The sequence below is a fragment of the Oncorhynchus nerka genome, linkage group LG10, assembly GCF_034236695.1.
Source record: "Oncorhynchus nerka isolate Pitt River linkage group LG10, Oner_Uvic_2.0, whole genome shotgun sequence".
NCBI lineage: Eukaryota > Metazoa > Chordata > Actinopteri > Salmoniformes > Salmonidae > Oncorhynchus > Oncorhynchus nerka.
In genome coordinates, this window is record NC_088405.1 from 57366960 (window position 1) to 57655317 (window position 288358).

The following is a 288358-nucleotide window of genomic DNA, read 5'->3' on the forward strand; positions in this document are numbered from 1 at the left end:
TGTAATTGCAAACAGGTTTTGTACCAAATATTAAGTTCTGCTTTTCTGATGTATCAAATACTTATGTCATGCAATAAAATGCAAATTAATTACTTAAAAATCATACAATATGATTTTCTGGATTTTTGTTTTAGATTCTGTCTCTCACAGTTGAAGTGTACCTGTGATAAAAAATTACAGACCTCTACATGCTTTGTAAGTAGGACAACCTGCAAAATCGGCAGTGTACCAAATACTTGTTCTCCCCACTGTATAAGCAGTTGAAACAACATGAGGCTGTAGGAGTCATGCCTGACGTCATGCACAGTTGTCATGGTGGAGCAGCATATGAAAAATACATGCTAGATGGCTTTTAAATTCAACTCAAGTAGGAGACATGGTCACGACAACCATGAAAAGGAGGTGAAAGTCACACCCTGGAATCACACTCAGCGTACATGCATCATACACATCTGTGCTTCCATTATTACCACATCAAAAGACCCAGACACAAAATCACTATCATTTTACCCTGGTGTTATATTATCCCAGTTACAGTATGTGAGACGATTAGCATCCCATATCAGCAGCTCCGCCCCCCTCAGGTTGAGGTCGAGGTGCTCTCTGAGAGAGAGAGGGAGAAAGGAGGGGCTGGGTCACACTGATCAAACTGTCGCTTTGAGCAGAACCACACTGGGAATCAGCCTGTGACAGATTTATGGGACTATGGCAGTGCAGTTTGCATTTCCATTTCATTTGTCGTCCTGTGTAACACACGCCTCAGATTCTCTGTCATCTGTGATTTCTGCCAAGGCTGGGTAGAACAAGACCAGGTGCACGGTGATGATTGTAAGCCCCACCGATGATCCTCTAGTGGTCATATTTCACGTCCCACAAGTGGGGCGGGGGCTCCCCCTCTGCAGGGAGCTGAACTGGGCCAGGTTCTGCCTCCTGCTACTCCCCTGCTGGGGGAGTTGTGCTTAGTCAGGATAGGAGCCTAATGGATCATAGCAGCAGTTCCCAGGATTCCCTAAGTCGGAAGTGGATCATAAACAGGGCTTTGGAGTTATGTGTGACATCACATTCCAAGTCATCAGAGTCCATGAGGAATGGCGGAGGTAATGAATATCCATGATCTATAGACAAGGCTGACAGGAATTCGCCGGATTATAAATCAAAGACAACGCTTGGATGTAAAATCAGAGGATGCAGAAAATTACAATCACGCCATTTTAATGGCCAAGTATTGTGATTTGTTTTCCAGTAAAATTGTACTGACAGTACTTTTCTAAGAGTGTGTGGAAGTTCAAATTGTATCACTGTCCTTATAACCCAGGGGATAACAACAGCAGCTGGGAAATATACAACATCCTAGATCAAAGATACAGTTGGGGTTATTAGTGTACCCAAAAAACAGGGAAACAGTCTAAGTAACAAAAACCAGTAGAGATAATAGCTAGAATTTGAATCTAAAGATGACCAAAATGACTCTTCTATAGCTTACTGTTTTTGTGTCATCTGTTTCTGTGGAGCTGAATGGGATATATTGCACCATTGAGCGTGTGTTGCTGCGGTCTTGCAGAGGTCACGCTCCAGTGTATTCTGAGCTTCAGGAGACATTGGGTTACAGACCCCATTACAGTCGATGGCTATTGGAGACAGACTTGTCCTTGTCCCTAAGTGGATCAATGGTCCTGGATCACTACGGTGGCGAGGGGAGAAAGGACAGGCCCGGCCGCCCACAATGGTACAGGTGTCTGGAGATTCAGCAAGTTGCCAGAGACAGTTTATTGAGAGTATACCCACGGGGCTCTGTTATCTGATGGAAGCGTTCCAACAGCTTTCCACAGGCTAAAAGGCTTGGAGAAGTCACCCGTTTACCTCCGCCCAGAGGCTTGGGACGCCCGCTTTGTTTACCAAGGCTCAAAGGCTTGGAAAGGCCACATGTTTATTATGGACCAGAAAGGGCTTAAAGGTCACTGGCCCACAAAGCAAACTAACATATGCAAAGTGACAGTACTGCTGATGATTAGCTGCATTAGGAGGGGGTGGGTGAAAGGAAGCCTGGCATCAAATCAGTCTGATTATGGATGGTGACATCATGTCATGTTCACCTTTTAAATGGATGACATTTCTACCTCTTTATTCAGCTCACATTTCAATCAGAGTATATGAAAAATATATCCCTGCATGGTTACCATGGAGATGTAGCTCTTTTAGCATGAGCAGAACCCCAAACCGGAGCTACTCACAGATCATTCATTTGATTTGATATGACTACGTTGCAGCCCTCTCGTCTCTCTACAATGATTAAATCCCGCAAGGAACAGCCACTAGGATCACGTTACCTAAATATGAGCTCTTTGCACCTTCATGAAGAACAGCTGTTGCATGTGTAAATCCCTACCATGGTTTGAGGCTTTCTCATTGGAATGTGTGGTGTTTCCCCTGATCAAAGGGACATCCAGACTGCCCCCCAACATGGTTGTCATGGGAACAGGTGTCACATGACCCAAAGTGAGAAACTTTGGATGAGAGAGGGTTGGCCCTCTGGAGGGAGTCAGTACCCTACTCGTTTCACCTGACATGGTTACCTAGGAAACAAGGCACTGAGACAGGAAGCTAGAGGGAGCAATGTAAGCCTTTGTTTGTTTGGATAACAGCAACGAAGCTACTTGGACTCCAGACGTCTTGCTCTGTACTTGGGGGTGCTATTAAAGTGGGGGGCGGGAGGGGAGGTGTTGTGTGGAGGGCAAGATCAGGCTGAAATCCCTCTACCAGATGTGGATTTGTTTCTACATCCCAGCTGGATGAAGAAACAATAACCAACATCATAAATGATTCAGCTGTGCTTGTGAATACATCTGGGTATCCCACTCACCCACTGCCTGCCTCTTATTCCACTTCCCAGTGCAAAGTTCCTGTTGATATCCTCAACAATAAGTCATGTAAGAACACATACTCAGTACCATTATCTATGTATCATACAGTACATGCAATGAAAGAGTTAACTTCCCAGGGTAAACTCCTCTGACTAATCTTCATTAAAGCCCATGTCATTTGGTCTGTAGTTATATTTCTGTCTATATTTGAGAGGACGGTCATGTGGGCGTCAATTTCTGTGAGGACAGGAGCTTGGGAGCAGGGCTGTGAACAGGGGCTTCTCTGTGTTTCTCCTGAGATCACAGAGTGTAATTATTGAACATCAAACAACAGGGTTAGGAGGTTATTAATAAGAGGGGATGTTAGACGGTCCTACAGGACTAATATTTACTGTTGATTTGGACGGCACCCAGAATGAGCCTGACAGCCTCTCAATAACACTGACAACCCTCAGACTGATGGGGGCGGGAGTGGGCATGCCTTGGGATATTTTACAGGTCCCGCTGCTTGCCATTCATCCAGAGAACCAGTCACTGTCAGAAGTCTGTGTCTTATTTAGCTCCTTTTTGTGTGCGGTGTCCGTGGATGTGATGAAACTGACAGATTATTCTGACGATTTGGGTTAATTGGGATGTTCTGGAGGATGATGTCTTTGCTCTCTGATTGGTGTCTTGAAAGTCATTTTTTGGGATGTCTGTTTACTAGCAGATGAGGCTCCTCTGGTAAAATTTACTTTGTGACTTTACTGTCAGAAATATGTGTAAGAATATCTTTACTCTGCTTGACACAAGGCAGCGAGTCGGGTGCGTGTAAACAAATCACTTCTTGCTGAGGAGCCTACCTGCTTATACTTTGTAAGCGGACAGAGGGCTTCGAACATGCAGACTACACAATTTCATCTGATTGTTTGTGAGGATTATCCCAATGGTAAATGCGGATCAAGTGCTGTCATCATCTCATTAGGTTTTCTTTGGTCTTCAGTGGGATCAGGAGACCTGGGGAGACGCAGCCACGTCAAGGCATCAGGTAGATATCAGATAGCACTTGAACAGGGGAGCGCTATCTCAATAACAAGTGACCCACTTATTTGAATTGCTTACCCACAAACACAAAGGAAAAAATGATAATAGCACGCAGCCTTGCTCCTGCACCTTCGTCTTAGGACTTAAATAAGGTGCATCTCTCCATCAACAATAGCTATTTGATGAAGGCATTTTCTCACATCAAAGCATGAAAGAGAATAGATTACAAGTATTAAACTCTAAAAATATTCTAAGTTAAAGTACAAAAGGCAAAAATCCAAGAAATGAATCAAACACTGACATACTTGACCCAATATTTTTGTGATGGAAAGCTGTCGCCAATGTTTAGATATGTTATGATTCAGCAAAGCTGTTCCCAGCCTTGTTGGGTTCTCTGAGCGATGACATTTCAACATTTCTGACATATTTCAGTCTTGTCAGCATACAATACATACATGGTCCAATTAAATAAACCAACACAAAGTGTTAAAATACCAACCGACATGAAATGTGTGTATCGCTAATATAGAACTTCCAACAGAGACAGTAAGGACCTTTGTGAGAGATCTGACATTCTCAACTTCCTGATGCTGTCCCTGTAGGCCCTGTGTGTATAGACCAGCTTTTGGACAGTGGCCTGTGACATTTAGACAGCTGGCACATTGAAGACTTTTCTATGGGCCTTTAAGCATTTCTCATTAGTCTCATTTAATTTTCATCTGACAGATTAGAAACAGTGTTGTCAATACAGAGAGTTGAATATCAAATTCCTCTAAATAAGATTCTGCAAAAACTCACATCCAAAGTCAATAACTAGCCGGTCAGATGAATCTCTCCCCTAATGGTAAATAATAGTCCCTCCATGACAACATATCCATCATAAGCAAATTATGATGATGTAATCAGTCCTATTGATTAAGGAGCGGTATGAACGAGACTACTTGTAGGAAGTGGTTAAACAGATGCTCAGCTCGGACCACCTACATTCGTCATATATGTCAGTTGACACTAGCCATTCAGGGCAGATCTGATGGAATTGATTTGAAATACAATTTTCAAGTTAACTTGAAACTACAAAAGAATGGGGAAAGAAAATTATGGTTTATTTATTTGACATATTCTAACATTTCCACAATAAACAAAGAGCTAACATCAGGTGATCTATCAAGCTTTGAGACCTTGATTATATTGGGGAGGCAGCTAGCCTAGTAGCGTTGGGCAAGTAACCGAAAGGTTGCTAGATCAAATCCCCGAGCTGACAATCAGTTGTTCTGCCCCTGAACAAGGCAGTTAACCCTCTGTTCCTAGGCCGTCATTGAAAATAAGAATTTGTTCTTAACTGGCTTGCCTGGTTAAATAGACAGACAGATTAATTATATCTCTACATTCAATAACTTGTAGCTATATAAAAAAAATGTTTTACTCTTATAAAATCCCTATCATGAAAAGCTTTAGAGGCCTTTAAAGTATTGGAAAATAAACACCTTTTCAAAGATTTAAGTTATTGATAGCTGAGAGGACATATTTACATGCATTTGCAGTAATAGCTGGATCTGAATTTCAAATAGGTCTAAATCATGAATGTTTCTAGCCTTAAGGGTAATGCAGAATGTAGCATGATTAATGAGTTTTATATTGACATGTCTAGTGAAATGTAGGACAAAAAGAGAGATGGGGAGGGTGAAAGGAGAAAACGATTGAGAGCTGTAGAGGAAAATACGGAGAGAGGGGGACAGCGAGGAAGAGAGAGAAGGGGGAGAGAGAGGGGAAGAGAGTGGGCGGGGCTCAGGTGGAAGTTGTGTTCTGTCTGACGTACCTTATGAGTCACCATGAGCACTATAATTATGTTATGTCGTAAACTGAGGCTATTCTATTCCATACAGTACAGTTGCATTTATTTATAGTGTTTGTAAACAACAGCTGTTCTGTCTTGGCTGTAAACAGCTAGCAACTAAGCTAGCTAACTTAGTCTAGTTGTTGTCTCAAGGTCAACATTTTGACCATAGTAATCGCGGGTGGGATGGTCCTTACATCCGGGGACAAATCTATTTTAGAAAATTAAAGTTGATAGATTACCCAAAGAAGAGTCGTAGCTGCCATCATTACCTGCATGGATAGTAAAGTTAGCAGTAGGAGGTGGTGGTGCCAGGATGATGTGTAGCATTTTTATTTTTTTATTTTACCTTTATTTAACTAGGCAAGTCAGTTAAGAACAAATTCTTATTTTCAATGACAGCCTAGGAACAGTGGGTTCACTGCCTGTTCAGGGGCAGAACGACAGATTTGTACCTTGTCAGCTCGGGGGTTTGAACTTGCAAGCTCTAACCACTAGGCTACCCTGCCGCCCCAGGTTGTTTATCAAGTTAACCGTCTATTCGAGATAACGTCAGCTAGCTTACTACATATAAATAGGATAGGCAGCAATCCAATATTTGTTTATTTTATCACACAAACTTTAGCTTGATCTGTTAAAAACAACAATGTTAGCTACCTAGCAAGTAGCTAAGATGGCTAGTTAATGAACAGATGTTCAGTCCCGAAGAGAGAACTATGACAATACAAAACACAATTGCAACTAAATACCACATTTTACAGTACCTTCAGATATTATTCATACACCTTGACTTATTCCACATTTTGTTGTTACAGCCTGAATTTAAAAATGATTACGTATATACAAATATAAAAAATTCTCAGCCATCTATACACAATACCCCCATTTGTAGAAATGTTTGCTAATTTCCTGAAAATGAAATGCATACCTATCTCATTTACATAAGTATTCACACCCCTCAATCAATACATGTTAGACACACCTGTGTTAGAATCACATTTGGCAGCAATTACTGCTGTGAGTGGTACTCAGTGATTTGTTTTATTGGGTTTTCCATAAACATAACACTTTGTATTCAGGACAAAAATATTCATTGCCTAGCCAGATTCTTTGAAGTATTACTTTAGTGCCTTGTCACAAACAGGATACATATTTTGAAATATTTTCATTCTGCACAGGTTTCCTTCTTTTCACTCTCTCAATTAGGTTTGTCACGCCCTGATCTGTTTCACCTGTCTTTGTGATTGTCTCCACCCACCTCCAGGTGTCACCCGTTTTCCCATTATTCCCTGGGTATTTATTCCGGTGTTCCCTGTTTGTCTGTTGCCAGTTCGTCTTATCAAGTTAACCAGTGTGTTTTTCTGTGTTTTTCCTTAACTCTCTTTTTGCTAGTCCTCCCAGTTTTGACCCTTGCCTGCCTTGACTCTGAACCCGCCTGCCTGACCATACTGTGTGAATCCAAGATGTAGTAGCAGTCAGATGTCTGTTGTCTTGTCCCGTCCCATCCCATGTAAATATATTTTTCTTCGTATATATTCTGTATATATTTTTTAAATCTCAATTCCCATCTACGGACTGAACATACTCTCCTGCAACGCGCCTCACCTAATGTGGTACGGATCTGCAGTTTATTTTTGCACACTAGAACCGGAACCCCCATCAGAAGCTAGCCAGCTAACTAGCTACTTGCTAGTAGTCAGTTAGCCACTGCTAGCGGTCATCACCGTTAACTCGGACATCAGCCAGCCTCAGCCTGGTCAATTCCTGCCAGTCTGTACAGCGCAATATCAACCCAGAGTATTTCAGACTGCTTTTTCTTTACCTCATCTCCACATCTCCGGATTCCAACCGCAAGTTCTGAACCTTTACACCGGATCATCGCAGCTAGCTAGCTGCTATCCGAATGGCTACTCCTGGATAACATCTCTGTCCCGAAGCAAGCAACAGTTAGCCTGGAGCTAGCCCCATCTCCCGGCTAGCTGAAGAGGTCCATCAGCCAATTTCTTGGGATATAATATCTATTTGGCCAATTGGCCTGGACCCTTTTACTGCCGACACGGAGCCCCGCTCATCCATCACGACTGGTCTGCCGACGTAACCGTCCGAAGGGTCTCAACAGGCTCTTCCGTCGCGGCGTCCCCCAAAGGCTTTCTGCTAGCCCCGGCCCGCTAGCTGTCTGAATCGCTGTGTCTACAGCTCGCCTAGCTACTCACTGGACCCTCTAATCACTCGGCTACGCATGCCTCTCCCTAATGTCAATATGCCTTGTCCATTTCTGTTTTGGTTAGTGGTTATTGTTTTATTTCACTGTAGAGCCTCCAGCCCTGCTCAATATGCCTTAGCTAGCCATTTTGTTCCACCCCCCACTCATGCGGTGACCTCACCTGACTTAAATGGTGCTTCTAGAGACGACCTCTCTCATCATCACTCACTGCCTAGGCTTACCTCCACTGTATTCACATCCTACCATACCCTTGTCTGTACATTATGCGTTGATATCTAGTCTTCCACGCCCAGAAATCTGCTCCTTTTACTCTCTGTTCCGAATGCAGTAATCGACCAGTTCTTATAGCCTTTAGCCCCACACTTATCCTACTCCTCCCCCGTTCCTCTGGTGATGTAGAGGTTAAACCAGGCCCTGTAGAACATAGCTACACTCCCATTCCCCAGGCACTCTCATCTGTTGACTTCTGTAACCGTAAAAGCCTTGGTTTCATGCATGTTAACATTAGAAGCCTCCACCCTAAGTTTGTTTTATTCAAAGTTTTAGCACACTCCGCTAACCCGTATGTCCTAGCCGTGTCTGAATCCTGGCTTAGGAAGGCCACCAAAAATCCATAACTATAACATTTTTGACAAAATATAATTGCCAAAGGGGGCGGAGTTAGCCTGCAGAGTTATGTCATACTATCCAGGTCTGTGCCCAAACAATTCAAGCTTCTACTTTTAAAAATCCACCTTTCCAGAAACAAGTCTCTGACCATTGCCGCTTGTTATAGACCCCCTTCAGCCCCCAGCTCTGTCCTGGAAACCATATGTGAATTGATTGCCCCCATCTATCTTCAGAGTTTGTACTGTTATAGGTGACCTAAACTGGGACATGCTTAACAACCGCACTTGTGGTACCTCAAATTCCTAATAGTTCATTTGATAAATAACAGTCATCTGATTAATGAAAGTAAAGTCACGACACCGGTGTGTGTCTTTTTAATTAGACAATTAATGAGGCTAACCATGTTGAATAATACCATATGACTCAATGAGGCTAACCATGTTGAATAATACCATATGACTCAATGAGGCTAACCATGTTGAATAATACCATATGACTCAATGAGGCTAACCATGTTGATGGATACCAGATTTGACACATAATGAGGCTAACCATGATGAAGGATAAGATTTGACACATCTTGAGGCTAAACATGTTGAAGAATACCAGATTTGACTAATGAGGCTGACCATGTTGAAGGAGATCAGATTTGACTTCTACAGCTACTGGACATGCCGTCATGAAATGGATTAGTGCAAGCCCTACCCTTGTAATGAAGATAGGCCTTCAGAATGACATGCACAGGAGAGATACATTATTCAAAAATATAATTATCATGAGGGTGTGCAGAACTGAATATTTTAAGGTTAATTTGATTTAATAAAAAAATATATATATATATTTGCTTCATGTTATGTATCATCCTGGTGTTATTAATATGCAGTTCAACATTATCACCAGAAAGTGTCAGAGCTAGAATTTGTATTAGTCTAGCTTTATTACATGTGAAAATAAACCACTAGCTAGCTCTCGTGACGCAATGGCAAGAATACATGCCTAGCGAGTCATTACCACTACAGTACGTTTCTTAATTGAAACTAAGTGGGTAAAATAGGGTAGCGTTTGAGGAAGCAGAGAAAAGAGGTAGGAGAGAGACTGGTGAGGGGCAAGATTGAGGTTGATAGTGGGGTCACTTTTGATGTAAACAAGGTGGCGTCAAATTGAACTTGTATGCTAGCTACATTTAGTTTAGTTATATTGTTGCTGTCTTGAGAGGAATCCATCAATCTAGATGGCTAACAAGATAAGCTAAGCTTTGTCTACCTTCACATCACACTAACTCTGTTATTTGCTGTGCTAGCCAAATGTAACACCTCCAGAGCAATAATAATAAACCGGAAATAATGTTATGTGGAGTGGAACAGGGGAACCCAAGAGCAGACTCAGATGAGGAGACAGGGATAAAGTAAACCAAGGTATTTATTGAAACACAGGGGGAGATGGAGTGCAGGTCAGGTGGGTTGCTGGGAACCAGGTGCTGAGGCTGGAGCGAGAGGGGTTGAGACATGGTAAGCAGGTCCGGAGGGGAATCCAAGGGAGCAGTAGAGTGGGGAATCCAGGACAGAGTAGCAGGACGACGAGACGTGGGACTGGAGACTGGGACCAGAGTCAGAGCGGGCAGAACTGTAGCGGAGAGGAAAACCGCGTCAGGCAAGGAAAACAGGATAACAGGATCTGAATAGTAACAAACGGCTAGAAAAGTAGACTGACTGAGCAGAGATTACGATCTGGCAGTGTGGAAGTGGCAGGACTGAGTATTTGTAGAGGTCTTGATTATGGAACAGTTGCAGCTGGTGGGGGTCTGCTCTGACTCCAACATGATGTTTACTGGGGAACCTCTGTTGCACATGCATATGGAACGTATTCTTTTTTTGACTGTTTAAAAGGTCTAATAGTGATTAGCTTAATGGCTCAGAGAATATCAGCTTCCTCTCAACACTGAAAAAGAGAACAGTTCTCTAACACTCAAACATTTTCAACAGCAGGAACCTTAAATCCTCAAAACAGTTTGTTTTATCAGTATGTTGTTCCGGTCTTTGGAGAGCTCTGGAATGGAGGACATTACATTGTATATGAGATGTCATAATAGTGAAGGTTAAATTAATAATCCACTCCCCCCCCCAAAACAAATTGGGGTTATTTTTGTCATTAGGCCATTGTTGATACAGTCCAAAAACATTTTGGGAATGTGTCATCAGTGGACTAATGAGTGGATTATTCCTTTAAAGTAGAGGATTATGGGCTGATTCCATCCCTCATCAGTGTTCACTCTTGTCTCGATCTTGAGGTCTATTTGTCCATGGTCAAATACAAAGTGTTGTACTTGATAGTCTGGTCACCATGTTGTATTATATGAATCAGTCATATTCTCTTACGAGCAGGTCGATCATCATAACATCCAAATAATACAAGATTAGCATGGCATCTCAAATATAATGACCTAAGACAGTGCATGTTTACAGTAAATAGCCAATATCTTCACTGATATGTAGTGCTCTCTGAACAGGTCATTGAAGCTGACACTTACACAGGCCTACATAATCAAATCAATGCGCCGAATACAACGGGTGTAGACATTACCTGTCACGGATCGCTAGGAGTGGTGGGTGTGGAGTCAGGCGCAGAGAGCAGTGCATCCAATGAATACGTTTTATTCAGCTGGGTCCAGCCAACAACCAGGGAAAGTGACCAATAAACCGATAACTCCCCCAACCAGGGAAAATAACGTACAGCAAACACGTAAGCGCAAACCAATAATACACCACTGACATAAAGGTTAAGACTGCACAAAAGCAGGGCGGAACCTGGGAGTTTAAATAGCCCCTAATTAACAACAAATAAGATACAGGTGAAAACAATGAAGACAAAACCAACAGAAAAGAAAAAGGAATCGGTGGCAGCTAGTAGATCGGTGACGACGACCGCCGAGCGCCGCCCGAACAGGGAGAGGAGCCACCTTCGTTGGAAGTCGTGACATTACCATGAAATACTTGCTTACGAGCCAATGATGCAGAGTTAAACAACAACAAAAAAAATATATAAAAGAAGTCATATAAGGGGAATAAAATACACAAGAATGGAGCTACCAGTCGAAGTCGGAAGTTTACATACACCTTAGCCAGTTTTTCACAATTCCTGACATTTAATCCTAGTAGAAATTCCCTGTCTTAGGTCAATTAGGATCACCACTTTATTTTAAGAATGTGAAATGTCAGAATAATAGTAGAGAGAATTATTTATCAGCTTTTAATTCTTTCATCACATTCCCAGTGTGTCAGAAGTTAACATACACTCAATTAGTATATGGTAGCATTGCCTTTAAATTGTTTAACTTGGGTCAAACATTTCGGGTATCCTTCCACAAGCTTCCCACAATAAGTTGGGTGAATTTTGGCCCATTCCTCCTGACAGAGCTGGTGTAACTGAGTCAGATTTGTAGGCCTCGCTATTTCAGTTCTGCCCACACATTTTCTAAAGGATTGAGGTCAGGGCGTTGTGATGGCCACTCCAAAACCTTGACTTTGTTGTCCTTCAGCCATTTTCCCACAACTTTGGAAGCATGTATGGGGTCATTGTCCATTTGGAAGACCCATGTGCGACCAAGCTTTAACATCCTGACTGATGTCTTGAGATGTTGCTTCAATATATCCACATAATTCTCCTCCCTCATGAAACCATCTATTTTGTGAAGTGCACCAGTCCCTCCTGCAGCAAAGCACCCCCACAACATGATGCCGCCACCCCCATGCTTCATGGTTGGGATGGTGTTCTTCGACTTTCAACCTTCCCCCTTTTTCCTCCAAACATAATAATGGTCATTATGGCCAAACAGTTCTATTTTTGTTTCATCAGATTAGAGGACATTTCTCACAAAATTACTATCTTTGTCCCCATGTGCAGTTGCAAACCGTAGTCTGGCTTTTTAAAATGGCGGTTTTGAAGGAGTGGCTTTTTCCTTGCTGAGCAGCCTTTCAGGTTATGTCGATATTGGACTTGTTTTACTGTGGATATAGATACTTTTGTACTTTTGTACCTGTTTCCTCCAGCATCTTCACAAGGTCCTTTGCTGTTGTTCTGAGATTTACTGGCACTTTTCACACCAAAGTAAGTTCATCTCTAGGAGACAGAACGTGGCTCCTTCCTGAGCTGTATGACGGCTGCGTGGTCCCATGGTGTTTCTACTTGCATACTATTGTTTATACAGGCGTTTGGAAATTGCGCCCAAGGATGAACCAGACATGTGGAGGTCAACACATGTTGTTGGAGGTCTTGGCTGATTTCTTTTGATTTTCCCATGATGTCAAGCAAAGAGACACTGAGTTTGAAGTGAGGCCTTGAAATACATCCACAGGTACACCTCCAATTAACTCAAATGATGTTCATTAGCCTATCAGAAGCTTCTAATGATATCATTTTCTGGAATTCTCCAAGCTGTTTAAAGGCACAGTCAACTTAGTGTATATCAACTTCTGACCCACTGGAATTGTGATACAGTGAATGATAAGTGAAATAATCTGTCTGTAAACAATTGTTGGGAAAATGACTTTTGTCTTGCACAAAGAAGATGTCCTAACCGACTTGCCGAAATTATAGTTTGTTAACCTCTAGCGTCGAGCAATCCCGTATCCGGGAGCGTAATCATAGCCTCAAGCTCATTACCATAACGCAACGTTTCCTATTCATGAAAATCGCAAATGAAATGAAATAAATATATTCAAACACAAGCTTAGCCTTTTTCAAGATTTTCAAAATATGCTTTTCAACCAATGCTACACAAGCATTTGTGTAAGAGTATTGATAGTCTAGCATAGCATTAAGCCTAGCATTCAGCAGGCAACATTTTCACAAAAACAAGAAAAGCATTCAAATAAAATCATTTACCTTTGAAGAACTTCGGATGTTTTCAATGACGAGACTCTTAGTTAGATAGCAAATGTTCATTTTTTCCCAAAATATTATTTGTGTAGACGAAATAGCTCAGTTTTGTTCATCACGTTTGGCTAAGAAAAATACCGGAAAATGCAGTCACTTACAACGCCAAACTTTTTTCCAAATTAGCTCCATAATATCGACAGAAACATGGCAAATGTTGTTTAGAATGAAGCCTCAAGGTGTTTTTCACATATCTATTCGATAATCTATCAGTGGTGGCAGTTGGCTTCTCATCAGATGCAAACGGAAAAATACTGCAGCTGGAGATTACGCTATAATTGCGACGGAGTACACCAAGCGACCACCTGGTAGATGTAGTCTCTTATGGCTATTCTTCCAATGATATGCCTACAAATACGTCACAATGCTGCAGACACCTTGGGGAAAACGTGGAAAACGTAAGCTGACTCCTAGCTCCTTCACAGCCTTATAAGGAGTCATTGGCATGAGGCGATTTTTAAAAAATGTGGCACTTCCTGATTGGATTTTTATCTGGGTTTTTTCTGTAACATCAGTTCTGTGGCACGCACAGACAATATCTTTGCAGTTTTGGAAACGTCAGAGTGTTTTCTTTCCAAAGCTGTCAATTATATGCATAGTCGAGCATCTTTTCGTGACAAAATATCTTGTTTAAAACGGGAACGTTTTTCATCCAAAAATTAAAATAGCGCCCCCTATATCCAAGAAGGTAACAAGTTACTTGTGGAGTGGTTGAAAAACTAGTCTTAATGACTCCAACCTAAGAGTATGTAAAACTTCTTCTTTAAGAGGCTTCTCTGTCCTCCACTCGTTACCTGTATTAATGGCACCTGTTTGAACTTGTTATCAGTATAAAAGACACCTGTCCACAACCTCAAACAGTCACACTCCAAACTCCACTATGGCCAAGACCAAAGAGCTGTCAAAGGACACCAGAAACAAAATTGTAGACCTGCACCAGGCTGGGAAGACTGAATCTGCAATAGGTAAGCAGCTTGGTTTGAAGAAATCAACTGTGGGAGCAATTATTAGGAAATGTAAGACATACAAGACCACTGATAATCTCCCTCGATCTGGGGCTCCACGCAAGATCTCAAGCCGTGGGGTCAAAATGATCACAAGAACGGTGAGCAAAAATCCCAGAACCACACGGGGGGACCTAGTAAATGACCTGCAGAGAGCTGGGACCAAAGTAACAAAGCCTACCATCATTAACACACTACGCCGCCAGGGACTCAAATCCTGCAGTGCCTGACGTGTCCCCCTGCTTAAGCCAGTACATGTCCAGGACCATCTGAAGTTTGCTAGAGATCATTTGGATGATCCAGAAGAAGATTGGGAGAATGTCATATGGTCAGATGAAACCAAAATATAACTTTTTGGTAAAAACTCAACTCGTCGTGTTTGGAGGACAAAGAATGCTGAGTTGCATCCAAAGAACACCATACCTACTGTGAAGCATGGGGGTGGAAACATCATGCTTTGGGGCTGTTTAACTGCAAAGGGACCAGGACGACTGATCCGTGTAAAGGAAAGAATGGGGCCATGTATCGTGAGATTTTGAGTGAAAACCTCCTTCCATCAGCAAGGGTATTGAAGATGAAACGTGGCTGCGTCTTTCAGCATGACAATGATCCCAAACACACCGCCCGGGCAACGAAGGAGTGGCTTTGTAAGAAGCATTTCAAGGTCCTGGTGTAACGGCGTTCGTCTGTTGAAGGAGAGTCGGACCAAAATGCAGCGTGGTGGGTACTCATGTTCTTTAATGAAAATCGCACGATACATGAAATAACAACTATATATATATACAAAAACAACAAACGGAACGAGAAAACCTAATTACAGCCTATCTGGTGAACACTACACAGAGACAGGAACAATCACCCACAAAATACACAGTGAAACCCCGGCTACCTAAATATGGTTCCCAATCAGAGACAACGAGAATCACCTGACTCTGATTGAGAACCGCCTCAGGCAGCCAAGCCTATGCTACACCCCTACTCAGCCGCAATCCCAATGCCTACAAAACCCCAATACGAAACACAACAAAATAAACCCATGTCACACCCTGGCCTGACCAAATATATAACGAAAACACAAAATACTATGACCAAGGCGTGACACCTGGAGTAGCCTAGCCAGTCTCCATATCTAAACCCCATAGAAAATCTTTGGAGGGAGTTGAAAGTCCGTGTTGCCCAGCAACAGCCCCAAAACATCACTGCTCTAGAGGACATCTGCATGGAGGAATGGGCCAAAATACCAGCAACAGTGTGTGAAAACCTTGTAAAGACTTACAGAAAACGTTTGACCTCTGTCATAGCCAACAAAGGGTATATAACAAAGTATTGAGATAAACTTTTGTTATTGACCAAATAGGTATTTTCCACCATAATTTGCAAATAAATTCATTAAAGATCCTACAATGTAATTTTATTTATTTTTTTCCTCATTTTGCCTGTCATAGTTGAAGTGGTACCTATGATGAAAATGACAGGCCTTCACTCATCTTTTTAAGTGGGAGAACTTGCACAATTGGTGGCTGACTAAATACTTTTTGCCCCATTGTATATGTGTGTTTGCGTATGTGTGTACAGTATGTTTGTGTGTTGTCTGTATGCACTTGTGTGTGTTTGCATTCTGTATGTAGTCTATGTGAATGTGAGTGGGTTTTGTGTGAGAGTGTCAGTTGAGAAGGTGAAAAGCTTCAAGTTCTTCGGTGTACACATCACTGACAGTCTGAAATGGTCCACCCACACAGACAGTGTTGTGAGCAACCTCAGGAGGCTGAAGAAATTCGTCTTGGCCACTAAGACCCTCACAAACTGGTGGCCATCAGAGTGTTAAATAGCCATCACTAGCCGGCAATCACGCGGTTACTCAACCCTGTGCTTTAGAGGCTGCTACCCTATATACATAGACATTGAATCACTGGTCACTTTAATAATGTTTACATATTGCTTTATTTATTTAATATGCACGTATGAGTGGTGCAGTGGTCTAAGGAACTGCATCTCAGTACATGAGGTGTGACTACAGTCCTTGGTTCAAATCCTGGCTATATCACATCCAGCCATCATTCTGGTATGAGTCACAATTGGCCCAGTGTCGTCTGGGTTTGGCTGGGGAATGCCCTCTGTTGACATGCCATTGAGCAGGGCATTGACCCTGTATACTTCTGTGTGTAGCTCTGAATGCGAGCCTGTTAGATGTGTGGAGTAGTGGCTTCACTGCAAAAATATACAATCTTTAGGATTCAATAAAATGTTTTTTTAAACTATTTAGGAGTGTTGTGGCTACTGTATGTAGCTGTCTTATGGCTTGGGGGTAGAAGCTGCCAATGCGTGCTCTCCCTTCTTTCTCCTGTAGTCCACAATCAGCTCCTCTGTCTTATTGATGTTGAGGGACACACTGTCACATCCATGACCTCCTCCCTGTAGGCCAGTGGTCAGCAACCTATATATACATACATATATAAGCCTACTGTATGCAACATAAGCCTATGCAACAATTAAAAACAGTTCTGAAGCAATGAGGTTTGTGCAGTTGGCTATAGGCCCAATACATTATTACTGCAAATTGGCTACGCTTGAATAGCACTGCCAATGTTGTTCTTCTCAGACCATTTTGAAATTATATTTCAAAATCTTAGCTATATGATCACACTGGTAATAGATCATTTGTTGTATTACTTGTGAGGCACAGCTGAGTGAGCAGAATAATTAGCTTTTTTATTTTACTGGACTGATTGCCTGCATCTGATGGTCAGTCTGAGGGGAGGGAGGGATCAGCGGTGAGGCTGCCTCTCATCCAACTCACCATCCCTCCTCTCTCTCTCCCTCCCTCCACAGAGAAAAGGGGACACAGTCTTCCAGCCGATGGAAAAACTTAAGTCACACTGCAGTACTTCTGCATCATGTACCAATTCATGTTGTTACGACTATGACCAGAAAAAGTTAAATATTCCTTGATATTAACGAATGATTAATGAACGGCACCTCAGTACCTCCAGGCTCTGATCAGGCCCTACACCCAAACAAGGGCACTGCGTTCATCCACCTCTGGCCTGCTCGCCTCCCTACCACTGAGGAAGTACAGTTCCCGCGCAGCCCAGTCAAAACTGTTCGCTGCTCTGGCCCCCCAATGGTGGAACAAACTCCCTCACGACGCCAGGACAGAGGAGTCAATCACCACCTTCCGGAGACACCTGAAACCCCACCTCTTTCAGGAATACCTAGGATAGGATAAAGTAATCCTTCTCACCCCCTTAAAAGATTTAGATGCACTATTGTAAAGTGGCTGTTCCACTGGATGTCTTAAGGTGAACGCACCAATTTGTAAGTCGCTCTGGATAAGAGCGTCTGCTAAATGACTTAAATGTAAATGTAAAATTAAAAAAGACACAGGTCGCAAATAATAACAATGTAAGCTCATCAAAACACGCGCCGCCCCAGGTGGTAAGGGTAGGAAACAACACATCCGCCATGCTGATCCTCAACACAGGGGCCCCTCAGGGGTGCGTGCTCAGCCCCCTCCTGTACTCCCTGTAACCCCATGACTGCACAGCCAGGCACGACCTCAACACCATCATTACATTTGCCAATGACACAACAGTGGCAGGCTTGACCACCGACAACAATGAGACCTGGCCGTGTGGTGCCAGGACAACAACCTCTCACTCAACGTGATCAAGCACGCCCCCATTCTCATCGACAGGGCTGCAGTGAGGCAGGTTGAGAGCGTCAAGTTCCTTGGTGTCTACATCACCAACAAACTAACATGGTCCAAGCACACCATGACAGTCGTGAAGCGGACACGACAAAACCTATTCCCCCTCAGGAGACTGAAAAGATTTGGCATGGGTCCTCAAATCCTCAAAAGGTTCTATAGCTGCACCATCGAGTTAAATAAAGGTCAAATAAAAAAAGAAATAGTCACTTTAATTAACTCTGCCTACATGTATATATTACCTCAACAAACCTGGGCCCCCCCGCACATTGACTCTGTACCGGCATCCCTCCTGTATATATTGTTATTTTTTACTACTCATCTTTAGTTACTTGTTACTTTTATCTCTTATTCTTAATTTTTGAAACTGCACTGTCGGTTGGGTGCTCGTAAGTAAGCATTTCACTGTAAGGTCTACACGTGTGACTAATAACATTTGATTTGATTATAAAACTGTTGAACAAAGTGTTGACTGTGCTGAATAACAACTTACACACAAACTTACTCATTAAAAACAGCAGCACTTTGTCGAGTCTCTCTCTAGTCATGTTTTTTTTTTACAGTTTATGGAGCTTGGAAACTGCAGACACAGTGATCTGATTGGCCAGCGGTAGGCCTATAGCTGCACTTGATATGCTCTCTGGACCTGATGGGTAGGCAGAGTTCTACCTTCAGACACATGAAATGGCTCAAAATTGGTGTAACGGTTGTCGTTGGTGGAAGAAGGAGAGGACCAAGGTGCAGTGTGGTACGTGTTCATGATCTTTTAATTACATTGAACACTAGAACAAAAATAACAAAACGGAACAAATGAAACAGTCCTGTCTGGTACAGAGACAGACAGAAAACGATTCCCCACCACTCAAGGGCGAAAACAGGCTGCCTAAGTATGGTTCTCAATCAGAGACAACGATTGACAGTTGCCTCTGATTGGGAACCATACCAGGCCAAACACCTAGAAATACAAACATAGAACAAAACATAGAATGCCCACCCCAACTCACGCCCTGACCAAACAAAAATAGAGACATAAAAAATGGAACTAAGGTCAGGATGTGACAGTACCCCCCCAAAGGTGTGGACTCCGGCCGCAAAACCTAAACTCATAGGGGAGGGTCTGGGTGGGCATCTGTCCGCGGTGGTGGCTCTGGCGCGGGACGTGGAACCTACTCCACCTTAGTCTGGGCCCACTTAGGTGGCACCTTTGGAGCGGCGACCCTCGCCACCGACCCCAGACTGGGGACCCTTTCAGCGGGCCCCGAATAGACGGGAGACTCTGGCATCGCCGGAGTGAAGGGCGGCTCTGGCAGCTTCTGACTGTTGGGCGTCTCTGGCAGCTCCTGACTGACGGGCGGCTTTGGCAGTTCCTGACTGACGGGCGGCTCTGGCAGCTCCTGACTGACGGGCGGCTCTGGCAGCTCCTGACTGACGGGCAGCTCTGGCAGCTCCTGACTGACGGGTGGCACTGGCAGCTCCGGACTGACGTGCGGCTCTGGAGGGTCCAGATTGGAGGGAGGCTCTGGAGCGTCTGGACTGGAGGGGGCTCTGGCAGATCCGGACTGGAGGGACACACAGGAGACTTGGTACTTAGAACAGGCACAGAACTCACCAGGCTGGAGAGATCTACTGGAGGCCTGGTCCTTGGAGGAGGCACAGGATAGACCGGTCCGTGGAGGCGCACTGGAGGTCTCGAACTAAGGGCCTAAACAACCCGTCCTGGCTGGATGTTGATTTTAGCCCGACACTTGCAGGGCGCAGGAACAGGATGCATTGGGCTGTGCAGACCCACGGGAGACACAGTGCGTAGGGCTGGTGCCATATAACACGGACCGAGGAGACGCACTGGGCTCCAGATGCGCTGAGCCGGCTTCATCCCTCCTGGCTCGATGCCCACTCTAGCCTGGCCGATATGAGGAGCTGCGATGTAGCGCACCGGGCTATGTATGCGCACTGGGGACACCGTGCCTGCCCGGTCACTCTCTCTCCACCGTAAGCACAGGGAGTTGGCTCAGGTCTCCTACCTGACTTAGCCACACTCCCCGTGTGCTCCCCCCAAGAAAGTTTTGGGGCTGCCTCTCGTGCCTGTTGTGCTGCCGTGCTAACTCCTCATATCGCCGCCGCTCGGCTTTAGCTGCCTCCAGCTCTTCCCTGGGGCGGTGATATTCCTCAGCCTGTGCCCAGGGTCCCTCACCGTCCAAAATCTCCTCCCAAGTAAGTCCAGGAGTCCAGAACCCTCTGCTCCTGGTTACCACGCTGCTTGGTCTGGTTGTGGTAGGTAGTTCTGTAACGGTTGTCATTGGTGGAAGAAGGAGAGGACCAAGGTGCAGCGTGGTACGTGTTCATGATCTTTAAATTACACTGAACACTAGAACAAAAATAACAAAACGGAACAAACGAAACAGTCCTGTCTGGTACAGAGACAGAAAACAACTACCCACCATCAAGGGCGAAAACAGGCTGCCTTGGAAGTATGGTTCTCAATCAGAGACAACGATTGACAGCTGCCTCTGATTGGGAACCATACCAGGCCAAAAACATAGAAATACAAACGTAGAACAAAAAATAGAATGCCCACCCCAACTTACGCCCTGACCAAACTAAAATAGAGACATAAAAAAACGGAACTAAGGTCAGGACGTGACAATGGGAACACTTTGCCATTCCGGCGCTAGGACTGCTGAATAAAGTGCACCTACCCTCAACAGCGCGAAACGAATAAAAAAATAAGAACGCAATGCTTTATTGTTGGCTATTTTACAGACATGTTTGGTGATCGATTAAGAATGGCCTGGTTATCGACCAGTCGATTGCGATCTTCCGGTTGGTGACCACTGCTGTAGGCTGCCTAATTGCCATCGGTGATCAGTTCTACTACCGTTGTGTCATCAGCAAACCTGATGATTGTGTTGGAGTCGTGCATGGACACACAGTCCTGGGTGAACAGGGAGTACAGGAGTGGACTAAGCACACACCTCTGGTGGAGCCCCATGTTGAGGGTCAGCAGGGGTGGCAGGGGTGTTGTTACCTACGCTTACCACCTGGGGCTGGCCAGTCAGGAAGTCCAAGATCCAGTTGCAGAGGAACGTGTTAAGTCCCAGGGTCCCGAACTTGGTGAGGAACTTGGAGGGGACTATGGTGTTAAATGCTGAGCTGTAGTCTATGAACAGCCTATAGATGTTTGCTGAAATGTGTATGGAGAGTAGGGCCAGTGAGTCCATTCCGCTAGTGCTTGACACAGCAATGAAAACATCATCAGGAGCACAGGGATTACAGCTCTAGGCACATCATTGATCTCTAGGAGAGGAGGGCCATCCCCTCACTGCTGAGGAATAATGGCAAAACTTTTACCCTGGGCTCTAATCGATAAACCAGGAGGAGCCTCCTCCACTCCCCTCCCTTCGCTCCACTGTGGCCCAGGCACAGCAAAGACCTCCCATTAGCTTTGATCAGGATGGAGAGGGTCTCCCCCATCCATCCCCATCCTAATAGCCTTTATTGCCCTCAAATAGGCAGGCCACTGACTCACATTGTAGATATATATCTACTGTGTTTGATTAGTAATGTACCAATTGTTAATAACATAACCACATTTATTTGAGAAAATCAAGAAAGCAGTCTGGGAAGAACAGATGCATAATTCATATTTGTTTTGAACTGGGCTCATGAATCTGGCACCCCCTAAATAATGCATGACTTTGCGTCTTTGTTAATAGGGTTTGCACTCAAAGTAATGTGCTTTCCTCCATTCCAAAGGGAAGAATCTAGCCAGGCCTGGGTATTGTGCACTATTGATTTCCCTAAAACCCCCATGTGCCAGAAGACATTAGTCAGCTCTGGCCAGGAGCCAATTGGTCTGCATAACTGAGGGTCCAGCGTGGTGCTGTTGGAAGGTGAAGGATATTTTTAATCTCATATATGCAGCCTTTGTAAATCGGATTATTGCCATAATGGAGAAGAATAGCTCGACCCAAGAGATCAATAAGGTGAAAGATATACAACCACTGCCAATAATGATAAATCTGCATTCGGAATTACAATTAAACTTCTCCATGCCCGAAACGGATGCATAAAACCCCAATTAGATTTTGACAATCCTGAATGGCATGAACCATTCACCTCAAACTATCAGTATTTAGAATATCCCCTGGTTACTGGAGCTTGAAGTGCAAATAACAAATCATTCAATTATTTCCATTCATGTAAATGATGGATCTGAAATAAATTGCTTTAATGGGTATTTAAATGAACAAGGGAATTAAGATGATGTACTAGTATAAAGACGTGTCGTCAAGATAAAAAATAGCACCATTATTTGATATTGACACCATACAGCTAAAGCTATACATTATTGTTTGAAAACACACAGGATTACACATGTAAAAATGCATCCCAGTCAATATTAGAGAATCAGATTCTCCAAAGCGATACTGTAGCCTACAGTATGACATCAAGCTCTGTTTTCTCCTGTTTATTGTGTGTTCAAACAGTTAACATTGCATTTGTATTATTTGATTTGAGCTTGTTGAACTATTTTCACTAGTCAGGGCTATTTTTGGATGCCATGACACAAACACAGGTTTTATTTAGTTTTTTTTACGTCAAAGTACTGATCAGTGTCTGTCATATTCACAAACAGAGAAAGGTAAGTCAGTGGAGCACATTTCCACGGGCTCACATTCACAGGTATAAACACATTGAAGCACAGTTGGTGCCTTTTCTCTCCCCATTATTTCAGAGCTGAGTTTAATCATATGGGGGGGAAATAATGAGTCGACCTAATCAAGGACTTCCGCTACTCACTCAACAATAATTACAGTCAGACCCACTGCCATGCTGTATGATTTATGACAGGACATGATAGATATTAATGGATTTCGTAATTGGTGCATATGTTTATGAAATTGGCTGTCTGGCTCTGACATCACAGGCTGTCAGGTAATGCAAACCTTCTCCAGACACTGCTCAACTGAGGCATAAAAATATAGTATTTTTTAAAGCTTGGTCCAAGTGGCGTGCGGTGGTTCCTGGGTACCAGGTTTTGCTACTAGAAAGGTAATGTCATGGCCACTTTCAAAGGAGTTTAGCTCTTGAGAAAGACATGGGTTTTCTGGTCAGTAGTTATTGGGAACTACAGGTAACTATCATAATAATGGAAACACTTGAGTAAATGGGGGACACAGTATATTGAAAGCAGGTGCTTCCACACAAGTGTGGTTCCTGAGTTACTTAAGCAATTAACATAAGGTCATGTATAAACATGCTGGGCAGGCCAATATTTTGGCTGCCATGGCTATGATAATGCCCCCATCCACATGGCGCGAGTGTAGCTGAATGAAAACTACGTTTAATATAAAAATAAACTACATTCAGCAATCTGACTCCGTTATTATGTGAATAAATGCAACAGACCCTGTGCATCTCTGAGGGAATCTAGTCAAGGAATTAAGCCCTGCATCACCTCTTATGTAGGTCTAGAATGAACACGTGTCTTTCTTGCACCGTTATGCAATTATTAAGTTATTAAATTACAGATCGCTAATCCTGGGAACCAATGTTCTAGCATTAATTTATTCCATGTACTATGTGTAGCATAAATCATATTTACCAATAGACCTACTAAATTATGAACGTATAGCCAATCAAAGAATTACTCAGTAAAATGAGGTCAGCATTTATTCAGTTAAACGAATAGGATTTATTTGTCACAAAATAATGAACACTCAAACAATTACATTCTACATAAAATACATGATACTTTACAGAATACACCGAGTAGATGACTATCCCCTAAATAAGACTTAACGTGGTCACACGTGTCTTCAGTTCAGAATAATCGAAGAGAAAATAATGTGAGTCTGATACACACAGGAGCTTGGAAGCAAGATCTGATAGTATGAGCGAATTCATTGCCCTTTTCAACCCAATTTGAGCACAACATCTCCCACAACCTGAATTAAAATGTATTTTCACTTTGCTAGTTAAAACAAAAGGCAGGAGAAACACACCCAGATTCCAATCGAATCACCACATCTTGAAACTGTATAATAGGATTGTACCCTTGTGTCGCTCCTCTTTGAACTGTCCGCCGTCCGACGAACAGAATAACACAGTTTCCGTGTAACAATACATCCATAGTACTTACAGTACAGTAGAATATATCAACATTCATAACTCTCGAAACAATCCAAACATGACAGTTTAATTCACACAGTTGCATTAATTCCGTTGATTAAGATCTTCACACCTCTCCTGGCGTCAGTGACACCAGGACTTCCGTGGCAATGTCTCGTCCCAGGAGTTTGCCACAGCGAAGGTGTGTTTCTCTTCTGTGAGATGCAAATATACGGCCATCCATCTAAACAATGTATTGAGTTCTCATGCTGGGCCTCGTCACCTGTAAGTCGCTAGTCGTGAGTATCACCTTCTCTCTACACGAATGGTCAATCAATGGTTTGATGAGCATGAAAACAATGTAAACCATATGCCATGGCCATCTCAGTCACCAGATCTCAACCCAATTGAACACTTATGGGAGATTCTGGAGCAGCGCCTGAGACAGCGTTTTCAACCACCATCAACAAAAAACGAATTATGGAATTTCTCGTGGAAGAATGGTGTTGCTTCCCTCCAATAGAATTCCAGACACTAGTAGAATCTATACCGAGGTTCATTGAAGCTGTTCTGGCTAGAGGTGGACCAACACCCTATTGAGACACTTTATGTTGGTGTTACCTGTACATTACAGATCTATATCTATTCTACCCTGCCTTTGAAAGCCAAGTTAACAAACAGATTACCGACCATTTCGAATCTCACTGTACCTTCTCCTCTATGCAATCTGGTTTTAGAGCTGGTCATGGGTGCACCTCAAGTTCTTAAACGATGTCATAACCGCCATCGATAAGAAACATTACTGTGCAGCCGTATTCATCGACCTGGCCAAGACTTTGGACTCTGTCAATCACAACATTCTTATTGGCAGACTCAAGAGCCTTGGTTTCTCAAATGATTGCCTCGCTTGGTTCACCAACTACTTCTCCGATAGAGTTCAGTATGTCAAATCGGTGGGCCTGTTGTCCGGACCTCTGGCATTCTCTATGGGGGTGCCACAGGGTTCAATTCTTGGGCCGACTCTCTTCTCTGTGTACGTCAATGATGTCGCTCTCGCTGCTGGTGATTCTTTGATCCACCTCTACGCAGACGACACATTTCTGTATACCTCTGGCCCTTCTTTGGTCACTGTGTTAACAAACCTCCAGATGAGCTTCAATGCCATACAACTCTCCTTCCGTGGCCTCCAACTGCTCTTAAATGCAAGTAAAACTAAATGCATGCTCTTCAACCAATCGATGCCCGCACCTGCCCGCCCATCCAGCATTACTACTCTGGACGGTTCTGACTTAGAATATGTGGACAACTACAAATTCTTAGGTGTCTGCTTAGACTGTGAACTCTCCTTCCAGACTCACATTAAACATCTCCAATCCAAAATTAAATCTAGAATCGGCTTCCTATTTCATAACAAAGCATCCTTCACTCATGCTGCCAAACATACCCTCGTAAAACTGACCATCCTACCGATCCTCGACTTCGGTGATGTCATTTACAAAATAGTCTCCAACACTCTACACAACAAATTGGATGCAGTCTATCACAGTGCCATCCGTTTTGTCACCAAAGCCCCATATACTACCCACCACTGCGACCTGTATGCTCTAGTTGGCTGGCCCTCGCGTCATACTCGTCGACAAACCCACTGGATCCAGGTCATCTACAAGTCTCTGCTAGGTAAAGCCCCGCCTTATCTCAGCTGAATGGTCACCATAGCAGCACCCACCCGTAGCCCGCCCTCCAGCAGGTATATCTCACTGGTCACCCCCAAAGCCAAATCTTCCTTTGGCTGTCCCTCCTTCCAGTTCTCTGCTGCCAATGACTGGAACGAATTGTAAAAATCTCTGAAGCTGGAGACTCCTTACCTCCCTCACTAGCTTTAAGCACCACCTGTCAGAGCAGCTCACAGATCACTGCACCTGTACATAGCTCATCTGTAAATAGCCCATCCAATCTCCCTCATCCCCATACTGTATTTATTTATTTTACTTGCTCCCTGTGCACCCCAGTATCTCTACTTGCACATTCATCTTCTGCACACCCTACCATTCCAGTATTTAATTGCTATATTGTAATTACTTTGCCACCATGGCATATGTATTGCCTTACTTCTCTTATCCTATCTCATTTGCACATGCTGTAGATTTTTCTACTGTATTATTGATTGTATGTTTGTTTATTCCATGTGTAACTCTGTGTTGTTGTATGTGTCGAACTGCTTTGCTTTATCTTGGCCAGGTTGCAGTTGCAAATGAGAACTTGTTCTCAACTAGCCTACCTGGTTAAATAAAGGTGAAATAAAATTAAAAAAGAAAACATTCTGTTTAGTAACTGGAGACGAACATTTCATTTACAGGATTACTCAAACTTGATCTATGAGGAAGCGCTAATGTGGAAGTATACAGTGTTAACATTGGACACTAGCCTGGTCTTAGATGTGTATGTACTTAAGCCAAGTCCTCTAGCTAATGCCAAAGAGGATAGTTGGCTAATCATTGTCAGAAGAGTTGGCTAAAGCACTTACAGGTCTAGAACCAGGCTGATTTGACAGATGCAGACTCCTCTCAGTGTTGTCTATTCTACTAGTAAATATAAACTATTTTCTCCATAATTTAACTGCTTTAATGCTCTTACAATTGTCTTGGATATTGTGGCCAGATAACAGGACTGTTGGGATAAATTAACACTAATGCTGGCTTCTTCACTTTGTTTCTTTCAGGCTTGTTTCAATTCATCAAAAGGCCAATAAGAAGCCAACTATATTAACAGCAACAGTAACCATAATTTCAATTGCACAATGCTATTCTGCAACATTTGGAAAATAATTTAGCTGTTGAGAATACAGAACTGTGCAACAAAGGAAAAGGTAATTGGATGCACAGCAACCCTTCCATAGATTTAATTAATGCTCTTAGTACACCAACATCAATGAAGACGTGGATTTCTGAGAAAAATACTGCTAATATCCCCTTGCTGCAGAGGCGAGAGCTGAGCTGGAATTGGGCAGGCAGTGGCTTCCTTGGGCTCCACCCAGAAAGTCACAGGAAGATACAGGCTCAGTGTTCTGCCTGAGTGGAATCATCTCCTCTAGGCCTCCACATCTGCCCCCCAGGCTCATAGTTTCTCATTAAAGGCAGACAGAGGAAATATTTTTCAGTGTTTGATGGGTGCCAGACGGACAACATGAGAGCAGAAACAGATTCTCATTCCATCAGCAGCCAGCACACAAAGGGCAATGTGGCTGAACATAAAATCAGAGAGAGAGGCAATATAATAAGATAAATAATCTGGGGTTTATCACTGATGCTTTGAATGTAAAGACTGAAATCAGGCTGTAATAGGTAATAATAGACATAGGCTACGGAACACCGCAGACACACACACACGATGCCAATTTATCAAAGGGGTACCCGTCTGATATGGATTTGTGATTTACAGTGTCCTTCACACCTTTGTTGTGAAAAACAGCAAGATTTCATGTGTTCCTGTTGTTTTCTCACATTTTCAATTATTTTTTCATAGTGTTGCTTCAGAGTCACATAGAGAGAGACTGAAGCAACATGAGGGAGCGCTGCTCCATTGGAGTTTATGGACCATGACATAGAACATTAGCCTTTTATCTTTCCTACCAACCCAACTGTGCTGTGCTGGCTCAGATATTTTATTTCCACATTGTCCTTTTTAGCACGGGTCCAGCAACTATGGTGGATTCGTAGCCAGTTCAACACCGTTTAGCAAAGTTTGGCTTGGGTCAGTGGTGGGGACAGGGTATATGTATGTCCATCTTCAAATTGCAATGGATAGATTGGAATGCTTTACAAATATACAGACAGGAAGTGACCCTAATCTGTATGTGTATTGCCTCTGTCTTCTTCAGCCCCACTGACTACAGAACCACTGTCAGACACTGAGTTTGTTCTAGCCTGGAATGAGTTTGGCCTCGGGCTAAAATCAGTTAGATATTTCTTTAGTCTTTGAAAGGTTGACAATGTGTGGTTTCCACTTCTTTGGGCACTGGGTACTTCAGGAATTGTATTCTGATTATACTGTGATCGAAAGTCTTTAAGTTGAAGGAAAGACATGAAAAAGAAAAAGGAAGCATTTAGAGCGCTTGAGCCAATGACTTCTCCATATTATCAATACATTATAATCACAACATGGGCCCCTATCTGGGTCTACTGTTGAAAAGAGAGAAGATACCCATGTGTCTAACTAAACAAATGTGGAAGCATGCCTGACACACGGTGGGCCTTGATCTCAGTTCCCTCTCATCTGGAGCCAGTCAGGTGGTTATCAAGGCCAAGAAGTCCCAGACTAATGGCACTTTTCCATATAGGATTTTCCCTGGTGTTTTACCCAAAAGGCTCAGGATCTACGTTGGCCGGCACCTGTGTCACACTGGGCTGCCGCTCCAGCAGACCTGCTCTCACTTGGGGCCAACTAAATGTGAACTTTAACACCTTCTCACAAAGAAACAGTTTTGATTATTCAGAGGTTGTTGATTCTGCTCTTCACAAGTCCTCGCTGTCAGCCCTAGCTATGGAAACACAATTTCCATAGTATATTTCCCTAGTGTAACACTGGTGTTCGAGTCGAAAAGCAGCATAACAGAACAAGCAAAACCCGCCTGTGAGCCAAGTCTAATTAAAAATGGGAGGCCAGATGTTTTGCCTCTACTGTGCCTTTTCCCAAATGCTTCCCCTTGGCAGCTAAAGCTTCCCTGCCAACCTGAGACACATTTTGAAGTTCATTAAAGCAATATTATATGCTTTTACTCTCGGGCAAGCAGAGATGCGGATGCTTCCAATTTTGTTGAGGACATAGTGTTCATGTTTCAAATAGAGCAGTTGATAAAACAGGTCTAGACTTAATCCCTTGATAAGATAATTCTGAAAGTTATTCACCATGGGAAAAGACGTGTTTTTTCCTCTTGGAATGTGTAGTGTCTGACAACAAGTGTGTAGTTCACCTGCTGACAAAAGTGGGAGAAAAGCCTAATATTATTCAACATTGTTCATCAATGTTCCGTTACCTTTACCTTTACTTGATGTCATAACCATGTCATAATATGTCATAACAGCTGATATATCTTGTCATAACCATGTCATAATATGTCATAACAGCTGATATATCTTGTCATAACCTGTCATAATATGGTCATAACCCATGTATTTACACCTGTTGTGACATATATTGTGTTAAATCTGTTGTTGTAATTAATAATTTACAATCATGTTCTTTCATGATTTTAAATAACTTGTAGAAAATACACTTTATGACACTGTCATGAAGCGCTATGACCATCATAATCAGACCTATCACGTACAGGCCCTTATACCAGTCAAAGAGGGTGTTTTGTCCTGCTCCTGGAATCTGCTCCTGCATTCATCCCAGTCATCAGCAGCAGTGCAATGGGGTAGGTGCATGTCTGACATCCATGTGTGCACAATTACAATGCTAATTTAATATGGCCAATATATTTTTTTATTATACTATGGTATTTTATTAAGGCTATTGTCATGTCTTTGGCTATGCCGGGTTAAGTAATATGACATGCTATTCTATAAAATAATTTCTCCGTAATTAATATTACCTGATTGAGCTAATCATGTAAATGTAATTAACTAGAGAGTCGGGGCACCACAAAATAATATTTATAGAGCTGTTATCTTCCGAATAAACTCTTAAAGACCTAGTAATATTTTACATCAATAGCAGTCAATATTAATCGTCACCTTAATTCAGTCTCATCTGAAAGTTGTAAATTCTTGGTTAACTGCACGAACCCTGGCTAACAAGTTGAATCAGCAATACGAAATTGGGTTTAATTATTTATTTACTAAATACCTAACTAATCACACAGAATTACATATACACAAAATTAATCAACTTGATTACAAATTACGTCATAAAGGAAAACGACCCTAGCGGGCGGAACAGATATGACAGCTTGTTACACAAAAGAAAAGGGGCTGGGCTTGAGTGAAAGAGCTGGAAGACTGAGGAACAAAGGGCGATCTATGCAATCTAAATGACTTCCCATTTGGAAAAGGAAAATGCAATAAATATTTACTCTGAGCTGCGCTTCGGTAGGTTGGTGGTAGATGGAAGGCCGTGTTACCCAACTGAGTCCTTTGAAGAATGTCTCTGCTGGTAAATTGAATACGCTGTAGTAACGTCGTTGTGTGGTAGACTGGATACTTCCTAACCTGCGTTTGCAGCTGCTGTTGCTAACTCAACGGCTAGGAGGTATCACTTCTGTAGTGAATAAGAGTTCAAAGTTCATACCATTCGCAACCAAAGCTCACGCTGATGTTGGCTTCGTTCTGTAGTTATTATCTGAACCATTCTGACATCGGACCGTTGTCCTCACATCCTCATATTGTCGTCAAGACTTTATATAGGAAGGGAGAGGAGGGCGTGTTTGAAAAGTGTTATAGCCCGTGTCCCTTCACAGGGGCGGGCACTGATTGAGAAGAGCCCTACCTTATGAAAACCCAAATCTCACATTTTAGAAGCTAAAATCACATTTCATCCCATCTCGAATAATTTCATATACAAACATTTAAATTGAACAAAAATCCCATGTGAATCTGATAACTCTGATGTGTAGACTTTCCAATGTAGAGTTTATGTCATCTTATCATTGATGAGAATGTCTCAGATGACAATCAAACTGACATCATATTCATTAAGTACCACCGCAAATGTTCAATTGGTCGGATTACCAGAATATAGTTCATTTCCCACCATCTTCTGATGTTCCCAGAATCTCTATGTTAACCAAGGGTTTTGCAAATGTAACATCAGTAGGGTAGAGTGAGGAAAAGGGGGGAAGATGTATTTATGACTGTCATAAACCTACCACCAGGCCAACGTCATGACAGTCCCCCCATGTTGGGTTCAATCTTGTGAATAACCTGCATCTTGCAAACCAACATAAAAATGATTGTGGGTTGTCCTGGTTGTGGACCATCGTTGTGGTATCCATCTGGTGGTCGACCTGGGTAGGGTGTCTGCAAATGAAGAAGTCCGCTCCATGGCTCGGCAGCGGATGTCCAGATTGGGATCGCCGTTGCAGTCCCCCCTCTGGTGGTCGACCCGGGTAGGGTGTCTGCAAATGAAGAAGTCCGCTCCATGGCTGGGCAGCGGATGTCCGGATTGGGATCGCCGTTCCGGACCCGTCGTCTGGTCGTCCAGACTGGAAGATCTGGGCAGTAACTTAGGCAGATGTTAACAACGCACACACACTCATGAAATATATCATTACATTTCCTCCCAAATGAGAGGCGTTGTGGCACTAAGTGATGGTTGTATGGGGAAGTTGTTTATGGCTCTATCACTTTCTACGTGTCGAAGAAAATGAAACAAAATGAATGAAAGCATAAACAAAACAAATATAGTTATGCCCCCTTAATCATCTAATTGGACTCTATTCTATCTACATCCATGGTCTTGGCAAAATGACCCTATCCTGGCATTGTCTAATGTCATATCTATGGCTTTCTTAATTTGCGGGGTGTTGCTTAGGGTACTATCCTAAGTTGATAACTATATGATAAGTCTACAGCTGTAAGGCACTAGTTTTGGGCAGTCTACAGGGATGACCTATGGACTTCTGGGAAGAAAACTGGTGAGTGCTATAGCTGTAGAGTTATAGGCCTCAAAATAAATGTTCAACTTTACTAAGGCTGGAATTTTGCTTTGAGTGATCCTAGCATAAATCCTAATTGGATGTTCCGTTGAGCATGCGCGTTTATTCTTACGCAAGCTCACATGTCAAGGGAAGGAAACCAAGTATCCTGGCAGATTACAACTTGTTCAGAATGAGTCTGACGTAGTCAGGTAATTTTCAGCTCAATGCCTGGAGGTCAGTCAGAATTGGTGTTGAGAGAGTCTGTAGTGGTTTTACTACCAGTCACTGTCTTCCACTATTGTAGTGGCGGTAGGTATTCAGAAGTCTACTTCATAGCTATGTGATCCACGGAGGAGCTAACCGCATGATGGAAGTACTCTTTAAGTATTAGACCAGTCGTACGTGGTGTGATCGTGGTTCATGACTTCTAATAACTTTTCTCCTGAACGGAGAGTTCTATTTATTAGTGGCGTGTGTTAACCATTGGAAGAATGTAATGGAGATTTCTTTCCCCGTGTTGCACTCTGAGTGATTCCTATGTTGCTATTATCAATAGCAATTTAACTTGTGGGGTTACTAATCCTCTTACTGAGTGTTGCTGGACTGACTGTGGTACTGGTACTCAAGGGGTCCAGTTGTCCTACTGATTTATTCTGAAATGTTATCCTACAGGAATACATGATTAGAGCATTTTACTAGTTGTCTTGTAGTGACTAATACACATGGCAAGGAATGATTATTGTTGCCATTTGTTTTGGAGGTGGACAAGTCCACTGGACTTCCTTTATGACCAGTGTGGTACACCTCAGTACTATCTTAGATGTGTTCTAAGATAATCCCCGTCTAGGGGCCTGTCTGCTCCTCATTGTTCTTAAAGGGGAGTTTACAACTAGATTTGATTTATGCTCTGGCGGCCTCTTACGGTGTTGTCCGTAGTCTCGACCCCCCCACTGGCCTCGATAAGGCTCATCATGGGTCTGGGCTACTATTCCCCCCTTTGTGTCTCGGGACCCCTCCACCAGCGGGTGGTGTTTGTATCCGAGGCCCAAGCGAAAAGTTCTGACCCTATGTACGAGTTGTCAGTAGCCGTGTTATTATGAGAGTGGCTGTAACCTTTCAACCAAATCTCCTGGTGTTTGTGCTTCAACACCCTCAGTGGCTGTAGAGGTCTGACTGTCACCACCGCGTCCACGTGTGGCAACCACTTCAGTACCTCCGAACTGAGACGAGGATATCGGTCTGTGATATCGCAAAGTGTTTTACCAGTGGGAGTCATCAGGTCAGTTGCTGGACTGACTCCATTAGTGTCATTGTCAGGGTTGACAGTCCCTCACAGAGCGTAAGGTGTGTCATCGGAAGCAGAGTATACTCTGCGCATCTATGTTTTTCTTGCTGAGACGGCCGCAGTGTTTGCGGAAGTGTCCGAAGGGCAAGAGAAGTCCATCTCAACTACCATATTGCACGACTGCAAGGAGGAGGGAAGTTGCTCATTCACAGAGACAGCTGGCTCGAAATCATGACAATGATGGTCAATCAGATTGGCTGATGGAATGTGTCGAGATATCGAAATATCTCCTTGGATCGGATTAGGCCCCAAGAGGTTTCTAAACGTTTATTTCCCAAGGGGTGTTTTCGACAGATACCCCTCGTGAATGACTGCTTTGCAGCTAGCGTTAGGGGAAGACAGTGTGGTCGGTGGAGAAGGAACGGTGGCCTGTGACCATACCTGGTTGGTTTTCCAATCCATCAATGGGAGTAACCGTTCCACAAAGTCTGCTTCAAGTAGCAGGGGTACAGTTTTGAGGCTGGTAACATACACAGGGTAGATGAGCGATTCAGCATGACTCTCAATGTGAGAGGCGAGGTAGTCTCAGTGACCCCTCGAAGTGTAGTGTCGCAGCGTTCCACTTTTAACCAACGTTTAGTTGGCTTCAAAGCCCTTTTGAGATCATCAAACAATGTTTGAGAGATGAGTGATATTGTCGCACCCGAATCAATTAGCGCATGACAAGTTAAGCAGTCCTCCAGGACTGTTTCCAGGTATGGTCGTTTCGATTCGTGTTTAGTGGACATATGGAGTGATCGTTCACAACAACGTGATGTGTCAATTCTGTTCAAGGTGGAAGCAGATCGACTTTTCAGAATTTGAGTGGGCTTGGCTTTAACGAAGCGTTTGACCTTTTTCTTCGCAACCTTTGTATCAGAGTCTATAGACAAAGCCCGTGGGCTTGTTTCTTGATCAAGCGGGCCGTGGATAGGGTCTTGAATGAGAGCGGGAGAGATTTGAATTTTAACGTCCTTGCTATGGATGTCCTGCGGACCTGGTGTCCGGTAATTCCCCGTAATTTTTCCTTGTGACTTATCTTTTACCCTTTTCTCAAATGTTTCTCGCTTTAGTTCTTCACGTATTGGAACTTCCGGAGAACATTGGTCTAAGTTTGATCATCCTTCAACCCTTTGTTACCCTTGTGCTCTGACACTTTGTGTGGGTTGGGTGCAGGAAAGTAGTGAACAGGTCGATTGTAGCGGTAGACGTTTTAATGGTGACGTACTTTACAGTTATTTTGACCACGGAGGTTATTGGAATCATGGTTTCCTGGTAGAAACTGTTGTTGTGCGATAATGCACCCTCTAACTGTAGTGAGTGCTCCTGGTCAAACTTCAAAACCGAGTGGTCAGGGCTCTTAGCATTGTGAACTTTTGATGCCTCAAAAGCTGTGCTGGCAAACTCTCTGAGTTGTAAGATAGGCAATCCAATGTGGGCTGCAGGGCCCAAGTAGGTAATGAAAGTGGGATACATGTTTGACAGGAACATTTGTTTAAATGGTAACAGGTCTTCCATACCTGTTTCAGTAAGTAGGTCAAAGTAAGCTGAACGAAGCCTATGATAGTAAGCTTGTGTGTGTTCATTCCGAGCTTGTTTGACCGTGTTAGCCAGTGAACTATCGTGTTTACGAGTTGCAGAACCACTGAATTCTAATTTCAAAGCTGTGGCAAGTTTAGCGTAGTCATTTAGCACATGTTGCTGTTGTAGATGAATGAACCTCGTCACGTGTCTATTCGGCGTTCGCTTCAACAGGTAAACACTGTCAGAACCCGTAGCGTTCGGGTAGCCATCCAACACGTCCTCTATGTCAGCTAAGAACGTCTCAGTATCGTTTGGCTGACCTGGAACGGGGTCAAAGGTGGGGAAATCCTTGACGAGTTTGTCAAGGTATTCCGCGTCAAGCGGGCGGAGAGGGTTGGCTTCATCCTGTGGGGAAAGTGGGGCCGAAAGGCCAAGAGGAGAAGCCAAGCTTTGGCTTTGTTGGCCAACAGGCGCCATATTACTCAGTGCCGAATGGCCAAGAGGAGAAGACTGAGGGACACTTAATCGTGACTCCCAAACCCGCACGCGGGAGCATAATCATCGCCTGAAACTAATTATCATAACGCAACAGACATAAATATCCCTAGAAAATATTCCTATTCATGAAAATCACAAATTAAATATATTGAGACACAGCTTAGCCTTTTTGTTAATCACCCTGTCATCTCAGATTTTCTAAATATGCTTTACAGCCAAAGCTAGACAAGCATTTGTTTAAGTTTATCGATAGCCTAGCATAGCATTATGCCTTGCTAGCAGCAGGCAACCTTGTCACGAAAATCAGAAAAGCAATCAAATTAAATCGTTTACCTTTGATGAACTTCGGATGTTTTCACTCACGAGACTCCCAGGTAGATACAATCTCCATTGATTGGATATCATAAGTGTAAACAGTAGATCAAATGTTGGGAACATTCAACACTGTGGTACACTTCACCCTAAAACCGAAACCACATGGGATTCCCGCTGGGGCGGGGCTTCTGTCAGTACTGGATTACTGAAAGGTTTTGTAAAAAACAATTCTTACTGATTGATCCATTTAATGATAAATCAGACCTGTATAGGCTATTTGGGAATTAAACTTGAATTAACCTGAGAAGTTGCTTCATCTAGGTTAGTTTGGAAAAAGTTTACAACGTCTTATTTAGAAAACTCATCAATTTGGATATTATTTAAAATATCTATTTCAGAATGTAAATTGCCAGATTTACACTTATTAGTTCAATTGGATAAGACATTGATATCCATCTGGATATCATAAGGAATGACTTGAGTGTGACCTGAATAATTCTTCATGAACGAATATACTGGGCACACGTCAGCGGTCAATGATTTCACAAACTGAATTCAAACGGAACTACCCGGGGCGGGGACGTTGCAAGGCGGGGGAATTTCAACGTAGCACAAGAAAACAAAATGGCTATTTTCCCTTGTTAGCTTTAGCATGCAAGCAAAACCCTCCTTTGTGCCTGAAAATGCAGCACATGGGATTCCCTTGGCAAGGGAAAGGTTGTACTTAACTTATTATGTTCAAACCCTTTTCGGCGTTTTATGACGATGTTTTAACCGGAACACGCGGCAACAACGAAATGTGCTGTGGTCTACTCGCGAGGAAGCGCAAGAGAGACAGATATATATATATCGCTGGTCAAGCTTATATCTCCTGAATTTCAATCGGCTGGCTCTTTGTCCTCACTCGAGAAATTAATAATGACCGAGCATACCCGCATCTAAAACGCGCCAGGCCCTGCATTTCTCAGATTTCTATAATTGGCTTTCTCAGCCTTCATACAGAAATGTATTCGCTTACGGTACCCACTGATTACGTGAGCGAACAACACGGAGGAGGGGAATTTTCATCACCCACACACCCAAAAATGCTTGTCATTAACACTCCAAAAAATGTGTACAATAACTTGGTATATTATGTAATCTGTTTTTAAATTTTATACAGGCTGAATCAATCAATGTCACACATTTATCTTCATGCAGGCAATGAATACAGTAGCGTAGTGGGAGAGTTATGATTGGATATTGCAAGTGATGGTTGAACACATTGTCGGAAATCCACCTCTTGAACTGTGTTCCAAAACATTTCAGAACATTACAATCCCACTAATACTAGGATAAAAGTGAAGGAGCGTTATCCCGTTTCTTCTGCCCAATATGACAAATGAGCATGTTTGTGGTGGTGTGCTGTAAGTAACCCATGCCATCTGCCATCCCCACAGTCTCCTGTGGAGAGATCATTAATTACCCCCTCCTCTCAGTAGGGAGGTGGGAGGTAAACACTTACTTAAATAGCTTAAATGCTCGCCAAGATATCAAGAGTTATTTAATTAATTCACTCATTAATTATTATCAAAAGTATTGTTACAGTACTGAATTAAGTCCACATCCAAAGTAAGGCTATGCCCCATACTTAAATGTCATTTACATACTGAATGAGACGTTTACAATGTCTTGTCTTCTTTCATAATGCATTACAACTATTGCATTATAAGGCACTGTCTGTCTCGCCCAAAACAACACACAAGGTAAAACTGCCATACCATTCTGTCTGGTGGATCCTCTGTGACCCTGTTCTCCTCAGTAAAAAAGTAGGCTATGCATATACCATTAACTGGTTCATGTTGAACTGTGGAGACACAGTCCCAGTCAATGACAGCTACCAGTCTGTGGTTGAGTTCTACTCTGATCTGTTCCATGAGCATATTGAAATCTTATTGCCTGGAACGCTGGCTGAGGCTGATGGGAGTGTAATACATTGCATACCTCTGCACTCTGCAGTTCATTGCCTTAATTAGAGGCAGAGTTAGTGTCTCTATAACACAGCTCATCTTTCTTTCCAACACTCTTTTTTTTCTTCTTCATCTCTTTCTCTCTTTTTCTCCCAGAGAGCAGTGATGTCAGAGCAGGGCTGTTTCCGTGGCAATGAGTTGTCAGGGATATGAAGCAGGGCGCTCTTTTTTTCCTCCACATATCCCTGCTTCCTAAATAAGGGCCGGAGACCAGAGAGAGCTTCTCTGGCACTAGTGTCTGTGGAGACAGTGCCCTGGGGACTCCGGAGTCACAGATCCAGTGTAAAACCCAGCGAGTGGAGAGGTTCTCCCTAACAGGCTGGGGGACTGGCGTAATTAGCCCTTTAGATGTCGTCTGTTGAATAAGAATGGGGCTCCGATGCGCTCAGAAGGCACTGGTCTGAAGGGTTTATTTAATTTGCCAGGCACTAACGAGAAAAATAAATGCTCAACTCTCTGCTTTTGTGGGTGTGCCGATTTGTTTCCCTCTGATTGCTGTGTGCAGTTTAATACCCTCTTTCATCATGCATTTCAGCAGGCCACAAAGCGGCTCTCTCTTTCTCCAGTAATGTGCAACGCTATTGAGCTTTTCCTACCAAGATCTCCCAGTTGTTTTCCCTCTAATCAAATACATTTTCTAAAAACAAGAGTAGACATAAGTCATAAGTAGCCTTTCTGATGCTTTTCTCTCTTCTCTCTCTCTCTCTCTCTCTCTCTCTCTCTCACCCACACACACTTACTTTCTGTCAGGCGTACACACCTCTTTGCTGCCCATGCTTTATGAACTCTATGAAGGTTTGTCTGCTGTTCTTTGTGCGGAATTGAAGAGTAGTTCAAAGTAGCTCTCCATGGTGCTGAACTAACTGCTTGTATTGACCAAGGAGCTATTTTAGTGTTCATTAAATTATGGTTGCTACTTGTATGTTAAAGAAACATCGCAATGCATCCATTGTGCATCAACAAAACATCCATAATCTAACTTTGGTGAAAGAGACTTCTACTTCTGTATTTTTGCCTGAACTACAGTAATACCAATTAAATGAATTTAAATAGCTAATGTTATCTATTGTCCCTGAATTTGTAAAAAAGGACAAAGCTGAGATATTTGTCATTTTGTTCCCCTGCTGTTAATTATGAACTGAAAATGTCACATTTTCTTTCTATTGATTTACGAAGAGTTTAATTGGTTTCTGTTCTAATTATCTGGTTCCATGTTGTGTTATTTCAGAAGCTAATTTACAGATAAGCCTAGGTTTGGGTGGGGAAAGGAGAATGTACCTGACTTAAGGAAAGAGAAGCTAATTACCAGTATTGTGTTAAGACTCTAACCCTTCTCCCACACAAGTCTTCCTAGCCGCCCTATCAGCCTGCCTCACAGCCCCTTTCTCATTACCCCCAACCCCCATTTCCCCCACCCCTTACCTCCACCCCATCTCACTGCATTGTTTTCCCATTTAGACACCAAATCCGACTCATCAGACAGGTTTTTACTGCCCAGTGCTGTGCTCCAGAGTCAGGACCCCAAATCAGCTCTTCAGACAGGTTTTTACTGCCCAGTGCTGTGCTCCAGAGTCAGGGTCCCAAATCAGCTCTTCAGACAGGTTTTTACTGCCCAGTGCTGTGCTCCAGAGTCAGGGCCCCAAATCAGCTCTTCAGACAGGTTTTTACTGCCCAGTGCTGTGCTCCAGAGTCAGGGCCCCAAATCCGACTCATCAGACAGGTTTTTACTGCCCAGTGCTGTGCTCCAGAGTCAGGGCCCCAAATCCGACTCATCAGACAGGTTTTTACTGCCCAGTGCTGAGCTCCAGAGTCAGGGCCCCAAATCAGCTCTTCAGACAGGTTTTTACTGCCCAGTGCTGTGCTCCAGAGTCAGGGCCCCAAATCAGCTCTTCAGACAGGTTTTTACTGCCCAGTGCTGTGCTCCAGAGTCAGGGCCCCAAATCAGCTCATCAGACAGGTTTTTACTGCCCAGTGCTGTGCTCCAGAGTCAGGGCCCCAAATCAGCTCATCAGACAGGTTTTTACTGCCCAGTGCTGTGCTCCAGAGTCAGGGCCCCAAATCAGCTCATCAGACAGGTTTTTACTGCCCAGTGCTGTGCTCCAGAGTCAGGGCCCCAAATCAGCTCATCAGACAGGTTTTTACTGCCCAGTGCTGTGCTCCAGAGTCAGGGCCCCAAATCAGCTCTTCACAGAGGAACCCAACATGTTCCATTTGAGTTCTCTATCACTCTCAGCTAAAAATAAATAAAACGGCAATATAATTATTAGGGGGGGGGCAGCTATATTGCTTTTACTCTCCAAGGTTGACTGCATGATTTCCCTTTTGGAGCTCTGGAGATGCACCACTTGCCATTTCCTACATAATGGCTTTAAAGAAAAAATCAAAATGCAGCTTAAACAACGGATTCTGTCATTGTGTCATGATTTCATGCCTCCTCTGACAGGAGAAATGGCTCTTTGATGGTGTCTGTGCTCTCATGTGAGCATAATTGTTTGGATTATAGAGGCCTGTATATGTCACATGCAAAGTACACTCTACAGCCTGGGAGACGTGCAGCCTTTTTTCAGCTGGAAAGCAATATTGATTGTGCCAGATATCTGGGTAAAGAAAACTATATTCAACCCACCTATGAATTACATAAGAAATGTGGCTAATAAACGTGCATGCGTGTTGACAGGCCTCATTTTGACATTCATGTGGAATGAAAACTAAAAGCTGAAAACCTTCATCCACAGACTGTGGCATACTATCAAAGACTTTAACATGTACACAACACAGGAATGAACTTTTCTCTCTGTGTCTCTCTGTTAATGTGTGTGTGTGTTTGTGTGTGTGGGTGTTGTCTCTCTTTCGTGCACACACATGCACGCAAACAAACAAAAGCACACACACACAAGCACGATACAACAGCCCACTCACCCACAAATTGTCATGAATCTCCATAGACACCCATGTTTGCAGATATTATACATTTAATTAAATGGCTCTTTTGCAGCGGAGATTAATTTAATGATCTGTTCATGTTTATTATAGGCGACTAATGGACCCTCATCCCACACACTTTAAATTAGATTCAATTGTTGGTTATACTTTCAAATGAATTCTGTGGTCAGTGTGGCTCTAATGATGTGTTTTTACAGCTCTCCATAGTGCCACAGTGTTTTGACAAAACTGCACTAGATAAAGGCGGCATACTCTGTAAGTGGGACTGTTCATCCCTACGGATACAGTCAATCTTTCCCGTATTGGTTAACAGTGAGTGCTGACAAACAACCCCGAATGGGCAGTCCTACATCAAACCTTACACAGGCAGCACAAACAAACAGATAAGGGAAGGTATACCGTTTCATCCCAGAAATTGGGCAGTCCTGGCATTGCGATCATGAATATTGACAGAAAATACAGAAAATGTTCCTGCTGCTCATTTTACGATGTCCGTCTGCATTGGAAATCTAATTCATTCCTCCACCCTGGATGAACATCTCACCAGCCTGACAAGAGTGATGGATTGCACTTGATATTCATTTTCCCTCATGTTATGCAATCTTCTATTCCTTTGAAAATATATTTCTACTTTCTTTTTGGGCACATTCTGTCTACCTTATAGTGTCACCACAAGGTCAGAAACATGCACTGAACAAAAATATAAACGCAACATTTCAAAAGTTTTACTGAGTTACAGTTCATACCGTGTAAGGTAATCAGTCAAATAAATAAATTAGGCCCTAATCTATGGATTTTACATGGCTGGGCAGGAGTACATCCAACCGGCCTCACAACCACAGACCATGTGTAACCATGCCAGCCCAGGACCTCCACATCTGGCTTCTTCACCTGGTGGATCAGAGCTGCTGTTGCCAGAGAATTGAGTGTTCATTTCTCTACCACAAGACACCTTCAACGTCATTTAGAGAATGGGGAATGGGGGAAAACTAATTATGAATGGCTGAGCCTACACCCACCCACTGGGCCTGGCTAATTAGTTTTTCCCCCCAAAAAGGCTTTATTACAAACAGAAATACCAGTCAGTTTCATCAGCTGTCCGGGTGGCTGGTCTCAGACGATCCCCCAGGTGAAGAAGCCAGATATGGAGGTCCTGGGCTGGTATGGCCAAATTCTCAAAACGACGTTGGAGGCATCTTATGGTAGAGAAATTAACACTCAATTATCTGGCAACAGCTCTGGTGGACATTCCTGCAGTCAGTATGCCAATTGCACACTCCCTCAAAACTTGAGACATCTGTGTCATTGTGTTGCGTTACACAACTGCACATTTTAGAGTGGCCTTTTATTGTCCCCAGCACAAGATGTAACAATCATGGTCTTTAATCAGCTATTGGATATCCCACACCTGTCAGGTGGCTAGATTATCTTGGCAAAGGACAAATGTTCACTAACAGGGATGTAAACAAATGTGTGCACAAAATTTGAGATAAATACAATTTTGTACATATGGAAAAATAATTTGATATTTAATTTCAGCTCATGAAACATGGGACCATGTAACGGCTTTCTTCCGTCGAAGGAGAGTCGGACCAAAATGCAGCGTGGTTAGTTCGATACATCTTTAATATAGAAAGAACACGAACAATACAAAAACAAGAAACGGAACGTGAAAACCTATACAGCCTATCTGGTGAAAATACAAACACACTGAGACAGGAACAATCACCCACAAAACACACAGTGAAACCCAGGCTACCTAAATATGGTTCCCAATCAGAGACAACGAGAATCACCTGACTCTGATTGAGAACCGCCTCAGGCAGCCATAGCCTATGCTAGACACCCCTACTCAGCCACAATCCCAATGCCTACTAAAACCCCAATACGACAACACAAAATAAACCCATGTCACACCCTGGCCTGACCAAATAACTAAAGAAAACACAAAATTACATTTACATTTAAGTCATTTAGCAGACGCTCTTATCCAGAGCGACTTACAAATTGGTGCGTTCACCTTAAGACATCCAGTGGAACAGCCACTTTACAATAGTGCATCTAAATCTTTTAAGGGGAGGGGTGAGAAGGATTACTTTATCCTATCCTAGGTATTCCTGAAAGAGGTGGGGTTTCAGGTGTCTCCGGAAGGTGGTGATTGACTCCGCTGTCCTGGCGTCGTGAGGGAGTTTGTTCCACCATTGGGGGGCCAGAGCAGCGAACAGTTTTGACTGGGCTGCGCGGGAACTGTACTTCCTCAGTGGTAGGGAGGCGAGCAGGCCAGAGGTGGATGAACGCAGTGCCCTTGTTTGGGTGTAGGGCCTGATACTAATACTAAGAATACTAAGTACTAAATACTAAGACCAAGGCGTGACAGACCAATGCTTTACATGTTGCGTTTATATTTTTATTCAGTATAGTTATCAGTATAGTCAGTATAACCATTCTCATTTACACAGAGACTAGATAGTAGTATGTCATTCCTTATATTTTATTATTGTAATTTTTAAAATCCTTTTTCTCCCCAATTTTATGAAATCAATTGGTAGTTACAGTCTTGTCACATCCCTGCAACTCCAATACAGACTTGGGAGAGGCGAATGTTGAGAGCCATGCGTCATCCGAAACACGACCCTGTCACGACCTGAACTGTTTCACCTGTCCGTGTGCTTGTCTCCACCCCCCACCAGATGTCGCCCATCTTCCCCACTCTGGGTATTTATACCTGTGTTTTCTGACTGTCTGTGCCAGTTCGTCTTGTTTGTCAAGCTTAGCCGCGTTTGTCCTGTGAGCTCATGTCTTTTCCCTGCCTCTCTTTTCTCGTTCTCCTGGTTTTTGACCCTTGCCTGTCCTGACCCTGTACTCGCCCGCCTGACCACTCTGCCTGTCCCTGAGCCTGCCGTCCTGTACCTTTGCTCCACCTCTGGATTACTGAACTCTGCCTGTCCCTGAGCCTGCCTGCCGTCCTGTACCTTTGCTCCTACTCTGGATTACTGAACTCTGCCTGTCCCTGTCCCTGACCCTGAGCCTGCCTGACGTCCTGTACCTTTGCTCCTACTCTGGATTACTGAACTCTGCCTGTCCCTGTCCCTGACCCTGAGCCTGCCTGATGTCCTGTACCTTTGCTCCACCTCTGGATTATCAACCCCTGCCTGCCTTGACCTGTCATTTGCCTGCCTCTGGTGTTACAATAACCATTGTTACTTCACACAGTCTGCACTTGGGTCGTACCTTGATTCCTGATAGACCCTGCCAAGCTGCACTGCTTCTTGCCACTCTGCTCGCTTAACCCGGAAGCCAACCGCACCAATGTGTCGGAGGAAACAGCGTCCAACTGGCGACTGTGTCAGCGTGCATGAGCCTAGCCCACCACAGGAGTCGCTAGAGCACGATGGGACAAGGACATCCCGGCCGGCCAAACCCTCCTTTAACCCGGATGACGCTGGGCCAATTACACGCCGCCTCATGGGTCTCCCGGTCGCGGCCGGCTACGACACAGCCCAGGATCAGTCCGCAGATCTGTAGTGATGCCTCTAGCACTGCGTTAGACCGCTGCCACACTCGGGAGGCCCTAACTTTTTTTAATGACTGGGAACCAAACTCATATATTTTATGTGGTCAGGTGAGTGACATAATTGACATTGATTTTAGTTGGAAGGAGAGAGAGAGAGCAAGAGAGAGGCAGACAGACAAAGAGACGGACAGACAGACAGGTAGACAGACCCACGCACTCCTAGATGGAGACGGGGTGTATTCTTCTGCAGGTGGAGTTTAGCAGGGTCAGGGCTACATTAAGCCAGCTAATATACCCTTGGCTGGCTGTTGGTGAGTGCTGTGTTTATGCTGACCAAACAAATTTCACCCCAGCCTGGAGAGAGGCAATCAGCAGTGAGGTCGACAGCACTAATCGATTACTAGACCCGAGTGGTTTGGGTGATTATATATCATTTGTATGTATTGTGTTTACTTACTTAAGTGTATGAGACTCTAATCAAAGCCATTCTACTGATACACAATGCAGATGCTGCTGAGCTGAATGCTCTGCCTTTTTCCCGAGTCACTGATTTTATGATCACAGATAACACTTCATCATTGTTCTGACAAAACACTGACAGAACCGAAATGACTGGAGTGGAAACTTGATTCAATCTTGATATCATTTAGGGTAGTTGTCATATCAATCAAATGAAAGGGGTAATTTCATTCACTGTGCTCAGCTAACCGTCAGAAACATTATGAGTTCTAAGGGAAACAAAAGCAAATTCATTTCAGTTTAACTGAAAGCAGAATCCAATTTCAAAACCCTGCAACTTTTTATTGATTTATAAACAATGTGATATACAAAAACATATTTTCCTATTTCCCATTCTCAGAGAGCATGAAAGACACGCCCACGTGTCCAGACAACAGTCTCACCCTGTAGGAGCTTTGTGTGAATGTTGGGGTCTGAGGTGTATCTGTTTGTGGGTAAGGGTGTGTGGATGTTGGGGTCTGAGGTGTATCTGTTTGTGGGTAAGGGTGTGTGGATGTCGGGGTCTGAGGTGAGTCTGTATGTGGGTAAGGGTGTGTGGATGTTGGGGTCTGAGGTGAGTCTGTATGTGGGTAAGGGTGTGTGGATGTCGGGGTCTGAGGTGAGTCTGTATGTGGGTAAGGGTGTGTGGATGTTGGGGTCTGAGGTGTATCTGTTTGTGGGTAAGGGTGTGTGGATGTCGGGGTCTGAGGTGAGTCTGTATGTGGGTAGAGGGTGTGTGGATGTTGGGGTCTGAGGTGAGTCTGTATGTGGGTAAGAGTGTGTGGATGTTGGGGTCTGAGGTGTATCTGTTTGTGGGTAAGGGTGTGTGGATGTCGGGGTCTGAGGTGAGTCTGTATGTGGGTAAGGGTGTGTGGATGTTGGGGTCTGAGGTGAGTCTGTATGTGGGTAAGAGTGTGTGGATGTTGGGGTCTGAGAAGAGTCTGTATGTGGGTAAGGGTGTGTGGATGTCGGGGTCTGAGGTGAGTCTGTATGTGGGTAAGGGTGTGTGGATGTTGGGGTCTGAGGTGAGTCTGTATGTGGGTAAGGGTGTGTGGATGTCGGGGTCTGAGGTGAGTCTGTATGTGGGTAAGAGTGTGTGAGGGCATGGTGAAAAGATATGTTGTGATGGTGGTAAATACACTGAGTGAATAAAACATTAAGAACATCTGCTCTTTCCGTGACATACACTTTTGACACTTTGTAGAGTCCATGCCCTGATGAATTGAGGTTGTTCTGAGGGCAAAAAGTGTTGGGGTAGGGGGGGGGGGTCTTCCTAATGTTTGGTATCCTCAGTGTGTATAGACATTCACACTTGTCTAACACTGTTTGAGGGCGTGAAGGATTAATGCTACCCATGTACCAACTCTGTTCTGGTGGTTTTTAGTTAAAGGATCATACATTTATTTACTTGGCCTGCTCAGCTAGATGAGTGCCATCCATTGATTTCAACCATTAAGTCTTGGGGATATTCAAAGGCATATATGGCTATCATGAGTTGATGCATGCATGCATGCTTCTGTATAGAAATGAGGTACTCTGAGCGTCAGTAGTGTTAAGGACGTTAACGGAAACTCCTTTCTGTGAATTCTATGTCTCGCTGTCGCTCATTGTCCCTGTGCCTTCATGCAGATTAATGTTAGGGTGAAATCAAGGTACAAAAGACTGGAAGAAGTGTGCTGCAGGCAGGTACTTGACTGTTCAACACTTGAGTCATTTTCCTCTAAAGTGGTGTTCCTGTTCATGGAGAGTCGCGGGGGAATGGAGATGGTCTTGTTTAGGATTATGGGAAAACGTGTAAATGAATTAAACAGCTGCCTAATGCATCTCTCATCTCTCTCCCTAATGGAGATGTATTGCATCTTAGTGGAGAGAATATCAGCGGGGCCGGGGCTCGGCGGTAGGAGACTGGGGTGTTTGGGCTGGTGTTGCTGTAAGGCATGTGGCTGTGAAGTGGGCAAGCAGAGCTGTCAGGTCAGCTGAGTTGGGATGTATGTACTGGGTGGATGAAATGTCAGGGAAGTGGCATCTAATGGGTGTTTCAACCTTAAGGCTGTGAAGTTTTCTCATGACGTGTTGGTGTGGAGGTGTTATAGAGGTTTTGGATGATGTCCGTGTGTGAAGTGTTGCTGAAGGTCCAGGAAGGGGTACGAGATTGTGGCTGGTTGATTGGTATTCTTCACATGGATGATTAACTCAGAGAACCTGCAAATAACAACAACAGCACCACAGAAAAAGGACACTGTGTGTTGACTTCAGGAATTAGGCTGTCATGGACACAAATATGTGGCAAAACGAAGGCACAATATATCATTACCCTATTGTGGTAATTGAATGCAGTTGGTATCCCAATAAAAAAATTTGCCCACTGCAAATGTAGTCCATGCACTCATAAATAAATCTATGCATAATGTGGAAAAATAGCCTTGCTTTTCAGCCAATTCCTTTCTTAATTAGCTGTATTACACTACTGTTTCTCAGCTTGAGGGTGTCCTGTTGTTATCAAAGCATGGAATTATTTCTTCACACATAACTAACACCTCTGTTTATTTTTAAGCTCCTCACTGAGAGACTCTAATTATCAAAGGATAAACTCTCCTTTCCCAGAATGCCTCAAAAATGGGGATAAATAGTGGACCTATTATTTTGTGATGTATGGAAATAATTATTTTCTGGTAAGGTCAGAATCATCTTTGAGGTTTAACACTTCATAAAAAAAGGCTATATTTTGTGGTAAAAAGTAAAAAAAAAAAAGTAATGCAGTTACAAATTCGTTAGGTTATAAAGGTTCAATGAGTTTTCTACATTTTTGTTATTATAAGCTCCCCTGATATTCTGTGAGTTTTCTCCATACAAAATGGTGAATTCCTCTGTCTTTTAATAATTCCTGAAGATCTGATCATATTTTGTAAAATAGTCTGGTTTTGAAGAGACCACAGCTCTTCTGGCTGTGACACTGTTTGATGGGATATACATTATTACACATTATAAAACATTTTTAGTGACAAAGACAGCTCACTTCACTTCAATGTGATAGGTGATTTTGTGGCTGCTTTACATGATCTGAGATGGAGATAGATGTCAATGAATATAGGAATGATAAATGCTGTGCTATACTTCATAGGTATGGCGTAGAGGAGAGTAAGTCATGGAGAGACTGGAGGAGAGGATGATTGATACATCTTTGAGCGAGCGAGGGACACACTGGCAGAGAAAGACAGTGATTAAGATAGTCTTTGAGTGTTAGAGCACGCAGTGGAAAGTGAAACGGAGTGATTTAAATTGAGTTAGAGTGTTGTTCCTAATGACGGCAAGACAAGTCAAGTGAGAGAGAGTGTACCAGAGAGATAGTATAGCTGCACCCCTAAACTAATCCTAACACTGGCCCTATCACCAGACTTAGTTCAGGTAGCGCCCTACCTCTTGTTGACGCTCTGACTGTAAGCCACGGGTAGGTAATCCTGAAAGGAGAGATACAGTATAATTAATGCTATTTAATTATGCATGCAAATCATTTTATTGGATGGATTCAAGGACCTGGGCACATTTGAAAGCTGTTTGCACTTTACATTACTGCATGCTTCATAAAAGTGCATTTGAGAATAAAATAACTGCTGTTGAATATCTTAAATTATTCTCGTACAGTACTAAATCAAACATGGAAATATATGTACTATATGACGAATATGTAAATAGCACCTCACTGTGCACTAGTCTTTCTCAAATAGGTTTACAACTTACTATGTACGAGAAGGAGGTTCCATTTGACAGAGGTTAATGGTCTGTAATGACCAGACGCTGGAATACTCTAGGTATGTCAGATCATTTGCGAATCCATCTGTCTTTACCTCGTGCGTCACGAGAAGAATGTTCCGTCATTAAGTCCGACAACTCTAATCAACGATGTGCTTGACAATAAACAGGGAGCCAAAGTGGAAAACATTCATGTGCTTGTTGATGCGATAGAGCCCGTTGATTAAGATGGAAACACACATCTCAGCAGTCAGACCGCTCAGTGTAGAACTTTCTTCTCACCTCCCTCGCATCTCCCCAAAGGCGCCCTCTCAGCACCAAGAGTAAGCCATCAACACACAGTTCACTACAGACCTAGAGACTCTCTGTACTCTTAGTGAACACTAGATAGCCACATAACGACACATATTCGCTCTACAGTGCCATAACATCGAAATGCTTATAAACTCAATCTTTCATTTCCCATGTTCTTCAATTCCAAGTAACAGAAGTATACCCTGTGTGATGCAATGAAAGCAGCTCTGTTCACAGCCTGTGTCTCTACAGGCTGCTGCTTATTGTGAAGTCTGAGAGGTCAATAGCATGGAGAGGATAAATGGGCCTATATGTTGACATAGCTTATGCAGAGGCATTGTCTTTTTCCCCAAGTAGAGTGTATCAGAATATCTGTTGGCTGAAAATGAAAGCAGGTTGTGTTGCTTTATTCTGCATCCAAATACATCTCTCACTGACTGAGAAGCTTTAGGCTGCCAAGGGGGAGGCATTTGGGAAACGTCACAGAGAAGGCAAAACATCTGGCCTCCACATTTTAATTAGAGCTGGCTCACCTTTGGGATCTCTTGTCCTTGAGGACCACCTGACAACAATGTGTTAAAATAACTGCTAATGTGTGCGTGTGTGTTTGAATATTTTGTGTAAAACTACTTGACTCCTTTGCAAGAGTTTTTTTCCGAAAGGTCAATTTGTGTTAAGTCATAAAAAATGCAAATCCCAGCCAGCAGCAAGCCTATCGACATTTTACTCACTGAAAGTGCTTTGCTGATCAATTTAAACATTCTTTGAAATTTCAACCAACCAGTATGGTGTGAGTTGTCATTTCCAAGCTCCTCAGATCCAACAAATGTCTCAAGAATGCTGCATAGGGCTCATGTGATGATAGGCTCAGAGTAGCAAGCTGGTTTGGTAGAAGACAGGAATGGGAAATGCCAACGCACATCCCAGGCAGGGAGAGCCAAGTACTGTAGATGGCAAATATGCACAATATATATTTTTTTCACTTAGTCCTGTCCGGTTCAAAGATGAGGCCTGAGATGTCTGTATCAGCACTGACATCAGCTGGCCCAAGTCAAGCCAACTTGCAACTTCCAGAAGACAAATCAAATCCAAGTGCCAGGCTATACTGCCAAGTGCCAGGCTATACTGCCAAGTGCCAGGCTATACTGCCAAGTGCAAGGCTACAGTGTTCTCCCTCAGTGTGCCGAACTGGTTCAACACTTCTATATGCTTCACAAGTTACAGAAAAGTGGAATTAGAGAGGCTTTATTGAGATTGGATGAGGATGATGGCACTTCACAATTTGACTGAAAGTGAATAATTGTGGATTTCAGAGCTGTCCTCAGTAAACCCTTGGGCTATAAACCAGCACTCATTTGACTGCCAGTCTTTTGTGATCCACTGCTGGAGTCCCAGACCACCTATTGGGATATTTTGTTGGTGGATGTTGTACAGTTAGAGTTTAAAATGGTTGCTCCCAATCTAACGTTGCCTTGATTATACTGACAATGGGAGTCACACTGTTAAATAGTTATAGATACATTTTGTTTTTTGATCAATTCACAACTCCATGTAGTCTTTGAGGCATGATAACATGCCTTGTTTGAGGGTGAGCTTCAACGGTGCTCCAGTGAGAGCTGTCACTCAGTGCCGTTCTGAAGCAGACACAGACGTAGAGGGGGAATGAGGAACTTTTCATGTTTAATTAATAATGCTAATGAAACTTAATTAGCACAGCTTATGAAAAATGCATTCAAATGAGAGATGCGCTTTATCCTTAAATAACAAGCCTCCTGTGCTGGATTTGGTGTCCTATTTCATGCTAATTAGACTGCACTAGGGACCGTTAATTTAACGAGCGAAGATCATTTTAATCTCTGGCACAGTGGAGGGGCCTAAGACCTGTGATTGTGCTTGTGTGTCAATGTCTCTGTGCATGTGTGTGAATGTCGCTGTTCATGTGTGTATGTCTCTGTGCGTGTGTGTGTGTGTGTATGTCTTTGTGCATGTGTGTGAATGTCTCTATGCATGTGTGTGAGGGTGTGGGTAAGTGGTCGTGTTTATGTATTATGTTTGAGTAGTTTGGCAGGGAGCTGTATTTGCAGATATCATGATTCACACGGCCGTTCACAATTCTGACACTAACTTGGCACAATTCCGGCTATTTCTAGAAGGTCTAGAATATTTTCAATGACAGCCAATGTATTTTACTCCAGTTGATTATGGACTATTTATGAAGTCAACAAAAGAAGCATATATCAGAATCATTACAAAACAATCGTATATGTGTGCATAAATGTCTAGCATTTGCTTTACTCTACTAAGCATGTACAAGTGGAATCATCTGCAAAATTATTATTTTTAAAGTTGTTTTTGTTTCACACTCCAATTAGTATTTTCATTAGTGAGCTAGGTCATCGGAGAGCTCTTTCAATGTGTGAATGAGACAAAAGCTGTCTTGAGCTCAAGTGAATTGGAAAACTGCTAAAATGGACCCGGAAGGCATTATATGCCCAAATGCTGCATAAATACTGTGGCTGTAGTCAATTGTTCATATTTAAAAAAAATCTTTCTAGATGCAACTGCTACTACTGCCATCATCAGTCTAATTATGGCAAATTACTGTCACACATGAAACACTTTCTTTTGCAACTTAATCTACCCAGAAATGATAATTGATAGTCACCGACATTTTCACTTTCTAAGCATCCGTTGTGCAGAATCTTTATGCAGGGGTCATTTTAACATCTCCTAAGAAGTGGTTGGCAGGCAGGATGGCAGTTCACAATTTGTAGACCTACTGCAGAAGGTGGTAGACTGTCACATTGAGTGTGTCGTTGTCTCAAGTTTCCTAAAAGCGCAGCGACAGCCCAGTTCATCCGTGGAAAATGCCGTTACGCCCCGTAGGGAAGGGCTTGTGATCGGCTTCCTCGCTGTGTGATCCTACCCCCAAGGCCTGATTCTATCTCAACGTAAAGCCATTAGCCAGATCTGCATCGCAAGATGTGCATTGCCTACGGCCATTTACGTCTCTAGAATTATTGCAAATTAGCCCTGGTTTAAGAATATAGCAAATACTGGCTTTATTACAAATATATGACAAATCCCAAAGCTGATGTGCTATCACTAAAATAACTTCACATAAAACTGCACAATTAAAGATATCAACTATCGATTGACTACACGACTATATGAGGGTGTGTGTACATGTGTGGGTGTGTGCATGGTGCACGCAAGTGTGTACTTCTGTGTGTGTGGGTGGATGGGTTGGTGGGTGAATTGGTGTGTGTGCGCTCTCTGTTACATGGACTGTCAGTTTGGCAGACGCCTGCAGGGGTTGGTGTGTTGCCATGGTGACATGAGGAAGGCATGAAAGAGCAGCAAGGTTTGCCCAACAGGACCAATTTCTATTGGACTGAAAAAAATAGAGGCTTTTCATTTACATCTCCTCAACTTCTTTGTTAATAATAATCCTCAGCTTTAGAGAAACTCTGCAGGATTTAAAAACAAGCGGTAGGCACGATACAGTACAATGGAATATAGCCTACCTTTGCTGAAAGAAGTCATTAAAATGGCTTTACGGACCAGGATAACACATTATTCTGTCGCTGAATTATTCAATAACATCTTTATGTTACTGATGGACTTGCCCCTACCATGTTGCATAACATTGAGTAGATTCTCGCTCACGGGTGTAACAAATAGCCTCTTGCAAGGCACACCTCAAAATATGTTAATAGCCTCTTGCAAGGCACACCTCAAAATATGTTAATGAGCAAGGAACAGCAATACCATGCACCCACTTAGTGGTCAAAAAGTTTTTGGCGCTACAAAGATACGGCACTGTATTTTGTGGAGTGTAATTACTCTGTCCAGTGTCTGTGTTCTTTTGCCCATCTTAATCTTTTTTTTTAATCGGCCAGTCTGAGATATGGCTTTTTCTTTGCAACTCTGCCTAGAAGGCCAGCATCCCGGAGTCGGCTCTTCACAGTTGACATTGAGACTGGTGTTTTGCAGGTACTATTTAATGAAGCTGCCAGTTGAGGACTTGTGAGGCATCTGTTTCTCAAACTAGACACTCTAATTGATTGGCCTCTTGCTCAGTTGTGCACCGGGGCCTCCCATTCTTCTTTCTATCCTGGTTAGAGCCAGTTTTCGTACTGTGAAGGGAGTAGTACACAGCGCTGTATGAGATCTTAAGTTTCTTGGCAATTTCTCACATGGAATAGCCTTAATTTCTCAGAACAAGAATAGACTGACGAGTTTCAGCAGAAAGCTCTTTGTTTCTGGCCATTTTGAGTCTGTAATTGAACCCACAAATGCTGATGCTCCTGATACTCAACTAGTCTAAAGAAGGCCAGTTTCATTGCTGCTTTAATCAGAACAACAGTTTTCAGCTGGGCTAACATGATTGCCAAAGCGTTTTCTAATGATCAATTAGCCTTTTAAAATGATCAACTTCGATTAGCTAACACAACGTGCCATTGGAACACATTAGTAATGTTTGCTGATAATGGGCCTCTGCCTCTGGCCTCCGTTTCCAGCTACAATAGTCATTTACAATGTCTACACTGTATTTCTGATCAATTTGATGTTATTTTAATGGAAAGAAATGGCTTTTCTTTCAAAAACAAAGACATTTCTAAGTGACCCCAAACTTTTGAATGGTTGTGTAAGTTTACTGTTGATAATACCTAATACCTTACCATATACATTACAGTTTTCGGTTACACTGTATGTGAAAAATTTGCATTTGACTTTTATTGTCATTTAGCAGATGCTCTTATGCAGAATGACTTACAGTAAATGCATCCATCTTAAGATAGCAAGGGAGACAACCACATATCACAGTCAAATTTACAGGATACAAACATTCCAGTCCAGCTAAACAATGTATATATAGCATTTTGCAAAAAAAAACATGTTTTCATACACATCTAAAACCTATGAATAAAACATTTGAAGGTCCCGCACCCGCCCACTTAAGTAATTATTTCATATGAAAAAAAATAGTCGATATATTGTTTTAGAAAAAAAAAACCTCTTCATTTACAGGGAGAAGCCATCATGTATGACAAATTCAAAAATTGGTTTGCCATTTTGAATTTCTTGGGTGGGTGTCTGAAAGTGAGATTCATAATCAGGATGAATTAGGATGACAGGGAAAAAAGCAACACTTTTCTACCCTGTGTTGTTTTTGTTCTTCCTGACAGGTCTCAGCTGTCTTTTCACAGCACCGCTGCACTTTTCTTTCTCTACCTAACACTTACCCAGCAGGCAGTACCATGGCCCTCGGTCTGGGGGCCGCAATTCCACATGCTTTTTAATAGGTGTCCTAATCTAAACTATGGAGAAAGTACAGTATCACAATGATGCTTCCGGGAAGTCCTACCATGCCATTACTTGGTCACCTTATTTAACTTTGTTTTGTTTTTAATGTAAGGATGGGGCAGACAACTTTTGACAGTTACATTACATATGACATTTGAGTCATTTAGCAGACGCTCTTATCCGGAGCCACTTACAATTAGTGCATTTATGGGAGCGTCGTGAGAGTTATTTAAGATACTTCCTATTTTCTAGAGGTTATCATATGACTCCTCTGTGCCTCCTAATCAACAGGATATCCTTAAACGTGGCTTTTCAGGACCTGATAAGGATGCCCATTGTCTACAGGGCTTGGGTAAGGAGCAGGCACAGAGGCAGAAGAACAGTCAGGGTTATTTATAGTCTTCCAAGACGATACATGAATAAAGGCTGCATGGTCTGACATAAATAAGACATAAATACTTCCAAAACCGAGACCTTCTCATTGTGGATGTGATGTCTGCGACAAGTAAGCATTCATACTTTATAATGCTTTTATTGACATATGCATTTGGTCACAGTGTGATTGGCGGCTAAAACTCATTTTTAGTAAGCCGGTAGCCAGGTGCCGGTCTGTGGATGGTGCTTCGGCACAGATCCTTGTGCAATTGCATCATTTCCTTGTTGCGGCCCCTTGCGGCTATGCAGACACACACACAGCACCCCTCCTCTCCCCACCTCTATCCCCACCACTCCATTGCTATAGGGCAGCCATGTGTGTCTGGACAGGGGGTAGCGAGGGCCCAGCACATCTGGCCATCTTCTCCATCTGCTGCCATGTTTACGGAAAAGTGAGAATAAGGACATTATCTCACATGACGTGACTACATTTATCAGAATTACTGGAGTGGAATTTGATAGCTTTGACCCTTTTCTCATTTTACAGTGGAAATGAAGGCCTAAGACACAACTTTGGATGTGCTTGTGTATTCATTGACCTGTAAGTGTAAGGATGACGTTCTTTAGTCTGACAGGGGATTTCTTTTAGGTAAACAACCGTTTTTAAAATAGGAGTGGTCTTGTTCAGATTGATACTCTCTCTGTTAGTGTGTATGAGGTACATCCCTAAGCAGTAGGTAATACACTGACAGCCCGCTCCAGACTGTTCGCATTATGAGATCAAAGCGGTATTGCGCAGAGCACACCACATCAAAGCAGTAGCTTCCATGTACTTTACCCCCGTTATCGCCAAGCACGCATTACCCTTCTGTGTTCACACCTCTTTATTTCACAAATATCTGGGTCTGCCGTACCAATCTTTCCAACGACACATTGTAAGTGAAGGGTTATCGGTCTGAAATTAGACATGGCAACATATTGGTATTCTCATAGGCAAAATCAACACGCACAGAGGGGTATACGTTATGAACATGAACCAGGCAAGCTATTGTGTACCCCAAAAATGGGTTATTATGGCATTGTGTTCTTGTTATTGTTGATGTGCCACAGAGACCACTTGACGGCCAGAAAAGTTTACAGTTGAACAAAGTTCTCCGTCCTGAGTCACTGCATTCAGGAGATTAACAGCGAAGCATAGAAGTTCATAGATGTATGTGGTAGCTGTAAAGCTTTCTGCAAGCTTAGGAGTGATAATGCAGAAGCAGGCTGGCATGATGCTATTTTGGAATCTGTCAGTGATAAGGTGTGGGATATGTCAGAGACAGGGATGTGTGGGAAAATGATAGACCCCTGTTGATGCGGAAATACACATAGGTGAGATATTAATTGTTAGAGTTTCATCTGTGCCTAGCTTATGGTTGTTTTTTTGCCAAGTTTATACTGCATGGAGTTTAGTTCACTTGTAAAACGCCACAAGAGGACATTTCCCAGTATTCAATACAGAGACCTATTTGTTTCTCTGCAGTTAGCCATCTACAGTATTTATCAATATATAACTACCAGCACCCAAGGATGATGCATACTCCATAAATTAATAGGGTTTCCAAGGGGCAGTATTAATCCAAGGCAAAAAATAGGCTTAGTAAGACTAATGATATCCAGAACTACAAGAATGTTAGGAAAGACACTGTATTTACTAATCCATTCAAATCTGTGCTATTGATATAAGGCTTCTGCTGGCAAACCATTTTGAAAAGGAGGACCAAAACGTTAAGCGGCTTAATTTGCTGTTCCTTTTTTTCTGGGTTTGCGCAATGTTTGGCGTATGAGAGTAAATGAGTGCAGGAAACAAAAGAGCCCCCACTGGTTCACTATCAGTCATGTTTCTCCTTTCGCTGTGCATCCGTTGCTGTGGGGATCATGGAGATTTAATCCTACTAAACAGCCCGGTGGCAGATAGCCCGGCAGCTAAAGAACAAACGTCTGTGAGACGAGTAAACACATAGCAAAAAAAGGAAGGGGAGAATTAGCTTGCAGCATGTTCACACACTTACAATACATTATTGCACAACGCTAACCCGAAAAGAGAGTTATGTATGCATTATATATAGTAGGCAGCACAGAGGCCTACTGACAAAATGAAAGTTGGTGAGAGCAGAGAAGAATACGAGAGGAGAGAGGAGAGGGGAGGCATCACACAAAGGTTTCAGGGGCTGTAAAGTGCGGTCTTAACATCTCCCATGCCTTTGGGTTTTAAGTAGCATTTTTCCGATCACTGAAGGACATACCTGATGGAAATGTGTCTTCTGCATTAATCCAATACACACACACACACTGAACTAAACGCTGTGCGTGTGTGTGTTTCCCCTCTTTGGGTGTTCTGTTTAGCATAGGGTCTCTGAAAAACCCACTGATCACAATGGGACTGCTGTTTTGTGTCTCTCAGAGATGCCTTGTGTTATGTCCTATGTACATATTTATTTTTGCGCTCCCGAGTGACACAGTCTAAGTCACAGCGTCTCAGTGCAAGAGGCGTCACTGCAGTACCTGGTTCAAATCCAGGCTGCATCACATCCGGCCGTGATTGGGAGTCCCATAGGGTGACGCACAATTGGCCCAGCGTCCTCCGGGTTTGGCCGGGGTAGGTCATCATTGTAAGAATTTGTTTTTAACCAGGATTGTCATAAAGGTTATATACATTTTTTTTATTTTTTATGTTCAGATCCTTTCCATAAGCCTCAGGACTTCATTCTCCAGTTTCTTATCGACATTTAACCCTGTTTAGTAATATGTGGTCTTAGTGGTCTAATGCCCCTCTCACACCCTTTTAATGAGCCACTAATCTGACCACCCAAAGTGGCATTCCACCGAGCCTTTATAGGTGTCTTCGATTGGTCTACGATCTCCCCCTACTCTCCACCAACATGGTCCTATTAAACCACTCCTATTCCTGTTCAAACTCCTTCCAACAGCAAGTCCACATTAACTAGGCTATTTTTCATCAATTCTGATGTTCTTCCCAGATTCTCCAGATTCTCTCCTGTTCCTGGCAGAGGAAATGCCCAGTGCTCATTAAAGCTTAATACATTTTTAAATACTCAATCAGAGGTTGGGTGGAGGATCGGCACAGTGTTTTATCCATTCCAGTGTCCTTGTGCCTATGTTAGTACCACAGCATCACACTCCTGATTAAAGTCCCGTAGATCACTGCGTTGTTCCCTTTTTTTGTTTTCAAAGATCGACAACACAAGGTTCCACCTTACCTAACTGTTAACCCCCTAGAGTCGATGTCCGCGCCCCGCTGAACTCTAATCAGCATACTAATACAAATCCCTATAAACATCTGTCAGTTTAAGCAAGAGATATCTGCATTGGATGTGTCTCAATCCACCGCATCCACCGATGTCGCACCTCCGCATCCACCGATGTCGCACCTCCGCATCTGTAGTGAAAGGTGACAGAGCTGGAGTGGTGTTTGGCAGACCATGAGACATCCAGACAATCGGTCTTCTCACAAAATTGCCTGTAGAAAAACATGAAAAGTCGTTCACGAGGTTGGTTAACTCTTGAGGTTCCTCGGGTCTCCACCAAACTAGGTATCTCCGCTTTTAGTTTTGAAGTACCTCATTGCTGGAACAAATGACAAAAAAACATTACATTTGGATGTTATGGTGTTGCTCAGGCGATTTAAAAATATTGATTGGGGCCCTACTTATTGAGGAAGGTAACAGTTTTTCTTGAATATTTGTGTTGTGCTGTATTTTACTGGTTTATATTCTATTACATTTTTGATGTTGTGTATGCAAGGCTCCCTTGTGAAAGAGATCCCTGGTCTCAATGGTGACTCCCTGCTTAAATAAAGGTGAAATACAAATAAATAAACTGGCCCCACCACGACAAGGCCAAACCTGCCCCCCTGTTTTGATCAAGTTTATATTCTGGCCCCATAAAGCAGAAAGCAGCCGGAAGCAGAAGCCATAAATAAAATAAATGGCTATAGGATGCCATAACACGAGGCCATTTGAAATAGAGGAGGACGTGACAGTCATTTAAAACCTCATCTGGCTGCCCTGACATGACATTTCTCAGCAAGAGTAATTGTCAGGGGATGCTGCCTGCTGGTAAAGGTATCACCCCTGTCTAGGGAAACCTGTTTCAGATATTAGAGGAAAAATCCCATACACATCTATCTCCCTGCTATAGACTAACACACGCTCATTGAGTCTGTTGGCGCCTCCTCCTTATTGTTTTCCACCCCTGTCTTCTCCCATCCTTCCTCCATTCTTTGTCCCATTGTCTTTTATTCACTACCAAGCTTCTCTCACCAAGGTTCTGTGCTTTTCTCTGGAATAAGGGAGGCACATGTGTGAGTGGGCAAGCGTATGTGAGGAAAGGTGATTACTGATCGACAGCTACTGAACAGATTAGAGGGTAGCCTAAATCCTTCAACCCTTGAAGCTGTCAATCAGGGATTTCCCTGCCAAGTCCCCGTCTGTAGCTCTGCCTAAGCTTGATCTGGCCAAAGAATCTCTGCATCTAATCAGATAATAAGGTGTCATATGAGGAAATAAATCTATAGAACATTCACACATTGCATTTGTTTCTTCATGACATCACAGGGTGTATGATTACATTGATAATCAACCTGGTATTGTCGTGCATGATCCAAAAGGAGGATTGGCATGCAAGACATTTAATCAGTGTGCTGAGTGCTGACAGCCCGCTCATGTAATGATGCTATTGATTTTTACAGACCCTCCATGGTTGGCTGCTTGTAAATCATCTCTTGTAAATCATCTTGTACATTTGCACAAAAATGAAAGCAATATAATCATCACTAAGAAACATCTGCTGTTTCTGTTTCCTATTCTTATTATGCCGGATGACAATGAAGGGTTTGTTTTCTAATTGATCAGACTATAAACAATATAGCTTGTAGTCATCCAAACACAATGTAGTTGTTATCTGATGTCTCTCCCTGCCAAAACCAATGAGCATTATAGACTGGCATGTGTACTAGGTATAATAAAGAGTGCCATTTTCAGTGATAATCAACGGATGCCCTCTCTCCTCTTCCTCTCCTGTTTCAACAATAACCTTGTTTTTTTACCCAGGCTGTTCGACACTACTTGGAGCACAACAACATGATTGTTTGGACATGAGACATAACACAACATTACGCCAGTCGTCCTGAGGTAAACAGAAACACCAACAATAACACAGAGCTCTACTGACTCCTACCATACGTAACTTGACACAAGACAACCCCTGCATCCCATCTCCAGGGCCTGTACAGATGATTTCCCTCTAACCATTTAGCAGGAATCAAGGATAGTCTTTCTTTGCATTTAAACTACACAGGTATTTAAGCACACAGATTTGTGAAGGCTATTCGTTGGGTTTACATACAGTGCTTTTGGAAAGTATCCTGGCCCTTTGACCTTTTCCACATTTTGTTACGTTACAGCCTTATTCTAAAATTGATTAAAGAAAACATGTTCCTCGTCAATCTACACACAATACCGCATAATGACAAAGCAAAAACAGGTTTTTAGAAATGTTTCCTAGAAGCGAACTACCTTGTTTGCATAAGTATTCAGACCCTTTGAAATGGAGCTCAGGTGGATCCTGTTTCCATTGATCATCCTTGAGTTATTACTACAATTTGATTGGAGTCCAGCTGTGGTATATTCAATTGATTGGACATGATTTGGCAAGGCACACACCTGTCTATATAAGGTCCCACAGTTGACAGTGCATGTCAGAGCAAAAACCAAGCCATAAGGTTGAAGGAATTGTCCGTAGAGCTCAGACAGGATTGTGTCGAGGCACAGATCTGGGGAAGGGTACCAAAACATTTCTGCAGAATTGAAGGTCCCCAAGAACACAGTGGCCTCCATCATTCTTAAATGGAAGAACCAAGACCACGACTTGTCTGCCTAGAGCTGGCCGGCGGCCAAACTGAGCAATAGGGGAGAAGGACCTTGGTCAGGAGGTGACCAAGAACCCGATGGTCACTCTGACAGAGCTCCAGAGATTTTCTGTGGAGATGGGTGAACCTTCCAGAAGGACAACCATATCTGCAGCACTCCACCAATCAGGCCTTTATGGTAGAGTGTACAGACAGAAGCCACTGCTCAGTAAAAGGCATATGGCAGCCCACTTGGAGTTTTCCAAAAGGCATCTAAAGGACTCTCAGACCATGAGACACACAATTCTCTGGTCTGATGAGACCAAGATTGAACTCTTTGGCCTGAATGCCAAACGCCACATCTGGAGGAAACCTGGCACCATCCCTACGGTGAAGCATGGTGGTGGTAGCATCATGCTGTTTTTTAGTGGCAGGGAATGGTAGACTAGTCAGGATCGAGGCAAAGATGAACGGTAAAGTACAGCGAGTTCCCAGATGAAAACCTGCTCCAGAGCATTCAGGACCTCAGACTGGGGCAAAGCTTCACCTTCCAACAGGACAACGACCCTAAGAAGACAGCGCAGGAGTGGCTTCAGGACAAGACCCTGAATGTCATTGAGTGGCCCAGTCAGAGCCCGAACTTGAACCCAATCGAACATCTCTGGAGAGGCCTGAAAATAGCTGCAGCGACGCTCCCCATCAAACCTGACAGAGGTTGAGAGGATCTGCAGAGAAGAATGTGAAAAACTCTCCAAATACAGGTGTGCCAAGTTTGTAGCGTCATACCCAAGAACACTCGATGCTGTAATCACTGCCAAAGGTGCGTCAACAAAGTACTGAGTAAAGTGTCTGAATACTTATGTAAATGTGATATTTCAGTTATTTAAATAAAATACATTTGCAAAAAATTATAAAAACCCGGTTTTGCTATGTAATTATGGGGTTTTGTGTTGTGTGTAGATTTATGAGGGGAAAATAACTATTTATCTGTTTGAGAATAAGGCTATAACGTAAGAAAATGTAGAAAAAGTCAAGGGGTCTGAATCATTTCCGAATGCATTGTAGCTCTGGTGAGTGTATGCTGGTTGAATGCTGAGGGCAAACTCATCTGGAAAATCACAATTTCTGTTTTAATGTGTTGCCCTCTTCCTTTCCTTTGGGCCTTCTCTTATAATATGCAGATACTGTTTGGGCCGTCAGGAGAGCTGTGTGGAGAATCAAACAGCACTGTAGTCTTTCAGCTGGCTAATCAAGAGATCAAACCAGCCACTGTCTCATCCCACGTCCTGTCAGACCCAATTCTGCCTGGACCGTCGGCTTTGGTTTCCATTTCTGCACTCATCTCTCTCCACCTCCTTTTGTCAATCCAAAACAATATCTTAATTTCAGCTGCGATCACTAATGCCAAGAGGGATTGCACAAATTGACGTTGAATGACTAGAATCAGCAAAAAGTGCACTTTCAAATCAAATCAAATTGTATTTGTCACATACATGTGTTAAGCAGATTTGATTGCAGGCATAGCATGATGCTTGTGTTTCTAGCTCTAGTAAAGGAATGGAATTAAGAATATATACATATTTGGGCGAGCTCAAAGGCGGTCAAAACATGCAGACGAATACATCCTAATAGTACCGGTAAAGTTTGTCAAAACATGTCAAACGATGTTTATAATTAATCCTCAGGTTGTCAATTGTCTAAATAATCAATAATATTTCAACCGGACAATAGCGTATTCAATAGAAAGGAAAAACAATGAAGGGTGTGCACTCGGTCACACGCGCAAACCAGCACTGCATGATTCTACAGTCCACTGACAGAAAGGTCTCATTCTTCTTATTTTTTCAGAAAACAAGCCTGAAACAATGTAAAGACTGTTGACATCTAGTGGAAGCCATAGGAACTGCAATCTGGGTCCTAACCCATTAGATACTCTATAGGCATTCAATTGAAAATACATTTTAAAAAATCCCACTTCCTGGAGGGATTTTCCTCAGGTTTTCACCTGCCAAATCAGTCCTGTTATGATCATAGACATTATTTTAACAGTTTTGGAATCTTTAGAGTGCCTTCTATCCGAATCTACCAATTATATGCATATCCTAGCTTCTGGGACTGAGTAACAGGCAGTTTACTTTGGGCACGCTTCTCATACAGACGTCGAAATACTGCCCCCAAACCATAAGAAGTTAAACAAATCATGAAATAGCCCTTTGTGATAAAGACACATTGCAGAAGACCATCAGACATTTTGTCATGCAGAAAATCCAACCTCCTTTTCTATAGTACATTGTTAGTGTGCTGAAATGGCAAACTCGTGTCCTCTCTCCTAACAAAGGCATAATCAAACACCTTTGTTTGTGATTTACAGAATACTACTGTACAATGTTCCCCTCCTCTCTTCCTCATGCACACGAGGAATGTTTCCCCTCCCCCATACACACCCACACACGCAGACACACACACACACACAGACACACAGACACACACACACTTTACAGTACATCATTAGAAAGTATTTTTAAGTAATAAGCCCCGAGGGGTTGTGGTATTTGGCCACGGCTAAGGGTTGTTCTTATGCACAACGTGGTATATTGGCCATATACCACGAATCCCTGAGGTGCCTTATTGCTATTATAAACTGGTTACCAACATAATTAGAGCAGTAAAAATAAATGTTTTGTCATGCCAGTGGTATACGGTCTGATATGCCACTGCTTTAAGCCATTCAGTATTCAGATTTTCAACCACCCATTTTATAATTACATTTAAAGGCTTAACTACAGGTGATTGACAGTGGGGTTGGCTGCCATTACCACACATTGTACTGAGAATGAGTCACCAGTGAAGCACAATCAGGAAACAACAATTTCCTGATTCTAAGAAAGTGTCACGCGGTGGAGTAATTTGTGTTCAGACATTATCACAACCATTAATTCATCTGTTAAGTGGCTGCTCTAAACCAAAGAGACGTCCACTACAGTAGATCTTGAAAAAAAATCAACACCTGGCCAAAGAGTGGGATTGTATATTTTACATACGTAGGAGCTCAAAATCTTTGAACGTCTCGGGGATGTAATCAGTGAGCATTGTCACTAAATGATTGTACATACTGTGCCTTCAGAAAGTATTCATACCACTTGACTTATTCCACATTTGTTGTGTTGCAGACTGAATTCAAAATGTCTTTCACCCACACACACTACGCTATACGGGCAAAGTGAAAACAGGTTTTTAGAATATTTTTTGAAAATGAAATACAGAAATATCAGATTTACACAAGAGTTCACACCCTTGAGTCAATGCATGTTGGCAGCTATTACAGCTTTGCGTCTTTCTGGGTAAGTCTCTAAAACCTTTGCACACCTGGATTGTACAATATTTGCCCATTTATTTTTTTCACAATTCTTCCAGCTCTGTCAAATTGGTTGTCGATCATTGCTAGATGATCAAGCAGATTTAAGGCAAAACTGTAACTCAGCCACTCAAGAACATTCAGTGTCTTCTTGGTTATTTAGGTTATGGTCCTGCTGAAAGGTGAATTAATCTCATAGTGTCTGGTTGAATGCAGACTAAACCAGGTTTTCCTCTAGGATTTTGCCTGTGCCATTGCATTTATTTTTTATCCTGAAAAACTCCCCATTACTTAACGATTATAAGCATACCCATAGCATGATGTCGCCATCACTATTCTTGAAAATATGGAGAGTGGTACTCAGTAATGTGTTCTATTGGATTTGCCCCAAATATAACACTTTGTATTGAGGACAAAACGTTTTTGCAGTACTACTTTAGTGCCTTGTTGCAATCATGATGGATGTTTTGGAATAGTTTTATTCTGTACAGGCTTCCTTTTCACTATTTAAATTAGGTTAGTATTGTTGAGTAACTACAATGTGCTTGATCCATCCTCAGTTTTCTCCTATCACAGCCATTAAATGTTATAACGGTTTTAAAGTCACCAATGGCCTCGTGAAATCCCTGAGAAGTTTCCTTACTCTCCGGCAACCAAGTTAGGAAGGACACCTGTGTCTTTGTAGTGATGTGTATTGGTACACCATCTAAAGTGTAATTAATAACTGCAACTTGCTCAAAGGGATATTTTATTTCATCTTTATTTAACTAGGCAAGTCAGTTAAGAACAAATTCTTATTTACAATGACGGCCTACCCTAGACAACGCTGGGCCAATTGCGCACCACCCTATGGGACTCCCAATCACAGCCGGATGTAATGCAGCCTGGATTCAAACAAGGGACTGTAGTGACGCCTCTTGCACTGAGAATGCAGTGCCTTAGACTGCTGCACCAAATCTAATTAAACAATAGTATTGCACACAGAGATAATCCAATTCAATTTATGTGACTTGTTAAGCACATTTTTACTCCTGAATTTATTTAGGCTTGCCATGGCTTTTCAGCTTTTCATATTTTATTAAACAAAAATATTGAAAAACATAATTCCACTTTGACATTATGGGGTATTGTGTGACAAAAATCTAAATGTAATCAATTTTAAATTCAGGCTGTAAAACAAAAAAATGTGAATACTTTCTGAAGGCACTGTAAATGTCCACCTAACCATAACACTTCCATTAAAAGCCCAGGCGTTTAATTGCTTTAACACTGAACACAACCGGCACAGAACCAGTTGTCTATTTCCTTAATATGGATGGAAACTATTGTGAAGTACTTGGGAAAGTGAGAGATCGCCAGGCAGGACCTACTGTATCATGTCCACACACAGGTCTTCCTGCTCATCAACACAGTCTACATTACTGTCGGAAAGTATTCAGACACCTTGACTTTTGCCACATTTAGTTTCTTTACAGCCTAATTCAAAAATTGATCAAATTGTTCGTTTTTTCCCCAGAAATCTACACACAATACCCCATAATAACAAATCACAAACAGTGTTTTAGACATTTTTGATCATTTATAAAATATATATATATATATATATATATATATATATATATATATATACAGTATATCACAAAAGTGAGTACACCCCTCACATTTTTGTTAATATTTGAGTATATCTTTTCATGTGACAACACTGAAGAAATGACACTTTGCTACAATGTAAAGTAGTGAGTGTACAGCTTGTATAACAGTGTAAATTTGCTGTCCCCTCAAAATAACTCAACACACAGCCATTAATGTCTAAAAAGCTGGCAACAAAAGTGAGTACACCCCTAAGTGAAAATGTCCAAATTGGGCCCAATTAGCCATTTTCCCTCCCCGGTGTCATGTGACTCGTTAGTGTTACAAGGTCTCAGGTGTGAATGGGGAGCAGGTATGTTAAATTTGGTGTCATCGCTCTCACACTCCCTCATACTGACTGGTCACTGGAAGTTCAACATGGCACCTCATGGCAAAGAACTCTCTGAGGATCTGAAAAAAAATATTGTTGCTCTACATAAAGATGGCCTGGGCTATAAGAAGATTGCCAAGACCCTGAAACTGAGCTGCAGCACGGTGGCCAAGACCATACAGCGGTTTAACTGGACAGGTTCCACACAGAACAGGCCTCGCCATGGTCGACCAAAGAAGTTGAGTGCACGTGCTCAGCGTCATATCCAGAGGTTGTCTTTGGGAAATACATATGAGTGCTGCCAGCATTGCTGCAGAGGTTGAAGGGGTGGGGGGTCAGCCTGTCAGTGCTCAGACCATACGCCGTACACTGCATCAAATTGGTCTGCATGGCTGTCGTCCCAGAAGGAAACCTCTTCTAAAGATGATGCACAAGAAATCCCGCAAACAGTTTGCTGAAGACAAGCTGACTAAGGACATGGATTACTGGAACCATGTCCTGATGAGACCCAGATAAACTTATTTGGTTCAGATGGTCTCAAGCGTGTGTGGCGGCAACCAGTTGAGGAGTACAAAGACAAGTGTGTCTTGCTTACAGTCAAGCATGGTGGTGGGAGTGTCATGGTCTGGGGCTGCATGGGTTCTGCCGGCACTGGGGAGCTACAGTTCATTGAGGGAACCATGAATGACAACATGTACTGTGACATACTGAAGCAGAGCATGATCCCCTCCCTTCGCAGACTGGGCCGCAGGGCAGTATTCCAACATGATAACACCTCCAAGACGACCACTGCCTTGCTAAAGAAGCTGAGGGTAAAGGTGATGGACTCGCCAAGCATGTCTCCAGACCTAAACCCTATTGAGCATCTGTGGGGCATCCTCAAACGGAGGGTAGAGGAGTGCAAGATCTCTAACATCCACCAGCTCCGTGATGTCGTCATGGAAGAGGACTCCAGTGGCAACCTGTGAAGCTCTGGTGAACTCCATGCCCAAGAGGGTTAAGGCAGTGCTGGAAAATGATGGTGGCCACACAAAATATTGACACTTTGGGCCCAATTTGGACATTTTCACTTAGGGGTGTACTTACTTTTGTTGCCAGCGGTTTAGACATTAATGGCTGTGTGTTGAGTTATTTTGAGGGGACAGCAAATGTACACTGTTATACAAGCTGTACACTCACTACTTTACATTGTAGCAAAGTGTCATTTATTCAGTGTTGTCACATGAAAAGAGATACTCAGATATTAACAAAAATGTGAGGGGTGTACTCACTTTTGTGATATACTGTATATATACACACACAGTTGAAGTTGGAAGTTTACATACAACTTAGCCAAATACATTTAAACTCAGTTTTCACAATTCCTGACATTTAATCGTAGTACAAATTCCCTGTCTTAGGTCAGTTAGGATCACCACTTCATTTTAAGAATGTGAAATGTCAGAATAATAGTAGAGTGATTTATTTCAGCTTTTATTTCTTTCATCACATTCCCAGTGGGTCAGAAGTTTACATACACTCAATTAGTATTTGTTAGCATTGCCTTTAAATTGTTTAACTTGGGTCAAATGTTTCGGGTAGGCCTCCACAAGCTTCCTGCAATAAGTTGGGTGATTTTTGGCCCATTCCTCCTGAGAAGGCTGGTGTAACTGAGTCAGGTTTGTAGGCCTCCTTGTTCGCACACACTTTTTCAGTTCTGCCCACAGATTTTCTTTAGGCTTGAGGTCAGGGCTTTGTGATTTCCACTCCAATACCTTGACTTTGTTGTCCTTAAGCCATTTTGCCACAACTTTGGAAGCATGCTTGGGGTCATTGTCCATTTGGAAGACCCATTTGCGACCAAGCTTTAACTTCCTGACTGATGTCTTGAGATGCTGCTTCAATATATCCAATTATTTTTCCTACCTCATGACGCCATCTATTTTGTGAAGTGCACCAGTCCCTCCTGCAGCAAAGCACCCCCACAACATGATGCTGCCACCCCCGTGCTTCACGGTTGGGATGGTGTTCTTCAGCTTGCAAGCCTCCCCCTTTTCCCTCCAAACAAAACAATGGTCATTATGGCCAAACAATTATATTTTTGTTTCATCAGACCAGAGGACATTTCTCCAAAAAGTATGATATTTGTCCCCATGTGTAGTTCCAAACCATAGTCTGGCTTTTTTATGGCGGTTTTTGAGGAATGGCTTATTCCTTTTCTGAGCGGCCTTTCAAGTTATGTCGATATAGGACTTGTTTTACTGTGGACATACATACTTTTGTACCTGTTTTCTCCAGCATCTTCACAAGGTCCTTTGCTGTTGTTCTGGGATTGATTTGAACTTTTCACACCAAAGTACTTTCATCTCTAGGAGAAAGAACACGTCTCCGTCCTGAGCGGTATGATGGCTGCGTGGTCCCATGGTGTTTATACTTGCGTACTGTTGTTTGTACAGATGAACATAGTACCTTCGGGCTTTTGGAAATTGCTCCCAAGGATGAACCAGACTTGTGGAGGTCTGCAATTTTTTTTCTGAGGTCTTGGCTGATTTATTTTAGTTTCCCATGATGTCAAGCAAAGAGGTGTTGAGTTTTGAAGGTAGGCCTTGAAATACATCCACAGGTACACCTCCAATTGACTCAAATGATGTCAATTAACCTATCAATAGCTTCTAAAGCCATGACATACATTTCAGGAATTTTCCAAGCTGTTTAAAGGCACAGTCAACTTAGTGTATGTAAACTGCTGACCCAGTGGAATTGTGATACAGTGAATTATAAGTGAACTAATGTCACGTCCTGATCCTTTTTTATGTCTCTATTTTGGTTTGGTCAGGACGTGAGTTGGGGTGGGCATTCTATGTTTTTCATTCTGTTTTGTTCTGTGTGTTGTATTTCTATGTGTTTGGCCTGGTATGGTTCCCAATCAGAGGCAGCTGTCAATTGTTGCCTCTGATTGAGAACCATACTTAGGTAGCCTGTTCCCACCAGTGTTTGTGGGTAGTCGTTTTCTGTTTTTGTATTCTGTACCAGACATAACTGTTTCGTTTTCGTTCATTCTCTTTTGTTGTCTTTCATTCAGTGTTCAATTCATAAATAAAGATGAACACGTACAACGCTGCACCTTGGTCCTCACCTTCTTCCACCAACAGCCGTTACAACTAATCTGTCTGTAAACAATTGGAGAAATTACTTGTGTTATGCACAAAGTAGATGTCCTAACCAACTTGCCAAATCTGTGGTTTGTTAACAAGGAATTTGTGGAGTGTTTGAAAAACAAGTTTTAATGACTCCAAACATCTAATTTCAACTGTATATATTTATATATCACATTTACATAAATATTCAGACCCTTTACTCAGTACTTTGTTGAAGCCCATTTGGCAGCGGTTACAGACTGTAGTCTTCTTGGGTATGACTCTAAAAGCTTGGCACACCTGTATTTGGGGAGGTTCTCCCATTCTTCTCTGCAGATTCTCTCAAGCTCTGTCAGGTTGAGTGGGGAGCATTGCTGCACAGCTATTTCCAGGTCTTTCCAGAGATGTTCAATCTGGTTCAAGTCTGGGCTCTGGCTGGGCCACTCAAGGACATTCAGAGACTTGTCCCGAAGCTACTCCTGCATTGTCTTGGCTGAGTGTTTAGGGTCGTTGTCCTGTTGCAAGGTGAACCTTCGCCCCAATTTGAGGTCCAGAGCTCTCTGGAGCAGGTTTTCATCAAGGATTACCATCTTTGCCTCGATCCTGACTAGTCTCATAGTCCCTGCCGCTGAAAAATATCCCCACAGCATGATGCTGCCACCACCATGTTTCACCGTAGGGATGGTGCCAGGTTTCCTCCAGATGTGATGCTTGGCATTCAGACCAAAGTGTTCAACCTTGATTTGATCAGACCAGAAATTATTGATTCTCATGGTCAGAGCCTTTAGTTGGCTTTTGGCAAAATCCAAGAGGGCTGTCTTTTACTGAGCAGTGGCTTCCATCTGGCCACTCTACCATAAAGGCCTGGTTGGTGGAGTGCTGCTGAGATGGCTGTCATTCTGGAAGGTTCTTCCATCTCCACAGAGGAACTCTAGAGCTCTATTAGAGTGACCATCAGGTTCTTGGTCACCTCCCTGACCAAGGTTCTTCTCCCCCGATTGCTTAGTTTGTCCGGACTGCCAGCTCTAGGAAACGTCTTGGTGGTTCAAAACTTTGATGGAGATTGATGGAGGCCACTGTGTTCTTGGGAACCTTCAATGCTGCAGATATGTGTTGGTACCCTTCCCCAGATCTGTGCCTCGACACAATTCTGTCTCGGAGCTCTACAAACAATTGCTTCCAGCTCATGGCTTGGTTTTTGCTCTGACATGCACTGTCAACTGTGGGACCTTATGTAGACAGGCGTGAGCCTTTCCAAATCATGTTCAATCAATTTAATTTACCACAGATGGACCCCAATCAAGTTGTAGAAACATCTGAAGGATGATCAATGGAAACAGGATGCATCTGAGCTCAATTTCGAGTCTCATAGCAAAGGGTCTAAATACTTATGTAAATAAGGTATTTCTGTTTTTAAATGTTAATACATTTGCAAACATTTCTAAAAAACAGTTTTCACTTTGTCATTACTTCACCACCAGCCAATCATTAGAGGCTTGGAGTAACACATTTTAATGTTTAAAGAAGAATAGTGTGAGAGCCACAGGCATTGTTGAAGACCTGCATCTTGGCGACGTGTTACTTTTGACCCCTCAGGTGTGTGTGGGCGGGAGCTCCGCCATGATTGGCTACGGGCTGCTTTGCATTTGAGTGGCAGCCCCTAATGAGAACCCTGGAGAGGTAACACGACAGCTGTTTGTTTGCAGCTAATGAGAGACTGGAGGAGGAGTGTGGATCAGAGATGGGAACTCTCTGATAAAGGCTACCTTTACCAGGGCTGGAAAGAGGGGAAATAATGTTTCCTCTAGAGGAAGATGTTCGGGGCTCTCCTTTGTGTCAGAGCAGTATGTTTGAGTCATTGCTCCTGGGCCATTGCTTATGCTCAGCAGCTGCTGTCGGGGTTGGGGGGTGGGACACGGAGGCTGGTTCGTGGAGAGGGACATGGTGTTCCCAGTTGGGTAATGATGATTTATAGCCCAAAGCTATGCCATGTTATATAACTAAACCCACCTGCATCTTCTAATTGATGACACACATTATTAGGAGTTTGTGAGGTGCAGCACTGCAATGCCTTGGTCAATAAACTGTTGCTAGATGCCTGTTCACAGAGGCCACTGATGTCCACCCCCTTAATCAAATGGGGAATAGGATACACATGAGTAGGCAACTATAGATATACTTCGCCAACAAATCATCACATCAAATAAAGATTTCACGTTTACAGTAGCCTACAGTACAGTAGCCTAGACTATTATTTCAGACGAGATGTCAGACTGGTTTATTCATATTTTGTTTTTACAGTGACAGAGATGTTTCCCCCTGTAAACTAGTCGCCTGAGGGTGGCGCCAAAAGAGCAAATAGTGCCACTTGTGCTTTCCTCTGTTGAATTGGATTCCATTACAATCAAACTAATGCCAAATTATGATACATTGAATATATCAACAACTAAATAATCACCTATGTGAGTAGATGGTTTTAGAAGTTTGAGAGAGAAAAAATATCATGAGGTTTAGGGTACTGACACAAAACCACACCTGAAACCTCTCCATAGAAACTCCCATCGGGAGATCGACTAACACGTTTGTGTATGAGCTCAAGTAGACTAAAATCAATATTAATTTCAGTCACCCTCGGTTTTAACATAAATTGTCTAAGTCCCACCGTTATGATTTAGGTAGTAAATCCGTGTTTACGTCTCGAGTGTTCAGCTTGTGGCATCCAGTGATGTGGATGAGAAGTTGACAGAGAGCGGAGTTCGGTGGAGCCCCACCTCCTACCACGCTCTTGTGCGCGGTCTGGAGAGCAGAGCAAGTGCTGAAAAATTATCCTCACTTGATTTCTCATAACAAATACGTGCTTCGTTTACTCTACGCGGTGACATATTCCGTTTTGTGATTAAGACACGTGTGACATTTTAAATACTTTTAAAAATATCGTTCAATCTGTATTTCGTGGTGTGTGGGTTTTACGCACGACATTCGCATAGCTTGAGAAACTTGGACTAAAGGGATAGATAGATAGAAGATGAGTGCATATCTTCGCTAAGGTGCAGTTGCAACAGGATTTTAGAGTAGAGAAAAGCAATTGAACGTCGTGGCCAGAAGCATAGAGTTCATAACTACTGGTTATTATCTGTAAAAACGAAATTAATTCATTCTAGCTTGATTTGTGTTATTTTTCGTGGTCAGAAAAATAGCGTTTTTTTTGACAGCGGTAGAATAGAAGGCTGCACAATGACATGGGAATGGATTCGTCGAATTTGAGGGTAAAGTTATCAATGGTACTAATGGATTTGCTCTCAACTGGTGATTTTTTTCGTCGTCGTGATACAGTATTTGGATTGAGTCATTGATACTGAGGTTTGAGGGTTATATACCTGCCTCTGGGACGACAGAAGGGGAAAAAACGAGACAATCGCACCCTAAGAAGTCTTTGGCAAAGGTAAATAAAATATATTGACATACAACCAGAATAGTGCTTTCCAAGATAAACGCATGTGCAGTATGTCATGTTTAAAAGTCAAACGTTTCTTAGTAAAGGTTAATTGCCTCTTTCTAAATAGGAAAGTATGTCTGATAATATATTTTGTTGCTGTATGTATAATTTATAATACAATATACACTCATTCATTAAATAGCCGTGTGTACATTTAAACACGTTTAAAAGATGGGTAATTCAAACCACTCCCCAAGAGTTCGTTTTCCTGCGAATCCGATTAACCAGGTGCAATAGCTTGAATCGGACACTTGTTTGACTAAAAGCCCTTAAACGTCTGGAGTCGTCACTCTCTCTTTCTCTCTCCCTCCCCGCAGTGAAAGCAAGAGGTGCTCTTATCGACCAACTATGCATACTGACCAGCCATACAGACTATATTCGTTTAGCATCGTCTATCAATATTTCGTTCCCACTTCCCACATATTAAACGTCAGTTTGACAGTCTACATGACTCCAGACGTAGCTCTTTTCAGTGTATATTTACATTTTTCAGAGATTGAGCGCATTTCTTTAGTGATACACGCCTATGCTTTGTCTATACCCTCCCAAATATTGACAAGCAGTACACATGGGCAGAGTATGGATAAATATTGCTCCTCATGGTGATTAGTATTATTGTTGTCTTGTCATAAAAAGTAACTATGCATCTAACTTCATATAGATTACTGAGAGGCAAGGGAGCAGTATGTTATGCAGTCTATTGCCTTGCTACTCAAATCAATGTGAAGTGTATAGACTAGCTCTTCTGGAGATAGATTCTCAGACTAAACTATGACAGGGTTCCCTTTTCAAGAATTGTGTTTTAATAATTATATTTGTGTTTATTGGTGAGCTGCTTCTTGTATGTTTTAGAGTCGGCATAAAGTGATGTATTTCTGCACATATTAGATGTTAAGCATGGGTATGGCTTGAAGCTAAAGCCAGTGCTAGGGAAAGGATTTTCATCTTGGGCCATTCACACACATTGACTCAATCAGACCGCCATGTCTCTGATGTGCAATCTTCAGACATTGATTTATCAAATTACTTAGAATTTCCATCCATTCCCAAAAACGTCCCTCAACTACAATGCATACTTCTACGTTAGACAGTTAACGTATGTTTGAAACACTTTGCGGGATGAAGGCCTACTGTACGTACACATGCTTATTCATGACTTAACTTAAAGCTTTCAATGCATGATATACACAAGCCTTTGAGCTACACTCACATTCCTCAAATTCAGCTCTGTGTGTTTGTGACAAAGTGATTTCAACCCTTATACTCCTACGGTAACAAGGTGATTTAAAGGGACATGTGTTGCCATATGGCATGAACCCAAGGAATGAAACCATTAGTGGCATAGCAATATAGGCCTACTGTACTGTGTTTGAAATGGAATCATTGTGAGACGGAGGAATGATGAGTCAGTTAATGATGAATTGCTGCTGAGGCTTATCCCAGAACCTGTTGCAGTCTGATGACCATGATCTGTCAGTGACCAGGCTGTGGGGAAGAGAAAAGGTCACTGCCACACGGAAGGCTGATGTCACCAGGATGCCTTGTAAAAGCTGTTGATAAAAGCTGCTTGTGCTGCAGCTGATAATGACAATGGCGGACAAACATGAGGATTAGATCATTCTTATGTCTATAATTGTTCAATGCATGCCAAAGGTTATATTCTCTATGGCATTTTGATGAATGGAGAGCCATGATTCTAGGGCACTTCAACACACAGAATCCCTGGGCTGCAATTATGACCCAGTAATGGCTTGTGCTATGGTTCTTCATACATCTGGACTGGGTTCTTCATACATCTAGGAAGTAGAATACTAGAATGGACATGAATCTTCTTATGATGGTTCAAAGGTCAGCCATGTTGGTCTGGGAGTTGGTCAACCATGGGTTGCCAGTGCTGTAGTAAGATATTGTGTAAAACAATGAATGTGAAGAATGCATCTGCAACATTACATTACATTACATTTACATTTAAGTCATTTAGCAGACGCTCTTATCCAGAGCGACTTACAAATTGGTGCATTCACCTTATGACATCCAGTGGAGCAGCCACTTTACAATAGTGCATCTAAATCTTTTAAGGGGGGGGGGGGGGGGTGAGAAGGATTACTTTATCCTATCCTAGGTATTCCTTAAAGAGGTGGGGTTTCAGATGTCTCCGGAAGGTGGTGATTGACTCCACTTAGCCACGCCTCCAATATCATTTCCCAGTGTGCCTTGCCTTTTCATGTGAATTGTGGCGTTATCACCCATGACCGTACTTGTTAGTGACAGCCATGGTTGTTGAATTCGTTCATTTTCAGTCCTGTGGCCTTCACCAAGTGAGTTCCTATGTGAATGTTATCATTATAATTAAACTCTTCATGACGATACATTACATATCTCATGAGGCGTTACTTTGAGACCTAGCTTTAACGCAATACAGTGGCCTGAAACTCATGGTTTACAGGCCACATCGGGCCTGCAAGTAGGGTTGGAAAAATCCAGTAACATTCCCAAGATTCCCAGAAAAAGAAAAAAATCCTAGTTGAAGGATTTCCAGGAATCTTTTATATTATTACTTTTTCATTTTTATTTAACCAGGCAAAATCTTCCCGACCGGGCGTTCTTGAAAACATGGACATTTTCAAGAACGGAATTTTGCAACCCTCCCTGCAAGTCACAATATACTAGCTTGCAAAAGTATTCACCCCTTGGTGTTTTTCCACATTTTGTTGCATTACAACCTGTAATTTAAATTGATTTTTATTTGTATTTCATGTAATGGATATACACAAAATAGTCCAAATTGGTGAAATGAATCTAAAAAAAATTACTTGTTTCCAAAGATTTTGGAAAAAGTCAAATGGAAAAGGTGTGTATTCAGCCCCTTTGCTATGAAACCCCTAAATAAGATCTGTTGCAACCAATTACCTTCAGAAGTCACAAAAAAAGACCACCTATGTGCAATTTAAGTGTCACGTGATCTCAGTATGTATACACCTGTTCTGAAAGCCTCCAGAGTCTAAAACACCACTAAGCAAGGGGCACCACCAATGAGCTCTCCAAACAGGTCAGGGACAAAGTTGTGGAGAAGTACAGATCTGGGTTGGGTTATAAAAAAATATCAGAAACTTTGAACATCCCACGGAGCACCATTAAATCCATTATTCTTAAAAATGGAAAGAATATGGCACCACAACAAACCTGCCAAGAGGCTACTCACTAACACGTGGGCTTGTACTTGAGAGATTGTTTATGAGACCTGTGTTCATTTTCTATAATGCCTGCTACCAGAAGTTGGTCATGATTAGTGGTTGTGCATGGTTCTGGTAGGATGTGTAACAAAAGGGGCATTTTCATAGACACACTTGAAAGCCAAGAAAGTGATTATTGCAACAACAAAAAACATGTACAAATATTTTGATTAAATTATTAGTGGGTCTTATGGTTGTGGGGGAAAAAATGAGGATACACTGCATTCAGAAAGTATTCATACCCCTTGACTTATTCCACATCTTGTTGTGTTACAGCCTACATTCCAAATAGATTTAAAAAAATGTGCAATGTACATGTATGTTAGCTAGCCAGCCAGTTTTAGAGGAATGATTCCAGAATGTTAAAAAAAATGCTGCCAACATTCCATTCAAATAATGCAGTCAATCCACAGCCATATACTGGCTCAAATCAGTTCATGTAAAGACAAGTTGTAAATGCAACAACAAGTACTGATATTGTATCATATAATAGCACTCACAGCTTTCCAAGAAAACACAATCTGAGACATTTATGGTCTGTTTGTAAAAATTTTAGAAGCTATTTGTACAGAAAATGTGTATAAAAACCCATATTAACTGTATTTATAGTTAAATGGCTATGTTAGGTGCACAATAATTCAATTAGACAATTTCTGATACATCACATGCCTTACTTTTATGTAATGCAGGAAATGCATCAGCTATGCCTCTACTGCCATTCATTTCAATAAAACTACTTTTGGACTTGTCACTGACCATGATGGCTGCTATTTCGCCCCATTTTTGAACTTTGAGGGTTTTTGAAGTATCCCCTCTAGTAATTTAATAGGATCTCTATGGAGTACTTGATATTCTTCTTCACATATTTTGTCTCACTCAATACGATAGCAATCCAATGTTATGCATATTCTGAACTCTTGGATTATGTTTTATTAATGTTTACTTAGAATATGCTGGAACTGCATGAGTAATTTAATATCACAATTACATCAGAATTATTATTATTCTATTCTTTTTTTGGGTGAAAATAACACAAGCCATTGACCTCATTACTCGTTCTGGCTTTTCTAAAATCCCAGTGCTGTTGAACTCACCCTCTGTTGAGGAGATACACACAACTTGCAGTGCTGCAGCCCTCAAAAGCACACGTTATTACAGTCCAGGTTGAGTTGTAATTGTGTATCTGCTCTTATCCGTTACCTGAAAGTATACAGACTCTTATCTCAAATGGAAACTGGGCTTAGACTCTTCAGTGGAGTAGTCCACTCATAGGTATGAATAAGCTATGTATGTTACTCTGTATATTGCTTCTGTTATTGAGGCTTCCATAGACTCTTATCTGACGATGAACGTGTGACTATAATCCGAGTTGTGTATGTGTGTACCTGATCTGGAGACTGTTGAAAGAATATTGTTGCAATTATCTCCTTGGAAGTGATTATGTGATCACTTCTAATGAGTGTTTGGAGTCTCTTATCTAGAGGAAAGTGTGGTTATGGCTTTATTAAGGAGGCATTTTAAAGAACCTCTGAGAGACATTCATTCACTGTATGGAGACTCCTGAAGGGCCATATGACACTTATTGGGAGTGAGTTTTATATGATTAGCCTGACTGGGTGAGTGGTATCTTTTTTTTCCCTTTAGTATTTAGGATCTCTTGGGATCTGTTTTAGATACTGTATGTCATCTGAGAAGCGTTTGAATTGTTTTCATGCAGGTCAATACAGTACTGCAGTCCAATGCTGCTTTCATCATGCTCCTTTGTAAAGCAACACTTTCAAAGGAGATATTGTTATGGGTCATTGCTGTTGAACTTGATGACTGTCTTCCTCAGCAATGGTGGACATGGAGGATGAGGGTGATAATGTGCTCTGGGTTAACTAGCTGTCATTGAGTTTATTTGTCTCCGTATGTTTGTCACCACAAGCTCGTCACATTAACAGGACTATAGGCTGGAAAAGTAATGTATTCTCTGATCTCCTCCAATTTAGTTTATTTATAAAATCTTAATAGATGGCAACATGTTTAGTTTCTATGTAGCTGTAGTGCTTTACGATGTACTCTTTAAACATGCTTTTACTTCATGTGCTGTCATTCAAGCCACATCGACTGGAGGCTGCCCTGCAAATGTAAAAAGGACACATCAATAACTAAGCAATTAGTGCATCAATAACGTGCACTTCCGATCTTAACGGATTCAAAGGAATTGGATTTCTCATTGGTATTCTAGACATGCTCATGTTTTGCTGTTTAGTTTTAACATGTATTTGCTTTGCAACATTGTTGCATGCAAAGAAGGGCAGAAAAATACTGGCTTACGGCCAAAAATATATGCAGCTATAGGATCGCTAAATTTGTTCATGGATGCTTTTTGACAAACACACACGCATACTGTACACACAGTTTTTCTATTCTTGTTGGGTCACAGAGTAACATTTATTTCCATTCAAAATCCTATTTTAACCCTAACCTTGACCCCTACACCTAACCCAAACCCCTAATTCTAACTCTAACCCAACCGCTAAGCTTAAAGCCTTGTCCTCGTGTCTCCATGAGGAAGAATTTTACTTGTTTTACTATCCTTATGGCAACTTTTGGGGATTTCAGGGCCAGACCACACACACACACACATAAACTCACAAGAAACGTCCTCTCACTGTCAACTGCGTTTATTTTCAGCAAACTTAACGTGTAAATATTTGTATGAAATATAACAAGATTCAACAACTGAGACATAAACCGAACAAGTTTCACAGACATGTGACTAACAGAAATGGAATAATGTGAACAAAGGGGGGCCAAAATCAAAAGTAACAGTCAGTATCTGGTGTGGCCACCAGCTGCATTAAGTACTGCAGTGCATCTCTTCATGGACTGCACCAGATTTGCCAGTTCTTGCTGTGAGATGTTACCTCACTCTTCGAAGGCACCTACAAGTTCCCGGACATGTCTGGGGGGAATGGCCCTAGGCCTCACCCTCCGATCCAACAGGTCCCAGACGTGCTCAATCGCTGGCTCTTCGCTGGCTATGGCAAAACACTGACATTCCGGTCTTGCAGGAAATCACGCACAGAACGAGCAGTATGGTTGGTGGCATTGTCATGCTGGAGGGTCATGTCAGGATGAGCCTGCAGGAAGGCTACCACATGAGGGAGGAGGATGTCTTCTCTGAAATGCACAGTGTTGAGATTGCCTGCAATGGCAACAAGCTCAGTCGGATGATGCTGTGACACACCGCCCCAGACCATGGCGGATCCTCCACCTCCAAATCAATCCCGTTCTAGATTACAGGCCTCTGTGTAATGCTCATTCCTTCGACGATAAACGTGAATCCGACCATCACCACTGGTGAGACAAAACCGCCACTCGTCAGTGAAGAGCACTTTTTGCCAGTCCTTTCTGCTCCAGTGATGGTGGGTTTGTGCCCATAGGCGACGTTGTTGCCGGTGATGTCTGGTGAGGACCTGCCTTACAACAGGCCTACAAGCCCTCAGTCCAGCCTCTCTCAGCCTATTGCGGACAGTCTGAGCACTGATGGAGGGATTGTGCATTCCTGGTGTAACTCAGACAGTTGTTGTTGCCATCCTATACCTGTACCACAGGTGTGATGTCCAGATGTACCAATCCTGTGCAGGTGTTGTTACACATGGTCTGCCACTGCGAGGATGATCAGCTGTCCATCCTGTCTCCCTGTAGCGCTGTCTTAGGCACTCACAGTACGGACATTGCAATTTATTGCCCTGGCCACATCTGCAGTCCTCATGCCTCCTTGTAGCATGCCTAGGCACGTTCACGCAGATGAGCACGGACCCTGGGCATCTTTCTTTTGATATTTTTCATAGTCAGTAGAAAGGCCTCATTAGTGTCCTAAGTTTTCATTACTGTGACCTTAATTGCCTACTGTCTGTAAGCTGTTAGTGTCTTAACGACCGTTCCACAGGTCGTTCCACATTGAACAAGCATGGGAAACAGTGTTTAAACCCTTTACAATGAAGATCTGTGAAGTTATTTGGATTTTACGAATTATCTTTGAAAGACAGGGTACTGAAAAAGGGATGTTTCTCTTTTTTTGCTGAGTTTACATACTAATACAATAGCAGTCAAATGTTTGGACACACCTACTCATTCAGGGTTTTTTTCTTTATTTTTACTATTTTCTACATTGTAGAATAATAGTGAAGACATCAAAACTATGAAATAACACATGGAATCATGTAGTAATCCAACAAAAATCGATTTTAGATTCTTCAAAGTAGCCACCCTTTGCTTTGATGACAGCTTTGCATTCTCTCAACCAGCTTCACCTGGAATGCTTTTCCAACAGTCTTGTTGGAGTTCCCACATATGCTGAGCACTTGTTGGCTGCGTTTCCTTCACCCTGCGGGTCCAACTCATCCCAAACCATCTCTATTGGGTTGAGGTCGGGTGATTGTGGCGGCTAAGTCATCTGATGCAGCACTCCATCACTCTCATTCTTGGTCAAATAACCCCTAGGCTGTGGCCTGGAGGTGTGTTTAGGGTCATTGTCCTGTTGAAAAACAAATGATAGTCCCACTAAACACAAACCAGATGGGTTGGCATATCGCTGCAGAATGCTGTGGTAGCCAAGCTGGTTATGTGTGTCTTGAATTCTAAATAAATCACACACAGTGTCACCAGCAAAGCACCCCCACACCATAACACCTCTTCCTCCATGCATCACGGTGGAATCCACACAAGCGGAGATAATACGTTCACCTGCTCTGCACCTCACAAAGGCACGGCGGTTGGAACCAAAAATGTCAAATTTGGACTCATTTGACTGAAGGGCAGATTTCCACCGGTCTCATGTCCATTGCTTGTGTTTCTTGACCCAAACAAGTCTCTTTTTCTTATTGGTTTCCTTTAGTATTGGTTTCTTTGCAGCAATTCGACCATAAAGGCCTGATTCACGCAGTCTCCTCTGAACAGTTGATGTTGAGATGTGTCTGTTACTTGAACTCTGTGAAGCATTTATTTGGGCAGCAATCTAAGGTGCAGTTAACTTTAATGAACTTATCCTCTGCAGCAGAGGCAGCTCTGTCTTCCTTTCCTGTGTCGGTCCTTATGAGAGCCAGTTTCATCATGGCGCTTAATGTTCTTTTTGACTGCACTTGAAGAAAAGTTCTTTACATTTCCCAGGATGACTGACTTTTATGGCTTACAGTAATGCTGGACTGTCGTTTCTCTTTGCTTATTTGAGCTGTTCTTGCCATAATCTGGACTTGGTCTATTACCGAAATGGGCTATCTTCTGTATACCCCCTCCCCCTACCTTGTCACAACACAGCTGATTGGCTCAAATGCATTAAGAAGGAAAGACATTCCACAAATGAACTTTTAACAAGGCACACCTGGTAATTGAAATGCATTCCAGGTGACTACCTCATGAAGCCGGTTGAGAGAATGCCAAGAGTGTGCAAAGCTGTCATCAAGGCAAAGGGTGGCTACTTTGAAGAATCTAAGATCTATTTGAATTTGTTGAACACTTTCTTTGGTTACTACATGTATTATTTCATCGTTTTGATGTCTTCACCATTATTCTACAATGTAGAACATTGTAAAAAATTAGGAAAAACCCTTGAATGAGTAAGTGTGTTCCAACTTTTGACTGGTGCTATACATACATACATACATCAGCATGCAAAGGCTATAAGGACCTGTGCTGGAGCACTACAACTATATAAACCACCCCAATGAACTGTCTCATCCTCTTTCAAGTTACAGCGAGAACTCTTCTCACACATGAAATAATTCAAGCCTAAAATCATTTGCAGTCTAAAAAATAGTGTATTCTTTAGCTTGCGGAATATGGATCAAAGCAGAAGCTAAACTAGCGGGGTAGTGATTAATGGGGTGGCGTAGCAGGTTAGAAATCAAACATGAACATTACAGTGTGTAAATTAGCCCATAACAGCAGAGTAGGATGGAGATCTCATCTGCTCAAAAGTAAAGCTGCATTTTGTGATAAGGCGCAGGCCAGGTTACAGATCAGCAACATGTTCCACATGAAGCCAAACTGATGTGCTGCTGCCTCTGGGTGCTGCAGCTGGAGCCTTAGGTGGGTCAGACCTGTCTCGTATTAGATCAGTCAGATGATGCATTTTCAGTCTTGTCTTTTATATCATATCGTCAAGGTTTCGTAAACATACTGTATGGTTTGTTCAACAGTGTTGTTTTGTTTTGTGGCGTTGCATTCACAAGCTGCTTCTATACACATTTAATGATGTCTAGGAGGCTCAACCTTGAACCGTGGCACTGTACCCTGTCTTTGAGGCTCTGCATTGGATTATACAGCTACCGTAATGCACACTGGGCCGCTCTCACTTTATCTTCTGTGTAAATTCTGTCTGGAAATCAATTCTTTCAAAAATATATATATATTTATGTAGCGCTTAAACAAGTTTTCAATACTGGCTGTTGCCGTTTTCAATATCCTCAGCACTGCTGAATATCTGATTTAGTGAATGAAAACAGTTACAAACTGTCTGCAAAAGCTCAATTTGGTTTAATTAATGTGGCAAAAATAAGGAGGGGAAAATCACCCAACATGCCAAACTGTTGTTACACGATTCCACATTTAGATGAATGACATCATCCCTATTTGTTAAATTGTTCCTTTCAAATAGAAGATTGAGTTGCTTTATAAATTCCCTGTAAGTCAATAAGTCAGTGGAGAAAATCTCCAACATCTGAACCATTATTTTTCAAGCATGGCAAAAATGGTCCTTGGGAGAAACATGTTATGCTCATTGTTCATGTTTCCTGGGTTTTGTCCTGTTGACAGGGGAAAGATAATCCTTGCTCTCTTAACAAGGATATTATCTATTCCAATGTGGAGAGCTTGTTTTTGGTAAATATGCCATATATGATGAATCGTTCCTTGTATTGTCATTGCAGAAGAAACATTATTTTCACAACCTGGGAGAATACATTTTTTTCACTAACGTTAAAACCCCTAGAATTATAAAATCTTAATTAAACCCCAATGAAGATACTATATATATATATATATATAGTATCAACAGTTTCCCGTGTGTATCAAGAATAGTCCACCACCCAAAGGACACCCAGCCAACTTGACACAACTGTGGGAAGCATTGGAGTTTAAATGGGCCAGCATCACTGTGGAATGCTTTCGACACCTGGTAGAGTCCATGCCATGATTAATTGAGGCTGTTCTGAGGGCAAAAGGGCGGGGAGTGCAACACAATATTACAAAAATGTTCTTGATGTTTTGTACACTCAGTGTATATACATACCATATGTATAACTATGGCTGTTGATTAAATATGTTGTTTCAGAGCACATTCAACATAACCAATAAACCTTAAGCCCAAGTATAGTTTTTCATCTTTAATGTGTTATTTTTTTTTTTATTTTTTTTTTTGCTGGCAGGTAATCTGGTGACGGACTTCATGGAACTGCACTTGGGAGCAGTTCTGTTGTGGGTCCTGGTGTTGGACTGCTGTGGTTGGGCTGAGGCTGGTATCCTCTACCGGGTCCAGGAGGAGCAGCCCCCCAGCACGCTGATTGGCAGCCTGGCATCAGACCAGGGCCTGCCAGACTCTGGTCACTTGTACAAGCTGGAGGTGGGCTCTCCGTACCTGCGAGTGGATGGGAAGACAGGGGACATCTTCACCACAGAGATCCCCATAGACAGGGAGACATTGAGGGACTGCCGCAGTATTGTCAGGGGCAAGCCCTGCTTCCTGGAGTTTGAAGTGTCCGTCACAGACCTAATCCACAACCAGAGCCCCAGGCTCATTGAGGGCCGCATCGAGGTCCAGGACATCAACGACAACACGCCGCAGTTTCCCTCCCCCGTGCTCACCATCTCTGTCCCAGAAAACACCCACTTGGGAGCTCTGTTCTCCATTCCCCTGGCCACAGACAGGGACTCGGAGAGGAACGGGGTGGCCGACTACGCCCTCACCGCTGGGCCAGACGCGGTGACGCTCTTCGGCCTGCAGGTGGCGGAAGACAGGGGGGAGAAGCTACCCCAGCTCATCGTCCTGGGCAGTCTGGACCGGGAGCTCAAGGACTCGTACGACCTGACAATCAAAGCTGTGGACGGAGGTAACCCCCAGCGCTATAGCAGTGCCTTGCTGAGAGTGGTGGTTGCTGATGCTAACGACAATGCTCCGAAGTTTGAGAAGGCCACGTACGAGGCAGAGGTTTCAGAAAACAGCCCTGTGGGACACTCTATTTTGCAGGTAAAACATTATTTTAATATTGCAGAGTGATCAAGGTGTTGTGTACGCTACCGTATAGATTGGATACAACTTTGACTGTGAGAAGACTAAGTGTTTTATATCCACAACTCATTAGGGTCCAACATGCGGTGCTGGGTTTCTAGGTTTTTACCATGATGAAATGCCTGAATGAAGTTACTGAATTTGCAATTTCACAGTGTAGTCTTATTGAACTGCTGCCAGAAGCAGCAAAGCTTAGCCAATTTATTGAACATTTTCTGAACAATTAGCCCACTCAATAAAGTTTCTTCCCGAGCGGGTATTTTGGTTGACAGTTTCTAAGTCAAATAAACCCTCAGTGTACATTTATTTTCATTACACATGTGTCTCTCTGAAGCTAGGATGGTGTGTTTTCATATTATTGCAAGATATGTTCATAATATGCACATTTAGACTCCCTTGCATATTGCCCTCTTGCTGTAAACTAACTTCAATGACATTTGGGCTGTAAACCTAAACCCCTTACCCATACCTCCATATGCTAACATAATCCCTGAATTCCTACCCTGATTCCAACTCCTAACCTAATCCCTTGTCTCTGATTGCAGGTGAAAGCCAATGACTCTGACATGGGCCCCAATGGAGAGATAGAATACACACTACACCAGGCATTAGACCCAGTGCCAAAACTCCTGCGAATTGATCGCTCCACTGGCATCATCTATGTCAAAGGGCCCTTGGATCGGGAAGAAATCAGCGATTTGACATTCTACGTAGTGGCCAGGGACAAAGGTCCCCAACCCAAAAGCTCCAAGACCTTTGTGACAATCCAGGTGACTGACCAGAACGACAATTCCCCTGCTGTGGAGATCCGTGGGATCGGCCTGGTGACCCACATTGACGGGGTGGCCAACATATCAGAGGACATGCCAGTGGGCACGGCGGTGGCCCTTGTCCAGGTGTCTGACAGGGACGAGGGGGAGAATGCAGTGGTCACCTGTGTGGTGGCGGGGGACGTGCCGTTCCAGCTGCGCCCGGCTAGTGACTCGTCCACTAACAAGAGGAAGTATTTTCTGCAGACTACAACCCCCTTGGACTATGAGAGGGTCAGGGAATACCGTGTGGAGATTGTGGCTGTTGACTCTGGCAACCCAGCTCTTTCTAGTACTAACTCACTGAAGGTGCAGGTGACTGATGTTAATGACAACTCCCCAGTGTTTTCCCCAAACCTGTTTGAGGTTGCCTTTGCAGAGGAGAACCAGCCAGGGGACAAGGTTGTGGACGTGGTTGCCACGGACGCTGATAGCGGAACTAACGCCGAGCTGGTCTACAGCATCGTAGCAGACACATCTACCAGGGGCCTGTTTGAGATTGACCCCGATTCAGGGGAGGTGAGGGCACGGAGCTCACTGGACAGAGAGCATAAAGAACGCTATGAGTTCCGGGTCACTGCGTCTGATAAAGGTTCTCCCAGTCACAGAGGAACAGCCACGGTCGTGGTCAAGGTGCTGGACCGCAATGACAACGACCCCAAGTTCATGCTAAGTGGCTACAGCTTCTCTGTTCTGGAGAACATGCCCCCACTCAGCGCCGTTGGCATGGTGACTGTGCTGGACATGGACCAGGGAGAGAACGCCAGAGTGCAGCTCTCTGTGGAGCCAGACGTAGGGAAGTTTGTGATTCAGAATGGAACAGGAACCATCCTGTCCAGCATCTCCTTTGACCGGGAGAAGGAGAGCAGCTACACCTTCCGTCTGAAGGCCGTAGACGGGGGAGAGCCTCCCAGGTCCTCCTATGTAGGCGTTACCATCAATGTCCTGGATGAAAACGACAATGATCCTGTGGTCACCAAGCCCTCCAACTCCTCCTTCAGACTCCTGTCCCCTCTAGCTGCCCCAGAAAGCCGTGTGGAGCTAGTCGAGGCTGAAGACCTGGACACTGGGCCCAATGCAGAGCTGGTCTTCAGCATCACTGGAGGAAACCCTTATGACCTCTTCAGCATCTCCTCCACTACTGGGGAGATCACCCTGGCCAAGGAGCTGACCCGGAAACATGGTGGGCTCCATCGCCTGGTGGTGAGGGTGAGTGATGCGGGCAAACCCGCACGCCACGCCACTGCCATGGTGCACATCTACGTCAATGAGACCATTGCTAACATCACCCTGGTGGAAGCACTGGTGGGACACAGTCTCTACACCCCTCTGGAGACAGACATTGCTGGTGACCCTGACTACGGCCTGGCGGCCCAGCGCAGTAACATTGTGTATGGAAGCCTGGCGGGAGTGGCGGGTGTTGTCATGGTGATCGTAGTGGTGGTGTTTATCCGCCACCGCATTCAGCGGGAGACGAAGAGCGGCTACCAGGCTGGCAAGAAGGAGACCAAGGACCTTTACGCCCCTAAGCAGGGGCCAAAGAATGGCAAAGGCAAGAGGGGAAGGAAAGGAAAGCCCTCCAAGTCCCCCAAGCCCTTGGGAGAGGAGGAGGAGGTCAGTCTCCAGAAGAGTCTCAAGTTCAACCTGGATGGGGTCAACGACAGCCCCAGGATCCACCTGCCCCTGACATATCCCCCAGGCAGCCCTGACCTTGGCAGACACTACCGCTCCAACTCTCCCCTACCATCCATCCAGCTGCAGGCCCAGTCTCCGTCGGCCTCCCAGAAGCACCAGGCAGTCCAGGACCTCCCTGCAACCAACACCTTCGTAGGGACTGGAGGAGATGACAATTCAACAGGCTCAGACCAGTACTCGGATTATAGCTACAAGGCCAGCCAGCCAAAGTACAACAGCAAGCAGGTAAGAGCCAGAGCTTCGAAAGCAAAACAATAACTTGTTTAAATTGCCTGTGACAAAGGTAGGAGGTGGTGTGTTATTAGTGGAGTGGCTGTGATATTTAAGGCTATGGATGGGGGCCATTAACGTTGGAAATTCCACCCCAAAAACAATCAAGCAGCCATTTCAGAATGCTGTTGACTACCTGCTTTTCATCGCCTGATTTAAACACACAATCAGTAACTAAAAAAAGGCTTTAGTAATTAGGAAAACTTCCATCCACTTGGAGGGAGAAAGGGCACATGGGAGTAATAAGAAACTGCTTTTGGTCTCCTCTTTTACCGGGGTGGAGAGGAGTCTCCTTCCCCTTCTCCCCCCCACTTCCCCCTCTTCCCATGGGTTCATTAATCTAGCTGGTGAACGGAGGAGGTGAGGTAGAGGGCGAGGTTCATGTCTGAGTGACTTACTCTTACACTTCTGCTTGACCTCACGCCCTGTGGTCCGTACAGGTCACATGCTCTTATCTTACTGCACTGCACTGCACTCCACTTCACTTGGCTTGGCTCTGACCCTTCTACCATTGCCATGGAAACAGAAATATTAATAGGCTCAGAGAGGATTAGAATGCAAAAATAAATTAGGGAGAGTATGTCTGTATGTCTCTGTGTATATATGCGTGCTTGCTTGAATGACTGATTGTGTGTGTGTGTGTCTACAAGTGTCTATTAGCTTAACCTGACCTGCGCGGTACAATATGTTCATGAAATTATCCTATTATTCAAGGGAAATGTGTGACTGGGCTCTGAATATGTGTGGGACACTTTGAGGATAAGGAAGCTTATCTCCAGAACCCAGTCAGTCACCACTGGTTGGCTAGTGGCTGGTGGGTAATTTCAGCAGATGTTGCCTGACAGCTTGGACAATTGCGAGCCCCTGTGGGTTCAGAGAGTCAGTAGTGTGTACAGTCACCACTGTCTCAGTGATGGACAGCATATACGAGCAAAGTGACAATGAACTGTAGCCCTGCAGTGGGTTTGCATGTTTGGGTCTATGTGAGTAAGTCTGTGTTTCCAGGTGGGCTTTGTGCTTGGGTTGTATTTGAGGACATACATGTCTAATCTAGCTATATGCTACTGCTAGTGTCTGTGCTGTGTGCACCTGTGCATCAAGCTAGCCTCCTCACCTCTCTCTGTTTGCGTTTCCCTGCATGAGTGTGTAAAGTGTTTCAAAACATGTGTGAGTTGATGGAAAGGTGCCGTAAAAACACGGGCAGATGTTAAAACTCATGTGACATACCTCAGCAGATGTTACCTCATGTATGGCATCCCCTCTCACATCAGGAAGAACAGATTGACCAAAATAAATAATAAAGTTGCTGCCTATTGGAGTGACAGATGTGGAGTGGAGAGCTTACTCTAGTCAACCATGCTGGTCTAAACAATGACTCACATTTTCAGTGGGGATGTGCTCAGGTGTCTGTGACTAGAACTGAGCTTCTCAATGATTCTTGGCAGTGCTGAATGTAAACACACTGGTGCTACCATTCGCTGTCAGCACATATTCATATCTCTGGCAGTTTCACCTCTTTTCTTTTTAGACCTAGCTCCAATAACTGGATGTGGGAGGGTGTTTCTCAATATGCATACTACCATGCTCTGAGCATGAAAATTGGAGCACGGGAGTGTCGTAGTATGTCCAAATCAAGGTACAGTATGCGAAACGGAGCACGGCTAGCACTTCTCTAATGCGTACTCCGTTTCTACATATTTTGCAGCATGCATCAATTCAAGCTTCAACAGAAAGTATGCACAGAAAACTTACGCAACCAAGTAAAAAAGGCCGGACATTATTTGAGCTGAAGTGAGAGACTTCGGAATGAAATGTTGCCTATTCACATCTCATATGATGCCTGACACATTATCTTGATACCTGCCTACAATAGCTATGGACTTGCGTAAATTGCAAGCCCATAGTAAGTCAATAGGGCTAACTGACTAGCTACTACTGTTAGCTAGCCAAATAGCCACAAAGAATTATTAGCTAGCTAGCTACCCATGAAGAATATACCCATTCATTTTAGGTCCTGTTTGCCTGTTAAACTATATTAGCTACATTAGTTAGCTACATTATTATGATTCACATATAGCTAGCTGATAGTTAAACTTTTGCTTTGTGTATATCTTGTTTCGTCTCTATTGCGATTGTCCTGGCTGGAAGAAGGTTCAGTGAATGGGTAAGTCCATAGTAAATCAATAGGGCTAGCTAGCTAGCCACTAAGAATTGGCAGCTAGCTACCCACGAATAATGTACATCTAACTTGAATAACATACGTTTTAGGTAATTTGTGACGGTTTAACTAGCTGGCTAGCTAGATTATTACGATTCACATAGAGCTAGCAGATAATTATGAAGTAAAATATTTGCTTTGTGATATGTTGTTTTTTCCCTATTGTTGCCATTGTCCTGGCTGGAAGAAGGTTCAGTGAATGGGGAGATGCAGCGAGAGTGTGAGTGCTTTACAAATGTAATGTTTTATGCATTCTCCACACTCTTATCCTCACAAGAACGTACTCAAGAGAACATCCTTGGAGAATGCACTTACAGCATGAGAATGTGGAGCAGGGTAGTATGCATATTGAAAAACACCGGTAGTGCACAAAACATTAGGAACGTAGACTGACCAGGTGAAAGCTATCATCCCTTATTGATGTCACTTGTTAAATCCACTTCAATCAATGTAGATGAAGGGGAGGAGACAGGTTAAAGAGGGATTTTGAAGCCTTAAGAGAATTGAGACAGTTTCCCGTGTGTATGAGGAATGGTCCACCACCCAAAGGACATCCAGCCAACTTGACACACCTGTGGGAAGCATTGGAGTCAACATGGGCAAGCATCTCTGTGGAACGCTTCCAGCACTGTGTAGAGTCCATGCCCCGACAAATTGAGGCTGTTCTGAGGGCAAAAGGGGGTGCAACTCAATATTAGGAAGGTGTTCTTAATGTTTGTACAATCAGTGATCAAGTAAACAACCACTTAATTTCCCAGTGGCGTGTTCTGGTCTGGACAGAGCTGTGTGAAGCCTATGGCTATGTCCCCAATCCAAAGGCAGCTGCCTGATGCCTACCTGCCTCACCTACCTTTGTAGGTAGCACTTTTCCAGTAGGCAACTGCTGATTGGGATGGGATTCTAAGGCAGCATCCGCGAGACATTTAGTTACATTGTAGCCACTGTAGCACCGTGAGCAACTAGTGCTAGCAATTCAGTGAACAACTATCCCAAAATGGAAATATCTGACACAAATAAAAAGTAAACAAGTTACAAAATGTATCTCCTCAGTGCCAGTTCATGAATTAAGTTGACACCAACCAGAATACTTAGCCTACAGTATAGGGTCCTCCTCTAGCATATTGCTTGGTCTGCAGCTCCATCTTTGTGGAATGTGGACATGACAGGTAAGCTTGCATGCATGATACAAACTACAGTTTTTTGAGATAGCTAAGCTATTTTACTGACTGTTTAAGAATGATTAATAGCCAGAATAGTAGTGTTTCACTGTGAAGCTATTACTGCGTTAGAGCTGCTAATGTTTTATTCTAATGAGTAGGCATGCATTGTGATTCCTAAACTATCACACCCGCACATATTGTTAAATGACTCTGATCTCAAGAACGAATGATTTTATATTTGTTGATAACTAATATTGAAAGGTGATATGATGCAATCTAACTAGATTAGAAAGCTACTTCATCCGAATGTTAGCTAAATGCATTGGATACCCCAAAAATGTAATGGCATGTGATAAAGGATAACATGTCCAATATAATTATATAAATGCATATCAAACAGGAATATACAGTGCATTTGGAAAGTATTCAGACCTCTTGACTTTTTCCACCTTTTGTTAGATTATTGGAAAATTGATTAAATTGTTTTTTTCCCCTCACCAATCTACAAAAAATACCCCATAATAACAAAGCATAAACTGTTTTTTAGAAATGCTTGCAAATATATTACAAATAAAAAACTGAAGTATCACATTTACATAAGTTTTCAGACCCTTTACTCAGTACTTTGTTGAAGCACCTTTGGCAGCGATTACAGCCTCGATTCTTCTTGGGTATGATACCACAAAGCTTGACACACCTGTATTTGGGGAGTTTCTTCCATTCTTCTCTGCAGATCCTCGCAAGCTCTGTCAGGTTGGATGGGGACCGTCGCTGCACATTCGGAGCCTTGTCCCGAAGCCACTCCTGCATTGTCATGGCTGTGTGCTTAGGGTCGTTGTCCTGTTGGAAGGTGAACCGTCGCCCCAGTCTGAGTTCCTGAGCGCTCTGGTTCAGGTTTTCATCAAGGATCTCTATACTTTGCTCTATTCATCTTTCCCTCGATCCTGACTATTTTCCCAGTCCTTGCCGCTGAAAAACATCCCCACAGCTTTTCTGCTGCAACCACCATGCTTCACTGTAGGGATGGTGCCAGGTTTCCTCCAGACGTGGCGCTTGGCATTCAGGCCAAAGAGTTCAATCTTGGTTTCATCAGACCAGACAATGTTGTTTCTCATGGTCTGAGAGTCTTTAGGTGCCTTTTGACAAACTCCAAGCGGGCTGTCGTTCCTTTTACTGATGAGTGGCTTCCATCTGGCCACTCTACCATAAAGGCCTGATTGGTGGAGTGCTGCAGAGATGGTTTTCCTTCTGTAAGGTTCTCCCATCTCCACAGAGGAACTCTGGAGCTTTGTCAGAGTGACTGTCATGTTCTTGGTCACCTCCCTGACCAAGGCCCTTCTGCACTGATTGCTCAGTTTGGCCGGGAGGCCAGCTCTAGGAAGAGTCTTGCGGTTCAAAACTTTTTCTGTTTAAGAATGATGGAGTTCAATGTGTTCTTGGGACCTTCAATGCTTCAGAAATGTTTTGGTACTCTTCCCCAGATCTGTGCCTCCAACACGATCCCGTCTCAGAGCTCTCCGCACAATTCCTTCGACCTCATGGCTTGGTTTTTGCTCTGACATGCATTGTCAACTGTGGGGACCTTATATAGACAGGTGTGTGCCTTTCCAAATCATGTCCAATCAATTGAATTTACCCCAGGTAAACCCCAATCAAGTTGTAGAAACATATCAAGGTAAATGTGAACAGTGTAACGTAAACAGGATGCACCTGAGCTCAATTTCAATTCTCATAGTAAAGAGTCTGAATACTTATGTAAATAAAGTATTTCTGTTTAATACATTTGGAAAATTTTCAAAATACTTATTTTCACTTTGTCATTATTAGGTATTGTGTGTAGATTGATGAGGATTTTTTATTTATTTAATCAGTTTTAGGATAAGTTTGTAATGTAAAGAAAATATGGAAAAAGTACTTTCCGAATGCACAGTATATTCAATTAAATGAATGCAGCATTGTAATATTATTGATGTCTTTCTCTTGCAGAGGATTAGTCAGATGAACTGCAGTCACCAGATGCCCAAGACTCCAAACATGTGGAGACATCAGCACTTGTCATTTTCAATAAATGTTAACATTTGCATTGGTTTTCCTGTATCTGTGCGTGAGTCCTTAAAACACATGCCATTGTACAAAATAAGCAATACCCAAGTGAGGGACATCAATGAGATGAACTTCCAACATACATAAGCTTGTTCAATACGAGGGCACATTTTGTCATGACAACCATAGGTTTTTGTTTTTATAGACAGGCCAGGAGTTTACAGGTTTTTTTGTTTTTATAGACAGACGAGGAGTTTTCAGGTTTTTGTTCCCTAGCCCTTCACTAACCTATGTCAACTAATTGTGGTCTACATTGGAAACTTGCACACGGTGCATACCCCTGGGACAGAAAATCACATCTGTATTTTAGAATGAGCTTCAAAAGTTACAATTTCCTGACAAATCTGCATGCTAAACCATAACATGGGTGAATCTATTTATCTCTAACATTGGGATGGTGCACACTCCTGAATAAAATCCTGGAATATGGTGATTATCCTGTTTGCTGAGAGGTTCCCGACAAATTATTTACATCTGTAGGGTGTCCGGGCGGGATGTCCTTCAAACCCGGAACAAGCAGAGACGAGGGGGGAGAAATGAACCTCACTGCTCAAATATCAGTGCTGGTTCAAGTTGCTGAAGCAACAACTACCTTTTATTAATGTGCAATAGTTTTGCATATTTTTAAGCTTGATCAAGTTGTTTACACTAAGAGTAGAATAACTTAGCCTCTAGTGTAAACTAGTAACACCAACCCAATGGGGCAACAAAATAGGGGAAGGGAAAGTGACGAGAGAAAGTTAGCTAACGTTAGGTAAACAGACACTGTATGCAGCTTGCTAGCAAAACAGAGTCATCAACGGAATGCACAAATTATTTGGCTGGCTAAAAAGCCTAGTTTGAACAGAACACAGCTGGCTGCATTTCCTATCGTTTTCATCAGATGTTGTTAATAAAATGTCTTATCTCCAAACAAGTCCAGAAACGTTTTCTCCTGCCAAGCCATTGCAATGTGGTGCCCACTTTAGTCCCCGAAAACAGATGGGAAAACATTATTTGCTGCATGTCTTCAGCTGGCTAGAAAGTTCACCAATTCATTATTTAAAAACTGTCTGGGTCTTCACAATTGACACAATGCTCAATCTATGATTAGGCCTAGTTAGTTTACATGTTCACCTCTAAACAACCGATAAACAGGACGAAATCGACTACTAGCTAGCTATCGCTTCCAGGGTGTTGACAATGGGCTGATAAACACCAGTTGATAAACATCATATGAAAGTGATCTGTTGATCATTTTAACAACATGTTGATGTTAAATAAACATTATACTTACAACATTAAGTTATTCCTTATTCTTCTGAGAAATGTTTTCCCAAGTGGGGACAACATTTGGGGAATTTTGGGATGCTGCCTTCAAAATCACCCCAATGAAGGCACCTTAGAAGGCAGCATTTTAAGTTACTTTAGGATTGGTACATGCCAATTTTGATGTCCTGCCTAGAAATTCTGCCTCAAAGGGCAGCATTCTTGTCGATTGGGACACAACCTATACAGCTTACGTGTGTTTGTGTAAGTGATTGAGGTTGACGTTAAGGCAACGTGGGGTCACGAGGTTGGGTTCAGGGATGCATTTATAGGTTTTCCCAACGGGTTCTCCCTCACTCCGAATGTGTGAAATTACATGACGGTTGCCGGGGAGACCATTAGCTTACATTGAGCCCAGTGTTGATAATTAGCCCATTCAGGCCAAAGATTGGACACCTTTTTACATAGCATTTTAATGATGTGTCCCTCCTCCTTAGGAGAGAAAGAACCAGTGTGAGAGATATTAGCACACAGTGAAAGATCAAGGGAAAGGCCTTCCCAGTTCATTTTTAAGTGGGCGTGATGAGCGCTTGTGAAGCCGTAAATCTGTACTTAAATTAAATCCACACAATTAAAATGCCTTATTAGTCAGAGATAGCTGAGTGTTGTCCCCCTGTGGGGCTCCGCCTTCATCTCGGCACTGCAGTGGGCAGCTAGCTAACTCCATCTCCAGCCAACCTGAAGGATTCTCACAGAGGATTCAGGGCTAGCCTTAATTAACCCTACTTCATTGTTCAACTGGCCATACACTGGATGAACTCTAGGCATCCCTGTGAGCTGGGATTAACCCAATTTGGGTTCGCTATCTGAGAGGTGCAGAGATGCATTTCAGGGGGCGAGGCCACAAGCAGAATCTCCTCATCTCCACAGATGGTTTACAACACGGTCATGGCTAATACTCCGTTTCTTGCTGTCTTCCTGAGACCTCAGAAATCCTCAGATCAGAGCACATCCATGATGTATTTAATTGCAGTCGTTCTCTCACTCTCTTCTGCTCCCTCGCTTATTCTCTCTCTGTTTTTCTCTCCTCTAACTATTTCTCTCTTGATCCATCCATCTGGAAGTCACCCTTATCAGACACATAGTCACGCACCCACACTCAGACACATGGTGCAGATTCATCTTCTCCTATCTGATTCAGAACACTCCAGACACTTCCCACTCACATCCTCTATAGCAGAACTTAGTCAGGGAACAACGTAGAATTAGGAGGAAGTATTTGGTAGCAGACGAAGACCCGCCTTCACCCTGAGGGGAACAACAGCAATTATCTGCAAATATTTTGTTCGTAGATACTGGAGAGACATGTCCCACTGAGGGAAATCCACCATGTAATGACTAATTCTAATACACCTGGAGCTACAGCAAGCCTCCCACTGGGGTGATAGAGTCAACACAGTGAGGACAAGGAAGACAGCCGAGAAGCAAACAACTTCAATTAGCACACTGGCTCTAATGAAAGTGGGGGTCTTTGAACCAGGACAAAGGGATTGATTTCATTGGCATAGGATTTTTAGACAGAGTAGTCTAGGTTTGCCATCTGAGATTGCCTGGCCTGGCCTTGCATTAAGGGATTAGCAAGTGTGCAACCTCTCTGAGATGGACTTGTCTGGGCTGGGTGGACTCTGAGACGGTATGTTGGGTGTGAATGGTGAGAATGTAAAGTGAAATCACAGTGCACTCTGCGCTGCCGCTGTGTTGAAGTGGGCAATTTAAAGCTAACTTTCCCTTGATTACCTGTTAAAAGAGATTACAGCTGGAGACCAAGTGAGACACTCGGGGGCACATTCAATCCAAACCAAACCCACAGGCTAGCTAGAGCAAACCTACAGATGGGTTGCCATATAACATATACAGTGGGGCAAAAAAGTATTTAGTCAGCCACCAATTGTGCAAGTTCTCCCACTTAAAAAGATGAGAGAGGCCTGTAATTCCCATCATAGGTACACTTCAACTATAACAGACAAAATTAGAAAAGAAATCCAGAAAATCACATTGTAGGATTTGTAATGAATTTATTTGCAAATTATGGTGGAAAATAAGTATTTGGTCAATAACAAAAGTTTATCTCAATACTTAGTTATATAGCCTTTGTTGGCAATGACTGAGGTCAAACGTGTTCTGTAAGTCTTCACAAGGTTTTCACACACTGTTTCTGGTATTTTGGCCCATTCCTCCATGCAGATCTCCTCTAGAGCAGTGATGTTTGGGGTCTGTTGCTGGGCAACACGGACTTTCAACTCCCTCCAAAGATTTTCTATGGGGTTGAGATCTGGAGACTGGCTAGGCCACTCCAGGACCTTGAAATACTCCTTCGTTGCCCTGGGCGGTGTGTTTGGGATCATTGTCATGCTGAAAGACCCAGCCACGTTTCATCTTCAATGCCCTTGCTGATGGAAGGAGGTTTTCACTCAAAATCTCACAATACATGGCCCCATTCTTTCCTTTACACGGATCAGTCGTCCTGGTCCCTTTGCAGAAAAACAGCCCCAAAGCATGATGTTTCCACCCCCATGCTTCACAGTAGGTATGGTGTTCTTTGTCCTCCAAACACGACGAGTTGAGTTTTTACCAAAAAGTTATATTTTGGTTTCATCTGACCATATGACATTCTCCCAATCTTCTTCTGGATCATCCAAATGCTCTCTAGCAAACTTCAGACGGGCCTGGACATGTACTGGCTTAAGCAGGGGGACACGTCTGGCACTGCAGGATTTGAGTCCCTGGCGGCGTAGTGTGTTACTGATGGTAGGCTTTGTTACTTTGGCCCCAGCTCTCTGCAGGTCATTCACTAGGTCCCCCCGTGTGATTCTGGGATTTTTGCTCACCGTTCTTGTGATCATTTTGACCCCACGGGGTGAGATCTTGCGTGGAGCCCCAGATCGAGGGAGATTATCAGTGGTCTTGTATGTCTTCCATTTCCTAATAATTGCTCCCACAGTTGATTTCTTCAAACCAAGCTGCTTACCTATTGCAGATTCAGTCTTCTCAGCCTGGTGCAGGTGTTTCTGGTGTCCTTTGACAGCTCTTTGGTCTTGGCCATAGTGGAGTTTGGAGTGTGACTGTTTGAGGTTGTGGACAGGTGTCTTTTATACTGATAACAAGTGCAAACAGGTGCCGTTAATACAGGTAACGAGTGGAGGACAGAGGAGCCTCTTAAAGAAGAAGTTACAGGTCTGTGAGAGCCAGAAATCTTGCTTGTTTGTAGGTGACCAAATACTTATTTTCCACCATAATTTGCAAATAAATTCATTAAAAATCCTACAATGTGATTTTCTGGATTTCTTTTCTCATTCTGTCTGTCATAGTTGAAGTGTACCTAGGATGAAATGTACAGGCCTCTCTCATCGTTTTAAGTGGAAGAACTTGCACAATTGGTGGTTGACTAAATACTTTTTTTGCCCCACAATATGGCACCTGTACACAGAAAAACATGATTCTGGCAATACCACTAATGTATTCATATCTGTGACGCAATGGAATTATTTTCCCTTTTCCCCCAACCATAACCTCTGTTGATTTGATCAAATTACCTGACTTGCTTGTTGATGCAATTGGGAAATAATATTAGAAAGCGACACTCCCAGCATCTATCTGAACCCAATGGAAAGCTGAGCCTTTGGTTCCCTGTGTTCTCTGCTCACTTCTCTGCAGACAAAGATGCTTTCTGCAGGCTGCCCATGGTCAGATTCCCACTTTTATGTAAACATTTAATGAGAAGCTCCTTTAGGTAAAGCTGTGTGGAGGCTCAGCTCCCTGATGGCATTGCCTTTAGCTCAGATATTTTATCACCACACATCCCAGCCTCCTTACCTTCTGCCAGGCAGATTAGTGCTTTTATCAATAAGCAGCTTACCGCCAAGCGTCCCTCAATAATGTGCCATGGTATTTTCTCTCCTGCTGCTATAACTCTGAGGCTCCTCTCTCTTCCCCAGCTCCCTCTCTCTATGTCTTCCCCTCTCTCTCTTGCACTCTCTCCTCTCTCTCACTTTCCCACTTTCTCTCTGACTATTGTTAACTATCCTCTCATCTGTAAGTGTGAGCAGTGTGAAATCTCCCTGTGTGTAGTTAAGCAGGGTTTGGCTAATTGTAAAAAGATTGTCTTTTTCTGAATGCCAAATCACTATCATGTTTATTTATAGGCACAATTGGCCCAGCGTCATCCGAGTTTGGCCAGGGTAGGCCATCATTGTAAATAAGAAGTTGTTCTTAACTGACTTACCTAGTTGAATAAAGGTTAAATAAAAAAATTAAATAAAAAAATGTAGTCAGAGTAATCGCTCCCACCTATCTAGTGTGGGACTTGATTAAGATAAAAACCCAGACTAGACTGTCACTAACCAAGCAGTGGGATGGTCAAACCAATGGAAATGTACAGAACCTCCAGAATGTTTAACATTGTATATTATCTTTGGAAATGTTAACATAAGTTTCCCATGCCAATAAAGCCCCTTGAATCGAAATGAATTGAGATAGTCTACAGGTCAGATAAGGAACCCAGACAGAGCCTGGGAGAGACACTAGGAGAACAACAGCAGACTCATCAACATACAACAGACCCATAACCCCATTAGAGGTCCTGTATAGAGCACCAAAAAATACATTAGGAAAGTGTACACCTTTAATGCTACTTAGCCACAGAGGTGCCCAGTTACACAGATTCAATCAAGTTTATTTATTTAATTGTAGATTAAAATGTCATGTTTTGCATAATACCCACGTCAGCCAAAGGCCACATTTCATTGGAAATCTTTAGACCCAATAGATTTGTATCCGTTCTGCTGTGGTTACACGAGGCTCATTTCGATACATCATTATTAGTATGATAATTCCAATTTACACAATGTTTCAGTAGGTTAACAGAGACATGGATGTCAGCAATACTTGTGAAGTTGATTTTATCGGTAACCGTTATGCACTGATTCATTTTTCCATGTGTTTACGGTGTTTCTATCTCTGAATGTTTAAGATGGCGCCGGAGCAGAAGGCAGACGGCAGACTTTTTTATGTGCCCCCAACCGATTGTGTTTTTTTGTTTGTTTATCTGCGTCGTTTGTACCTTCTTTTTGACCAAAAATAACTTCTAGACATCAAGACTGCGATTACTCACCACCGACTAGCAGAATCCTTTTTCTTCTTTCACTACTCTGATAAGCCCGAGGCGGAGGATATATGGCTCCCTCGTGAACAAGCCCCGACCCCAGTGATCTGCGTGAAGAGGAGACGGAGAAAGAGAGGCCGGAGACCGGGCTACCTTCTGTGAAGTCGGAGGCCATCCAATAAACCCCCACTTCCCTCAATTCTACTAGTAAACATGCAATCTTTGGACAATAAAATGGATGAGTTACTGGGAAGATTAACTATAAACGGGATATTAAAAACTATTGCTCGCCCGAGGTAGAGTTTCGCGTGATAAGCTGCTGGCCACACTACCTACTGAGAAAATGTTAGCATTGAATGAGCTGTATTCCGCCATGAGCAAACAAGAAAACACTCACCAAGAGCCGGCGCTCGTAGTAGCTGGGGACTTCAATGCAGGGAAACTTAAATCAGTTTTACCTCATTTCTATCATCATGTTAAATGTGCAACCAGAGGGAAAATAACTCTGGATCACCTATACTCCACACACAGAGATGCATACAAAGCTCTCCCTCGCAACTCCATTTGGCAAATCTGACCATAATTTCATCCTCCTGATTCCTGCTTACAAGCAGCAAAAATTCAAGCAGGAAGCACCAGTGACTAGATCAATAAAAAAGTGGTCAGATGAAGCAGATGCTAAGCTACAGGACTGTTTTGCTAGCACAGACTGGAATATGTTCCAGGATTCCTCCAATGGCATTGAAGAGTGCACCACATCTGTCATTGGTTTCATCAATAAGTGCATCAATGATGTCGATTACGTACATACCCCAACCAGAAGTCATGGATTACAGGCAGCATCCGCACTGAAGGCTAGAGGCTAGCCCAGAAGCTTATAAGAAATCCCGCTATGCCCTCCGACTAACCATCAAAACATAACGATGGTCATTATGGCCAAACAGTTCTATTTTTGTTTCATCAGACCAGAGGAAATTTCTCCAAAAAGTACGATCTTTGTCCCCATGTGCAGTTGCAAACCGTAGTCTGTTTTTTTTATGGAGGTTTGGGAGCAGTGGCCTGTTACTTGCTGAGCGTCCTTTTAGGTTATGTCGATATAGGACTCGTTTTACTGTGGATATACATACTTTTGTACCTGTTTCCTCCAGCATCTTCACAAGGTCCTTTGCTGTTGTTCTGGATTTGATTTGCACTTTTTGCACCAAAGTACGTTCATCTCTAGGAGACAGAACGCGTCTCCTTCCTGAGCGGTATGGCGGCTGCGTGGTCCCATTGTCACTCCCTGGCCTTAGTTATCTTTGTTTTCTATATTATGATGGTTAGGTCAGGGTGTGACATGGGGGATTTATATGTTTTGTATGGTCTAGGGGTTTTGTATGTATATGGGGTGTTTTCTAGTCTAGGTGTTTATTGAAGTCTATGGTTGCCTACATTGGTTCTCAATTAGAGGCAGGTGTTTATCGTTGTCTCTGATTGGGAACCATATTTAGGCAGCCATGTTCTTTGGGTATTTGGTGGATGTTTGTCTTCTGTCTTTGTGTCATTGCACCAGATAGGACTGTTTCGGTTTTCACATTTGTTGTTTTGTATTTTGTAGTGTTCTCGGTTATCGTCTATATTAAAGATGTTGAACATTAACTACGCTGCATTTTGGTCCTCCTCTCCTTCAGCGGAAGAAAACCGTTACAGAATCACCCACCAAAACAGGACCAAGCAGCGTGGTGACAGAAAGCGGCAGGAGGAGCAGGGAAATCAGGACTATTGGACTTGGGAGGAGATACTGGATGGAGATGGACTCTGGACGCAGCCGGGGGAATATCGCCGCCCCAAGGCAGAGCTGGAAGCAGCCAAAGCGGAGAGGCGGCGGTTTGAAGAGGCAGCACGAAAGCAGGGCTGGAAGCCCGAGAGTCAGCCCCAAAAATTTCTTGGGGGAGGCACACAGGGAGTATGGCGAAGCCAGGTAGGAGACCTGCGCCAACTTCTTGTGCTTGCCGGAGAGCGAGAGGGACCGGGCAGGCACCGTGTTATGCTGTGGAGCGCATGGTGTCTCCAGTGAGGGTGCATAGCCCAGTGCGGTACATACCAGCTCCTCGTATCGGCCGGGCTAGAGTGGGCATCGAGCCAGGTAAGGTTGGGCAGGCTCGGTGCTCAAGACCTCCAGTGCACCTGCACGGTCCGGTCTATCCAGTGCCACCTACACGCACCAGCCCTCCGGTGGCAGCCCCCCGCACCAGGCTTCCTGTGCGTTTCCAGAGCCCAGTACTCCTGTTTCTCCTCCCCGGCCCAGTACCAACAGTGCCGGCACCACGTACCAGGCCTACATTGCGCCTCGCCTGTCCAGAGCTGCTAGAGTCTCCCGCCTGTCCAGAGCTGCTAGAGTCTCCCGCCTGTCCAGAGCTGCCAGAGTCTCCCGCCTGTCCAGAGCCGCCAGTCTGTACTGAGCCGCCAGAGCCGCCAGTCTGCAAGGAGCCGCCAGAGCCGCCAGTCTGCAAGCAGCCGCCAGAGCCGCCAGTCTGCAAGGAACCGCCAGAGCCACCAGTCTGCAAGGACGGCAGGGTAGCCTGGTGGTTAGAGTGTTGGACTAATAACTGAAAGGTTGCAAGTTCAAATCCCGAGCTGACAAGGTACAAATCTGTCGTTCCGCCCCTGAACAAGCAGTTAACCAACTGTTCCTAGGCCGTCATTGAAAATAATGTTCTTAACTGACTTGCCTAGTTAAATAAAGGTAAAATAAATTAAAAATTAAAAAAGGAGCCGCCAGAGCCGCCAGTCAGCCAGGATCCTCCAGAGCCGCCATTCAGCCAGGATCCTCCGCCAGAGCCGTCAGTCAGCCAGAAGCCGCCAGAGCCGTCAGTCCGGAGGAGTTTGTTTAGTGGAGTGGGGCCCTTTAGTAGGGTTGCCAATCCTAGGTCAGCGGCGAGGGTCGCCGTTCCTAGGAAGAGACTAAAGCGGACAAAGACTATGGTGGAGTGGGGTCCACCATGGACAGACGCCCACCCAGACCCTCCCCTATGGATTTAGGTGTGCGGCAGGGAGTCCGCACCTTTGGGGGGGCGGACTGTCACCCCCGGCCTTAGTTATCTTTGTTTTCTTTATTATTTTGGTTAGGTCAGGGTGTGACATGGGGGATTTATGCGTTTTGTCTGGTCTAGGGGTTTTGTATGTTCATGGGGTGTTTCTAGTCTAGGTGTTTATGGAAGTCTATGGTTGCCTAGATTGGTTCTCAATTAGAGGCAGGTGTTTATCGTTGTCTCTGATTGGGAACCATATTTAGGCAGCCATGTTCTTTGGGTATTTGGTGGGTGTTTGTCTTCTGTCTTTGTGTCATTGCACCAGATAGGACTGTTTCAGTTTTCACATTTGTTGTTTTGTATTTTGTAGTGTTCCCGGGTATCGTCTATGTTGAACACTAACCACGCCGCATTTTGGTCCTCCTCTCCTTCAGCGGAAGAAAACCGTTACACCCGCATGCTATTGTTTGTACAGATGAACGTGGTACCTTCAGGTATTTGGAAATTGCTCCCAAGGATGAACCAGACTTGTGGAGGTATACAAATTGGCTGATTTCTTTTGATTTTCCCATGATGTCAAGTAAAGAGGCATTGAGTTTGAAGGTAGGCTTTGAAATACGTCAGGTACACCTCCAATTGACTCAAATTATGTCAATTAGCCTGTCAGAAGCTTCTGAAGCCATGACATCATTTTTTGGAATTTTACAAGCTGTTTAAAGGCACGGTCAACTTAGTGTATGTAAACTTCTGACCCACTGGAATTGTGATACAGTGAAATAATCTGTCTGTAAACAATTGTTGGAAAAATGACTTATGTTATGCACAAAGTAGATGTCCTAACCGACTTGTCAAAACTATATTTCGTTAACAAGGAATTTGTGGAGTGGTTGAAAAACAAGTTTTAATGACTTCTACCTAAGTGTATGGTTATTTTTTTTACTGCTGCTCTTGAATTACTTGTTGCTTTTATCTCTTATTCTTATCCGTGTTTTTTGAAACTGCACTGTTGGTTAGGGGCTCGTGTGTAAGCATTTCGGTGTAAGGTCTACACCTGTTCTATTCGGCACATGTGACGAATACAATTTGGTTTGACTTGATTTTAAGTTGATGACATGTTCTTCATTAAGGCTGATTGTCTTACGTGAGGTCATGGCTGTATAAGGTTTATATTGTTACTGTAGTAAAACATGTATCCAAGAAAAAGTCTCAAACATTTCCCAACATAAAAATTTCATGACATGAATAATGTAGAACAGAATGGAGTATAAATAGTGTGTTGTGTGCCTGTCCTGAAGTTTATCCCACTAAACTGCACTCCAACACACAGTATCCCCTCTAGCACCTCCTCTATAGCATCATTTCTAGGGAACACTGTAAGTGAGGGTTCTGCACACTTAAAAGTGTTCTACCTGGAACCAAAAAGGGTTCTCGTATGGGGACATTCGAAGAACCCTTTTGTGATTAGTGCAATTGTAACGGCTGTCATGGGTTGAAGAAGGTGAGAACCAAGGTGCAGCGTGGTACTTGTTCATCTTTTTTTATGAATTGAACACTGAATGGGAAAAGCAACAAAAGAGAATGACCGAAACTGTTTTGTCTGGTACAGAATACAAAAACAGAGAACTACCCACAACCCAGTGGGAAAACATGCTGCCTAAGTATGGTTTTCAATTAGAGACAACGATTGACAGCTGCCTCTGATTGGGAACCATACCAGGCCAAACACAGAAATCTAACACACAGAACAAAACATAGAATCCTCACGCCCTGACCTGTCACGCCCTGGTCTAAGTATTTTGTGTTTTCTTCATGTATTGGGTCAGGCCAGGGTGTGGCATAGAGTTTTTGTATTGTGGTGTGTTTTGTCTTGGGATTTTGGAATGTGTGTATAGTGGGATTGTAGCTTAGTGGGGTGTTCTAGGAGAGTCTATGGCTGTCTGAAGTGGTTCTCAATCAGAGGCAGGTGTTTACCGTTGTCTCTGATTGGGAACCATATTTAGGCAGCCATATTCTTTGGTTGTATTGTGGGTGATTGTCCTGTGTGTCTTGATGTCCTGGTTAGAGGTTAGTAGACACTTGTATAGGCTGTTTTCGTTTTGTAGTGTTAGTGTTTTGTTGTGTGTTACGTTGGTTTATTAAAGATGAATCACAATAGACACGCTGCAGTTTGGTCCGACTCTCCTTCACCATTAGAAAGCCGTTACAGAATCACCCACCACAGGACCAAGCAGCGTGTCAACAGGCAGGAGCCACAGGAGAAGCAACAGAGGCAGCAGCAGCTACAGTGGGAGAGATTGCACTACCTGGAGAAATGGACATGGGAGGAGGTACTGGACGGTAAAGGACCCTGGGATCAGCCTGGAGATTATTGTCGCCCCAAAGCCGAGCTGGAGGCAGCAAAAGCAGAGAGGCGGCATTATGAGGAGCTAGCACGGCAGAGCGGATGGAAGCCTGAGAGTCAGCCCCAAAATTTCTTGGGGGGGGGGGCTCACAGGGAGTATGGCTACGCTAGGTAGGAGACCTACGCTAACTTCCTGTGGTTACCGGGGGGCTAGAGAGACCGGGCAGGCACCTTGTTATGCAGTGGTGCGCACGGTGTCCCCAGTGCGGGTGCATAGCCCGGTGCGGTATATTCCAGCTCCTCGTATCGGCCGGGCTAGAGTGGGCATCGAGCCAGGTAAGGTTGGGCAGGCTCGGTGCTCAAGAGCTCCAGTGCGCCTGCACGGTCCGGTCTATCCAGTACCACCTCCACACCCCAGCCCTCCGGTAGCAGCTCCCCGCACCAGGCTTCCTGTGCGTGTCCTCGGTTCATTACCACCAGTGCCAGCACCACGCATCAGGCCTACAGTGTGTCCCGCCTGTCTAGCGCTGCCGGAGCGTCCCGCCTGTCCGGCGCCGCTGCCGGAGCTCCCGCCTGTCCGGCGCCGCTGCCGGAGCCTCCCGCCTGTCCGGCGCCGCTGCCGGAGCCTCCCGCCTGTCCGGCGCCGCTGCCGGAGCCTCCCGCCTGTCCGGCGCCGCTGCCGGAGTTTCCCGCCTGTCCGGCGCCGCTGCCGGAGTTTCCCGCATGTCCGGCGCCGCTGCCGGAGCGTCCCGCCTGTCCGGCGCCGCTGCCGGAGCCTCCCGCCTGTCCGGCGCCGCTGCCGGAGCCTCCCGCCTGTCCGGCGCCGCTGCCGGAGCCTCCCGCCTGTCCGGCGTCGCTGCCGGAGCGTCCCGCCTGTCCTGCGCCGCTGCCGGAGCGTCCCCGCCTGTCCTGCGCGCTGTCGGAGCTACCGTCCCGCCTGTCCGGCGCTGTCAGAGCTACCGCCCCTCATGCCAGAGGCGCCAGAGCCCCTCATTCCAGAGGCACCAGTACTCCTCTGTTCAGCGCAGCCAGAGCTGTCAGCCTGCATGAAGCATCCAGAGCTGTGTCTGAGCTACCCGTCTGCCCAGCGCCGTCTGAGCTACCCGTCTGCCCAGCGCCGTCTGAGCTACCCGTCTGCTCAGCGCCGTCTGAGCTACCCGTCTGCCCAGCGCCGTCTGAGCCACCCGTCTGCCCAGCGCCGCCAGTGCCGCCAGTCTGCCCAGCGCCGCCTGAGCTACCAGTCTGCCCAGCGCCACCAGTCTGCCCAGCGCCGCCAGTGCCGCCAGTCTGCCCAGCGCCGCCTGAGCTACCAGTCTGCCCAGCACCGCCAGTCTGCCCAGCATCGCCAGTCTGCCCAGCGCCGCCAGTGCTCCCAGTCTGCCCAGCGCCGCCAGTCTGCCCAGCGCCGCCAGTCTGCCCAGCGCCGCCAGTCTGCCCAGCGCCGCCAGTCTGCCCAGCGCCGCCAGTCTGCCCAGCGCCGTCTGAGCCACCAGTCTGCCCAGCGCCGCCAGTGCCGCCAGTCTGCCCAGCGCCGCCTGAGCTACCAGTCTGCCCAGCGCCGCCAGTCTGCCCAGCGCCACCAGTGCCGCCAGTCTGCCAGGATCAGTTAGATCCGCCATTCAGCCAGGATCCGCCAGTGTGCCAGGATCCGCCAGTCAGCAAGGATCCGCCAGTCTGCCAGGATCCGCCAGAAGTGCCAGTCAGCCAGGATCTGCCAGATCCGCTAGTCAGCCAGGATCCGCCAGTCAGCCAGGATCTGCCAGATCCGCTAGTCAGCCAGGATCCGCCAGTCGGCCAGGATCTGCCAGAACCGCTAGTCAGCCAGGATCCGCCAGTCAGCCAGGATCTGCCAGATCCGCTTGTCAGCCAGGATACGTCAGTCAGCCAGGATCTGCCAGATCCGCTAGTCAGCCAGGATCCGCCAGTCAGCCAGGATCCGCCAGTCAGCCAGGATCTGCCAGATCCGCCAGTCAGCCAGGATCTGCCAGATCCGCTAGTCAGCCAGGATCCGCCAGTCAGCCAGGATCTGCCAGATCCGCTAGTCAGCCAGGATCCGCCAGTCAGCCAGGATCCGCCAGTCAGCCAGGATCCGCCAGTCAGCCAGGATCTGCCAGTCAGCCAGGATCTGTCGGAACCACCAGCCAGCCAGGATCTGGTAGATCCATTAACCTGCCTGAGATTCCTCTCACTCCTGATCCATCTCACTCCTGAGCTTCCTCTCACTCCCGAGCTTCCTCTCACTCCCGAGCTTCCTCTCACTCCCGAGCTTTCTCTCACTCCCGAGCTTTCTCTCACTCCCGAGCTTTCTCTCACTCCCGAGCTTTCTCTCACTCCCGAGCTTCCTCTCACTCCTGAGCTTCCTCTCACTCCTGAGCTTCCCCTCAGTCCCGAGCTGCCTCAGTCCCGAGCTGCCCCTCAGTCCCGATCTGCTCCTCAATCAAGTGGGTTTCTGGGTGAGGACTACTAGGCCATGGTCGGCGGCGAGGGTGGACTATCCAGGGACGCGAGGAGAGGGGACTAAGACATTAATTGAGTGGGGTCCACGTCCCGCGCCGGAACCGCCACCATGGACAGACGCCCACCCGGACCCTCCCTATTTGTTTTGAGGTGCGTTCGGGAGTCCGCACCTTAGGGGGTGGGGTTCTGTCACGCCCTGGTCTAAGTATTTTGTGTTTTCTTCATGTATTGGGTCAGGCCAGGGTGTGGCATAGAGTTTTTGTATTGTGGTGTGTTTTGTCTTGGGATTTTGGAATGTGTGTATAGTGGGATTGTAGCTTAGTGGGGTGTTCTAGGAGAGTCTATGGCTGTCTGAAGTGGTTCTCAATCAGAGGCAGGTGTTTACCGTTGTCTCTGATTGGGAACCATATTTAGGCAGCCATATTCTTTGGTTGTATTGTGGGTGATTGTCCTGTGTGTCTTGATGTCCTGGTTAGAGGTTAGTAGACACTTGTATAGGCTGTTTTCGTTTTGTAGTGTTAGTGTTTTGTTGTGTGTTACGTTGGTTTATTAAAGATGAATCACAATAGACACGCTGCAGTTTGGTCCGACTCTCCTTCACCATTAGAAAGCCGTTACATGACCAAACTAAAATAGAGACATAAAGGAACTAAGGTCAGGACGTGACAGCAATGCTGATTACGTTTTTATGTGTTTGACCCAAATCTTTAATAAGAGGCCGACGTGTTTAGAGAGTGGGAATTTCTTAAATCCAAAATAAAGTCACAGCTGATTCCCCCGACTTGGCCGTCAATTATTGTTTCCTAGTGTATTGCTGTGGGTAATAATCCACTTTTCAAAATCCCCTAAAAGCCCTGGAAAAAAACACTCTGAAATAAGTTATTGCATAATTCCATTTCCCCTGCTGACCAAGGCTAGCTGACATGAGAAGTGATCATTACTCTCTGTGTCTTCACCACACTAGAGACCAAGGATATTAGAATATTTCATGAATATTGAACCCTGCTGGCTCTTGGGTTGCTCCAAAAAGATGTTCACTGCTGTTTCATGTTGGCACTGTAGAAGAACATGGCTTAATTGCATAAATCTCTGAAAATGGGATGAGGGAAGAACTCAGCATCTATGACAATGGGAATTGTTCTGATGGCTCGGCCTGCCAGTATCAGAGTTATACACAGCTTTGTTGAACTCAATATGTTCCAGCATAACAGATGAAAAGAAGCCTTGGAATAAATGAAGACTAAACCTTGCATTCTCCGCTTTAATGGCCTATGTGACCAGGCTTTTAATTGTGTTTTTTAGTCAAAAGGAGAGTTTATTGTGCATACTGAATAGTTCTCTGAGCCATGTTAATGTACTGCGATCTCTTTAGGTTTACGATGCAGGACTGTGGATCTGAATGTACTTAATGGTTTAGCCTATGGCGAAAAATAATGATCAGCTCATGCTGATGTAGGCCCGTAGAGCATGCAGGTGTCATCGGGGTGTCTCAACTCTTTCCTTATGAACCTTTTGAAGATAACTGTCTTTTGATTAATTGGTATGCAGCAGAATTATGATTTTTATTGGGGAATACTGATTTACTCTAGGTGTGATAGATAGTACCTGAAATCTTTAACATTTCTCAATGTTAAAGATTTTCCCCAATGTTAGTACTTTTGTGTTATTAATATATTCCTTCTGTCCACCAAATGGAGCACTTTCCACTGTATTGACATTCCAAACCATTGCCTGCTCAGAAGTTTGTGCTTTTCCTTTTTTCTTAGAAGAGATTTGTGCGTCAGTGAACCAAAGCCTACTGAGAGATTATTATTTTCATAGTGGTTTTACAAGATGATCTCCAACATTAAGGGTGTTTAAACACATAGGGCAAATGGAGAGGGATAAAAACAGAGATGGTGTGGGTTTGTGTATGTGAGAGAGGTGGACGAAGCACCAGTGATAATTATCTGTCGAAAAGCACTTGTCCGAAATTCCAATTAAAGTGCTTTAAAACAAGCGAGAAATGTTGATCAATTGTATGTGAGGCGATAAGGAGGTTAAGTGAGTGAATGGGAGAGAGAGGCATGAGAGGGGTATAATTTGCCATAGTGTCTTTGTGTGTTGGTGGTGAAATACTCCCCTCTCCCACTGTAGGACTAGCTCTAGACTGCAGGAGGCTGACCACTATGGAAGACCCAACCATGAGACATCACAGACACATAACCTCTGATAATACTCATACTATAAATCATAATAAAAATACTACCGTAGTTGTTTACTTTCTCAGCAGATGTCTTTATCAAGAGTGGCTGGATAACATATCTCTGGGTTTTTCATATTACACAGTTGAGTGCATTCCGCCAGGGCCGGTTCAAGGCATAAGCGACATAAGCAGTCGCTTAGGGCCCCCGGCCACTAGGGGCCCCAGTCCCCAAAAAATTATAAATTAGGATATACTGTATAGATTTTTAGGTACTCAGTACCTTTTGAGTAAGAATAGTAGAATAGCCCAGGGGCCCTGACCTCCAGTGGGCACCCTTTGCTTTTGTTAGTCATTCTCACTCCTATATCATATTAACATGGCGTCATTGCAAAATGGAAGGATTGCAGGGAATTAGCCGTAAAACGTTTACATTTTTTAAATCTCTGCCCCATGGCAAAATTAGTAGAATGGCATGAGGCATTTTTCTCTCCACCGTCAAGAAGGGTGCCACAAAAATGATTTTCCGTGAGGTGGGGGACCCCCAACCAAATCTCGCTTAGGGCCCCCAAAGGCTTGAGCCGGCCCTGCACTCCACAGACAATTAAGGTTAATTACCCTCGCTGAAGAATACACAGCAGTGTCCCCAACTGGGGATTAAACCTGCAGCCCACAGGTCATAAGTCTGCTTGCCACTACTCAATGCTTCCTGAGCCATGTAAGGTTTTTCTTTCTGCTTTGAAAGAGAGGTTTTCACTGAGGAGGCAGACTGCACCATTCATTACATGGAGATGGTCGCAGTGGACACACAGCCAATAAATGAGTTTGTCCAATTCTGCCTGCGATGCATCCAGGAGTGCTACATCAGCGTCCACTCTGCTCCCGGACCAGGGATACATACAGGGAGGAGGGAAGAGGGGTCCAGGGGTGCAATGGGCAAGCACAACTGCTGTGTTTTTCCAGCATATTAGCTACCGCTTCACCAAATCAAAATGTCCACTCATCCTCTCCAACCGCCGTTGTAAGAATTAATATGATTATATGAATGTACTTTGTTAACCTAGCACATAACACACTCCATTATGATAATTCTGCAAATTATCTCTTTACATTTGTATTCTAAATAAGATTTCAATAGCATTAACATCCTTTCATCTATTAGCTGTTGAGTGTTTTATACAGACTAGGGCTTTATACATGGAACGAGGCTAAACAGACTAGGGCTTTATACATGGAACGAGGCTAAAAAGACTAGGGCTTTATACATGGAACGAGGCTAAACAGACTAGGGCTTTATACATGGAACGAGGCTAAACAGACTAGGGCTTTATACATGGAACGAGGCTAAACAGACTAGGGCTTTATACATGGATCGAGGCTAAACAGACTAGGGCTTTATACATGGATCGAGGCTAAACAGACTAGGGCTTTATACATGGAACGAGGCTAAACAGACTAGGGCTTTATACATAGAACGAGGCTAAACAAACTAGGGCTTTATACATGGATCGAGGCTAAACAGACTAGGGCTTTATACATCGATCGAGGCTAAACAGACTAGGGCTTTATACATGGAACGAGTTGGCAGAAGGATGGGTGGTGGGAGGATGGGTGAATGAAGTGGGGGTGGAGGGTGGATGTAGGGGGGGTCATGGGGAAGGCCCTGTCCTCGCTCTTATGAAGGAGAAGCAAACCGATCTGACAGTGACAAATGAACCATCTCCTCTCCCCCAGCCTCATCCCTCTCAAACTCCCCCATATCACCCTTACACTCTTTCTTTTCTCTTTCTTTCTTTCTTTCTTTCTTTCTTTTCCTCTCCCTCCCTCAGTCCCCTCCTGCCTTACATCCACCTGTCCTACATTTTCTCCCTTCTTTCCACTTTGCTATCATTCTTGCTATTGCTTCTGCTCTTACCCTCTGTCTCTCTTTCTTTTAGCTTCTCTCTCTTCTCTAGCTTGCTCACATTCTCCCTTGTCTTTCCTTGCTGTCTAAGCACAGGAAGCTATTACCATAGAAAAGGTCTCTGTGCATAATAATATTTTGTTGACGTTAATTTCTGCACAAAAAAAAGCTTATGATTCAAGCTTGCCTAATATCAGAGCCACTAATACGACATTTAAATACCATAGACTGCCTAGGGATGTATCAACATTTTTATTGCTTTTGAACAGTATGGTCACAGTCTAGTGTTATTTAACTGAAGTGGTGATGAAGCGATACACTGAGTGTACAAAACATTAGGAACACCTGCTCATGATGTAGACTGACTAGGTAAATCCAGGTGAAAGCTATGATCCCTTATTGGTGTGTAGGGGAGAAGACAGGTAAAAACATTTTTTTAAGGCTTGAGGCAAATGTGTGCCATTCAGAGGGTGAATGGGCAAGACAAAAGATTGCAGTGCCTTTGAACGGGGTATGGTAGTAGGTGCCAGGCGCACCGGTTTGAGTATGTCAAGAACTGGAACGCGGCTAGCTTTTTCACACTCAACAGTTTCTCTTGTGAATCAAGAATGGTCAACCACCCTAAGGACATCCAGCCAACTTCACACAACTGTGGGAAACATTGGAGTCAACATGGGCCAACATCCCTGTGGAACACTTTTGACACCTTGTAGAGTCCATGCACCGTCGAATGAAATCTGTTCTGAGGGCAAACAGGGATGCAATTCAATATAAGGAAGGTGTTCCTAATGTTTTGTACACACAGTGGTTTGTTGAGCTTTAATCATCATCCTGCTTCTCTAATATACTTTCTTTGCATGAGTGTTTAAATGGGATGCCAGGCAAAGATAATTCATTGCTTGGCTTCCTTTGTTGTTGTTATTTCCCCAGTCCTGTTTAAAGGTCAACCGATTAATCGACATGGCCGATTAATTAGGGCCGATTCCAAGTTTTCATAACAATCGGTAATCGGCTTTTTTTTGGACGCCGATTATGGCCGATTACATTGAATCGTGGCAGGCTGACCACCTGTTACGCGAGTGCAGCATCAAAAGGACCTTGTGGCTGCAACGAGCCAAGGTAAGTTGCTAGCTAGCATTAAACGTATCTTATTAAAAAATAATCAATCCTAACATAATCACTAGTTAACTACACATGGTTGATGATATTACTAGGTTAACTAGCTTGTTCTGCGTTGCATATAATCAATGCGATGCCTGTTAATTTATCATCGAATCACAGCCTACTTCAACTTCGCCAAATGGGTGATGATTTAATGAAAGCACAATCGTTGCAGTAATGTACCTAGCCATGAACATCAATGCCTTTCTTAAAATCAATACATAAGTATATATTTTTAAACCTACATATGTAGTTAAAATAAATTCATGTTAGCAGGCAATATTAACTAGGAATATTGTGTCACTTCTCTTGCGTTCAGTGCAAGCAGAGTCAGGGTATATGCAGCAGTTTAGTCCGCCTGGCTCGTTGCGAGCTGTTGAAAGGTCATTTATTCCTAACAAAGACAGTAATTAATTTGCCATAATTTAATTAATTCTCCAATAATCGGTATCGGCGTTGAAAAATCATAATCGGTCGACCTCTAGTCCTGTTATTCTATGCATTGGCCTGAAACCTGATAAGAGAGAGAGAGGAGCAAAGCCACCCTGATACCCTTCCCAGACCCATCATGTCCATGCTAATACAGTAGCCCCACTCTGCTGAAGACTACCCATTGTTATGCACTAGTAAAAGGACTATAAAAGGCAATACTCAACATTAACAACACAGTAGAGCAGTTACGGTACAGCCTGCACAAAGCCTACACATTCTTGTTCATAAATGGAATACAGCCCACAGGCAACTGACAGTATATTATATTGCAAATTGTAGGGCCTAGGCAGCAATAGTATACAGTGCAGTCCATACAAGATGAATGCAAATCTATCAGAATCGCCAGAGAAAATATTGAATATATAAAGAAATTGGAATAGCAAATTGTGTATATAAATCAACATATGGTCAAGACCACATCGATTATACAGACGGATTCAGACAAATATGTAGCTTTATCAGCCCATTTCCTCTCTGCTGGCACATTATGGAGTGCCATTAAGAGAATGGTCCGCTGTGAGTAATGGGAGGCATGATAAATAACACAAAGATCACACAAGTATTGTTAATCAATTTTGGGGCAATTTAGCATTGCACAAATGTCTTATTGCAGGGCTGATACATTATTTTGTTCATACCTAAGAAGTAGAAAATAAACCATATTTGCTTCCTACTTTCTACATTGCACAGTCAATATTGCACAGCGCTAAATTGATTTATTTCTTGTGTTTTTAGTATTTGCAATTTGCAACCGTTTCCATATAAACCAACATTATATTCACATGCCTACCGATTTAGACAATCTGATTGTATCTCTCGCCTATCCTTTTTTGATAAATGTCAACGTAAACAAAGCACTCCCGCAGGATTTTTTTTCTCGCAACAAAATGATTATCAGAACTGCAGGAGCTCTCCCCGGGACGGATTTTCTCTGATTTACAGCCATATGAAATGGCACCTGGGATTTGACAAGTATTATATGAAGCAGCCAATCCCCTTTGGAGATTTCCACTGAGCCGCAACATTTGTCTGCTATTGTTCTACTGATAGAATTATGCCCTTCCGGGTGACCCATGTCATTGTGTGATAAAGCTAATTATTATCCACGGAGATGATTGTCGCCCTCTGTTGATACATGACTGGAGGCCTCATTATGCTGTTTAGCTGTTGGCACAAAAACTGTGTTACAAGTCAACAGGGTTCATATCTCTCATTCATACAGATCACAGGACAGTTCAATTGTCGTTTTTCACCTTGGCAGAGTTTCACCCTGGGTTTAGTCACACTGTTCGCTCACCCCTCCCTCCGGATTTGACTAGGGGAAAGTTAAATTGCCATGTTGTGTGAATGGAGTAATCAGTGAAGGTAGTTTCCACAGCTGCATAAAGTACGGGTTATCAAAACTATTGTCATCAAAAATGTACCTTCTGTGTTGGACAGCCAAATAGGCACACGCTCATATTGAAGTTATTGCACATGAGTTTAGAAAGATAAGAGTGTGCTATTGAATTTTACAACACATGGTTAGGTCACGGTAGAACTTCGAAGCGTTCCATCTGTACGTCGATATTGGTATCAACAGGGAATCCCAGCTGGGGCTGAAGGCGGAATGCACTTCTAGTTCCTTAATTCCGCCATTGTCTTGGCAGCACAGCCGGGGGGTTCAAATGCATGTGTACTTCCCATGTCCTGCATTCTGCCATCGCCATGGCAGCACAGCTGGAGATCAAATGGGTCTGCTGGGCTCCTGTCCTGGGATCCAGCTGCTCCGAGGTTTACTAAGACAGTTGGAGTGTGGACTGTATCTACTGTAAGGCCTGCGGTCCTGCACCCTGGCATCTCCATGGCTGCACAGCAGGAGCACTAAGGCATCTTATGCTAGGATGCACTGCTTCCATTATTCTATTATTATCACAGTCTTCTGTGGTCATACAACAGCATCATTGTCAAGTAAGAGACATTTGAAAAACCATCTCAGAAATGTACTGTGTGCCCATATAGTCAGTCTTGGTTCTGTTCCCAATCAATGTGTATCTGAGACTATAACTAGAAACACTTACCATACACCTTACCTACTGACCTAGAATCAGTGGTGATTTTAGCATGTCAATATTGGTGGGGAAAACTCCCCAATTTTTTTTAGATGCATGCATGCCAGCCAAGCCACTACATAACACAATACTAAACAATACATTAATTGCACTATAACTTCAACGAGCAGTTAAGACGTTAATGAGCGCTTTTTGCAGACGTAGTCAATATAACAGAATTCAGAACATGGGCCGTACTGACAGTATTCTTCCTGTACACAAAGACAGAACCAAAGGATAAATAAAGGGGGCATATAAGCAGACAATGAAAACTCTTAAAACATTTGATGATTACTGTAATGAACATGAAGGGAGACAGAGCAGGGCGAAGCAGGTGTTTATCGCAGAGGACCACAGGAGGAGGCAGGTAGCTGGGTCCAGGGGTAGGCAGAAGGTCATACACAGGGGGTCCAAAAGAGCAACAGTACAGGCAGGGAAAAGGCTGGTAACGTAGTCTGGGATCTCAGGCAATAGATAGATAACAGGAAATCCTGTTAAAGTACAGGCATTGAATAGCCAAAAGGTGTCATTAGTGAGGCAGACAAAAACTATCACACAGGGGAGGAGTAAATCACAGGAAAACCCAGAGCTCTGAAAGCCGTGTGTCACAAAACGAACAATACCTCACAGTGATGGGGTGCAAAGAATTGAACTAAATAGTGTGTGATAATGACATACAGTTTGAACAGGTGATTAGAATCCAGGTGATTGGGATCTGGAGAGTGAGCTGCGTTCAGGGGATCTACGTGTTTGAGCGTGTGAGTTGGAAGCAGACATTACAATGACATTTATCTCAAACTGTCTGTAGGCTAAATGTGCACCACCAAGTCAGAACAGTAGACTAAGTTATGAGGGGGCAAGGGGCCAAATGATTAGGGTGAGGGACATGGGCTACTAACAGCTTGCTACACAACATACACTTAGTATTTCTTTCTTAGTACAGTATACATACAGTTGAAGCTGCAAGTTTACATACACCTTAGCTAAATACATTTAAACTCAGTTTTCACAATTCCTGACATTTAATCCTAGTAAATATTCCCTGTCTTAGATCAGTTAGGATCACCACTTTATTTTTAGAATGTCAGAATAATAATAGAGAAAATGATTTATTCCAGCTTTTATTTCTTTCATCACATTCCCAGTGGGTCAGAAGTTTACATACACTCAATTAGTATTTGGTAGCATTGCCTTCAAATTGCTTAACTTGGGTCAAACGTTTTTTTGTAGCCTTCCACAAGCTTCCCACAATAAGTTGGGTGAATTTTTGGCCCATTCCTCCTGACAGAGCTGGTGTAACTGAGTCAGGTTTGTAGGCCTCCTTGCTCGCACACACTTTTCAGTTCTGCCCATAGATTTTCTATGGGATTGAGGTCAGGGCTTTGTGATGGCCACTCCAATACCTTGACTTTGTTATCCTTAAGCCATTTTCCATTTGGAAGACCCATTTACGACCAAGCTTTAACTTGACTGACTGATGTCTTGAGATGTTGCTTCAATATATCCACATAATTGTCCTCCCTCATAATGCCATCTATTTTGTGAAGTGCACCAGTCCCCCCCCAGCAAAGCACCCCCACAGGATGATACTGCCACCCCCGTACTTCACAGTTGGGATGGTCTTCTTCGGCTTGCAAGCTTCCCCCTTTTTCCTCCAAACATTATGGCCAAACAGTTCTATTTTTGTTTCATCAGACCAGAGCACATTTCTCCCAAAAAGTATGATCTTTGTCCCCATGTGCAGTTGCAAACCGTAGTCTGTTTTTTTATGGGGGTTTGGGAGCAGTGGCTTCTTCCTTGTTGAGCGGCCTTTGAGGTTATGTCGATATAGGACTCGTTTTACTGTGGATATACATACTTTTGTACCTGTTTCCTCCAGTATCTTCACAAGTTCCTTTGCTGTTGTTCTGGATTTGATTTGCACTTTTTGCACCAAAGTACGTTCATCTCTAGGAGACAGAACGCGTCTCCTTCCTGAGCGGTATGGCGGCTGCGTGGTCCCATGGTGTTTATACTTGTGTGCTATTGTTTGTACAGATGAATGCGGTACCTTCAGGCGTTTGGAAATTGCTCCCAAGAATGAGCCAGACTTGTGGAGGTCTATAATTTTTTTTCTGAGGTCTGATTTCTTTTGATTTTACCATGATGTCAAGCAAAAAGGCACTGAGTTTGAAGCTAGGCCTTGAAATACATCCCCAGGTATACCTCCAATTAACTCAAATGATGTCAATTAGCCTATCAGAAGCTTCTATAGCCATGACATCGTTTTCTGCAATTTTCCAAGCTGTTTAAAGGCACAGTCAACTTAGCGTATTTAAACTTCTGACCCACTGGAATTGTGATACAGTGAGTTATAAGTGAAATAATCTGTCTGTAAACAATTGTTCGAAAAATTACTTGTCATGCACAAAGTAGATGTCCTAACCGACTTGCCAAAACTATAGTTTGTTAACAAAACATTTGTGGAGCGGTTGAAAAACGAGATTTAATGACTCCAACCTAACTGTATGTAAACTTCCGACGTCAACTGTATCTCCCTGGCATATTACATAATTTATGCAACAGCATACAATACGTTTTTGAACTCAGCTTTTTGTGCTGTGCTCACTTGAACAGGAAGGTGGGGCGGTGCTCCTTCTTGTGGGCAAATCTTGTCATCAAACTTTGCCAAGTCTGACTTTCTCTGGATTTATGGTGCTTTCAAGACAACTAGGAAGTCGGAAAAAAACAAGGTTGAATCATAACGTCAGTGATCTTCAGGTTGGAGCTCTGGAAAGAATTCCTGACTTGGAATTCTGAGTTGAATGACCTTTCAAATGGTATTTTCCCATTTGAAGCAAATTTTTTTCAGAGTTCCCAGTTGTCTCTAACTCATTGAAGTCTGAGATTTCCCTGTTCTGAGTTTCCAGTTGATTTGAATGCGGCAAAGGTCATGCTGGATTGACAGCATGGCCAATGTTCTTAGCCTTTATTCCCAGACTTGGACCACACACCCACTCCATTGAATAGCAGGCTAGTGATTGCTTTGCAACGCTTGCATTTAGCCACTGATTCCTTCCAAACCATTCATTGTTGTATTTGCGATTTCCAACTTGTTGTGCAATGTTTATGTCCAATGGCCGATGAACACTGATACGTTTTATCTATAATTTATGACAAGGATTGAAAAAGATTTGCCAGTAGATTGTCGACATGATTCATGATAATGACTGCTTGTCTAGCTTGCTACCTAAGATTTTGATGTTGATTTTGATGTATGATGTTGACATGATCAGTCCAATCAAAGCTATGTTAGATATAACGTGATTTGACGTAATTTTATCTGTGGCCAATGACCTTGAGCCTTATTGGATGGGCACTTTGGATGTAAATATATGGCAATTCTTTAGCTCTCCCCATAGATTTTGCAGTGATGTAGTGTCCACATAAGTGATAGAACACTGAGCCAATCACAGCGCAACTAGATAACATTACCAACCCCTATGCTACGTATTTTCCGCTGGCTGCCCCACCACCACCACCACCACCACCATCACCACCACCACCACCACCACCACCACCACCACCACAGAAAGCACTGAGCTAGGCTGAAACACCTGCATTTTGGAGCTGCCTCGGCAGCATTTCAATTAACAGGTGTTGCCTTGATAAATCAGTTGTGTTGTGACAAGGTAGCCCTAGTGGATAAAAGACCAAGTCCATATTATAGCAAGAACAGCTCAAATAAGCAAAGAGAAACGACAGTCTATCATTACTTTAAGACACGAAGGTCAGTCAATCCGGAAAATGTCAAGAACTTTGAACGTTTCTTCAAGTGCAGTCGTAAAAACCATCAAGAGGTATGATGAATTTGGCTCTCACGAGGACCGTCACAGAAAAGGAAGATCCAGAGTTTCCTCTGCTGCAGAGGATACATTCTTTAGAGTTAACTGCACCCCAGAAATTGCAGCCCAAATAAATGTAACAGACACATCTCAACATTAACTACTCAGAGGAGACTGTGTGAATCAGGCCTTCATGGTCGAATTGCTGCTAAGAAACCAATACTAAAGGATAGCAATAAGAAGAGACTTCCTTGGGCCAAGAAACATGAGCAACGGACAATAGACTGATGGAAATTTGAGATTCGTGGTTCTAACTGCTGTCTTTATGAGATGTAGAGTAGGTGAGGGAATGATCTCCGCATGTGTGGTTCCCACCGTGAAGCATGGAGGAGGAGGTGTGATGGTATGGGGGTGCTTTTCTGGTGACATTGTCTGTGATTGATTTAGATTTCAAGACATACCACATTTCATCTGGTTTGTGCTTAGAGGAACTATCATTTGTTTTTCAACAGGACAATGACCCAATACACACCTCCAGGCTGTGTAAGGGCTATTTGACCAAGATGGAGATTGATGTAGTGCAGATGACTTGGCTTCCATAATCATAATAATAATAATAATAATAATAATTCCATAATTAAACCCCTACAACTCATCCAGAACGCCGCAGCCCGTCTGGTGTTCAACCTTCCCAAGTTCTCTCACGTCACCCCGCTCCTCCGCTCTCTCCACTGGCTTCCAGTTGAAGCTCGCATCCGCTACAAGACCATGGTGCTTGCCTACGGAGCTGTGAGGGGAACGGCACCTCAGTACCTCCAGGCTCTGATCAGGCCCTACACCCAAACAAGGGCACTGCGTTCATCCACCTCTGGCCTGCTCGCCTCCCTACCATTGAGGAAGTACAGTTCCCGCGCAGCCCAGTCAAAACTGTTCGCTGCTCTGGCCCCCCAATGGTGGAACAAACTCCCTCACGACGCCAGGACAGCGGAGTCAATCACCACCTTCCGGAGACACCTGAAACCCCACCTCTTTCAGGAATACCTAGGATAGGATAAAGTAATCCTTCTCACCCCCCCTTAAAAGATTTAGATGCACTATTGTAAAGTGGCTGTTCCACTGGATGTCTTAAGGTGAACGCACCAATTTGTAAGTCGCTCTGGATGAGAGCGTCTGCTAAATGACTTAAATGTAAATGTAATAATCAATAAACCTCACCCCAGTTGAGATGGTTTGGGATGAGTTGGACCACAGAGTGAAGGAAAAGCAGTCAACAAGTGCTCAGCATATGAGAACTCCTTCAAAACGGTTGGAAAAGCAAACCTCATGAAGCTGGTTGAGAAAATGCCAACAGTGTGCAAAGCTGTCATCAAGGCAAACGGTGGCTACTTTGAAGAATCTCAAATCTAATATATAGTTTGATTAGTTTAACACTTCTTTGGTTACTACATGATTCCAAATGTGTTATTTCATCATTTTGATGTCTTCACTATTATTCTACAATGTAGAAAATAGTAAAAATTAAGAAGCCCTTAAATGAGTAGATGTGTTCAAACTTTTGACTGGTATATATTTATTTTAGCTAAACAGGTGGGTTCTGCCCCACCTGCCCTGAATGACGGGTCGCCACTGCCTATAACTTTTCAGGAAGAATGTGGGAACTGCCCATAAAAGCAACTTATTTCCAGAAAAGAAGTAGCATTGTCACAAAACGTCTCTGACTTAACACCAGATAATGGATACGGCGTCAATGAGCTTCAATATATCAGTGTTGTCCCACATTCAGTCGATTCTGTCAACAAGCCCAACAGCTACTCCCAACAGGTTATCTGTGTATTTTCAGGCTGTCTTGAAACCATGTCCCCCTGATATCGATCAATCAGCTTAATCAAATGTTGTTTTTGTAGAGATCGTTAACACACTAATTTGTCACAGAGAAGAAGCCTTAATAGAAAGATTCAGAGCCATGATCAACCACATGCCTGCCTGTGGTTTCTTTGACTGCTTCTGAAGCGTCTTATTCATCACAGTCAATCTCATTGTTTGCTGTCACTTCTCCCGGTGGCAAAAACGTCTGTGCTAACAATGACTGTTAACTTAAGTGATTTAATATTGATGTTGGCCTTTATCCATGAAGGCAAATAGGAGATACACTACCATTCAAAACTTTGGGGTCCCTTAGAAATGTCCTTGTTTTTGAAAGAAAAGCACATTTTCTGTCCATTAAAATAACATAAAATTGATCAGAAATAATGTTGTAAATTACTATTGTAGCTCGAAACAGCAGATATTTTATGGAATATCTACAGAGGCGTACAGAGGCCCATTATCAGCAACCATCACGCCCGTGTTCCAATGGCACTTTGGTTAGATAATCCAAGTTTGTCATTTTAAAAGGCTAATTGATCATTAGAAAACTCTTTTGCAATTATGTTAGCACAGCTGAAAACTGTTGTGCTAATTAAAGAAGCAATACAACCGGCCTTCTTTTGACTAGTTGAGTATCTGAATCATCAGAATTTATGGGTTTGATTCCAGGCTCAAAATGGCCAGAAACAAAGGGCTTTCTTCTGAAACTCGTCAGTCTATTCTTGTTCTGAGAAAATAAGGCTATTCCATGTGAGAAATTGCCAAGAAACTGAAGATCTAATACAACGCTGTGTACTACTCCCTTCACAGAACAGCTCAAACTGGCTCTAACCAGAATAGAAAGAGGAGTGGGAGGCCCCGGTGCACAACTGAGGAAGAGGACAAGTACATTAGAGTGTCTAGTTTGAGAAACAGATGCCTCACAAGTCCTAAACTGACAGCTTCATTAAATAGTACCTGCAAAACACCCGTCTCAACGTCAACAGTGAAGAGACGACTCCAGGATGCTGGCCTTCTAGACCTCACTACACCTATGTAGATATTCCATAAAAAAGCTGCTGTTTCCAGCTACGATAGTCATTTATAACATTACCAATATCTATACCGTATTTCTGATCAATTTGATGTTATTTTAATGGACAAAAATGTGCTTTTCTTTCAAAAACAAGGAAATTCTAAGTGACCCCAAACTTTTGAACGGTAGTGTATGTTGACCAGGGTTTTGTCATTTCGGAACAATTCCAGAGTCAAATAATGACATTTTTTCCAGAGAGTTTATTCTGTACTTATTACATAACATGAACTGTGTGTAGAAATCCAAATCTGACAGATTAGTATTGCACACACAGATTTGTGTGTGTTTGAGGGAGCCTATGTATTTGACAGGGTGGGTCCCAGAGTGTGTTTGGCAGAGTGTGTGTGTGTGTGTTTGATAAGGTTTCTGTGTGAGTTTGATAAGCCCGTGTTTTTAATCGCAGCCCTGTGAGAGTGTGATAAGCCAGTGCTTTTGATTATTGCTCTTCATAAAGTGTGTGTCTTTGATCAAGGTTCTCTGTGAACTGGTTAAAACGGTATATTTGATCCTCACTCTGTTTAATTGTCTTAAAGCCTATGTACTGTATTAGGCCACCTCCCTGCCTGTAGTGTATCTGTAATCATGGCATTGTGCGTGTGCGTGTTGGTTTAGCCTGTTCATTTAGCTCATGTTCTTTGCGTTTGTATTTGACAAAGCCACAATCCGACTGCCTGCGCGAGCACACATGACCCGTGAATCTGATAATGGCTTTTGGTTTTTGTGATTAAATTTTTTGTTTTGATACAATCTGTGTATCTGATAGCGTCTCAGTGTGTGTCTTGGACTCTGTGCACATTCGATACAGCCTACATATTTGATTATAGCTATTTATGCACTGCTTGATTATGGTTCTGTGACTATGTGCCATTTATTTTTCCAGCTGAGGGCTTGTTTGTGTCTCTCAGCCTGTGTGATCTGCTGTTGGCCACGGTCACTGACTCAGAAACAATTACCTATGAGGGACCCCGATGACTTGAACATAATTCAATTAATTCTCCTTGATTTCACTGGTAATAATGCTTACCAGACAGTAGGGGTTAAGGCTGCTTGGAAAGCTACCTCCAGAGAGCCCCAGTGAATGCTACAACTTTTCCCTTTAAAGGGCAACTTCACCTCTAGCTCACCTGCGGCAGAGCATTCCAAGAGAGACCGAGATGGGAATGTGTGGTATTACTTGATCGATAGAGACGGGCATGTACAGTATTTTGATAATGAGACTTTAATACACTGCTCAAAAAAAATTAAGGGAACACTAACACATCCTAGATCTGAATGAATGAAATATTCTTATTACATACTTTTTTCTTTACATAGTTGATTGTGCTGACAAAATCACCCAAAAATGATCAATGGAAATCAAATTTATCAACCCATGGAGGTCTGGATTTGTAGTCACAATCAAAATTAAAGTGGAAAACCACACTACAGGCTGATCCAACTTTGATGTAATGTCCTTAAAACAAGTCAAAAGGAGGCTCAGTAGTGTGTGTGGCCTCCACGTGCCTGTATGACCTCCCTACAACGCCTGGGCATGCTCCTGATGAGGTGGCGGATGGTCTCCTGAGGGATCTCCTCCCAGACCTGGACTAAAGCATCCGCCAACTCCTGGACAGTCTGTGGTGCAACGTGGCGTTGGTGGATGGAGCGAGACATGATGTCCCAGATGTGCTCAATTGGATTCAGGTCTGGGGAACGGGCGGGCCAGTCCATAGCATCAATGCCTTCCTCTTGCAGGAACTGCTGACACACTCCAGCCACATGAAGTCTAGCATTGTCTTGCATTCGGAGGAACCCAGGGCCAACCGTACCAGCATATGGTCTCACAAGGGGTCTGAGGATCTCATCTCGGTACCTAATGACAGTCAGGCTACCTCCGGCGAGCACATGGAGGGCTGTGCGGCCCCCCAAAGAAATGCCACCCCACACCATGACTGACCCACCGCCAAACCGGTCATACTGGAGTATGTTGCAGGCAGCAGAACGTTCTCCATGGCGTCTCCAGACTCTGTCACGTCTGTCACATGTGCTCAGTGTGAACCTGCTTTCATCTGTGAAGGGCACAGGGCGCTAGTGGCGAATTTGCCAATCTTGGTGTTCTCTGGCAAATGCCAAACGTCCTGCACGGTGTTGGGCTGTAAGCACAACCCCCACCTGTGGACGTCGGGCCCTCATACCACTCTCATGGAGTCTGTTTCTGACAGTTTGAGCAGACACATGCACATTTGTGGCCTGCTGGAGGTCATTTGGCAGGGCTCTGGCAGTGCTCCTCCTGCTCCTCCTTGCACAAAGGTGGAGGTAGTGGTCCTGCTGCTGGGTTGTTGCCCTCCTACGGCCTCCTCCACGTCTCCTGATGTAATGGCCTTTCTTCTTGTAGCGCCTCCATGCTCTGGACACTACGCTGACAGACACAGCAAACCTTCTTGCCACAGCTCGCATTGATGTGCCATCCTGGATGATCTGCACTTCCTGAGCCACTTGTGTGGGTTGTAGACTCCGTCTCATGCTACCACTAGACTGAAAGCACTGCCAGCATTCAAAGTGACCAAAACACCAGCCAGGAAGCATAGGAACTGAGAAGTGGTCTGTGGTTATCACCTGCAGAACCACTCCTTTATTGGGGGTGTCTTACTAATTGCCTATAATTTCCACCTGCTGTCTATTCCATTTGCACAACAGCATGTGAAATTTATTGTCAATCAGTGTTGCTTCCTACGTGGACAGTTTGATTTCACAGAAGTGTGATTGACTTGGAGTTACATTGTGTTGTAAGCACAATGTTCCCTTCATTTTTTTAGCAGTGTATATTTTTTAAGGGTATTCATGGCTCTAGACTTTTTCAACTAGTGGCACTGGTGCACCAGCACATGTTTTGGTCTCACCAATATTTTACAGCAGCGCGGCAAGAATGACCTGCCTGTGTCCCATAATGTACCTGCATTCCATACAGAACCAGGCTAATAATGACTAGCCATCTTTTACATTAGCATGCCCTTGTGTTCTTACATTGATTTGGATAGATTTACTCAGGGTTCAATGTTAACTTTTTATCTTACTGGCAGTTTATAAATTGGGGTGTATGTTTTCTTTCTATATTCAGCTAAAAAGCGGTTTGATATATATCTATATTTTTAGATGTACCCTTTGTTTAACTAGGCAAGTCAGTTAAGAACTAATTCTTATTTACAATGATGGCCTAGGAAGGAACAATGCCTTACTGACTTGTTCAGGGGCAGAACGACAGATTATTGTCAGCTCTGGGATTTGATCTAGCAACCATTCCGTGACTGGTCCAACGTCCTAACCACTAGGCTACCTGGGTAGAGGTGTGATACAGAGTAATGGGTAAAGATATGCAACAGGGTAATGGGTAGAGATGTGTAACAAGGTTTTATTTGTTCATTTTGTTATTGAACTAGGCAAGTCAGTTCACAACAAAGTCTTATTTACAATGATGGCCTACGCTGGCCAAACCCAGACGACGCTGGGACAATTATGAGCCAACCTATGGGATTCCCAATCACAGGCAGGTGTAATACAGCCTGGATTTGAACCAGGGACTGTAGTGATGCCGCTTGCACTGAGATGTAGTGCCTTAGACCGCTGCGTTACTCTGGAAACAATTTGGTTCAGCAATGTAAGACTACTCTATTCTTTAAAATTACATTGCATTAATTGGATACATTTTTGTTTCTGAAGTAGGCCTGTCAATTAAATATGTTTTTTACATTTCAGAATTGGACGTTGCCCCTTTGAGACAGACTGCTTTTCAAAAGAGATATTGAAATCCCAGATTTTCTAAAGCTACAGTTGCAACATCACCAGACTTCCCGTGAACGCTTGCGAAGCAGACCAAGCAGACCAGACCGGGGTTTAAGAGAAGACAAAGAGACAACCGTTAGACCTGATGACGTGTTTCTGCACATGAGCTTAGCTAGCCAACATCATTATGACATCGCCTACAATCGAGATCGGGGATTTCTATTGGTGAAGCAGTTTCTGCCTATCTTCACACTTTACTGTTTTTGTCGATATGTCTACAGTAGACTAGCCAAGACTTTTGCTAGGTGTCTTTTTGTTGACTATCTATAGTAGCCACTATACCTTTTTTCCAGTGACATGTAAGACACATGAGATGGAGATTAAAAAAGAAAGCTATTTCATCTAACATCCCTGCTGAAAATACCCCAGTATAGACCAGGATAAATGTCTATGCTGGTTAGTGCTGGTCGGATGTTGGTCAAGCTGGTTTGACCAGCATGGTATAGCTGGTCTGACCAATATGGTCTAGCTCGTTATGCTGGCAGACTAGCCTTCGTTATGTTTTTGCTGGTGACCAGCCTTCGCTGTGTTTTTGCTGTGTTTTTGCTGGTGACCAGCCTTCGTTGTGTTTTTGCTGGTGACCAGTGTTTGCTGTGTTTTTGCTGGTGACCAGCCTTCGCTGTGTTTTTGCTGGTGACCAGCCTTCGCTGTGTTTTTGCTGGTGACCAGCCTTCGCTGTGTTTTTGCTGGTGACCAGCCTTCGCTGTGTTTTTGCTGGTGACCAGCCTTCGCTGTGTTTTTGCTGGTGACCAGCCTTCGCTGTGTTTTTGCTGGTGACCAGTGTTTGCTGTGTTTTTGCTGGTGACCAGCCTTCGCTGTGTTTTGGACACTGGTGGCCAGCATAAGTTAAAACATCCAGAGTAGACTCCCACAATCTGCATTCAGAATTACTGCCAGGGTTATTCTGATGTGCAGTTTGTCAATGATTAATCCTTTTTGAACAACTCTTTTTACTGACTCGAGTGTCATAGTTCATTTTTTTTGGAGGGACTCGTTCAAAATAGTTAGTCGTTTGACCTGCTGGTGTTGGCTGCATGTCCAACAGCAAGAATAATACATACTCCTCTGGCTCAACGGCTTCAGAGACGTCCACCAACCACTAACTGTCTGTCATATGCAGACAGAAAAATAGACCATGACATTAGAGAAGAGAAAGACGTGTTTAGATTTGATAATTGATCGCATGGTGCAAGAATTGATGCAATTTAATTGCTTATTGAATGTTATTATGAATACAGCTTTGTATAACCAAAACATACACAGCATCTTTTCAACAAAGTCAAACTTGAGAACGAATCGTTTGAGGGGCTGCAGTTCGCGAATGACTGTGATTATAAATCTCATGGCAGTCAAGCAATGCATTCTGCCAAGAGTCATAACCATACCTTGTTTCAAGAAATAATAATATTTTTATGCCTAGCAATCAACACACATTTTCAAGCACATATTTATATGTATCAGTCACAAATGACAGCTACAATAAGCCCCAGTGAATGGCTTGAACAAGAGGCTCGTAGAATCATGACTCTTTCAAGTTTTAAGTTCATTGTTCACCGGTAGGGGGTCCTGGGTGCTCTGGGCATTACTGACTCAAATGTACGAAATGAGTCGAAAGATTTGTATTTTAAATGTAAAGATGGAGTGTCAAGTGGAGATGAGAGTGAGAAGAATTGGATTACAGTGTACAATGCAAAAGGAAATAAGAAAGGTAAAGTGGTAGTGGAATCGAGTAAATCGAAGCCTATTTCAGATTTTTGGGGTGGTCAAAGTAAGGGTTTTGGATCGATGTTGTTGCCTGGGAGGTCCAATTTAAGTTTCTATAAAATTGGTGAATGTGTTGGATGAGCTGCCATCGATGAGAGTAACGATAAGTGGACTTATTTTAGATTTTTGGGGTATCTATGCGCCTCAAGAAGATATCGGATTGGAATGTGTTGTGTTTGTGGGTCTTCGAAGCACGGGCACCTATCAAGGATGTTATCTCTGGGGTGGAGCTAGAAGTAAAAGCAAAGGATATATGACTGGAGGAATGGGATGATTTTTGTATTTATTTTTCGTATTTTGTATGATGTCGGGTTCCCTCCCCTCTTCCCAAATTGTTATTTTTTATTTTTCAATCTCCCGCACAGTAGGTGGCAGCAATACACCAATAGGTGTAGTCTGCCATAAAACCTTAAAGAAGAAGAAGAAGGTAGAGCCAGCAGATCTGTTGGTTGGTGGCCTTTACACTGGTGATAGTGACCACACTTCCTCATTCTATTGAGAGTACTTTTCCTGAAACCAACCAGGTTTCAATATAAACATAACATGCAACAATTTCAACAATGTTACTGAGTTACAGTTCATATAAGGAAATCAGTCATTGAATCTATGGATTTCACATGACTAGGCAGGGGCGCAGCCATGGGTGGGCCTGTGAGGGCATAGGATCCAGGCCCACCCACTGGAGAGCCAGGCCCAGCCAATCAGTTTTCTCCCACAAAAGGGCTTTAATACAGACAGAAATTATCCTCAGTTTCATCAGCTGTTAGGGTGGCTGGTCTCAGACTATCCCACAGGTGAAGAAGCCAGATGTGGAGGTCCTGGGCTGGCGTGGTTACACGTGAGGTTGGTTGGACGTACTGCCAAATCCTCGAAAACGACACTGGAAGAGGCTTATGGTAGAGAAATGAACATTACATTCTCTGGCAACAGTTCTGGTGTGCATTCCTGCAGTCATGTCAATTGCACACTCCTTTAAAACTTAATCAGCTTCTTGATATGCCACACCTGTCAGGTGGATGGATTATCTTGACAATGGAGAAATGCTCACTAACAGGGTTGTAAACAAATTAGTGCCCAACATTTGGGGGAAGTAAGCTTTTTGTGCGTATGGAACATTTCTGGAATCTTTTCCCACACACTGTTAAAGCTCCCAATTCACAAATGTATTGACAATGTTTCGAATCGAAACGGATCTTCATCAGTTTAAACAAACTGAGTGCTCACATCCCAAAATATACACATTTCCCCTCACATGATTATTGTTGATATGAGGCATGGTAGGTACACAAATAGTTTTTGCATCTCTAATAATTGAATAACAATGAGATGGATATATGTATTAGTCCCAGAAAATAATATATATTTACAAAATGACCAGGTGGGTAACCTGGAAGACAGATCAAAGTGACATATTCATATAAGAAATGGTCTGATATCAAACTCTCGGTTCAGACCTCATGGTGCACAAACGGTGAATCCAATACAATTCTCTTCTCAAAAATATATTTTATTTCAGCTCATGAAACATGGGACCAGCACTTTACATGTTGCGTTTATATTTTTGTTCAGTAACTGCCCGTCCCCCACTGAAATGCTTGAACCCCAGCTTGGCTATTTGCTCTTCAGCGAGTGGACTTGTTTTGGTGGAAGACACATTCGAGCAAGCAAGGAATGGCCTTAACTACGCATTTGAGCAAGCAAGGGATTCTGCTCGACATTACTTGAAGTAGCAACATAGGATATTTGTATTGATTATTGACATGGCTAGAATATGTAATTATTGCTATAATGTTAGTTACATACTGCGTTCAGGTTTTATAGAACACCACTGTAGCCTGTGTAGCTAGCAGTTTAGCCTAAAGAAAGGGTTTAAGTGGTAATGTAAGGCACATTATAATGTGAAAAAAAATGTTCTGATTGAAATACACTCACCAGACAGTTTATTAGGTACGTCATCCCTTCCACGAAAATGGATTGCTCCTGTGGACATGGTTTGCTATATAAAGCAGGCATACAGGCATCAAGGCATTCAATTACTGAACAATTTGTGACCTAAGCAACTTTGAGTGTGGTATGATCACCGGTTCCAGGTGCGCAGGTGCATCTCAGAATTGGCTGCCTTCCTGGGCTTTTCATGCACAACACTGTCTAGGGTTTACCGAGAACGGTGAGACAAACAAAAAACATCCAGTCAGCGCCTGTGGGCGAAAACAGCTCATTGATGAGAGAGGTTGAAGGAGAAGAATCGTGCAAGCTAAATGCCGGGCCACAAACAGACAAATAGTGGTGTGCAGAAGTACGTCTTGGAACACACAACTTGTTGATCCTTGTCATGGATTGGCTATTGCAGCAGACCACCACACCGAGTTCCACTCCTATCAGCTAAAAACACGAAGAAGTGGCTGCTGTGGGCACACAAAAACCAACACTGGACGATTGAGGAGGGGATAAACATTGCCTGGAACATGTTAGTGAGTTTACTTGAGTGGCCTGCGCAGTCCCCAGACCTCAACCTAGTCGAGCATATTTCGACATGAATGTACTGCCGTTCAATCTGCAGTAACTGTGATGCCACCGAGTCAGCATGGACCAACATCCCTGTGGAATGTTTCCGACACCTTGTAGAGGTGCCCCAAAGAACGCAGGCTGATTTGGAGGCAAGGGGGGTCCGGACCGGTACTAGATGGGTGTACCTAATAAACTGGTCGGTGAATGTATATTATAGGACACTATGCGTCTGTTTATGATATGTCTTTGTCATTGAAAATGTATAACTTTTGTCGCCAGAGAAACTTGAGTCAGAGATGCTAGTCCACCCAGGGACTCAACTAGTGCAGACATTACTTCCTGTGATTTGCGTGTGCGGAAGGAAGCGTCAGACAGTCAATGGAAAATTGTCACGTTCTAAGCTACAGGTAGTAATTGAATTTTGAGTCAAATGTGGGTTATCATGTTTTTCTATTTAGCTTAGCTTGCACAAGTTGAGGCTCCTTCTATCGAATATTTTCCATTTCATGATCCGTTAATAAGTGATATAAACAAAGTAAATCACTAAAGAACACGTTTTTGAAGTTATTTATTAGTATTTTGGCCTGTTCAATGTGGATATTCAATAGCATAACCAGTTTTGAAACGTATTTTATTGGGAACATGTTGTTGTTATGATAATGTTACAGTATATGTCTTAGCTGTCGCTTTCATGGCGTAGGAAACGAATCCAGACGATTATAAGAAATCCCTCTATGCTCTCAGACGAATCATCAAACAAGCAAAGCGTCAATACAGGATTAAGATTGAATCCTGCTACACTGGCTCTGATGCTCGTTGGATGTGGCAGGGCTTGAAAACTATTATGGACTACAAAGGGAAACCCATACACGAGCTGCCCAGTGACGCAAGACTACCAGACGAGCTAAATGCCTTTTATGCTCACTTCGAGGAAAACAACACTGAAGCATGCACGAGAACACCAGCTGTTCTGGATGACTGTGTATTAACGCTCTCGGTAGCCGATGTGAACCAGACCTTTAAATAGGTCCACATTCACAAAGCTGCGGTGTCTGGTGGGTTATCAGGATGTGTACTCAAATCATGCACCGACCAGCTGGCAAGTGTCTTCACTGACATGTTCAATCTCTCCCTGACAAAGTCTATAATACCTACATGTCTCAAGCAGACCACCATAGTCCCTGTGCCCAAGGAAGCGAAGGTAACCTGCCTAAATGACTACCGACCCGTAGCACTCACGTCGGTAGCCATGAAGTGCTTTGAAAGGCTGGTCATGGCTCACAACAACAGCATCCTCCCGGATACCCTAGACCCATTCCAATTTGCATACCGCCCCAACAGATCCACAGAAGATGCAATCTCGATCACACTCCACACTGCCCTTTCCCACTTGGACAAAAGGAACACCTATGTGAGAATGCTGTTCATTGATGACAGCTTAGCGTTCAACAACAACAGTACCCATGAAGCTCATCACTAAGCTATGGACCCTGGGTCTAAACACCTCCCTCTGCAACTGGATGCTGGACTTCCTGACAGGCCGCCCCCAGGCGGTAAGGGTAGGCAACAACACGTCTGCCGTGCTGATCCTCAACACTGGGGCACCTTAGGTGGGTACCTAGTCCCCTCCTGTTTTCCCTGTTCACCCATGATTGCGTGGTCAAACACGACTCTAACACCATTATTAAGTTTGCTGACGACACAACGGTGGTAGACCTGATCACCGACAACGATGAGACATCCTATAGGGAGGAGGTCAGAGAACTGGCATTGTCAATGTGAGCAAGACAAAGGAGTTAATCGTGGACTACATGAAAAGGCAGGCCGAACAGGCCCCCATTAACATTGACGGGGCTGTAGTGGAGCGGGTCGAGAGTTTCAAGTTCCTTGGTGTCCACATCACCAACAAACTATTATGGTCCAAACACACCAAGACAGTCATGAAGAGGGCACAACAAAACCTTTTCCCCCTTAGGAGACTGAAAATATTTGGCATGGGTCCTCAGATCCTCAAAGTTCTACAACATCCCCACTGAGAGCATCCTGAACGGTTGCATCACCGCCTGGTATGACAACTGCTCAGCATCTGACCGTAAGATGCTACAGACTCTAGTCACTCAAATCATGGACTGTTTTCTCTGCTACCGCACAGCAAGCAATACTGGAGCGCCAAATCTAGGACCAAAAGGCTCCTTAACAGCTTCTACCCCCAAGCCATAAGACTGCTGAACAACTAATCAAATGGCCACCGGACTATTTACATTGACACCCCCCTCCATTTGTTTTGTACAGTGTTGCTACTCGCTGTTTATTATCTATGCATAGTCACTTCACCCCTACCTACATGTACAAATGACCTCAACTAACCTGTTCCCCTGCACACTGACTGTGTATAGCCTCGTTATTGTTATTTTGTTTCACTTTTCTATTATTTTTTACTTTAGTTTATTTAGTAAATATTTTCTTAACTCCTCTTGAACTGCACGGTTGGTTAAGGGCTTGTAAGTAAGCATTTACACGGTAAGGTCTACACTTGTTGTATTCTGCGCATGTGACACATTTGATTTGATTAGGGCTGGCTAACGCTACCACACATTAATGAACGTGTTTATGGCTATTTTTGATCTTTTGAATATTATTACTTTTTTCTATTTGACTTCAGGAATGATGTTGAGCCCTGCTCTGATGTAACATTTCTCCTGTATGAAACAATTGGTCAGTCACTCTCCCCCATCCTCACCTTCAGGTACTCCTGGCTGGCTGAATTAGTGTTATATAGCCTGTAGTTCTATTACCTATTTGAGCCAATGCAAACATAGCACTATTTAGGATATTCAAATGATATACTGACTCGCGTTTGAACAAAATCCTGAACATGGTGCGCAGGAAGCCTGTTTATAGTGTCTGTATGCCATCTAAGCTTTAAAAGAAATACATTCTGAATGCACATTGTGAGTGAATAAAAGATCACATTTTGGAATATCCCCAGTCAGCCTGGATTCCAATAGGAATTTGACATCACTTTGCAAGCCAGCATAATGTGATGCTGGTTTAGTGGGTGACCAGCATACTGTATGTATCCAAAACACAGCGGAGGGCTGGGTCACTAGGGCTGTTGCAGTAACCGCATTACCGGCAGTCATGAGTCATGACCGCAGTAAAATTCTATGTGACCGCTGAGTCACAGTAATCTCCTTTTATGCACTCAGGACTTGCGTTGGTAGTATCCAACTCGCTAATGGCCTGGTACTCAAGGCTCTATCTGTCCTTCTTACCACTCTGATGTGATTTTCGATTGCATTGATCTCAAACACAGTATTGTGTTTTTAAAACTCTTCTCACTGAGATGATCAATTTGAAGAAAGAAGTTCAACAACAGGTTGAAACTGAGTGGAAAACATGGTCCTTGTTGATGTTGTTTCAAAGCCTAACAACGAAATGGACAGTACTTTATAAGGTGATGATTAACACATATTAGAGCTTATGCATAGGCCTATTTATGAGCCCAAGTCCCTCCAAAAAACAACATTAGAATAATGATTGTGCCATTCGTTATACGATACATATCCTACCGCATATTACACAACGCAGAAAAAACATTAAAAAAATTATTTAAGATGTCTTTAATTGGTCTAGCCTATATTTCAAAATTAACAAATTCTAGTAATCCCCTTTTGAGTGTGGACCGTATTATGATGCATACTGGATGGACTGGTTACCTTATGCTATGCTCCAGACTTTCTATCCATGGGTCTGGAAGAGTACGTATAGGCCTAGGTGATGTTGTTGGTTCATTGATTGTGCAGGGCGGCTTACAGAGTTAGCCTACAATAGAGAATTCATATTTGATTTTGAATAGCCTAGTCTTAGTGAATTTGTTTATAATTTCCTAATTAACACATTAGGCTACCTGTGGCTACAGAATATCTCACCACCGTGCGTTTCCATCTCCTCCCCTCTCTCCATGACTTTCTCAAGCACACAGAGAGTGGAGCATGTCAACAGTTGAATTGCATAGGTTCCATGTGAAAACATGTTTCGTTTGATGTTCCCAAACAGATTTCACAAAATCAAGCACTTGGAAGCTTCAGGAACAGGGTTGGGGAGTCCATGGTATACAGAGTATCACCTGTTCCGCAGCGAGAGGCTGAATGCTCCTCAAACACTGATTGGTGTGTGGAGTGAAACAAACAGAGTAGCCTTCCGCTCGCTATTCCAATGCATATAACCTGTATTTTTGTCCCCTGCACGTTTGATATTGGCCCGTTCTAAATCTAAACTATTTTAACATATTAGTAAAGAAAATATTAAATTGAGAATAGTCTGATGGGCGATAATATGATCACTTGATGAGAGAACAGTGTGTGTAGCCTGAGGCTTTGTGTGCAACTTTCTCAAATCATCAATAGTGTAAGGGTTTTCTTGTGGTGAAGGAGAGGCGGACCAAAACGCAGCGTGGTGTTTATTCATGTTTAATTTATAAAGACACTATACATGAATAAACTAACAAAACAAAGAAATGTGAAAAAAACAAAACAGCCCTACCTGGTGCAAACACAGAGACAGGAACAATCACCCACAAACACACAGTGAAACCCAGGCTACCTAAGTATGATTCTCAATCAGAGACAACTAATGACACCTGCCTCTGATTGAGAACCATACTAGGCCGAAACATAGAAATACCCAAATCATAGAAAAACAAACATAGACTGCCCACCCCAACTCACGCCCTGACCATACTAAATAATGACAAAACAAAGGAAATAAAGGTCAGAACGTGACAGTACCTCCCCCCCCAAAGGTGCGGACTCCGGCCGCAAAACCTTAACCTAGGTTCTAGGTGGGCATCTGTCCGCGGTGGCGGTGGCGGCGCGGGACGCGGACCCCACTTCACCATTGTCTTAGTCCGCCTTATTGTCCACCTCCGTGGCTTTCTAACCATTGCCACCCTTCTCAATGACCCCACTGGACAGAGGGGCAGCTCGGGACAGAGGGGCGGAAGCTCTGGACAGAGGGGCAGCTCGGGACAGAGGGGCGGAGGCTCTGGCGCCTCTGGGCTGAGGGGCTCTGGCGCCTCTGGGCTGAGGGGCTCTGGCGCCTCTGGGCTGAGGGGCTCTGGCGCCTCTGGGCTGAGGGGCTCCGGCAGCAGCGCCGGACAGGCGGGAGACTCCGGCAGCGCGGGAGAGGAGGAAGGCTCCGGCAGCACTGGACAGGCGGGAGACTCCGACAGCGTCGGACAGGCGGGAGCACCTGTAAGGATGAGCCGGAGAGACAGCCTGGTGCGGGGGGCTGCCACCGGAGGGCTGGTGCGTGGAGGTGGTGACGAATAGACCGGACCGTGCAGGCGCACTGGAGCTCTTGAGCACCGAGCCTGCCCATCCCTACCTGGTTGCATGCTCCCGGTCGCCCTGCCAGTGTGGCGAGGTGGAATAGCCCGCACTGGGCTATGCAGGCGAACCGGGGACACCATGCGCAAGGCTGATGCCATGTAAGCCTGCCCAAGGAGACGCACTGGAGACCAGATGCGTAGAGCCGGCTTCATGGCACTTGGCTCGATGCCCACTCTAGCCCGGCCGATACGCGGAGCTGGAATGTACCGCACCGGGCGATGCACCTGCACTGGGGACACTGTGCGCTTCACAGCATAACACGGTGCCTGCCCGGTCTCTCCAGCCCCCCGGTAAGCACAGGAAGTTGGCGCAGGTCTCCTACCTGGCTTCGCCACACTTCCTGTGTGCCCCCTCCCAAGACATTTTTGGGGCTGACTCTCGGGCTTACATCCACGCCGCCGTGCTGCCTCCTCATACCAGCGCCTCTCCGCCTTCGCCGGCTCCAGCTCTTCTTTGGGGCGGCGATATTCTCCAGGCTGTACCCAAGGTCCTTTCCCGTCAAGGATCTCCTCCCAAGTCCATTTATCCAAATAGTGCAGCCTCTCCCACTGCTGCTGCTGCTGCTGCTGCTGCCTCTGTTGCTTCTCCTGCTGCTGCTGTTGCTCCTGCTGCCTTTCACCACGCCGCTTGGTCCTGTTGTGGTGGGTGATTCTGTAAGGGTTTTCACGTTTCTTGTTTTTGTATTCAGTTGTTCATGTGTACATTTACGTATTAAAAGAACCATGAACGCTCACCACGCCGCATATTGGTCCTCTGATCCTTTTCGCCTCTCCTCTTCGGAAGAGGAGGAGGAAATCCCTTACAAATAGCCTGTAGTTGGATCACGCAGCCCATGTATGTCTTGATTTCTAAGACATTCTAAGGTTTGTTTCATTCACAACTAAAGTTTCCAAATAACTCCAAATCTAGCGTAGCCTATAGGACCTGTTTCTTATGATCACTTTTACGCTCAACATAGCTTTCATATGCACACTCGCTCCGGAATGGGAAAAATCAGGTTCAATTATATTCTTCTTACTGTAAAATAAATAAATAAAATGATTACCTTCATTTAACTAGGCAATTCAGTCAGAACAAATTCTTATTTTCAATAACAGACAAGGAACAGTGGGTTAACTGCCTCATTCAGGGGCAGGATGACAGATGTAGCCTAGTGGTTAGAGCGTTGGACTTGTAACTTAAAGGTTGCAAGATTGAATCCCCAAGCTGACAAGGTAAAAATCTATCATTCTGACCCTGTTCCAAGGCTGTCATTGACAATAAGAACTTGTTCTTAACTGACTTGGCTAGTTAAATAAAGGTAAAAAAAATTCAATTAACGTTCAATTAAATTGCGACCGGCACTCTTTTGTATGAAAACAACCAGCTGACAACATGTAATGACCGCCACAGCCCTAATGGTCACCAGCGAAAACATAATGAAAGATGGTCACCAGCGAAAACATAATGAAAGATGGTCACCAGCGAAAACATAATGAAAGATGGTCACCAGTGAAAACATAATGAAAGATGGTCACCAGCGAAAACATAATGAAAGATGGTCACCAGCGAAAACACAATGAAAGATGGTCACCAGCGAAAACACAATGAAGGATGGTCACCAGCGAAGGCTGGTCGCCAGTGAAACACAAAACTAAGGCTGGTCACCAGCCTATTCTGGTCTATGTAATTTTTTTTCAGCAGTGATATCAAGGGAATACATATCAAAATATATTCCGAATTATCCAGACATTTTTGTGCATTGGCTATATTATTCACCACCTGAGGATAGTGGGAACTCAAAACACTGAACTAGATTGCTAACTCTAAATGTGATCATGATGCTACATAGACATGCAGACTTAATTGATTACTCTAAAGTCCCACAACAACTTTCCAGCTATAGGCCTATAAAGGCTACTTGATGTAGGCCTGTTCACTCAAAATGGTGCACTCCGCTTGGCTCCGCTCTGCTGGCGCATCAAAACCATACTACATAGCCTACTCTGGTTGTAAAGTGGTGCTTTGAACTCAATATTGAGATGTAAGAAGTACATTCTACAGTATATACACAGAACACTGTGAATATTCTCTCTGTAACTAGAGCAACAGTAATTTAAGAACTATTTTTCACGCAATTGCATTTTGAGCAACGATCATGTGGTTGTGTTTATTAGAATGCACCTCTCTCTCCTCCGTGGGCACAGTAGGGAGAGGGAGTGGCTCGTTCACACAGCAGCCGACAGCGAAACAGGGACAGGCAGATACTTTCATGTGGTTTATTTTTGGTCAATTGCACATTACTGTTTGAATAAATCATGATAATAAAAAAAATAAGCAAATTGTGAACAAAAAACTAACGTGACCAGCTACATATTTTTTCCACTGGTACACTAGCGGCCAATAAAACATTGGTGTCGCACTGCCAAGTCCAAGTGGTGTAAATGGAAGTGTTTTGGTTGCAATTTTGAGACCTGGGTTGTGTGAAATGATTGAGAAGAACCACCATGTAGAGTAGGGGGAAGATGGAGACAGACACGGCCATGTCTAGCAGTGGACCTACTGTAGTTTTTCACCTGAGGGTTGAGGTCAGCTAAAGGTAGAAGGATGGAAGTCAGAGGACAGCGAGAGGAGGCGAGAAGCATCGTGACTGGGAAGGTGCAGAAGTGCATCCCTTGTGTCTGAAATGGAGGGGTTGCTAGGATACAGGGGAACAAGAGAGGGGGGTGCTTTCTCAGAGCATACAGAGAGACTGTGAATTTTATGTTAGGCAGACTAGGGCAAATGATTGCCGAATACTTTAGCCTAGGATTGTATCAGGGGAGGACCATCCTCCTCAGTGTATTTCATAAAAATATAAATCGTGAAACGTTAAAAAGTTATCATTTTTATATAATACTATGCTACATATATTCACATCACCAAATAATTGTTTAAAACACACTGTTTTGCAATAAAGGTCTACAGTAGCCTCAGCAGCAATCTGTAGGGTAGCACCATGGTGTAGCCGGAGGACAGCTAGCTTCTGTCCTCCTCTGGGTATATTGACTTCACTATAAAACCTAGGAGGCTAATGGTTCTCACCTCCTTACATAGACTTTCACAGTAATTATGACAACTTCTGGAGGACGTCATCTAACCTATCAGAGCTCTTGCAGCATGAACTGACATGTTGCCCACCCAATCAAAGAATCAGAGAAAGAATCTAGTACTGAAAGCATAAGATACAGCTAGCTAGCAGAGTGAAAGACAATAGTTTAACAGTTTTGAACATTAAGCAGAAGCAAAAGGGAGAGAGAGAGAGCTAGCTAGCTAGCTAAATTTGTTTGTATTTATTTTAAACTTCCACTTTTTCTAGCTGCAAATGCAGCTAGCTAGTTTAGCCTATTAAAACCCCCAACTCAAACAGAGAGGGATGTTATGTTAGCTAGCTGGCTATTGCTATCTAACACTGGAACTCTTCCAAGTCAAAGTAAGCTTTTGGTTTTATTAATTTATTGCCAGCGGTGCCCGCAGGTGTAACTGCTAAACTGTTTTCTGACTACACTGTACTGCATGATTGTAGCGTGTTTACTAAAGCATTAGTTCAGCTGATGTGTTGTGCACTAAAGTCTGCAAGCGAAGGGAAAAGGTGACAGGAGGAGAGCTCGTAGATAGTTGTGAGAAGGAAGGATATATACAGCGAGCAAAGTGATCATGCTGTTTTAATGTGTCTGCTTTGAAAGTGCGTGTGATCTGCGTGTGATCAGGGGTGTATTGATTCTGCCGATTCTGTTGAAAAGCATTTGTTAAACGGAAGAAAACAGAACGAAACGGGGATAAACGTACCAGAATTTGGAACTGTTATATCAGCTAGATGCAGGCAAGGCACTGTCTATCACCTTGTTTACTAAAACGTATCTCGACCTGTGCATCTACATTGTAAACTTTAATTCATAGGCTCGGATGTATCAACCTCATGATGGGTACATGGAGAATTTGAGTATAATGTAGTATCCTAAACTTATTGATGTTACATTGAGCTGGGTGAATGGAATATGAATGACAGTCATCCAATATGCTGTAATAGAAATAAGGCCATGCTCATTAAAAAAATATGCCTAGAGTAACACACAGGGTTTTGGGCTATATAGTACTGGTGCATCATGGGAGCTGAAACAGACATCAGATTTCCATGAGCCTCTCCCTATCTCACGGGCGAATTGAACCCGACACACTAGAACACACTAGGATGGTATCAAAAGGAGAAAATCATTACACACCACCTTAGCAACCCTGTGTATGCATAATTTAAAAGGAAGATGTATCAGTAATTGGCAGGGCTTAAACATCTTGAGCTGAGGTAATTGAACAGTCTCCCCTCTAATGGAAGTGTGTCAGACATGGTCTTCCACCCATCAGACAGTGAGTGACAGAGAGCCAAGGAGAGAGGAAGGAGGGGGGGGGTGAGGGAGGGAAAGGAGAATAAATACAATTCCCTCTTATTATTCACTGGTCCTTGTAGCTGTGTATATGAAAATGTCATGATGAGCAGGAGCTGGGTCATGTTGCTCGACTGTCTAGCTACTGTTGCTTATTCCACTCCTTTTTCTTCAGTATTCATCTTAATGATAAACCCGCTGTTAAAAGCTCCCGAGCAGTATTATTGGGTTTTCTGCTATGATCTTAACCCCCTTGACTATTACAGCAGCACCGTTAGTTCTAGTATTTCATGCATCCTCCCATCTTCTTTTCTGCCCTAAAAGTGTAACCGTGCCTTCCTGCCTCAGCCGAGCAGTCATGTATTAACACTAGATGGGTGCTGTGCATTTCCAGTGAGGATTAATAAATGAAAAATTGCTTCCAAGATACACCAAAGTGGGGTAGTGTCTCGAAGACAATCTTATGGCGTTGCTACCCTTTTCAACCACTCAGAAACGCTGTTGATTGGAGTCACATGGAGAGTTAAAGGGGAATAGGAGAGAGTCGTTGTTGGTCCCTTATTAATAATTTGATGGGTGCTTATATTTGTCCTATTTGTGTATTGACAATGTTTATTTTGCAGATTCCAACACTCCAGTGGGGTCACGACCAGGGTCTGCCATTATTAATGACGATCCTAGAACAATTAGGGGTATGTGCCTTGCTGAAGTGAACATAAACATATATTTCATCCTTGTCAGCTCGGGGATTGGGAACTAGCGACCTTTTGGTTATTGGCCCAACGGTTTGACTACTAGGCTACCTGCTACCCTTGTTGAGGATGGTCCCATTGCACCTCTACTCTAATGCAGGCCGGGGCTGTCCAGTCCATTCATGAATCACTGGGGCAGGGAGGGAAGCGCAGGAGAAAACCACCAGCTCTCATAAATAAAGCAGGAAGCTGCTAGCGCCTGCCACTGAGTCACCCAGTCCAGCACTGCTCCGTCTCCCTTACATAACCGGGGGAAAAATAAAGCCTGCAAACCTACCGCAGAGACCAGAGAGAACCTGCCACCACTGCATTCAGTCCAAAAATGAACCACTCTCCCACTGTTTCTGTCCACCTGGGAGTTACCCGCTCTATATCCGCCAAATGCTGCACAATGAGGAGAAATGCTCACTTTATTCATGAAAGGATGGGGGAGTTAATATAATGAAATGTTAAAGTACATTTCATTTCTTCCTATTGATTTAAGATGGTCATCTGGATTTGGGTTTAGCTATTGATTTGAGATGTTAGGGATGGGATGGTTATCTAGTGCAGGGAAATCGTTATATGTAATGTCTATATTGGATTTCAGCACACCCTCCTGGGGACACTCCAGACACCCTCACATCAAAATGCCACTAAAATGCCAGCAGGGAAATGGAGGCATTTTTCACAGACTCTACACTCTTAGAAAGAATGGTTCCTAAAAGGGTTCTTAGGCTGTCCCCATAGGAGAACACTTTAGGGAAAAAAAGGTTGTTCAAATGGTTCTCCTATGGGAACAGCCGAAGAACTCTTTTAGGTTCTAGATATCACCTTTTTTTCAAAGAGTGTACCAACGTTTAAAAAAAATAATTGGCAGGATTGCTCGAGTGGTTCTTCATTATCGCCAGCAAATATCACCGTTCTCCGCTCAGCCACACTGGTAGATCTGCTTTCACTCTTAGAATGTCAGCTAGCAGTACAATGGCAGGAAAACAAATGTAGATTCAAATGAAATTATTTAAAACAAGCTGATTGTTTGTGCAGTTTTTTTAATAGTATTGTCACACGTAGTGGAGTTGGAGCAGAAACTTTATTTCAATAGTGGGAACAACATCCTCTATATTTGATAGTATATCAAAGCACTGCCACACTAGCTGACTTGGGATGTGTTCCTCTCTTTCTTTTCATTATTTATTTCCATCCTGACAAGTTAATGTGGGGCCCTTTGATATGAACTCTTGCAGCGTGTTAGGAGTCTTCTCGTATGTCTGCCTTATGTGTTTATGGTGAAGGCAGATGTCAGGCTGGTACGCAGAAAACACTTCTAGAAATGTCACACTGACTGGTTTCATCCTTAAGTAGGATTCTTCTGGAAGAGAAGATTGTGGTCTATGAAAAAGTTCTGTAGTTTTAATGAAAACAGAAGAATCTTGTCAATAAACCCAACCGACCTTCCTCTAGTGAAACCTTAATTGCACTCTCTGTGTGCGCGTGTGTGTGTGTTCGTGTGTGTGTGCGCACGCGTGTGTGGATGTCTTCGCCCACACAGTTATTGTGGGTGTTGAGGCACACCCTGCTGTTTAACAATGTCCAATTTGTTTCTTTCTGTTTCTACCAATAAAAGTGGAGCTCTGTCACTTTTAATACCACTGATGTGCATTGTTCACGTTATACTGGTATTGTACTGTACATCCACATCCTACTTCCCTATGTCCTCACAGTGTAGCCTAACATAGCTGTAACAGACAATATAATACTTTATGACATGGCAACAATCCATACAATTAATACAGAACTGAAATCACACATGGACTCTTGCAAACAAACACACACACACACACACACACACACTCACGCACGCGCACACACTATCACTTCCAGAAATCCATATCATCCTCACATATTGAGGCACTTTTGTGTCAGTTGGGTGGATTCCAAAGAGTCCCAGTGTGATATCCGAGCTTCTATTTTCCATCTCCATAAAAATGCAATGGCAGCCTAAATGACTGAGGAGATTTATGAAGAATCCAAGCAGCCGTAGTTCAGTTAAATTGGCCCTTGTTGTTCTACGGGTATCAAAACTGGTGCTGTTATTGAGAGTGAGTGCAGTGCAGGCCCGTGAATCAGGCCCTGTTAGTTTGCACTGACACCCACCCTGTAGTCTGTGACTGACTGACATAGGAAACACATCAATCTATACTGAACAAAAATATAAACGCAACAATTTCAAAGATTTTACTGAGGCACAGTTCATAGAAGGAAATGAGTCATTTGAAATACATTTATTATGCCCTAATTTATGGATTGCACATGACTAGGCATGGGTGCAGCCATGGGTAGGCCTGGCTCCCAAGAGGGTGGGCCTACGCCCTCTCAGGCCCACCCATGGCTGCACCCATGCCTAGTCGACCGGCGAGCCAGGCCCAGCCAATCAGAACACATTTATCCCCACAAAAGGGCTTTATTACAGACATGCATCCTGGGCTCTTTTGTTTCAGCTCATGAAACACTGGACCAACACTTTACATGTTGCGTTGATATTTTTGTTCAGTATACATGGCTGCAGTGGACAGTTAAGAAATCAGGTCCTGTCAACGTGCTGATGGACAGGGTCTAACACCATGGTCTTTATTTACGTGACTCCTCTGCTCTGCTGTGGTTGGCTGGCTGCATGATGCTCCTGGAAATGTGATTTTTAAAGCCTCTTCTATCCGCTTTTTAGGATTTGCAGTATAGCGGATCACATCCATTTGAGTCTCGCCACGCTTAAGCTATCAGCAGCCCAATGGGATGCCCCTAACACAGACAGCCCTCCCCTTTTCACTCTGACATCATTTAGACTGGCGTAATACTCCCCGGATACCTTTCAAACACCTAAATCCATCTGCTAAGTGTCTTACCGTCGAAACGTCTGAACTGCTGGTTTAAGTTAATGAAATGTCCTAGTGTAAAAAAGACGAGACAGACGTTGCATCTCTGTCCTTGCAGCCTAACAGGCTATTTCACGGATTACCTGCTCACTCTGAGAATGATCAGGTAATTGGAGATAACACCACTCCAGTCTCCAGATAGTAGCATGTCAATGCTAATATTAAGTTGGCATAATAATTGGGCTTCAGATTGTCAAGGCACATTTAGGACTTCATAGCATCCAAGTTGTATTTTGTAATGCACATGAGAAAATGTAACCAAATGGAGACTTGGGAGAATAGGATTTTTTTAAATAAAACCATTTGATGTGAAAAACAGCTCATAGACATTGATGATGTTTGAACGGTGTGAGGCAGGGACAAGATTATAGTTCCTGTGTGGTTGATAGGTATCAAAGTGAAGGCTAAAGACAGCGTCTTTTTGTTGCTTAATTCATGCGGCCACAGCAGGCATACAACACCCTGTTTAAAATCCAATAGTTAAATCCAATAGCATAATAAAAGCATTGTAAATGTGAAGGGGGAAGGGGGCACTTAAGCCCAGTATTTATAGGGTAACAGGCCATGGAGTTGCCATGGTAATTATAAAGCATTTCAATGCTGTTGATATACTAATGAGTGTCCATTTCATTAGGGTTGGATCCAATAGGCCACCTGCTCTCTCCATTCACTGGCCTGTTTTCAGAAGAGGCCTTGTTCACTGCTGCTTTACAAATGGTTAAAAGAAAAGCAGCCTAATTGCACAGGGCACACTGTAATTTAACTCATTCAGTGTATGTTGATTTGAACGTTTTGATGGATGGTGAAATTGCCTTTCCAAGAACTGATTACAGATATACCACTAGCGCAGGGTATACCACTATACAAATAGGATGTAGCATTCCTACAATGAGGAGGTGTTGATCAATACATGTGCTCATTGATTGTTATGTCTCTGGAGTCTACATAAAGCCCTTCGCCACTGTCATCCTGTTGTATGGTTTGCTTTCTAACTTGACATTATACAAGCTTACAAAAGTGAAGGTAATACGTAAGTGAATCTAGTTTGGCAGCATGTTCTGTAACCACCCATATACAGTAGACTTCATAGGGAATAAAGAAGCTGGTGAAGCTGGAGGGGGAGGCAGCAGCGACTGAGGAATCATGGGCTGTCAGAACCGTGTCTGTCTAAGCTTTAGGAATCCAGGAAGCTAATGCTGTTTGATGTATTAACCATGAGGGAGGGGGCAGTGTGTGTGTGTGTGTGTGTGTGTGTGTATGTGGGTACTGTGTGTGTGTGTGCGTGTGTATCTGTGTGTGTGTGTGCGTCTGTGTGTGTGTGTGTGCGTGTACAAGTAAAGGGAGGGGAGCTGATACTGTTTGATGTATTAATCATGCATTTGTGTGATTGAGAGGCTCTGTGTTGGGTTGGTTGGGCACTGAATACATCTTCAATCAATGTCTTATTTGGGTCCCTTTGCGTAAACACTTAGCATTATTCAGTGTAAAATAACATGGCTTATTTGTGAGCAGCATAGAATGAGACAGGTGTGGGTGTGCTTGGGTGGGTACACACGTGCGTGTGTGTGTGTCCATTACTTGTCAGCTTGTCAGTTCTATATTCATTTTATAGACAACAGCCTCATTGACAGACATACAGTTGTGTTTTCTGATGCAGCCATGTTTTGATGTGTAATTGATGGGCTAGTTATTCGGAGACACATATAGAATGAAAATACAAATTAGTTTTAACTCTAGAGCTCTGATCAATTATTTAAAAGAATGGAGGGGCAACAGCCATTCATCCTTCCCTGCCTATCACTTTCCACTATCTCTTACAGTACATCCCCCCTGGATCATATTCGTTGTCTCATGCTATATAATCCTGTGTGATGACAAAAACGGTAACCCTGCAGGCCTAGGTGCACAATAGGTAGCAATTACAGCCAGCTACTGAAAGCCAATTATTTCTGTTGCTGCGTTGCTTTGCCACCTACAACAGCAAAGGCAATATTGCTTTGCTCCCATTATTAATAAGCATGCAGAGAATAGAGGATTCTCTTTTTTGAAGTCTTTGCCCACCTTAGCTAATAGTTTAAAGGCTTCAGTCTAAGGAATTCCCACTGTTTAACAGTAAATCAATGTTGTAGCCTGTGGGTTACAGGGACGTGTTTATAGTTTGGCACTTTAATTCACTGTAAAGGAATTGGATTTATGAGCGCTGTGATAACTTGTACCTCTAGAGACCCTAATGCATCCAACGTTGTTCATTAAAAGTTAAAGGTAAACTTGACATGCTGGTTATATCAACTTCAATGTGATATCGAATCAAATCCAATTGTATTTGTCACGTGCACCGAATACAACAGGTGCACAAGCCCTTAACCAATAATGCAGTTTTAAGAAAATAGAGTTAAGAAAATATTTACTAAATAGGCTAAAGTTTTTTTTTAAAGTAACACGATAAAATAACATTTACGAGGCTATATAAAGGGGGTACCAGTACCGAGTCAATGTGCGGAGGTACAGGTTAGTTGAGGTCATTTATACATGTAGGTAGAGGTAAAGAGACAATGCATAGATAATGCGCAGCGAGTAGCAGCAGTGCGCGGGGTTGTTCATACACAGTGAACTCGGATAACAACCTTCCCCCCTTATAAAACAGTACGTTTTGACATCTCTACATTGGCTTTGTCTTATGATCCTGTAAACTACAACGCTTGTACAACATGTTTTAACCTTTCAGGACTACAGTCCCTGTCCTACTTGACCCTACTAACCACTAAATCCACAGCGATGAAGTTAGCTTCTCACGCGTGCAGTAGTCTGATCATCAGACACTCAAGTTGTTCCAGAAGCATCAGCAGTGTTTTTCTAACAGGAGATGACAGAATGGCCCTCAGTAATTATAGGGTTCATCGTTCTTTGTCCTCTGATGACCAGAATTTGACACGATGAGCCATGAATATGTCACATAGGTTTCAAATGAGCTGTGAAGGGACATTGGGATATTGTGCTTAGGGACAAACACCAACAGTGTTATTAGTTCAGCCATCATTTCATCAGATCTGTCATCAATCTTATGCTGGACCTATTTCAACAATAACACATTATCCGCCGGCACTGTTATTAGTTATTGTATCCAACTCAATACTACTCTCTTTAAGACATACTGTGTTTCATTTTTAAGACCATAGCAATGCTCTCAGCAATCTTTTTAAAAAGACAGTATTACTGCATGTCTCTCCAGTTAGGTTGCTTGTGGCTTTGTGGCCAGATGATAAACCATTGGCGTGTTGGTGTGAGTTTATTTAACATACTCTGGGCACATCACTAGAGAAAAAAAGCTTATGTGATTTATGTTTTAGAGAGAGATATTCAAAATCCTGCCTTATTTACCAAGCCCCCATCAGAGCTTTACTGCACCCTGCTAACACGACCGTGAGTGAGCACTTCTCCAAACTTTTCATCCCAACATCCATTCCCACTTAATTGGAAATGCTGGATCAATGCTTTCTGATTACAAGGCTTCATTGGATAGTTTGTTTATTGTTTACGACAGTGCTTTTCAACCGTTGACCTGTGGTTTTCCTCACAAAACCTCTTCTTCTATGATGTGGCCTAGCACCCTTTCCCCCAACAGCCAACCCTGTCCCTATCGATCACTAATCAGCTTTTAATTCATTAAGTGGAGAAAGTTGCAGATTCATCAGCCTGGCATCTATCTGAGCCTGGCCTCTTCACAGCGTGCTGGATAAACACTAGTGATGCGCGGGTTGACTCATAACCCACAGTCCCCGCGGCTATATCCACGGGTGGGTTTAGTGTCATGAAATATTGTGTTGATGAAAGAAGGGTGGGTGGCGGCGGATTGAACAAAGAGAAAACAATACTTAAAAAAATACATACATGTATAATTCTTGTGCAATTTATATCCATAGGCTACATTTAAGGTTTTCCTTTCATTATCTTAGGCTATCTGGCATTAGTGTGTCTGCCTGAGATTCAGGGCCTAACATTTCGTGCTCTAAATATCCTACACATCCAATCACCAAATGCTTTTGGGAACGGGCAGAAAAAGTTAACATCGATCCAAAAAGGACAATGTCGGAATTTAATTCAATAAAATTAAAGCTGTGAATTGGAGAGTTGGAAATAAAGAGAAGGGAGGGCCAGAAAAGTCATGTTTGAGAAAGATTTGGTGAAGTTGTAAAAGAGGATGATAGCAGGCTATGTTATGTGTGATGATTGTGAGGCGCTATACAAATTCCACAGTCACAAGACGGGGACTTGAAAAAGGCCTATGGCATGTCAAGGGAACTGTAGCCTACTGTTCAGATGGGTTCAACGGAAAGAAATCTGGACAATGACAATAGGTCTATATTCTCTCACATAGCCTTAATATGAACTCCTTAATATGAACTCCTGCAGAATGAAGCATTTCTTGCTTAATATGCTGAACTGAAATCTTATCAAAACATGTCGTTTTTAGAGCTTTCTATTTCATTACAACCAGTCAAACTAATGTCGTAAGTATTTCTCTCCCCAAACACTAAACACGAAAGATGCGCCACAAAAGATGACAGAGAACTTTACTGATGTCAGCTAGATTGAAGCCTTCATTTGATCGATCTATGACATTATTCTGCTGAGCAAAGGGTTTACGTAGTCTTCTAGGGCAACACACTGTATACTGACAGAAGTGAAGATGCATGTATCTAATTATGGACAAGTTGACTAACAAATAGCCTACCAAAATGTTGGAAATTATAAGCGGAAACATATCTAAGTCAGGCAAAAGAAAATCATGCACCCTCTGTCAAATAAATCATTACGCGGTCTGTGACTGTAGCCAACAGCTCATTTTATATTTGCCAGTTAGGGTTGGGTGCGAGCCTCAGATATTCACTTTATCACATATAGTTGGGGGTTGCAGATAGGTTGGGATGTTTGCAATTGCGGTCAGATGTGGGTGAACAAACAGCTAACCCTCACACCACTAATAAACACTGCTACAGTATGCATTTACCACGGGATCATTTGGACTGTTTGTTTCCTAGGCTTTGATGCTTCTCAGCCTTTGATACCTTTTAGATTTTTTCCCGACTACATTCTAGCTAGCCTGCCAAGCAATGTGATTGAGAGGCAATGGAGGACACACAGCACATTTCGCTAGCTCAGATGGAATAATCTCTTGATCTGATGATTTTTGGTATGTCGTTTTTTTCCCCTGCCTCGTTTCACAGTGTTAGGGCCCTGCTGAATCCCCTGGTCTGCTGAGATAGATCAATGGAGGGAACATGTCCCACTGCTTTGGCAGTGGCAGGGTGCTTGTAGCCAGAGATGAAAAAGGCAGCTCCGGATCTAATTAAGCATGATTTTTTAATGTCACCAGTTCCTTGATTTGATCAGATGAAGGGACACATGGAATGCCCGTCAAGTTGTTTCCAACGGATTACTTAGAGCGCAGGAATGAGATGCAGATGCATTTCCAAGATCCTCTTCCTCATAAAATGACTTGTCAATCAGAACTTCCATCTCCTATGTAGGCTAACAAATGAAGACGATCACCAAGGATATGAGACGCTATTAATAGACATTCCGGGAAAAAAGACTAAAGGGGGGTGGGGAGGAAGAGGAAGCCCAGAAAAAAGTTTTAAGCATGCTTGAAGGCTTTGTCATCTCACTTCACAACCCCATTATGTTCCACTTCTTTTAAGCAATTGGAGCTCCATGCATGCCTCCCAGCCCGATAGCGCAGGAATAGAGATATTCACCCTGAAAAAGAGAACTTTGAGGGGGACTAAGGTACCCACTAGGGAGTGGATATTGCGGATTAATTTCTCTGGTGTCTGGCTTTCTCCATCTCTCCTCTCCTCCACACCCTCTTTCTGGCCTGATTGACAAAGCTTTGTGTGACTATATTTCATATTCTACAGGGAGGTTTTTTAAAAACATTTCTCATTACTTGGAATGGGTGAGGTTTTGTAAATGATGACAATTACTGTCATTTTCTCATTATGTTAATGTAGGCAGCATTTTCTCATCTTCTATAAAAGCCTACCTTGTTTGTCAATTCAGCACTAGGTCTCTTAAAACAAAAGGATTGGAGATTGAATGAGACCCATTTCCTCTTTATTTGTACACAGTACAGTTTAATATAGAAAAAACACAGAAAGCCTCACATGCCCAAGGGAGAAGCAGAGACAACATGAGTGGGAGAGAGAGAGAGAGTGAGGTTAGGAATAAGACACTCAGCTCCACTAAGGTTTGAATGAAGTGCTCCAAAAGGGTTGTGAAGGCAAACATATACAAATCATAGTACTGGTATGCTTTTACCTTTTCAAGTTGCAGAGATCTATGCTGCCCTTTGTTATCATTCAGTGTTGAGGAATACATACACTGCTGTTGGATGTAGAACTTTTCCCCATTGAATCACAGTTTGTGCCTTTCGGATGTTATGAAATGGGTTTGCTGCCCATCTTAAAGGAAATGGCAGATGTCTCCGTGGCCTTGTGATATGAAAAATTCAATTTAAAAGGATGAGAGAAAGAATTGTGCACGGCCTATTTTCATTCTCCCACACCGAGAGATATGAGAATGATGTTTTATTGTGAGGGGGGAAATTATGCCAATCGTACTGCAGAGAAATTCCTTCATAATTCAATTCAATTTCCTCTAAATCCCAATGGCAAGCTACTCTGCCAAAGAGGGGGAGAGTGACAGAGAGACAGAAAAGGATGGATAGAGGAAGATGGAGGGAGAGAGATTGAGACTGAGACAATGGGGAGAGTATGGTGGGAGAGTAGGATTTTTCCAGGGAGGTAGAGAGAATTGCAGGGAGCATTGAACAGACAGCAGAGAAAGAGAGAGAAAAGGGGATAGGAAGGGGTAATGGTCTAGCTAGGACAATCAGAGCCATGGTAGCGATTTAGAAGGAAGTGGGGGTAAATGGGCTTGTAACAACTACCAATTGCAGTAAGAGGAGTTTTTTTTAGAGACGGGGAGTTTAGCAATTTACCTCTTTTCTAACTGATCAAAGTCAGATGCTTTACTGCAAGGCTAGTTCTAGTATGGGAGATGCCTCTTGTGATCTATTTTGGTTCACAGTATGTGTAAGGGAGTCAAGGATTTTTCTTGAAAGTTAATCTGGAGGTTCATTACATAATCATTTGACCTAGTTTTGCCAAGATCAATTAAATCCTAGCATAACAAAATGCAATGCATGTGTGTCTGTAACTCTATCCAATACTGTCGTATAGGTTTATAGCAGTATAAACAGTGCCTTGTTCAACTCAAGCTCTGGCGTTAGTTGGAGTCCCTGTATGTTTTGTAAACTCTTGACAGTTTATTAGCCACCCTGCATGTAAATCCTAGCAGCATTCCCAGTTAGTTACAGTGTGTTGTGAGTACGCTGTGGCTCTGGCAGTCTGGGCGTGTACGCGGGGATCAATGAGCCGCGTTCTCTGAAGGCGTGGAGGATAGCACAGGAAAGATGAGCTGCACGAACAAATATGACAATGAAGGAGTGCACCTCTGAAGAGATGCAGCAAGCATAAAATCATAGAAAGTGAAGCAGAAGTGAAAGAATTGCATTCAGATCTGTTTTTATTTTTTCGATTTCACTCCATCTCTGTTGCTGACCGAATCCCCTCTTGTTTTCTCTCTTGCTCTCTCTCTCTCTCTCTCTCGCTCTCTTTCTCTATCATATAGTTGTTTTGTATTGTAGGTGCAATAGCTTGGAGGCAAGTAGTCTGGAACTGGAGTCTTCAAAACTGCAGGCTTATCAAAGAGACACAGCTACCAGAAAACTAGAGGACAAGAGACAGAGGGGGAGGGAGGGGAGGGGGACAGGGGCAAGAGGCAGGGACAAGAGGGATACACTATACGGGGGTCAACATGAATTAGGGAAGAGGGAGATGAGACTAGATAGGATGGAGAACAGAGGATAAGGATGAAGGAGAAAACATTATTTTTTATAAAGAAGGGGATAGGGACAGAGAGGAGAGAGGGAGCACATAGATGGCTAGATTAACAAACCCTTATATATTGCCATTTGGTGAGTTGTATTCATGCTCTTCACTGTCTCTGAGACTACCTTTCCCTCCATGGGAAAACCTTTCTATACCCAGGAAATCATGCACTTAACAATGAGTGCAGTGGCCTTGAAATGCCGTAATGTTGTCACAGTGAAGCCCTGCATTATTGTAGCCAGCATCAGCCAGTGTGAATGTAGCTGCCACTAATGACGAATCTCACTGTTCACACCGTTTCAAATGACAGGATGCAGGAGTAATGGTGTGAATGAATCACTCACAGACAACAACAAAAAACGCGCTCCCACTGGCCTAAACAGGCCCATGCTGAACTGAGAATGTCTCTCCTTCCATTAGAGCAACACTTCTCACCAGACTACACCTACTGTGAGAAGAACAGCCAGCTCCATCAGCCAGCTACAGGGCATGATTTACGCTCTACTGTGCCAGGCCAGACGAATCCTCAGTCTGGGCATCAAACTCTCTGATTCAGACAAATCCCATCTGTATATTCTTTTGCACTCATATCATGATCAAACCATGTGACATTGCGCAAGGAAGGATAATTCTATGTGACACTGATCAGATTGATTAGATATTCACATTTACATACAGTCCTCTGGGATTTTGCTTTAGCCCCACCCCCAGCTCTAAGTCTTTCTGAGTTTCCAGCCTCCAGTCTTCTAGAATCTCCTCCAAGTCGCCTCTAGCCCCAAGCGTTGATCCCTCTACTGCCCCCCCCCCCTGTCTCCTCTTTGTAACTCCTCCAGGCTTGATGGAGTAGTTGTGTTCAGACTAAAAGGGAGAATCTTATTTCCCATCTGCGTAGCCCCAGCCTCTCGGCCTCCCAGCCTACCAAAATGCTGACTCTGTAGCTATGCCTGGAGGAGCAGTTTAAGCAAGAATCCATATTTAAACAACTAAATGCCCCCTTACATTTAAATAGTAATGTGTCTGCCTTGGAGACCTTTAATCACAGTCTGAGAGTTCTCCTTGAGAATACCATTACCTCGGTTCGTCCTAGTAAAGCAAACCAGCAAAGAGGGGTTGTCCTAAGGACATTAGACGACATTTTGATTAGGTCCCATTAAGTCTTGGCCAGACGTTGTCCCACTGACGTTCTGGGAACGTTTTGATGTCAATTAGACAATGTTGCGAAAAGGTTCCTGTTTGGTACCTACAGGACTTTATCTGTGGGACATTCGATGACCACAAGGGGACGTTTCATGATTGTCAAGGGGACGTTGCATGATGGTCCCAAGGGAACATTCTCTGGGGAACCTTTGTCTAGTTACCTGTAAGTTTCCAGGTTGTCACTGAAGACCATGTCATTACCTTTTTAGGTCGTTCTCAGGACTTTAATTTTACTAGTCTTCAGGACATTGCGTGAATGTCCCAAAGGAACGTCCCTGCAAACAAAATTTGCTGTTAAGATGTCCCTAGAACGTCACAACATGGTCACCTAAAGTAGTCAGGACGTTATGTTATGGCTGACAAGGTACAAATCTGTCGTTCTGCCCTTGAACAAGTCAGTAAGGCACTGTTCCTAGGCCGTCATTGTAAATAATAATTTGTTCTTAACTGACTTGCCTGGTTAAATAAATCAAAATAAATGGTCCCCTGGAGCTTTTGTCTAGTTCCTGGATCATTTTTAGGATGCCAGGGGACCATGACACAACATTCCGAGAATGTCATAAAATGTCCTTGGGACATCCCTGTAACAAAACTGGGAACTAGACAAAACCTCCAGGGGACCATGACACAACATCCCAAGAACATCCTAAAAAAATTATTGCGGACATCTCCGGGACAAACTGGGAACTAGACAAAACCTGCAGGGGACCGTGACAACAATTTTGTGATGCTCCAGGGATGTCCTAACGATACATTTTTGTTTGCAGGGTGGGACATCACGTAATGGTCCCAAGGGAATGTTCTCTGGTGGACCTTTGTGTAGTTCCCTGTCAGTTACCAGGACGTCGTTAAGAAGCATGTTAGGATGTTTGTAAGAGGTTCTCAAGACATTTATTTTACCAGTCATCAAGACGTCACATTATGGTCCTAATTTCAAATCAAATAATGTAATTAAGGGAGGAAACACATAGAAGATTATGCTCTAAGACACACTCACAAACACATACATTACACACACAAACACAGTGAGAGAGAGAGATTTTAGAAGTAGTAAACATCTCGTTCAGTAAGGCTTAAATTGATGGATAAAGCTCACTAACTTTTCCCGTGCAAATGTCAACAATGGGCTTTTTGTATGGCCATGACCATTTGCACTGGGGCATGTGGGAGGAGGAAGTTTACACACAGCATATGTTGGCCAGCACTTCAGAACACAGATAGGAAGTACTGATTGTGAGTGAAAGAAAGAAAGAAAGAAAGAACGAAAGAACGAAAGAAAGAAAGAAAGAAAGAAAGAAAGAAAGAAAGAAAGACAGACAGAATGAATGAATGAATGAAACAGAGGAGAGAGTAAATTAAAAGTTGCTAGATTATAAATGATTGATAATAGCAAAACCATCGTGGCAGCATTAGTGGTCTGGTAGGCCTGATTAACAACCCAGTGTTGATGGTAATGTATGCTCTTAAAGCTGGTTCCTGTACAGTATACGTGCTAAAATGACTGTCCAAATGCTTCCAATCACTGCTAAAATGGATCTGTTTAGTTTGCCTGAAAGAAGAAGGGAGGATGGAGAAGGGGAGAGTGGAGTACAGACCTGGGTTATTGATCTCCACCACAGACTCTTAGCAGCACAGAATAGGCAATAAGGCATTTTCTGCTGTATCAGTGGTTTCCTCAGTTTTACGAGGGGTGTGCGTGGGCGAGGGAGTGTGCTTGTGTTTGTGCCATGAGAAGTCATCTTTCCATTGTTGAAGATGGCAACTGGCCATTTAGTAAACGTATCTCTGTAAGAGGGAGATTCCCCCTGCAGTCAACTCCATTACAGCTAATAGAGTTGAGTCTATGCTTTTATATAGGACATGGTCTTCTGTCGTTTATCATTATGCTCCTCTATTAAGAAAGTTTCTGTTAGACTTTTATGTTGATGGAGCTCTATTCTGGTTTCAGCTCCCCCATCGCAGAGTGACATTCTCCACAGCCAATCCGGTGCAGGATCTGCAGGATGCATCTCAGCACAGTTACTATGACAGTGGCCTGGAGGAATCTGAAACGCCCAGCAGTAAGTCATCATCAGGCCCCCGCATCGGGCCACTGACCCTGCCTGAGGACCACTACGAGAGGACCACCCCGGATGGCAGCATCGGGGAAATGGAGCACCCTGAAAACGGTACGATCCTGAATTCTCTGTGAGTTGCAGTGTGTGTGTTGTATCTAATAGTAGTTTGTAGTCTGGTGTTTTGTGTTTGTAAAGTGTTTTGTGTTTGTAAAATGAGTGACTCGTTGTGAACTAAGGCGGGGATTTGTTTGGGCTATTTGTGTGTTTTTTTAGAGGGTAGACATGTGCAGACAGTGTTGGTGACAAATCAAATCAAAATCTAATTGTATTAGTCACATGCGCCGAATACAACAGGTGTAGATCTTACCGTGAAATGCTTACTTACGAGCCCCTAACCAACAATGCAGTTTAGAAATAAATAGCAAAAGCGAGACTATATACAGGGGGGTACCAGTACAGAGTCAATGTGCAGGGGCACAGATTAGTCGAGGTAATATGTACATGTAGGTGGAGTTATTAAAGTGACTATGCATAGATGATAACAACAGAGCAGCGGTGTAAAAGATTAGATGTTCAGGAGTCTTATGGCTTGGGGGTAGAAGCTGTTTAGAAACCTCTTGGACCAAGAGCTCCGGTACCGCTTGCCGTGCCGTAGCATAGAGAACAGTCTATGACTAGGGTGGCTGGAGTCTTTGACCATTTTTAGGGCCTTCCTCTGACACCGCCTGGTATAGAGGTCCTGGATGGCAGGAAGCTTGGCCCCAGGGATGTACTGGGCCGTACGCACTACATTCTGTAGTGCATTGCGGTCAGAGGCAGAGCAGTTGCCATACCAGGCAGTGATGCAACTAGTCAGGATGCTCTCAATGGTGCAGCTGTAGAACCTTTTGAGGATCTGAGGACCCATGCCACATCTTTTCTGTCTCCTGAGGGGGAATAGGTTTTGTCGTGCCCTTTTCACGACTGTCTTGGTTTGCTTGGACGATGTTAGTTTGTTGGTGATGTGGACACCAAGGAACTTGAAGCTCTCAACCTGCTCCACTACAGCCCCGTCGATGACAATGTGGGTGTGCTAGATCGTCTTTTTCCTGTAGTCCTTAATCGTCTCCTTTGTCTTGATCATGTTGAGGGAGAGGTTGTTGTCCTGGCACCACATGGCCAGGTCTCTGACCTCCTCCCTATAGGCTGTCTTGTCATTGTCGGTTATCAGGCCCACCACTGTCGTGTCATCGGCAACCTTATTAATGGTGTTGGAGTCGTGCCTGGCCATGCAGTCATGAGTGAACAGGGAGCACAGGAGGGGACTGAGCACGCACCCCTGAGGGGCCCCTGTTTCGAGGATCAGCGTGGCGAATGTGTTGTTCCCTACCCTTACCACCTGGGGGCGGACCGTCAGGAAGTCCAGGATCCAGTTGCAGAGGGAGGTGTTTAGTCCCACCTTATTGATTGATGAGCTTTTAGGGCACTATGGTGTTGAAAGCTGAGCTGTAGTCAATGAATAGCATTCTCACATAGGTGTTACTTTTGTCCATGTGGGAAAGGGCAATGTGAGGTGCAATAGAGATTGCATCATCTGTGGATCTGTTGGGGTGGTATGCAAATTGGAGTGGGTCTAGGGTTTCTGGGATGATGGTGTTGATATGACCAGCCTTTCAAAGCACTTCATGGCTTCAGACGTGAGTGCTACGGGTCAGTAGTCATTTGGGCAGGTTACCTTAGTGTTCTTGGGCACAGGGACTATTGTTGTCTGCCCTAAACATGTTGGTATTATAGACTCAGACAGGGAGAGTTGAAAATGTCAGTGAAGACACTTGCCTGTTGGTCAACGCGTCATTGCAGTACACGTCCTGGTAATCCGTCTGGCCCTGCGGCCTTGTGAATGCTGACCTGTTTAGTGTCCCGCTAGCGGGTCAACTTCCGTTGAAACTGGAGGGTGCGTATATTCAAATAAATTCTCATAGTTATTATAGCGGTTAAACATTCAGGTACATATAAGTGTCTTATATCACCCGAAAGATTAAAGTCTTGTTAATCTAATTGTCCAATTTACAGTAGCTATTACAGCGAAAACATGCCATTTGATTGTTTGAGGATGGCGCCCCACATCCAAATATTTTTCCACCTGCACAGGTTTCATACATAAAGATTAAATATTTTTGAAAATCTTCCTCTGATTTGTCATCCATAGGGTGCCAGAGATAACATGTAGTGTCAAGTCTGTATATCTATTTGAGTAATCCACTCATTCAACTTGCAGAGAAAGGAATCCAAAAATCTACCCCTAAACTTTGTTTCAACAAGTCACAATACATTTGTATTTACTCTAAACCCTAAAATGTAATCAAAATATGATATAACCTTCGGAAAGAAATATGTTCAATAGGAAACCGATTTTAGCAGGAGCTCAACAGATTTTCAAGACTGTGTCCTCATACAAAAACGTTTAATTCATATTCGTGTTTTACAAGCCTGAAACTTTGAACATACACCGCTGACACCCAGGGAGCTATTTTACATTATGAGCTTTCTCTTGCATTTTTATAAGAGGATGGTCTCTTAAAAAAAAGAAACCAGTTGTTTTTTCTTTGGATATTCTCCTTCCATATCTATTGTGTTATATTTTCCTACATTATTTAAACATTTTTACAAACTTCAAAGTGTTTTCTTTCTAATGGTACCAATAATATGGATATCCTGGCTTCAGGTCCTGAGCGACGGGCAGTTTGCTTTGGGCACATCATTCAGGCGGAAATGGAGAAAAAGGGGCCTGATCCCTAAGAAGTATTAAAGGTCTTACTTACATCTGCTGCGGAGAGCGTGATCACACAGTCTTCCAGAACAGCTGGGGTTCTCATGCATGTTTCAGTGTTATTTGCCTCGAAGCGAGCATAGAAGTAGTTTAGCTCGTCTGGTAGTCTCGTGTCACTGGGCAGTTCTCGGCTGTACTTCCCTTTGTAATCTGTAATGGTTTGCAAGCCCTGCTACATCCGACGAGTGTCAGAGCCGGTGTAGTACGATTCGATCTTAGTCCAGTATTAACGCTTTGCCTGTTTGATGGTTCATCAGAGGGCATAGCGAGATTTCTTATAAGCTTCCAGGTTGGAGTCCCACTCCTTGAAAGCGGCCGCTCTAGCCTTTAGCTCAGTGCGGATGTTGCCTATAATCCATGGCTTCTGGTTGGGGTATGTACGTACGGTCTCTGTGGGGACGACGTCATCAATGCACTTATTGATGAAGCCAATGACTTATGTGGTGTACGCCTCAATGCCATTGGAGAAATCTCTGAACATATTCCAGTCTGTGCTAGGAAAACAGTCAAAACAGTAGTTTAGCATCTGCTTCATCTGACCACTTTTTTTTATTGATCGAGTCAATGGTGCTTCCTGCTTTCATTTTTGCTTGTAAGCAGGAGTCAGGGGGATAGAATTATGGTCAGATTTGCCAAATGGAGGGCGAGGGAGAGCTTTGTATGTGTCTCTGTGTGTGGAGTAAAGGTGGTCCAGACTTTTTCCCTCTGTTTGCACATTTAACATGCTGTTAGAAATTTGGTAAGACAGATTTCAGTTTCTCTGCATTAAAGTCCCCGGCCGCTAGGTGCGCCACCTCTGGATGAGCATTTTCCCGTTTGCTTACGGCGGAATACAGCTCATCGAGTGCGGTCTTAGTGCCAGCTTCAGTCTGTGGTGGTATGTAGACAGCTACGATAAAAACAGATGAAAAATCTCTAGGTAGATAGTGTGGTCTACAGCTTATCATGAGATACTCTTCCTCAGGTGAGCAAAACCTTGAGACTTCCTTAGATATCATGCACCAGCTGTTGTTTACAAAAATACATAGTCTGCCGCTCCTTGTCTTACCAGACGCCACTGTTCTATCCTGCCGATACAGTATATAACCAGCCAGCTGGATGTTGATAATGTCGTCGTTCAGCCACGACTCCGTGAAGTATAAGATATTACAGTTATTAATGTCCCGTTGGTAGTTTAATCTTCCGCGTAGGTCATTGATTTAATTTTTTGCTAGCAGAATGGAAGGCATTGGGGGTTTATTCGATCGCCTTTCAATTCTCAGCCTTCTTTTCACACAAATGACCTGTATCTGGCCCTGTTCCCGGGAAAGCAGTATGTCATACACGTCGGGCTCGTTAAAAGGAAAAAAAGGATTCTGCCAGTTCGTGGTGAGTAATTGCAGTTCTGATGTCCACAAGTTATTTTCAGACATAAGAGACGGTAGCGGCAACATTATGTACAAAATAAGTAAAAACATAATCGATTAGGGACACGTAAACCGTCAGCCTTCTTCTCCGGTACCATCTTATGTGTGTTGTGTTTGCACAGCGTTATATTGACATTTTTGCTGTTGTTTTGGCTGGTGGCACAGATGGATAGATAGATAGATAGATAGATAGATAGATAGATAGATAGATAGATAGATAGATAGATAGATAGATAGATAGATAGATAGATACCCACTGGGCACACACTGGTTGAATCAACGTTGTTTCCAGGTCATTTCAATGAAATTACATTGAACCAACGTGGAATAGACTTTGAATTGACGTCTGTGACCAGTGGGTAGATAGATCTTTGTGTTGTGGTGTCAGAGGTGGAGTCAGCAGTGTTTCTGTCTTTTCCCTTAGCAGGCCCTCTCATCCCTCTCTCAGAGCTGTAAGTCATTCCTAATGACCCTCCCTCACAAGTGTGCTAATTAAAAACCCCAACTAATGGAGCGTTTGGCCTCCAAATAAATCTGCCCTGTGATATCTGTGTAGACAACAGTGTGTTTGCCGTAAACATTTTCCCCTCCTTACGCCAAGCATTCTCTCTGCAGCCAAGTGTACTTAGGTGTGCCAGTTACAGAGATATGCGCTTCCCTTTGCTGTGTATAGAGTGCTCAAACCACAATACTACATCCATATATGCTGTGCACCAGTAGAGGCTGATGACGGGAGGACGGCTCATAATAGTGGCTGGAACGGCGCAAATGGAAAGGCATCAAACACATGGAAACCTTGTGTTTGATGTGTTTGATACCATTCCACCTATCCTGCTCCAGCCATTACCGTGAGCCCGTCCTCCCCAATTAAGGTGCCATCAACCTCCTGTGCTGTGCACTATGCCTAATACACACAGACATCTCGGTCCATGGAAAAGCCTTTACCCATAGCAAAGAGCAATAACCCTATTAAGATTATCCATGCATGCACTGACAGTAAGAACCACGGGTCCTTAAGGCTCAGCGTAGTGCATTGTTAGTCCTGTACCACAATGCACTAAATCATACACTGGATGCAAGCACCAGCCAGAAGGGCACTGCTTCAACTCTGTTTGCTTGCCAATAGTTTACTGTTCCACAACATGTCCTCATTGGTTTCGTCTCCAATATTAAGCCTTTTACCTATTCCACTGCTTTTACTCCAAAGCATGGCTTCGTCTTTGTTTCCTTTTTGTCTGGGTAAAACATGGCTTCCTGTGGCTTTCTCCCAGAGCCTCAGTCGCCCCATGTGGGGAGTGGCTGTCAGCCGCCCAGCAGCAGACAGGGAAGAGAAAGGAAACGTTAGGGAGAGAAATGTCAGCTCCACCCGGGAACGATGTGTGTTGGGGGAGAGGATGAGTGACACGCTAACAGGTGGGGCCAGTCCCAGTCCCCTGCTCTGTGCGTTCACAGCCACTTCCCTCACATATGATATATTATGCATGCTTTATTTTCTGGCTCTGTTGTTGTGTTGTATTCTTTCCAAGGAAGCATATTGGCTGAGCAAAAAAACAAAACTCCATTTAAAGAACAGAGGACTTTGTTGTCTGGTTTGTTGTTGGTGGCGGGAGGACAAGATTGTGATCGGAGCTGGAGCGGTTAAAGGATGAAAAGACAGAGAGAGATGAGGGAGATGTTGGATGCTGACAGGGAGCTGGGACTGTGTCGTCTTTGACAGAGATGCAAAGCCAACAGGGTGAGCACGTAGCAGCATGTAGGGACTGGGAGCTGGGAGATGAACCGCTAACAATGGATAGACCTAATTAAAATGTGATTCTCACTTCAGGGAGATTACAGAGAAGGCCCACAGAAAATGATGGATGTGAAAGGAATGGAGCGAGACAGAGGGATTCCTCCCTCCTCATCTCCACCTGGTCTTTTTCCTGCTCTGTTAGAACGAAGTTGAGCGACAGGGTGACCGACTGTACCAATGCCGGGATTTATTCACGGCTCCTGAGATGATTGACAGGTGGAAAGCAGGGAGGTGAGCACTCTGTGTGTCACTGCATTTAAGCTGGATGAAAAGCAATATGTGAACTCGAAACATTCAGCGTGTGCGTCGTTGGCCCCGCAGATGGAATGACGTGGATGTGGTTTACGATGCAGGCTGGCATTTTGTTATGGGAAATCTACATTTTAAAAGTGTGTCTATGGCCCACAGCAGGAGGAACTGTGGTTTATGATTCACTCTAGCCTTCTGTTCTATGAGCTCTGGATTTCCTGTATCTGTCTGTATCAGTGCTGCTGCCTGCTGTAATGGTTGATGTCCTGCTCTGTCCTTCGCTGGGTGGACTGATAGTCTCTCTGTATCAGCAGATTGATGTTAGGATGACTCAGTGTGTTATGGTTCACTGTTGTCTTTTGTAACACTTCCCCCTTTGTTCATGTTGTTCAGGATGCCTTGAAGGTCAGATGAAGTTAATCTTTCTGGGGAAAAAACTGAAACTAGACCTTCAATTAACTTTGCTAACCCACACTACAACAATCACAAATCTGTTTGAGTGCCAACGCGAATCCCAAACTACTCTGGTAGAGTTCTCAACACCCTTCAATATCATAAAGCTATCTTATACAGAAATATCTCTCCTGGTCACCATATGTGAGAAAATGTAATGCAAAAAAACAATTTCCTAGGTTTCCCTGTCTAGTCTGATTGACCTAAGAAACTGTGTGGTAGTTTCTTGTGGCTTTTTAATTAACCACTATATTAACGCTAGTTTTGTGAAAGCAATTTGGGTTGATACTGTGTAATGGAATGTGTTCTCTTGCTCGGGTGGTATAAGCCTGTGTGGTGTGGGTGGGAGTGTGTGGTCTTTGACTCAGGCTCTGGATCACTGATAGAGACGGAAGCATGCACTTCCCTGGCGCTAAGCCTCTTGTCTTCAGAGAGCAGGTTCAGACAGCGTTCGAGAAGATCTGTGATATTTGATTTGTATGCTACATGATCTGCAGCTATTGATTTCTCCAGTTCCTTTCTTTGTAGGCCTCCTCTGTATTTCCATTCTTGACTCCAGGCTGTGTTGGAGTGCTCTACATTAGGTTCCGTTCTCCCATGTGCATTCTCCACTGTGGGGCATGAATTCTGCTTTATTCAAATGCCTTTTTCACCCTTTTACACTTTAGCACATCTGCAACAAGCGTCTAAAGCAGTGGGTGTGACTGTTTGAGTGTGCATGTGCACACACGTGTGTGTTAGGAGTATGTGTGTGTGTGTGGTGGGGGTGTTCACAAGCTAAGTCTTTGCAGATGTAAAATAGTATCTTAATATTTCGATTTCTGAATATTCTGATAGGCTTCCTAATCCTAAAGCCAAACGTCATCACTGATCTACCATTGTCGAATTGTGACTTTTCTCAGTTATCATTAGTCATATTAGACATCTTATTTCTGTCGAAAAAAAATACGTGATGAAAGTTAGAAAACAGCGTCCAGCTACTCTGAGTGACAGCAGTCCATTGCCACTTCCTTGAAGCGTAGTTGAGTCGTTTTGATTCTGCTTTATATGAGTTCTGAAATGCCGCCAGTCTTTCTGTCATGACTATGAGAAGCTATGCTCATCGCAGCTTCTATTAGCTAATTTCCATCATATCTAAACCAATGAGGCAGTAACCCAGACCAGTAACGAGCCCCAGCGCAGCCATTGCCTCACATTATCAATGACCTCAAGTGTTTGACACTCCACTGTCCCCATTACATCCCCTCTGTCCGGGTCACTGGGGACCCTGGATGGGCCCACAGCCCCCACTCATAGATGATACACTCTAGGTCAGTGACTGCTGCAGCATACTCTGGGTCAGTGGTGACCAGCAGTATAATTAGGATGCTCATAAACTCTGGTTCAGTGAAAACATTACTCCCAGTGTTCTAGTCATGTCCTCTTTCCCCCGGGTTGGTGATGATTCCCACTAGGATCAGTGCTCAGCCCCCTGGCTGTGGTGTGGGCACTGGCACAGTTGGGACCCCTTGTGTATTGGAGACCGGTACCAGGGCATGCTCACACACACTGACACACACAGTCTCTCTGGGCACCCAGATGGAGTTATTTCCATGTGGCTAGGTGCTCAGCATGGAGCCTCACTCTGTCTGCCTCTGTGCGGACTCACTGCATATATGGGCCAGTGAGAGAAAGGGATAAAATTGAATAAAATGGCATTTGCATAATAATGAGGACCATTAGCGATGCTGTGTGATTTTTCTCCCTCAGATGTCTCCGATGATGCATGTAGCCTTGTATTTCTGTTCTTTTGAACTCCTAGCAGAGATTGTTTTGTTCTGTGGTTGTTTCAAAAGCTCTGCACCCACCTTCTGCCCAACAGACTACATGGAACTAATTAATGTCACACTATGGGGCCATACATGGATGCCACTGAACACCTGTATGTGTGGCTGTGCGTGGATGCATGTTTTTCTGTCTGTGCGTATGTCCATGTTCATACTTGTGTGTGTGTATGTGAGTGCAGTTGTGCATGTGCGCGTGTGTGTGTGTGTGTACTGCACTGATTTTTGTTGTGTTTGAGGGAGAAAGAAGGAGAACGAGGGAGCGAGAGGGGGACATGGAGAAAGAGAATGAGACAGACTGAGAGACAGTGTGAGTCTGAGGGGGCTTGTTTGTCTTGCGGGTGCCAGTTTGGGCTGCTGCCCGGGTGCCAGTGTGGCGTGGCGATGCGGGGGCATGGTTTTGCCCAGACAGATGGTGCTGGGCCTTGTCAGAGTCCCTGCCTGTTAGTAGAATTGATTGCAGAGGCCTGTGCCAGCCTCTCCCAGGACAGTGGCCTATGCAGGCATATCATGGGACTGCCACCACCTTTGAGGCGATAGGTCATGTGACTCACAGCTTATTTTGGGCCTGGTTGAAAATGTGTGAACAATGCAGTCCCATGCAAAGGGTCCCCCTGAGGCAAGTTGTCATGAGCAATCTGGCCTTAATACAGAGCACATTCTGGCACAGCTATTGTGCTCAGTTCCAATCAGCTGCTGCTGTTTGTTGCCCCCAATTCTTGTAGTTGTTGTTGGTATCTTTACTGCAGAGCAAGCAGGTCAGTGGTAGAGACGTTTCTTACTGTAGTAGAATTGCATTCTTTAACCTGCCACGAGCTTTGACACTGTGGACAATGTTTCACAATATCCCTTTTTTGGTGATGCGTTTATAAGGCAATGGAGCTGAAGACAAAAGGCTAGTGTTGTGATGATGTTTTAGGGTGTCATAGGTGTCTCTAGAGGCCCCTCGGCTCCCGAGTGGCACAGTGGTCCAAGTCACTGCATGTCAGTGCAAGAGGTGTCACTATAGTCCCTGGTTCGAATCCAGGCTGTATCACGTCCGGCCGTGGTTGGGAGTCCCATAGGGTGGCGCACAATTGGCCCAAGTAGGCCGTCATTGTAAATAAGAATTTGTTCTTAACTGACTTGCCTAGTTAAATAAAGGTTAAATAAAATATCAATCTGGAAAACTCCTATCTGTCTGTGATCACTGGCAACATGGCCTATTCCACAACACAGTCAATGCATCGACCCACTCACTGCAATGGCTGTAAAATGATACCCCTAAAGAGAAGAGAGACCATTGGGATGGACTTAAGTGAGGACAGGGTATCAAGGACCAAACCATTGACCGTATCATATAGGAGATTGGCTCATTGTCCTTCCTGGAGAATTGGCATGGAAGCTTATGAAACAGATTGCAGCCACAACATGCAGTAGCATCCACATTACGATGCTGTTATTATTCTACTACCCAAATTCTACCCATTGCCGGCAATTTCACAAATGTTTTCTTCCAGTTAAAAAGATTTCCCCAAAGTTTCATCATTCAGTGAGGCCAGTCCAGTTCACTGTAAAGGCTTTGATAATACTGTTGATAACAGCGCTGCTTTGACAGAAACTTAAATTAATTCTGGCTATATTCCATGTCGCATTTGAAATGGATGTCAGGGAGATTGTTCTGTATTTCCATTTCTTCACTGTTGTGTTCATCAAAGTCACTTTTGGGGTTTCAGCCACAGTATTATGAGAGGAGTGTAAATCACCAGGGACGTGATTGAATCCAACAGTGCTTATTAACATACTCATATTATTCACATTTTTGACATTCTTTCTGTTTCTATTGACAAAATCCCCAAATCCTTTTCACTTGAAATTAAAACTGGGTGAATGAATAAGCCTCTTTAAAGCCATGCCAGTGCTGTGAAACATAGATGATCACTATGAATTAGTGTAGCTATTTGTCAGAGTCAGAGCACACGGATATGAATGCACATTAGGTCCCTTAAATAATCTTTCTAACTACACTCTCCAAGTATTAAATGACTGCTCTTAATACCACGCACTCACTGTAAATGTACGGTTTTACGGCTAAGCTTGCAAAGTGGACGAGTGTGCCAGTATCTCGAAGCTCTATTTACAATGTGTGTGCATGTATTACTTTAATAGAAATATATCATTCTCTGTCCATAGAGAAATCTCGGATAGGATTGCGCCTGCTCGCACCTTATCAGCAGGAACCGGCGAGCTGAAGCTGCAGATTTGGAAGTGATGATATCTGTGAGAGCTGGGACCTGAGAGTATGTGGTTATAAAGAGAAAGGCAGAACAATGTCTCCATTAGCCTATCTCTGCTCTCAGCCACTGGAGAGGGCCCATTCGGCTGGGGGTCCCACCGCAGCAACAGGGGGTCCAGGGCAGACAGGGGTAGGCATGGGGGGGGGGTCATTAGAGGATCAGATATCGAAAGTGGTGATGGAGTTCTGTGGGCCTTAGAGGCGTTGGTTTGCCCAGTCTCACCATCCCTGGGTTCATAGAGCAGGTAACACACAGTAATTTGGGGAGGGGAGCTGGCTTGGGGCCACATCGTCTTCCGCCCCAGTTGGGCTGCTCAGATGGGCATTAGAGAGAGGCCCTGGGGGTCATCTCTCCATCACAGTGCGACGGGGACCGAAAGCCGCTTAACAGCTCTCGAACTAGTGCACTGCCCTTCCATGATGGATAGCACTTGAGGGACTGGAACTGTGTGGGTCTGACATGTACTTCCTTATTTCCAGCGAGTCACTGTGGAATGGAGCCGCTGTGGCCTTTAAGGCTTTCTCAGAGCCAGTGGAGTGTGTCCCACAATTCACTGGGGTTCATGGCCACTGCCTCCTCAACAAGGAACAGCGCAGCATTGCAGTCACACAGAAGATCTCCCCAATTGCTCTCCAAACACGCTCAAACAAAGCTCTCACCAAACTGACAAATATTACTGAAGCATCATAAAACCAAAACATAGGCTACTATCATAGCCAAATGTAAGTAGCATTGATCTCAAAGATCCCAAGATACCATATTAGGCAAATATCAGTGTGATAAGCCTCAAGTTAGAGCCAGTGTCCTTACTCAGCCAAAGCACATACAAATGTATTAGGACAAAACAAACCATTCCAAACATCCTGCTAGTGTAATAAGGCCAATGTCATGCCAATACTAAAAATAGCATGCAGCATTGAATGTAGGCCTATATTAAACTACACTCTATAGTGCATGATTTCTTGCAGCAGTAGACAGCTGATCCCACAAAACCATCAGTGAAGGGCAGTTGGGAGCTCTGTTATGCACTTTAAAGGTCATTTAACCAAAACATTTGGCCTCACAGAAACACCTGAGCCTTTGTGTCTCTCCTCTCTTGCCCATTTTGCCACATCTGAGCCACTCTTAGATCTGCCATGGTTTTGTACATTGGTTATGTCCATCTAAGGATTCCAAGGCTTTCTTCAAAGGGCCTTTGCGCTGACCTCTCTTCCTCATAGGTAAAAGTTTGTCAGAAACACAGGAAGCTGAATGAAAGGGATTAGTCCACAGACAGGAACTACTGGGGAGGGTGGGAGGGATAGGCCGGGGCCGACTGGCCTTCAGAGAAGCTCTACTGACGCTTTCTCTCTTCAAGGAGATCGTTATCGGTGAGAAAGTAAACCAAACACAGGTTCAATAATTAATCAAATATTCTCTTGAAATGTACCCACTTCTCATTTTTTTGGTGTAAAAAATTCAGAAGCTGAGATTTGCTTCCTTAGCCTGAGGAAAGGCTCCACAGAGCAGCTAAAGACTGGAGGATGGGCAGGGATGATCACTGGGAGGATATGCTGTTTGCCTCTCCTTTCACTCGAGTGTCAGCCTCTCAAAGAGAATCCCCACAATTCCCATGACAATTTGACTGTTATATAATGAGTGCGTATGCAGAATGTATATGCTAAATGATCCCAAACACGTCAAAACAATATTTCCTAGAAAACAAGGAAAAGTCCCAATTTGATTCGTGAAAATGGTGTATTCCTTGTGTACGTGTGATATATCTAGTGTTTTGTTGCGTTTCTGTTTAGCCACATATATTTTATTTCCCTCTTGTTTTCTCACTCCCTCTTTTTGAGGGAGACAAAGTGTCAGGTGTCACTGCTTACCGAAGGGAACTGTTGTGAATGCTTTAGGAAACACGCTCAATATGTCACTGGAAAAAAAACACGACCCCGGGAATTGTATTTATCCTACTATGCGTGAACAGATCACTATCTCATCACAGCCTGTTTTGATAGCACGCTCCATCTCTATTGAGAAGGCCTAGAGTATGTAAAGATATATGAATACATTGGGTGTTGTTTCCACTGTCCGTGGGGTGCCTTGAATAAATGTTTCACTCATCAATTAACATTTTAGCATGAACCACAATTATATAATTATAAGACCACACAGTCAATTTCCAGCTATAATGACTTTATTTTGTTCTCCTCCATCTTTCTATGAACTGCGGGTCTCTAATGTCTGTTCCCCATCGATCACAAGCGCTGTGGCACACACTGGAAAGCAGCCGGTGGGGAGAGGGAGGATTTGCAATCAAACAGAGAGGAGCAGTGTGAAATCTCAGGAAGAGCAGCTTCCCCCCCATGCCCATGGGCAGGGGATCAGACGGAGAGGAAGCCTGGCTCAGACAGCCAACACCTCCCACTGGCACCCTGATGCAAGCAGCATGCAAACCCACCCCTCACATGTGTATCAGCTGGGGGGGGTTGAATTCTGCACATACTCCCCTTCTCCTCTCCTCCGTGGTCGTGCATGGTAGAGTGTGTATTACAAATATGTGAAGGAAGTGCATTTGAAATCAATGATGAAGTTCACTGGGAATCAAAAAGTGAGAGGTGGATGGGATATTGAATGTTGCTCGGCAGGCTTTCCTGTTGTTCATGGCTAAGTGTGTCTGATGTAATGAATGGAATATATGAAATAGATATGCTTAAAAATGAAACCGACTGTAAGTGAATGAGCGATAGCTACATGGGCTGCACTGGGCTGTCTCCAGATCTGGAGAGTTCAGGACTTGCTGTGTAGGGAGAAAAAATGGCATTGAGTCACCTTTCTTCAAAACCCAATCACCTGCTCTCTAAATCCAATCACCTCCCTGTTAAAGCCAGTGCCCTGCCAGTGCTGCGGCTCACCCATCCACTCTCTGGGCTGCCCGCTCTCTTCCTGCTCCCGGCCTTTTGGAGCTGCACTCTCCTTCCGTGACACATGAGACTGTGAACTCTTAAAGGGTTTGTTTCAGGCCTAGAGCTTGATTTATTCCAGGCTCCACTCCAGGAGAAAAAAAATCTTCCTTTTCCCTCACCTTTCTTTGGCTGCTCCTTTAACCTACTGTGCAACTTCTTTGATGTATCTTCCATGTCCACTGTGTGTTTGGGGTCTGTTTATTTCAGCAGTGTGAGCTGTGCTGAGCTGAATGTGCACAGTAGGTAAAAGGGTCAATACTGTGGCTTGGTGTTGTGCAGGTGGAACAGCCCAGAAGTCCTACATAATGGCTGTATTAGAGCTAGCTGTGTGTACAGACACAGAGAGACCAGTGGGGAACAGGTCCCATGGGCTGCTAAGCAGGCCTACAGGCTGCCGCCTCCAATTTCCAGGCAAACACATGTAAGGGTTGCTCTGCATGCTTGTTTCCCTGTGAACTGCACAGAAAGCTGAACTGACAGAATATCTCTGTTGTTTGTGTTTTGAGATTCATAGGTGCTATCAAGTTACTGTACATATTGACCGAGAGGGTGTTCCCTGTGACCCAGTCACCATACCTTGTATTTTCTGTGACTGCCCAAGAAGGGCGTAGGTATGCAGTCCAGCTATTGATTTGGATTTGTGCTGTTTGGAATGAGGTCAGTAGGTCGTGGACGTATTTAATTAATTAGGAACGGTAGAATGGAAAATGTATAACAATCAAGGACATGGACTCATTTCAGACCTGCCAGTCAATAACAACCATACCACGATGGGTTTACCCTGGGGCCCTGCAGGGATCCCTGTGGAGCCACATGCAGCATTGTGTGTGGGTGTGTTGTCTGATCATGCATGCGTGTTTGTGTGTTAAACTTTTTTTCTCTCCCTGGAAACACATTCGGGGCGCCATTTACACCCACTGAATACTAGATGGCAACCTACATACAACACAATACAGCCACGGGGCAGCACAGAACATGGCAACAACAGGAAAATTATGGCAACTATCAATCACCACTAGACACACGGTCGTAACCTTTGCTCAATGCTTAGCAATGATTGCCCAAATCAGTGAAAGGACTTCATAGAACACACCACTGGACTGCAACTACTGTAGCATCAATGGCACAGTGCATAGCAACAGCTACATAGCAACAGCTGTACTGTGCATAGCAACAACTACAAGGGAAATAGCAGACAGAGCAGGAAGGTTTTCACAGACTGGGCGTTGTTATATCAGCAGTGAAACTCTGTCTGTTAACATTTGAACCTCTCTGAACATGGGTGTTCTTCTCTCCTTGCAGATATACGATCCATTCCTGATGTGGCAATGACGGGGAACTGTACTCAAGAGTGCAGCGAGCTGGGCCACTCTGACGCCTGCTGGATGCCTGGGCAGCCCTCCCCAGTGCGCAAGACCAGAAACCCCCCTAAACTCTCCACCTTCGTGCCTTACCAGGAGAGAGGCAGCCTGGGCCGCTTGGCCAACGGGAGCGCCAGGCTGGGTGGAGAGGAGCACCGAGCCCACCTTCCACCTTCCCGGAGTGCCTATTCCAACAGCGGCCACGCCCCAAGTCAGGACTTTCCCCTGGAGGAGGTGCCCCTGAGCGTGGCCACCGAATTCCCGTCCACCTCCCCTCCTAGCCACACCCCCAAACGAGAGATCTACCTGTGAGAAAGCCCCATCTCCCATGTCTGATTGGTGCACAGATAGAGGAGCCACAGAGACACACCCACTTTATAAAAAGAAACATGCTCTTATGCTCCATTCATAACAAAATGGGAAGGTGGTAATTACCTCATAAGATTGGTAAAAATCGTCTTGAACGCCCCTCCACTGGTAATTACTAGTGGGAAACACATCTATCATCCCTAAACTCTGACTTCTCCCACATGCTCACCTCTGTCACTTACTAAGGAAATTACCTTGATAACAGCATTTTCGGCAGTTAAATGCAACAACACAATAGTATTTATAAAAAGCAATCTATTCATATGGTTTTTTAACACTATAGTTTGTTTACAAGCATGATAGCTGTACTTTGAGTTCATGGTTGAAGCAGCTTGTTGGCCTTTAGCCAATCTGCATTTTTCAAAAGATTTAAAGCATGTGAATGCATCCAACTGGTATTTACAACTTCACAACTGGTAATTAGCACCTTCCCATTTGGTTAGGAACTCAGCATGAGGCTCTGAAATGTCCATTTATTTAAATAAATATCCGTTCTGTAGGAAATATGGTCTGTAATTCGTGGAACCATTGGTATGTGCAATAGGAGTTTTTCAGTTTATTTATTTTATTTATTTACATATTTATTGGTTCAATAATGTATTAATTAGTTAATGTATTCATTTATTGATGCAGCTTATTTGAAAGCATTGGTTGAACACTTGTGGTAATATCACACAAAAAAATATACAATCAATCCCTCAAACGCTACTGATTTACTTAGCTTAGCCCCAGCCTGTGGAATGTTCTCTGGAACTTTTAATGTGTGATCAGTGCTTTAGTGCCATAACCAGATAACATTCAACTGACAGGCAATACATCCCTAGGGTAGACTTAATGCTTTTGATTACAAATCAAATGGAATGGTCTTTCAGTGCTGTAAATACATGTGAATGGTGTACACTGTATCCTGTATATATTTCTGTCTGGCTCAAGCTGATAACAATAGCCTCAGAATTTTTGCAGTTGAGCTTTTCATTCATTTGAGCTGCTGCTGTTTAAAACTTGATTGAAATGTTTCCCTAAAGCTTGGACGGACTGTGTGGAAAAGCTCTTGATTGAATTCTACACATACACACCCGTGACCCCCAATCATGATAGAACCAATGGCCTTGTACCTCATGCTCTCTGGAGAGCTCTTCAGCCAGTGAAGAGAGCTGTGTGGCAACATTTAATCGGACAATGTGTGTTCCACTGAGTCTCAGCACTGTGACTTGTCTCTTTTCCTGGAAACAGTACACTTAGAGGCCACCGCACCTGGTCGCATTGACCATTCCCAATCCTTTCCCAATCCTTTATCCAATCCTTAATACTTTAGTTCTTTTAGAACCTGTGGTTCTCCACCTAGATGAGACTATATTCTCTGTCATGTGTGAAAAGCTCCTCTCCAATGATAGGCCTCCCTATGCCGAAACAACACTATGCTAATCAGTGGCTCTCCACGTAGAAGTCACCATTAACTTCAACCCTGTGTCTCCAGCCTCGTTAGGGCTTCTCTTCACGATCCGCATGAATTTCAATGGTTCTGATGAATGCATGAGGAGTTATTCACACGAGTTTCAGCACAGAACTCTTCAGTCCTGAGAACCACTGAAGTGACTGAGAGTGCTGTGACTGAACTCCCCTGTCTCACAGAAACTAAGCTTTTTACATTCCCAGGCTGACTCCTGAACGGCTTCAGTAATCTGGGACTAAGAGACATTTCAATTTGCAAAGAAGGGAAGTGGTTGTCAATGCCTTAGAAAACACTCTGGCCACCATTTTGTTTGAATAGACCTGTTGCATCCATTGGTGCATGTTATAAACAATGGTGAAATGGTGCCATTTCAAATAAAGTTAAATATTGGTAGCAGGAGTGTATTTACTGTCCCATATTTCCAGTCCATTTCCAGTTGACTTTCATTGAGGCCAACAGGTTATATTAGCTTGTTAGCTGTTGTTCCTCCCTCTTCAATTGAGTATGATGTAGATAGAGGACATTCCTGTAGGCTACAGCAGCTATCTTTTACAAATACACAATTTCAAAGTAATTTAAAATCAGACGTCTGGAGGACACAGGAATATTAGTATGTAATTGGATGATGATTATGCCACCAGCCCGCCTCGCAGCACAGTAGCATTACTCATAGCGTTTTGATTTGTACACTGATTCAATTAGATTTGTACCTTAGTTTTGACCTCAGTGTATTTCTATAGAGAGAGAAACTGTGGGTATGGTCTGAGTAAGGGTGGAAGGGCCTAGAATTGATGCTCCGCTCCCCTAATTACTGTGAGTAATGAGTCCTGAGCCAGGGCATATGTGAGCACTGAGCACACACCCTGAGGACAACACAGCAGCCAGATAATCCAAATCCATCCGCAAAATCAGTTAAAAAGGGGTATTTTTATCTGCACTTACCTCATCGCACTGCCGTCGGCAGCATATGTAGAATAATTAAACTCAGAACATATGGAATTTACTGGACATGGCAATGACTAAATAAGGTGGGTGATTATCCTAGCCTTGAGGGAAAAATTCACATTATGCTGTTTTCAAAGCCATTCCCTTACGACATAAAAAACGGAGAAAAAAAATCCCATGTGGAAAAAAACGTGGTTTCGGACACGTGTGATTAAATCACATACAACATGTTAGATGCGAAGCTGCAATTTGTACATGTTTTTATTTTGCAAGGGTTTAGCCGCTGAAATAAAATACAGCGAGTCATGATACACTGTGATGAAGCCCTTTCGGGCCCCCCCCAACCCCTTCTCAGTGTGGAACAGAGCAGCTTTACAGAGCTACAGCTGCGGGTGAGTTCACTGACCTGGAATTACTGATAAAGTGTGAAAGATGGCGATGAGTGATAAAGCCAACGTCACACAGACTCAATCACTGGCTTTGGCTCCTACGCTATGTCTGACTCCTTTCAGATTCACTGGCGTCTCTGACTCGAGCCTGAATCTCCTGGGTGATCTGGCATGAATCACCAGTTTTATCTCTTTACTAATGAGAGTCTGAATCACTTCTCTCTGGCTTGACTGAATCACTGGTTTTATCTCTTTACTAATGAGAGTCTGAATCACTTCTCTCTGGCTTGACTGAATCACTGGTTTTATCTCTTTACTAATGAGAGTCTGAATCACTTCTCTCTGGCTTGACTGAATCACTGGTTTTGACTCAAGACCATATTAAAATCAAACCACTGAGTTTGAGTCCTTACCACCACCGGTCTTTGCATCCATTTTCTTGTTTTTTTTCCCAGCCTGAATAACTGTGTTCTACTCCTTTTCTCCAGCCTGTATCAATTGTTCTGAGTCGTTGAATATACTGAATCAGATGGTTTTACCTGTCGTTTGAACTCATGCTGAATTTATTATTTGCGTGGACTGCTCTCTAGAGAAAGCAGGGGTTGTTGTCCTTTATCAAAGTAGAGGACAGCATGAAAACCTTTTGATACACTCCACAGTATGTCCAGTCATGTTTAGTTTTGTATTTTTGATATTTTATTTCATGTGAAGTTTACCTGAGTATCCTCTGCCTCTCTGTAGTGGTATTATATGGTGATTGTGGCTATAGATTGTTGGGACATTATGAAACACTGGAGAATGGGCAAAGGATTTTTCTTGCAGGTGTTTACATAAGACTAAGCCTCCTGACATAGTAAATCAAAGTGAGCTGTATGTGACAAATTTCTCCTGAAGGTGAACTGTACATATGTAGATCTACACGTCCCCGTGTGTGCTGTCAGGCAGGCTATGAGTTTAGCATGAATTCCAAAGATAATTGGTAGAAATTGTTTACTGTTTTTGCTGGGGTGTTAGTGCTGGTTTCTGTTCAAGACCCCTCTCCCCAAATGAGCTGACATTCACTTCACTGCACATTTCATCACTGTCACAGACAGTTCACACTAAAATAAAGACAGCTACCTTGAAAGTATGTCTTAGCAGGGGAGTACCAAGTTGTTATCCTAATTGTTGGTTATATTTATATAGGACAAAATGCTTGTGATGCCATGTTTTTGTACAGTTTTATGTACATGCAAGTGAAGCTTTTTAAAACGTATGACAAAAGCCGATGGCATATAAACATTGTAATGTGTTTCTTGAGATGTGCACATCTTGCCTTGGTTGGATTGATCTTTGCTGAGTCAGTGTGAATGTGGCCGTTCTATGCCTGCACCGTAGTCCTTCACTGGCTCCCTGCTCCCGAGGGCTTTATCAGAACTTCTGTTTATCGTGAACAGTGGATTGTCGGATCCTACCTGTTTGTTCAATTCCCATGTGTTCCGTTTCGTTCTGTTTTCGCATGTTAAGGAAAAATCCCTTGTAATAAGTCCTCAAGAACTTTGTAATAAAATGAGTCCTGTAAAAACGATGGTTTCAGTGACTTATTGAGTGTTGAGTGTGGTTATTGGTAGAATATTGGAGTAATTGTTTCTACTGGTACATAATAAAAACATCACATGTAGCTTGGAACTGTTTATTATTCTTATAGCGTCGATAGGTGATGACTCATACCCTTTGCTCTTGCAGTTCGCCATATTTGGATTTTTCTGAACATTTTCTCACGAAAAGCACATTCTCTGACTGCTAGTGTCTATTGCTTTTTTGGACATGGTAGGTAATGCATTTCAGCCTTGGGTGAAAGATTTATCTGACACCTCTAGGACCTATCGTGCTGCAATGTGGCTCATGTATGAGGGCAAACCATCGCATTTCAGAACTACACTGTAGTGCTGACTGTCTATCAATCAATTATTAATGTGTCTGCACTCTGCAAATATGAAGGAGACCCTCTCACTTGAGGGAATGTGCTGGCTCAATGTCAAGGATATTACCTGATTTTAGGACTCATGGAAGTGTCTACATTGCTAGTCAGAGAAGTCACTCACTGTTTTGTCAGCTAACCAGATAGAGGGACAGACCTAAAACCATACAATAAAGCCACGGCGATGAAGATGGCACTGTAAAACATTAGTTAATAAGTGAATCCATATTACATGTGCAGCATTTTAGGCAGTGGTTCCAATACTTTTTAGTAAGTCAATTATTACCTGGTCTTAAGTTATGGTGTAAATTGTTTACACCAACTCATGAGTAGGAAAGTGTCAATTCAAACTGGTCAGAGATTTTAAACAGCAATGGTCAGAAAAGCACAATGCAGCCTCACGGGAAACACTCTATTACTGCACTTCGCTACCAAAGTGACTTTTTCATAACAGGTTATTACAGGTAACTTACGCAGCAGGTTCGCAGAATTACCGTTGCAGGTTAAGAGACTGAGGTTAAGGTTAGGAATATGGATAGGGTTAGCGAAAATGCTAAACCTGCTACAAAATCACTTGACACAATGCAAGTCGAGGCAGACCAAACTGACCCCTTCTGGATGCTGAAGAAACTGCACAGGGAACTGTTGGACAAAAACAATGAGGATATGGAGGGAAGATACAGTCATTCCAATCTTGGGACTCCAAGGTTTTACTGAGACATATTGCATTCATTTCTCTCTCTCTACTCATCCTTATCCATTAGGTTTCTCAGATTGAAGATAGAGTTTGAACATCATTATTAGATGACTAGTTATGGGGATGCAATGACAAGTCTTTGATGCATGCAGGGACAGTCAGTACTGCGATTCAACAGCTCCTGTAGGGAAAAAACACTGTGCTCCTGTAGCCATTTCCTCAAGATGAAACTACGCCTTGGCTACTGCTGCTGTAGATCTGCCGTTGCCGTGGAAACCTGGCCGCGCTCTCTCTCTCTTTCACCCACGCACGCTCGCTTCGTTAAACGCTCTGCTGCTGGCAATTAGAAATAAAACCAGCGGCAGGGCTGGCTGCCTTGAAACGCACTCTCCAATTAAACACTGTCAAATAGCAATGTTTCTTAGAGCTACATCCACTCTCTATATAATAGACCATGTGCCCCACAGCAATGTTTCTAAAAGCCTGAACTGTGTGCTGCTTGCTTTGGAAGATGAGAATGTCCAAAAGCCATCTTTCTTACAAATATACTAAGTACATTTACAAAATGGATCAGGTTCCATTTTAGGATGTTATTGTTCCAAATGCTATGTTTTCAGAAGCATTATCCATGCTCCTTTAGGCAGGAACATGTTCCCAACAACATTTAACACCATCTAAACATGATTTGTAAAAATAAAACTGATGGTTGATTGATACACATCATGTGTGCCCTGGTAATGCACACGTGAACATTTGTTTTTCTTTTTTCCCCTTGATGATTCATACAGGAGCTACAGTACATTCCACACCCAGATACACATTCATTCAAACGTGCCTTCAATTACCATATATTTGATTATGCATGACTGTCCATCGATACTAACAGAGCATATATTTCAGTGAAGTAATGTTTGTGGTTCATAAGCCCTTAACTCCCATAGAAAATCACTGGTGTATAGTCGTAGCCAGCCATTTGTATTACTGTCTTGTGTATTGACTTTCATACACTAAAGATGTAATTGCTGGGTTAAAATCAATGGACAAATTTAAAGTGCGTCATAATTACAGAGTTTTTTTGTGTAAAGTCGATAACTACACTTGAAGACTCCGCACTGCATGTCCTACATAAACCAACTTCATTATTTAAAACGCACAAACCCCCATACTACACAAAGACACACACACACACACACACACACACACACACACACACACACACACACACACACACTTCTGTGAGGAATAAAAACACACACTTATCAGCCCATTTCTAAAAGCAACCTCTCTCTACTGTGTTGAAAGCGCTATATCATACTCATGTGACAGTCTATTACCGCCCACCTCAATCTCCCAATCGTCTAGACCCAGACACATCAGGAATCAATCACATAATCATCCATGTGACTCTGACCATCCAATGGGATCACCCAGAATCAGGATCCGTCTGAGGCACATAGCCAGGCCCACACAGAGTTGTTAGATTGTACTACTGAAATATTCACCAATGAAAATGCACACAGGGATAAATCTCTCATAAATCCCTTATACCATTGGATTGTTAGATTGATGGGGGACTACATTGAAATGTTGTTAGGTGTCCCCAATATGTAGACTTATTGCTTTTTCATGATGATTTTAAACTGTAGTCTATCCTATTCCCACTATGTGCTGTCTCCCATCTGTTCCACTCCGTTCCCCCACAGTTTAACGCTGTCTGTATTGCTTAATCGTTATAGGTTCTGGATACATGGTGTATGAAGGAGGGCTGGCTGCAATTCCCAATTTACTTGCAAACAGCTAATGTTAGCATATTGGCCATTGGAATTCTATGCCTTGCTGCACTAATCAAAATATATGAAAATCACCATACAAAAACCACAATACATTTGTTTTTGCAACATGATCCTCTTTCCTCTCAAAGCTGTTGCTGAAACATTTTCAATTTTTACAGTACTTGCCGATTCAGCAATATTCCATTCAAATGTGGCCTTACACAGCTGATTAAATATAACAAATAGCTGTTACCCTCAATTTCCAATCCTACAGCCTCCAATAGGATATTGTCACACACACACAAAACATTGAGGCATCTGTAAAAGAGATTCTGTCCTGCATTTCATTAGCATACCAGGGCCAATGGTTGCAACAGGCAACATTTGCTGTTTGTGTAGTAAAGTGACCGAATATGGTGTTTTGCAGCCAGTCCTCCTCCATTGTAACGTTACTGTTTTTAAAGAACAGAGTGAAACAGTACACTTTTAATATAAATATGGACAGACTATGGCGTTAAATGAAAACCATCAATATCCTGTGATTCAGACAGAGTTAGAAAAATGGATTTAAAACCCTCCAGTTGTGCTCGTTTCATGTTTACTCATTCTAATGTTTACTAAATGACCGCCCCATCATAGCTGATTATAAATCCATAATAATATACGTATATTATCACCTAATGTTGTGTTAGATCTTTTTATTCAACTTAAGTTCTTGTGAACATTACAAGTTTTGAACTTCTATTTGCTATTTATGGCTGTCACGTTCGTTATAAAGATGAAACCAAGGCGCAGCGTGAGTAGAGTTCCACATGTTTTTAATAAAACCGAAACTCACAAACGAAACGCTATACGAGTAGGGCAGACAGGCAACTAAACATAGAACAAGATCCCACAAACACCAAAGGGAAATGGCTACCTAAATATGATCCCCAATTAGAGACAACGATAAACAGCTGCCTCTGATTGGGAACCATATCAGGCCACCTAGACCTACAAAAACCCTAGACAATACAAAAACTAGCCTACCCACCATAGTCACGCCCTGACCTAACCAAAATATAAAGAAAACAGAGATATCTAAGGTCAAGGCATGACAATTGCCTGTAGGCCTCATTGACCTGAGCTCATACAACTTGTTTTTGAGTTAAAAAAAAAGCATAATCTATGGATTATTTTGACTGTAACAAATACTCAGACTAAACATATTGTGCTATTTATCACAGACTACTTTGTGTCAAAGTTTAAGAAGGATTTGTGTTTTGAAACCATTTCACATTGTTCAATAGTGGCAGCATTTTATGTCATCATCCTGGGATATGGCGTATCTCGTTGGCCCTGGGATCATCCTGATAACATTGTCAACCGACAGCCAATCTCTCCTCTCAGGTGGGGATGAAGACCAGGACAAATTCCCATTCTTTGACCGGAATGTAACAACAACGTCAGCAGGGCCCTCCACCTCATCACTGGATTGTTCCACATCTCATGGTCTGGATCATATTCTGTGTTGTCTTCAACTTCTGACACTTCCTCCTCTAATACATCTTCACTGTCAGTTTCCTGGCCTCTCTCCTCTTCACCAGTGTCATGATCAAAGATATTATCAAGAGCCTCACATGCAGTATATCTTTGGTAATTGTGCTGCCACAGAATGAATTGTGAACTGTGAATTTTGAAGGCCTCAAAAAGCTTCATATACCAGAGCTGCGAGACAAGTTATAGATATTACTGAAACAATGTTGCGATTGTTTGTGAGAATGCCAACAGGTGTGGTTCCCATAGGGGAAAGATTATATTGGGGAATGCCAAGAAGGGAAGTGAGGTGTGTGTGTGTGTGTGTGTGTGTGTGTGTGTGTGTGTGTGTGTGTGTGTGTGTGTGTGTGTGTGTGTGTGTGTGTGTGTGTGTGTGTGTGTGTGTCCACACATACATGTGGGGGACTGGGAGAGGAAGTGTGTCCATCTGATGAATGGGCATGTGCCTGAACTCAATTTTATTCACAAATTGTAGTCTCACCCATTCATTTATAATGACCGGGAACACCACAGGTGTACAAAAGTTCAATAAAACACCCAAAATGTAATGAAAATCATCAAAATGTATGTTGTGTGTTCAAATGCCCTGTGTGGACAAAGTCATGGAACCTTATGCCAATCAGATTAAATTAACTACATTTTTCAGAGAGAGAACTTGTAAATTGGTCCAAATCGACCGAAACACAGCACAGCAGGAGGTCAAGTGTCACCCCAAAATGACACAACAATATGAAGTACAGATTATTTTTCAACCAAATTTTGTATCACCCAAATTAAGTTTTAAGACACTAAAAACAATCATGGTCAAACATGGTACAGCCGTCATCTATAATGCATTAAATAATATATACACATATATGCATAAACAACAACAACAACAAAACACAACAAAAACTATGTACAGTGGGGATTTATTTTTACAATTAGGCACCTAATAAGAAACATCTCCTTTGGAGAATAGGGTGGCAGGCTTTGGCGCAGACTTCTACAATATTGTTACATGATAAAATTCCACATCAAAAAAGAAACGTCCTCTCACTGTCAACTGAGTTAATTTTCAGCAAACCTAACGTGTAAATATTTGTATGAACATAACAAGATTCAACAACTCAACAAGTTCCACAGACATGTGACTAACAGAAATGGACTAATGTGTCCCTGAACAAAGGGGGGGTCAAAAAGTGACAGTCAGTCTCCTGTGTGGCCACCAGCTGCATTAAGTACTGCAATGCATCTCCTCCTTGTGGACTGCATAATATTTGCCAGTTCTTGCTGTGAGATGTTACCCCACTCGTCCACCAAGGCACCTGCAAGTTTCTGGACATTTCTCGGGGGAATGGCCGTAGCCCTCACCCTCCGATCCAACAGGTCCCAGACGTGCTCAATGGGATTGAGATCCGAGCTATTCGCTGGCCATGACAAAACACTGACATTCCTGTCTTGCAGGAAATCACGCACAGAACGAGCAGTATGGCTGGTGTGCATTGTCATGCTGGAGGGTCATGTCAGGATGAGCCTGCAGGAAGGGTACCACATGAGGGAGGAGGATATCTTCCCTGAAATGCACAGTGTTGAGATTTCCTGCAATGACAACAAGCTCAGTCCAATGATGATGTGACACACCGCCCCAGACCATGACGGATCCTCCACCTCCAAATCGATCCCGTTCCAGAGTACAGGCCTCGGTGTAACGCTCATTCCTTCGACGATAAACGTGAATCCGACCATCACCCCTGGTGAGACAAAACCACCATTCGTCAGTGAAGAGCACTTTTTGCCAGTCCTGTCTGGTCCAGCGATGGTGGGTTTGTGCCCATAGGCAACGTTGTTGCCGGTGATGTCTGGTGAGGACCTGCCTTACAACAGGCCTACAAGCCCTTAGTCCAGCCTCTCACAGCCTATTGCGGACAGTCTGAGCACTGATGGAGGGATTGTGTGTTCCTGGTGTAATTCGGGTAGTTGTTGTTGCCATGCTGTACATGTCCTGCAGGTGTGAGGTTTGGATGTACTGATCCTGTGCAGGTGTTGTTACACGTGGTCTGCCACTGTGAACAGCTGTCCGTCCTGTCTCCCTGTAGTGCTGTCTTAGGCATCTCACAGTACGGACATTGCAATTTATTGCCCTGGCCACATCTGCAGTCCTCATGCCCCCTTGCAGCATGCCTAAGGCACGTTCACGTAGATGAGCACGGATGCTGGGCATCTTTCCTTTGATGTTTTTCAGAGTCAGTAGAAAGACCTCTTTAGTGTCCTAAGTTCTCATAATTAATTGCCTACCTTCTTTAAGCTGTTAGTGTCTTAACGACCGTTCCACAGGTGCATGTTCATTAATTGTTTATGGTTTATTGAACAAGCATGGGAAACAGTGTTTAAACCCTTTACAATGATCTGTTAAGTTATTTGTATTTTTTACTAATTATCTTTGAAAGACAGGGTCCAGAACAAGGGGAGTTTCTTTTTTTGCTGAATTTAGTTAATTATTTTCATCAAGACGGTTAAAATGTTCATTTTGGCTGGACAGACCAATGGGATGCTTTAAATCTCATTATAGGGTCTATAAAATATTTTTACACAATGTTTTTTATGCCCTCTACGCTCCTAAAGGTTTAGTATTATATTCTGTAAATCATGGAGGCCTAGCATCTATCCGTTAGGGATTAACGTGCAGTACTATAGTCTGTATAAAGGCTACAAGATCTCTGTGTCAGCTGTGATAGCTCGCTTATCACATCCCTGCCTGCCCGTCGCCTGCCTCCTAGGATACACTGAAACCGCTCCCATTTACATCTCTAAACCTGAAAAACATGACACTTAAGTAGTAATCTAATTAGCCATAACTATAAATCCAAATGGAATTAGCGTTGTTTGCATTTTCTTCCCTTCCACCTCACACTCTTCTAGCCATTAGAGGCTCATACTGGGCACAATGTCTACTACTGTACGCAATAACACACACAGGCCCAGGAGATAGTGTTCTGACTGTCACAGGCTCCCATTGACTCACATACTTTTCAGGGCATAATATTCTCACATATACTCATACCTTATACCCGTAGAGGTAAATCATCTACCATCACTGTCCATTATGCAATCTGTTCTACCTTCATAGTCTCGCATCCTCTCATGGCCGTATGCACCTGCCTCATTATGCTTTTCCCAAGCCTCATATTATGTATTCGTAGTTCCTTCTAATAGATTCACAGTCAACACAGTCACAGCTGAAGAGCTACCTACTCTACCCACTTGTATCAGCTACAGGCCTTTGTCAGTGACACTCTACAGACTCTAGTAATCTCTTCAAACAGCTGACCGGGCTCCTCTGTAGTGACAGACTCCAACCTTTAGGAGTGGCTGACCCATATCCTCAGGGACAGCTAGCTTGGACTAGGAGTTGTGACTGATTCTGTACTCACAGTAGAGCCACTGAGTTGCTGAGCACAGTCAGGGAGTGCATGCACGGCCCAAGGCTGTCAAGCCCTCTGCATTAAGCCCACTCCTCACTTGATGGTCAGTCATCTAGTTCCCCTCCTGTGGTCAATGGTTTAGTTCCAGGTCTGTGCCCAATCATTTATTTCTGGTCTAATTTTCACTCATTTATTGCCGGTGCTGTGGTCAATTGTTTCCTGTATTTATTTCCGGTGCTGTGGTCAGTTGTTTCCTGTATTTATTGCCGGTGCTGTGGTCAGTTGTTTCCTGTATTTATTTCCGGTGCTGTGGTCAGTTGTTTCCTGTATTTATTGCCGGTGCTGTGGTCAGTTGCTTCGTGTATTTATTTCCGGTGCTGTGGTCAGTTGTTTCCTGTATTTATTGCCGGTGCTGTGGTCAGTTGTTTCCTGTATTTATTTCCGGTGCTGTGGTCAGTTGTTTCCTGTATTTATTGCCGGTGTTGTGGTCAGTTGTTTCGTGTATTTATTTCCGGTGCTGTGGTCAGTTGCTTCGTGTATTTATTTCCGGTGCTGTGGTTGGTTGTATATTTCTGGTTTTGTGGACCATGATGGAACCATGTGCTGCAGTATGTTGTTTTACCAGCAGTGTGCTATCTATCTATGGCAACCATTTTCCTGGTATCTTTAATTGCATTTTTTTCTGAATGCTTAAACACTAACAGTGATTCTTGAAGCACTATCTCTGAAACCATTAACACTTGTAGCCAATGCATTTACCAAGTGTGCAAAACTGAATGCATGTTCTCTGCTTTACACTCAGTTTGTAATTTTATAACACACGTTTTGCAAAACTGTGAACACAACTCACTGCTTTACACACAGTTTGCGATAGTGACTACCCATCCCGCATGAAGGAGCGTAATCATCGACTGACACTAATTAGCATAACGCAACGGATATAAATATTCCTAGAAAATATTCCTATTTATGAAAATCACAAGTATATTGAGACACAGCTTAGCCTTTTGTTAATCACCCTGTCATCTCAGATTTTCAAAATATGCTTTACAGCCAAAGCTAGACAAGCATTTGTGTAAATTTATCGATAGCCTAGCATAGCATTTTGTCCAGCTAGCAGCAGGTAACTTGGTCACGGAAATCAGAAAAGCAATCAAATTAAATGGTTTACCTTTGATGAGCTTTGGATGTTTTCACTCACGAGACTCCCAGTTAGATAGCCAATGTTCCTTTTTTCCAAAAATATAATTTTTGTAGGCGAAATAGCTCCGTTTGGCTGAGAAATCGCCCGGAAATAGCAGTCACGAAAACGCCAGAAAATATTCCAGATTAGTTCCATAATATCGACAGAAACATGGCAAACGTTGTTTATAATCAATCCTCAATGTGTTTTTCAAATATCTATTCGATAATATATCCACCGGGACAATTCATTTTTCAGTAGGACCGATTGGAATAATGGCTACCCCTATTTTATGCAAGAATCTCTCTGGGAGCATCAGGTGACCACTTGCGCAATGTAGCCGCTTTGCGGCACAATGTTGTAGACCCCTTGGGGAATACGGAGAAAAAGTAATCTGGTTGATAGCCCATTCACTGCTCAATAGGGACGCATTGGAACGCAACGCTTTCAAAACATGAGGCACTTCTGGATTGGATTTTTCTCAGGCTTTCGCCTGCAACATCAGTTCTGTTATGCTCACAGACAATATTTTTACAGTTTTGGAAACTGTAGAGTGTTTTCTATCCTAAGCTGTCAATTATATGCATATTCTAGCATCTTGTCCTGACAAAATATCCTGTTTACTACGGGCACGTTATTTTTCCAAAAATGAAAATACTGCCCCCTAGTCACAAAAAGTTTTAATAACACACTTCTATCAAAACTGGAAAGATTGGTCTCTGCATTGCTACACTATTTCGCCAACTGCCTTTCCACATTGACACGTGAAAACACTTTTAGATAATGAGTTCACTTACAAATCAGAGCTTGAGCACTATAAATAGGCCACAGGTAAACATTTGGTTTGGACAACAATGGAGGACAATATTGGACAGAGAGTAAGAGGGATGAGAACTAGAGGAGGACGGGGAGGAGGAGGAGGAGGACGAGGACGAGGAGGTGAAGTAGAACGGGGAGAAGGAGAGGACGTGGAAGAGGAAGAGGAGTCAGGAACACAATAACTGATGAAATCAGAGAGATTGATTGGTTGACCATGTTGTCAATCATGGGATGAGCATGAGGGAGGCTGGGCAACAGGTTCAACCATATCTGAGCAGCTATACTGTTGCAGGTATCATCCGGATATTTTGAAATGAGAACCGGTAAGTATCTGTAAGGGTTGTAGTCTTACTGGTACAGTAATATGTACTGTACTTTCATAATGAGAAGGATCTATCACTAGAACCATTCAAATGTTTTTACAGAACTGCATGAAAACCAGTATCTGGTGGAAGACGTTGACTGTTCAACCCAGAGCAGGAGACCCGCATTGTAAATATGATCATTGCAAATAACTGCATCAGACTCAGAGAACTGCAGGACCACATAATGGTAGATAACACCATATTCCAAAACGTCAACGGAGTGAGTCTCGTCTACTGAAACGCAATAGAATTAGGATGAAGCAGCAGTACAGAATCACTTTCGAAAGAAACTCAGTCCGTGTAAAACAACTGAGATATGAATATGTGCAGGTAAGCTATACTATCCTATCATTGGTACTGGATCTGGAAGTGTATGGTGCTACATCATATTGACTGATCACTGTCTTTTCCTACTGTACTACATTGTTTTGTCTCTTTCAGAGAGTCATGGAGCTTGAAGGAGATGCAGTGCATCATGAGCTAATATATGTGGACGAGGCAGGTTTCAACCTTGCAAAAACAAGGGGCCGCGGCAGAAATATCATCAGACACCTAGGCCCATACAACACTGCACACATTATCACATTTCTGGACACCCTCCACAACAGACTAATCCCTAATGACCAAGGGCCAGAGGAGCCCAGGTACGTTATCATCTGGCACAATGCTGTGGTCCGCAATTGGTTCACAGGTCACCCACTTTTCAACGCACTCAATCTCCCCCCATACTCTCTGTTCTTGAATCCTATCGAAGAATTCTTCTCTGCATGGCGTTGGAAAGTGTATGATCGCCAGCCCCACCAACACATACCCCGTCATCAGGCGGTGGTGGAGGCTTGTGGAGACATCAATCAGGAGTCATACCAGGCCTGGATACGGCACCCCAGGCAATACTTTCCACGCTGCCCAGCTCAAGACAACATCGCATTTGATGTGGATGAAGTCGTCTGGCTTGACCCACAAAAAAGGCGAGATGTAGCCTCATTTTTATCTGTCTTTATTTTTCTAGCACAAATATTTTTGTTTTCTTCTACTGCGCTTTTGTTGTTTGAGGAGTGTTAGAACATTTTGAGAAAATAATAAAAACTTTACCCCCTTATTTGTATTGATAGTGTGTTGTGTTCGGAATACACATCGATACTTGACATATTTGGATACCTGTGTGTATGTGTGTCTACTACATGTATGACAAAACTTTATTGCAAACTGCTATAAAAAGAAAAGCCACAAGTGTTTTTCATTTATACTCTCAGTGCATAGTTGGTGTTTCATGAGCTCATTCAAATGATGGTATGTGTTTACTGTATTGACACAAAACACAATTGTTTAAAATAGTTTTGCAAGAATTGTTTGCTCTCGCAAGAGATGTATAATGTTTTGCTGGTTTGGTGTAAGGTTTTGTGGTTAGTGGGTAGAGTTTTGCAAAAATAGCCTATAGTTTCAAAGATAGTGCCTAAGCAATCTGAAAAAACAGTAATCGGCAGGGGACTTATTTAATCCAATGAAAACACAGAGTTCTGTGAAAAGTGTTTCCCCGGGGACGCTGAAAAGCTGAAGCTATAAACGTGAGTGGGAGCAGGTGCACATTGGGAAGAAAAAAGGACAAATAGTAGGAGTGTGTTTGCGTGAAAGAGGGGATTGTGTGTGTGTGTGTGAAAGAGGGAGTGTGTGTGTGTTCGTGTGCGTGTGCGTGTGTGAAAGAGTGTGTGTGTGTGTGTGTGTGTGTGTGTGTGTGTGTGTGTGTGTGTGTGTGTGTGTGTGTGTGTGTGTGTGTGTGTGTGTGTGTGTGTGTGTGTGTGTGTGTGTGTGTGTGTGTGTGTGTGTGTGAAAGAGGGAGAGTGTGTGTGTGAAAGTGAGACATAAGGAGTGTAATCCACTACATTTTCCCTGACACCCAAAGTACTTGTTACATTTCGAATGCTTAGCAATACAGGAAAATGGTCCAATTTACGCAGTTATCATGAGAAAATGTGGTCATCCCTACTGCCTCTGATCTGGCGGACTAAGATAAACGCTCCACCATGATAGCTGATTTGTTGTGAGCGTTCTAGTGTTTAAGTGGGTGCTACACATTGGTGGTGGAAGAGGTGAGTTTCTCCCTTACTATGGAAATAGGTGGAAAGGAGTTTTAAAAATGCAATCAATTATTATTACTATTATTAGTAAATGATGCCTGAGTATTGGAGTGTGCCAATGGCTATCCGTAAATAAATCAAGAACAAGAATATCGTGCTGTATGCTTTGCTTAATATAATGAATTTGGGTAACACTTTAAGGGGTCCTTATTGCAGTGTAATTAAATGTCTAAGTACACTGTAAGAAGTATTGTAGTTAATTGTAATAACTTATAATTGCAGTCTGTTATTAAAGAGGTGTAACAAGTTTGTTTGTTGCCAGGCTTGTTACAAATGGGAAAGTTTCCACTAAATTCACCAATTTAGTGTTAAGTTTATTCTCAGCTGAGCTGTTTCTTCTTTCACGGACACATGCGCTGGGTGTCCAAGATGAATAAGGTTGAAGGCTCAATAGGCTCTAAGTACTTACCAGTGAATGGGTACTCTTCAAAATCTTTACTCAATGTTGTGGTTAGAAGTTGCCCCCCAGAAGTATATAATCTGGGTTGACTTGGTTGAGTTGACAGAAACAGATCAGATATAGATCAACCTCACTGACTGGGGTCTACCATACGGGTGTCATCCCAAATGATATAGATTTTTTAAACTTTAATTAATGTGTATGTTACCCATTATGCCAACCTGAACCTCCTTGCCGTCCAAGTGGGATGATAAACACATTAGTACACCCCAGAATACAATGTAATTACCAGGTGTTACACAGGACTTCTCTAGGTTAAATGTAGTGTAACCTGAGGGCACTTACTTGCAATTATTGTGGACCTACATAGTACGTTACCTACATAGTTACCTATGAGCAATTACCATATAAGTACTTACTATCAATCAAATCAATCAATCATACCTAGAGAGGAACCAGGCTCTGAGGGGTGGCCAGCCCTCTTCTGGATCTGCCGGGGTAGATTATGAGCCATTTAAGGCCAGATTGTTCTTCAAGATGTTAAAACGTAGATGGCCAGCAGGGTCAAACAACAATCACAGTGGTTTTAGAGGGTGCAACAGGTCAGTACCTGAGGAGTAAATGTCAGATGGCTTTTCATAGCCGAGCATTCAGAGGTCGAGACAGCAGGTGCTGTAGACAGAGAGAGAGTTGAAAACAGCAGACAAGGTAGCACGTCCGGTGACCAGGTCAGAGTTCCCTAGCCACAGGCAGAAAAGTTGAAACCAGAATAGCAGCATGACCAGGTGGACTGGGAACTGCCATCAGGTCAGGTAGTCCTGAGGCATGATCCTAGGGCTCACGTCGTCCGGGAGGGAGGGAGAGAGAGAATTAGAGGGAGCATACTCAAATTCACACAGGACAACAGATAAGACAGGAGAATTACACCAGATATAACAGACTGACTAGCCCTCAGGCACATAGACTATTGCAGCATAGATACTGAGACAGGGGTTGGTCGGGGGACACTGTGGCACCATCTGACGATACATCCGGACAGGGCCAACCAGGCAGGATATAACCCCACCCACAGGACACCAGATATAACAGACTGTGACGAACCTCCTACTCTTTCTGCCAAATTCTTTCTCTTTGTTCTTGTTTTCCTTAATAGGAGTTCGGTTGGTGGAGCCAGGAGGATCGTCAGCAAAATGGGACACACCTGGGCCCGGGTGGGTCCCGGGATAAATACACATTTTACCCATTCATTGAGGAGACTCTCTCTGTTTCTGCATGAAACACTGTTTGAATTTGGTTTTGGCATTCTTGTGACTTGCTTTGGCATCTTTCGACACTCCTCATTATCACATGTACAGGTATACACGCCAACCACTCACTTACACTACTGATTACTGATTGCACACACCATTGTTTATATGTATATAGGTTACCTCAGTTAATAAATATATTTTTGTTATTCCTTATCTCCACATTGTCTCCCTTTTTGGCTTCGAGCCGGTTCGTGACAAGTGGGGGCTCATCTGTGATTTTGAAGGTGTGTTTCTCGTGTTGTGGTGCGAGTCATCCGGGATCATAAGGTTGGTTCCTAGACATTTTATCGTATAGCACATTGTTGCATGATGAAGGACTAATACTAGTGTCGTTAGGCTAGCTGGTATGAGTATTTTGTTTAGGGGAAAACATGGAGTTATTGTTCGATAAACTCTGTTGGTGCTTTGTTTGCATCTTTTGTTCGTTTTTTTGAGTTGTAATGTTTTTTGCCCAGTGTTGGTTTCCTTTATTCATTTGGTGAACTTGCCACTGCGGTCGAAAGTTGGTTGTGTTGGAGAGAGTGCATTGGTTAGTTTCCAGGCCCCTGCCCAGGCTGGAAACTCTTGCTATACTCACTGTTGGGACATCGGTCTGAGGTGAATACAATCTGCTGTTTAGCTCAATGGGAGATTTGGGTAGGGTAGTACCATTTCCTACCCGGAACTATAGCCTTTCTTTTTCCCTGTTAGGCTTAGCGACGTGTTCCACTTTGGGCACGGTTATTTTGTTAGTTATTTTTGTGTGGTGTCCGGGGGCATATCACTAGCATGGGGGGAATCTGCCAGCGTGCATGTACTTTTTTTCTTGCCAGCAGGCTATAGTGCGTAATTACCCACTGCGAAACTCCATGAAGACTAGGGTGGAGTTATTGTAGGATTTGGGGAAGCTTCATATACAGTTGAAGTCGGATTGTTACATACACCTTAGCCAAATACATTTAAACTCTGTTTTCACAATTCCTGACATTTAACTTCTTGCGTCGAGCCATCCCGGATCCGGTATCGTGACTACAGCCTCAAGCTCATTACCACAACGCAACGTTAACTATTCATGAAAATCGCAAATGAAATGAAATTAATCTATTTGCTCTCAAGCTTAGCCTTTTGTTAACAACACTGTCATATCAGATTTTCAAAATATGCTTCTCAACCATTGCAAAACAAGCATTTGTGTAACAGTATTGATAGCTAACGTAGCATTTAGCGTAGCATTTAGCGTTAGCATTCAGCAGGCAACATTTTCACAAAAACCAGAAAACCATTCAAATAAAATCATTTACCTTTGAAGAACTTCGGATGTTTTCAATGAGGAGACTCTCAGATAGCAAATGTTCAGTTTTTCCTGAAAGATTATTTGTTTAGGACAAATCGCTCCGTTTTCTGCGTCACGTTTAGCTACGGAAAAAAACCTGTATCCAGGATTGTGTAAATCTATCCGCAAGCTCATTAGCATAACACAACGTTAACTATTCATGAAAATCGCAAATGAAATTAAATGAATCTATTTGCTCTCAAGCTTAGCCTTTTGTTAACAACACTGTCATCTCAGATTTTCAAAATATGCTTTTGAACCATAGCTAAACAAGCATTTGTGTAACAGTATTGATAGCCTAGCATAGGATTATGCCTCTCTTTCAGCATGCAACATTTTCACAAAAAACAGAAAATAATTCAAATAAAATCATTTACCTTTGAAGAACTTCAGATGTTTTCAATGAGGAGACTCTCAGTTAGATAGCAAATGTTCCGTTTTTACAAAAGTATTATTTGTGTCGACTCCATTTTGTTCATCACGTTTGGGTAAGGAAAAAAATAAAATAAAAATTAAGTTATTAAAACGCGAACTTTTTTCCAAATTAACTCCATAATATCGACAGAAACATGGCAAACCGATGTTTAGAATCAATCCTCAAGGTGTTTTTCACATATCTATCGACGATAAAATCATTCGTGGCAGTTGACTTTCTCTTCTGAAGAAATGGAACGCGCATGGACCTACAGATTACGCAATAATTTCGACACAGGACACCGGGCGGGACACCAGGTAAATGTAGTCTCTTTATGGTCAATCTTCCAAGGATATGCCTACAAACACGTCACAATGCTGCAGACACCTTGGGGAAACGACAGAAAGCGCAGGCTCATTCCTGGCGCATTCACAGCCATATAAGGAGACATTGGAACACAGCGCCTTCAGAATCTGGGGCATTTCCGGGATGAAACTTCATCTTGGTTTCGCCTGTAGCATTAGTTCTGGGGCACTCACAGATAATATCTTTGCAGTTTTGGAAACGTCAGAGTTTTGTCTTTCCAAGGCTGTCAATTCCATGCATAGTCGAGCATCTTTTCGTGACAAAATATTGCGCTTAAAACGGGCACTTCTTTTTATCCAATAATGACATAGCGCCGCCATAGGTTGAAGAGGTTAATCAGAGTAAAAATTCTGTCTTAGGTCAGTTAGGATCACCACTTTATTTTAAGAATGTGAAATGTCAGAATAATAGTAGAGAGAATGATTAGTTTCAGCTTTTATTTCTTTCATCACATTCCCAGTGGGTCAGAAGTTGACTTACACTCAATTAGTATTTGGTAGCATTGCCTTTAAATTGTTTAACTTGGGTCAAACATTTCAGGTAGCCTTCCACAAGCTTCCCACAATAAGTTGGGTGAATTTTGTCCCATTCCTCCTGACAGAGCTAGTGTAACGTAGTAAGGTTTGCAGGCTTCCTTGCTCACACAGGCTTTTTCAGTTCTGCCCACAAATGTTCTATAGGATTTAGGTCAGGGCTCTGTGATGGCCACTCCAATACCTTGACTTTGTTGTCCTTAAGCCATTTTGCCACAACTTTGGAAGTATGCTGTGTCATTGTCCATTTGGAAGACCCATTTGTGACCAAGCTTTAACTTCCTGACTGATGTCTTGAGATGTTGCTTCAATATATGCATTATATGAATATCCTAGCTTCTGGGCATGAGTATCAGGCAGTCTACTTTGGGCACACTTTTCATCCGGAGGTGAAAATACTGCCCCCTACCCAAGAGAGGTTAAGTCGTCATTTGTAGGGATTCCTAATGAGAGCGCGCAGAGTTTCCCGGAGGTGTTCTCTGCATGTGCGGTGACGCGTTCTATGAGCCATGGCGACCTGGTCACTGCGCCGGCTAACAATGATGGCACAAAGAAATCTGTCACTACTTTCCCTGTTATACGATTACCTGTGCCACACTCCGATCTAATCAAAGAGCAACGGGCTTACCCTGGCCCTCAAACCATCACGGTCACCTAATAATCCCAGGTTTACAATTGGCTCATTTATCCCCATCCTCTCCCCTGTAACTATTCCCCAGGTCGCAAATGAGAACATGTTCTCAGTCAATTTACCTGGTAAAATAACAGATAAATAAAAAATAAAATAAAATTGACTGGTAAACCTAATCAAACTATTAAACCGGTAACACTCTTTCCTATTCCCGTGATCAGCCCACCTTCTGCGTATCTGATTATTGATTACGTTGGTCCTCTGCCTTGCTCTAAGAATGGTAGTAATTACCTGTTCAATGTGAGACCTGTCAGACTACTAGGTTTCCTGCTGCATATCTTCTCCGGTCTATCACGACTACGTCTGTGCTAAAAGCTTTCTTTATCTCACTGTTTGGAGTCCCCAAGGTCATTCAGAATGACCAAGGATCTAATTTCACCTCTAATCTGTTTGGTCAGGTTCTCCAACAGCTCCATATTAAACACAATTTGGCTAGTGCCTATGACGTGCAGAGTCAAGGAGTGCTGGAATGTTTCCATCAAACACTTAAGTCTTTGTTGAGAGCTTATTGTACGGAGATTAATAGGTTTTGGGAGGAGGGGTTGCCTTGGTTACTGTTAGCCTCTTGGGAGGTTTCACAGGAGAGCACGGGTTTCAGTCCAAATGACCTTGTGTTTGGACATAGGGTGTGTGGACTTCTAGCAGTACTCCAGGATGACTGGAAGTCTTCAGAGCCACCTCAGTCCCTGTTATTTTATGTGTGTGATTTCCGGCAACGCCTGTACCCCTCCTGGTGAAATGGCTAAAGAGAAACTCTCATCTTCACAGGGGAGGATGAAGGGCATATTTCTCACCACCTTCCGGAGACACCTGAAACCCCACCTCTTTAAGGAATACCTAGGATAGGATAAAGTAATCCTTCCCACCCCCCCTTAAAAGATTTAGATGCACTATTGTAAAGTGGCAGTTCCACTGGATGTCATAAGGTGAACGCACCAATTTGTAAGTCGCTCTGGATAAGAGCGTCTGCTAAATGACTTAAATGTAAATGTATATTTGATCGGCGAGCTGAGCCTTGTCACTTTAGTCCAGGTGAACAGGTTCTGGCTCTGCTGCCAATTGTTAGGTCATTTGGGATGCAGGCAGGGTCATTTGGGATTTAGGCTGGGTCTTCTACTAGGATCCAGGGCAATATTTTTTTGTTTGTGTGATTGGAGTGGTGTTCCGGGGTACTTGTTCGTCCACGGTTTTATGGGGGGGCCTTACTTTGGCATCTTTCAACACTCCTCATCATCACATCTATACACGCAACCACTCACTTACACTACTGATTACTAACTACACACACCATTGTTTATTTGTATATAGGTTACCTCAGTTAATAAATAGATTTTTGTTATTCCTTATCTCCACATTGTCTCCCTTTTTGTTACGGGCTTCGAGCCGGTTCATGACACCGACTGACTCTAACCCCCCGGCACATAGACTTTTGCAGCATAGATACTGAGAGGGGTTGGTCGGGGGACACTGTGGCCCTGTATGACGACACCTCCGCTCAGGGTCAACCAGGCAGGATATAACCCCACCCACTTTGTCAAAGCACAGGCTCCACATGACTAGAGGGATATCAACATACCACCAACTTACTACCCTGAGACAAGGCTGAGTATAGCCCACAAAGATCTCCTCCACTGCACGAGCCTGAGGTTGCACAAAACCGGTCAGGAAGATCAAGTCTGTGACTCAACCCACTCAAGTGCCGCAACCATCCTAGGGACAGCATGGAAGAGCGCTTGTAAGCCAGTGAATCAGCCTACGTAATAGGGTCAGAGGCAGAGAATCCCACTGGAGAGAGGGGAGCCGACCATGCAGAGACAGCAAGGGTAGTTCGTCGCTCCAGTGCCTTACTGTTCACCTTCGCACCCCTTGGCCAGACTACACTCAATCATAGGACCTACTGAAGAGATGAGTCTTCAGTAAAAGCCTTAAAGGTCGAGACCAAGTCTACGTCTCTCACATGGATAGGCAGATCATTCCATAAAAATTTAGCTCTAATGGAGAAACGCCTGCTTCCAGCTGTTTCATACTCATTACCATAGGGAAAACATACTAAATTTGTGCTTCTACTATTGTCAACTTTATTGCAATATGTAAAATACCTTAAAATTCTTCCAAAATAAGAATTGCTATTGTTGGATTTATAATTTGATTAATTAGAATACACAATTATATAGGCCTACTCAGTAACAACACATATATTTAATCTGTAGCTAAGCCTACAATATAATTATTTGCCTAGCTAGCTAGCAAATTAAGAGAAAACAGGATCGTCTTTCCTCTCCTTTTTCACATTACAGGTAACAAAGGAAATTGACAATGTCTGTAACAATACCATACTATCATACCATATCAAAAAAAGTCACAACAGCTGTGATGGAAACAGAAAGTTTTGGGACAATTTTATGAATGCCGATAGATCAACTGTTTGACATGTGGGGGTCTTTTTGTGTCTGAAATTAATTATGTGAGAAATGGCAGTGTAAATGCCTTTATACACAAAAATGTATATAATAACCATTCTATTGAAGTAAACTTCGAGTCACACAACGAAATGGTGTGTGGTCCTCCTACTGAAACGGCATGGTTTCCAGAGTTCATGAGGGTACAGATTAAACAAGTTATGATAAACTTCCCCGTGCCCGTTGATCTTGATGCTCCTTTCCAATAAATGTTGAGTGTCTAAGTCTGGTGACATGATGATCGATGCTTGACGCACATTTGACAAAATATTAATATTCTCGCTCTTATCCATTATAATCTCGTCATGTAGACTAGCCTACCCGCATAGTCTACCAACACTGTGACTGGGAGCTGTTATCTGGAGCGCATGGGCCAAAACTGCAACAAGTTGTTTGCTGGAAACAGACCACTGTTGGGAAAATGCACATATTTTCTTTATGCAGATTTGAGAATATTTCCATGAAAATCTGTTGGCCATTGGATGGAAACCTAGCTTGTGTCTTCATCTGTCTCTTTCTTGTAAGCAATTTCCAATCCCGGAGTCTAAGATAGAGAAGAAGAATGTACGACAATTTAACAAAGTCACTTTCAAATTCGCCTACTAGCTATCTATCATCGGAGATGGTATAGAAACCTTCCTCCAATATCTCTGCAATCATCATTATTTCTATAATTTAGGGTTTAGGCTTATAGATGGGCCTAGCTACCTAGTTGTTGTGTTATCCAGCTAGCGTTATACTGATAATGGTGCTTGCTAACACTAATAAGCTAGCTCGTGTTTACATTGAAAATAAATTACTCATAGGTGTATTGACACAAGTAGCTAGCTAGCTGGATCTGTCTGGATATGGATATCCTGGGAACAAGGTTCAGGGAAGATAAGACCACTGATTCCAGCTAGCTTGCTATTTAGCAGCTTCTGGTAACTGGATAGCTAATGTTAACTGCCAAGGCATGGAAGGTCTATTCTGTAGATGTTAACTAAGCTAGCTAGCTAGCCTAGCTTGTAGACCTACCAAAAATGTCAGCCAGCGATCTTTTTGATATTATGTTGGACAATTTAGCATAGGCAGTTGGCTAGCAAAGCCAGGCTACCTAGCACAATCTGTAACTAAAAAGCAAAAACAAATTGCATGGAAAACCTACCTTTTCTCTTCTGTGTGAATGTTTTTGTCTCTTCTATAACAGTTTGCTTCATTTGCTGCAATTTCATATGGTCAACATTTTTTGAACGCCTACTCATTCAAGGGGTTCTTTATTTTACTACTTTCTAAATTGTAGAATAATAGTGAAGGAATCATGTAGTAACCAAAAAAGTGTTTTATCTATTTTATATTGAGATTCTTCAAATAGCCACCCTTTGCCTTGATGACAACTTTGTACACTCTTGGCATTCTCTCAACCAGCTTCACCTGGAATGCTTTTCCAACAGTTTTGAAGGAGTTCCCACATATGCTGAACACTTGTTGGCTGCTTTTCCTTTACTCTGCAGTCCGACTCATCCCAAACCATCTCAATTTGTTTTGGGCCGAGGGTACTCTGACCTCCTGCTCATGTTCCGGGAAGAATGGAGGTTGATACCCCATGGAAAACCCGAAAGGCGAGAGTCCCGTGGCAGACCTAGGAAGGGCGTTCCGGGCATACTCCACCCAGAGCAGTTGACTGACCCAGGTAGTGTGGTTGGTTGAGACCAGGCACCTTAAGGTGGTCTCCAGGTCTTGGTTTGCTCGCTCCAACTGACCGTTAGTTTGGGGATCGAATCCGGATGACAGACTGGCCGACGACCCAATAAAGGGTGCAGAATGCCTTCCAGAACTGAGACGAGAACTGAGGACCCCGATCGGAGACCATGTCTACCGGGAGTTCATGGATCTGGAAGACATGTTGAACCATAAGCTGGGCCGACTCCTTGGCAGAAGGTAGTTTGGGGAGAGTGATGAAATGGGCGGCCTTGGAGAAATGATCGACTACCGTCAGAATGACAGTGTTGCCATCAGATTGAGGGAGCCCAGTGACAAAGTCCAGAGATATATGAAACCAGGGACCATGAGGGACCGGTAGTGACTGATGGAGACCAGCAGGAGCTTGCCGTGGAGTCTTGTTCTGAGCACACGCTGTGCATGCGGCGACGAAGGCAGAGACGTCAGGGACCATTGTGGGCCGCCAGAAACATTGTCGTAGGAAGGCTAGTGTAAGACGGGACCCTGTATGACAGGTCTGCCTGGAAGAATGAGCCCATTCCAGGACCTGGGACCTGACTTGATTAGGGACAAACAGCCAGTTAGCCGGGCCCCCTTCAGGTCCAGGCTGGGAGCGTTGTGCCTCTCAATACCCCAATCCACAGTGGCAGCAAGGCATGAGGTAGGGAGAACGCTTTCAGAGATCGAGGGCGTCAGGCTTCACATTGTTTGACCCTGGGCGGTAGGAGATGGTGAAGTTAAATCTGGTGAACAGATTTATGGTCGGTCCAGACCAGGAATGGCTGTTCTGCTCCTTCCAGCCAGTGCCTCCACTCTTCCAACGCTATCTTCACTGCCAGGAGTTCTCGGATGCCAAAATCGTAGTTCCTTTCAGCAAGATTGAGACGATGGGACAAGAAGGCACAGGGATGAAGCTGGTCCTGGGCAGATCGCTGGGACAGGATGGCCCCCACTCCAACATGCAAAGCTTCCACTTCCACCACAACTTGACGCGAAGGGTCCGGAAAGATGAGGATGGGTGCTGTTGTGAACCGATACTTCAGGTCCACAAAGGCTTTGTCGACAGCTGGAGACCATTTGAATGGTACCTTGGGAGAGGTGAGTGCCGAGAGGGGGGCCATCAGGGTGCTGTAGTCCCGAATGAAACGGCGGTAGAAGTTTCCAAACCCAAGAAACTGTTGTAACTGCACCCTGGACGCTGGTTGAGGCCAATCCACCGCTGCTTTCACCTTTCCAGGATCCATCTGAACATTGCCCTCAGCAATGACATATCCCAGAAAGGTGATTGTAAAGCGGTGGAACTCACTTCTCGGCTTTCACGAACAGTTGGTTCTCCAGGAGGCGCTGAAGGACCAGTGTGACATAAGGAACATGTGCATATCGGTAAAAAAACAGGATGTTATCAAGGTACATGAACACAAACCAGTTTAGCATGTCCTGAAGCACATCATTGACCAAAGCCTGGAAAACAGAGGGGGCATCGGGGAGTCCAAATGGCATGATCTGGTACTCATAATGTCCACTGTGTTGAAGGCTGTCTTCCACTCACCCCTTCACGTATCCGAACCAGGTGGTAGGCATTTTGAAGGTCCAACTTGGAAAATATGGTGGCCCCCTGGAGAGGTTCAAACACCGAGGAGACATCCACAGTCTTGCTAACATCCAGAGGAAGAAGACTTGAGGAAGGCTGTGCTGCTTGAAGCCAGTGGGAATGGCAAAATGTGCTCCAACCCAGGATGGAGCTTGTGGTCCAATCAATCTTCAGATTGTGCTTTTGAAGCCAGGAAAATCCCAAAACAACCGGAACATGGGGAGATGCAATGAGGAGGAACTGTATTGTCTCACTGTGGTTACCAGAAACTCGTAATTTGAATGGGCACAGTACCATGGGTGACTTCCCCTACAGAGTGGCCGTCCAGTGCCTTAGCATCCATGGGCACAGAGAGAGGCTGAGTGGGAATACCAAGCTATGAAACTATCGTGGCATCCATAAGACATTCATCAGCCCCAGAGTCAATGAGCACTCGGAGAAACTTAGATTGGTCTCTCCACAGCACAAGAGCAAAAAGGGGTGTGCGGGGGATGGGAATTAGGGAACTCCCAGTCTGACTCACCATAGTACAGGTATCTACACAGGCTCAGGAGTATCCAACTCACCCATCGTAGATTCCTCACCCGTCATAGAGGGCTCGGGTGGCTTCGAATCCTCTCTGAAGTGCTGCCTTTGGAAACTTCGGATTCCATTGGAGGTGAACGCGCCATAGCGGGATTACAAGTGTGCCCGACACCAGATCTCCTCTCACTCTTGCGTTCCCTTAGGCATCCATCAATTTTAATGGGAAGGGCGATAAGGGAGTCGAGATCCATCGGGAATTCCCGAGCAGCTAGCTCATCCTTTACCTCCTTAGATAATCTGTGCAAAAAAGTATAGAAAAGAGACTCCAGATTCCAGGCACTCTCGGCGGCCAACGTGTGAAAATCAACAGGGTAGTCTGCCACACTATGGGAGTTTTGATGGTTTCTCTCGGAAACCGGAAACTCAAATACCCTTCTCACTTCTGCCATGAATTCCTCCAGATGACCACAAATGGCAGGGTGTTGCTCCCAAACTGCTGTAGCCCAGGAGAGCGCCCTTCCCGACATTAGCGTAATAATATACGCCATCTTCGATCTGTCTGAAGGAAACGAAGATGGCTTTAGCTCAAAAATAAGCGAGCACTGAGAAAGAAAACCCAGGCAGGTAAAAGGATTCCCCGAATATCGCTCCGGAGGAGGTAAGCGGGGTTCTCGGGGAGCCGGGATAGTCTGCACAAACTCACCACAGATAAGGGAAAAATTACTGCTTGAGTGGGGTTTTTCAGAGGTGACAGGTAGCCTCTGAGCTAACTCCCTGATTTGCTCCATAACAGCCTTTAACTCATGTTCGTGGCGTTCCATCAAGGAACTGAGCCCTTCCAAAAGGCCATGTACCAGCTTCTCATGTCTCGCAATGATGTCTCCCTGCAGGGAGACAACGTGGCGGAGCTGGTCCAAGTCTGCTGGGTCTCTCATGGCCAGTTCATAATATAAGGGCACAAGGCGAGACCCAGATGCAGACACAGGAGGCAGCTGGTTAGAGTCTTTATAGTTTGTTTATAATCCAAAAGGATTGACAATAGAATGGTCGTGGACAGGCAAAAGGTCAAAACCAGATTCTGAGTCCAAGAGGTAAAGATTGGCAGACAAGCTCAATGTCGGGGCAGGCAGAAGGGTCAGGCAGGCGGGTACGGAGTCCAGAATAAACAAGCAAGGGTCAAAACCGGGAAAAATAATAGAAAACAGGAGGACGGGAAAACACGCTGGTTGACTTGAAAACATACAAGACGAACTGGCAACAGCGAGACAGGAAACACTGGGATAAATACATAGGGGGAAATAAGCGACACCTGGAGGAGGTGGAGACAATAACAAGAACAGGTGAAACAGATCAGGGCGTGACAACACTGTCACTTTAGTGTTTGCATTTAGCCTACCACATGTCATGGAACTTCTGGATGTATGGCCCCATCCTGCAAAGTGTCTCAGAACACGTAGAAAACACAAAGGAGATTTCTACACATCTCCCACTCTTGCCCTGCGTCCACTCCGGATGCACACCACACACACTTTCTTGCATCCTTCAAACTGCACCTGCTTTCAAATGAGTTACAAATAAGTCCACATGTCCTGGTGGCACACTCTTCCTGCCACTGTAGTCCATCACCAAGTGAATGCACAAGCTTCATTTTGAATGCCTACAGGGAAAGGGCCTTGTCCCCCACACAATGAAAGCATTTATGATGTCAATGTAGAGCATGCCCCAAAACACATACTTCCACCATTTTCTGCCTGTGCGTCCAACATTGTAATAGCTCCGCAGTTGGTGTCACGTCTACTCCCGCTCCACCGCTCCAGGTGTGCTCGACGTCGAGTGCTGGTTTACCAACCACCAGTCCTGGCAACCCATTATTACGCACACCTGGACTTTTTATTGGTTTTCTCTAACGTTCAGTACGCTTCCCATGTTTGTTCTTTTGTATCTCTTCAGTATTAAATTGACCTTCTGCACCTGCTTTCTGGGTCCCGGCATATACATTATAGTTGGACAAGATGGTCAACCATGCTCATTTTCTTGTTGTAATCTATTACAAGCTCTGGTACAGATATAAATTCCTACCACAGGTGGACTTAGCAATCAAGTTGTAGAAACATCTCAAGGATGATCAATTGAAACAGGATGCACCTGAGCTCAATTTCATCTCACTGCAAAGGCTCTGAATACCTATGTAAATAAGGTATTTCTGTTTTTTTTAAAGTTTGAAGCTTTTTCTCCATATATCCAATTATACTTTAAAAAATAACTCCAAAACCCTTGCCACTGTCACTTTAGGCCCAGGCTGTGTGGTATAGTGTATGGTGGGACCTGTGGCAGACACACTCCATGGAAATGTAGCCTCCTTTCTTGAGTGTACTCTCCCTCTTCCCCTCTCTATTCCTCCTCCTCTGCCTCCTACTCCATGTCCCTCTCCCTCCACTCTCCACTCCCTCCCATTCACTCTCCTTTTCCTCTCTCCCTCCACTATCCTCTCACTCCACATCTCTATCCTTCCAATCATCTCTAACTCCTCTTCCTCCCTGCCTTTTGATGCTGATCCCTGACTCTTCACAAAAATTCCTTCACTACCACTGACCTATAGGAATAGAGTTGAAGAGGAGAAGAGCAGCAAATAGGATACAATTGTAGTCAGGAACATAATCTCTCTCCCTGTCACACTGTCTTTCTCTTCCTTCCTCCCTTTGTTTTTCTCAACCATACACATTACTCTCTTCCTAATAAGGGGTTTCCAAAATAAATAGTGTGATACAGTTACGCCCCCCCCCCCCACACACACACACACATGCTCTCTCTCTTCTCCAATCAACTTTCTTGCCCAGCAGACTTATTATTAGCAATTTAGTTACAAAGATAAAACAGTTTCCAAATAAATTGCATTGGTAGAAACAGGACAAAAAAAAGCAACTTGTTCGCTGGCTATGTATACAAATATCCAACTCGTTATATTCAACTCATCATCACATCCAATTCAAATATTCCAATTCATCAAATATCCAACTCATTGTGCAACTTTTCTGGCCTGATTAACTAAACTCAGCAAAAAAGGAAACGTCCTCTCACTATCAACTGCGTTTATTTTCAACAAACAAACAAGATTCAACAACTGAGACATATCTGAACAAGTTCCACAGTATGAGCAGTATGGCTGTTGGCATTGTCATGCTGGAGAGTCATGTCAGGATGAGCCTGCAGGGAGGGTACCACATGAGGGAGGACTATGTCTTCCCTGTAATGCACATTGTTGATATTGCCCGCAATGACAACAAGCTCAGTCCGATGATGCTGTGACACACCGCCCCAGACAATGACAGATCCTCCACCTCCAAATGAATCCCGATCCAGAGGACAGGCCTCTGTAACGCTCATTCCTTCAACGATATACACAAATCCAACCATCACCCCTGGTGAGACAAAACCGCGACTTATCAGTGAAGAGCACTTTTTGCCAGTCCTGTCTGGTCCAGCGATGGTGGGTTTGTGCCCATAGGCAACATTGTTGCTGGTTATGTCTGGTGAGGACCTGCCTTACAGGCCTACAAGCCCTCAGTCCAGCCTCTCTCATCCTATTGTGGACAGTCTGAGCACTGATGGAGGGATTGTGCGTTCCTGGTGTAACTCGGGTAGTTGTTATTGCCATCCTGTACCTGTCCTGCAGGTGTAATGTTCGGATGTACCGATCCTGTGCAGGTGTTGTTACACTGGGTCTGCCACTGTGAGGACGGTCAGCTGTCCGTCCTGTCTCCCTGTAGTACTGTCTTAGGCGTCTGACAGTACAGACATTGCAATTTATTGCCCTGAGGACCACATCTGCAGTCCTCATGCCTCCTTCCAGCATGTTTAAGTTACCTTCACGCAGATGAGCACGGAGCCTGGGCATCTTTCCTTTGATGTTTTTCAGAGTCAGCAGAAAGGCCTCTTTAGTGTCCTAAGTTAAACGACTACCGCCCCGTAGCACTCACTTCCGTCATCATGAAGTGCTTTGAGAGACTAGTCAAGGACCATATCACTTCCACCCTACCTGACACCCTAGACCCACTCCAATTTGCTTACCGCCCAAATAGGTCCACAGACGATGCAATCTCAACCACACTGCACACTGCCCTAACCCATCTGGACAAGAGGAATACCTATGTGAGAATGCTGTTCATCGACTACAGCTCGGCATTTAACACCATAGTGCCCTCCAAGCTCGTCATCAAGTTCGAGACCCTGGGTCTCGACCCCGCCCTGTGCAACTGGGTACTGGACTTCCTGACGGGTCGCCCCCAGGTGGTGAGGGTAGGCAACAACATCTCCACCCCGCTGATCCTCAACACTGGGGCCCCACAAGGGTGCGTTTTGAGCCCTCTCCTGTGCTCCCTGTTCACCCACGACTGCGTGGCCACGCACGCCTCCAACTCAATCATCACGTTTGCGGACGACACAACAGTGGTAGGCTTCAGACTTCAGGAAACAGCAGAGGGAACACCCCCCTATCCACATCGATGGAACAGTAGTGGAGAGGGTAGTAAGTTTTAAGTTCCTCGGCGTACACATCACAGACAAACTGAATTGGTCCACCAACACAGACAGCATCGTGAAGAAGGCGCAGCAGCGCCTCTTCAACCTCAGGAGGCTGAAGAAATTCGGCTTGTCGCCAAAAGCACTCACAAACTTCTACAGATGCACAATCGATAGCATCCTGTCGGGCTGTATCACCGCCTGGTACGGCAACTGCTCCGCCCACAACCGTAAGGCTCTCCAGAGGGTAGTGAGGTCTGCACAATGCATCACCGGGGGCAAACTACCTGCCCTCCAGGACACCTACACCACCCGATGTCAAGTTTTCATAACAGTGACCTTAATTGCATACCATCTGTAAGCTGTTAGTGTCTCAATGACCATTCCACTGGTGCATGTTCATTAATTGTTTAAAACTGTGTTTAAACCTTATACAATGAAGATCTGTGAAGTTATTTGGATTTTTACGAATTATTTTTTTGCTGAGTTTGTTAGCTTGGTAGCTAGCTATGTCAAGCAGCTTCTGTCGTTTCCGTATGAATGTCAGTACGTCAGTAGATACTGACTACATAGAGTGAAAACACTGCATTTATTTCATTGAGACGGAGAGCAATCATTAGAGATTCACCACCGATGTGCTCACCTGTGCCAACCAAGTTATTTATTACATGACCGGACTTGCTAATTTGAGGGCTATCCCCCAAGTTTCACAGCATCACACATCGACAACACCAAACATATATCTGCTGTTTACTTATTTCACTCGCCTCAACATCATCGCTTTTCAAAGTGTAAGGACATGTCCGAAACCATATCACCAACCAATATACACAGTCACTCGGGAAGTTCAGACCCCTTGACGTTTTACACATTTTTGTTACGTTACAGCCTTATTCTAAATGACTGAAATATACATTTTTCATAATCAATCCAATCATAATACCCCATATTGACGAAGAGAAACAGGCGAAAACACTTATTTACATAAGTATTCAGACCCTTTGTTATGAGACAGGCACACACCTGTCTATATAAGGTCCCACAGTTGACAATGCATGTCAGAGCAAAAACCAAGCCGTGCGGTCGAAGGAATTGTCCGTAGATTATCGAGGCACAGATCTGGGGAAGGGCACCACAAAATGTCTGCAACATTGAAGGTCCCCAAGAACACAGTGGCCTCCATCATTCTTAAATGGAAGAAGATTGGAACCACCAAGACTCTTCTGCCTAGAGCTGGCAGGCGGCTAAACTGAGCAATTGGGGAGAAGGGCCTTGGTCAGGGAGGTGACCAAGAAATCAATGGTCACTCTGAGAGAGCTCCAGAATTCCTCTGGAGACGGGAGAACCTTCCAGGAGGACAACCATCTCTGCAGCACTCCACCAATCAGGCCTTTATAGTAGAGTGGCTAGACGGTAGCCACTCCTCAGTAAAAGGCACATGGAAGCCCACTTGGAGTTTGCCAAAAGGCACCTAAAGACTCTCAGATCACGAGAAACCAGATTATCTGGTCTGATGAAACCAAGATTGAACTCTTTGGACTGAATGCCAAGAGTCACGTCTGGAGGAAACCTGGTCTCATCCTTATGGTGAAGCATGGTAGTGGCAGCATCATGCTGTGGGGATGTTTTTCAGTGTTTTTATTGATGGCTGCTTAATAAAGTCATTCACTAATTGTCAATCGCCTCCCTCCTTAGCCACTGTTGCTTTCCAGGTCAAATGCACTGTTAAATGATTTAACAATACGTTTTTGACATTGCACTCCTTGAAACGGTGTCTGTGTGAATGTACAAAAATGAACAGCTTAGTATGTGTAAAAAACATGGTGTGCTAGCTCCATCCTGGTGGCATAATGGATATTTTCAGGCACAGACAACAGAAGATGATAGGTTCAAATTTCACTGATGAAGTGTCACAAAAACACAAACTGTATGGTTAACACCCAATCAATTTCATTTCCATGTCTGTGCTTGCAGTGTTATTAAAGTATTATTTCAAAAATGTATTTCTTAGACCGTTAACAAAGTGTTCAATAATAAGCATAACAAAACCTTCACAACATTTAGAGAATGGTCTCAGAATGTTATTTAATTACCTTCAAATATCTCTTTTCTTTTGTCAGAGCGTTAATAAAAACTCCCAGGTAAACTTTAACCTCTCTGGTACAAGCGGGACGCTAGCGCCATTTTCCAGCCAAGGAGAGGGCTCACAAAAGTCAGAAATAGCGATTAAATGAATCACTAACCTTTGATGATCTTCATCAGATGGCACTCTCAGGACTCCATGTTAAACAATAAATGTGTGTTTTGTTCGATAAAGTTCATCTTTATGTCCAAAACCTCATTTGAAATTGGCGCGTTATGTTCAGAAATGCATTGTCTCAAACAAACATCTGGTGAAATTGCAGAGAGCCACATCAAGTTACAGAAATACTCATCATAAACATTGATCTAAGATACAAGTGTTTAACATACGATTAAAGATAAACTTCTCCTTAACCAGTTGCTCCTACCCTCTACTTTTTTGAACATTTTGTTAAAAAGCGCGCAACATTTCAGCGCCCTGCTACTCATGCCAGGAATATAGTACGTTCATATGGTTAGAATGTGTGGATAGGAAACCCTCGGACGTTTTTAAAACTGGTTAAATCACGACTGTGGCTATAACATAACGTGCGTTACATCGGAAAGCGCAGGAAAACCTGATCACAGAAAATGGAAATAAATATCCTTGCGCCACTTCCAGCAATTGTTAACAGTGAGCCGAATTAGATAAGACCGAGCATTCAACTCCCACAGCATCCCCATGTTGTCTAGAGTCTTGTGAATTGAATCATCTTTGATTCTTGGTTGAACCGAAACAGGGGCACCACTTACCTCCAGTCTCCGCCCAGATCATTCTGGAAGAGCTCTCTCGTGAAATTTTTTCCAAGACGACAGCTAATGATTTTTACATCGCCTACGGATGATTTTTATCGCTTATTAACGTTTACTAATACCTAAAGTAGCATTACAAACGTATTTCGAAGTGTTTTGTGAAAGTTTATCGTCTACTTTTTGAATTTTAAAAAATGACGTTACGTTGTGAAATCGCTGTTTTTTTCGTTTATCACACAGTCTACATATAACGATATCTTGGCTTTATATGGCCCGATTTAATCGAAATAAAGACCCAATAGTGTTTATGGGACATCTAGGAGTGCCAACAAAGAAGATGGTGAAAGGTAATGACTGTTTTCTATTTTATTGTGCGGTTTGTGTAACGCCGAAATGCTAATTATTTTGTTTACGTCCCCTGCTGTGCTTTTGTGTTGTAGTGTATTGGTGCATGCTATCAGATAATAGCTTCTCATGCTGTCGCCGAAAAGCATTTTAAAAATCTGACTTGTTGCCTGGATTCACAACGAGTGTAGCTTTAATTTGATACCCTGCATGTGTATTTTAATGAACTTTTGAGTTTTAACTAATACTATTAGCATTTAGCGTAGCGCATTTGCATTTCCAGAGCTCTAGTTGGGACGCAAGCGTCCCAAGTAGAAGCAAGAGGTTAATGGAACCGCTGTGTCAGATTTCAAAAAAGCTTTACGGCAAAAGCACACCATGCGATTATGTTAGGTCAGCGCCTAGCCACAGAAAACCATACAGCCATTTTCCAACCAAGGAGAGGTGTCACAAAAGTCAGAAATAGTGTTAAAATGTATCACTTATCTTTGATGATCTTCATCTGATGGCACTCCCAGGTCTCCATGTTAGACAACAAATGTTAGTTTTGTTCGATAAAGTACATCTTTATGTCCAAATTTTGTTGGTGCGTTTAGTTCAGAAATCCAAAGCTGCCCCCTACCCTAGTGAAGTTTTAAAGGAACCAGAGTAAAACTTTTTCAAAACCTCCCTGCAACCGAAAATATAAACGTTTCCAGAACATGTGAAATGTTCACTTTTGTTCTCAGAATGTTTAAAAAACGTTTTGTTTTACTGGTCAGGAAACGCATAGCTTCGTTCCCACAACCAATGTGAAACCAAAAACATACATTCCCAAAACTTCCAAGAAACCAAATGTGCTAGCTGGGATAGCACTACACTCTGTAAATGGCTATGCGAGTGGACAGCTTGTCTTACTGTTGTCCAGCGCTTTGTTTTGTTCATTGGTATGTACAGACATATAGGGCTGTATTTTAACAAAGCTAACTGAATGGTAAATCTAAGCTCTGGCAGTAGCTCTTTAGGTTTGGGGTGTGTCAGATGTTTTTGGGCTATTCTCTCAACCAGAAATATGGGCGCAGTAGCTGGCGGTGGTGTGAAAGGGCTTGCTTTTGATGAATAAACAAGTTCAAGGTGTGTCGAGGCTTGACTCTAAATGGCCAATCAGAATGTGTGTCATGGCTAAATGTGTGGTTGTGTATTTACGGTCTTTTATGTTTTGCATTGTCTTCAACTCCAATTCATATGTTAGTCCTGTATAGCCTAGTTTTGTTAAGTAGTCTACACAAACAAAATGTAGGCCTGTCCCATATTTGCTAAATAGGTTGAACTTGTTTTTGAACAGTAATTGCATGGCTTCAATATGGAAATACCATTCACACTGATATAGTCCTAGGCCTACTGTGAAATGCATTTTGTCCGAGCCATGGACATGCCAAATGTTGTCAAGAAGCAAGATTAAATTCACTATTGATAAGACATTTGAGAAAACAGTGAATAATTCTAATAAAATGAAACAACTTGTTTTAAATAGGCTATCTCTAAATACAGTAACAGACATCATAATTGCTCCCTGTGGGCATACACTATTAGGACTAAGACAACATAGACTATGGAGGGTTTTATGTACATCCAAACTTTCACAGGAGCTGGAAAAAGATCAAATATAAAGATAAAGGGGAATGTCCACTCACAGTTACTGCTCCCAAATATATATATATATATATATATATAGCTATAGCTTACCATTTCTGTTGCTATGGCCCGTAGTGACTGTGCCACGTTAAAGGTAAACCAACAAACAGGAAAATATAGCAAGCAGATTCAGCACCACAGACAGCAATTTGACAGTTAGGTCCAACAGAGGAAAGTGGAAGATACGTTTCTGAAAGAATTATAATTTAAAAACAAGCATTTAAAAAAAACGTAATATTCCTAAACAGGCTTCCTACAGTCACTGACACCTTTGGGCATCGCACATAATGAGGCCAACTGTTTAACAGAAGCTAGACAAAAACCTTGTCCGAAAGTATAGAAATAAAAAAGTGGAATATCGGTTCACTCTTTTTCTGATTGTGATATTGTAATAACAAATGTGTGATGCACATACAGTTTCTGTGTGCGCCTTTGCTGGCAAAAATCAATGCTATAACCAATTACGTTACCATCACCATCACCCCTCCGCTATATACAGTATATCCCTAGTTGAGTTCACTGAAATTGTCATATTGGCGCAGGTTTTCAAGGACAAAATCTCAAGCCTCTCCACCCCTTGACATATTAGACTTGTAAATTGCTGGAGTATGCCAGTGTGCCAGTTTTTACATGATGAAATTGCAAACTAAGGTGTGTTTGACACTTGCACCAATTTACTGCCAGCCGAAAATAGAGCCCATAATGTACGAGTGTGCAAGATAAGTGGTGTAAATACAACTGGATTAAATGGATTAAATTGAGATTTGTTTTTTTTACACTGGCCTACACACAATACCCCATAACGTCAAAGTGGAATTATGTTTTTCAAAATGTTTACAAATTATTACAAAAACAAAAAGCTGAAATGTCTTAAGAGTGGCGCAGCGGTCTAAGGCACTGCATCTCAGTGCAAGAGACATCAAATCAAATCAAATTTGTTTATATAGCCCTTCGTACATCAGCTGATATCTCAAAGTGCTGTACAGAAACCCAGCCTAAAACCCCAAACAGCAAGCAATGCAGGTGTAGAAGCACGGTGGCTAGGAAAAACTCCCTAGAAAGGTCAAAACCTAGGAAGAAACCTAGAGAGGAACCAGGCTATGTGGGGTGGCCAGTCCTCTTCTGGCTGTGCCGGGCGGAGATTATAACAGAACATGGCCAAGATGTTCAAATGTTCATAAATGACCAGCATGGTCGAATAATAATAAGGCAGAACAGTTGAAACTGGAGCAGCAGCACGGTCAGGTGGACTGGGGACAGCAAGGAGTCATCATGTCAGGTAGTCCTGGGGCATGGTCCTAGGGCTCAGGTCCTCCGAGAGAGAGAAAGAAAGAGAGAATTAGAGAGAGCATATGTGGGGTGGCCAGTCCTCTTCTGGCTGTGCCGGGTGGAGATTATAACAGAACATGGCCAAGATGTTCAAATGTTCATAAATGACCAGCATGGTCGAATAATAATAAGGCAGAACAGTTGAAACTGGAGCAGCAGCACGGTCAGGTGGACTGGGGACAGCAAGGAGTCATCATGTCAGGTAGTCCTGGGGCATGGTCCTAGGGCTCAAGGTCCTCCGAGAGAGAGAAAGAAAGAGAGAAGGAGAGAATTAGAGAACGCACACTTAGATTCACACAGGACACTGAATAGGACAGGAGAAGTACTCCAGATATAAAAAAAACTGACCCTAGCCCCCCGACACATAAACTACTGCAGCATAAATACTGGAGGCTGAGACAGGAGGGGTCAGGAGACTCTGTGGCCCAATCCGAGGACACCTCCGGACAGGGCCAAACAGGAAGGATATAACCCCACCCACTTTGCCAAAGCACAGCCCCCACACCACTAGAGGGATATCTTCAACCACCAACTTATCATCCTGAGACAAGGCTGTGTATAGCCCAAAAAGATCTCCGCCATGGCACAACCCAAGGGGGGTAAATCCAGGCTGTATCACGTCAGGCTGTGATTGGGTGGCGCACAATTGGCCCAGCGTCGTCCGGTTTTGGCCTGGGTAGGCCGTCATTGTAAATAAAGAACTTGTTCTTAACTGACTTAACTAGTTAAATAAAGGTTAAAAAATGGCAAGCCTAAATAAGTTCAGGAGTAAACATTTGTGTTTTTGTGTTCTGTGATTTTTGAGTGACTAAATGATCTCTGTACCCCACACATACAATTATCTGTAAGGTCCCTCAGTCGAGCAGTAAATTTCAAACACAGATTCAACCACAAATACCAGGGAGGTTTTCCAATGCCAGTCACTACCGCTCAGGGATTTCATCTTGAGGCTAATGGTGACTTTAAAACAGTTACAAAGTTTAATGGCTGTGACAGGAGAAAAATGAGGATGGATCAACAACATTGTAGTTACTCCTCAATACTAACCTAAATGACAGAGTTAAAAGAAGGAAGCCTGTACAGAATAAAAATATTCCAAAACCTGCATCCTGTTTGCAACAAGGCACTAAAGTTACACTGCAAATAATGTGGGAAAACAATTGACTTTTTGTCCTGAATGCCAAGTGTACCATCACTCATTCATATCTTTATGTACATATTATGTATCCCTTTACAATTGTGTGTATAAGGTAGTAGTTTTGGAATTGTTAGGTTAGATTACTCGTTGGTTATTACTGCATTGTCGGAACTAGAAGCACAAGCATTTCGCTACACTCGCATTAACATCTGCTAACCATGTGTATGTGACAAATACATTTGATTAGATTTTTATGTTTGAGGCAAATCCAGTACAACACATCGGTGAATATCACTCTCCATATTTTCAAGCATAGTGTAGGCTGCATCATGTTATGGGTATGCTTGTAATCGTTAAGGACTGGGGAGTTTATCACAATAAAAAAGAAACGTAATGGAGCTAAGCACAGGCAACAACCTAGAGGAAAACCTTGTTCCGTCTGCTTTCTATAGTATCGGTGATCTATATCTGTCTATATCAGTTACTATGCTGTTACTAAGCAGTTATGTAGTACAGGCAGTGTTATGTTACGACACCTAATAGAAAGTGCACATGTCCACTTTTGTTCCGGAGGCTGTATGGCACAAGATGTTTTTTTTTACTAAACAACAGTAAACTGTACTCCTGTCTCCTGTCTGGTGATATTCTCCACAAAACAAATATTACACTTTCCACCAGACAGGGAGATTAATTCACCTGTCAGCAGGACAATAACCTAAAGCACAATGCCAAGTCTACACTGCAGTTGCTTACCAAGAAGACAATGAATGTTCCTGAGTGGATGAGTTACAGTTTGACTTAAATCTACTTGAAAATGTATGGCAAGACCTGAAAATAGCAATGATCAACAACCAAATTGACAGAGCTTGAAGAATTTTGAAAAGAATAATGGGCAAATGTTGCAGAATCCAGGTAATGGAAGAGAATTAGAGACTTACCCAGAAAGACTCACAGCTGTAATCACTGCCAAACATGCTTTTTCAAAGTATGTAAATGAAATGTTTATTTATTTAATTTTCAATAAATGTGCAATTATGTCATTATGGGTTATTGAAACATATATTTAATACATGTTTTAATTCAGGCCGTAACACAACAACATGTGGAATAAGTTAAGGGGAATGAATACTTTCTGGAGGCACTGTTCTTAGGGCTCTGGAAGTGGACATGGGAACATTTGAACGCCAGCAGCTTCGTCTGGCGACATGTATGTTCAGACAAGAGGAAGAGCAGCGTGTTAGCTCTTAACGGCGTACTTATGGAGACAGGTGGGGATTTCAAGCAGCAAAGCCGTGCTTGGTTGATGTCTGGTTGGTGGGTTTGTGTAGACGTTTGTGAGGGATTCAGATGGAGAGCACTGCGTTCGGTTATAGGGATGCTGTAACTGCCAGAGAAAGCAGAATTGGCAGCACCTGCAGAAGGATGCATAGCCTTCATGATGGAGGAGAGAAGGGATTCTCATTTAGAAGATGAATGCTGAGGGAGGTTCCCAGAGGACCTGCTCTTTCTGTCCAATCTGAAATTAAAAGGAGAGACTATGCACCTGGGCTGTTAGGCAGCTTTAGATTAGCCTATTTTCCACAGGTCTGTGTGTACATATTCATTCTCAAATGGCAGGTGCACACCCATCCTTGATTTGATTGAAGTTGTGGAAGTTAGACTTTTGACTTCATTGAAGTATTACTTGTGTGATGCAGGCACAATCCTTTTTTAAAAATGATTTAATGCATCTCAGTCTACTGTATTTCTCTGTTATGAATCAAAAGGTGAAATTTTCCAATTCATGTGAGCAACAGTGCCCTGATTTTTCAGGGAGAAATTAGCTATTTCCAAGAAAGGATCTTTCTAGAAAACATGAAAGATCTTTATGGTAACGCGAATCCCAACACATGTATTAATAAAGCTGACACACTAAACAAAACACAATCCCTTTCTTATATTATGACAGGTTTACCCCCAAATGTCAGCTGTCAACAATGAAAAAGATGCCAAATAATGTCATTTTTACAGTGACAGAAGAACACTCTCTCATCTCTCGCTCTCTCTATTTCTCTCTCTTCTCTTTCTCTCTTCTCACTCTACCAACGTTCTGCTTCTCTCTTCTCACTCTAGCAAAGTTCTGCTTCTGCTTTCTGATTAAATCTCTCTCTCTTTCTCTCTCTCTCTCTCTCTCTCTCTCTCTCTCTCTCTCTCTCTCTCTCTCTCTCTCTCTCAATTCCATTCAAGGGCTTTATCTCCCTCTCTCTCTCTGTCAAGCGATCTCACTCTCAGAATGAAACCCAGTTTCTTTCTGTCCATCAGATCTAATTAGACCTCACACTTTCTCTCTATGTCGATCTTGTCTAATTAAAAGTCTCATTCTTCCGCTCTCCCCGTGTGTCCATCTCCCTCTCCCTGCAAGTAAAGGTCTCACCACTCTCTTCCTCTCCCTGCAGCTCCTAACTGAATAAAACTCCCTCTGCCCCCTCTCTTTCTTTCCTTTCCGATGTCCTTACAAAATTAGACAGAGAGCTATTGGTAATTGAAGATCATTGTCTACCTCCTTGGGCTTTGAAGAGTCTCAATAGCCTAACAGTACACCTCTCTCCTCGCCATCCAACCAATCTAAACCCAGCTTGTTCATTTGCTTTTGGATTTATCCTCGGGAACTCCAAAAAGCCTTTTTGAAAATGGACTTCTTCATTTCATAAAAACTTGCGATGTGTTTCTCTCTCACTCTCCGTATGTCTCATCTGTTTGCTGCACCACTGCTGGTGGCTTGGATCCCCATTGGGAGGCTTCTCTTTGTGGTCTCAGTTTGGGACTTGTCTTGCATTCTGTTCATCTAGGGAGACACAAACAGTCTGTTCGACCAGGGAGATACAAACATCACACCTAACTACTTACCTACCAACACCATCACGCCTCTGTTGCAGGCTCCACAAAGCTGTGCAGTAAAGTTCTAATCCGATTGGGTATTAGATGTGTTTCTCTTAGTACCATTATATTCCACATGCTGTGAGATGTTTTGATGGAAATGTGTTTTTAGTAGGCCTGGGAATTTTGGAGTTGGTTTACAACCGGTTCTCAACTGCGTTAGCTTCATAGACATTGTTGTATTACATTCTCTTCACGGGTTCATTTTTCTGGGTTTAACCACAGGGGATAAATTGTAAAATGTTATGGAAGTGAAAGAGAAAAGGGCCTTAACCTTCTGACTTCCTCTTCAAAGTTTCCTGGAGGAATGTTAACATATCCTCATGGGTATAAGTTGTCTGCATAAAGAGTTGAAGAGTTCCCTTTTCTCTGTAACACAAATCATTTATCCACAAAGTTCTCCATTGTTGGAGAATATGTGAAGCCAAAATTCATTTTTAAATTATCATTTTTTTCTGTTGCCGCCGAACTGACATGTTTCACTTTTATAATGAGTTGTTCCTTCACACTTGACTAAACTTCTATTTTCTCCCAGCTCTTATGAGGAGGACGTTTTAGCTCTCTCTGTCTCTCATCGCAACAAGAGTGAGGAAGATCTGACAGGCGTGGTCAGGTTCCTGTGATTCAGCCTGGAAATTACAATGAATAAAGATACAACTTATAAAGTCAAGTAAATGTTGCCATTTAACTTTGCTTCTCCTTTCAGGAGGAATTTCAGTGGACTTGGTGACAGTGTTTGTTGTTATCACACAGAGATGATGAATTGTCCAGTCCGTTCCCATGTGAAGGGTTTTCATCTCATTTTTTGTTTTCTCTAATCACCCTTCATGGTGAGGTAATTTTAATGCCCTGTTGTGCCTTAGCCTGTTCCCGTGGTGACGAAGCGTGCAGATAAGGAACATTTACTCAGACGGTCTTTGCAGTGTTTCAATGACTCGCTGGATGCTGGTGACAAATCAACTGCACGCCTGCGGCGGTGGGAGAGCAGAGCAGAGAGCTACAGCCGCTCATGCAAAGCAGTGTTGCCGTCCTGCCAAAATGAGACTCATTTCATGAGCAAACACTCCTTCCCGAGAGCAAGACAAAAGCAGCCCAACACCAAAACATCCACTCAAAACCAGTTGAAGGGGAAAAACACGGTAACACAATAAACTGTAGATGTGACCATTTTAGATTTTTTGCTCTTTTCAAAGATTATGGTCTGTTTATATACCGTTGAAGTCGGAGGTTTACATACACTTCGGTTGGAGCCATTCAAACTAATTTTTCAACCACTCCACAATTTTCTTGTTAACAAACTATAGTTTTAGCAAGTCGGTTAGGACATCTACTTTGTGCATGACACAAGTAATTTTTCCAACAATTGTTTACAGACAGATTATTTCAATTATAATTCACTGCATCACAATTCCAGTGGATCAGAAGTTTACATACACAAGTTGACTATGCCTTTAAACAGCTTGGACAATTCCAGAAAATGATGTCATTGCTTTAGAAGCTTCTGATAGGCTAATTGACGTCATTTGAGTCAATTGGAGGTGTGCCTGTGGATGTATTTCAAGGCCAACCTTCAAACTCAGTGCCTCTTTGCTTGACATCATAGGAAAATCAAAAGAAATCAGCTAAGACCTCAGAAATGTTTTTGTAGACATCCACAAGTCTGGTTCATCCTTGGGAGCAATTTCCAAATGCCTGAAGGTACCACGTTCATCTGTACAAACAATAGTATGCAAGTATAAACACCATGGGACCACGCAGCCGTCATACCACTCAGGAAGGAGACGCGTTCTGTCTCCTAGAGATGAACGTACCTTGGTGCAAAAAGTGCAAATCAATTCCAGAACAACAGCAAAGGACCTTGTGAAGATGCTGGAGGAAACAAGTGCAAATGTATCTATATCCACAGTTAAACGAGTCTTATATCGACATAACCTGAAACGCTGCTCAACAAGGAAGAAGCCTCTGCTCCAAAACTGCCATAAAAAAGCTAGATTACGGTTTGCAACTGCACATGGGGACAAAGATCGTACTTTTTGGAGAAATGTCCTCTGGTCTGATGAAACAAAAAATAGAACTGTTTGGCCTTAATGACCATCGTTATGTTTGGAGGGAAAAGGGGGAGGCTTGCAAGCCGAAGAACACCATCCCAACCTTGAAGCACGGGGGTGGCAGCATCATGTTGTGGGGGTGCTTTGTTGCAGGAGGGACTGGTGCACTTCACAAAATAGATGGCGTCATGAGGGAGGAAAAGTACTTGGATATATTGAATACCTCAGTCAGGAAGGAACAACTCAAAACATCAGTCAGGAAGTTAAAGCTTTGTCACAAATGGGTCTTCCAAATGGACAATGACCCCAAGCATACTTCCAAAGTTGTGGCAAATGGCTTAAGGACAACAACGTCAAGGTATTGGAGTGGCCATCACAAAGCCCTGACCTCAATCCTATAGAACATTTATGGGCAGAACTGAAAAAGCGTATGCGACCAAGGAGGCCTACTATCCTGACTCAGTTACACCAGCTCTGTCAGGGGGAATGGGACAAAGGCTACCCAGAACGTTTGAACCAAGTTAAACATTTTAAAGGCAATGCTACCAAATACTAATTGAGTGTATGTAAACTTCTGACCCACTGAGAATGTGGTGAAAGAAATAAAAGCTGAAATAAATAATTCTCTCTACTATTATTCTGACATTTAACCTTCTTAAAATAAATTGGTGATCCTAACTGACCTAAGACAGGGAATTTTTACTAGGATTAACCGTCAGGAATTGTGAAAACTGAGTTTAAATGTATTTGGCTAAGGTGTATGTAAACTTCCAACTTCAACTGTATATACAGCTGAAGTCAGAAGTTTACATACACCTTAGTTCAAATGTATTTGGCTGAGTTTTCACAATGCTTGACATTTAATCCTTGTAAACATTCCCTGTTTGATAACATTATAGGACCACCGTGTTTAATGTGGAAAAAGACAACTATATTTGGGTGGTTTATTCTTATAGGATAATGGCGGAGTCAGAAGGCATGCTCATTGGGGGAATGAGGGAGGAAGTAGAACAGGCTAGATGTCATCTGTCTGTGTCCTCCAGCACACTGACAGACAGTCTTTCATGGCACTTTATTTTCTGTGCTAGTAGTTTAATTGGAGGTGTAAACATTGTAAACATTCAATTACTCATGTCAAATAGCTCCCAAGTTAAACCATCATCTGTTATGGATGGGGATATTGTGTACGGATTTGTGGGGATGATGAGTGTGGAGAGGCTAGTGCATTTTGAGCGACCTGTGGGAGTTGTGTGCAATGTCATCCTTGTTGGAGTGGTGTACGTTTTGTGGATGCAGTAAGGTTGTGGTCAAAGTCATTCCTGGATGGATATTACTTCAGCAGATTTTTTTCAGGAAGGAGGGTATGAGGTTATTTGTCAGATGTGGATCATTCCAAATGTGGGAAGCATGGACTTTTACAATAATAGGTAGGGGGTTAGTGTGATGTTCTTTGGAATGAACTGGTACGTGTTTACAGTAATTGGGTGAATGGAGGTAGACCCTATTTATTAAAGGTTTTGTTTAAGGCGTCCCGTCACCAACTTCTGGTGAAACTGGAGGACGAGGAATTCAAATAAATAATCATAAAAAATATGGATATTAAACATTTAGGTACATGTGTCTTATATCGGTTGAAAGCTTAAATTCTTGTTCATCTAACTGTCTGATTTACAGTAGCTATTACAGCGAAAACATGCCATGCGATTGTTTGAGGATGACTCCCCACATCATAAATCTTGTTCTGTACAAGTTTCTGTACAAGAAACTGTACAAGTTTCATAAATTCACAAACAGCGATGAAATATTCTCTTACATTTGAGAATCTTCCTCTGATTTGTCATCCAAAGGGTCTTAGCTATAACATGTAGTGTTGTTTAGTTAGATAAAAAGTCTGTTTAGTTGGCGCCATCGATTTGAGTAATCCACTCGTTCAACTTGCAGAGAAAGGAATCCGAAAATCTACCCCTAAACTTTGTTTCAACAATTCAAAATACGTTTTTATCTACTCCTCAGATATCCTAAAATGTAATCAAACTATTACATTTCTTACGGAAAGAAGTATGTTCAATAGGAAACCAATTTTAGCAGGTGCGTCCTGTCTTCATGCGCGCAAACACTTATTTCAAGACTGTGTCCCTGTACTAAAACTAATATTTCTTATTCATTTTGGAAGTTACAAGCCTGAAACTTTGAACATCGACTCCTGATACCCTGTGGAAGCCATAGGAATTACATCCATGGAGCTAATTTACAATATGACCTTAAACTTGCCATTCTACGAGGATGATCTCTCTCAAAAAAATAACTGGTTGGTTTTTCTTTGGATTTTGTCCTACCATATCTATTGTGTTATATTCTCCTACATTATTTTAACATTTCTACAAACGTACACGTGTTTCCTTTCCAATGGTACCAATTATATGCATTTCCTGGCTTTAGGGCAGCAGGGTAACCTAGTGGTTAGAGCTTTGGGCTAGTGACTGAAAGGTTGCGAGTTCGATTCCCCAAACTGACAAGGCACAATTCTGTCATTCTGCCCCTGAACAAGGCAGTTGTAACCCACTGTTCCTAGACTGTCATTGAAAATAAGAATTTGTTCTTAACTGAGTTGCCTAGTTAAATAAAGGTTAAACATTTTTTTTAAAGGGACCGAGCAACATGCAGTTTACTTTGGGCACATCATTCAGACAGGAAGTGGAGAAAAAAAGGGGCCTAGCATAGCTTGATTATGGTGTAAAACAAGCATGTATCAAATTACATGGATGTCAATTCTATTGGATTTCTCAGGGTGTTACTAGGGCCAGGATGTTGATGTATTTTCTAATGTCACGTATACCAAACATTAATGGATATATAGAGGTGTATCAGGTGTTGGCTGAACTAATGCCCTTGCGTTACTAACTAATACCCTTACAATAGGGATGCACTATTGTAATGGATTGACTATTCTATTTTGAGGATGTTTATAGGGTTATTGTAACGGATTGACTATTCTAATTTGAGTACGTTCATAGGGTTATATTAATGTGATCGTGAATGGGCTGCAGGCTAATCTAATGTGAGTGTGTATGACATGTCGGCAGGCTCTCCTAATGTAACTTGGCATGCAGCGTTGTTTCCAGCACAGAGGCAGAAGTATAGAGATGTAACCGTGGAGGAGACTGCACCACTGTAATGTATTTACTCTGTAATTTGTGTCTCAGTGCGAGGCCATATATCCTGTTTAAGAGTGACACCTCTCCTCCCCCGCTTTACGAGGCAGCACAGCCACTCTGACTGGGACTTGAGCATGCCACGCTGATGGATGAGCTCGTCAAGGCAGCTCCAGGCTGATCTGCTCCCCACAGAAGGCACAGGGCTAGAGACACAACACAATCACAACGCATCACAACCATCACTCCTCCTCATCTGTGTGTACTGCTGCAGGTCTGCATGCCGCCTAGTATGTACAGTCCCATCCGGAGGTGAGGAACATAACGTCTTTATGACAACATGCACATATCTCAAACATATAACTTTGGGTATATATTCAACTACTTTGAAGTAGAAAGTACATGAAATAGAGAGTTGCATTAACAAGAAAGATATACAATGCATAATGCATGGAGAAGGAAGATGTGCAGAGATGCAGTATACTGGACAGGTTACAGCACTTGTGTTTTACCCTGATGCTTCCCTACAGTGTGAAATATCAGATGAACAGTATAGTAGCATGCTGACATACAGCATGGTACTGTATTAAATTGCACAGTGATATTTCTATCGCTAAACTTGACCTACAGTTCAATCTGAAACAGATCACATATTTTGTCATGACTGTTTAACAAGTGAATCCCATGGTCCCTGTTATGTGTCACTATGGAAACATCTGTGACACCCATCTTTTCCCATTGACTGCAACGCATTGATGTAGGAGTAATATGTTGTGACCGCTAACTTTTTGCAAAATTGTTATGTTTTCCTATGATGTTATGTTGGCCTATCATCTCAGCCTATATCTTACATCACTGAGCGACGCATGACATTACCAGGATACAGTCAAGTCCAACATGACAGTCTCTCAACGTTCACATTAGAAGATCTCGATCCCTTATATGATTCATGAAGGTGAGGAAGGAAAGCATGCTAATTGGTGCAGGTGGAAAGCCCGGGCAACGGTCGGCTTTCCCTGCAGGATCAGTGGCTGTGTGATCATCAGAGGGGAGTTGCATGGGCCAGAACCAATGCTACTGCTACACTCCCTTTCTACTTGTGTCATGTGCACATCAAACTCACACACCAGGCAAGGTGTGAGCGTGTGCCACTGATGAAAGTCTAAAGTCTCTGTTGCCCTACACTGGTGAGTCCCAATCATCTCATCATCGCCAGTCCTGTCAGCCAGTTTCTTCTCAAATCACAAGGATAACGGGCCAATGCTTGGACACAACAATTTGTATGCCAATTTTTTGACCTTTCGATTGCTTCACTGGAATGCTGTTCGTAGAGATTCACAAAGACGCCATTGTAATAACTAGTGCTGTTAGTCAGGGAGTGACTGCAAACACTATCCTCTCAGCGAGCATAAGTCACACCATAAGTCACACCCAATGAATGACTGGAGCATAGAATCAGAATGCATTATGTATGATCAAAACAGAATGTTGGATTGTCTGCACACCCTTGGTCTCCTGATTACCTGCATCCTTCCACCACAGTTTCATATCTCAGGCCCCAAAAATGTGTGATTGTGTCTGTGTGTGTTGAAAGTTCCAGTAAAATCAGCAAAGAAAACATATACATCCAGAACAGAAATCGATGAGTCCTGTTCACCGGACGTCTGGTGAAATCTGGGAGAGTTGGCTGATTGAAGATTGATCACACAATAGAATCAGAGTGGCCCATCATCAGACAGCCCGTGGTGTTTATTGCCTGTCACAGTGATAATGTGCACATGTTCCCTCTCAAGGTCTGCCAACAAAGTTGTTGTACCAAAACATTTACTGGACTCCAGAGTCAGGTGATGTTCTGTACAGGACCGTTACGGAGTGACACTGGAGGGTGACAAGACTCAGGGGTACTCGGTCTCTACTGAGTTTAATAATACAAAAATGACAATGGTGGGCTGCAGAAATTATACAAGTCCTCATAATGGAATGCCAAAGTGTGCATAATGAATCACGGGGCACAGAACTTAAAAGGTATTTTTTTCAACTTCACACTTTTTAAACATCTCATGAAGATTAGAATGTAAAGATCTGATTTTAAAAATGCTCACAGAGTGATTTAGTCACTTAAAGCTTGTGAAATGTTTCCCAGGATGCAATGAAGCAGCCATATGAGCTGAGTGAGGAACTCCTCGCAGGCATTGCCACAGCACTCACATTAGACAGTCCATCAACAGGCACATTGGTGCACAGAGTTAGGACTCTCAAGTGGTAGGCAATCTTCCGTTTCAGTGCTAAGCCAGCAGCAATTTATACTTTTTATATTGAGATGCAGTGTCCAGTAATATACACTCCCCTACGTATTTATTTGGACAGTGAAGCTAAAACTTTTCATTTGGATCTATACTCCAGAATTTTGGATATGAGATCAGATGTTTCATATGAGGTGACAGTGCAGAATGTCACCTTTAATTTTAGGGTATTTTCATACATACCCGTTTTACTATTTAGAAAAAGAAAAAAAGCTATGTATCTAGTCCCCCCAATTGAAGGTGCCGTAAGTATTTGGGCAAATTTAATGATATGTGCATTAAAAATGTAGTTTCCGGTCACATATTCATGGTAAGTAAGACTACATCAACTTTGTGACTTTGTGACAAATTTGTTGGATGCATTTGTAGTTTGTGTTAGTTGTGTTTCAGATTATGTTCTGCCCAATAGAAATTAATGATAAAAAATGTAATGTGTCATTTTGGGAGTCACTTTTATAATAAATAAGAAAATAATATGTTCCTGAACACTTCTACATTAATGTGGATATGACCATGATTATGAATAATCATGAACAAATCGTGAATAATGATGAGTGAGAAAGTTACACTTTCGTTTCCGGTTCAGATTCTGTTTGTCTAATACTTTTGCTATTTTCCAGTTTTCTGTACAGTTCCCTGAACCTGTTCCAACCCTTGGAAATTACACGTTTAAAATGTGTCATGTATTGTTTTTGATAAACTGTATTTTTGGGGTGCGTTTTGTTTCAATGAAAAATGCATCACTACATAAAAAAAAAAAAATACATAACGTAACAACTGACAATACATGTTTCCCTTTCTTTCTGATAGGCTACAGCATACTTTTTCTTTATGGTTTCATTTTTTGCAGACGTCGCTGTTTTCGTCCACAAAAGACAGTTCCGTTTCCCGTTGTTTGAGATCACAGGCTGTGGTGCGATCACTTTGGTCAGCACTTTCATAGAATAATGACTGCTGGGGTCTCACACATGGCTCTGTTTAATGTGGCCCGTTCACAACACACTCTACTCCAAACACAGCCGTGCCTCTCAATGCTGCCATATGGCACCTGGAGATGCCTAGCTTGAGACACCAGTGAACACCCTCAGATCAGCTTCCAAATCTCACCCAGAGAAGAGCCAGTGACAGTCAAGATAGAACCTTCTAGTGTGGAATGTTCCATTCCAATTTATATTAGACCTCGGGACTTGGTGATCAAATATTCCCTAACTCTAATACAAAGTCTCGCAAGAGGACATACAACACATGTATGCATATAGAAAGGTTATGTTGCACATATTCTGTCCAAAAAAATAGCAAAGCAAACATTTTGCTTGTATTGCGTGCTTTGGGAACAAGAATTTATGTCAAGGGAAATAGTCCAATGATCCTCTGGCGTACAATAGTTATTTGGACTGCAGGCAGCAGGCCTCTTGTCTGTGTGTGAGTGAAGAACAGCCATGTGTTAAATCAGCAGACTTGTAATTTGGCCTATAAAAGAGTGTCACCATCAACATGTTGGGCCCAGTGGGGAGTGACTTGGCTCCCGGTGAAGCTGCAGATGTTGGAGTTTCAGAGAGTTGGCATTCAGTACACGGTGAGCTGTCTGTGTTTCGCCTGCGTGTCAACATTCATAGATAAGCGTACACTTGAGTGCGAAAAAAATTAAATATAACCACGTGTGAGAGAGAGAGAGAGAGAGAGATAAAGGAGAGTGGCATCTAGAGAGAGAAAGAAAGAAAGGGAGGGCAGAGAGAGATATATAAAGGAGAATGGCATCTAGAGAGAGAAAGGGAGGGCAGAGAGAGGGAGAAAGAGAACGAGACAGAGAGAGACAGATGGGACGCAGAAACAATATGTAGAGGGGAGAGAGTAATTGTTTGAGTGCCTATTAGATAATCACTGAGTAATAATCGCTGTAAGTAGTGAGCACATCACACTCTTCCGATCAGCTCATGTGAAAAAGAGGGATGCATTTGGTAATAGGGCAAACAGATTGTTTTGTAGAAAAGATTACTCTGCGTTTAAATCATATCAGTTGGTTGGGGGAAATCTCCCCTGGTTTGAGGCTGCCAGCAGAAAGAGTCTCTGGCGGTCCATTCTGTTTGTCTGCAGTGGCCTAATTAACTGGAGGTGAAGATTAAGCCTGATTCCTCCTCCAGAGTGTGTGCATCATGAAGAATTCATACACTGAGCCAAAAGACAATGAGCCTCATTTATATCATCTACCCACGCTGATGCGGAATGGGATTGACCACAATCAAAAATGCACACTAATCTATCCAGCTGGCATTTGTCATCAATATTTACCACACAGCCACCATCGGCTTGGCATTTCCATTTGCGGGTAAGGGATAGAGCGAAGAGATTTGCAATCTGAATACTAGCAACAGGTTGATGGGAGGAACCAAACAGACTCCAGCTACTGGGGGCACAAGGCGCTGTTGAGCAGTATTCTTCATTAGCATCCCCATAGACTCCTATTGGAACCAAAACATTTAAATTTGGAAGTCTCAACTCTCAATCATTAGCATCACTGCTCTGGTTGGCTGTCATCATAGATTATTCCCAAACAGAAAAAGAATATACATGATGATCCTTTAATAATCCATAGCTTCTTGTTTATTCTATCATCATGTATTAAATTACCATACCGTCTCTCTTCGCAATCTTAAGTGCTGTAAGTGATCATTTTGATTTGCACTTAACCAATGATCTGTGTGTGAGAACAGATGCCAGAAAACAACTGCTGTCTATTAATCTATCTTCCTATAGCAAAATGCCTGACCTTAAAACTAACCAGCATATTTAGTTCTTTGGAAGGTGTGGGAAAGTAAGTTTTAGGTTTCCCATTGGTTCTGGGAATGAAGCCACACATTTCCTGACCGGTAAAACTGAATGTTTTTTAAACGTTCTGAGAATGGAAGTGAAATTCTTCCGGTTCTGGGAACGTATGTCTTTAGGTTGCAGGGAGGTTCTGAGAACATTTTAGTCAGGCTCACTAAACGTTTTCCTGGGACGTTTAATTAATGTTCTGAGAACAGAAATTATAGGTAATTTTTTAGGTAATTAAGTAACGTTCCGAAAACATGTTTCAACAATAATTTGAATAACATTGCTGGCTCAGGTAAACTGTTTTGAACTCCAAGCACAGATGGGACACATCATGGACATGTATTTAATTAGGAATTAGTCATGCAAAGACATACATTTGTTTAATGCAGGATAGAGTCAGTGAGATTTGAAACTATGATCTTATTTTCTCTATCCACAGAATTAGTCCACTGTAGCACCAGAATAGAGCTAGCATCCTATGTTGTTTTTTTTACTCATACCAAGCTGTTAATTTTAGTCTATTCAAAAGAGACACAATTTCAAAGGAAACAAGTTCTCATTAACATGTGGCCAATTATTAACTTGTGAGAGCCATCACTAGGAGGGCGGGACTAGGAGGGCGGGACTAGGAGGGCAGGACTAGGAGGGCGAGACTAGGAGGGCGGGACTAGGAGGGCGGGACTGAGACAGGTAATGGCTGACTAAACGTAGTTATCTAGAGCACCTGAAGATAAAAACGTAATATTCAATATCGGTAAGTTAGACTAAATATGAGCACTACACACTCTGGTGGGTGATAACCTTCAATCTGGATAATAACACAAAACAAATCTTAAGACTAGAGACATTTATCGACAAATATTACAAAAACACGATGGAGAGTAAGACAGGGGAACCGATTTCAAAACGAAAATGTGACCCTTCTACAGACACAGACGATTTAATATTTTCACCACCGGGAATGGTAAAGGTCGAAACCGATCTGTTAAAATCAATAAATGACACACTGGGTATATTGACTTAATCTGTAAGGATATAAAAGAGTTGAAGGCAAGCCTCGAGATGAGTGATGAAAAAGCTGCGACATTGAAGAAGGAAACAAACAAGCTAAAAGGGACAGTCAATAAGATTGAAACCGAAGTGAATGAACTTAAAAAGGAGAACACCATCCTGAGAAAAGCCCTACTTGACATATAGACTAGATCCATGAGAGAGAATCTGGCACTTACAGGTATCCAAGAGAAAGAAGGAGAAGTTCCTGAATCTGTAGTTAAGGTAACAGCGCTTCAGATTCCACACGAAGCTATCGACAAAATCTAACTCGAACGTGTAACACAGCTTTGGACAGAGAAGGCAAAGGTATGAACACCCAATCGTTGCCAAATTTGCCTCATTTAAAGATAACATAATGGTTAAAATCCTGGGTAAAAAAAACTAGCTGGGACCAAAATTGGCATGAATGACCAGTTCCCGAAGGAAATTGCAGAACGGCGTAAAGTTCTGTATCCAATTTTCAAGGAAAATAGACTAAAAGGGAAATGAGTAGCTCTCGTCGTCGATAAACTATATAATGACAACCAGTTGTTCAGAGACACAAAGACTACTCCATGGTTATTTAAAAAATTACACATTTGTTATTGACGAGGAAAATAATGAAACACAATTCTAGCCCGGTTATGGATTGTAACAATACAATAAAAAATATAGAGCTTTTCTATATATCTTCAAATATAACTAATTGGAAAACACAAGCACTAATTCGACATGGTGAAGATAAAAACTCAGTAAACAGAAGGCACGGTATGTGTGGATGGTGTGGTGTGTGTTTATTTTATTATCATTTTGTTATGTTTGGGAAAGTGTGGCGCTGAGTGAGAAAGGAAATGGTTGCGTATCCCAGAACCAAGCTTTCAATGTTGGTCAGATGATGGATATACATAATGCATTCTGTCTTATTTACTTATTTATTATCCTATCATGGTGGAACTGTTTTAAAATAAATTATATACATTTAATATATTTATTGTTCTATCATGGTGGAACTGTTTTAAAATAAATTATAAGTTTAATTTATTTATTGTTCTATCATGGGGAACTACATTTTTAAAATCAATTGTATATCTAATTGATTCATTTATGACCCTATATTGATGGAACAGTCCACAACCCTAGACACCCACCTGAATGACCCAGAAACTAAGGAGAAGTCCCTAACTGTTTTATGTGCATGCTGTAAGCAGCATGTATGCAGCCAAAATGCAGTCAGAGACCTTCTAGAGCAGCACTGCCCCCTCAAGATTCTGAGCCTGCTTGGCAGGGTTGGTCCTGCAAAGCCAACGCCCCCCTAAAGGGAGAGCATAATATACAAGGAGATTCTCAAAGCTGCTAATGAGAACCTTGGCCACCTTGTACCTAGCCAGTGGGGACTCCGGTGGGGTGCCCCCACCCAGGTATTGGCATTGCTGGCAACACTAGCTGCAGTAACCCATGGAGAGGGCGTCACACTCAGACATTCAGAGAGGGGGTATATTATTGTGGCCCTTGTGGTACAAAATCAAAAGGCTGACTGCGTGGAGATGCTTGGGAATATGGTTAATACGGGGAACCGTATTGTGGGTGTCTCAGTGAAAAGGTGTACATTTGACCTCAATCGTCTAGGATGTGACAATGGTTAATAAAATCTCTCCATTTCTGCTCATTTTTTTTGCACGGTCTTGCAGGCCTTCTCATGCAGCTGCAACTGTATATGCATTCGTAAATCAAGACCTTACTTGAGTTGGGCTCTGGGCTCTGATGGTGCAACTGTTGAGAATGAGAGCCTATGGTTGTGTGGGGGAAAGGGTTGAGTGTGTATGAGTGTGTATGAGTGTGTGGGTGTATGTGCGTATACCACAACTGTTGCGAGGGAGTAAAAGATGTTAGGGACAATATAGGATGATTCACACTGGTATGGTTCCCAATCAGAGGCAGCTGTCAATCGTTGTCTCTGATTGAGAACCATACCTAGGTAGCCTTTTCCCACCTGTGTTTTGTGGGTAATTATTTTTCTGTTTGTGTTTGTGTGCACCTCGGTTGTGTCACGTTCTTTGCTGTTTACCTGTTTGTTTTTGGGTTGTTTCGGTTTCACTTTCATTAAAAGTTGTGGAACTACATGCACGCTGCGCCTTGGTTGATTTATGACAGGGAGTTTGAGGATAGCGAGCGTGACAGAATTACCCACCACAAGAAGACCAAGCAGTGTGCGCCAACCTGGAGGAGGAGTTGGACCGGGGAGGAGAGAATGGTAGAGGACAAGACCCGGTCACTGAAGCCCGAGAGGCAGCCCAATTTTTTTGGGGGGAGGAACACGGGGAATGTGGCGGAGTCAGGTTGGAGACCTGAGCCCACTGCCCGTGCTTACTGGGGAGAGCAGGTGACAGGTCCCGTGCTATGAGGTGATGCACACTGTGTCTCGGCCGAGTATTCACAGGCCGGTGTGCTTGGTGCCAGTTGCCAGGTGGAAGCTGGCATCCAGCCAGAACGGGGGGAGCCAGCTATGCGGTCGAGACCGCCAGTGCGCCTCCACGGCCCTGTGTATCCGATGCCTCCTTCACGCACCAGGCCTCCTGTAGGTCTCCCCAGCCTGGTGGGTCCTGTGACAGCCCCACACACCAGGCTGTCTCTCCGTCTCCTGTCATGGATATATTGGAATTTGTGGATTAATGGAGACTTAAATACCCTGACCTAGTGAGATATACATGGCGGAGGCTTAATCAAGCAAGTCATCTTGACTACTTTCTTATGTCATTCTCTCTGGCACCAAAAGTTTAAAAAGTGTTGATAGGGGACAGAATGCGGTCGGATCATCACATAATTGGCATATACAGTGGGGAGAACAAGTATTTGAAACACTGCTGATTTTGCAGGTTTTCCTACTTACAAAGCATCTGTAATTTCTATCATAGATACACTTCAACTGTGAGAGACGAAATCTAAAACAAAAATCCAGAAAATCACATTGTATTTTATTGCATGACACAAGTATTTGATACATCAGAAAAGCAGAACTTAATATTTGGTACAGAAACCTTTGTTTGCAGATTGTTTCCTGTAGTTCTTGACCAGGTTTGCACTGCAGCATGGATTTTGGCCCACTCCTCCATACAAACCTTCTCCAGATCCTTCAGGTTCGGGGCTGTCGCTGGGCAATATGGACTTTCAGCTCCCTCCAAAGATCTTCTATTGGGTTCAGGTCTGGAGACTGGCTAGGCCACTCCAGGACCTTGAGATGCTTCTTTACGGAGCCACTCCTTAGTTGCCCTGGCTGTGTGTTTCGGGTCGTTGTCATGCTGGAAGACCCAGCCACGACCCATCTTCAATGTAAGAGCGTCTGCTAAATGACTTAAATGTAAATGTAAATGTAAATGTTCTTACTGAGGGAAGGAGGTTGTTGGCCTGTCCCCTTTGCAGAAAAGCATCCCCAAAGAATGATTTCCACCTCCATGCTTCACGGTTTGGATGATGTTCTTGGGGTTGTATTCATCCTTCTTCTTCCTCCAAATATGGTTCTAGAACGTTATGTGGTAGTTGGGTATCCCGCATCATTCCCATGTGCTATGATAGATTTAGTACAAAGGGTGAAATGCTATGCAGAGCAGATAGAATGTAATTTGTGATTGTGCTTCAAAAGGGTCTGGAATGTAAGAAACATCTTTATTTTTTACATTTTGTTTTTATTGTTATTCCATGACATATACTCAGACATTTCAAATTCATACAATGTAAATGCATATACTGAGTACAGAAAACATTAAGAACACCTGCTCTTTCCATGAAAATGACTGACCAGGTGAAAGCTATGATCCCTTATGAATGCCACTTGTTAAATCCACTTCAATCAAGATTCAAGTTTTAATGGCACATACACAAGTAGAGTGATATCCCATTCTTGCAAGCTCTAACCCCAACAATGCATTAATCAACAGTGTAATACTAAAAATAATGAGGTAGAACAAAAAAAAACGCAAGATTAAAAAAAAGAGAACTACGAGCATACTATATACAGGGTCAGTTCCATGACCATACTTACAATGTACTGGATAGATAATACAAAGGTCAACTCAGATAGTTTGTGTAGCCATTTTGTTAGCTCTTCAGGAGCCTGTTGGTGTCAGCCTTTATGCCCGGTACCGTTGCTGTGAGGAAACATAGAGAACAGTCAGTCTGACTTGGGTGGTTAGAGTCTTTAACGATTTTCCGGGCCTTCCTTTCACACCGCCTGATAAAGACGTCCTGAGCTGTAGTCAATGAACAGCATTCTCACACAGGTATTCCTCTTATCTAGGTGGGTGAGGGAAGTGTGGAGTGCAATTGAGATTGTGTCATCTATGGATCTGTTAGGGCAGTATGCAAATTGGAGTGGGTCTAGGGTGTCTGGGATGATGGAGTTGATGTGTGCCGTAACCAGCCTCTCAAAGCACTTCATGGTTACAGAAGTGAGTGCTACAGGGCGGTAGTCATTGTGACATGAAGCCTTAGAGTTCTTAGGAACAGGAATGGTGGTCATCTTAAAATGTGTGGGGATTACAGACTGGTACAAGGAGAGATTGAACATTACATTTATTGTACCTGCCAGGAGTTCTGCCTGGCCGTGCTGCTGCTCCAGTTTAAACTTTTCTGCCTGTGATTATTATTATTTGACCATGGTGGTCATTTATGAACATTTGAACATCTTGGCCATGTTCTGTTATAATCTCCTCCCGGCACAGCCAGAAGAGGACTCCACATAGCCTGGTTCCTCTCTAGGTTTCTTCCTAGGTTTTGGCCTTTCTAGGGAGTTTTTCCTAGCCACCATGCTTCTACACCTGCATTGCTTGCTGTTTGGGGTTTTAGGCTGGGTTTCTGTACAGCACTTTGAGATATCATCTGATGTACGAAGGGCTATATAAATAAATTTGATTTGATTTCTGCGCATGCTCTGAGAACATGCCCTGGAATAGCATCGGGCCCAGTGGCCTTCGGGTATTGACCTGATTAAAGACTTTACTCATGTCGGTCTCGGAGAGCGAGATCACCCAATCTTCTGGGTTGGTGGAGGTCCTCACACCCGGGCACGATGTTGATATTGTCAAAGCATGCATAAAATGCATTGAGTTCGTCTGGAGAGAGGTATCGTTGGGCAGATCATAGCTGGGTCTTCCTTTGTAGTACGTCACGGACTGTAGCCCTTGCTGTCACGGATCCCCCCCGGAGCTTTCATCACGCACACCTGTCCCCTATTCCCACTGATTAGTAGTTGTATATGTGTGCCCTTTGTTCACCATGGTGCTGTCGATTATTGTTACATTGTCCATTGGTGCGTGTGAGTACCTGTGCTGTGTGTTTTAGCTTTCATGCCATTCTGGATTGCACAGATGGTTACGGGTCTTGTCCCATGTGTTAATCATTGTGCACATGTGTATTTATTCAAGGTACTCCTCGCTCTTTTGTATGGGTTTCAACCCTGTGTTTTTGTTTGGTCTTTGTCCCTATGCCTTTACATGGCACATCGTAATTTGGGTACAATAAAAAACATTATTACGCATTCCTGCATCTGTCTCCCAATCCTTCATGCAAACGTGACAGAATAATCAACCATTGAGAGAAACAGCGGGAATGGCCCGTCCGACAACGCTGCAACTGGGCTGTCCGGCGCCACTGCAATTTCGGCAGCTGCATCTGGGACGTCCGACGTCGCCACAACTTCAGCAGCCCCAACTGGCCCGTCTGATGCCACCACAACTGGCCCTTCTGATGCCACCACAACTGGCCCGTCTGATGCCACCACAACTGGCCTGTCAGACGCCGCCACAACTGGCCCGTCTGATGCCACCACAACTGGCCCGTCTGATGCCACCACAACTGGCCTGTCAGACGCCGGCACAACTTCAGCAGCCACAACTGGCCCGTCTGATGCCACCACAACTGGCCTGTCAGACGCCGCCACAACTGGCCCGTCTGATGCCACCACAACTGGCCTGTCAGACGCCGCCACAACTTCAGCAGCCACAACTGGCCCGTCTGATGCCACCACAACTGGCCTGTCAGACGCCGCCACAACTTCAGCAGCCACAACTGGCCCGTCTGATGCCACCACAACTGGCCCGTCTGATGCCACCACAACTGGCCTGTCCGACGCCGTCACAACTTCAGCAGCCACAACTGGCCCGTCTAATGCCACCACAACTGGCCTGTCCGACGTCGCCACAACTTTGACAGCGGCAACTGCGCCTGTCTCCCGACCCTTTATACCAACGTGACAGAATAATCAACCATTAACCGCTAGCAGAACCCCTCGACAACATTCCGCTGAAAAGGCAGCAAGCGAAATTCAAAAATATTTTTTTGAAATATGTAACTTTCACACATTAACAAGTCCAATACAGCAAATGAAAGATAAACATCTTGTTAATCTACCCACCATGTCCGATTTCAAAAATGCTTTACAGCTAAAGCACAACATATGATTATGTTAGGTCATAGCCAAGTCAAAAAAACAAACAGACATTTTTCCAACCAAAGATAGGAGTCACAAAAAGCAGATATAGATACAATTACTCACTAACCTTTGATGATCTTCATCAGATGACACTCATAGGCCATCATGTTACACAATACATGTATGTTTTGTTCGATAATGTGCATATTTATATCCAAAAATCTCAGTTTACATTGGCGCCTTACATGCAGTAATGTTTTGATTCCAAAACATCCGGTGATTTTGCAGAAATACTCATAATAAACATTGATTAAAGATACAAGTGTTATTCACAGAATTAAAGATAGACTTCTCCTTAATGCAACCGCTGTGTCAGATATGGAAAAAGCATCATCTGAGAATGGCGCACAGAACCCAAAACAGCCAGAGGAATATCCGCCATTTTGGAATCAACAAAGTTAGAAACAACACCATAAATATTCACTTACCTTTGATTTTCATCAGAAGGCACTCCCAGGAATCTCAGTTCGACAATAAATGACTGATTTGTTACATAAAGTTCCATAATTTATGTCCAAATAACCACTTGTTGTTGGCGTGTTCAGCCCAGTAATCCATCTTCATGGGGCGCAGGCACTTCATCCAGACAAAAACTCGAATTCAGGTTCATTCAAGTTTTTAAAGACGGTTGATATCTAGTGGAAGCCGTAGGAAGTGCAACTTTATCCATATCTCAATGTGTAGGCCAAGCTTTGAAAAACTACAAACCTCAGATGTCCCACTTCCTGGTTGGATTTTTCTCAGGTTTTCACCTGCCATATGAGTTCTGTTATACTCACAGACATCATTCAAACAGTTTTAGAAACTTCAGAGTGTTTTCTATACAATACTAATAATAATATGCATATATTAGCATCTGGGACAGAGTAGGAGTCAGTTCACTCTGGGCATGCTATTCATCCAAAAGTGAAAATGCTGCCCCCTATGCCAAAAAGGTTAAGGGAGACAGCAGGAATGGCCCGTCTGACGACGCTGCGACTGATCCGTCCGGCGCCGCCGCAACCTCGCTGTTCCCAGGGATTAGTAATTGTATAAGTGTACCCTTGGGTGACCAGTGTCCTGTCGATTATTGTTACTGTGTCCATTGGTTGTGTGAGTACCTGTGCTGTGTGTTTTGGGCTTTCGTGCCCTTGTGGATTGCGCAGATGATTACGGGTCTCATCCTGTGTGTTAATCATTGTGCGCGTGTGTATTTATTCGTGGTACTCCTCGCTCTTTTATTTGGGTTTCAACCCTGTGTTTTGTGTACGTGGTTGTTTGGTCTTCGTCCCCGTGCCTTTACATGGCATATCGTAATTTGGGTGAAATAAAAACCCATATTATGTATTCCTGCGCTTGTCTCTCAATCATACTTGCCTGTGTAAAAATATTAAACTTTTTTCCTATATTTTCCTTTTGCTTGTTTGATGACTACAGAGGTCATAGTGGGACTTCTTGTACTTATTCCTGTCTTCAGCTGAAGCCTCAGGGTTGTCTGCGATAGCCCTGTTTCCGGAAGCCCTATCCTTTACTTTAGCGCCAACCTCAGTTTTAATCCAGGGATAATATCTGATTCTGGAGATACATTCTGGAGCCTCGTACAGTTCGTTAAGTGCCAGCTTGTTATTTCTCTTGTCCTGAGGTGGAACGTATACAACAGTCATGATAACAGCTGAAAAGTCCCTCGGGACGTAAAAGGGTCAGCATTTTACCATCAGGTCTTCCAAGACGGGTGAGCAATGGGTCGACACACACAAAGAGGCAAACCCCTCCCCTCATCGATTTCCCTGACTCCACTGCCCTGTTGGCACAGGGAATAGAGAATCCATTGAGTTGGATAGCCATGGGGGGTATCTTGTCCGAGAAAGGTTTTTCAGAAAAGTAGATAATATTACCCTTTGGTAGCAAATCTGCAATCTGAGGTCATCCATCTTATTATAAGGGAAGACGTGGCCAGTTCTCACTTTGTGTCACGGCCGTCGTTGAAGGAAGACCAAAGCACATTGTGGTGAGTGTACATTACTTTTTATTTGGATAATGTCGCCAACAAAAACAATAAACAATACAACACGACTGTGAAGCTTAAGGGCTATAGTGCCACTAACAAAGATAACAAATAACAAAGGGAAAAATGCTACCTAAGTATGACTCCCAATCAGAGACAACGAATGACAGCTGTCCCGGATTGAGAACCATACCCGGCCAAAACAAAGAAATACAAAAACATAGGAAATAGAACATAGAATGCCCACCCAAATCACACCCTGACCAAACCAAAATAGAGACATAGAAAGCTCTCTAAGGTCAGGGCGTGACACTCTTGCCCGGATCCCCCCTCTCTTGCCTTTGTAACACTGACGTTTCCTCTTGGGTAGATTGTGTAAATGTACCATTCAGAGGGTGAATAGGCCAAACAAAAGATTTAAGTGCCTTTGAACAGGGTAAGGTAGTAGGAGCCAGGCGCACCGATTTGTGTCAACAACTGCAACGCTGCCGGGTATTTCATGCTCCCATGTGTATCAAGAATGGCACCTTTAGTCCATGCCCCAATGAATTGAGACTGTTCTGAGAGCAACAGGGGGGTGCAACTCAATATTAGGTAGGTCTTCTCAAGGCTTGATTGAATAAATTAGCAAACATTTCTAAAAAACAGTTTTTGCTTTGTCATTATGGGGTGTTGTGTGTAGATTGATGAGGAAAAACACGATTTAATCCATTTTAGAATAAGGCTGTAAAGTAAGAAAATGTGGAGAAAGTCAAGGTGTCCGAATACTTTCAGAATGCACTGTATGTGGGGCTTCATGTTTGCAGACATCATACAATGCATTCTGGTTGTCACAAAAATCTGTCAGACCAAAGATGTTATAACAAAACTACGTAAAGGGATGGTAAACTCGACTGACTTAGATTGTAACTATCGTTACTCAGGGTTGCCAGCTAAGATCCCTCGTTCCAGGGGGTTTAACTTACAAACTTATCCTGTGTTTGCCCCCCATTTATTGATAAATCCCCCATCATATTACTATTTCCTGCATCATATCGCCCCACATAACATTCCCCCATTTCTACCCTCTATGGACTTGAAATCCTCCACACATTGAATATACCCCCCCACAAACCCCACTAAAACAGTTTCAAGCAAATCTGGCAACCTTGTTTAGCTATTGCGCTATGGTTAGGCTTGGCACTATGCTTGTATTTGGGGTGATGATCTGTAAGGTGATAACATTTTATTTGCTTTGTGATTTGTCAAACACTGTAAATGATTTATTTAGTCATGTGCTCCAGTTCTTGTATGCACTGTAACAAGTACATCAAAGATTTGTAATATGCTGAAAAGTGGCCAACCTAAGTTTGTGTTTTTCAGGCAATGGGAGCAGCCATCTTTGACTTTGCTTTGTTTATTTGCGTCTTACAGTGAATGTCTTTTTGGGATTAGGGAGTTTTCTCTTGTCAAAAATGAACAAACACGGCTGCCATCATGAAGAATGTAGCTGCTGTTAGCTTAGCTGACACCCATCTCTTTTCTGAACAATATTACATTTTCCCCCTTGTGCTCACCAGAGATGTGGTACATTGTTAACAAGTCTAGCTGTTTGGTCTCTAACATGTTTTTTATTGTCAGCACAACCTGTTATTTAGACTGGTTAATGGAATGAGTTTGGCTGTGGATGTGTTCGGTGTGATGCGTGGGTGATGAATTTTGCATTTATCTTGTACAATTACAGGTGAAATGTAGGATTCAATTAGCAAAGACCTTTATTTCCCATTAGTACAAAACATTGTTTAGATTATTTTCAGACAACAATTCTGTTTAGAAGAATTTGTTGCATCATACGTTCTCTTGCTACTGTTCCAATCACATATTTGCGATGGTACGCTGCAGGGACCACTCAAAAACGATCACATATACAGTGGGGCAAAAAAGTATTTAGTCAGCCACTAATTGTGCAAGTTCTCCCACTTAAAAAGATGAGAGAGGCCTGTAATTTTCATCATAGGTACACTTCAACTATGACAGTCAAAATGAGAAAATAAAATCCAGAAAATCACATTGTACGATTTTTTAATGAATTTATTTGCAAATTATGGTGGAAAATAAGTATTTGGTCACCTACAAACAAGCAAGATTTCTGACTCTCACAGACCTGTAACTTCTTCTTTAAGAGGCTCCTCTGTCCTCCACTCGTTACCTGTATTAATGGCACCTGTTTGAACTTATCAGTATAAAAGACACCTGTCCACAACCTCAAACAGTCACACTCCAAACTCCACTATGGCCAAGACCAAAGAGCTGTCAAAGGACACCACAAACAAAATTGTAGACCTGCACCAGGCTGGGAAGACTGAATCTTCAATAGGTAAGCAGCTTGGTTTGAAGAAATCAACTGTGGGAGCAATTATTAGGAAATGGAAACCACACGGGGGGACCTAGTGAATGACCTGTAGAGAGCTGGGACCAAGTAACAAAGCCTACCATCAGTAACACACTACGCTGCCAGGGACTCAAATCCTGCAGTGCCAGACATGTCCCCCTGCTTAAGCTAGTACATGTCCAGGCCCGTCTGAAGTTTGCTAGAGAGCATTTGGATGATCCAGAAGAAGATTGGGAGAATGTCATATGGTCAGATGAAACCAAAATATAACTTTTGGTAAAAACTCAACTCGTCGTGTTTGGAGGACAAAGAATGCTGAGTTGCATCCAAAGAACACCATATCTACTGTGAAGCATGGGGGTGGAAACATCATGCTTTGGGGCTGTTGTTCTGCAAAGGGACCAGGACGACTGATCCGTGTAAAGGAAAGAATGAATGGGGCCATGTATCGTGAGATTTTGAGTGAAAACCTCCTTCCATCAGCAAGGGCATTGAAGATGAAACGTGGCTGGGTCTTTCAGCATGACAATGATCCCAAACACACCACCCGGGCAAAGAAGGAGTGGCTTTGTAAGAAGCATTTCAAGGTCCTGGAGTGGCCTAGCCAGTCTCCAGATCTCAACCCCATAGAAAATCTTTGGAGGGAGTTGAAAGTCTGTGTTGCCCAGCAACAGCCCCAAAACATCACTGCTCTAGAGGAGATCTGCATGGAGGAATGGGCCAAAATACCAGAAACAGTGTGTGAAAACCTTGTGAACACTTACTGAAAATGTTTGACCTCTGTCATTGCCAACAAATGGTATATAACTAAGTATTGAGATACTTATTTTCCACCATAATTTGCAAATAAATAAATTAAAAATCCTACAAAGGGATTTTCTGGATTTTTTTCTCCATTTGTCATAGTTGAATTGTACCTTTGATGAAAATTACAGGCATCTCTCATCTTTTTAAGTGGGAGAACTTGCACAATTGGTGGCTGACTAAATAGTTTTTTGCCCCACTGTATGTGATTGTACTTGTCAAAGGGTTAACATGTGACATCAATCAAGGGATCATAGCTTTCACCTGGTCAGTCTTTAATGGAATAAGCAGGTGTTCCTAATGTTTTATACACTCAGTGTGCATTGCCCAACTAGGAATAATTGAGACACTTATTTATTTAAATTAATTACACATACAGTACTGTATGTGTAATATCCAACAGTAGAGGGGTATAACGATTGTCCTCTTCTTCTGACGAGGAGTAAGAGATGTTGGACCAATGTGCAGGGTGGTAAGTGTCCATTTTAATATATAAAACTGAACACTACAAAAATACAAAATAACAACGTGAATGAACAAATGAAAATCGAAACAGTCCTGTATGGTACAAACACAGACACAGGAAACAATCACCCACAACTCAAAAGTGAAACCAGGCTAAGGATGGTTCTCAATCAGGGACAATGTTTGACAGCTGCCTCTGATTGAGAACCTTACCAGGCCAAACACAGACATCCCAAAACATAGAAAAAGGAACATAGACAACCCACCCAACTCACACCGTGACCATACTAAAACAAAGACATAACAAAAGAACTGCATGTTCAGCTCCCATACACATTTCCAAAAACTGCGGAGTGAGTGGCTGTACAATGTGTCCATGCTGTGTGAGGTCAAATGGTATAATTAGTGTTTGTGAAATAAATATGGTGATTCTTATTAACACTAGAACTGACATAAGCCAATGGCCACGGAGGTTAGTTTTTTTTAATTAAAAAATCTGCCTCAGTTCAAGCTACTTCCCTGACTTTTCCTAAATGTTTGTATTTTACACTACTTGTTTGTCAGAGTTTTTTAATCATAAACAGAAAAGTATTTAGAGCCTTTCTACTTGTTTTTTCACACCTGTTCCCAACTTGGTATTTTATTAGGATCCCCATTAGCAGTTGCAAAAGCAGCAGGTATTCTTCCTGGGGTCAACACAAAACATGAAACATGACATAGTACAGAACATTAATAGACAATAACAGCTCAAGGACAGATCTACACACATACACAGGGGAGAGGCGTTGTGCTGTGAGGTTTTGTTTTATCTGGGTTTTTTTTTAAATCAGGTTTGCTGTTCACTTGAGCAACATGGAATTCCACGCAATAATGGTTCTATATAATACTGTACGCTTTCTTGAATTTGTTCTGGACTTTGGGGACTGTGGAAAGACCCCTTGTGGCATGTCTGGTGGGGTAAGTGTGTGTGTGTCAGAGCTGTGTGTAAGTTGACTATGCAAACAATTTGGGATTTTCAACCAAGAGAGACTGGCATGAATAGTATTTATATCAGCCCTCTGATTACAATGAAGAGCAACCAGCCTCTCTGTTCTGGGCCAGCTGCAGCTTAACTAGGTCTTTGCTTGCAGCACTCGACCACACGGCTGGACAATAATCAAGATAAGACAAAACTAGTGTTACATCTGCTCCTGCCACACTCTCTACTTCTCATCCTGTGTCTCCCTAACCTGACACCACTCCCCCAGTGCTCTCTGCCTTCTCTCTCTCTGTGTGTGTGTATGTGATTGTGTGATTGGAGACAGGTGCGCTGGAGGCAGAGCAGATCCCCACCAGCTGCAACTTGTTCCATAATCAAGACCTTTACAATTACTGATCCCTGCCACTTCCACGCTGCCAGATCGTAGCCTCTGCTCAGTCAGTTTGTTCTGCGTAGATCTTGTTATCCTATCCCTACCTTTTTTCCCCTAGCCTGACGCTGCTTTTTCTCTGCTACATTTCTCTCCTACTTACCTTGCCCCATCCTCAGCCTCAGGTCCCTGCTACCCTCCCGAGGTTCCCCTGGCCTGCACCTCATCTACCCCCTGATTTTAAAATAAATACGTGCCTTAGTTACCTTATCCCTGTCTCCTCGTCTGAGTCTGCACTTGGGTTCACCTGCTCCGCCAAGCGTAACAACTAAAGCCAGCAGACTTGCTTTTTCAAGTGATGTTCAACAGCCACACCATTCATTACCAGATTCAGCTGAGAGAGGTGGGGTTTCAGGTGTCTCCGGAAGGTGGTGATTGACTCCGCTGTCCTGGCGTCGTGAGGGAGTTTGTTCCACCATTGGGGGCCAGAGCAGCGAACAGTTTTGACTGGGCTGAGCGGGAACTGTACTTCCTCAGTGGTAGGGAGGCGAGCAGGCCAGAGGTGGATGAACGCAGTGCCCTTGTTTGGGTGTAGGGCCTGATCAGAGCCTGGAGGTACTGAGGTGCCGTTCCCCTCACAGCTCCGTAGGCAAGCACCATGGTCTTGTAGCGGATGCGAGCTTCAACTGGAAGCCAGTGGAGGGAGCGGAGGAGCGGGGTGACGTGAGAGAACTTGGGAAGGTTGAACACCAGACGGGCTGGCGTTCTGGATGAGTTGTAGGGGTTTAATGGCACAGGCAGGGAGCCCAGCCAACAGCGAGTTGCAGTAATCCAGACGGGAGATGACAAGTGCCTGGATTAGGACCTGCGCCGCTTCCTGTGTGAGGCAGGGTCGTACTCTGCGGATGTTGTAGAGCATGAACCTACAGGAACGGGCCACCGCCTTGATGTTAGTTGAGAACGACAGGGTGTTGTCCAGGATCACGCCAAGGTTCTTAGCGCTCTGGGAGGAGGACACAATGGAGTTGTCAACCGTGATGGCGAGATCATGGAACGGGCAGTCCTTCCCCGGGAGGAAGAGCAGTTCCGTCTTGCCGAGGTTCAGCTTGAGGTGGTGATCCGTCATCCACACGGATATGTCTGCCAGACATGCAGAGATGCGATTCGCCACCTGGTCATCAGAAGGGGGAAAGGAGAAGATTAATTGTGTGTCGTCTGCATAGCAATGATAGGAGAGACCATGTGAGGTTATGACAGAGCCAAGTGACTTGGTGTATAGCGAGAATAGGAGAGGGCCTAGAACAGAGCCCTGGGGGACACCAGTGGTGAGAGCACGTGGTGTGGAGACGGATTCTCGCCACGCCACCTGGTAGGAGCGACCTGTCAGGTAGGACGCAATCCAAGCGTGGGCGTGGGCCGCGCGGGAGATGCCCAACTCGGAGAGGGTGGAGAGGAGGATCTGATGGTTCACAGTATCGAAGGCAGCCGATAGGTCTAGAAGGATGAGAGCAGAGGAGAGAGAGTTAGCTTTAGCAGTGCGGAGCGCTCCGTGATACAGAGAAGAGCAGTCTCAGTTGAATGACTAGTCTTGAAACCTGACTGATTTGGATCAAGAAGGTCATTCTGAGAGAGATAGCGGGAGAGCTGGCCAAGGACGGCACGTTCAAGAGTTTTGGAGAGAAAAGAAAGAAGGGATACTGGTCTGTAGTTGTTGACATCGGAGGGATCGAGTGTAGGTTTTTTCAGAAGGGGTGCAACTCTCGCTCTCTTGAAGACGGAAGGGACGTAGCCAGCGGTCAGGGATGAGTTGATGAGCGAGGTGAGGTAAGGAGAAGGTCTCCGGAAATGGTCTGAGAAGAGAGGAGGGGATAGGGTCAAGCGGGCAGGTTGTTGGGCGGCCGGCCGTCACAAGACGCGAGATTTCATCTGAGAGAGAGGGGAGAAAGAGGTCAGAGCACAGGGTAGGGCAGTGTGAGCAGAACAGCGGTGTCGTTTGACTTAGCAAACGAGGATCGGATGTCGTCGACCTTCTTTTCAAAATGGTTGACGAAGTCATCTGCAGAGAGGGAGGAGGGGGGGAGGGGGAGGAGGATTCAGGAGGGAGGAGAAGGTTGCAAAGAGCTTCCTAGGGTTAGAGGCAGATGCTTGGAATTTAGAGTGGTAGAAAGTGGCTTTAGCAGCAGAGACAGAAGAGGAAAATGTAGAGAGGAGGGAGTGAAAGGATGTCAGGTCCGCAGGGGGCGAGTTTTCCTCCATTTCCGCCGGCTGCCCGCCCTGTTCTGTGAGCTCGCAATGAGTCGTCGAGCCACGGAGCGGGAGGGGAGGACCGAGCCGGCCTGGAGGATAGGGGACATAGAGAGTCAAAGGATGCAGAAAGGGAGGAGAGGAGGGTTGAGGAGGCAGAATCAGGAGATAGGTTGGAGAAGGTTTGAGCAGAGGGAAGAGATGATAGGATGGAAGAGGAGAGAGTAGCGGGGGAGAGAGAGCGAAGGTTGGGACGGCGCGATACCATCCGAGTAGGGGCAGTGTGGGAAGTGTTGGATGAGAGCGAGAGGGAAAAGGATACAAGGTAGTGGTCGGAGACTTGAGGGGAGTTGCAATGAGGTTAGTGGAAGAACAGCATCTAGTAAAGATGAGGTCGAGCGTATTTCCTGCCTTGTGAGTAGGGGGAAGGTGAGAGGGTGAGGTCAAAAGAGGAGAGGAGTGGAAAGAAGGAGGCAGAGAGGAATGAGTCAAAGGTAGGCGTGGGGAGGTTAAAGTCGCCCAGAACTGTGAGAGGTGAGCCGTCCTCAGGAAAGGAGCTTATCAAGGCATCAAGCTCATTGATGAACTCCTCCGAGGGAACCTGGAGGGCGATAAATGATAAGGATGTTAAGCTTGAAAGGGCTGGTAACTGTGACAGCATGGAATTCAAAGGAGGCGATAGACAGATGGGTAAGGGGAGAAAGAGAGAATGACCACTTGGGAGAGATGAGGATCCGGTGCCACCACCCCGCTGACCAGAAGCTCGGGTGTGCGAGAACACGTGGGCAGACGAAGAGAGAGCAGTAGGAGTAGCAGTGTTGTCTGTGGTGATCCATGTTTCCGTCAGTGCCAAGAAGTCGAGGGACTGAGGGAGACATAGGCGGAGATGAACTCTGCCTTGTTGGCCGCAGATCGGCAGTTCCAGAGGCTACCGGAGACCTGAACTCCACGTGGGTCGTGCGCGCTGGGACCACCAGATTAGGGTGGCCGCGGCCACGCGGTGTGGAGCGTTTGTATGGTCTGTGCAGAGAGGAGAGAACAGGGATAGACAGACACATAGTTGACAGGCTACACAAGAGGCTACGCTAATGCAAAGGAGATTGAATGACAAGTGGACTACACGTCACGAGTGTTCAGAGAGTTAAGCTTACGTAGCAAGAATCTTATTGACTAAAATGATTAAAATGATACAGTACTGCTGAAGTAGGCTAGCTGGCAGAGGCTGCGTTGTTGACTAAGTAGGCTAGTTGGCATTGGCTGCGTTGTTGACACTACACTAATCAAGTCGTTCCGTTGAGTGTAATAGTTTCTACTGTGCTGTTATTCGGGGCCAGCTGGCTAGCTAGCAGTGTTGATTACGTTACGCCATGCTAAAAGAACGACAATAGCTGGCTAACTAACCTAGGAAATCGCTCTAGACTACACAATTATCTTTGAAACAAAGACGGCTGTGTAGCTAGCTATGTAGCTAGCTACGATCAAACAAATCAAGCCGTTGTACTGTAATGAAATGAAATGAAAAATGTGATACTACCTGTGGAGCGAAGCGAAATGCGACCGGATTGTTGAGTGCAGAAGTTCTGTTCGGTAGACGTTGGCTAGCTGTTGGCTAGCTAGCAGAGTCTCCTATGTTAAGGACGACATAAAACTACACACTCTAAACTACACAATTATCTTGGGTACGAAGACAGCAAAGACAACTATGTAGCTAGCTAACACTACACTAATCAAGTCGTTCAGTTGAGTGTAATAGTTGTGCTGCTAATCGGTAGACGGTGGACTAGCTAACGGTGGACGTTAGCTAGCTGGCTAGCTGCAGGGCAGTGTAGACTGCGTTAGGACGACGAAATACGATAATTACGCAATTATCTATGAAACAAAGACGGCTGTGTAGCTAGCTAAGAAGAAATTGATAAGATTAGACAAATCAAACCGTTGTACTATAATGAAATGTAATGAAATGTAATACTACCTGCGGACCGAGTGCAGATGCGACCGCTCGCTCCAACCCGGAAGTGCAATGTCGCAAGAACTTAAGGAATTATTTGTACCAAATACACTGCTCCAAAAAATAAAGGGAACACTAAAATAACACATCCTAGATCTGAATGAATGAAATATTCTTATTAAATACTTTTTTCTTTACATAGTTGAATGTGTTGACAACAAAATCACACAATTATCAATGGAAATCAAATGTATCAACCCATGGAGGTCTGGATTTGGAGTCACACTCAAAATTAAAGTGGAAAACCAAACTACAGGCTGATCCAACTTTGATGTAATGTCCTTAAAACAAGTCAAAATTAGGCTCAGTAGTGTGTGTGGCTTCCACGTGCCTGTATGACCTCCCTACAATGCCTGGGCATGCTCCTGATGAGGTGGCAGGTGGTCTCCTGAGGGATCTCCTCCCAGACCTGGACTAAAGCATCCGCCAACTCCTGGACAGTCTGTGGTGCAACGTGGCGCTGGTGGATGGAGGGAGACATGATGTCCCAGATGTGCTCAACTGGATTCAGGTCTGGGGAACGGGCGGGCCAGTCCATGGCATCAATGCCTTCCTCTTGCAGGAACTGCTGACACACTCCAGCCACATGAGGTCTAGCATTGTCTTGCATTAGGAGGAACCCAGGGCCAACCGCACCAGCATATGGTCTCACAAGGGGTCTGAGGATCTCATCTCGGTACCTAATGGCAGTCAGGCTACCTCTGGCGAGCACATGGAGGGCTGTGCGGCCCCCCAAAGAAATCCCACCCCACACCATGACTGAGCCACCGCCAAACCGGTCATGCTGGAGGATGTTGCAGGCAGCAGAACGTTCTCCACGGCATCTCTAGACTGTCACGTCTGTCCCATGTGCTCAGTGTGAACCTGCTTTCATCTGTGAAGAGCACAGGGCGCCAGTGGCGAATTTGCCAATCTTGGTGTTCTCTGGCAAATGAAAAACGTCCTGCACGGTGTTGGGCTGTAAGCACAACCACCACCTGTGGACGTCGGGCCCTCATTACCACCCTCATGGAGTCTGTTTCTGACCTTTTGAGCAGACACATGCACATTTGTGACCTGCTGGAGGTCATTCTGCAGGGCTCTGGCAGTGCTCCTCCTGCTCCTCCTTGCACAAAGGCGGAAGTAGCGGTCCTGCTGCTGGGTTGTTGCCCTCCTACGGCCTCCTCCACGTCTCCTGATGTACTGGCCTGTCTCCTTGTAGCGCCTCCATGCTCTGGACACTACGCTGACAGACACAGCAAACCTTCTTGCCACAGCTCGCATTGATGTGCCATCCTGGATGAACTGCACTACCTGAGCCACTTGTGTGGGTTGTAGACTCCGTCTCATGCTACCACTAGAGTGAAAGCACCGCCAGCATTCAAAAGTGACCAAAACATCAGCCAGGAACCATAGGAACTGAGAAGTGGTCTGTGGTCCCCACCTGCAGAACCACTCCTTTATTGGGGGTGTCTTGCTAATTGCCTGTAATTTCCACCTGTTGTCTATTCCATTTGCACAACAGCATGTGCAATTTATTGTCAATCAGTGTTGCTTCCTACATGGACAGTTTGATTTCACAGAAGTGTGATTGACAACACTACATTGTGTTGTTTATGTGTTCCCTTTATTGTTTTGAGCAGTGTACATGCTCTTGGTTTTTAGAGATGTTCAGGACCAGTTTATTACTTGCCACCCATTCCAAAACAGACTGCAACTCTTTGTTAAGGGTTTTTAGTGATTTCATTAGCTGTGGTTGCTGATGCGTATATGGTTGAATCATCAGCATACATGGACACATGCTTAACCTGCCAAGACATTGTGCTGTAGAACGTTGGTACCCAACCAGGTGCTAATGCGTCTCTCTCTCCTCACTGAATGAATGACAAATAGCTGAATGGGCAATATTTGTGCACCTTCACAATTTAGTCCTAACTGAATGATAAGAAGGGTTAAGATGTTGATTTAATTTAGAAAGACGATAGAGTAATGATGAGTTTGTCTTTTGCATGTTTATCAGCAGCAAATAATTGGACTGTGCACCTTGCGGGATGATACAATTGTCTTTTACATTTTTACTAAATAAGCCATTATGGGACTTATTTACTGTGACTCTATTACTGATTGAATTTATTGTAAGGGAAATGAAAACATTCTATGTTGCAGTAGGCCTTTGGATTAATGCAAATCATATTCTTGATGATATCCTAGGAAGCAAACAATGCAAACAATGCCAGCCCACTGAATGAAAGACACATTGATGGAATGGGCGATAATTGTGCAAGTTACTTCACAATCTACTTTCAACTGAATGATGAGGGGGAAGAGGTTGATTGAATTTAGAACAACAGTGTAATGATGAGTTTGTTATGCCCGTTTATGAGCATTGGAGCTCATGTTAACCTTTTGAAGTGTACAATCACATATTTGTGATCATTGTTGAGTGGTCCCTGCAGCGTACCATCGCAAAGATGTGATTGGAACAGTAGCAACAGAACGTATGATTCAACAAATGCTTCTAAACAACATTGTCTGAAAAGCATCTAAAACATATTTTGTACTGAAAGGTCTTCACCTTGTATTGTAAAAGATAAATGTGAACATCATCATCCAAGCATCACATGGAACATATCCACATCCACTGCCTAGAAGGCGAGCATCCCAGAGTCACCTCTTCACTGTTGACATTGAGACTGGTGTTTTGCGGGTACTATTTAATCAAGCTGCCAGTTGAGGACTTGTGAGGCATCTGTTTCTCAAATTAGACACTCTAATGCACTTGTCCTCTTCCTCAGTTGTGCACCGGGGCCTCACACTCCTCTTTCTGTCCTGGTTAGAGACAGTTTTCGTACTGTGAATGGATTAGTACATTAGTACACAGCGTTGTACGAGATCTTCAGTTTCTTTGCAATTTCTCACATGGAATAGCCTTCATTTCTCAGAACAAGAATAGACAGATGAGTTTCAGAAGAAATTCTTTGTTTCTAGCCATTTTGAGTCTGTAATCAAACCCACAAATGCTGACGCTCTAGATACTCAACTAGTCTAAAGAAGGCCAGTTGTAATTGCTTCTTTAATCAGAACAACAGATTTCAGCTGTGCTAACATAATTGGCTACCTAAGTATGATTCTCATTCAGAGACAACTAACGACACCTGCCTCTGATTGAGAACCGTACCAGGCCAAACACAAAACACAACATAGAAAAACGAACATAGACAACCCACCCAACTCACACCCTGACCATACTAAAACAAAGACATAACAAAAGAACTAAGGTCAGAATGTGACAATAAGTTAGAGGAAAAACAAAAAGAAATGGACAAACTTATTTCAGAAAGATCAAGTTGAATATACAGTATGACAAAAAAAAAATTTAAAAAAATCTTCACCATACAAATGATACCAACAATGATTTACTGAAACTTGTTACAAATGACAGTCACCCATGATTCACCAAACAATATTTTGAAAGAGCAAGCAAAATATTTTAAGAATATGTTTTCATTTCAGTCTCCTCCATCTCCTCTAACCGAAGTTAATTATAAATGTATGTGTTTCTTTCTTTTAATAATGTAAAATTAACAGCTGTACAGAAAGACATGTGATGGCCTAATTACAGAGGAGGAATTTCCTGATGCAATTAAAGTCTTTAAGTCTGGGAAAAGTCCAGGGCTGGATGGCTGAGGTATACCAAACCTTTTTCGATGTACTCAGAGCACTGTTATTAGCCTGTTTGAACCACACCTATAAAAATGGTACATTATCAGATACTCAACAAGAAGGTCTGATTTCATTATTACTGATACAGGATCCAAGTGTAAATATAAAGGTCTAGTCCATTTAAAAAATTGAAGGCCCCTTCCACTTCAGTGTTGTGATGAAAATCTAGCAAAATGCATAGGGCAGAGAATTACAACGGTATTGTCGGATATTATTCATCCTAATCAGACATTTTATTTTATTTTTTACATGTATGATACATTGGAGATAATAAACGACAAAAGTTCGCGTTTTAATGACTTAATATTTTTATTTGTATTTTTTATTTTTTTTCTTACCCAAACGTGATGAAGAAAACAGAGCGATTTGTCAACACAAATAATCTTTTTGTAAAAACTGAACATTTGCTGTCTAACTGAGAGTCTCCTCATTGATAACATCTGAAGTTCTTCAAAGTTCTTCAAAGGTAAATTATTTTATTTGAATGTTTTTCTGGTTTTTGTGAAAATGTTGCTTGCTGAATGTCAGGCATAATACTATGCTAGGCTATCAATAGTGTTACACAAATGCTTGTTTTGCAATGGTTGAGAAGCATATTTTTGAAAATCTGAGATGACAGTGTTGTTAACAAAAGGCTAAGCTTGAGAGCAAATAGATTTATTTCATTTCATTTGCGATTTTCATGAATGTTAATGTTGCGTTATGCTAATGAGCTTGCGGATAGATTTACACAATCCTGGATACAGGTTTCTTTCGTAGCTAAACGTGACGCAGAAAACAGAGCGATTTGTCCTAAACAAATAATATTTTTGTAAAAACTGAACATTTGCTATCTAACTGAGAGTCTCATTGAAAACATCTGAAGTTCTTCAAAGGTAAATTATTTTATTTGAATGTTTTTCTGGTTTTTGTGAAAATGTTGCTTGCTGAATGTCAGGCATAATACTATGCTAGGCTATCAATAGTGTTACACAAATGCTTGTTTTGCAATGTTTGACAAGCATATTATTGAAAATCTGAGATGACAGTGTTGTTAACCAGTTTTAGAGACTTCAGAGTGTTTTCTATACACACATACTTATCATATGCATATACTATATTCCTGGCATGAGTAGCAGGACTTTGAAATGTTGCGCGATTTTTAACAAAAAGCTGCGAAAATTCGCATCATCCCTAACAGGTTTTAAACAATTTGGAAAATTCCAGAAAATGGCTTTAGAAGTTCCTGATAGGCTAATTGACATAATTTGAGTCAATTGGAAGTGTACCTGTGGATGTAATTCAAGGCCTACCTTCAAACTCAGCGCCTCTTTGCTTGACATCATGGTTAAATCAAAGGAAATTAGCCAAGAACTCAGCAAAAGAAAATGTAGGCCTCCACAAGTCTGGTTCATCCTTGGTAGCAATTTCCAAATGCCTGAAGGTACCATGTTCATCTGTACAAACAACAGTATGCAAGTATAAACACCAAGGGACAACGCAGCCGTCATACCCCTCAGGAAGGAGACGTGTTCTTTCTCCTAGAGACGAACGTACTTTGGTGCGAAAAGTGCAAATCAATCCCAGAACAACAGCAAAGGACCTTGTGAAGATGCCGGAGGAAACAGGTACAAAATGATCTATATCCACAGTAAAACGAGTTCTATATCGACATAACCTGAAAGGCCGCTCAGCAAGGAAAAAGCCACCGCTCAAAAACCACCATAAAAAAGCCAGACTACGGTTTGCAACTGCACATGGGGACAAAGATTGCACTTTTTGGAGAAATTTTCTCTGGTCTGATGAAACAAAAATATAACTGTTTGGCCATAATGACCATTGTTATGTTTGGAAGAAAAAAGGGGAGGCTTGCAAGACAAAGAACACCATCCCAACTGGGAAGCACGGGGGTGGCAGCAACATGTTGTGGGGTTGCTTTGCTGCACGAGGGACTGGTGAGCAAAAAATATTTTATTTTATTTGGAAATGCAAACCAGACAATTTTATGGCCTATTTACATAATGAATTTGAATTTGGAGGGCAGAAATGATGAAATATTAAAGCATTAGACCTCTCAATAAATGCTTCAGTCATGCAAAAATTATACTTAAATCTGAACAGATTCTCTAGCAGATTAGTAAGAATGTTCAAGATTGGCCTTTTCCCTTTATTCAGATTACAACCTCTCACTTTCAGTTATTTAAAAATGAAATAACCTCCATAATATTGCTATTTTTAAAACAAGCCATATAAAGTTGGTTGATATTTCAGTTTAATCCACCAGAAAAGACAGAACAAATAATACAACAAATATTATGTTTAATCTCAAATATACTAATTGATCAAAATTAAAACATTGTTATAATTTTGTTTTGTTTAAAAAAAGGTACTCCTTGTAAATGATACCATACATAGGATTGGTGGAGTTATGCCACACATGCAGTTAACAAAAATATATGGAAATGTCTACTCTATCCAAAATTACAACCAACTAACTGTGTCATTACCATGAAAATGGAAGAGGCAAGTGGAAGGGGGAAAAGGAAGGAACTGGCCTGTTAGCTCTGCAATGAAGACCAAAATTAATTTAAAGAAAATTGTGATAAATGAAAAAGTATACCAGTTTCATTTAAGAACCAAAAAAGTGACAGCTTTGGCATATAGAATGCAAAATAGTTGGGAAGAGATTTTCTATGTACTTATTCCATGGCACATGGTTTATGAAAGGATACACAAAATGAGACCTGATTCAATACTTATAGCTTTTCAGTTGAAATGATTATACAAAATTCTTACAACCAATAGAATGTTATGTATATGGGGGGATACAACCATCCCAGCTCTGTAGATTTTGCTATGAAGAGACAGAATAATTAGATTCTTTGTTTTTACACTGTTCATATGTAGCTTGTTTTTGGTCATAGGTTCAGGAATGGCTGAAGAATTGCAACATTTACCTGGAAGAGACTCTGCAAATAGCACTGGTTGGCTATTTGAAAAGTCATAGTCAATCGATCAATAATATAATAATACTTTTAGCAGAAATGTTTCATTTACAATCCGTAGAAACTGAGAATAGAAAGGTTCAGAACTTTGGTGAAACATCACAGCACAGTTGAAATATATATGGCAAATAGAAATCAAAACTGGATTGTATTAATAAGAGACAGATGGCAAGTGTTGAGTGGCGCTGAAGGGAGGGACTGAAAACAAGAACTAATGTAAAATATATTGTGTCCATAAAATCTATATTGTATGTATAAGCTGGAAGTAGAAGGGTTAGTGGAAAATATTAAAGCAAGGAAAAATTCACACATGATAAGAGTTAGACTATAGACAAGATTAATGTGATGAGTGACAATATTAGGCCTATCTTGTAATTGACAGATGCAGGGAAAGGAGCATCCTTCAGAGACACATGCAGGTAAAACATTGTGATTTCTATATTGTATCAGAAGGAGCATATCAAAACCAAATCACATCAAATTGTATTGGTCACATAAATATGGTTAGCAGATGTTAATGTGAGTGTAGCGAAATGCTTATGCTTCTAGTTCCAACAGTGCAATAATATATAACAAGTAATCTAACAATTACCCAACAACTACCTAATACACACAAATCTAACAAGTAATCTAACAATTCCCCAACAACTACCTAATACACACAAATCTAAAAGGGTGAATGAGAATATGTACATTATGGATGAGCGGCATAGGCAAGGTGCAGTAGATGGTATAAAATACAGTAAATACATGTGATATGAGTAATGTAAGATATGTAAACGTTATTAAAGTGGCATTGTTTAAAGTAACTTGTGATCAATTTATTAAAGCATCCGATGATTGGGTCTCAATTCAATATATACATGTGATATGAGTAATGTAAGATATGTAACATTATTCAAGTCTGCAGTTTCTATTACACTTACCTTTGTCAAATAACTCACACAATTCAAGAGGTGCAGCTCTATTTACAAATTTCACTGTTTCCCAGAATATCTGTGCTGTTCATACATTCAGCACATGACCGCTCTGGATACAAAGCAAAAACTACTATCATAACTAAATTAAAACATGCTATTATGTCGTCAATGGCTAAATGGGTGATAGAAACCAGATAGAAACTGATAATGGTGCATGTGAGTTCAATGAACTGAATGAGAAACAGGGTGATTGAATTTGATTGATCTGAATGATGAGGAGGAAGAGGATGATTGAATTTAGAACAATAGTGTAGTGATGAAGAATTGTGGGTGTTGTGGTCGGTCTAATTATTTTATCATGAAAGGCTGGAAATGGTATTTAATTTCCCCTTGGAGATCCAAAGCAGACACTCAGTACAATGTGTGTAGTTCACACTGGCAAGCCGAACCAAACTAATGGACGCACTGACAGCATTGCTGCAGAATTTAGATGAGTTACACTGTAAAAAGAAATGACCCACGGGCTTAGTAAATATTGCAAAAGAAAATCAATGGTTTTTCTTAAAATAATAGGTTTCTGGTTTAAATTACATTTTTTAATATAGTACTTCATTTATATCTGAAAAAGACTGGCATTTGCAAATAAAAATCCAAGGTAACAGTCTGCTAAATTTGAAAAAAATATCTTTAAGTAACAACCAACAACTTAAAAATATGATATTCAAATGATTATTATTGTGTTGGACTGACATGCTAGGTCTAGTTAAGAACTTCAATTGTGCTTGGAACAGTTCAACAGACGTCGTCTTGATCTTTCTCCTCTGGAATGACCATGTGGCAGGTAAGGACCAAATTATCACTTGGAATGTAGTTTGGATCTCTACACATATTTTCAACAAAATGTAAAAAATATTTGTTAAATAATATTCTTCAAGTACGAAAAGCCTTTAGCTAGCTATATTGCCAGAGTAAGTTATATATTTGCACATTGATAAGCTAGCTAGTTAACGGCCATGATGTCTGTATAGTTAGCTAGTGGTGGGCATGCTACTAGCTAGTAAGTTAGCAGTGCATTTACTCGCCTCAGCGCTGTTTAACTTGTCATTTTTGTGTGAGTTTTATATTAACCGAAATAGCTATGTAACATATTAGTTTCCTAGCTTAACAAAAAATGCATCGTCAGCAAACATTACAGTAGAACTGAACACATGTGCTCCTGCAAGGTAATGTTCGCCTGCTAGGCAAGCTACCCAGGAAGAGACAGGTAGGAACAACACGTAGCTAGCTAACTACACCTAGCTATCCAACTACACCTGTCCTTGCAGAAACCTTCTTCTTGTTCACGTATTCACAATGCGGAAAACTCAGACGGAATCCTATGGAATCCAGAAATTGAAACAGAATACAGGTACCCCTCGGACAGGATACACAGGATATTTTTATTAAGGTAACCCAACAGTAGTGTGAATAATAGATATTACATATATACTGTATTTTTAAATCAACCAAATGGATTGAACACGTTAGGCAACAAAAAGTTAACATGGAATTCCGAAAAATAAAACCAAAAGGTTACTGGTACGACTCCCCGCGCTGACAAGGTTCTGCCAACAAGCAGCAAGGCAGTTAAGGAACAGCCTAAGAACAGTGGGTTAACTGCTTGTTCAGGGGCAGAACGACAGATTTGTACCTTGTCATCTCAGTGATTTGAACTTGCAACCGTTCTGGTTACTAGTCCAACGCTCTAACCACTAGGCTACCCTGCCACCGAGTTCAGGAGAATTATAACTGTTGTTCTTGAGTCCAACTTTATCCAGAAGCTGGAAGAATATACAAAAGGAGGTGCTGTAAAGGTGGGAATGCAGAAAATCTTTGAAGTTCTGTACGGGGTATGCACAGTAAAACCTTCACAATAGTATATAGGTTATACTGTATGTATTTAATTGTCGGTATTAAATGCAATTATTTGTATAACATCATATTACAGTGCAACACCATCCAGGAAAGAAGAGACGGTGTGATCTGTGGCCTGATCATATACTTTGGCGAGAGGGTTGAAGACCTTAATTACAGAATACAAGGTATGGTTTTTATTTTTGAATCCTTCTTTCATAATTTATCTCTAAATGATGTATCTTCATTTGTTTCCCTCTCCTCCCCAAGTTGCACAGTTAATGTAATATCATAGTCTGTTATTTCTTAACTCAGGATACTGACGACACCATGATCTGAGAGGACCTCGTTCAGCATGTGATGAAAGTATTCAATGTGAAGGATCTGCACCAAAATATAGAGCATGGGATCTGCATCGAAGGAGCAGATGTCCTGGCTGGTATTTGCAGTGTTACAGTCATGTACCTTGTTTTTAGGCCTCATCTATGGCTTAAATCTAAGGTACCCCAAATAACTGAAATATACCTTTGAGGTGTTACAAAACGTATTCTTGGAACTTGATGATTTCAGGACCTCCCCACGGGTCCAAGCTCTAAAGTTGAAGTTACTTGTTTTCAGAGATATCTAAAGATATCTAAGATATCTATGAGAACTCTCAAAGGGCAACTCACAAACTACTCAGTAAGTTGAAAAGCTAGATGCTAGGGGGTATAGGAGCTACAGTTTACATTATGCTCTTTCTCAGGTGAAGTCATAAGAGACTGTCACGCACTGATCTTAGATAGCCGTTTTATATCTCTATTTGGTTAGGTCATGGTGTGATTTGGGGTGGGCATTCTATGTTGTGTATTTCTATGTTGGCCTGATATGGTTCCCAATCAGAGACAGCTGTTTATCGTTGTCTCTGATTGGGGATCATATTTAGGCAGCCATTTCCCCCTTTGTGCCAAGGTTATAAAAGAGAGAGAAAAACAAGCAGGCTATGGAGCCTATTCCGACCGAGTTAAGGAGCCGCATATGCATATTCTTGGTACCATTTGAAAGGAAGAACTTTGAGGAAATGTGAAATGAATGTAGGGGAATATAACATATTAGATCTGGTAAAAGATAATACAAAGAAAAAAACAACCATTCTTTCTATTTTTGTACCATCATCTTTGAAATGCAAGAGAAAGGGCATAATGTATTATTCCTGCCCAGGTGCAATTGAGATTCTGGCCACTAGATGGCAGCAGTGTATATGCAAGGTTTTAGGCTGATCCAATAAAACATTGCATTTCTGTTCAAATTTTTGTATCAAGACTGCCCAAATGTGCCTAATTTGTTTATTAATAACTTTTCATGTTCAAAATTGTCCACTCTCCTTAAACAATAGCATGGTATTCTTGATAGGGGATTGTAAATACATATAGCAATTGTTTTAGATGATTTCCCCTTATGACCCCTGGAAACTAATGCGAAACCAGTCATATGGAAGCAAACTGAAATTCATATCAACATGACATATTTTCCACAGCTAGGTAAGCTATAAATAGCTGTACCGTTATTCCATATTTTAATTGTGTGCCCTCATAATTTGCATGGATGAAATTTAGAGCCCCAAACTATAGGCTTCTTTAGGGCTAAACCTGCTGAGTTGATGTATGCGCTTCAGAAGTCTTTAATTATATGCCTGGACTTTTCTTCATTTTATTTTACAATTTGTACCATGTCAAATATTAGCCATTATCGAGACCACCATCAGTCAGTAACACCAACATACATTTATGACTGTCACTTTAGTGTTAGTTTTCTTAAATGTTTTGCTTGCAATTTACATAATTCCATTGCATTCTGTTTACCTTTCTTTCCTCTGTCACGTCTGTGTAGTTGTTCCTGCGGGTCACTAGCATTAGTGGATCATATTAGGCTAACGCTGTGCAATCATTTGGGAAAATATTTGAATACGTAAGAAACTCAGACCTACACGTAGCAGGTTAAACCTGGAGTTGGGGGTCACGGTTCAAGACGACTGGACCGTTGTCGTCCATGATTAGTGAGGATTAGGGTAGATTTATCGAATTATTGTTCAATGCTTATTGTATTGACCTTTTTACACCTTCCAATATTTCATGAATGTAAAATTACAACTTTCAGGATGAATCAAACCACTGCATTCATGAATATATGTAGTGCGTAAAGGCTCTCCAAACCAATACTTACTTTCCTAACCCTAAAATGTACCCAAATAATCTTCAAGATCAAAGTATTTTTTATCTTCCAGTTGGTGCTGAAATGTTGAATAATTTGCATATACATACAGTGGAGCAAAAAAGTATTTAGTCAGCCATCAATTGTGCAAGTTCTCCCACTTAAAAAGATGAGAGAGGCCTGTAATTTTCATCATAGGTACACTTCAACTATGACAGACAAAATAAAAATAAAAACTCCAGAAAATCACATTGTAGGATTTTTAATGAATTTATTTGCAAATTATGGTTAGCTAACGGGGGGACCTGTTAGTTAACTAGCTAGCATTAGTTGGCTGGCTTGCTAGCTAATGTTATGTGTATGATCGTATTATCCACCTCTACGCAGACGACACAATTCTGTATACTTCTGGCCCTTCTTTGGACACTGTGTTAACTAACTTCCAGACGAGCTTCAATGCCATACAACTATCATGCTGTGGCCTCCAACTGCTCTTAAATGCAAGTAAAACTAAATGTATGTCCTTCAACCGATCGTTGCCCGCACCTAACCGCCCGTCCAGCATCAACACTCTGGACGGTTCTGACTTAGAATATGTGGACAACTACAAATACCTAGGTGTCTGGTTAGACTGTAAACTCTCCTTCCAGACTCACATTAAGCATCTCCAATCCAAAAATACATCTAGAATCAGCTTCCTATTTCGCAAGAAAGCCTCCTTCACTTATGCTGCCAAACATACCCTCGTAAAACTGACCATCCTACCGATCCTTGACTTTTGCTGTCATTTACAAAATAGCCTCCAACACTCCACTCAGCAAATTGGATGCAGTCTATCACGAGTGTCATACGTTTTGTCACCAAAGCCACATATACTACCCACCGCTGCGACCTTTATGCTCTCGTTGGCTGGCCTTCCCTTCATACTCATCGCCAAACCCACTGGCTCCAGGTCATCTATAAGTCTTTGCTAGGCAAAGCCCCGCCTTATCTCAGCTCACTGGTCACCATAGCAGCACCCACCCATAGCACGCGCTCCAGCAGGTATATTTCACTGGTCACCCCCAAAGCCAATTCCTCCTTTGGCCGCCTTTCCTTCCAGTTCTCTGCTGCCAGTGACTGGAACTAATTGCAAAAGTCACTGATGCTGGAGACTCATATCTCCATCATTAACTTTAAGCATCAGCTGTCAGAGCAGCTCACAGATAATTGCACCTTTACATAGCCCGTCTGTAAATAGCCTATCCAACTACCTCATCCACATATTCTTATTTATTGTTTTGCTCCTTTTCACCCCAGTATCTCTACTTGCCCATTCATATTCTGCACATCTATCACTCCAGTGTTTAAATGCTAAATTGTCATTTCTTCGCCACTACGGCCTATATATTGCCTTACCTCCCCAAACTTACCTCATTTGCACACACTCTATATATATTTTTTATATTGTGTTATTGACTGTAAAAATTTTTTTATTCCATGTGTAACTCTGTGTTGTTGTTTGTGTTGCACTGCTTTGCTTTATCTTGGCCAGGTCGCAGTTGTAAATGAGAACTTGTTCTCAACTGGCCTACCTGGTTAAAAAAAGGTTAAATAAAAATGATTTGTTTCTCAGAGCCATTTGCTTGGCTAGTTGCAGCCTAATGTTAGCTAACATGGAACCTGGTTGGTTAGCTATCTGCAGATTCATGCAGGGAAGTAACGTCATGAGTTGGGATTATGGTTAATTGTTGAGCTAGCTACATGTCTTAATACCGCTACAGGATCGGTGTTCCCCCGCAGGATGGTTGAGCTAACGTGGGCTAATGTGATTAGCATGAAGTTGTAAGTAACAAGAACATTTCCCAGGATATAGACATATCTGATATAGGCAGAAAGCTTAATCTAACTGCATTGTTCAATTTACAGTAGCTATTACAGTGAAAGAATACCATGCTATAGTTTGAGGAGAGTGCACAATTATGAACTTGAAAATGTATTAATAAACCAAATAGGCACATTTGGGCAGTCTTGTTACAACATTTTGAACAGAAATGCAATGGTTCATTGGATCAGTCTAAAATGTTGCATATACACTGTTGCCATCTAGTGGCCAAAATCTAAATTGCACCTAAACCTGGAATAGTACATTTTTTATTTTATTTTTATCTTTATTTAACTAGGCAACAAATTCTTATTTTCAATGACAGCCTAGGAACAGTGGGTTAACTGCCTGTTCAGGGGCAGAACAACAGATTTGTACCTTGTCAGCTCAGGGATTCAAACTTGCAATCTTTCGGTTACTAGTCCAACGCTCTAACCACTAAGCTACCCTAACCACTAGGTTACCCTGCCGCCCCTGCCAGCAGATCGAATGTGTTATATTCTCCTACATTCATTTCACATTTACACAAACCATTTACACAAACCTCAAAGTGTTTCCTTTCAAATGGTATCAAGAATATGCATATCCTTGCTTCAGGTCCTGAAATACAGGCAGTTTGATTTGGGTATGTCCTTTTAGGCAAAAAATATATTTTTTAAACGGTCTGATCCTTATGATGTTTTAACAAGAATTTATTGCAGGCATGTGCCTTTACCTTTTCTGATAGCTTTGCATGGCGAGCCATTTGGAATGAAGAGTGGAGGGCCTGGCTCTTTTATGTTTACACATTAGCAGCTCCAAGAGCAATTATGAGCTGTAGATTCCAGCCCCTTCATTATACATTCATGCCCTGTCTGTACTACCTGCCTCCTGGACCGCTCTCCACGCTCCTCTCTCCTCCCCGCGTGCCGCCCAAGCCAGGGATATGCCAGTAGAAGCTCCTGCTATTAACAGAATTAACTCCAGCCAGGAGTGCAGCCCAGGGAGAACACACCAATTCCATTATCTCAGCTGGACAGAAGCCATTCTCCCACCGCCACGCTGCAGCCAAAGTGCTCCAAGCACTGAGCCCACGGACCGGTCGGACAGAAACACAGCATGTTCAAACTCTGAAGTGCTCTCTATACCGCAGCATAAGCAAAGCATTTCTGCTTAAAATATTCATTTGGCTTCCATGCTGGAAAATCACATTTGAATCTTTTCAAAGAATGTACTTTTTATATTTATATTTTTTGCTCTTTTATTCCACAAATATTTCATCTGTTTTTCCTTTTTTCAAAGTTTTGTGAACTCCGGTGAACCAATAATTTAAGTTATTTAGTAGCTTGCATAAATCCACAGTCAATCTCGCCATGTAAATTCACTCTATACTTTTATGGAAAACAATACACACAAAAATACAAGTTTTTAGCAAATCAAATAATGCGAAGACTAAAAAGCATCTGCCTTTGCTTAATATTTGATGTTTTTGACTACAAGGATTTTTCTTTTGCTACTTTGACTGCTCATACATACAGTATCATCCACATTCAGTAGGAGTGCAGTACATATCATCGGGATGCCAATTCATATTCTCCTAGTGTGGGTTGTGGAAGTTTCTAACTAAGCCAGGGTTCTGACATCAGTGTAGCTGATTAGTTTGAAAGCATCTTTTTCAGGGTTTTCAGGCCCCTCATTGGAGCAGTAATCCATCAGAGGTACACTATAATCTCTCTGAGTGATTTACCTGAGGAGCACCGCCACTCAACTACTCATTACACTCCTCTGAGCTAATCCTGCATAAAGAACTAAAACTAGCTCCACATCACCACTTCACAAGTCTTATACCGTACAACAACCTCTTATTTTCAATCATGCAAAGCTAAGTAAAGTGGATAACATTGAAGAGCTGATGGAATATCGTTGTTGTGTTTGGAAAAATGTTTTCTCCACTGGTCATCATGACAAGTGTCGATACAACAAAACATGTGTAGGTGAATATCTGCAACACTGTGAAATGTACAGTGTTCTGAAACGGAGGTATGCGTACCCCCAGTGGTACGGCAATGCCGTCTGGGGTACGCCAACTAAAAATGTGATTCACATTTTTTTTAAACAAAAAAAAATACTTTTTCTTAATCACATTTTCAAACAGTCCATTTCAATTTTCCAATGGGGCTATACATTTGGGTGAGGGTTTTTTCTTTCTCGCCTGAGTAGCCTCATTTCACTGCCAAAATTTTTATTTAACCACACAATGTCAAATACAGGTAGCCTAGTCAAATAATTAACATCCAATCACATTAACTGTATTCCACTAACGGTCAGTATGTAACCAAACTGCTGCTGTAGCTGCTGCTCATTCCGTTTTCCCGAAAATTGATAAATGGTTAAAAAAGGAAGGCCGCGTCCATAGAGAGACATACCAGCTCTACTGGTAGACCTGCTACTACTAGCTGTACTACACCTGCACCTGTCGACGACACACGTTGTTCTGCTTCCACGAGCACATCCAATGCTAGCATCAGTAATTCTACATTTGTTGATAGCCAAGCTAGCATGGACACTGACACTTGTGAATCTGGTGCAGCCGAAGAGCTTCTGCCCTCTTGCCCGGGAAAGCACCGAACAACAGACAAGGACGTTGGACCATCGAAGAGGCACAAATATGATGAGAACTTCATTGATTTGGGGTTCACTTAATTTAGAGTGGTGCCTTTCCTCAGCCAGTGTGTTATATGTGCAAAAGTACTACCTCACAACTCAATGAATCTCTTGCGCAGACATTTAGAAATAAAACATGGCAATTTGAAAAATAAGCCACAGGAGTTTTTGGAGCGAGAATTAAGATGACTTTCGAGCAGTAAGACGTGTATAAAAGCAACAGATATCATTAATAAGAAGGGGCTAAAAGCGTCTTATTTGTTGAGCTACCAAGTGGCTAGGACAGGAAAGACCCATACTATTGTGGAGGACTTAATTCTCCCTGCTGCCGCAGATTTGGCTGGACAATGCTGGGGGAAAAGGACAAAAAAACTATACAGACAATGTCTTCATCAAACAACACTGATTCACAATGCATCAGAGACATTGCAGGAGATGTTTTGAAACAATTCCTGCTTCGCAGTGAATTCTATGTGTTACGGCTTGATGAGTCAACAGACGTGGCGGGCCTGGCACAGCTCCTGGTATATGTCCGTTACGTTTATGGGGGGGGTCAATTAATGAAGACATCCTCTTCTGCAAACCATTGGGAACCAGGACAACAGGAGAGGAAATTGTTAAAGTACTGGACAGCTTTGTGACATCAATGGACGTTCGTGGTCAAGATATGTGTCACGGGCGTCGTAAGAAGTGGACCAAGGTGCAGCGTGGTGAGCGTACATATTCCTTTTTATTAGAATGTCGCTAACAAAAACAATAAACAATACAAAACGACCGTGAAGCTTAACAGGGCTATGATGCCTCTAACAAAGTTAACTACCCACACTGAAAGGAGGGAAAATGGCTACCTAAGTATGATTCCCAATCAGAGACAATGATAGACAGCTGTCGCTGATTGAGAACCATGCGTGGCCAAAACATAGAAATAAAGAAAACAAAACATAGAATGCCCACCCCACATCACACCCTGACCTAACCAAATAGAGAAATAAAACGGCTCTCTAAGGTCAGGGCGTGACAATGTGTTTGTATCTGTACTGATTGTGCAAAAGCCATGACAGGGAGACATAATAGAGTGGTAACGCGTGTGCAAGCAGTTGCTCCCAACGTCACTTGGGTGCACTGCAGCATCCACTGAGAGACACTTGCTACCAACTGAATTCCTGACAGCTTGAAAGACGTTTTGGACACTACAGTGACGAACTTAAAGTTTTCTTTACTGACCATCATTTTCACATGTCTCACCGCTTGCATGATGACGAATTTCTCACACGACTGGTCAATCTATGTTGTTTCTCGCCTGAATGATCTGAATCTAGGATTACAGGGACTGTCCGCAACTATACTTAATGTGCGTTCAAAATTGAGGCTATGATTAAGAAGTTGGAGCTCTTCTCTGTCTGCATTAACAAGGACGACACACAGGCCTTTCCATCATTGATTTTTTTTGTGTGCAAATGAATGCATGCTTCCGGACAATGTAAAATGTGATATCGTGAGGTGGGTGCGCATTTACACAAGTACTTTCCTGAAACAAATTACACAAATAACTGGATTTGTTATCCCTTTCATGCCCTGCCTCCAGTCAACTTACTGATATCTGAACAAGAGAGCCTAATCAAAAATTGCAACAAGCGGCTCTGTGTAAATTGAATTTAATCAGAAGATACTGCCAGATTTCTGGATTGTGCTGTCCTCAGAGTATCCAACCTTGGCAAATCGCACTGTTAAGACACAGATGGACTAAGAAGCACATCAAATAGAGATTCGTCATTGAACAAGTTTTTTAGTCCATGACCAGGCTTAATATCTGTCTGGGAAACCGGCCCATAGTGTGTGTGGCAGGCTTACATTGATGGCAAAAAAATAACATTTGAGAGTGCGCTGACCCTGGTGCTAGAGGGGTATGCAGCTGGAGGTCAAATGCTTGAAGGGCTACGGGGCTATAAAAAGTTTGGGAACCACTGCTCTACAGGGTCGGTGGGTCCCCCCGTGGGACGGTTGAGCTAACATAGGCTAATGTGATTAGCATGAGATCACATTCAAATATTTCCCAGGACATAGACGTACAGTTGAAGTCATTAAAACTCATTTTTCAACCACTCCACAAATTTCTTGTTAACAAACTATAGTTTTGGCAAGTCGGTTAGGACATGTACTTTTTGGAGAAATGTTCTCTGGTCTGATGAAACAAAAATAGAACTGTTTGGCCATAATGACCATCGTTATGTTTGGAGGAAAAAAGGGGAGGCTTGCAACCCGGAAAACACCATCAAAAACAAGATGCAGGGGTTGGCAGCATCATGTTGTGGGGGTGCTTCAGAACTTCAGAAAATAGATGGCATCATGAGTCAGGAATATTATGTAGATATATTGAAGCAACATCAGTCAGGAAGTTGGTCGCAAATGGGTCTTCCAAATGAACAATGATCCCAAGCATACTTCCAAAGTTGTTGCAAAATGGCTTAAGGACAACAAAGTCAAGGTATTGGAGCGGCCATCACAAAGCCCTGACCTCAATCCCATAGAAAATTTGTTTGTAGAACTGAAAAAGCATGTTTGAGCAAAGAGACATACAAACCTGACTCAGTTACACCAGCTCTGTCAGGAGGAATGGGCCAAAATTCACCCAACTTATTGTGAGAAGCTTGTGGAAGGCTAACCGAAACATTTGACCCAAGTTATACAATTAAAGGCAACGCTACCAAATACTAATTGAGTGTATTTAAACCTCTGACCCACTGGGAATGTGTTGAAAGAATTAAAAGCTGAAATAAATAATAATAATAATAATTATCTTGGACATTTCACATTCTTAAAATAAAGTGGTGATCCTAACTGACCTAAGACAGGGATGTTTTACTAGGATTAAATGTCATTGTGAAAAACTGAGTTTAATTGTATTTGGCTAAGGTGTATGTAAACTTCTGACTTCGACTGTGTCTGATATTGGCAGAAAGCTTAAATTCTTGTTAATCTAACTACACTGTCCAATTTACACTAACTATTACAGTGAAATACTGCCATGCTATTGTTTGGGGAGAGTGCAGAGTTACAAACTTGAAAAGTTATTAATAAGCCAATTAGGCACATTTGGGCCAGATTTTGAAAAGACATGGAATGGTGCACTGGATCAGTCTAAAACTGTGCACATGCACTGCTGCCATGTAGTGCTTCTGGGCTGGAATAATACATGATGGCCTTTCTCTATTTCAAAGATGATGGTACCAAAAAATACATAAAATCTACCTTTGTACTATCTTTTACCTGATCTAATGTTTTATATTATTCTACATTAATTTCCCATTTCCACAAACTTCAAAGTGTTTCCTTTCAAATTGTATCAATAATATTCTTATCCTTGCTTCAGGTCCTGAGCTACACGTAGTTAGTATGTCATTTTTTAGGCGGAAATTTTAAAAAAGGGACGGATCCTAAAGAGTGTTTACAATATTGGTTATTGGTGTAAGGGTAGTGCTTTCGTCACGGAATATCATTTTGCGTAGGAAAGAAACTTGCCTCAAGTTACATCTTCTTGATATTGTGTCATGAATCAAAATAGATCAGATCCATGAGCAAAAACGCAATAGCATTTTCATATTGTTCAAATGATGGAATAATATGAACTGCTCATGTTGTTATAGAAATGATCAACTGCAACCGAAACAAGGAACAGTATGCTGGGTGCAGTATGTTGTCTTATAAAACTAGAGGCAAATTATTGCTGATGAGTGTTGCCATGGAAACATGTGCAATTCTTGCTTGTTGTCTGTAAGGCTCAGGGAAGACATATCGCAGAAACACTGACTACTGTTCTTTTCCCAGTGGTATTGCAATGCATTGATTGCATCTTTGTTTTCTTTTTCACATGCACATTATCAACATGTACTTCATGTCCCGGAGGCCAAGAGGAAGTCTTTGGGGAGCTTTGTTTACTATGAAAGATGCCTGGAAGGGTGTGTGTTTCTGAACATGTGGTTGCCGTTGCAAAAATACATTAAAACAGATGTCTGGACACATCCGAAGTGACAGGTGAAAATGAGGAACAAGACAAACAAACCACTGCCCTTTCTTTAATAGCACAAAGTGGAGTGATAACACTCCTCTCAGTCAATACAACTGTCTCTGTGTGTGTGTGTGTGTGTGCGCGCGCGACTACCTGTGTGTGTGTGCTAGAGCTATAGGGAACAAACCTCTGTAAAGGGATGTGATTGTGGATGAATCCTTGCATATGAACTCAAATATTTGTCTCTGCCTTTCCAGGTAACTCAGAAAAGTGTCAGACCACAAAAACAAGGGTTTCTTCACATCATGCAATCTCAAATCAAATCATATCAAATCAAACTTTATTTGCCACATGCGCCAAATTCAACATGTGTAGACCTTACCGTGAAATGCTTACTTTACAAGCCAATAACCACCAGTGCAGTTCAAGAAAAAGTTAATAAAATATTTACCAATTTAACTAAAGTAGAAAAAATAATAAAAAGTAACACAATAAAATAACAATAATGAGGCTATATACATGGGGGTACCGGTAAAACTAGTGCTATAATCATTATGTTTAATTCTATGTAAAAAATATGTACATTTTTCTTCATATATTTTTTTATGTTACCTTTATTTAACTAGGCAAGTCAGTTAATTAAGAACAAATTCTTATTTTCAATGACGGCCTAGGAATAGCCAGGGGCAGAAGGACAGATTTGTACCTTGTCAGCTCAGGGGTTTGAACTTGCAACCTTCCGGTTACTAGTCCAACCCTCTAACCACTAGGCTACCCCGCCACCCCATATAACCTCTTGAGCTGTCTGTATCCTCCTGACTGGTGTTTCTTTTTTTTTTCAAGAAACAAAATATGCTTCTCTGCATCTGGTTAAATTTGGTTAAAAGATTGAAAAGAAAGAATGTGAGTCTTATTCAGAACAAATTAATTACTGCTTGCTTTTATAAAGTCGACCAACCTTGCCAGCAGGTATGCCCGTTAAGATATTTAGACAAAATAGCTACTCTAACTTGATAGCCTGAAATGGCTTCTTGGTAGCTACTGTAGTTAAAGTGCATTCGGAAAGTATTCACACCCCTTGAATTTTTCAACAGTTTGTTAAGTTACAGCCTTATTCTAAAATTGATTAAAATGTTTCCCCCCACATCAAACTACACACAATATCATATAATGACAAATATATATATATATATTTTTGCAAGTGTATATAAAAAAACATAATTATTCAGACCCTCTACTCAGTACTTTGTTGAAACAGCGATTATAGCCTTGAGTCTTCTTGGGTATGACGCTACATATTGGCACACATGTATTCGGGGAGTTGCTCCCATTCTTCTCTGCAGATCCTCTCAAGCTCTGTCAGGTTGGATGGGGAGCGTCGCTGCACAGCTATTTTCAGGTCTCTCCAGAGATGTTCGATCAGGCTCAAGTCCAACCTATTATATGATGTTGTGTGTAGTTCTCATTGAAAATAAGAATTTGTTCTTAACTGACTTGCCTAGTTAAATAAAGGTAAAGAACCTCTGACTGGCCCACTCAAGGACATTCAGAGACATGTCCCGAAGCCACTCCTGTGTTGTCTTGGCTTAGGGTTGTTGTCCTGTTGGAAGGTAAATATTTGCACAAGTCTAAGGTCCTGAGCGTTCTGGAGCAGATTTTCATCAATAATCACTCTGTACTTTGATCTGTTCATATTTCCCTTGACGCTGTCTCCCAGTCCCTGCCGCTGAAAAACATCCCCACAGCATGATGCTGCCCCCACCATGCTTCACCTTAGGGATGGTGCCAGGTTTCCTCCAGACGTGATGCTTGGCATTCAGGCCAAAGTGTTCAATCTTGGTTTCATCAGACCAGAGACTCTAGTTTCTCATGGTCTGAGAGTCCTTTAGGTGCCTTTTGGCAAACTCCAAGTGGGCTGTCATGTGCCTTTTACTGTGGAGTGGCTTCTGTCTGGACACTCTACCATAAAGGCCACATTGGTGGAGTGCTGCAGAGATGGTTGTCCGTCTGGAAGGTTCTCCCATCTCTAGAGCGGAACTCTGAACCTCTGAGTGACCATAGGGTTCTTGGTCACCTCCCTGATCAAGGCCCTTCTCCCTGGATTGCTCAGTTTGCCCGGGCGGATAGTTCTAGGAAGAGTCTTGGTGGTTCTAAACTTCTTCCATTTAAGAATTATTGAGGCCACTGTGTTCTTGGGGACCTTCAATGCAGCAGAACATTTTTGCTACCCTTCCCCAGATCTGTGCCTAGACACAATCCTCTCTTGGAGGTCTTTGGACAATTATTCGACACCATGGCTTGGTTTGTGCTCTGACATGCACTTGTCAACTGTGGGACCTTATATAGACAGGTGTGTGCCTTTCCAAATCATTTTCAGTCAATTGAATTTACCTCAGGTGGACTCCAATGAAGTTGTAGAAATAGCTCAAGGATGACCAATGGGAACAGGATGCATCTGAGCTCAATTTCAAATCTCATAGCAAAGAGTCTGAATACTTAAGCAAACAGGGTGTTTATTTTTTTTATTTTTCTAAAAACCTGTTTTAGTTTTTCTCATTATGGGGTATTGTTTGTAGATTGATGATGATTTTTATTTAATCCATTTTAGAACACGGCTGAAACGTAACAAAATGTGGAAAAAGGGAAGGCGTCTGAATACGTTCCATATGCACTGGATAAGGTTGAGAAATTGGGAACCTAACTGGGCTAGCTAAACCCAACTAGCTAAACCCAAATCTGGGCTAGCTAAACCCAACTAGCTAAACCCCAAATCTGGGCTAGCTAAACCCTACTAGCTAAACCCCAAATCTGGGCTAGCTAAACCCAACTAGCTAAACCCAAATCTGGGCTAGCTAAACCCAACTTCATAAAATTGCCAAGTGGCATTACAGAGAAAATAATATAATAATAATAATAATTATTTTATTTTGGGGAGGACAAATCTGAGGGGGCACTCGCCCCTGTGCCCTTTATGGACATGACTCCTCTGCTGACAGTAATCTTTTTGAAAACCTTAACCTAGAGCGCACTAAGTAAAGTAATCTAATATGTAAAACATTATACATGTACGTGTATCTATTTGGTAGTGATTAATGATTTGCCCAATCACTATTTTGTTTATTTCGCTAACAGGTATAATCATTGCTGTTGCTTGGGTTCATACTATTCTAAACATAATAGAGTGATGAGAGTTTACCTTTGATGGGCTAAACACAACATAGTTGCTTGGCAAGTGGGACAAACTTTAATTTTGCTCAACATAAATGGTTCCCTTTATTATATGACCCTCTGATTCAGAGCAGAATTAATACAAATAGGATAAAGAATACAGTAAATACTTTTAAATGCATCCGTTCGGAATGACAGGTTCACTAAAGGCCATTGAAATGTTTGTCATACAGAAGACAAAAAGCCTCAACAAACCTGTAATTATGTATAATTATTCTATCCATTAAAACATATACCCCTTCGATATTATCAGCACTGCATAACTACAGAATTAGATTCAATCAATTTGTATTTCAACAGAAGTAAACATCCTTTGTATAAACATTTCACAAAATGTAAATCTGTGTTACTAATTTGCATGCTGTATAGCGCTTATTAATGTCAAAACCTTGGGATGAAAAGATTTTAATAACGTGTTTTTGTTTTTCTCACTTGTCAGTAAATGTCACTGCATATCACACAATGTACTGTGACTTTTATGTCAACTATATTTAGAGCAGAGGGGAGTCAAATCCATTCTGATAATAGACAACTGGTTAGTGGACCATCCACAGACAACAGATGAACCAACCAAAGAACACATTTGAACAATCTCCCCAAAACCACCTGCAGATACTTCTGTTTTAACTATCTGTGCTAACACATAAGAACAAGAAACAAGTGCCACATGAACGAACCCATTTTGAGCATGGCAATAGAAAGCTGTTTATTTAAACTTCCAACAAGTGAAAGGTAGATTCAGCGAAATGACATTGCCACGAGCAGCACCGCAGATATTGAGATGATCAAGATGCAAGTAACACCCAGTATCTGTACATGTGAACGGTTTCACCTTATGCTTATTCAATGTGGTAGCCATGGAACAGCGAAGAAGTTGAGCCTCACGTGTCAACACTCTTAGTTGTTGTGGACATTGACCCACTAGGCTGTTTACTTTCTGCATCTACATTATATTGCCGAGTCTACCTTTATGGAGTCAAATCAACAACAAAAACAACAAAAATCCATTTTGCAAAATAAATAATTGATTTGAAGCTTTGTGTGGATATCCCAATAGAATCGAAGGCCAAAGTACATTTCATGGTGGGATGGTCACACAGCCTAAGCTTGATTGATTGTCTATAAAGCATCTATCACTCATCCCTCTAACACAGACCTGTTCAAAATATAATCACCCCCCCATCAGGTCTTCTATTTCTCTTGAACACGACGAGCTGTTTTTGAGTCCTCCCAGGATCCAGTATGGCAGCCCATCCCAGTGTTGGTGTTGTTTGGAGATCAGATAGCTCCTACAGGTCAGAGGCTAATCCAGGCATGCAGCTCACTGGTTGACTATATGGGAGTGATGGGTGTCCCCAGAGAAAGGAGTGAGCTATCTATCAGATCCCTGTGCATGCAGGACTCTTCCAGCCTAAAGCCCACTCACTGGGGCTGCCATCACCATGGCCTGTTTAGGAGGAGAGAGCTAATCATGAACACCTGCGCTCTCAGGATTGTCCTCATCCCTGGGTCAGAGATATGGCTGATATGGTAATTTGTAATTGTCGAAGTTGTCAGGAGGCTGTCACAGAGGGCCTTGATAGATTGAGGGATTGATTTGAAACGTTCCCTGTCTCCTCTGCCAGCTCACAATTCTAATGGGACCTTATATCATAATTCAGGAAAAAGCTTTAGCATTCTTCAAATGTTTATTTTTTTCTTATTCTAAAAAGGAATCAAGAATTTATGACGAAAGCCATCTTTACCTTTACACTTAACACCATCGATGTGACTAAAAGAGATCTTCCTCAAGTGGCTTCCAACATATGCCAGTTAAAGGTTAGCTGTCCAATCAGAATACCTCAATAGTTCAAAAAAACATTATCTTCCCACTTCACTGCATTCACTTTCAATATAATTGCCAGAGGAGAGAGAAAAGGAAAATGAGAGAAGAAAGAAAAACTGGGTAACGAAGGGGAAAGGGTTGATGCAGAGAGAAAGAGTGGCAGAGACAAAAAATAAGTGAAGTTTTGATGAAAAGTCTGAGGAGGTGCAAGATGTAAAAGGGCAAGAGAATAGACATGAAGACGGAGGATGAAAAAAATAGATAGGAAGAATTGGCTTCGTGCGAGCTTCCTGGAGAAGTGGAAGCTAATGGAGAAGGTCATAGTGATTCTCCCTCCATTAGTCTCTCCTCTCAGCCTAATTGCTTACCCGAACCACAATGATTCCCTTAGACATTGCTGGGGTAATTATTGAAGCTTTAGCAAAGAATAACAACACTCTTATATCCAAGTTGATTCCCCCCTTCACTCAAACGTGTTCTAGACATAGGCTCTTTAATCAGTAACAATAATCTGTAATGAAAATAAAGGTTATGTGTGTCTGATAAAATATGATTGAGTTATACATACAGCCTACTGAGAATGCATTCTCATGAGTACTGAAACCACCAAGAGTGGGTGAATATACAGTCGCTGCTTAAAGGGATAATCCACCCCAAAACACTAATTCCTATGATTAACATTGTTAAACAGTGTTAAATAACACTTTTATGTGAATTTAAAAAAGGTAAACAAGTGCTTAATTTTGTTGTTATAACAAGGTTGTTAGCAACTTGAAAATCGCTGTGGAAATCTGTCGTAGCTCAAGTCGACTACAAAACCCACAATGCAATGCTCTCTCACTGGGCTGGCTGGCTATCTAGCTAGCTAGCTAGCAAACATAGCTACACACAATAATACCAAGGTCAATATCAGCATGTGAAGTAGCTAGCTAGCTGTTAAATTGCCTAAACACCGAGTTCAACTTGCAATTATCCTCTGCCCAGAGCGAGTGCAGAGTATGTTGCTATGGCAACAATGTCCTTTTCCATGTTTCCCACAGACACACAGGGCACATTGCAAGATGGTACTCGAAGGAGAAACTGAGTTGAATAATTTGGTACACTGTCTAGATTGAGCACCTCTAAGCGAAGTATATAGACTTTGTCCTGATTATATAAACGGATGAATGTGTTCTAGACCAGTATGCCCATACCATCTATTGGCTGATTTGATGATCTGGAGTGAAGGTCATTGATTTAAAAACGTTAGGGAATGTGATAACGTGTTATCCCCCTTCTCCAGTGATGAGAATCATGTAGCTATGACACGTTCCTACACAATTTCCTGATTTCACAGACATGCCACTTAGAACTTAAATCATGGGGAAAATTGTTATTAATCCCACTGACAGAACATAGGCGTTTCACCAAATTGACAGGAGCTTCATGATTTGTTTTACTGGGGGTGTATTATCCCTTTAAAGCCAGTGCCATGCCCTTGAATCAGTTGACTAAGGTAAATATTACATGTATGTTGGAATCTGTTTACAGTGTGTATGCGCGAGTGCAGCATGCATCTGTGGGCATGTGATACTGAATTCACAAAACATTTTCTCAGATCTTAATGCTTTGGCCTGACTGTCATTACAGTGCACTCAGATGAGGCAAAAAAAAATGAGACATGACTGCTATGGTACTGTACTTTAAAATGTACTAAATAAATAACTTTTTATTGATAATGTAATCTGATGTCAATGTATGTGCAATGTAAGAAGGATGATGTTTTATCACTGAATATACTGAACAAAAATATAAACGCAACATTAAACAATGTCAATGTTTTTACAGTTTATATAAGGAAATTAAATTAATTGAAATAAATTCATTAGGCGCTAATCCATGGATTTCACAAAACTGGGCAGGGGTCCACCGACTGGGGAGCCAGGCCCAGCCAATCAGAGTTAGTTTTTTTCCCACGAAAGGGCTTTATTACTACTGAATCTCAAGACCAATATTATGTGAATACCAATATTCTGTCAACATATCACGGCAATGTCATCCAAAAGCTCTATGACTGTGGTGCTAAAAGTACATTTTTCTGCACATGGGTATCAGACTAAAATGTATAAATGCATCTAACATAATGTTGTAGTCAATATCTCTTTTTTGAGTGTTCATATGCAATTGTGGAATCAGTTGTATGGAACAGCTCTTTCAATGTTAGACCGGTCTGTTGCCACTGGCAACTAAAAAGATACAGGAATTCTATTGCAAAGGTAACATAAAGTCAGTTTTGTGTAGTATGGGGATGTATGTTCCTTCCCTCACACAAAACATACTTTCTTACACACACGCACACATGAATGCACAAACACACACACACATGCGCGCACGCGCGCACACACACACACACACAGAGACACACACACACACGCACACACGCACATACAGACGACATATACCAGGATCGTGGTGAAATGCTATATTAGCCGCTCAAGGGACTGACTCTCGACTCAACCATCTCTCACAGTCTCACGTCAAAATTAGACACTCATCCATGTCTCTCAAACATCCAATTTAGAAGTGTTTAAGGTTAAGTGTAGGCATTAATAAAAATCGCAAAAACACCTTTTTATTGCTGGAGTCAAACATGCAACCTGAGGCAGACTCTTACACCCATTTTCCATCCTTGTCCACAACGCCCTAGCAAAACCAAAACCTACTTGAAGGTAACAGCACTCACTGTTGCCCCTAGTGTCCAGTTTCAATGTCATCTCCCGACATCCTCAGAAATGGATGGACTTCTAATACTTGGCTGCTCAGTTGAGTTTTTTATGTGGCCATACTGTTTAATTTTTATTGGCGTTAGCTTGTATTTGCAGAAAATATAAAAATTACATTTAGTTCATGATTGTTTTCCAGATGTAATGCAATAACACCTTTGATTCTCTCAGTCCAAGCCTTCCACTAAGACCTTTAAGCAAAACAGATGTGAAGTCTGGGGATGAGCTGTCTCCAGACTTCTTGGAGTTATTCACTGGCACTAACATATGCATTGGAGAAAGACAGAGCAAAGGCAGGTGAATTAGTCCTTGTTCATACTGTAGTACAAAATAAGGACAGTGGTGGTCTAACAGTTTAGGTTGTCAAGGATGACTGTCAATTTGAGACCAGTGGAGTCAGGAATCAATGGAGGAAGAATTAAGTAGGGAGGAAAAGCATGCCAAGGGAGAGACACCAATGATTCTTACCTGTTTACCAAGCATGTGCTTGGTCAGAGAGATAGAGGAATCCAGAGAGAATAGTATTGACGGCTTGTTGGAGGAGGTGTGTGCAGTATGCTTGTGTTGTTGTGACTCATGCAGGGCTGTCCCTAGCCCTTTGGGGTCGCTAAGCAAGATTGAGGTGGGGGGGCCCACATATTGCCATGTGGCGTAGAGAAAATTTAGCAGTTTTAAAACAAGTTTTCTGCAAATCTACACATTTGTGATCCGTTTAAAGTAAGTAAGTGTATGTCGCATATCACTACTTCACAGAAGAGGAATTTGAACTTAAAAAAAAAAAATCGAAATAGATTTTTTGGCAGAAATGCCTTCTGGAACATTTGAAGTTTTATGTGCCTTAATAACAAACTTCTATGCCATCTGTAAATACAATCACAATTGTTAAATAACAAGCCTAGTTGGTTTAGCTAGGGAAATATACAGGAACCTTCCTGCTAGCCATAATTGGCTGAGATAATGGATGAGCTGGACATACCGAGAGAGGAGCTCAGATTGGTCTGCCACGTAGCATGCTTCTGTCTGTAACTTGAGCTATGTGTGGATAGTCCCTTCTACCGTGGCTTTGTTTTGAAAGATATCATGAAGAACTGAACAAGTTTTGCTACTGCTCTCAACATTGCTGCCCTGAAGTTAATAACGCTATCAACAAAGCTCAGTGGGAAAACGTTGTGATGGACTACTTTCTGGAGGATGATTTTCCCATGCTGACTCTCTCTGACTGAAAATTAATCAGACAATGAGGAAATCCCTGATTTAGGTAGAAGTCTCCTGATGACAATAGTGAGGAAGAAACGGTGTCATTGTCACGAAAGAACTTGACCAAGTTCTGAAATCAGTGGAATGCCCGGTGGAAGCAGAGAGATTATTGTCAAATGCGGAGAGAGTCCAAAAAGGAGAACACAGAAAGAAGGCTGTTGTATAAAACACCTGTCTCCAGATTACATGTTCAAACTAAAGGCAACTATGGCATCCATGACAGAGGGAGAAGTGCTCATCCATGTTGTCGTGACGTTGTATTGATTTTACAACAGTCGCTAATTAATCAATTTCCTCTACAGTCTCATTCTGAACATCGCATAATCTGGGAATCTGCACAAACCCGAGTCCCACCAATGAGTCCGTACTACACCAATTGAGTTGATTATTTATTTACTAACAAGCTAAAATGATAATACAAGATACACATACACAAACACACAGTCTAGGCTATTGATTAGAACTACAACGAAACAGCTCCGGTCAACACAATATGACACAAAAAGAGAGAAAGTACAGAAGAGAAAAATACACTTGGTTGCATTTGCCAGCTATGCTTATCTTAACCCTAACCTTGCCCCAAACTGCCGCTCTTATAGGTCAGAATATAATGATGTAATTACGTGTTGAAGGTCTCCGATGGGGGTCTCTGCATGGACCGTTTCGGCTGCTCAGATGATGCACTTCTCTGGTGTAACTCTCTGGTTGTCCTCACGATGTCAGTGTCCTTTGTCTTAGCGGTCTGTTTCCTCACCCTTGTTCTGAAAGGGGTCTTTTGAGAACAGCCAGCCCTGTAGCTCAGGGATCACGGGGTAGGAATGAAAGCAGTGTAGACACACGATTCGATGGAGAGTGGTGACCAGGTGGTCCTGCTTGAATTCACCCTCTTAGATGCAACTACTCATCCGTAGCATAGATAGATAAAATGTTGCTTTGTCTTCAACTTCGTGCCGCGTTTTGGGATTGCTGACGACTCAGAGCTTGGCTGCAGCTCGGGTGCTTAGTCTGGACGTAAATTCTTAACTCACAAGTTTTATACCCGTGGGTCAGAAATGTGAGTTTCCGCCTTTAGGGCAATTCTGTCACGACTTCCGCTGAAGTTGAGTCCTTGTTCGGGCAGGGCTCGGCCGTCGGCGTCGCCGGTCTTCTAGCCATCATCGATCCACTTTTCATTTTCCATGTGTTTTGTCTTGTTTTTCCTCACACATTTGGTTTCAATTCCCTCAATTACTTGTTGTGTATTTTATCCTCTGTTCCCCCCTTGTCTTTGTGTGGGATTGTTTATTGTAAGTGCTTGTGCACATGTTGATTGGTGCGCGACGGGTTTTTGTACCCAACATCTTGTTTTATGCTGTTGGTTTTTATTAAACTTTTATTAAACTGCTCCGGCTATTACCAAGTTCTGCTCTCCTGCGTCTGACTTCCCTGCCACCGGTTACGCACCCCTTACAAATTCTCTGGGCATACCAAGTTACGAGGCAAGATATGGATTTTAATCAGATCCAATTTAGACAACTAACTTCACATTTTATCGTTACAAAAACATTCTCTTTGATCTGGACATTTTCCACACAACGTGCAATATGCAAACAGCAAGCATATACTAGGATAACTCTTACAGTTACAATGTTTTCATTATAACGTTGTCCTTTAACTTTAGCTAGCTAACATTACGTGTATGATCTGTGTAGGAGCTCTAGAAAGATGCCTGAGTTCCCGAGTCGTAATTAGAGTTGGATGACCATTCAAATCGATTTTTTCCAGTCTGAATTTCTGTTGTTGTTGTTGAGTTCCCAGTTGTTTTGGATCGCAGCATTAGAGTAGGGATTAGGGTTAATTGTTCAGCTAGCTAGCTACATGTCTAAACAAAAGACTCCACTATGCAAGGTACCATTTCACTGTACTGTTTACACCTTCTGTGAGCTGTTCATGTGACAAATCAACATAGATTGTATTTGATATAGTGTGTGTTTACCAGAGACGGTAATGTAAAGAACAACATTACCTGAACCAAAGTCAAGTTAGGATATAGGCCAACGACTAGATAGTTTATTTTTACTACTACTTCTTGCCTCCACTTTCAGTATTGAAATCTTCAGTTGTTAACTACACTGTGAATCCTGAAAGAGATGGGTGGGGTTAAGGCTTAAGCAGTGGTGGAAAAAGTACCCAATTGTCATACTTGAGTAAAAGTAAAGATACCTTAATAGAAAATGACTCAAGTAAAAGGTAAAGTCACCCAGTAAAAACCTATTTGAGTAAAAAGTGTTTGTTTTATTAAAAGTAAATGTCATTGCTAAAATATAATTAAGTATCAAAAGTAAAAGTAAATGTATCGAACGTCTCTGGAGTGACCTGAAAATAGCTGTGCAGCGACGCTCCCCATCCAACCTAACAGAGCTTGAGAGGATGTGCAGAAAAGAATGGGAGAAATTCCCCAAATACATGTGTGCCAAGCTTGTAGCAGCATACACAAGAAGACTCAAGGCTGAAATAGCTGCCAAAGGTGCTTCAACAAAGTACCGAGTAAAGGGTCTGACTACTGATTTAAATGTGTAATTTCAGTTTTTTATTTTTTTAAACATCTGCAAAAATGTCTAAAAACCTGTTTTTCCTTTGTTGCTATGTGGTATTATGTGTAGATCAATGAGGGAAAAAACAATTTAATCAATATTAGAATAAGGCTGTAACGTAACAAAATGAGTAAAAAGTCAAAGGGTCTGAATGCTTTCCAAATGCACTGTAGATTTTAGAAAAATAAAAAAAAACAGGTGAGAAACTCTGTGTCCCAGAATACATTATATTGTTGTCAGACTTGTTGATGCATTCTGTTATGACTGAAATGCAGTTTAATGTGGAAATGTTAGATTAGTAAACGTGGCATGCCTAACATACATCACTCATGTCATTGATTCTTTTTGACTGGTTTTAATGTTTGTCTCCTTCACTCCAGCCAACAAATGATCTTGCATCCATCACGGCAGAATGGTAAGAGGGGAAATCTTCCCCAACCTGATATGCATCACTTTGAGCAGAGAATTCCATAATATTCTTCAAAACAGCCTCTCACTCAGTCTTTTATACAAAATGCATCATTCATTGTGTGAAAGTAGCCTACAACAAAAGCTACTTATGGAATACATACAATATTAATGGTACAAGTAGGAAAAGGGTGTGAATGGGGATGGAAAAAGGTACAATTTTACTTTGATATTCTAAGTGGATTTGCTGGGAAATTACATAAAGGTCTATCTTGAAAGAATGTGCTTTTTCTTGTGGTGCGTGGGCCAAGCTCTCATGCATGTATTTTTTAGACTCTTCCACTAGGGGTAACAGATGTGCAGTCTGATGGAAGAAATAGTAGGGCTCTGATTTTCTGATGTCTTAGGCTGCGTTAAGGCTGCATTCACACAGGCAGCCCAATTTTAATATGTGTTCACTAATTGGTCTCTTGACCAATCAGATCAGCTCAGAAAAAGATCTGGTGTGATTGGTCAAAAGACAAATTAGTGGAACAAATATCAGAATTGGGCTGCCTGTGTAAATGCAGTCTTTCGCCAGCCCTATTCTGATCTTTTTTTTCACTAATTGGTCTGTTGACCAATCAGGTCAGCTCTGAAAAAGAGCTGATGTGAAAAGATCTGATGTGATTGGTCAAAATACTAATACTATTGGAAAAAATATTAGAATTCGGCTGCCTGTCTAAACACAGCCCTAAATCAGCATGGCTATTGGCTTTTTGAAGCCTAATTAAACTAAAATCAAGACAACCAGATTGTGGGTGGGGAAACAGCAGCAATTAAGCAATATTTAATGAAAAACACTAATCGCCATCTGCTATGGCCTTCAAGTAGGCTTTAAACAAAGCTTCCCAAACAACAATCATACTTTAAGTCCAACAAATATTGCAGTGACTTGAAATTTAGGACTGAGATTACATACCACAGTAATAATTATGAGTATGACTGTACAGAGAGGACTGTAATCCTTTGCCACACATTTGAACAGCAGCCAGACAATTTGGCCAATAAAAAAACTGGCCGCTGGCCAATAAAAGACTGTCCATTGTAAGATATGAGACATTATACAGCACATTGGGAAAGTATTCAGACCCCTTGACTTTTTTCACATTTGTTACTTTACAGCCTTATTCTAAAATGGATTAGATAGTTTTATCCCCTCATCAATCTACACACAATACCCCATAATGACAAAGCAAAAACATGTTTAGATATTTTTGCACATGTATATGAATAAAATGAAATATCACATTTACAGAAGATTCAGACACTTTACCCTGTACTTTGTTGAGGCACCTTTGGCAGCGATTACAGCATCAAGTCTTCTTGGGTATGACGCTACAAGATTGGCACACCTGTATTCGCGGAGTTTCTCCCTTCTCTGCAGATCCTCTAAAGCTCTGTCAGGTTGGATGAAGAGCGTTGCTGCACAGCGATTTTCAGGTCTCTCCAGAGATGTTCAATCGGGTTCAAGTCCGGGCTCTGGCTGGGCCACTCAAGGACATTCAGAGACTTGTTCCAAACCCACATTATTGTTCCATTGTTCCAAACCCATTATTGACCACCTTAAACAGACAGATGTGTGCCTATCCAAATCATGTGCAATCAATTGAATTTACCACAGGTGGACTCCAATCAATATGTAGAAACATCTCAAGGATGATCAATGGAAACAGGATGCACCTGAGCTCAATTTTGAGTCTGATCGCAAAGGGTCTGAATACTTATGTAAATAAGGTATTTCTGATGTTATTTTTAATACATTTGCAAACATTTCTAAAATCCAGTTTTTGGTTTGTCATTGTGGGGTATTGTGTGTAGATTGATGAGAGAAAAATGTATTTAATCAACGTAACATAACAAAATGTGGAAAAGGGGAAGGGATCTGAATACTTTCCGAATGCACTGTATATCAGTCAAAAGTTTAGACACACCTACTCATTCAAGGGGTTTTCTTTATTTTTACTATTTTCTACATTGTATAATAATAGTGAAGACATAAAACTATGAAATAACACATATGGAATCATGTAGTATTTTATATTCGAGATTTGTGGAATTTCTTTCCTTAATGCGTTTCAGCCAATCAGTTGTGTTGTGACAAGGTACGGGTGGTTTACAGAAGATTATCAGGACTCAGAATAAGACCCAGATGGTGTCAGTTTGAATCACAGATGTTTATTTACAAAAGGGAGCAGGCATACGACAGGTCAAGGGTAGGCAGAGGTCAGTTATCCAGGGCAGTATCCGTAAGGTGCAGATCGGCAAGCAGGCTCAGTGAATCAGGGCTTCATGATTACATTTCTGCAAAGAAACCACTACTAAAGGACACCAAAAAGAAGAATACTTGCTTGGGCCAAGAAACACGAGCAATGGACATTAGACTGGTGGAAATTTGTCCTTTGGTCTGGAGTCCAAATTTGAGATTTTTGGTTCCAACCCCCATGTCTTTGTGAGATGCGGTGTGGGTGAACGGATGATCTCTGCATGTGTATTTCCCACCGTAACGCATGAAGGAGGAGGTGTTATGGTGTTGGGGTGCTTTGCTGGTGACATTGTCTGTGATTTATTTAGAATTCACACTTAACCAGCATGGCTACCATGGCACACTTAACCAGCATGGCTACCACAGCATTCTGCAGTGATATGCCATTCTATCTGGTTTGGTTCCCCATTTATTTTTAACAGTTCAATGACCCAACACACCTCCATCCAGCGTTAGGGCTATTTGACCAAGAAGGAGAGTGTTGGAGTGTTGCGTCAGATGACCTGGCCTCCAAAATCACCAGACCTCAACCTAATTTAGATGGTTTGGGATGAGTTGGACCGCAGAGTGAAGGAAAAGCAGCCAACAAGTGCTCAGAATATGTGGGACCTCCTTCAAGACTGTTGGAAAATCATTCCAGATGCAGCTAGTTGAGAGAATGCCAAGAGTGTGCCAAGCTGTCATTAAGCTGTCCGCTCAAGAGGAAACTTCTTACTATAACCAGTGCCTGTAATCTGCTTAGGTTATTAATCAACCTACCATGGTGTTAACAAACACTACAGGAACAAGATCATCCACATGTATCGATCACATTTTTACTAATACTGTAGAACTTTGTTCTTAAACTGTATCTGTACTCATTGGATGCAGTGATCACAATATAGTGCCTATATCCAGGAAAACCAAAGTTCCAACAGCTGGTGCATGAGAGATCATACAACATATTTTGCTGTGACTCTTATATGGATGATGTTAAAAATATTTGTTGGTCTTATGTGATTAATGAGGAGCATCCAGACGCTGCGCTTGATGAATTTATGAAATTGCTTCTTCCAATTATTGATAAACATGCACCTGTTAAGAAACTGACTGTTAGAACTGTTAAGGCTCCATGGATTGATGAGGAATTGAAAATCTGTATGTTTGAAAGAGATGTGCAAAAGGAGTGGCTAATAGTTCTGGCTGCACATCTGACTGGCTTACTGCAAATTGAGAAATTATGTGACTAAACAACTAAAAGAAGAACAAACTGTATTATGAAGCCAATATCAATGAGATAAAGAATGATGGAAAATAACTTTGGAGTACTTTAAATGAAATTGTTGGCATAAAGAAAAATCTAATCAGATGGCTTATTCATCACAAAACCATTTGACGTTGCCAATTATTTCAATAATTATTTAATTGGCAAAGTGGGCAAACTTAGGCAGGAAATGCCAACAACGAACAGTGGGCAATTGTATTCATGCAACAACAACAAAAAAATCATGAAAGAAAAGCATTGAAAGTTATTGTGTGCGAGAGGTGGACAATTATTGTTATCGATCAATAATGACAAACCTCCTGGAATTGACAACTTACTGATGACAAACCTTCTGGCATTGACAAGCTACTGAGGATGGTAGCTGACTCTAGCCACTCCTATCTGTCATATTTTTAATCTGAGCCTAGAGGAATGTCTTTCTCCTCAGGCCTGGAGGGAAGCCAAAGTAATTCCAATACCCAAGAGTGGTAAAGGTTTGAAAAGCAGACCTATAAGCTTGCTGCCAGCTCTTAGCAAACTGTTGGAAAAAATTGTGTTTGACCAAATGCAATGCTATTTCTCTGTAAACAAATTAACAACAGACTTTCAGCATGCTTATAGAGAAGGGCACTCAACATGTACTGCACGGACACAAATGACTGATGATTGGTTGAAAGAAATTGATAATAAGAAGATTGTGGGATCTGTACTGTTAGATTTCAGTGCAGCCTTTGATATTATTGACCATAACCTGTTGTTGAAAAAAAACTTGTGTTTTGGCTTTTTAACCTCAGCTCTGAATCCACGATATGGCAATCTATCTAATAGATCTCAAGCTTTAATGGAAGCTTCTCTAATGTCAAACATGTGAAGGGTGGTGTACCGCAGGGCAGCTCTGTAGGCCCTCTACTATTGTCTATTTTTACCAATGACCTGCCACTGGCATTAATCTTTTCATGCGTGAGTTCCAAATAACGATCACCCCAGGTTGAGTTTTTTTATGTACGTGATTTTAGAATGTTCTCTCCATTCCAGAATGTGATCGTTACGCAACGTTACGCGCTGCGGATTTTATGGAATGGTCTGCCTACCCATGTGAGAGACGCAGACTCGGTCTCAAGCTTTAAGTCTTTTTTGAAGACTAATTTCTTCAGTAGGTCCTATGATTGAGTGTAGTCTGGCCCAAGAGTGTGAAGGTGAACGGAAAGCCACTGGAACAACGAACAGCCCTTGCTGTCTCTGCCTGGCCGGTTCCCCTCTCTCCAGTGGGATTCTCTGCCTCTAACCCTATTACAGGAGCTGAGTCACTGGCTTACTGATGCTCTTCCATGCCGTCCCTAGGAGGGGTGCGTCACTTGAGTGGGTTGAGTCACTGATGTGATCTTCCTGTCCGGGTTAGCGCTCCCCCTTGGGTTGTGCCATTGCGGAGATGTTTGTGGGCTATACTCGGCCTTGTCTCAGAATGGTAAGTTGGTAGGTAGTTGAAGATATCCCTCTAATGGTGTGGGGGCTGTGCTTTGGCAAAGTGGGTGGGGTTATATCCTGCCTATTTGGCGCTGTCCGGGGTATCGTCGGATGGGGCCACAGTGTCTCCCGACCCCTCCTGTCTCAGCCTCCAGTATTTATGTTGCCGTAGTTTATGTGTCGGGGGGCTAGGGTCAGTCTGTTATATCTGGAGTATTTCTCCAGTCTTATCTGGTGTCCTGTGTGAATTTAAGTATGCTCTCTCTCTTTCTCTCTCTCTTTCTCTCTCTCTCTTTCTTTCTCTCTCTCGGAGGACCTAAGCCCTAGAACCATGCCTCAGGACTACCTGGCCTGATGACTCCTTGCTGTCCCCAGTCCACCTGGCCGTGCTGCTGCTCCAGTTTCAACTGTTCTGCCTGCGGCTATGGAACCCTGACCTGTTCACCGGACGTGCTACCTGTCCCAGACCTGCTGTTTTCAACTATCTAGAGACAGCAGGAGCGGTAGAGATACTCTGAATGATTGACTATGAAAAGCCAACTGACATTTACTCCTGAGGTGCTGACATGTTGCACCCTCGACAATCACTGTGATTATTATTATTTGACCCTGCTGGTCATCTATGAACATTTGAACATCCTGGCCATGTTCTGTTATAATCTCACATTTACATTTTACATTTAAGTCATTTAGCAGACGCTCTTATCCAGAGCGACTTACAAATTGGTGCATTCACCTTATGACCTCCAGTGGAACAGTAGTGCATCTAAATCTTTTCAGGGGAGGGGGTGAGAGGGATTACTTTATCCTATCCTAGGTATTCCTTAAAGAGGTGGGGTTTCAGGTGTCTCCGGAAGGTGGTGATTGACTCCGCTGTCCTGGCGTCGTGAGGGAGTTTGTTCCACCATTGGGGGCCAGAGCAGCGAACAGTTTTGACTGGGCTGAGCGGGAACTGTGCCAGTGGTAGGGAGGCGAGCAGGCCAGAGGTGGATGAACGCAGTGCCCTTGTTTGGGTGTAGGGCCTGATCAGAGCCTGGAGGTACTGAGGTGCCGTTCCCCTCACAGCTCCTAGGCAAGCACCATGGTCTTGTAGCGGATGCGAGCCTCAACTGGAAGCCAGTGGAGGGAGCGGAGGAGCGGGGTGACGTGAGAGAACTTGGGAAGGTTGAACACCAGACGGGCTGCGGCGTTCTGGATGAGTTGTAGGGGTTTAATGGCACAGGCAGGGAGCCCAGCCAACAGCGAGTTGCAGTAATCCAGACGGGAGATGACAAGTGCCTGGATTAGGACCTGCGCCGCTTCCTGTGTGAGGCAGGGTCGTACTCTGCGGATGTTGTAGAGCATGAACCTACAGGAACGGGCCACCGCCTTGATGTTAGTTGAGAACGACAGGGTGTTGTCCAGGATCACGCCAAGGTTCTTAGCGCTCTGGGAGGAGGACACAATGGAGTTGTCAACCGTGATGGCGAGATCATGGAACGGGCAGTCCTTCCCCGGGAGGAAGAGCAGCTCCGTCTTGCCGAGGTTCAGCTTGAGGTGGTGATCCGTCATCCACACGGATATGTCTGCCAGACATGCAGAGATGCGATTCGCCACCTGGTCATCAGAAGGGGGAAAGGAGAAGATTAATTGTGTGTCGTCTGCATAGCAATGATAGGAGAGACCATGTGAGGTTATTTATAGCGAGAATAGGAGAGGGCCTAGAACAGAGCCCTGGGGGACACCAGTGGTGAGAGCACGTGGTGTGGAGACGGATTCTCGCCACGCCACCTGGTAGGAGCGACCTGTCAGGTAGGACGCAATCAAGCGTGGGCCGCGCCGAGAGATGCCCAACTCGGAGAGGGTGGAGAGGAGGATCTGATGGTTCACAGTATCGAAGGCAGCCGATAGGTCTAGAAGGATGAGAGCAGAGGAGAGAGAGTTAGCTTTAGCAGTGCGGAGCGCCTCCGTGATACAGAGAAGAGCAGTCTCAGTTGAATGACTAGTCTTGAAACCTGACTGATTTGGATCAAGAAGGTCATTCTGAGAGAGATAGCGGGAGAGCTGGCCAAGGACGGCACGTTCAAGAGTTTTGGAGAGAAAAGAAAGAAGGGATACTGGTCTGTAGTTGTTGACATCGGAGGGATCGAGTGTAGGTTTTTTCAGAAGGGGTGCAACTCTCGCTCTCTTGAAGACTAGCCAGCGGTCAGGGATGAGTTGATGAGCGAGGTCGGAAATGGTCTGGAGAAGAGAGGAGGGGATAGGGTCAAGCGGGCAGGTTGTAGGGCGGCCGGCCGTCACAAGACGCGAGATTTCATCTGGAGAGAGAGGGAGAAAGAGGTCAGAGCACAGGGTAGGGCAGTGTGAGCAGAACCAGCGGTGTCGTTTGACTTAGCAAACGAGGATCGGATGTCGTCGACCTTCTTTTCAAAATGGTTGACGAAGTCATCTGCAGAGAGGGAGGAGGGGGAGGGGGAGGAGGATTCAGGAGGGAGGAGAAGGTTGCAAAGAGCTTCCTAGGGTTAGAGGCAGATGCTTGGAATTTAGAGTGGTAGAAAGTGGCTTTAGCAGCAGAGAGAGAAGAGGAAAATGTAGAGAGGAGGGAGTGAAAGGATGTCAGGTCCGCAGGGAGGCCAGTTTTCCTCCATTTCCGCTCGGCTGCCCGGAGCCCTGTTCTGTGAGCTCGCAATGAGTCGTCGAGCCACGGAGCGGGAGGGGAGGACCGAGCCGGCCTGGAGGATAGGGGACATAGAGAGTCAAAGGATGCAGAAAGGGAGGAGAGGAGGGTTGAGGAGGCAGAATCAGGAGATAGGTTGGAGAAGGTTTGAGCAGAGGGAAGAGATGATAGGATGGAAGAGGAGAGAGTAGCGGGGAGAGAGAGAGCGAAGGTTGGGACGGCGCGATACCATCCGAGTAGGGGCAGTGTGGGAAGTGTTGGATGAGAGCGAGAGGGAAAAGGATACAAGGTAGTGGTCGGAGACTTGGAGGGGAGTTGCAACGAGGTTAGTGGAAGAACAGCATCTAGTAAAGATGAGGTCGAGCGTATTTCCTGCCTTGTGAGTAGGGGGGAAGGTGAGAGGGTGAGGTCAAAAGAGGAGAGGAGTGGAAAGAAGGAGGCAGAGAGGAATGAGTCAAAGGTAGGCGTGGGGAGGTTAAAGTCGCCCAGAACTGTGAGAGGTGAGCCGTCCTCAGGAAAGGAGCTTATCAAGGCATCAAGCTCATTGATGAACTCTCCGAGGGAACCTGGAGGGCGATAAATGATAAGGATGTTAAGCTTGAAAGGGCTGGTAACTGTGACAGCATGGAATTCAAAGGAGGCGATAGACAGATGGGTAAGGGGAAAGAGAGAATGACCACTTGGGAGAGATGAGGATCCCGGTGCCACCACCCCGCTGACCAGAAGCTCTCGGGGTGTGCGAGAACACGTGGGCAGACGAAGAGAGAGCAGTAGGAGTAGCAGTGTTGTCTGTGGTGATCCATGTTTCCGTCAGTGCCAAGAAGTCGAGGGACTGGAGGGAGACATAGGCGGAGATGAACTCTGCCTTGTTGGCCGCAGATGCAGTTCCAGAGGCTACCGGAGACCTGGAACTCCACGTGGGTCGTGCGCGCTGGGACCACCAGATTAGGGTGGCCGCTGCCACGCGGGGTGTGGAGCGTTTGTATGGTCTGTGCAGAGAGGAGAGAACAGGGATAGACAGACACATAGTTGACAGGCTACACAAGAGGCTACGCTAATGCAAAGGAGATTGGAATGACAAGTGGACTACACGTCACGAGTGTTCAGAGAGTTAAGCTTACGTAGCAAGAATCTTATTGACTAAAATGATTAAAATGATACAGTACTGCTGAAGTAGGCTAGCTGGCAGAGGCTGCGTTGTTGACTAAGTAGGCTAGTTGGCATTGGCTGCGTTGTTGACACTACACTAATCAAGTCGTTCCGTTGAGTGTAATAGTTTCTACTGTGCTGCTATTCGGGGCTAGCTGGCTAGCTAGCAGTGTTGATTACGTTATCTCCACCCGGCATAGCCAGAAGAGGTGGTTCCTCTCTAGGTTTCTTCCTAGGTTCTGGCCTTTCTGGGGAGTTTTTCCTAGCCACCGTGCTTCTACACCTGCATTGCTTGCTGTTTGGGGTTTTAGGCTGGGTTTCTGTACAGCACTTTGTGACGTCAGCTGATGTAAGAAGGGTGTATAAATACATTTGATTGATTGATATTGTCGTTTCTGTCAGCTGAGAGTTATACAAATATGACAGCTTGTGTTTCAATCTTTCCTCAGTTAGTGCTAGGACAAATGTAGCCTAGATTTTTCCGGTTTGGATGATTTTGTTATGCTGTAGATACTTCTGTGAATGTCTGAACATTGCATCCAAAAATAAACTGCTCACATTCTGGACATAGCTTTGCAAGGACTGCGTTTGTGCAAAATGATTCTGAAAAAACATTGGCCCTTCTAAATAAGCGTTCTAAATAAGCGTTCTAGTCACACCGGTTTGATCATACGCTATAGGGACCATTGTAGAATGATCACACCCGTGTGTTGGCATGTGTGAAAAGGTTAAACAAAGCATGTGTGTCCATGTATGCTGATGATTCAACCATATACGCATCAGCAACCACAGCTAATGAAGTCACTGAAACCCTTAACAAAGAGTTGCAGTCTGTTTTGGAATGTGTGGCCAGTAATTAACTGGTCCTGAACATCTCTAAAACTAAGAGCATTGTATTTGGTACAAATCATTACTTTAGTTCTAGGCCTCAGCTGAATTTAGTAATGAATGGTGTGGATGTTGAACAAGTTGAGGAGACCAAGTTACTTGACATTACTTTAGATTTTAAACTGTCATGGTCAAACATATAGATTCAATGGTTGTAAAGATGGGGAGAGGTCTAGCCGTAATAAAAAAGATGCTCTGCTTTTTGTCACCACACTCCAAAAAGGATGTTCTGCAGGCTCTAGTTTTGTCTAATCTTGATTATTGTCCAGTTGTGTGGTCCAGTGTTGCAAGGAAAGGCCTAGTTAAGCTGCAGCTGGCCCAGAACCGAGCGGCATGTTCTGTTCTTCATTGTAATCAGAAGGCTGATATAAATACTTTGCATGCCAGTCTCTCTTGGCTAAGAGTTGAGGAGAGACTGACTGCATCACTTCTTTTTATAAGAAATATTAATGTGTTGAAAATCCCAAATGGTTTGCATAGTCAACCTACACACAGCTTTGACACATACTTATCCCACCAGATATGATATGTAGGCCATGTGTGCCTTTTAAAAACATTTACGTAGCTCTGTCCTTGAGCTGTTCTTGTCTATTGATCTTCTGTATTATGTCATTCTGTATTATGTTTCATGTTTTGTGTGGAGCCCAGGAAGAGTAGCTGCTGCTTTTGCAACAGCTAATGGAGATCCTAATAAAATACCAAATACCAAGAACACAGTGGCCTCCATCATTCTTAAATGGAAGAAGTTTGGAACCACCAAGAATCTTCCTAGAGCTGTCCGCCTGGCCAAACTGAGCAATCGGGGGAGAAGGGCCTTGGTCAGGGAGGGGACCATGAACCCTAAGATCACTCTGACAGAGGTCCTGAGGTTCTCTGTGGAGAAGGGAGAACCATCCAGAGGGACAACCATCTCTGCAGCACTCCACCAATCAGGCAATTATGGTAGAGTGGCCAGACAGAAGCCACTCCACAGTAAATGCACATGACAGCCCACTTGGAGTTTGCCAAAAGGCACCTAAAGGACTCTCAGACCATGAGAAACCAAGAATGAAGTCTTTGGCCTGAATGCCAACCATCAGGTCTGGAGGAAACCTGGCATCATCCCTAAGGTGAAGCATGGTGGTGGCAGCATCAGGCTGTGGGGATGTTTTTCAGAGGCAGGGACTGGGAGACTAATCAGGATTGAGGCAAAGATGAACTGAGCAGAGTACAGAAAGATCCTTGATGAAGACCTTCTCAGGACCTCAGACTGGGGCGAAGGTTCACCTTCAAACAGGACAACAACTCTAAGCACACAGCCAAGGAAATGTAGTAGTGGGTTTGGGACAAGTCTCTGAATGTTCTTGAGTGGACCATCCAGAGCCGGTCAAACATCTCTGGAGAGACCAGAAAATAGCTATGCAGCGATGCTCCCCATCCAACCTAACAGAACTTGAGAGGATCTGCAGAGAATAATGGGTAAATCTTCCCAAATACACGTGTGCCAAGCTTGTAGCAACATACCCAAGAAGGTTTGAGGCTTTAATCGCTGCCAAAGGTTTTTCAACAAAGTACTGAGTAAAGGGTCTGAATACTTATGTAAATGTCACATTTCTAAAAAAGTGTTTTTGCTTTTCATTATTGGGTATTGTGTTAAGATTGATTACTATAATAAGAGGTAAGAGACAGAAACTGGTAAAGGGGAACATCATTTCTAAAGGTTTTCAAATCTTACAACAGCATCCACTCATCTGGGATGGCTTTCCACTATATGTTGGAACATTGCTGTGGGGACTTGCTTCCATTCAGCCAAAAGAGCATTAGTGAGGTCGGGCACTGATCCCAAAGTGCTCTTTGGGTTTGAGGTCAGGGCTCTGTGCAGGCCAGTCAAGTTCTTCCATTGATCTCAACAAACCATTTCTGTATGGACCTTGCTTTGTGCTCTGGGGCATTGTCATAATGAAACAGGAAAAGGCCTTCCCCAAACTGTTGCCACAAAGTTGGAAGCACAGGGTCGTCTAGCAGGTCATTGTGTGCTGAAGTGTTAAGATTTTCCAACACTGGAACGAAGGGGCCTAACATGAACATGAAAAACAGAACCATGAAAAACAGTCCCAGACCAATGTTCCTCCTCCACCAAACTTTATAGTTGGGATTATGCATTGGGGCAGGTAGCCTTTTCCTGGCATCCACCAAACCCAGATTCTTCTGTCAGACTGCCAGATTGCAAACGTGATTCATCACTCCAGAGAACACGTTTCCACTGCTCCAGAGTCCAATGGACGTGAGCTTTACACCACTCCAGCCGATGCTTGGCATTGCGCATGGTGATCTTAGACTTGTGTGCGGCTGCCAGCCAATGGAAACCCATTTCATGAAGCTCCAGATGAACAGTTATTATGCTGATATTGCTTCCAGAGACCGTTTGGAACTCAGTCGTGAGTGTTGCAACCAAGGACAGACTATTTTCTTCTCATAAGAGAACCCTTTGAAGAACATATATTGGTTCAAGGTAGAACCCTTTTGGTACCAGGTAGAATCTGTTTGGGTTCCACCTGGAACCTGCTCCTATGGGGACAGTTGAAGAACCCTTTTGTAAATATTTTTTCTACGAGTGTAAGGGAAAACCAAGTCTGAAATTTAAATTAAAATTAAACAACTTCAGAAGCCATTTTAAACCTCAAATACACTACAAGTTTTACATTTCCTGCTTTGCAAGAAAGTTCTGCAAAAGGGTGATGTCACGCCTTGGTCTTAGTATTTTGTGTTTTCTTTAATTATTTGTTCAGGCTAGGGTGTGACATGGGTTTATTGTATTGTTTTATTGGGGTTTTTGTAGGCATTGGGATTGTGGTTGATTAGGGGTGTGTCTAGTATAGGCTTGGCTGCCTGAGGCGGTTCTCAATCAGAGTCAGGTGATTCTTGTTTTCTCTGATAGGGAACCGTATTTAGGTAGCCTGGGTTTCACTGTGTATTTCGTGGGTGATTGTTCCTGTCTCTGTGTAGTTTCACCAGATAGGCTGTAATTAGGTTTCACGTTCCGTTTGTTGTTTTTGTATTTGTATAGTTATTTCATGTGTCACTTTGTTCATTAAAGTCATGAGTAACCACCACGCTGCATTTCGGTCCGACTCTCTTTCTACAAACGAAGAACGCCTTTACAGAATCACCCACCACACTCGGACCGAGCAGCGTGTTAACAGGCAGCAGCGAAGGGAGGACGTTATGGACAGCAGAGGCTTGGAGTATACGACGTGGGAAGAAATAGACAGGTGGGCGGTCGACCCAGAGAGAGAGCCGGAGCCCGCCTGGGATTCGCTGGAGCAGTGCGAAGAGGGCTATAGGCGAATGGAGTCGAAAAGAAAGACACGGCGGCGCAGAGCGAAACCCGAAAGTCACCCCCAATTATTTATTGGGGGAGGGCTCAGGGAGAGAGTAGCAGAGTCAGGAGTCAGACCTGAGCCTACTCTCCCTGTTAATCGTGAGGAGCAGCGATATAAGGACTTCTGGTCTTGGGAGATGATATTAGACGGAAGAGGACCCTGGGCTCAGCCTGGAGAATATCGCCGTCCCAAGGAAGAACTAGAGGCGGCTAAAGCGGAGAGGCGCTGGTATGAGGAGCCGTACGCGGATGGAAGCCCGAAAAGCAGCCCCCCAAAATTATTGGGGGGGGGCTTAAAGGGAGTATGGCTATGCCAGGTAGGAGACCTGCGCAAACTCCCTGTGCTTACCGGTGGGCTAGAGAGACCGGGCAGACACCGTGTTATGCTATGGAGCGCACGGTGTTTCCAGTGCGGGTGCATAGCCCGGTGCGGTTTATACCAGCCCTTCGTATTGGCCGGGCTAGAGTGGGTATCGAGCCAAGTAAGCTTGGGCAGGCTCGGTGCTCAAGAGCTCCAGTGCGCCTGCACGGTCCGGTCTATCCAGAGCCACCTCCACACACCAGTCCTCCGGTAGCAGCTCCCCGCACCAGGCTTCCTGTGCATGTCCTCGCTCCAGTATCACCAGTGCCAGCACCACGCATCAGGCCTACAGTGCGCCTCGCCTCTCCTGCGCTGTCGGAGTCTCCCGCCTCTCCAGCGCTGTCGGAGCCTTTCTCCTCTCCTGCACTACCGGAGTCTCCTGTCTGTTCAGCGCTATCAGAGCCTTCCTCCTCTACAGCGCTGCCGGAGCCTCCTGCCTGTTCGGAGCAGCCTGTGCTGTCAGTCTGCAAGGAGCTGCCAGTCTGCAAGGAGCTGCTAGTCTGCAAGGAGCTGCCAGTCTGCAAGGTGCTGCCAGCAATCAGAGCTGTCATGGAGCAGTCAGAGCTGTCAGCCTGCATGGAGCAGTCAGAGCTGTCAGTCTGCATGAAGCAGCCAGAGATGTCAGTCTGCATGAAGCAGCCAGAGCTGTCAGTCTGCAAAGAGCTGCCAGTCTGCAAGGAGCTGTCAGTCTGCAAGGAGCTGTCAGTCTGCAGGGAGCTGTCAGCCTGCATGGAGCAGCCAGAGCTGTCAGTCTGCAAGGAGCTGTCAGTCTGCAAGGAGCTGCCAGTCTGCAAGGAGCTGCCAATCTGCAAGGAGCTGCCAGTCTGCATGGAGCAGCCAGAGCTGTCAGTCTGCATAGAGCAGCTAGATCCGCCAGTCAGCCATGATCTTCTAGATCTGCCAGTCAACCAGTCTCTTCCAGATCTGCCAGTCAACCAGAATCTTCCAGATCCGCCAGCCAGCCAGGATCTACCGGAGCCTACTACCTGCCTGAGCTTCATCTCAGTACTGGGCTTCCTCTCAGTACTGGGCTTCCTCTCAGTACTGGGCTTTCTCTCAGTACTGGGCTTTCCCTCAGTCCCAGGCTTTCCCTCAGTCCCGGGCTGCCCCTCAGTCCCGGGCTGCACCTCAGTTCCGGGCTGCCCCTCAGTCCCGAGCTTCCCCTCAGTCCCGAGCTTCCCCTCAGTCCCGAGCTTCCCCTCAGTCCCGAGCTGCCCCTCAGTCCAGAGCTGCCCCTCAGTCCCGAGCTGCCCCTCAGTCCCGAGCTGCCCCTCAGTCCCGAGCTGCCCCTCAGTTCAGTGGGGTTCTGGGTGAGGACTATTAGGCCATGGTCGGCGGCGAGGGTGGATTATCCTAGGAGGAAGGGGAGGAACTATGACATTTATGGAGTGGGGTCCACGTCCCGAGCCGGAACCTCCACCATGGACAGATGCCCACCCGGACCCTCCCTATGGTTTTGAGGTGCGTCCGGGAGTCCGCACCTTAGGGGGGGGTTCTGTCACGCCTTGGTCTTAGTATTTTGTGTTTTCTTTAATTATTTGTTCAGGCCAGGGTGTGACATGGGTTTATTGTATTGTCGTATTGGGGTTTTTGTAGGCATTGGGATTGTGGTTGATTAGGGGTGTGTCTAGTATAGGCTTGGCTGCCTGAGGCAGTTCTCAATCAGAGTCAGGTGATTCTTGTTTTCTCTGATGGGGAACCGTATTTAGGTAGCCTGGGTTTCACTGTGTATTTCGTGGGTGATTGTTCCTGTCTCTGTGTAGTTTCACCAGATAGGCTGTAATTAGGTTTCACGCTCCGTTTGTTGTTTTTGTATTTGTATAGTTATTTCATGTGTCACTTTGTTCATTAAAGTCATGAGTAACCACCACGCTGCATTTCGGTCCGACTCTCTTTCTACAAACGAAGAACGCCGTT

The 288358-nt window shown here is 43.2% G+C and overlaps 1 protein-coding gene and 1 long non-coding RNA gene across 2 annotated transcripts; one reads left to right on the forward strand and one right to left on the reverse strand.

The window, feature by feature from the left end:
- Positions 1–9952: 9952 nt before the first annotated feature.
- LOC135573585 (uncharacterized) lies at positions 9953–11325 on the reverse strand. The gene is made up of 2 exons (XR_010464791.1): positions 11132–11325; positions 9953–10174 (listed from the first exon to the last, which is right to left on the reverse strand). It is a non-coding gene; the product is annotated as an uncharacterized LOC135573585 (long non-coding RNA).
- Positions 11326–71440: 60115 nt separating this feature from the next.
- Positions 71441–173298, forward strand: LOC115135703 (protocadherin-1-like). Its single transcript, XM_029670679.2, has 5 exons — positions 71441–72078; positions 82781–83598; positions 84186–86369; positions 153352–153571; positions 168519–173298. The coding sequence occupies exons 2-5, from the start codon at positions 82801–82803 to the stop codon at positions 168887–168889; spliced, it is 3573 nt and encodes a 1190-aa protein (XP_029526539.2). The 5' UTR covers positions 71441–72078; positions 82781–82800; the 3' UTR covers positions 168890–173298.
- Positions 173299–288358: the final 115060 nt, after the last annotated feature.

What these genes read in the sequence shown, in the direction of transcription:
- LOC115135703 (XM_029670679.2), top strand. Translation starts at nt 82,801, where the DNA reads ATGGAACTGCACTTGGGAGCAGTTCTGTTGTGGGTCCTGGTGTTGGAC. An exon ending in TGGGACACTCTATTTTGCAG is followed by an intron (nt 83,599 to 84,185) that starts GTAAAACATTAT and finishes CTCTGATTGCAG; the next exon opens with GTGAAAGCCAATGACTCTGA. An exon ending in CAAAGTACAACAGCAAGCAG is followed by an intron (nt 86,370 to 153,351) that starts GTAAGAGCCAGA and finishes TTCTGGTTTCAG; the next exon opens with CTCCCCCATCGCAGAGTGAC.